Source organism: Anopheles marshallii, chromosome 2 (genome assembly GCF_943734725.1).
Source record: "Anopheles marshallii chromosome 2, idAnoMarsDA_429_01, whole genome shotgun sequence".
Taxonomy (NCBI): Eukaryota; Metazoa; Arthropoda; class Insecta; order Diptera; family Culicidae; genus Anopheles; species Anopheles marshallii.
This window is the reverse complement of record NC_071326.1, coordinates 80,208,027-80,496,384: the sequence shown is the minus strand read 5'-3', so window position 1 is coordinate 80,496,384 and position 288,358 is coordinate 80,208,027. Positions and strand designations below refer to the sequence as shown.

The following is a 288,358-nucleotide window of genomic DNA, read 5'->3' as shown; positions in this document are numbered from 1 at the left end:
TTAATGCAAAACTAAAACATGCAAAGGAAAACCTAGCTTAAAGTCTTAATTATCAATTTTAAATATGCTATAAAAATAATGTTGATATTGCACTAGCATATTGCTATAAAAAATATTCTGAACGATACCATAATATAAAAATTGGTGTCTTTAAGTATCAAAGCAATTTTAGACAATTCAATTCGAATACTAACCACTGAACTCACCAATGTCTACCGTAAATTAAAGGATAATATGGTATTTTCGGCGGAAAAAAAAAGCCAAACATAGAAAAACAAATAGCAGAAACCCTTAGTAAACAAAGAACTTCTTTACGCTTGCAGTCGGATCGGCATCTTCCTGCTGCAAGTGTGCGTCTTTTGCAAAGGTAGAAAACTGTTATCGTTAGTTTCATGACTGTTTCTCCAAACATTTCTCCACCGGTGAAACCTTATTGTGCGTCCCTGTGCAGCTAGAGGGAGGGAGGGAGGGTAGAGGGAATTGCTTTTTTGCCTAGAAATGTGCCACATCTCTTGCCCTATACCTTCAAGAGCGTATTCTTGGCAATCGTTGGGAGCCTATTTGTTAGTACCTAAGGCGCGCGTAACGTTTTAGGGCCGCAGCAGAGTGCCGCGTGTTGTACTGCTGCCGTGCCGAGCTTCGGGTGGTATCAGGTCGGCCGTACCATGGAGTACATGCACACACATATATACGGGCCCCACCTTGTACTGTACCGCAGTGCACGATCCTCGATCCGGTGCTTGTCCCCATGAGTCTCATCAGACGAAGCACCACCACCCACTCTCGCGCTATGTACTACAGATTCCATGCGCTTTTTTTTTCCTTCTCGTTGTCCCCCTCCCCCCTCCCCCCACCCTTCACATCTTTACCATTCACTTAGCAAGGTTTTTTTTTGTTTGCTTCCGTTTTGTTTTTCGAGACTTCTTCTACTTCCCCCAAACAACCCAACCCATCTTCCCCCCCTTACCCCGTATGTCGTCAATGTCGCACATTCGCTGTTCCGATTGCGAAGGTCTTCTTTTTTGGAGAGCGTCGGGCTGCTGTGGCCGCGCAGCCCGCCGTACACCGGTAGGAAGGCTAAATAATGACAAAAAAAATCGCCCCACACGCACACATTGATGCCGCGACGACGCAAATCGAGAGGAAATGGACCAGACGCGGCCACGGCCTCGCGCACAGCACCGGCCCGGTAAGGTCTTTCCCCGTTGGCCATGCGGAACGCGACGAAGTTTGCAAAACAAAAAAGAACGAAGCAAAAAAAAAAAAAGAATGACCCCCAAATGAAAAGAAACTTTACCGTCAGTTTCCTGCTCCTGGCGCTTCCTGCCACACGGGAGGACCCCGTCCGATCCGTTTGTTGGTGGTTGGTTCATGTGCGAGTGTGTTTTTTTTCTCCTACGTCAGCCCGTCCACATGAAAACATGTTCGTTATCAACGACGCGAAGAGGAAACGGAGTAATACATAATTTAACTATAATGTAAAATAGCAAAATATGTAATGATAGGTAGCAAATATTTAAAAAAACATAATATAAAATGTAAAGTATCATTTTTTATTAAAAAATAAATAACAAAGCCACGAGTTAGGTAAACTAATTGGTACAAAATGTCGAATTGGAACAATATTGATATAGTAAACACAAAGAAGAAACAAAAACATGATGCAAAACATGAGAAAAAAAGAAAAGAAAAAAGAATCGTAAAGTATGGCATAAATTATAAAAATGGATAATTGTGCTATAATTACACTTACTATAATAATTAGTTACTATAATGCAAAGCGACCGCACAAAACAAAGGGCACAAAATAGAGTACTACAAAAAGGAAACATTTTACGAAAAGAAAATATTTTTTTTTGAAAACGAAAAAAAAAACGATTATGTTCACAAAAGGAGTTCCAAATTTCCACCTCTAGGGGATTGACGGTGCTGGAAATAGCGAGCATACCATTTTTTATGCGTTTTTTAGCCCCCATTCTCGCTCCTGCTTTGCGTACAGCGGGGCACAAGCGCTCTCACTCACACCTCGTGCTTCTTCTTTCATCGCTTTCTTTCACTCGCCTCGTCCGAGCAGCAGCAGCAGCAGCATCCCGCTGTATATAGAGATGGCGTGTATGCCATATAAAACCACCCCTATATACGCGCACACTACGATCCCAATACGCGATATCATTACTCTTCATCTTTTTCCTTCTCTGCTGTATAATTGTATGTGTTTGTGTGTGCGCTTTTTTGTTGCTTTCGTTTCTTTTGTTTCGTGCCCAACTATCTCCAACCAAATGCGCTCTCCCTCGCACTGCTACTTCGCTGCTAGCTGCGGCTACTAAGGTTGCGATCGAACATTTTGCGATGGAAAATCGTTCGCTCTCGAGGCGCGTGTGTTAGTGGGCGCACATTTTTCCTTTGGCTTTGGTTTCGGGGTATTATTGATATAATAATTATGACGCTCGTTATCATACTGGTGTGGGAGTAGTGTTTTTTGAGATGATAACCACACAAAAGCGTATAAAACTGAACCGCCACTAAGCGCCAAACAAACCGAGGAAGAACAAAAATCTCGCATCTCTAGCGTGCTCTTCCGATTGAAATGTGTTCCCTCCGCGTTGCAGCCATCTGCCCCTCCCCGACCAGCTTGGTTGTGGGTGTTGTGGGCGCGAGCGAGATGAGCGACACCAGGCGTACCAATGTGTTGGTGGCACGTTGTTCACGCAGCTCACCATCAAATAAACGCAAGCAACAACAACGTGGAAAAATGCCTTGCCCAACACACGGGAAGCAGTGAAAATCTGTCCCACCGTTGGGGATGAACGGCGGGACCGGAACAAGAAGGGGGGAGGCTTATATATTTCCATACTGTGCACAAAACTGAACAAAAAACCTGCATGCACTGTTGGTATGGTTGGTGTTGTGTTTTATTTTTACCTTACTGTTTGACTGAACTCATTTTTGCAGGAAACAAACGAAACAAAGTAAAAGTACATACAGTCCCAGCATGAAGGAACTCGTGCCCATGAAAGCGTTTAATTGGGTGTGAAATGTTGGGCGCTTTTTACTGCATTTAAGACGAAATAATGCGTTGAAACAAGTGAAAAAACTGTTAAACAATAACGAGAGCAACAATAAACACACAGAAAGGAAGACTAACTTTAGTTAACGTATAAAGAACCGTAAAAGTTCGAAATATAATGGAAGTGAGGAAAATTATTGATTATAACAAAGAAGAAAAAAACCAGAAAAAATAAAATAAAGGAAGGAAGATAGAGAGGGAAAATTTTAACAATAGAAAACCACTTTTATTAAGCGTGTTTGGTAAAGCGGAATGAAAATGTTCGAAGCAGAATAGAAGAGAAGTGAATTGAAGAAGACACAACAAAAAAAAAGGAATACAGGAAACAAATTTCAATAAAAATACATCATATACACAACGAAACATTAACGTTTAATGTAGAATGGAAGAGAAATCAAATTTAAAGTAAAAGAAATATTTTAAAAATGATAAAAGTAATGAGAACAGAGCGAAAAAAAATTAAAAAGAAATAAATAAGATTAAAAGAAAGAGGTTATCAATAATTGAACAATAAAGAGAACCAAAACACGAAAAATGAAAACAAACTCAAGTAAGTAATATATAAGAAGAAACGTTAAAGAATTAGAATAGAAGAGAAGTGAAACAGTAAGTAAAACAAACAGTAAAACACAATTGATCAGTACAAAAAAAAATTGATCAGAGTTAGATAATTATCGTTAGTAAGTGTGCAAAGAAAAATAAACGTAGAAAATAAAAGCAACATTAAGGGTAAAAGAAATCAAATACACTACGCACAGTAGCTCACCACTCTGTACGATTGATGCAAAAGAGGCAACGTAAAGATGCACTGTTGTTTCACTGCGTCGTGTGATCCAGTGGGAATTGATTGTTCAGTCATATACAAACAGACGAAAGTTACACGCTGTAGCATAGAAAGTTCTAGCTCCCCTCCCTTCTTGCCTGGACCAGCTAGACAAACTCGTGTGCGGTTTTTACATGCAAACCTTTCCTTATCACAACCCGCTTTACAACGTGGGACGGACGGCCTCTTGCATGTTTACATGACCAAACATTTAGTTTCCCGAAAACTTCCGGAAAAGTTGACTAGCTGAAAACGTTATCGAACAGCTCATGCCACTGGAAATAGTGGGTTTGAAACGAAAAAAAAAACGTACTTCAAACCTTTACAAAGAACTGAAGGCACCCACCCACACCTTCCCTTTAATCCACCTTCCCTGTTTCCCACCGGCAACGACACTAATCCACCTGTTCCAGGCTGGAAGTGGTGAGTAGCATTGATATAGATAAGCAGATAGACGCAGCCAGTAGTGGGCTTACGCATACACGCACGCACGCAAACAGCCGTGAAAGCGAACGGGTGAACGGTGGCGCTCATTTGTTCTGTGGTGAATGCATCTTTATGTATCGATTCTATGTACGGAGCCTGGCGAGTGTCCTGGCGAGTTTCGTACTCGACACAGCAGAACGTGCGCTTACAGATGTTTTTTACTGTGAAACGGGTTTGCTTTTATCTTTCTTTACAAAGGGAATTCTTCGATCGTGGTTCGATGCCGTAGGAATGAGTTGTGTTTATATATGAAGCTGAGAACAAATAATTTTTAACTAAATATAAAATAATAAACATACAAAACAAGAGGAACAGAAAATAATAACGATATAACAAATATAACAAAGAATAAAGTGCAAAATAAAGTGGATAAGAACATAAATAAATTTAAGCAGTTTCGACCAGGTAAATTTATGCAGGAAAAGATTTGTTGAACAAATTGTTTGATTTTTTTTTGTGCTACCCGATTTCAAATCCTTCTATTGCTTCTAGCACAACGTCAAGCAAGCCGTGCTAATGCACGCACAGTTGCCGTTGGTGATATTTGCTTCCTTTCCTTTCCTTCTTTCTGTCTCTCTCTCTCTCTCGCTCCCCCTCTCGCACATTGCTTCGCGTTTCGATCTATGTAAGCCACGCGTTCGCGCTGCTCATCTCATCTCCTCGCTCGCTCACCCAGCGCAGGTAGCAGCGCATTCGTCTCGCAATCACCCCGCAGCCCCTCACACCCCGACGCAACGCACCGATTGTCATTAGCCGGGTGGCGAACGTGTGCTGGTGTTAGTGGGATAGTGATGCTCGCATTTGTAGCAATTTTTATATATTCATGTTGCCCCTAACGTCCGTACCCTCGCGTATTTACCCGCGCATCCGCAACCATCGTCATCTTCATCATCATCATCATCACCAAACCACCACGTTTAACGTCATTGCCTCGTGTACCTTTGGACCGGGGAAAAATACGGAAATACGTCCCTGTCCTGCCATCTGCCCCTAGCGAAAAGCAAACCACGTATTTTTGCTAGTGTGTGGGGTTTTGTCAGCGTTTTATAGCTCGCTGTATATGATAGAACGTTGTGTGTGTGTGTATGTGCAGGGTAAGGAAAAGTGTCGATTTTTTATCTTTTCCTTCATTTGCCATTGCCTGCCGTGTTTTCCTTCCCTGAGCAGGGTAAAATTCTTGTTGCCACCTTTTCTCTCTCTCGCTTTCACACACTGAACGCAGCTTTATGAGTAGCACGATTGCAAACAACACACACACACACACACAATCGGAACTTTTACCAACACCAATCCGCACTGCGACTCTCGACCAATTTTTCCCATCTTTTCTCTCTGGGGTCGTTTGCTTTCTTTTGGATTTTTCTTCGACAGATCCGGGATTTTGGGTTCCGCGCCGGCACCCTCTAGAATTCTTTCTGTTTTTTTTTTTACCTTACAACACATTTATATTTATACATACCGCGAGACTAGATATGTAAGCGCAATACATACAGTGGGGTCCACAAAAGTAGCATCATTCCTGTTCAGTGAGGGTTCAGTAGTGTTACTTGGTTGGATATTTAACTACAGCAGTGAAGTCGTCTTGTGTCAATAAGAGACTCATTTGTACAGTGTAATATATCTGCACCTTCTCTGAGAAAGGTTGTTCGGTGTCATTCTATTAATATGACTAGCCCACGGTACAGTATTTCCACATCTGTACAGACATTTTACGAGTGATGCGACACTCGAGTAACGCAAGGTCGAGATAGGCGAAGCTAAAAATTTTAAAAGTTCATGTAATTTTGTATGTGCAATTCAATTTTGTATTTGCCCTGTTATGAAATTTATATGTTTTTATATGTAGATAAAAAATGTTATTATTACCGAAAAACTAGTGCGCCGCTAGTTAAAAGTTATAACTTATTGAAAATAAATAATTCGCGCCTGTTCCATAGTTGTCGCTCAGGTATGAAGTTTTATTGTTATTTGAAATAGTTTTCATTAAGTGCATTTTCACGAAGACTTGTTTTCCAACACTTCGAAAAATTATTTGAGCAGCTCATTTCATTTTGATCACTGAAAAATGCCGCCGCTACTAAATTGTACACCACTGTGTACGTTCTCCCTCCTTCGTTTCTGATGTGTCTTCTTGTACGTACGTGCAGCTTGCCTGTACATAATGTAGCTGGCAATGTGTGAGTGTGCGAGATTAATCGTCACACGCAGTGGGAGCAGTAGCAGCAACATGTAATGAAGAAAAATGTCCATGAATTTTATCGGGAAAAAAATAATAGCTCCAAGCATGAAAGCCAGTTCTTAAAGCGGGCGGGAATGTGTTGGTGAGCTGGTACTGCCTCGACACTGGTATACAGCTCCGATTGTGTGCGTGCGTGTGAAACAATAAAAGCGCATGACTGGTGTAGGAGGATTATTCGTGATGCAATCGTACAACGACTACTACTACTACGCTGCTGCCACCACAGGTTGGTAACACAATAGGGAAAATCCGTTCTCGAAACAGTTGCGAGCAGCGCGCATTAAAGTTGCAAACACACAAACGGGCAAGAACGTTTGCTAGTGTTGGAAAAGCGGGTGAGTGTGAATAAAGGAGGTCCTAGGAGAAGGGAGTCGTGGAAGCGTGGTGTTAGCGGGAGCGGAAAGGAGGTAAATAACACACAGTGTAGAAACTACATCACTCGGGATTCGTTGTTGACGCCTGAAATTTGGTGAAATTCTATTAATTTACCAACACACCCACACTGGCGAACGTCGTAATGAGGCTAAGAGGTAAATATGTCACACACACTAGCAGACGGTTGCGGATCGAAGTTGGCGTGCGTGTGTGAGTTTGACTTGATCATAGCTTGATTTGCCATCAGCTTTCGGTTCGCTAGATTCATGCAATAGACCAACGAGAGTGTGTGATGCCATAATTGCTGTGTTATATACTTTATATTGCACTGTTCAGTAATACAAAGAAGCTGTTTGATTTTACATACTTTCCGTGACGAAATAGACCCTGTAAGGTGTGTTGCGAGAGCATATCTTTCAAAGAAAATGTTTTGATCTGTCACATCGAGGCCGGTCTTTCGAAGGTATTTGAATGTGTGCGTGCGGCATGCGTTTTTGAGTTCAGGTTTGTCAAACTTTCCGCTTGATGGTTAATTATTTGATTTCATCAATGTAGCAAATACGAACACAAGCAGTTTTTTTTAATGTGCTTTTTGTTAGTCAAAAGCCGACAAGTTAGTATTAAACTGTTGAAGAAATGAAGAAAGGCAAACAGTTCTTCTCTATCTGTATTAATGGAGGACTCATACAATTCTACAGATCGAACACGTTCGTACGAAGCGTTCAGTTTTCAATATTATTTGTTAATATGTGTCATTTTGAAGCAGATTTATGCAGACTTCTATTGACTTACTCTACGTATTATATGTACAATATACATACGCCGTTTTTTTTATTTGACAACTGAGTTCTTTTTTTTTCGACACAATAACCTCAAGATTTCTAAGAGTGCCATTTCTGGCGTCACTTGAAATTATATATCCGTAACCGGATAGTTAGTCCTGCATACGCAGGAATGGGTCGGTCCTGTCGTGCGAAAATCGGCGCTGTTAGCACTACACCACCGGGCTGCCGCGCTCTCAGCTGAATTAGTATTTAGCAAAAAATTCAAGCATGAAGGGGAAAAAAATGTTTAATAGTACCTACAAGTTCGATGCAACATCTTTGTTTGATTTCGAACACATTTGTTTTGAGTTTTGTTAGTGTTGTTCTGAATTCGCTTGAAATGCAGAATATTCCGCACTCCGAGTGCTGATTATCCGTGCTTCTGATGAGCACGGTGTTTGTCAAATAACCAAATTAAGCAGATAATCTGTACATCTCCTTTGTGTGACCAAAATTCGCGTATAATGTGTCATGGGTAAAGCTTTTAAGTGTATAATTTATTTTCCCTGTGTGTTTCAATATTGAAAGGAAACTGAAGTTTTTTTTGTCAAGTTGTCCAGAATGAACTATAAAAAAATGAATGAATGAGAAAATAATAATAGTTAACACTTTGTGTCAAACTGTCTATATAAACCCCCTTCTGTCATACAGACGTACCGAAAAGCATGGATTATCCGCAAGGGAGCAATACGTTAGTAACGTAACGCGTTTGACATCTCTGCCCTTTGCCCACCATGCCCGGATACAGGTAGAAGTACAGGCGTCAAGAGCGCGATGATAGTGTTCGTGCGCCGAATCCGAAGCTTCCTTACTCGCATCACAACGACGGAAGTGAGCAGAAGTATCTTGTCGGCCGTCCAGCAGAGCAGCAGCAGCACGGTTGTGAAAAGAGCGACGTCCAGCTGCGTTTTTATCGGCGGGCATATTCGGTGGTTATGCTCGGTGAGGTTTCTGCCGACATTTTTAACCCTGGCAAAACCGATTCCGTACCGGAGAGATGATGAGCTGACTGGTGTGAAACCAAAGTGAGTTGCATTGAACGGTTTTGGTGGGTGAGCTAGCCTGATGGGTGTGTGCCAATGGCAAAGTGTACCATGGTTGAACTAACGAAAAGCTGTGGAAAGTGTGTGTCCCCGCTGTACTAAAGTGTCGTACCTTGTGAACACGTTCGTAAGAGAGTGGCTCTGTGTTGTTGCCTGTGGCCGGGTCTTACTGCCCGCCTGTAATCCAAATCTTTACCGTGCATTTTTGTGTCCAGTGGTATTGAAAATCAAGTGTTTTACGAAGGAAGATTCCCGTCCAGAGAACATCACTTTATGAACCATACATTCATTTGCCATCTCAACGGCAACAACCGCCTTCAACATTTTTCTCCTACATGTGTGTTTGCACTGTGCGTCGGTCGAGGTCGAGAAAATGTTCCACGACTGCAGTACTGTTTCAGTACATTTTAGCTTTTTTACGTATTCACAAGAAAAAAAAAAAAGAATGGAGAGCACAGGCACACGACGGAAACACACCGTCATCTCGCGGGGTGTAAAGAAAAGGAAAAAAAGAGGTTGAAGACTCCTGCGTTTCGTTTTTCATTTCAGAGCGCTACTGCGATTTATTGCCCTCTCGCTCAAACGCTCGCACACCGTAGCGCACGTACGCACACACGCCCGTGTACGGTGGATGCACATACGTTTTCGAGGTTGGAAGTGTGTGTATGCGTGTGTGTGCATGCGCTATGTTGTACCGTGTAAAGCGGGGGTAATTATTATCAACAATTAGGTTGGATGCACCAACACAAACGTTCACCATGGTAACAACAAAACACCGCCAACACACACAATCACGCATACGGCGAAGTGTAGCAGCAGCAGCAGCAGCCATGATTATTTCTTTTCTCCTCGCACACGAATGCGTGCGTACGTGCATGGGTTGGTGAGAGCGTCGTTCAGTGCGAGATAATCGAGCCGTGTGCGTGCGTGTGTGTGTGTATTTTTTTTGTGAGTTGCCTAAGTGTCGTTTGTTATTGCCTTTTTTTGTGAAGTGCGTTCTGGGAAAAGGTATTGGAATTTTTCGGTGCAACCTGACGCGCGGATTCACACACACACAGCGCAATTGTTTCGTAAATATACTAAATGAAAGTAAATGAAATTTCAACTACATTGAATGTTATGTGATTTTTTTTTATATGGAAACAGTAACAGAAAAACGTGAAAGAAGTATAAAAGGTGTCACAACATTTTATTATTGTAAATTGATTTATTTTTATTTTGATGAATTGATGATAGGGACAACAAATGTAAATCGCAAAAAATGTTATATTTGCACGCCGTGCTTTATGAAATATAAAAAAACGAAGATGAAAGAGAAAATTAATAATTTTTAATAAATTGTTCTCATTCCAGAATTTTCCGCCGTTTGCTCATTGACCGGATTCTGCGTACGGTAACAGGGTGTATACGCGTTTAAATGCGTGTGTTTTTTGTGTGTAAAAATTCATAAACTGGCTGTAAAAAGCGAGGTTTATGGAATTCTCGTTATCCTATTGTGCGTTAAACAATTGGCAAAAAAACACGGCTACTTGTGCACATCCGTGTCTCAACACCACCGGCTCGTGTGAGTGTTTGTATGTGTTGCAAAGCAAAAAACGGCGAACCAGCCTACTAAGTGTACTAAAACAACGTTGATCTGCTTACTGGCGGTGTGTACAAGCGGTGGCATCAATTATCTTGGGGACGCATAGTGCGTGAGTGTGCTTGTTTGTTCGTTAGTTTGTCCAGCCGTGTGCGCGTGTGAAACCGTGTCATTTTACCGTGAAGCACTTGCCGAAGAATAACCTCTCCACTATCCTTTACTTTTGCACGTTCTGGACGAGTGCGCCGTAAGAAGGGTGGATTGTGTGTTTGCCGGGTGGTTGGAGTGGTTCGAGTCTCTCTAGAGTCAAGGGGCGCCAGCTGATCGTTTACAGTGGTGTGTTAAGCATCACTCGCTCACTGCGCTCGCTAACGACACGGCGAGGATCATATAGCGTTTATGCGTGCGACCGGTCACATGAACCGTGTTTACTGTGAAGGTGTTTGTGTGTGTTTTTATTGTGTGTGAGCTAAAGAGCTGCGAGGAATAAGTGAAAAGCAAGAGCGAAAGAAAACAGAACCGTCTGGGCCATCCGCCGAGTGCAGGTGGAATTGGTAAATTGTCGCAGCATTTTTCGTTAGTTTGACGGATCGGAATCATCGTAGGGAATACAATACATCCTTACCTTCCCACCACCACCCCCTGCACACTTTTTGCACGGACTTCGAACACGGACGACGGCGCCAGTAAGTGTGGGTGAAGATGTATGCAAAAGGCAAAGGGACAGCGGTGCCGTCAGATGCACAAGCTAGGGAAAAGTAAGTATTCCGTACCATGATTTGGTGCATTTATCTATAGGTTTTTAATCTCATTTCTCAATAAGTTTAATATTTATCCATTTGGGGCTACTGGGCGGTGTATTGGTAGCGGAGCCGGTCCTCACACGAACGGAGCGGACCAAAATTCTATCTGGACTTACCCCCCGTACGCAGGACTGACTATCAGGCCACGGGTGAATTAAGTAAAAAAAGTCACAAATGGCAGGCCCTTTGACCTCTTGAGGTTGTTGTGTCGATAAAAAAGGAATTTTTATAGCATCAAAAGCAAATTAGTCAATCTGGATGATATTTAGACGCTTTAGCTTTGTATGACAAATCGTTTATTTAACGATATACTGAACCATATATTGAATTTAACGATGTACTGAATGAACCAACTAAATTTTAAATAAATTTAATTTTAACTGAGTTACTTTTTTGTAAGTTAAACGTAACAAACAGTAAAATCATAGACTAGCATAAATAAGGATACATAAGTAGCTCAAGCACTAAGAAAAACTGTAATGATATATGCTAAAGCAGACGCAGAACAAAGATGGAAAAAGAAAGAGAATTGAGAGTTTAAGAGAGAATTTAAAAAAAATTGCCATCCTGATTAGTGTTGTAGTTGCTAAATGAATCTTCTGACCAAAGGCATTCGAATTAATCTTCTGCAAAGAGTAATTAGAATCAATCGCCAGCACAGAGTCAATCGAATGAATCATCAGTGAGGAATCGTTCATATCATGAGTCGACTCTGAAAAGATAAATAAATCCTCAAAGTTGCATGAACCATCATAAATTGAGCATGATTCTCTATAGATTTGTCAGCTATTCGCAATCGAATGTGAAACTGTGTAGAAATTCCGATAAAGTTTTTGTTTATCATAATCTAAAGCTTGCAAAAAAGAGAAAAATTATGACTCCTTGTACATAAAAAATCACTGATGATTAATGAATCCCCAGGATGCCTGATATTCATAATAGAAATTCAGAATCCTTGAGGAATTTCGATTTTCCCATCTGAAACATTGTATTGATAAGAGGTTGTGTACAAATCTGGATGAAGTTTCAGCACTGACCTGCAGTTGATAAAGTTATGCATTTGTTAAACAGTCAATAACGATCAGTTCCGTGTTAATGTTTTGTCATTTAATTATCATAATATAGGTCGCAACACACAACACCACCTTTCCACGAATATGTCGACCTGAATTAATGTTTTTTTTTGTTTTTTTTTAGTACTGAACACTTCTTGGTGTCTGTAGAACCTTTTGTTACATTCCCCTACCAAGGACATATTGCGAAAGCGAAAAGAGCTAAACAGAAGAAAAGCAAATCCGGGATATTTCAGACCGAGAAAGAAGAGGGATCCAGCCCATTGCACCAAAACCATCTTTACACGCACAAGCATATGCTCGGCCGAACCTTGAACGTCTGGTTGCCAATGCCATAAAGCAAGCAAGCACAACCTAAGGGCGAATATTGTACGTCCGATTTGTTTCGCGATCACACGGTGGTGATGGCACGATCGTCGACTCGCCACAAAGGATTACATTGTGTTGGAACGGAGTAGCTTTACATTGCTGAAGTGCTTGTTCATTCGTTCGATAGTTATTTCTGCTATAAAGACAAGACGTATAGCCACAAAGTTTATGCAGAAAATGCATTCAACAAAAGGGGAAAATCAAGCAAAAGAACAAAAACCTCGAAAAAGTCTCTATCGGACTTTGTCCACGATCGCTAAAGCAGGAGCTAAGAATTTTCATTAGCAATAATTATGATGCGATTGATATAAACGTCCTAAATGTGAATCGATGGCACACGTACGTTTGAGCTGAATTTACCAGTGTGTGCCACACTGCAGTCTCACGATCTCTTCTTCTATTTCTTTTAAATGATAACACATTTTAAAACGAATCATATGTATATATTTCTCGTCTATTTGTTAAAGACAGAATTGTATCGTATGCTGTTGGCGCCAATGTAAACACAGCTTCTCTTACGTTCACTGGGAATTGTGTATCCCCTGGACGTCCTATAAATATCCGTACATTTCTTTTTATTTCTTCCGCTGCTTTTTTCCGCACTGACCACCAATTCGCGGTTGCAAAAAGTAATGACGTAGTCAAGCGCTAGCAGTTTTAGCAGCAGCAGCAGCACGAAACCTGCCAGAAGGACTGACGATTTTCAGCTCAGCGCTTGTTACCGAAGGAATTTCCTCTGGTGCACTTTTTTTCCAAGGAAGGTTAGTCTGTGTTCGGGTGAAGGTGCCATGCTGTTGTGTAACGGTCATGAGCCTACCTGACTCTCAAAACCTCTCACAGTCCTTTGGCACCGCTCGAGTTCCTCCAACACGTTTCGCGAAACCGTTGGAGAGAAGGTTGTGTATATCATGCGTAGTGTTGTAACCAACGTTGGCATCCAAAAGTCATCATTCGGTCACACACCAACCCCTCCCCAGGTTGAGGCACGAGACAAAACGTTCCTTGACGACCGCAGCCAGTCTCCCACACGGCGCTTAGAAAGGCGTTTGTTTACATCGCGCCGCGTTCGGTTTGGGCCGAAGAAATCGCCCGTTTGTGGTGTGCGAAGGCACTTGTCTTGTCGGAAGACGATGACGCAGAGGACGCACGCGACGTTGATGATGACGGTGGTCTCCTGCTCTTGGAGTGTGCTCTGTATGTACCAACACACCACCATACCGTACCGTTGCAACACTCGCCCAGACGCAACACTCCGAACCGAACCAATCCATACATTGCGCTTTCGAATGTGCTCGATTATTCGGCCGCTTCGTGGACGTACCTCAAGCAGTGCACCAGTCACACGCTCGGGGAATCCATTGCCGATTCTCGATCGATAAACAAACGTCCCAAACGACGACGACGACGACGTGCTTCGAGGTCGTATCGGTGCTGGTCGTGGCTCTGGGGCATCTCTCTTGGTGTGAAGTCCGGTTCCCATCCAGTCCGCGCTTTCGTCGTAAATTGTTGGATTTTGGTGTCTGTGGTTGAAGTTGTTTTTTTTGCCACACAATTACCTTACAGATTTTTTTGAGATGTGAGACGCAAAAGTTTCTTGTAACTGTTTTTGTTTTCGTCACACAATATGATAACGTAGTTACAATTAGGAAATGTAGGGGAATCTTACATTTGCCCTTGATGGGTTTTATCTGCTCTGCATAAATTGTTGAAACATTCTGGACGACAAGGCAGGTAATCTACGGGATATAAACAGTAGCTAGTATTTGCGGATGAGTAGAATCGAATGTGAAACTTACGTGGAAATTTGAGGTACGCGAATCATCCCTGTGGGGACTATTTATTTGTTTAAATGTTTGGATTTATTATACAAAAATGATATCAAATTAAAATTTATATCAATTAAAGATAATCTCTTACGCGATTATCAGGCGTCCGAATAATAGATGATCGTATATAGACGAGACAGAATAATGTCCATATGAGTGTTGGGTGAACCTGATTAAGATTCATGAATATGAGATACAATGTGACTGGACGTACAGTTCAAAGCTTCAATAATCATCCAAGATCCATGAATCTTTCAAAATTAGATATCTCATCCTCTCCCGGGCATGAGTACAAAACCAAGTACCCAAAACCCAAACTCGACAAATGTCAAAACAAAGAATTTTGCTAGTTGGCCTGAGCCAGGTTAGGCCAAGTATCCCGTGTGCGAAAAAGGTAAACAATTTTTTTTAACGAAAAGAACTGAAAAAGGATTATTTTGATAATCGGACTTGTATATTATTTCAAATACATTGAAATTAAAATCAAATTACTAAACTTAAATCGATTTTTCTCAAATTATAGTTTCACAAAAATGATCCCTTGTGTCATTCTTTATGTCAAAATGCTATGTCCTTTACGAATCTGTATGATGATACAGCCCGGTACCTGGATTATTTGACAGATACAGGCTTAAAGCTTAAGCTTTCTAACTTTTGGGATGATCTACCCCTTTATTTGATAGCACTGAAAATTACTTCAGTTCCTCTTAGCTGTCGGAATGATAAGAGAATGATATAGCTCTCGTCGCGATCTTCCTTGTTCCCTGATCTTCTGATCGATATGTTTCAGCACTACTAGGGATATCCGATTTTCTTCCTGTACTTATCATTTGCTAACGAGACGCCCTCTAGCGGACGCTAGTATAACGTCGTGATTGCGAATACTGGACATACAGCGATGGTCACAAAATCGTAGCGCCTTACGATTTGTATTGCAAGTGGTATAATCATCTCAGATTCATTAAGCACAACATTAGTTCATACGACATTTTATGATAGATCAACACGGAAGGTTTCAGTTCGCTAGAACTTTTCTAGTACTCGCTAGAAGTTATCGGATGTTACTGAACAAATCATTTTTGAAGAATTTTCCTATAGAAAATGCATTATTTTGTTCGTACTATTAAGAACTCCACCGTTATGTAGTCCAAAAATTTGAAACTCCTTATAGTCCAGGAGGTGTAGGATTAATTTTTATTTCTGAAGTCAAAGAGATACAACTTATGCTCAAGCTGCTCAGAAATTCATATTTTTAGACAAAAGATGTTAAATATAGAAAAAATAATATAGAACTTCGAATTAGAATAGTTATATTAAGGCATTATAAGCCAAGTCCTGTATTCACGGGCTTTAAGGTTTTCCGCTACAGCGCGTTTCATTAGTAAACTTCAAAGGAACTCCCAAAAATGAAACAGTTTGCCGTTTTGCTCCTGCCGTAAGAGTGGCAGTATATGAGGGCCCCCCCTTGTTTTTTGTTGATCGAATCGATTGCAGATTGACCACACGAACGAGCACCGGACGCGGGAGTGCAGTGGCCCTTACCATGATCGAATCATCAACCCCCACCCCGGGGGGGTGCCTATTGCACACCAGCATATTTTTGTGTTCACAACCGAAAGAAATCCGATTGTGCGGCGAGTTATGTATGCTGATTTCCTGTGCGTTTGTTGAATAACCTTCCACCGTAGATAGGAGATTGACGATGACGATGATGACGTTAGCGATGGTATGGACCAAACAAGAGGTGCCGTGAGGGGGGGCGGTTTCGGAAGAATGCGAACAACCCGGGGTGGGTGGAATGAGTTCACTTCGACTGTACTTTCTCTCTGCAAAGCTCTGTGGTGAGAGCAGCATTAGTGTGCGTCAGGGTGTGGGAACTACGGATATCACCAACCTCCCACACAGAAAAAAACTATGTCGAGGAACTCACAGCTCCACCGATAGTTTAGCGGCGCTGGTATCTCGCACTATCTGGAAGGATGAAACTCGTCGTTGGGGGCACGGGGGGGGACACACACGACACGGTACCGGAATGAGTATCTCGGTGTGCTCTACTCATATTCTCCGCTCACTGCTGCTGCGCTGGTCCGCTGTTTTTTGTTGTTGTTGCTGTTGTTTGTGCCGCGCACTCGAGTCCGAATGAGTGACTGAGGGATACATAAATTATGCTGTAACTATCTTCGTCCTTTATGTGCTGCATTGAATGTATGGCGGGGCGGAGAATGGTAAGAGGACAAAGCTTGTGACATACTCTAACCTGGTTCCTCCCCCACAATCAACCCGTGTCAGCGTCGCCCATCATCACCTAAGCACCACGGGCAAACTATGTCTAGCAGCCGTTTGTAGTATACAAGTGGCGCTTCCATATGTATGTTACGGCCTCTGGTATATAAGACCGTTCACGGTCCCCTATCCTCTTTCGACTCTGCCCGTGCACCGCAGCTTCAAGGCACGTGAGCGAGAGAGCGCTAGTGCTACTGCTCCCCCTCCACCGGAGTGTGGCGTGTTGTGGTGGGGTCTGGAAAATCCTGGAAGGATACGGACTGAGGTCGGATTGAAGAATAAAGGATATACCAGTTCGGGAAAGCTCGTGTGCTCGCTTCAGTACATTTTGGAGGGGGGGAGGGGGGCCTTGTTGCAACAACGCCGGGGGGCTTGGGGGGTTGGGTGTGGGAAAAACGCAGAGAGCTGGACAAAGCTTGGAGTCTTTTTTTTTTTCGTCATGGGAAAGTTGGAGCGGGGAGTGAAAATCCACCTCGGTTTGTCGACTTGTGGTAGTAGACTACACCCCCCTGGTAAGCTCTGGGGGTGGTTTACGATGGGCGAGATGTTTCAGCTTTAATAAGAATGTCGGTACCGATTTTTCTTCCAAACAAATTAAAGTTCGTTTTGCAGTGGAGTTTTAAGATAACATTTGTCATGTTTGCAGATGTAATTTTTTAACTTTTATTTTTCTATTGCACAAAAATAATATCTTTAACATATTTTCTTTATATTCGTCCAGTTATATTTCTGCTTTTTATTTTTGATGAAGACAAGCGAAAAAGGAAAGGTTCAGTCCGTCGCAGCTGTAACCACGGTCGAGATTAAGCGAAAGCAAGAGGCGAAGGGGTAGGGGGGCTCCAACTGGTGCGGTTGAAACATCAAAACAACTGATAAGAGGCTCTCCTACAAAACTACTGCCAGCTGTTACAGTTTGGTCGATTCGTTCGGTGGTGTGATGTGATGGGTTTTTGGAGGGAAGGCATTTACGTTTGTTTAGTTTCGCAACGCCCAAATCGAATGTTCAATAGAGCCGATAGAGCCGGGGAAATTGGAAGATTTTCTTTCGCTTTAGTTGGCTCAATCGACGGAAAGACGAAAAGAAAAATCGACTGATCAATTGATAAACGAATGCGTGTTCTTTTTTTATTTTGCCAGAGAAAATATTTAATTCAAAATATTTCTCACTGTTGGAGGACATTATTATGGCTTATTTAAATTATTTTAGCTATTCCGCTCCTTGCTATCAGTATCAGTAAAAGAATATTTGCAATATAACCTTGTCCCCGCGGTCCGCTGATAAAGCGTTCCAGCGAACTTTGCGGAACTCGGATTACAGTTTAATACCTCATTTACGTTTCGTAATAATGAAATAATTCTGTTTTACGAACAAAAAAAAAAACCGATCGAAACGGTTGATTTAAATACGAAAGTATTTAAAATTCAAATTTCATCGTTTATTTCGACAGCTTGAAGTTAATAATGGTCGCCATTTTAATTTGTAATTTGTCATTTAAAAGTGTCATTTAATGAAATATAAAACTTATGTTTCAAGAAGGTTTAAAATTTAGCATAAAAAGAGCAACTTTTGGTTTGTTGTGTCCAGTTTTGGAGACATACATTCAAAACAGTAAATCCAGATTTAAAATGGTCCTGTCAATTGTGGTGGATTAATTCTTTTTAAGGAAAAGTTAAAAGTTCTTTTAAATAAGAGTTAAAGAGTTAGAATGAAGATTCAGCTCTTATACTCACTCTTCAAGATTTTAATAATTTACAAGCAAGGGGGGGGGGGGGGGGGAAGGATGGGAGGGAGTTTGCTGAGGGCCTTCATCTCACGAATTAAATTGTGAATTAACTCCAACAACAGTTGTCTCTCTCTCTTGTGGGAGTTAACTCGCGACTTAAATCTTAATTATTTTGAACGATTTTATTCTTTGCGAACGAGTTAAATACACTTCTTGGAGGTAAGGATTATTCACTCCCTAGAAAGATCTAAATCATTCATTCATTCTGAATCATTGTGTACATCACTACTTAGCACTTTAGTTTCATAACATATTAAACGTTTTTTAGTTTGTGAAAAGTCAATAATATCCAGTAATATGTGTTTAATTAAACTTTTTCGAAGAATCTTTCACAAGAATTTTCAGCGAGTGGATTAATGTAGGTGTAAAGTAGATTAATCGCTTAGAATTTCTGTGTCTCCAATGCCCTCCCATTTTATAGACTTTTATGCTTAACTTTTCTGCAACATTATTCCACTAAAATTAAGGAAATTGATCAGAAACATCCAACCCCTAATGTTGTACTAAGTCCCGCATATAGACATGTCCGCATGTACGCTTTAGTTGAGCTTCGAACCCAGAACCGAGCGCGCGACTGAGTCGTCCAGCTAACGCGGACATTGGGATTTATTGTTGGGAGTTCTTGGGAATCTGGACGGAAGAAGAATAAAACATGTAATACAGTCACTTTTCGTGAAGCCGTGAAGAAATGGTTTCATAAATCGAATTGCTGCTAATCGCAACTCCCAGCGGTTAGATGTGCTCTCGTTGCGAAATACATGTCCTGTTTCGCATCCCGCCCCCCCCCCCCTCCCTCCCCACCACCACTTCACACTGCACAAGGTCCATAGAAACGCAGTTTGTCTTATCTGTTTTTTTCCCCGTAGCGAGCACCAGCACCTAACACACATTCTGGAAGTTCTCGAGAGAGGGAGACGGTTTCGCACAATGGTTTGACGTGCACAAGGTTCGGACCGTAAAACGAGCGCGTGATTTCGTTGACACGCGCGTAGCCTTGTGTGAGGCGATGAAAGTAAGGGGTACTTAATATCTACTATGCCTATTCCCTGTTGCTGCTGTACACACACGTCGTCTTATCAGAAACAAACCGCGGGAGAGCAACACATGATAAGCAATAGCGCCTCCACTCCGCTCGGACACTCTGTGGTTCCCGGTACGGTGACGTTGGTTTTTTGGTGCGAATGGGGGCGAATAATAAAACATTGGGTCCTTCAATGCTGTGGGGTCCCAATATTGACGCACTCTCCCACCCCGGACACACATGCTTGCGCTTCGTGTTGTATTTAGTACAGTAAAGCAGCGCTTCTTCCCCGAGGAATTGCTCCACAAATGCGCTTAATCCATCCCCCTCACCATTGCTACTTTCTACCCCAATTTGTCCCGGAGTGGTTCGAGAACGCACCACGAAATTTTGTCAATTTCGTTAAAAATTGTTCCCATTTTTTTTTTTATCGGCTTGGCACAATCTGCCCAGATAGCTGTTTCCTAGAAACGCAAACAACGTTTTTGCTTTGCTTCTTGGGGCTGTAATGTTGTTGGTACGCAGTTTCGGGGGCTCCTCGATCGTACTTTTGAGGTTGAGGAGTTTTGGTGGATTTTTTCTTTTTGGCTGTTGGTTTCCCCATTTGCAGTCTTGTCAGTGTGCGTGTGTGTGCCTATATTAGACCGCCAACTGTACGACTGTTGTGTGTGCACAGGTGAGCACCCAGAACTTCGATGTGGCGCGAAAAAGTAAGACGCGAAAGCCGTAGTGTGCAAAAATAAACCATATTACATACACCATGATTTTTTTTTTTGGTGCTGGTTCAGGGTGTGGGGGAAATGGATGGGAGTGGACACAAGGGAACGGGGAGTACTGCCAGCGAGCGAAACAGCACAAAATAAAAGCAAAGCGCGCACACACACACACACACCTCCCGGTCGGTTGCGCGCGCGAGGTGTGTGTTGCGTATCGCCAAAAACCTGTTTTACTTTAGAGCCCTGCTTCATCATCGATCGCCGCTGTATTCTTCTCCGGGGGCAGTTGCTGTGGGATTGACTGGTTTCTTCCTTTCGGTGGAGTGTGTGCTTTCTTGATGACCGATCGTCATTTTCGTTACGATCAGCCACGTCTATCCCTCGGTGTGTGTGTATTTTTTTTTGCTGGTCGATCATCTTTGTGGCGGTTGGTTTCGGTGCGATCGGGAGGCGGGTGCCCGCTTGCTAAGCCACCGGGGGAGGGAGAGAAGCTCGACGCGTCGTCTGCAGCGGCACACAAGCACAAACAGCCCCATGGCGGACGACAACGCCACCAAAGACTTGGGATGGTCACCGTACGCTTGGTGTGGAAGTTACATACAAAATGTACCAAAAATTCTTGTTTTTGTGTTTGGAATATGTCTTAAAACACGATCTTAAACCCGTATTACACGAGGGCTTTTTGGCTGGTTTTTTTTTGTCAAAATCCGCACTTCGACGCAAAGATCCACCTCGGCCGTGTAATACATTGAAGCCAGACCGAAGATTTTTTCTGTGATTTATGTATTTCTAAAACAAAAAGGAAATATTGTCATGTTGATCTACCAAAAAACCGCACTTGTGATCGACTCTGAGGATCTTAATAGGAGGTTAAAAAATTGAAAAAGTAAAAAAAAGAATGATTCTAAGCTTACCTACTTACTGTCAGATGATATCAGTTTTGAGCGAGGGTTTTATACAGGGTTTCTCAATGGGGTCAAAAAAGGCAAACGTATCGACTCTGTCACGGCTAAAGATAGTCAGTGCTCTATGAACCATAGAACCTTAGTTAAAGCTCTATAATATTATATAAGGCAAGATCGATAATAAAGCTCATTGGGGAGACCTGTTTCCTGGTTATGTCGGTCCAGAATTTTATTATCAAGTAGATGAATTCAATGAATTTGGGGCCCACTGGTGGCTTGATGGTAGCGACGCCGGTCTTCACACGAACGGACCGGACCAAAATCCCATCCGGGCCAATCCTCCGAATGCAGGACTGACTATCCAGCCTCGGGTAAATAAAGTCCATAGAAAGCCATAAATGGCAGACCTTCAAGACCTCTTGAGGTTGTTGTTGCCTATAAAGAAGAAGAATAAGAAGATTAATTGAGGCTAATCATCAGAAAAAAGGAGTTTTCTTGACATCCCGGTTTTGTGAAAGGAAGAAAGTTTCAGAGACTTAAAACCAGATTGTAATAATGCGGGGAAGGTTTTATTTGGTTCCTCTTAAAACTTTAGATCTGCTGCTATGTCAAACGATCTTTTCGATCCTACGTAGTGCGCGCTGATCCACAGATAGTGAGCAACAATCGATAGTTGACAGGCTCACATGTTTCGAACGTCGTCTCTCGTCATCTCGTTGTAGGATCCATGTTGTTTTACTCGGAATTCGTACTTCATAACATTTTAATTTACCTCATGAGTCGGGCACAGCTGGATTCTATCTGTATAGTACCTCCGAATTCTACTCTCCATCCACTTCCTGAGGCTTCTCTGGATTCGACTCCGGACTCTAATCGGAATCGGAGTCAGTTGATGAATCCACATCACATGATTAAGCTTCAAATCCAGGACTTCCGTTTTATCCAATCCGACAGTTCCATACAATTACTGACAGTTGAGCGAACATCCTTGCGGAACAGTGTTGTATTTGTTTAAAAAGTTTCAATCTTCGATACACAATTATTTGTAGTTTCCACAACTGAAACTGTTGCAATTTTGAAAAACCCTGCAAATACTTTTTTTTATTCGTCTTAATCTTAAGCTCGTGCAGATTTCTCAAAGAACTGTCATGCTCCGTGATCCATCATCCGAGAGCCTCCCCTGAGTATGTGATTGGTTGTGTGTGTGTGTGTGACATTTTTTTTTTACTTTAAGTCCACTCTCTTCCCAGTGGACACAGATCATCGAATCATCTCGGTGTGCATTGATGGTAATGGGGCATCGTTCCGTTCCCGTCACCGTGGGCTTACCGTTTGGCTTGTGGCATCAGCGCGCGCTATCACTCGGCCCTGAGCGAGGGACTGCTACCGCTGCATCCGGGTCGTTCGGTTGATGTGTATTTCCTTTAATTGGGATTTTGAAATGGATCGTCATTTGTGCGCGCGTTGTACGCTGCTCGTGTTTGCTGCTGCTCGAGGACCGCGAGAACGATCCCATCACAAACACACACTGCCCAAGGAAGAATGGCGGAAACACACCATCGATAATGTCGATCGTTTCAACGATCCGGTGCCGGGTTCGACGCGAAATGCGTGAAACCGGCAGATAACGAAGGATAATTATGTATTGTCTTAATGCGCTGATTTTCAGATGTAGCTCGGGAAACCGATCCGGCTGATGGACGTCTTACTTTCGCGCAGCTCTCTGTATATACGAAAATGTGTTCGACAGTTTGTGTTGGGGATTTTTTTTCCTCTCGTGTGTGCGTCTTTGGTGTAGCGCATCAGTACGATTCCAGAGCGTTCGTTTGACTAATTCTTTTCCTTTCCTTCTCATTCTCATTTCACAGAATTGCACTTTATGTATATGAATATTTATTACACGTAGGAGCATCGAAAGCAGCACAAACATTCTTATCTGAGGTGAGTGATCACGTGAGCTGATCGTTTCCCTGCTTCGCAATGCTGATCCTTTGCTGTTCATTCTTGCAGATACGATGGGAGAAAAATATCACACTAGGCGAACCTCCGGGCTTCCTGCACTCGTGGTGGTGTGTCTTTTGGGATCTCTACTGTGCGGCACCGGAGCGACGAGACACCTGCGAACATTCATCCGAGGCCAAAGCATTTCATGACTATGTAAGTGTGTGTTTTTGTTGTTGTTGTTGTTAAATCTAAAATTCACATTGGAACTGAAGCAAACTGCTGTAGAATTGTAAGTCAATTTTAGAAGATCCAAACTCTTGCATTCGTTAACCATTTCCGTTCAAAAAAGAGGTATAAAGTAGAGACGATTTTGGACGCTCACTGGAAAAAAACGGCTTTACAATTGTTTGCAACTGCTCGAGTCTTTCTTTCGCTCAGTCCCGAAGTTGCTGCTTCCGTTAGTTTGTTCGTCAATAATAGGTAACTCTGTTCCAGCTGTTGGTGGCGGTCATTAATCTTACAGTGCAGCTGGTGTGTTACGGTAAGACATCTCGCACACGCCGTTGGTCAACCGTTAGAAAGCTAGGAAAAGCGAACGAAAAACTGTAAATTTCTCCAATGCAAAGATAGTGGTTGCCTAACGGAAGGGAAATGAAAAGATAGAAAATGGAGCGCGCGTAGGCTCGCGCAGATGAGACGTACGTGCGCGCGGTCGCATTGTTGTGATGGGCCAGGCGATTTTTTGAAGCGCGACCCCGTAGTTGTACGTAGGTTTCCGGCCACGGAGAAAATGGGGGTTGCGATGCTGTTGCCTAGATGTGCACGTCCACACACAACAGGATCAGTGGGGCACACGGTTTTGCTGTTGGTTCGTATGAAACCAAGAGGAAGTTAATTTTAACTAGACATGCTTCTACACAACTGGTGAAGGTAAAGCAAATAAAGTTTCTCTCGACAAAGCATGTTGCGTGGTGAGCTGTTAAAGAATTTGAGTTTTCCAATCGCCTTTTCACCTTTTCTCTTAAATAATTCAGCAAGAAATGGATTCGATTTGTCATAAACGTGTCGTCCGACACACTACCCTGAAGGAAATGAACTCCTCAAATAGACTCCTTAAACATAGTTCTAAACAATCAGTATGCAATACTTTTCAATTTACTAATCATCTTGTGACATTTGTAGGGTTTCGTGAGTTCAGGCTATGGAGTGAACGGAATAGCACACAATGCCGGGCCCGCTCCAAGTCCGCTGGGACAGTTACCACCAAACGAAGGCATGCCGGGCGGCCCGATGGCACCTTCAGGCTTCTTTCCGGTAAGTTACCACCACCAAGGCCTCCCGGTGGCACACACACCTTTCTCTCTCTCTCTCTGGTCGCTCACTCGCACCGTAACATCTCACACGGAAACACAACATTAAATAGACACCACCGATATCATTCTTTTAGTGGGGCGGGTACTTTATTTTCTTCATACCATTCCATTACTGTTCCCTTCGGCGAATTGTGGTGTGCTGTAGAGAGGTGCATTGCGCACAAATAACTGTTTTGAAAAAAAAAAATCCACATGTGGCACTTCACTAAAAAAAATATCCAAATTAAACGTATCGCGTATTACCGGCATATTAGTAGAGCAGGGATGATAACGGTGCAATTCATATATTCGCTAACTTTTGTGTGTTTTATGTGTCTCTCATGACTAGTACGGGTGTAGCTCATTGGATTGTTGTCAAAGGCTTTAACTTATTGTAAATCTGGGTAGCAATAGTGAAAGGAAATGTTCTATTTAGCATAAGTATTGCAGCAATGACACAAACTATCCATTCTATCATGCATGTACATTACCGAGAAATTATAACGTCAAATTGTGTTTTTCCCACATGTTGATGCTCTCTGCATAACCAAAAGTATTTATTTATTGTTTGCCTTTAGTCATTTGTTCCCAAAATGTCCGATTGGAAAGAATTATAATAGTGATATAGTTGTTAGTGTTGTGATTTATCACAACGAGTAATATTCCATCCTTTTCCTTAATTTATAATGACTTCGATTTACTAAAAATGTTTAAATGAAGGTGCTAACAATTGAAATCATGGAACATATAGAAACGGTCTCAATAGGAATTCTACAGTGGATTAAAGATGCATCTTTCGATCATTTGTCTAAGTCATGTTTACGATCGTATTAAAAGAATGTAAATAATTTTGTCACTTTTTAAATTTTTACGTAGTTGACATTGATTTGATTAGATTAAAATAGTAAAACACATAATAGGAAATGTAATGCTGTAAACAAAAATTCCAAAGAAAAAAATGAAGAAGAATATAACCTAACGAAAAAAGAGAAAGCAACAGAGAAATAAATTGAATAATCTAATCTAACAATGCTATTAAGATTATGATGTAATCTGATAGTACCATACAAGTGGAAAGCCAGTCCCCCAAACAATAGAGATTTGGAAATTCTTGCTTTAAAAGAATGCACGCAGAGCTGTGTTGTCGAAATTAATAAAGTCCTTTGATGTTGATGAAGTTTTTGCACTTGGTGGGAATAAATGTAAATTTATGTAGTAGGAAGTCATCAACAATTTAAACAAGATAAGCTATCGTTTTGTTCGGGGTGGCTGAAAGTTGTTTCGTGAAAAGTTTTCAACAAGCCGAAAACGAGTCCAAAATACAAACGAGTATCAAATGAGGTTAGCTTATGTCAAATGTTCCACGATTCTGATGTTATTAGAGCTCTATACTTAAACTAGTTATAATTGTAATTGTTTGCTGCATGTTTCGTTAGTGCTTTTTATACGCACAACGAACTCGAATCGTCAAAAGTAGATATGAATGTTGTATGCTATCTCTCCGTTGCATTTTCCCTATGATTTGATCCACGATCCTTTGTAGGGGAAATTCTATTTCCCAATCCCACACGCATGCCAAATAGTTGTACAGAAGCCAAGTTGTGTAGAAAGTTGGCTGCTCAATATTGAGCCTCTTTCTTACTATCTTTTCCGTGCCTGTGTATGTTTTGTATTCCTTTCCTGCTCTAACTGCAATTGAGTTGCGTGTTAAATTGTACACGCGAACGGTTAATAGCGCCTGAGATGTGCGTTTGTTTGTCGTTTGTGTGCGTGTTTTTGTTGTATGTTATTGTGTGTGTGTTTTCCGTTGTCTTTTTTCTTTCTCTTCGTGAATGTTGTGTCGTTATTACTGATTATTTTTGCAGAACTCCTCCATTAGGCCATCACAACCTTCACACCCTAGTAGTCAGCAGTCCCCACATCCACAGCCTCCAAACTCGCATGGACAATTGATGAGCGGTCAGGTTAGTATCTTCATTTTGGTCGAATTTCCCCAAAAAAACCCCTCGCAGCAAACCCACTACCACCGAACCCAAGCGCCAGGCATTTGGGGATTGATGCGGCGAGAGATCAATGTTTGAGTGCCGCGACGAATGTATTTTCCCGATCCGGATTGTAATGTCCACCAAGAATTATTTTTACGCTGTGCCTTTACGCAATATTGGCCTCAGAAATATGTTGGATTTAAGAATGTTCTTACATGGGATTTATGTTTGAACTCGTTTTAACGTGTCGGTTAACTGTATCCACTCTCAACCAGTATAGTTTTTTATGTTACGGAAAGTATTAATATCATGGCGCAACATAGAAAAGGGGAGGTTAGAGTAAGACCGCAACGAAAATAAAAGGTTGACTTTAGGTTCTTCGTCATTTTAAACCTTTGGCTACATTCCCAATTGACGGCTGCAGAGCATATCATTCCCACTGTACACTTCACATCATTGATCATTACTGGAAAAAAATCCCTTTTTTGTGTACACTATTTGTTTTAATGCTTGACTATTTAAATGCTTGATCTGATAATTGATAATCAATAATGTGATCGTTTGTTGTCGCTCGTTTTGTTATCCTTTTCTTTTAAATGTTACCTTCGTAAGAATGATGATGCACAACTCTCCTCTATTGTCCTTTGAGTGTTAAATGTTAAAATTTATTGCTCGCCTTTTTGTTGTTCGTTGCCTAGTACACTGCATACATTTCTTGAAAGTGACGGGGAGAAATGGTATCCTTTCTCCTTCAGCCATGTGGCCAACACATCACAAGCAAAGCGCATACAGTTTTGTAGTTATGTGTATATTTCAGTGTCAGCAAAGCGTAAGCGTCGCGTTGCCTGTTGTGTGTAAGTGTATCCATCCTTAATTTATGTCCAAAGATTAATTGTTCGCCACTGTGTACACACCACTGTGTTTCTATGCTCTGGCTCTCCTTTTCTATGCTAAATGTTGTGTAATTTATTTGTCTGTCCGTTCTTCTAACCTCTCATTCTCATTCGCGTTGCGTGTGTGTGTGTGTGTTTGTGTATGTTTGTTTTATTTTTGTGCTACTGTTCTACTGTCACACCCGAAAATCATATATCATTTACAGGAAGACAGATGATATAGTACGGGGTGTACAATTTATGTTATACACTTTACGCTAAAGCTTTCCAATTCCATTCAACCAGGGATAAATGGTGTTCATTCTATCAATGATATGTGTTACACGATATTCATGATGCCTAATAACACACTTTTATATTATACAAAGATTCCTTGATTGGTTTTCGAAAATTATGTAGATCAAATGTCATACATAGGGAATATTGTTCGTATCCATAAAATAACGAATCAGTTCAGTCCACGCACACACATTTTCATCCCCATTCAAACATCGAATATAGGAACTGCTCATTGTTCGCTTCGCACATATATTTTTGTGTTAATTCTTAAAACAATGCTACAATGTTGCCTTTTTGCTTTGCTTTCTCCAACACGGCTAACAGTAGTTTCATTCATTTTGCTTGTTTATTTTTCAGCCGTTCATGGGTGGCCCCCGATATCCACCTGGGCCCAGGCCAGGAGTGAGGATGCCGCAAGGAATTGGAAACGATTTCAATGGTGTAAGTATAAATACGCTTCGCGAGCCAGTAGCCGCAACTGCTGTAACTAATAATTGCATTTACCCTTTTCGTTTTAGCCCCCTGGACAACCAATGATGCCAAATAGTATGGATCCGACGCGGCAAGGTAAGATCGTTCGGGTCCCCGTTTTGTTAGCGCCTAGATACGATCATTAGTGTACACTCTATACTCCACCAATAACAATGCGAGATTTACATACTGAAGCGACTAGATAATTCCCCCTTTTTCCCTTCTCTTCAGACCGTACTATCGCTCTTTTTCTTCATAAACATTTCCATTTTACAAACGAAAATAATAATTAAAAAAAAAAAAACAATACAAGTTCAACAATTAGGTGTGTGTGTGCCGATACTATAATGCAAAATTTGCAAAGTTTTCACTTTGGAAAATCGGAAGTCATTTTTTCTACCTTTTTTAATCAGTAAACATTCCTTCATGAAGCAAAAAAAAAAAAGAAAAACAAACAATTTAGCCAGCGTAGTTTTGTTTTGTTTTGTCATGTAACAAGCAGTTCACCGGCCTATTTGCTTGCCAGACAAATATTTTTCGTTTGCTCTGTCGTTTCTCCACCAAGTACCGTCACCCCCCCGCTCTTCCGTTTACCTTTGGCTATATATGATAGTTATATCGTTCGTTCATGTTTTTTTGGTTATACTAGAATTGATTTCGGTTGTACATCACCGTATGGTTTTGTGTTAATTTGTGACACCTGATTTTTGGAGAAGTTTAGTTTTCGTTTTGTTTGGGTTGGTGTTTGTTTTATGGTGGTGCCATCTGCTGCTATCAATGAACTTATTTTTCCATTGATATTCCCAAAATTAGTTAACACAATTTATGCTATCGTTTGTTTTTGTTTCATAAACATAACATATCTACTTTGCTAGACAATTCGGACATACTTGTTGCTAAACCCCTTTGGGCGGTTATTTTTTATCGATTTTGAGTGTAGCGGAATAAGATTCAAATAATTAATCGCTACAACGGTAGTACTGTTGACAGAGAAAATGTAGGATGTTGTAAGGCAAAGCTAGAAATTTCTACGGGATAGATTTAGGTGTGAAGAATCAGGAAGAGAAATAGAAGAAATTGGATGACGATTGTGCAGTAATGAATTTCGTTGGTGGTAACGAATCGTGCATTGTTATTATGTGAATTTATTGAAATATTTGTAGGTTCGAGCAGTTAAAACAAATTCCCATCACAATTTTAATCGCATAGAATTGATTACAGCTACCGGAGCTGTACAATTTTAGTTTTCCAAGTTCTTGTGTGCGTGTCCTCTTCATCCTCTTGTTATCGGCCGTGTCCGTGACTGCAGCGTATATGAACAGTTTATCAGATTGATAATACACGCGCGGGCGCGACAGTAACGAGTGAATGCCAAAACTGTAATAAAATCGAATCACCGTTTTCTTTTGTTCTTTGTTCTCTGTTCAGGTGAAGCTGGAGACTTTGTAGCATGGCAAGGTAGGCAATCTATGTCGCGCTTGTCTGCTACTTAAAACCACTGTTTTTGTTTTAGTTCATTTTTCCTTCTTTATTTTTTCTTTTCCTATTGCTTCCCACACATATATTCTCTTCTTTCTCTACCCTTCTGCTCTGTTTGGTCTATTTTGCCGTTCTTTCTTCCTGTTCACTATCATTTACTATCAATCACACTGCATTAATTTTACGTGTCGTTGTGTTAAAACTACCATAAACCTGTTGGACGGGCAAAAACATGCTTTTGCCCGTGTATTCTTTGGGTTTAAATGTTGAGAGTTAGAGAAATCGATTCGCGAGTGAAGTTAAGATTCAAATCAATCAGTTTATGTAATTTTCTTAATTTCGTTTGATTTGTAATGTTTACACTTGTTTGTTGCGCTATTGTCATGTCTTGTTTATCTTTGCTGTTGTGTCTTTGGTCCAGTCTTGTTTCATTCACATTCATTTATGTAACATTTGCTTCCACTAATCCATTTTTATGCTATGCTTTATCTAAGTGACAACGCTTCGTTTTGTTTGTTATTTCCCCTCCTGTTACTTAGGATTATTTTGTGAATCTTTTATTCTTATACTGTATATTAATAATTTCATTCCTTTTTCCCCGGATATAATTTTTTAATGTCTCTGTTTCCGTGTTTTCTGTCCTTCTCTTGGCGGGTTTTGTTTACGTACACTAAATGAAGTACATTGAATAGGAGAACAAAATTCAAATTGAAAGTTGACGATTCGGTTTTAAAGAGTGAGGAAAAAACGAGAAATTTAAGAAAGCAAAATCGGTGTCCAAGCACTAGTGTACCTTTGGAGCAACTCCATTCAATGGGCTATATTTATATTTTCACTCTCTATGTCTTCATGGACAGCAGCTCGTGTCGTTGTTTACGCATTAAGCTTGTGATGGAATGTAATTCATGATAATTTTTAGAACGAAACAAATTTTATTCCTCTGGCAATCAAATTTTTACTCTTGTTGGTAGAGCAGAAAAAAGCAATTCCATCGCAATTGATGTGTTAAATGATGAACGAGAGCTCTCTAATTGTATGCTTTCTTATACTTCCTACTCGTAAATGCACACAGTTTCTAATTTCTTCAAAAAACAACAACAAATCCATGTAATATTATCGAATGTTTTCTGATCAACTGTTGGTTTATTGTACACACTTTGTTTTTGGGAATATCAAAGGTTATGATGGTGAAAGATTATGTTTAAGCGGAAGTGGTCGTGAACAAATTGTTAAGCGCAATCGTTTTGAAGCGAAATACGAGCAGATGCAAAAAAAAATCAATATCTTTTTCCATCATCATCCTCACAAGAATGGTTTTTTTCTAGTTATGTAAACCAAATTGTTGCACAAACAATTGCAAATAGTTTTCCTTCTATTCGGTTCCTTTTTTGTTTTGGTGTACACAGACGTAGTATTACCGTTGCGTTGTGATATTTTTTGGTTTTGCTTTTGTTTCGCTATGTTCGTTCTGATCATATTTGCATATTGTCCTATATTTTAGATATTTCCGCTTGAAGCACTACTATACTGATTGCTTGATAAATTGTGTGTTAATCATCGTGTATGTGTTTCTTTCTCTCTTCCCCCGCATTCTATCTTTTTTCGTTTCGATCATATCGCACAACACCTGCTGCCAAAAATCATCATCAAAATCGCCCTGCATTATTGAATGTGCTTTTTGGTGCATTTCCTTTACTTTCCTTGTGTTTGATCTCATTGTTATAATGTGTTTATGCGGGTCTTACGTTTGCACTTTAACATCTATCACCATTGTCGTTCATGAAACGATTTTTTTAAATCCTGCTGTGTAAACTTCCATTTCACATCACATCCACTTTTTTGTTGGTGGGCGTTTGTTTTTCAACCCATTTGCCATTGGATACCGTGTGTGCGTGTGTGCGTGTCTCTCTCTTTCTGTGTGGACGCCAACAATGCGATTGTTGTGTGATTTTGGCAACATTCCCTTCCCTGTATAACCCATCACCAAACTCCTTTCTTCCGTGTGCCTTTCATCCCGTAATATGATCGTACAAAACAATACAATGTATCCAAACAACCACACTACAACTATTCAGGCCCTCCAGGTATGGGTCCTATGAATCCTAGAATGAATCCACCTCGCGGCCCAGGCATGGGCCCAATGGGAGCGGGCACGTACGGTCCTGGAATGCGTGGTCCCCCGCCAAATAGCAGTTTAGGACCCGGCGGTATGCCACCGATGGGCATGGCCGGTGGTCGGCCACAGTGGCAACCGAACACATCGTCGGTAAGTGGAGATTGAGTACTATTCGAATATGTCCGCTAGTGGAGTGTGAAACAATCATTCACGTCCTCTGTGTCTCATTTAGCCGATGAACTATTCTTCGTCCTCGCCTGGTAACTACGGAGGACCACCGGGACCGAGTGGGCCACCTGGACCGGGAACGCCCATAATGCCATCACCTCAAGATTCATCGAACTCCGGTGGTGAGAACATGTACACACCAATGAAACCTGTAAGTATTGCGCTAGAATAACGACACATCGGTAGTGGTACCGATCCGACAATCTGAAATTTAATATTGTGCTGTACTTTTAGGAATTTCCCATGGTCGGTGGCACGGACGGCAGTGGCCCAATGGGTGGGCCCATGGGCCCGAACACGATGGGAGGCCCGGTACTTAATAACGATGGATTGGATGGCATGAAAAATAGCCCTGCGAATGGTCCTGGCACGCCAAGGGAAGATTCCGGCAGCGGTATGGGTGATTACAACCTTGGTGGCTTCGGTGGTCCAGGCGAGAACGTAAGTTTCGACAATTTCTAGTGACAATAACCAATTGTCCCACCAACCTTCCATTTTAACAACATTTGCTACAAAGAAAAACAAACAAAGCGAATCAGGAGAAAGCAAACAAGCAATACCCATACTTCCCGGGGGTGCTTCATATTTTACATATACTCTGCACCGAACATTTTATCTCACAAAAACATTTTAACTGTTCCTATTATACCTGTAATGGTGCCCGGTGCATGAGGGTTAATTCGATGTGTTGTGCCACCGTGGTACTGTGTCTCAACAAACAATGTAAACAACACTTTTTCCCCCTTTCGGAGTGCACACATTTGATTTTCTTGTTGGGGAGAGTTCACGTAAAGGAGCACTCACCATATATATGTATATTTTAATAACACTCACTTCTGTTCGTTTGTTCATCGAAAGGTTCCAAACATTTAATGAGAGATTCAAGCGAAACGGATGATTGTGTCGCTTTTATGATGTTTTTAATTGGACGAAAAGATTACTCAATAAATTGTAAAGAAAGAGGTTTAATTCTTGAGAGCAATTGCTTGGAAGCATAATTGCATTACAACAGCAAGACGTTATAAGGCTACAAATTCGCTCAGTTTAATATGAATTCGTTTGATTCTCTCATGAAGTGTTTCGTGACTTGTTTAGGCAATTGAATTCTTTTCCTACTTCATCCCACACTTTGCAAATGAATCATTATTTGACTAATCTCCATTTTAAGCTCCCCAAGCAAGACGATCTTGACTATTGGAAGTTTTCTTTTGTGTTTTTTTGTGTTGGTTTGTTTTCGATATCCAATTGTTTGCGCAATACCTACCATTGGGCAAACCGAGGAACTTAAAACAAAAGATTGGTACAGTTTTTTTATGTAAATATAATGAAAGGAAGGTGTGTATTATTGATTCTTATACAATGATCGTTGTGTATTATTTTACGCATATGCAAGTGTATGCAATTTGGTTTTGGTATTGTTAATCGCACAACAGGTGGAAAAGGAAAAGCATAATGCAAGGAGTGAAGGATAGTGTTAATCTGTCCAGATTGTACCGTTTTAAGGGTAATGAACTATAGTGTAGCGTTTATTTCGATACTTGTCATAACAAAAAACAAACCCATTTGTTAATATCCCCCAGTTTCACTTTCCTTCAGCTCATATTTAGAAGTGAATTGTGCTAAAAATTACACAACTCATACGTGAACGCCTGAAAGCGGAAATTTTTACTATTGTTCAAACGAATGCGAAAGAATAATACCATAACGTTAAATACCGGTCCGTTAACATCTCCAATAGTTAATTTCTTGTACATACCGCGCATCTGAATAATTATTATAAGTCCTTAGGTTTGAGGAAGATTTGGTTTTGAATTGTAAAATGAAAATCTCCTTCTCTTCTCTTTATTTTATTTAATTGTTTTTTTTCTTCCATTTGAGCGACATTTGCGTTGTTTTTTTTTGTTTTGTTTTTGGTTAGCTGTACCCATTTATAGAATTTTAATTTTCCGATCAGTTTTTGCTTTTGTTTTTGTACATGTTTATATGCACTTCTTTATTTTTAAAAGTTACTTTTTTTTACTTTTTCGGTAAAGGTCAAATAATGTACTAAGTGCGAATTTTTTTTTTGTTCTCTAAACCTAAAACCGTGCAGTCCGGCTCGATTCCTATTGGTTCTGGACTTTTTCTATCTTTTTGGTATAATCGCTTGTACGGTATCATGTTCTTTTTTTGTGTTACGGTCATGTATATATATATATAAATGGCCCAAAAGCTACCGACATCAAACTTTTAAAGTGTTCTGTTTGGAAAAGGATTTTTTTTTTTAAATCAGTATGCAAAGAAGAGAGGTTTCCCGAGGGAAGGGCTGTCTTTTGTGAAATTCAAAAACACAACACCAATGACCTGAATGTGTATAGGAATATGTAGATATCTCTTAATGTTAGCTAAAGGGGGCAAAAATTATGATATTATTTATGGTAAAATCCCTTGAACCAACTACACAACACCGACGAGAAAGAGAAAGAGAAAACAAAACTATAGAACAATATATTTATGTGGAAATGGTTTCTTGTTTGTCGTGTCGCATACACAGTCCCAGGCAAACGAAATGCATACAGCATATGGACAATGTTAATAAATAAAGAGAAAGAGAACGATGTTTTCATTCGCCATATTCTTCAAGCGTTTAGTAGGTAGAAGAGTAAAAGCTGTTCTTTTGTAAATCATCCCAATATTGGTTACGAAGCGTTAGGGTACTATTAGTAATAGCAGCAATGGGGGGGTCATCGAAGAGTAGAGAATAAATCAGAATCAATAAAGCAAAAGCAAAGCGCAACAAAACAAAACTAAAATCAAGCTTGAAGACGAAACAATGCTGATGTGTTTGTTGTTGGCTAGGTTTTAACTGCTTTTGCATAGAATTTAATTCTAGTAGATAAATGAAACACACTATACACGCGTAAGCATATAGGAATTAGAAGTCGGGGTAAACGAGCGGACGAATATAATGTTTTTTGGAAGCCCGTTTTCAAGTAATAAAGCGTACTCTTTACTGTGCAGTTGAAACAAAAAAAACCCAAAATCTCGTCGCTAAATGCGCGATCGTGCTTATTTGATTTCCACCCTGTGTCATGCGAACCTGTGTGGTACGGTAATATTGATATTGATGATAAAATTTTAAAAGATGCGCCCAGCAGCACAAAAGGCAAACACTTTTACTTTATTGGCACCAAAATCTTCCAACCGCATCAGAAGACCGCATCGTTCTCAGGGACGGCGTCAACGCTTCTATCGAGACAAATACAAATACCATTCCCAAGCTTTTCGCGTGTTTGTGCCCACAACAAGACCGATGCGATTTTACGCTGAGAGCCACCCCCGAACGTACGAGCATGATCCAGAGCCAAAGATGTTCCCACAAACAACAGGCCCTCGCCTCTCCAAACCCAGCTACAAGAAGAGTATTGTGCGCAAAGTAAAGTATACGTAGCAGGTAGTGCAATAATTGCTTATGTCGTCTTATGCCAGAAACATCAGCGTTTTTGGCCTTTGTTCTACATTTTTGTCGTTATCGTTGATGTGGTTGATGGTCAAAATTTTGTTGTGGCTTTTGTGGCGGGTATTATAATGGTGGTAATGTTAGTGTGTTGTGTAGGAAAGTTGTGTGTTTAGTATCAGCCGAATATGCGATTTCTCGCTGCACGCGTCCTGATTCGAAACGCGCGGTTCGATTGACGATTGTAAATTGTGTGCGAATTCATAAACGAAACAAACACGAACCACATAAAAGAATCTCTTTCTCTTACTCTTTCTCTTGTCTGATGATGTCGTGTAGTGTTCATATGAGAGCCATACAGTAGAGCATGATTTAAACACAAAAAAAATCATTCTACTGTAAAGTTATAAAAAAAGAACAAGAAAAAAAACACATCCAAAAAACCATTTTCGTTACAAAATGAAGAAAAAAAAAACAATGCAAAAAACAATTGTAAAAAATGTTTTCATTTATGATAATGCCCTGATAGTGTCTTTATTTAAAACGTTGCTTATTATTATAAAACTTTTGTATTTGTACAAAAATTCCAATTACTTTCTCTAAATTTTGTGTGTCAGCTTATTTTTTTTCCATTATTGGATACTATTGTGCACAAAATGATCAATGTTCATTTTGTTTTGTATTCTTTTTCGTGGATGTAATGGTGTACTGTACTTGTTATGTTTTAAACGACATTTTTATTTGAAAAACGAATTTGTTTTTGGGTTTTTCGTGGTGTAATACGCGAATCGTGCGGGCCTAAAAGCTGTATGTAACATTATTTTAAAATTTTGTTTGTGTTTTAAGTAAAAAAAAAACTTTATTGTTTTCTCCCGTTTATGTGTTTTTTTATAAGGATGCACCTCTCCTTTAACAGAATGTATAATTATTGTTTTTATTTTTCACTACAACGCTGAGACTCACTGAAAACACACCATTCCATACGCACACTACTACTAGCCCCCATATTTCCCTAACAAATGCCCTCCCCCCTTTTCCCTTTTGCCACAGCAGCCATCATTTCCATCAGTGGCAAATTGTGCGTGTGTGTTTATGTACCTTGTGCTGTGCAGTTATATTGAATGTTCCCTGAAAAAAAAAACAAAAAATTGACGCCAACCATCCACATTTTTTGGCCTATGTGTTATGTATTTTGCAGGACCAGACAGAATCAGCCGCCATACTGAAAATAAAGGAAAGCATGCAGGAAGAGGCGAAGCGTTTTGAGAAAGACTCAGATCAGCCTGATTACTATATGCAATAACATCCTCCTTCTCCTACCGCTACTACAGCCGCTACTAGAACTTCTATTACTTCTGTTATCGAATCTAGTACCGATATCGTAAAGGCAATCTATACTAGTACTTTTACCATTACCACTATCACTATCGACACTACTACCATCATCGCCACTACTAGTACTGCAATCAGAAGCAGCAGCAGCAGCACCATGATGGACAACAACGCTGCAACTATCACCACCAGCAATGTCAACGATGGCACCGTCACGATTGCGACGCATGGAAGCGCCACCTTCTTCTCGTGCAACACCGTAGCAAATTTTATTCACGAGCATGATAAAACGGCAACAACTTTATCATCACCAACAGCAACCAGCACCGTGCAATTAGTAGCCGTACCCGTTGCTGTAGAGAAACGTTTTAAAGTGCTGGCCGCGGGGCTACTGATGCTTCTAGCGATCATCTACCATAGGTAACTTCCGCTGGTACAAAAGGCGGACTTGAAAGGGCAGTAGAAGCTGTGTGTAATGCGTTTCCAGCACGAACGACCGCTGTGGGGATGATCGTCTACAAGTCGGAAGTATTTATTGGCCACCAAACAGTGCAGATATGATCAGCTGCGCAGTGATTGGTTGCTGCTACAACACACGTTTTTACCAAAAGAAATAGAAAAGCTATAAAAGTATAAGAAAACCTAAAACAAACCCGAGACAATTGTGGGAGGTTGACATCATCGTGTAAAGCTGTGGACGAAGAGGTGTAATAGCAAAAAGCACAGAGTTGGATATAAACACGATATGTTGTAATTATGTCTAAAAACAGAACAAAACAAAAACACTGAACAGCCCCGACATCCAATCATAAGTTTTATATTGTTACCCAGATGAGGAAACAGAGTTGGCCGGTGTGTGCGTGTGTGTTTTAGAGAGCTTGCGGGAACACTAAACGGTACCGCAACGGAAGATACTAATGCGCGTCTCGTTTTTAGTATTGCGTTTGATAGTCATCCAACGGGAAGGAGGGAGAGCCCTCCGTACATTTCGTTGTTATTATCTTTGCTGGATCCGTAATGAGCGTAAGATGATCACGTCGTTTTGCTACAAGCTTCTCCTCGAAGGGAGTAAAATTTTTCCTGGCAGAGCACTTATTACTATTTCTCGTGCAAGACCCACGTTGTGATTAAGCGAGTTTTTCTTTGTTCGCCGCTATTTAACACAAACTCTTCTTTCAAACACACACACGCACACTCTACCTTATCATGGGAAAATTCACTCAAACCACCAAAGCAAGCTGCTCGACTTTTGATCAATCGTGTGTGTGTGTGCGTGTGTGTAATCTCTTATCTTAGCGGTATTTTAGGAAGAAGGAAGAAAGGGCAAGATCATCCGTAATGCTGTGATCTTCATTCATCTGCGGTAGCCAGTCTGTAGACACTGAGTAGGAAGGTTTGGTCTAGCAAAAAGGTTACAATTTCAAGGATTAATCTTTAAAAGGAACCAGGCAAGGAATAGACAAACAAGAAAGAACTAGTGTTTTTTTTTATCGTTTGCACTAAAACACTGTAGTCGAGTGAAACGCGTTTCACCTCGCAACAAAGTATTGCGTCGAGTTATTTACGGGGGTTTACTTTATAAGACAATGGCGAGGGTTTTTATTTTCTTTTCCATTTGTTTTTTTTTGCGTTACAAAAGTGAAGGTACAGTATATTTAATTTCACTGCTGGGAAGCAAGAAAAGCGTGACTGTTTTGAAGAAATCCCAAATACCAAGTACAGATGGAATAAACACAGGGTACTACAAAGGGGAAGCTAGAAACGGAAGCTGTAAATGTTTTCAAGGAAAACTCCAACATTCATAAGAATATGGTTCCGGTTTCATCAATCCCCCCACAGTAACGGAATACGGTGTAATAACGAATGATGTCAACACACACACTCACATACACACGGTCAAACCAAGGCAGATAAAGGCAGGATGGTGTTGTAAATGGGACACACTAGTGGCGTAATGGAAAGCAAGCCTTTTGAACATCGTTTTTAAACCAGAGAAGAAAACAAAAGTACCGTGCAAAGAAAAAAAAAAAAGGAAAGAACCCCCCTAAAGTGGTGTTTTATTTCGTTCTTATTTAGCCGGGTATATTCAACTTACCGTAGACACACATGCCACACTGCAATGTAGAGCCGCTAGTGTGCGTTAAGTATAGATTGATCGCAGCGTTTCGATCATTCGAATTCGAACGAAACAAATCTATGGTAGCATGGAAGCGAACGTGTGGGTGTGAGTGTCGCTCTCCCTCCCAAGCATGGGGAAAACATTTCAAATTTCAAAGCATGAGAAAATGGGGAAAAAACGTGAAAAAGAATGTGTGTAAAAAAATCGTTAAATGAAAGTACACGTAGTGAAAGAGAGTACATAAGTAAAGCATTGAATCTAAAAGAGAGCAAAAGGAAAGAAGAAAACAAACAACTATACTACACAAACAAATCACAACACAAGTAACAACAAAACATACAAAAGAGAAGCAAAACCAATGGAAAAAAAAACACTTAGATTAATTTATTTCGCTCTGGCACAGGATGTGTGTGTGTGTATGGGAGTGTTTGTGTGCATACACACCTTGTAGCAGACACACACACACACATACGGGGGCACCACAGGATCCCCAGCACCGTAAAATGTTTCAAATGAACGGCAGCAACATTAAAATCATTAACTTATGTCCCCGTAGTAGAGCCGACAAGAAGGCCAACGTGGGGTAAAAATCGGGGAGAAAAGGACAAGGAAAAGCAGTAGTACGGCAAGCAAACGCTAAATGAAAGAGTGAAAGATATCAATGAGCAAACAGAGAACGGGGGAAACGGTATGCGTTTTTTGGTGGGTTGATAACAGTGAAACTGCTTCGTTTTTACCGTTCCAATACCACCAGCCATCATCACCCGGTGTCGGCTGCGCACGTAAAAAAGGGAAAGATTATGAATTATGTTGGGAAATAATGGCACGCGGTAACAAACAATGTGTTGGCGTACCGTGAGCAAATGGCAAAATAAATGGGGGGGATAAAGAATAAAAAAAAAAACACAAGGAAAACTGGTAAAGGAGAAAATTGAAAAGATAAAAAAGCAAACCAACAAATAAGAGAAAAACAAAAAAATGTAAGAAATAAACATTTTATTTTGAAATCCTAACGTTGCGAGTGTGTTATGTTTAGTGTTTGAAAGCTAACTTTTACTTGTGTAAAATAATTTTGAAAACGAGTTGATTTTGAGAACGTTGTGTACAGTAGTTGTTGGATATCTTTTAACTTACTTTACACCAGCTTTAAGATCATAGTCAAGAGATTATTACATTTGCCACTGTTTTTATCTCCGCTTGCCATTAACATCCGATGTGCTTCGTTATCCTTCACGGTTAAGTAAGAGGTAACGATGTTGGCTGGACATCAAACCACTCTACGTGTAATGTTTTTTTTTCTTTCTCACTTTCAGACCTACAACGGTTGGAATAATACGATGAAAAGCGATTTTAATTGATTTCGGAATTGGAGCCGAGCACCATTCAACTTCATTACTGCCGTCCTCAAGTCGATTAAGCGATATTAGACCACAAGAAGGATAGTTATGCTCGGTTTTCATTGAATGTTTTGCACGTCGTTTTCCCTCGTGGGTGTAATAAACGATCTTTAATTAATCTTTCTGTCTCTTCTTTCTAGAGTATCGAAAAATATGAAACGAACAAATACGCGCGTCGGTTGTAAAATATCGAATTGCAACCGAAACGCTTGCAAGCTTATTAAATAATGTGTTTATTGTGTAAACTCGTTTGTACGCATGCAATACAAGGTGCATTACACTCTGCCAGTGTGTGGAATGGGATGTGAAAACGTTGGAAAACATGTTGCAATGGTATTATGCCGCCGCCATGCGGCGTGTGTGCGTGTTCAGCTGCGATCCCGAATGTAACGAGGGAGAAAAAAGCATGACTAGCTTCGGGTATCACTCCAAACCCAGGCGGTGGCCCGTCCGTCACGGGTTGCCGGTTGGTAATGTAGCTGTTATTTGATGCGCCGCACCTCGATCCGATACAGGATCAGTCCGAACTGGTGCGCTACCGAGGAAAATTGCTTCAACAGCCGGCCGACACTGAACGGATTCTGCTCATCGTCCAGTGCGTAAATCGGGCAGGTATCGTCCAGTTCGTCCACGTCCGTATTGATGCCGCACGGATGCTGGCCGAACATTTTCGGCATTGCTTCGATTGAGAGGTGCGGATAGAACACGCGCACCTGGCTGTGTTTGATGAGTGCTGCCGTTCGGTTCTGGAAGATGTCGTTCAAACCCTCGGACAGGCTGGACGGAATGGCAAGATACAGTCGGTACCGTTGGTCGGCACTGATCGAACGCATCTCGCAGACATCGATCAGCAGCTTCAGCTTACGATACAGGTGCTCCAAATCGAGCGAACCATACTCGTACAGGAAAAATTGTTTCGTACGACGATACTTCTGGCCATTGTCGGGATTTATGAGCAACGTTTCGGTGCTCGGAAGTCCCACAAAGCACTGGGGCACACTGTAGATGTGGCTAGTGACGAGATGGATGTGCACGTTCGAGGAGCGTACATCGACTTGCCGGCTAAAATATTCCGCCAGCTGATACACACCGCCCTGATGCAGGAAGCCATAAAACAGCGTAAGAATCACGTTGGCGGTGTACCATATTTTTAGCAGATACTTCGGGCTCACGGCCGGACAGAGTAGATTGTGGTACAGGAAGTCCTTTACCCGAGTCGGCGTCTTGAACGGATAGTTCCTAGATAGTCCGACCTGAAGTTTGGGTGCGTGCAGCAGCACCAATGGCACGGTAATCGGAATCAAAAAGCGTGCCTCCTGATGGTTTATCAGCGAGAGGCTTATGATGGGGAAAAATATTGCCGATAACATTAACCCAACGAAGGATTGCGCACGTGGCAGGCTGGTGTAGTCGTTGGTGGAAAAGCTGAAATAAAAATGGAAGCTGAATCATTTTAACTGAAGCTGAAAATGGAAGCGATCTTCGAGCTCACCGATAAATCATGAAAAGGAGTGAAAATATGGCAAGCAACCCGAGGACGTTGTACAGCAGCGGAACGTTCACAAGGACGTGCGTGTAGAACGGATGTGCTCCATGTTGGGCGGTATTTTCCGAAATGATATTGTAACGGATAAAGTTCACCGGCGTGACGACAAAGTTGTTAATGCCAATGTCTTGCAGCTCAATTTCGGCCATCGTCAAATATCCGTAATAGATCGAATCGATGACGATGAACACTATCAGCGATGGGATGGCGGACAGCACGAAGATCATAATGCGCAGATTGAAATCCGTGAACGAGACCGTTTTCGTGCCCATTCCGCGCAGCATCCAGTGGAATACGAGTGGCATACCGAACAGTATGAAGGTAGGCCGGTTAAACACGCCCGTAACGCACAGGGTCGCCATCAGGACGCACTTGTTAAGCGAATGGGATGGGAGTGACATTTTTAGCTTGTAGAAGCGCACCTTTTCGACCGTTCGCTGTGCTTTGCGGTACTTTTCCTCGAGAAACTCTCGCTGGTAGATGACCGTGTTGGAGTGGATCATACAATCGCTCACGATGTACAGCAGCAGCGAACACAGTGCCATTTCGATCGAGTTCGAAAAGGTGTGTGTCGCGTACACGAGCATCACGTACGAGCTGGCTAGTGTAAGCAACCGGAACTGGTACTGTAAACCGTACGAACGACAAATCCGGTACAGGCTCCAGTCGTTCACGAACGATAGCGCCACCATGAGCAAGCGTGGAAATACCAGCGTCACGTAGCTACCGCGCAAATTAATGCCGAGGTAATAGGTTGTGTACATTGACGCAAAACGTAGCAATGAAAAGGGAATTTTCAGTCCGAAGTATGTAATGGCCATCGAGCGTATGGGGTAGGTGGTGTTAAATTCCCACGTGCGTGTCACCTCCAATCCATATTCATCTCCTAGGGAAGAGGAAACAAAAAACCATCGTTGAATGGTATGGCGAAACATTATTCATACGTTTAACTTTACCTGCGGCGACTTCCACCGATTGAAAAAATTCGTCCGGATGAATGTAACCAAGCTGCGGTACGAACACTAGCACAATTCTCAGAAACGATAGAATAAAATAAGACACTAACGATGGATCCTTTGGCTTGATCGTTTGAAATTGCATAATGAGATCGATATCACAACTTTTACTATTTTAAGTTATGCCGTAAAATTGCGGAATATCGCCGCCGCGGAAAAGCGACCACAACTTTTGTTTATGTCGCTGGTGGTGTGTTTGTTTACGTTTTTCGGTAAACTGTCAGCAGAACTGTCAAATCGATTTGACGTTTGTTGTTCTGGGAAATGTAGGTGAAGAAAAAAAAAAACGTTTCAAACCGCTTGTTTATCACCACGCGTGTGCAGGGAGAAGATACGTAAATTTTTACCAAAAAACAAGGTGGAATACCTCTAAAAATGAACCAAAAATAGGTCAGTGGCAGTATGAACAGCGTTGAATCGTTAAACATCTACATTCCAGTATTCTTTTACCAACAGCAATCGAAAACATATCGTCGCGTCGGTGGCTAATGGAAAGGATCGAACGAAAGGAAAACTGTGTAGTTGGAAGAACTGAGCAGTTGAATTGGTAAGTCAGAATCAGAATCAAAGTCAGATCTTCTGTGATTTGTATGAAATTTTAACTAGGTGAAAAACATACACAACGTAAGGGCCTCCATATTATAAGTTCTATTTTAAATGGACCGAGTTTATTACACAAATTGTCTCATTATATTGTAACTTAGTGCTAGAACAACAGTTACTGCCGAAAGCCGGAACAAACTACCCGTGGACCGCTGATGCCTAGCCTTGTCGGTAGAGGCGGAGAATTCATTGAAATAGTTTTGCAGTTCCGCACACTCTTCGTTGATTTTTAGATAGGGTCCGTGGAAATCTGAAATTGTGAATGATGAAGAAAATCAATTTGCTTTGTTTGATGGGAAATTCAGCTGAAACAACTTACGAGAAACAGAATTCCAGTTACGCTTTAATGCACCTGCCATCGGACGGCCGTATATTGCGAACGAAGTCCACAGATCGACCATCGTTTTAGCGATCTCCGTATCACGTTGATCGAGTCGCTGTCCCAGCGGGAAAAGGTAGAAAAGATCTTCCGCGTGGAAAGAATTGTTACGGTATGGATAGTTGAACCCATCTGCCGTAGAAAAGTTGTACATCGACGGTGTGCCACTGTAGTCGAAACTGTACAAGTAAACCTTTCCCGCATTGGCATGCGCAAAACGTGTTACATCTTGCAGAACTGGGGCTTTGATAGCGAGATTACCACAGATCTGCAATGGAAACGATCAAATTATATCGTTGTAACTCTCATCTAGTGGGAATTTTGTCTTGGTAATACATACGTCTACCAATCCAGGCAGAAGTTCTGTGAAGTTGGCACGGTCAATTTCAGAGCTGAGGAAGGTGCTAAATATTTGATGCCAGGTGTGAGATCCATCGTTAGAGTTGGCTCCAAACCGCTCGTTAATTGTATCGATAAGCTGCAGCAGCTCCCAGGACGATTGAATGTTTTCCGGTTTGAAGGAAAGTCCGTATCGGTATACTCCTTCCCAAAACATGAGTCCCTCCTGTGAGGTAGTTCCAGCCATCAGCTCAATATTCCGGAAAGCGGTGCGTGCCAGTGTTTTGGGATGTTTTGGCATAAACGGTGAAGCTTCCCCTATTACAATGCACGCACCGGAAACGTCCGGATAGCCGGTAATGTTGAACTGCGTATTCTATTTCAAGGATGTACAGAGAAGATGAGCAGTTTGGTCGATGCAATAAGCGACACATTGTACGGTTTAATCTTACTTTATGCTCTTCGTAGGCTTCCATCAGTTTAAGTGCCGGCACGGATCGCAAACAATCCTCCATAGTTTCGGTCGGCCGATCACAGTTTACGCGACGTGCAATATCAAGTGCTCCTTCTCTGGGCGATTTGCAGGTCGCCCAGGGAGAAAAAATCGATCCAGACTGTATGATGGCACGGTGGAAAAGATCTTCCCGAACCGATGGACTGTACAGCAGTGCAGAAACAGCTGCACCACCCGCGGACTCGCCGAAAATGGTGACTGATGTGCTGTCACCGCCGAAGAACCGTATATAGCTGGATACCCACTCGAGGGCCATGATCATGTCCAGCATGGCCATGTTGCCAGGAATGTTTGCTGTTCCGGTCGACAGGAAACCCAACGGTCCGAGGCGATACTGTATCGACACTAGCACGATGTCCCTCTCGAGCAGGTAGTCCGGTTCGTAGTGGGAAGCGGCCCCCACAACGAAAGCACCTCCGTGAATGTACACCATAACAGGACGATTGGCTGTTAGCTGGTGAGAAATAGTATTGTGTAAATTTTTGTAAGTAGTTTCTACTAATGGAGTACTCGAGTCGCTCAATTCTTGATCACTTAGCGCTCCTTATGATTGCAAAATTGTCCTTACGAAGCGTACAGGAAGGCATGATCCTCATGATCCTTGGAGCATTTATAGCTTACATTTTGGGTGTACACCGAGAGTGTGAGACAATCTTCCGCTGACGAATCACTGGTACTGTTCAACCCTAGCTGCGGACATGGTTTCCCGGGGTAAATGGCATTGTACACTCCACTCCACGGTCTCACAGGCAATGGGTTGCGAAACCGCTGCTGCGCAATGGGTGCTTCCGCATAGCGGATGTTGTAAAACTTGTAAATTTCACGATCGGTCCAAGCCGTACGGCCTCGCGTTCCTTGTACCGTGCCGAGCCCATCAATCACCACGATTGGTGAGTTCTGTTGACCGCTAACACGATCACCGTACAGTAGCACCAGACACACTGATAACAAACCGATAGAAATCCACTGAACGTGCATTGGAACTGCAAGCTGTGTTTCGCTCGATCCCGGGATTGCGTACCTCGCGTACCAGGTAATTGACAACTACTCAATGGGCCGGCTGTGGTCGATCCTTTTATAACCTCCCCGACGGTACCCTTGGTGTAGTGGCTGGCAATGAGGCACTTGACAAAATCTTCTACCACACTGGGTGACGTTAAGATGACGAATCATATCGAAAAAATGATAGATAGAGTACAACAATGATATCGCGGTGTGATGTTTTTGTTTCTCCTTTTCGGAGGAGTTTGCGACATTATATGTACCGTATCCCGCTCGTATCGGGGTGCTATCTCTGCGGGAGGAATTTTACTGAACCAACCAGTTGGAGAAAAAAGCGTGCCAAGAACGATAACGTATCCAGCCAAATGCCAATCAATCTAACAGAACATCAATTTTATGTATGTTTTGCTATGATTTCAATGATGGTTGGACACAGTGGAGCAGGAAAGTAACATGTCTGGTCAGAGTCATTATGAATGACGTAAATTACGTGAAACATACGTGTATTGGATTGCTCTGTATTAATTTATACTTGGGTTAAGTAGAATAAGTGTACAAAAACTCATTCCATTTTGTAACTTAAATTTAAAAAGCATATGTCGATATAAGAGATATTTTCACTAGAAGGCCTCTATTGCTTACTCTGGCCTTCTCAACTCTGTTAGTAAACTCATTTACTAAGTATTCTTTTTGTTCGGGAAGGTTGAATAATGTGAAATTAGGATTAAACGGTCCTGGAGAGAATGTAAGAAGATTGTGTGTGTATTAGAATGGTTAATGATCATCTCCGTATCAACAATACCAACAGTGGTGAGGACAGGTTAATGTTGTTAGCTTTAGGTGCGCTAGTAATCGTAGACCTTGTCCGAAGCTCCGTTGAACATTTGATGAAGAATAGAATTCCTTCTTGAAAGTCTGATGGGAGTATCGGAATCGGATTCTCGGTTGGTAAAGGTTGTTCAAAGATCCGTTGAATATTTGATACTATCGGAATCGAATTCTTCAACTCCAGAAAAGAACTCTTTTACCGCTGAAACTTGAAAGCCCTGTATCGTTATCTTTTGGTAGTGTGTGAATCACAAACGCTATATAGCAGCAAATAATGATACGGGGCTGTGAATACTTATAAGCAAATTTCTATTCTTCCAACATAATAATGGTTATATAGATTTTAGCATAGGAATTGTTCTCTAGATGAGTAAGTTACAAGAAAAAACCAAAAATAATCATCTATTAGCAGAATGGCATTCACTTTAATCATAGGCGATAATAGTTCAGTTTTGATGAATCAAAAGTTCAAAGCTCATTCTCGTATCTCGAATTGTGAAGGGATTTCGTAGTGACGTCACGTTGCGTTATCACAATCAATCATGGTTGATAATGTTTGATAATTAATTTACTTTTACTTGATTGTAGGTGATTTGGCCGGACCGCTTTAGGGTAGGTTCAGTAGAACCCAGTGTGTTTCGTGGGAATTTGAGCTCAGCTTTTGGAAATCCTATTAGAATCCTTTTAGAATGTCTACGAAGTAGTAGGCTGGGTCTTGCTGTTCCAGTTGGTTCAATAGTGGGAAGTAGTGGGTCCGACATCTTCTAGCTTTCTATGGGATGAATGGGAGAAGATATTTATATATCAATTTTTAGTATATTGGGCCAAGATACTCACGAAATGACTAGCGATAGAATACAGGTGGAGGATCGTGTAGCAATGTTTTCACATTATGTTGGTCTTATGCCTGTATCAGATCCCGCACTGAGGCTTGTTTGAGACACAGGTGTCGATCTCGCTTAAGTAGGTATAACTTAACCGTTTATTTACGACTCTTCTGGTATTGCTAATAGCAGTTGCTTTTCACATGTTGGGGTGTTGTGCTAGGGGCTCCAGCTTAGCTACGCCGTCGATGTCGACTGACTGGTTTGCAATTCGATTACTTCGAAGTTCGACGGATAGATGGCGCTAGTTGCCCTACGTTATCTGAGGCGAATGAAGTCGTTGAAGACTCGGTCTATCTCAGATACGTTGTTTCTATTTCTTGAAATACATTCCGTATCTTTATTTTAATAAGAAAAACACATATGAATCATGCTTACGCAGCAATAGATTTATATTTTCGTTTGTTTTGTACATTCTAAAACTACCAAAACAACGGATGAACTTTGAGATAATATTTTTATTAATCATTTTAGCTTTTATCTGATTATTGCTTTCATATACGTCGGTTGACTATACTGGCACTTTGTTTAAGTTTGCTTTTAAGTTTTTTTTATAGTAAATTTATTGTAACATCAATCGAAATGTTATTAGAATGATACAAGCACGCATACATTTCGCGTTGCATAATGTATTATAGTGTTGTAGCAATATTGTATCATCCGGTTTGAATTTTAGGATGATGCGTAGTTGATTGAAACAGCGGACAGCGCCATTACAAGGGCCACTACGAACGTAGCCGACAGTTGTTTAAAAGTGTATGCCGCCGAACTTTCATGTGCACTGACCGCATACTTCTCGTAGAAGTTGCTTCCGATGGAAAACGGTTCGTTGATGTGCAGGTATGGGCCAGTTGGACCTAATCGAAGCAAAAGCCATGATAAGCGATAACGATCAAAGGGTAATTTAAGGGTACAATCAGCAATCTAAATCTTCTTACCGTTCACTCTGGGCCACGTTGGTACCCCTTTGGACGATTTTGGCACACCATCAATTGCAAACGAGGTCCAAAGATCCACCATTATTTCGGACATCCGCGTATCGGCGGTGTTAAAATTGGTAACTTCCGGGGGATACGGGAACAGGTACATGTTATCGTCCGAATGGTGAGCTCCACCTCGGAACGGATAGTGCGAGGTACTGGCCCCGTAACCAAAGCGCGTATGCTGACCCTGATAGTCGAACGAATATAGGTACGTTTCCTTCTCGCTATATCTCGCGTTGGTTTGTACATCTCGCAACACAGGACCTTTGATCACGAGAGTGCCAGCGATCTGGGGGAAAAGGCGAAGAAAAGCACTTCGTGAGCATATAGCGAACAGGTTGCGAAGGGGATCGTATACTTGCATCTATCAGACCCGCCATAAGTTGGGAGAAGTTGCCACTCTTAAGCTGCTGCTCAGTGAACAGCGCTTCAATTTCGTAACCAGCCAACGATCCGCTGTGCTCGTCAATGCCGAACACACGGTTAGCTGTGTCGATTAGATCGTACTGGTTGAATTGGTTATTGTTGATCAGTTCCACCGCGGCCAACATATCGTACAGGCCGGTCATCATGAATGATCCGTCGTGCTTTGTGGCGCCGGCCATCATACGGACATCCTTGCGCACTTGTCCGAGACGTATCGCATGGATAGGATCTGCGGGCAAAAACCCGGACGGTCCACCAACAACCATGCCGCAGCCTCCAATATTGTTAACGCCTTGATTCGCCATTCTCTCTTGCTGCAGGATGGTTAGACATGTTAGTACAATATGTTCAACATTTGAACTATCTTCTTCTGTATCGGCACCGGGGGCCACCTCAATGTTCGAACTAAGCGATACTTACCGAATGCATGTCGAGCGCTCTGATCAAAGTGACTACCGGCAATTCTTGGAGGCACCTTTCCACATCCTCTATCGGTCGCACTATATCACACCCGGCGTATTTGGCAATTTCTTTCGCATTGTCGACCGGATTCGGATCGATCGCCCAGGACCCGGTAGATCCACCCGACTGTAGGATCACCTGGGAAAAGTAGGACGGTGGCACTAGCGGGCTGTACAGTAGGGCGCTAGTAGCTGCCGCACCGGCCGACTGTCCAAACACGGTAACACGCTGCGGATCACCGCCAAAGTCACCGATGTGGTCCTGCACGAACTTGAGTGCCATAACGATATCCAGCATGGCGGCATTGCCCGGTATGTTGGCACTCATCGTGGAGAGGAACCCGAGTGCACCGAGCCTGTACTGTATCGCCACCAGGATGACATCGCGCTCGAGCAGATAGTTTGGAGGATGGTCGGAGGCACGGCCAAGCGAAAACGATCCACCATGAATGTACACCATTACGGGGTATTTCGCCGTCACCTATTGTTTACCGTTGAAACAAAGACCAGATTGGAGCCATTTCTGTTATAAGGGGCTTATCAAGCGCTCATCGTGACTTACATTTTTCGTGTAGATCGATAGCGAGAGACAGTCTTCGACTGCTGGTGTAATTTCGCCAGGGTTGAGCTGATCGGTAATACCGAGCTGTGGACAGGGTCGGCCGGGGTTGGACACATCCTTTACCGCGCTCCACGAAGCGATCGGGACCGGTGCTCTGAAGCGTCTCGCACCGACCGGTGACTCTGCGTACGGGATGTTAAAAAACCGATACACCAGCTGCTCCGTACGGGCGGTAACCGTTTCCGATCCCATCACTTCACCGAGACCCTGAATGCGCACCGTAATTCCATTGGAAGCTGCAGCGAGATACAGCACGGCAAGCACGGCCGGTCGTAAAACCGACACGAACGACATCTCGCTAATGACTGGCGAACGCGGTTGCTCTCGCACACAGGAAACCCGAGGCCGATGTGCCGATGACCGTTGTACGGGTGCAATAAATGGGCCCCTTTTGGACGATAAAAAACATGATAAGAATTGGATAAGCGGGCCCTGTGTGTGTGCGTGTGAGGGGGGATAATGGCAAACATGGGGCGGAACATTGTACCGGGCCGCAATACCACCCGTTGTCAAATAAATTCACGCGTTACGATAGTTAAACGGTAGATAACAATCAATCAAATTGATGAACGATTGGCAAATTGGCTACGGTCGAATACAATTTGTCAATCCACGTGACTTCACCTTCGAATCTAGCGATAGTTGCACCTGATTACACTAGAACAATTATTGGTGCAGCTGCCCGAAAAGTTACCTATTTGAAGTGAATTATTTACTTTCGATTAAAACCACATCGCTCGCTCGCTGTCCGCGCCGAAGGTGCGACTGGGCGTAGTTGATCGTCGAATCGTTGTGTTATTTTGGAACAGATTTGAAAGTCTTGTTTTGTTTTTTTTTGGCAAAAAACCTGTTTGGCGCAAGAGTTATGGCAATATGGGCATCTTTGGTCATGTTGTATGTTTGTTTTTTGTGTGTTTTATTTATATTGAACGATCTCTCTCACTTCTCCAGGGATTTGCAGAGGTTGTGCGAATTGTATTGTGTTTGCATGAATGATGTTTTTGTGTTGTTCCCATCGGCTGAATCACTGTTATATAACTTTTGCAATCGCTTCTACCGGATGTATCCAACTGTTGGAATTGTTTCATAGATTAGTTAGCCACTGAGTGAGGCTTTACTTTATTGTCGAGGGTTCTCTTCGCCGGTAATAACTTACGGTTTGTCGATCGATGGAGCAAGCTGGAGTCGACTCCGGGACAGGCCCTAGTATTTAAAGCATCATAGCGTGTTGCGATGGTGAATCCGTAGGCGGCACCGGATTGATCCTCAGTAAAATCCGGAGTAGACACCGGATTCATCCACATTAACCAAGTTTCGGAAAGTTCCTCAGCTCCGCATTCAGTCATTCGGCATTCTTGAGAGATGAGAGTTCGGCATTCTCATCACGTGGCCCAGCCATCGAATTCTTCCGGCCTTGGCCACCTTGGTCAGGATGCCCCGCCAGCACAGCTCAGCGAGCTAGGTTCATCCCAGAGGGCAAAATTGTATGCACCCGTTTGTCCCGTTTGCCTACAATTTTACCCACTGGTATTCTCTTTCTCCACCCGAACTGCTCACAAATTCCGCCAAATATAGTCCGTAGCACCCGCCGTTCGAAAATGGCTAGTGCGTTTGCGTCCTCTGACCCGTATAGTCCGAGACTCATGACTCGTAGAGGACGACCGGTCGTATCACGATACATGTTGCATTTCGTGTCTATTCTTCTAGATCGCAGGAGTTTGTGGAGTCCATAGTCAATTCCCCATCATAATGCATCTCCGGATTTCGTTGCTTTGGTTGTTATCCGAAGTATCGATCTTCCTACTTCCTCTACAACCTCAAGATCACCACCGTCAACTGATGGGCTCTATCATGGTCAGAGCCACTGGCAAGCAGGCAACTTTGTTTTCGTCGCATTGATACTCGAACCAATCCTTAAGGCTCCACGTTCATGTCCGTCCGATCATGTCGATGTCATCCGCGAAACCAAGGAATTGATGTGATCGAGTGAACATTTCATAGTTGGATTTAACTTCAAGCAAATTGGGAGTGCCATTCCTGTGCCAAGGAATATTCTTGAGTTTTCTTCTGATTCATCTCCAGCTGACTCCGCTTTTAATTCCGGGACTTAGACTTCGGGATTTAATAATTAATTCGACTCCTTTATTAATAGATTTCCGAATTACTCTGGAGTCGACTCCCGATTTGACTAAGGCTTGCTCCGGAGTTGATTCCAGAATGCTTCGGGTTTGACTTCGGATAACTCCGGAGTTGTCACCGGGATTGACTTCTGACTACTCCGAAGTGGATTCCGATGTTGAATCCAGATTCGACTAGACGATCAATACTGGAGCATGATCCCGAATCGACACCGGATTTTTTAGTGGTATTACAAACAGTTTTTATAGAAGCGTTTCTCACTTTTCAGTCCAGTTTCCCTATGATTGTACAGCATATTTTCATAAAGTTTTTTCATTGGATTTCTAAGTGAGTTTCTTTGTATAGTTTTCAGGCATTTTCACAGTTTATATAGGAGATTTTCAAAATTTACCATTGGTGTTCAGCACTATTCCTCGGTGTTTTCCTCAGTTTGAAGATTCTTGAAGTTCATGAAGATTTTCGCAGTCGACTAACAATGTTTTTTATAAGCATGGCCTTGCGCTGTGTTTTATGGGGAATTTTTACAGCATTCCATGAGTTATAAAGAAAACAGTTTTTTCTATGAGTTTCTTGTACGAAGTTATTACTTTCAATATTTTTTCGAATAATTTTCTAGACTTCGTTGTTCAAAACTCCCGCCCAAAATTCAAAATTCAAATTAATTGTAAATAAAAACAATCTTAAGCCGTCAACCCGCTTGTCCAGTGTTGCTTCACTGTGTCAATAAAACTGTTGCGCACCCCATCGTATCCCCCGTATCCGAGAATTCAGATAAGCATCCACAATCTCTGTGATAAAACCGGTTCTCATCAGCTGTTGGTACCGTCGTCAGCGGTCAGCATAAACACAAGCGGAACAAAGTGCATACCGTGCATCTCAATATATTCAGTCTAATAGCTTCGAAAACCTGCTCTCCAAAATCGGTGATCTACTTTCCATACGGTTGATCTTCAGTTTCGTTCTGTTCCGGTGTCGGTACGGATCGCGTGAGCGTGCTGTATTTTCGAATTCCTTGCTTCAAGGAGGACGGAAAGAAATAATTTATGTAATGGCTTATCTTTGGTGTTTTACCGTTTCTGTAGTACTTAGCCATTTGCTGTTCGTCATGGCTGGTAGCCAAGCGAGTGAGGAGAACAGTTCGCCGATCGTAAATCTCACCGATTTAGGAGCGTTGCGAGGCATCACTGGCACTGGCGCTTGGACAGGGCGCAAGTTCTACCAGTTCTTGGGCGTACATTACGCACAATCCACGGGCGGTGCGAATCGGTTCAAGGTAAGTTTATGGTGAGACGTGTGCGATAGTTCGGTGGTGAATGAAATAATGTTTATTCCTTTTTGCTTTTTGGCAGCCTCCGAAAAGAGTGGCCCCATGGCAGGGAGTGAAAGATGCCACCCGCCACGGTATGCCTTGTCCGCAGATGAAGCTCATTTCGCAATTTACCGGGAAAGCGTTTGCGCCGGATGTGGAAGATTGTTTGACTTTGTCGATCTACAGCTCAGATGTATGTGCGCTACGGCAGGAACAATGTCGTATCGTTGCAGAAAGACAATTAATTTGTTTTATTTGTTACTTTACAGCTGGTAGATAGAAGACCCGTGATGGTTTTCATTCACGGCGGAGGATTCCATGAGGGCAGTGCCAAAAATCAAACGGCCGAGTATCTGATGGTGCGCGATGTTGTGCTTGTAACGGTTCAGTATCGGCTCGGGCCGCTCGGGTTTCTTGCGACCAACTCGCAGGACATTTCGGGAAATATGGGCCTCATGGATCTGACGCTTGCCCTGGAATGGGTACAGGAGCACATCGAGCGGTTCGGGGGCAATCCGAACAATGTTACGCTGTTCGGACAATCGGCTGGTGCGGCCGCCATTTCGGCGCTTATGTACAGTCCCAAAGTTGCGGATGGACTGTTCCACAAAGTGATACTGCAGTCGGCCGGATCCGCCTCGCCGTGGGTGTGGGACACAAACCCGGAGGACAGTGCGAGACATATCGCGTTCAATGCCGGTTACGGCGACGACGAGGAGATAGAACAGTTTCTTCAGAAGGTGGACGTTTGGGAGCTTCTGCGCGGTTTTATAGAGGCGAAGCAGCAGAGAAGCTTTTCGCAAGGGTTAGATCATGTCGGTGGCAATCGGCTTGTTACGGACGGGCGTAACGGATTTTTACCACAGACTCCTTGGGAGTGTATGAAGCAGGGCAAGATAAGGAAGAACATTCCAATGATGGCTGGCGTAACGAAGCACGAAGGCACGTTTCTGTTGACCTCCGTGTACGATCATTTCAAGCGCACCGGACAGCTGGATGATCCGAATTTCGTGAAATATTATCTGGTGGATGAGGTGAACAAATTTCTGGGGGCGCGCGATCCTACCGGCGCACTCGGTGGGTACGAGATGCGTTCGTTGTTCACCGGAAAGGAGCTAGAAAGTGGTGACTTTGGTGAGATGGCGGATGGATTGATTGATGTAAGTCGGTAACTGTAACAATTTACTGAACACAGGTTTAATTTTTTTTTTCAATTTGCAGTTGGCAGGAACCATATTGATTAAAGCGCCATTGTTACGTGAAGCGCAGGCAAACGCTAGAGTGAACCGGAACGGAACATTCCTGTATTCGTTCGATTATGTCGGCGAACATACACGGTTTGGGTACGGTAGTGACACTTCGCACTATCCGTTCGATGGTGGTGTTCATCATTCAAACGATAAGCTGTATCTGTTCCCATACCCACCGGGACATCCGGACAAGTTGAACGAGAAGGACACTGCCATGGCAAAGCTGATGGTGGATCTGTGGACTTCGTTTGCAGCGGACGGGATTCCAAGATCGGAACAGTTAACTGTTCAGTGGAATTCAATGCAACGTGAGTAGAAATGATGATCTTTTTACACTAGAACGGCCAGAATAGAGCAAATTCCAAATCGATCGGGCGTTGTGAAAATAGGAACGGATCAAAGTAGGATCAATGAGACGAAGATTAAGTACTTGATTGCCATCGCTTGAATGGCAATGTATCAGTTGACGGATCATGGACGACGCTATGCTGACTCGGAGGACGCCAACGCACTCCCTAGTGGTTTTCGGGCAGCAAGGCGTATGGACAAGGAGAATAAACCAAGAGCCTAGCTGAGATGTTTGGTGATCCTGACGGTTGCCAGGGTGGGTTTCATGATTTACCAGGAAGGTGTTCGTGAGCTACTCATTCGGTATGAGGCGTAGAGAAGCCCAGCGAGTTCGTCAAGTCCTTGAACTGTTGAATATTAAATCCAGCCGAGGATCGTAGAAAGTCTTGAGTCTTGAGTCTCAGTCTTGAGCCGAGTGTTCTTGAAACGCTTTTGTTATTTGGCCATTCCGATATGGTTATTGGTCCTGATTTCAATTACCAGTTTGGTCGTTGTAGTGTTTAGAAGCTGCAGTAACTAATTATAATCTACCTTTTGTTCACAGATTACGCCGGACCGTACTTACACATAAATGATCCGCAGAGCGTTGGAGACAATTTTTACGAAGAGTTTACAGCAGCAAGTGATGAGAAACGGCGACGCATCAAGGAGGCGGCGTAGTTTAACTGTAAGATTAAGGCAAAATAAGCAACGCACAGAGACAAACATTCATCACAACAAAAAGCCAGGGTTAAAAGGTAGGTTACTTGCCTTATTTCGGAGGTAAAAATGTGGAACAAAATGTTATGAATAAAAGCGTATAATTGATGGTAAAACACAAAAAGAAAATACCTGCCCGAAAACAACAATGCCGCTTCGTCGCCTCACGCCAAGAATAGACTCAAAAGGTGTGAAAGTGTAGAATGTAATCCTATTGTTCCGATGAAAGAGGAAGCAAGCATCGATTGTGTGTGGACGTGGGAAGTAGCGTATCGTCCATAGCCGATAGGCATTGGTGTAGGGAAAATTCTGTAGAATAGATAACACCAAGAAAACATTCATTGTGTAGCCTGAAAAATGGATAATGGTAACCGGGACTCGGGGAAAGGCAGGAAATAATAACTAGGAAGTAGTTTTGTGCGCACAAATTTGCCGGTTGCGGTACCCAGGGCGAAAGAACAGTACGGGTCAAACGGGTATTTACCCTACGTGTGTTAGTGACCGAGTAACGTTTTCCCACCACAAAGAACGGTTCGAATGGTGAACTAATGAGAGTATAGAGTTTAATTTTTGCTACACTAAATTAATGTGTAAGCCCAAATGGCGGAAGGTCCCTCGTTAAGCACAGTGACACATTTTGCATGCGTTCTGCTGCAACATTGCTGCATACACAACATCGAACGGATGCTGTACCGGAAATGGGCGGTGTAACTGTTTTTGTGGTTTTCCATCTAAGGGGAACTTGCATTTGACACCTTTTTAAAGCACGCGGGTGTATTTGTCACCAGCAGTTTCAGGTCACCTTCCCATATACGCCGGGGCTAAACGGTTTGCGTCGTAGGGGCGCTGGTCCGCAGCCGTGTGCGACAGAAAGACTGTTGGGGATTCGATTCCTCAATAATCGTCACCATTCTTCTCATTATTTTGTGATTCTCCGGTGACACATCGAGTGGGCGGTTTTTCTGTATTCTTTGCCGCGCTTTTACAATGGTTCAAAGATGTTGTATTATCAGAAATGAAGTTTATTTTTCATCTCTCCTTGTTTTGCGTTCACAGGGAATTATTACCGGGCCGGGTTTCCGTTTCGTCCGGTCCGAGTTACAATTCAGTTGTGCCTCGAAGGACGCTTTTTCTTTCACTCCTGCATTATCCCATTCAAATGAATGTTGAGCTGCTGTCAACTACCATTGTAAAGGGATCGCCAACAGTTCCGGATGTGAATAGGGAGCATTTGTGCGTGTGTGTGAAAAATGGGCAGGTAAATTTGGCGATTTTTTTTTTCATTCTGTTCTGTACCGTCGAGGAGGAAGAGCTTGATTGAGGCGAAAGTTCGGTGGACGCGACCCTCTTCTCGGCATGTATCTGATTTGAATGGATGCTTTGTGGTTTTGTGAGGAGAAAAATCAATCGACGCCGATTGTGTTCTTGACGGGTTGTAAAGAAGGAAGTCGAATGGTGCTTATTGTGCCGTTTTGGTTTGTTATTTTTTAATGAACCTTGCTCTCCATTACAGCATGTGCAGCAGTTTTTGGATGGTTGAATAAAATATTACTCATAAATACACTTCCATGTTGGAATCCTGAGTGTAGGGAATTAAAATTCGTGTCAATTCCATAATATTGATTTATTTAGTACGAAATTGTAACATCCTGATTTTCCCTTCTAATTTATACCTATTTTGGTGCATTTCGTGAAATTTGTTCCTTTAGCACGAGAATGCTAGCGCGTTGGTCTTGTGGCAGCAGAGCGATCTGTTCGTCGGAGAGTTGCAGTACTTGCATTATTAGTGCGGCCTTTTCTTGATCCGATGCATCGTTTGAACCTGCTTTCGATTTCGACCCTTGGTCGGGCACTGTCGGATGATCTAACGATGCTGGCGGTGGAATCGGTTTGTTACCCATCGAGCCCAATCCAACCGCTGCAGATGATGCGGCCTCCAAACGTGGATCTTTTAGCAACCGTGGATCGACCGGACGCTGCGGTCGTATATCGATCGGTACGAAGCTCGACTCGGGAATGTTCCCCTGTACCAACTCGGGTACCCGATGCCCTCCCATGAATGGATCCATCATACGTAAATCCATGTCCATCGCGTGCGGTGCACGATCGTTTAACAAATGGCGTTCGTCACTGTCGTGAAACGTCGCACCCTGCATTGGTCCACCGTGCCCATCGGGAACGAACGGTGCGCGTACCGGTTCGTGCCCGGGCAAAACACTCAACGGATCTTCGCTCAGCACTGGTGGCATTGTGTGGCGGGCGTGTAAAAATGAAAGTGCCGTGTGCGCATCGACAATCCGCATCACGACAGCCGACTGGAGCAGTGCGTACGTGAGTTGCGGATTTTCCAGCAGCATGTTCCGCGCCTCCTCCGGATCGTTCTGTACGCATGCCTTAGCCTGCCGCATCAGCTCGTACATCTGGTCCGGCTGCAGACCTGTGACGGCTTTCGCAATCAAATCGGGCGCATCGGACGGGTCACATTCATCGCCGTAAGGATTTTCCACCTGTGGTCCCTGCAGCAGGGCAGCCATTTCCATGCGCGATTTTTCCGTACAGGCATTGTCCACGCGCAGGGCACGGCCACCAAATTCGTAGCCGTTAAGATTGCGCATTGCGCTGAGCGCTGTTTCCTGGTCTTTGTACTCGCAGAATCCATATCCTTTCGGTTTGCCGCTCTCGCGGTCGAATACCAATCTAGTGGCAAAGATGCAGTGGTTGGTTACTGGAGGGTGGCGAAGAATACCCACATAAATGATAAATACTCACTTCAGCGAAAGGACTGGTCCGACTTCACAGAATATATCTTTAAGCTTTTCTTCTGTCGCTTCGTACGGAATGTTTCCAACTAGAAATGGGGAAAAACATTGTTGGGATTAGAAATTGCAATGCGTTACGCTCTAAACCACGTACCGAAAACCGATCGCATCGATTTGTCCATCAACGTTTGATCGTGCCGGTCCACCATTTTGATGTGTGTTGTTTGTTTTATTAAAAACTAGTTTATTCACTTTTTGTAAATGAAAATTAGCAATTTTTAAGAGGATTTTTGTACACAAACGGGGATGTAAACAAAACCTTCACAGCGCGACCGGGCTGTGTTCGTTGTGTTGTGACAGCTGCATCAATGTTTCGCCTTGCATACGATTTCGCCCCGAGTTTCGCCGCGCCAGAGCGCACGTTGACGGAAGCGTCCATAAACGACGAAACGGTGTTCGATGGTGTGGTATTTCAAACTGAGCGTTACTGATTGAAGTTTGTAGGTGAAAATGGCGATGAAGAATTTATTTTAGTGTGAGGATAATTTTGGTTGACAAAATTAATGATAATTGGCTCATTTATTTGTAAATTCATTGATTTATATATAGATCTATATAATTAGGTATTTTTTTAAAAGGTTTTTTTTGATTATATTAAAAATTTGTCAATACACTCTACACTGTACTCTGTTTACAGCTTCATCTCAATCCCATGCCTTTGCCACATTGCTTATTCTTTTTCAAGGTTGCTGCTCGTACGAGAATACCGTAGGTGCCGGACGTTCGTTTGCAGCAACCGGATGTCACAGCAGCATGCAGAACCCCATACTGATAAGGGTATTAGGGAGAAAAGTGGTCAATTAAACCTCACAAAACGTACACCCCAGGGATCAGCCACGCATTGCCCTCAATCCTTTTTTTTTCACACCAACCCCAAGTTAAGCCACCGGGGCCTGGATTGCCTGCAGTGCATCAGGGTCCTGCGAACCCGTACGAAATTTGATCTTCAACTTGTGGACCACGATCTCCTGTCCTACCATACACGCACCTTCCCATGTTGGTTTGAGCATGGAATGTCTTTTGGTCGGGTTACGTTGTATAAGCCCATCCGCCGGTTCAGGTTGTACGGCAATCATTTTCCCACATTTTTCCTTAAACGCTTAATTCCAGTAGCGATGGGCGGAATCAAAATTGAATATTGGCAATTAAATTATATTATGGTGCTTTTGAAATGGTATGATTCAAGTATTTTTACATTAATTGATACTACTACTGATAATTTAAGGGAAAAAATTATGTTTTTTTCATTACAATCTAATAGTATTTCACCATTTATTTTATTTCCGTACGTATTATGATTAATTTCCTACTGTTTTCAATAAATTGATTTTAAACAATTCGTTTATTTTTCTAACATAATAAAAAAGAATGCATACAACATATTTATTATAATGCAAAACAATCATAAAAGAACTAGTAGAAGACATAAAAATTAATAAAAGAGAAGAAACGAAAGTGAGAGAAGGTAAAATAAGATAACAAAAGAAACAAAGCACAAAACAAAAGAAACATAAAACAATACAAAAGAAAATAAGAGATTAGAAAAGATCAGTAAATGGCAACAAAAAAGAAGACAAGGAAATTAAAACAAGCGGATACTAAACAAAACTCGTTCTCTGAACCATTAACGAAAACTACTTTTCATTTACACTTAAAAACGCTGCTGGAGATATTGTGATCATTAAAGTTAAAAACTGTAGTTACACTTTTAGCTTCCCTTGAGTTACTCTCCAACATTTACAACCCTCGAGTGGTATAGTTAGTCCGAGTTGTCAATGTTCCGGCCGCCAGAAATGGTGCTCGGGAAACTTATCCATGGCTTGGTTGCACCGGTCTGGATAGCAACGGGCTCCTGGGATCGATTGCAAAGCGAGAAATGAGCGTGAACTCTACACCGAATGCAAAATAGTGCAATCGATTTTGCCTGAACAGCCACTTGATCCCGCGCGCTCGAGTGAAGCCGCGTCGTCGGAGGGCTAAGGGTCCCGGAATTTCCTGCGACACCGCCAGCCCGAGTGCTATCGATGCAGCGTGGACTCAAGCACGCACTTCTTCAACAAAAAAAAGGGACGCGGAACATTACAGCGGCGAACCCTTGTGCACTTTTTTTCCATCCACTCGGCGTACGATTAAAATCTTTGCGGAAGTGAACGGAAAAACCCGTCTCTCATTTCGCCCGCTAGCAATTGTGTGTGGTATTGTTTTTTTTTTGTTAATACTTTTGCCCTTTTCCCCCTTTTTCCAATATTGTTCGGTTGGTACGGTTCGTTACTCCACCGGCCGGAGTTCGCCGACTGTTTCTGTGGCCACACACAAGTCCGTGGGACTTCCTGCTTTCGCCTTGCAATTAAGACGCTGTGACGCTGTCGCCACTTGAGCCCGCGGAACTGGGAAGTTTGTCAAGTGATGGATTCTTTACCTCCAGCTTGTTGTCCTTGCCGACCGGGCCCATTGTGCGGAAGTTAATTTGTTGATTCTTTCCCTTCGAGGGATTTTTTTTCTGTTTGCGGTGGAACCCATCGGCTCCCATCGGATTGGAGTCCTTTTGTGGTGTGTGTGCATTTTTTTGTTAATTCGTTTTTTCGACGTTTGGTTTGTTGTATCCGATTTACAATGCGCTCATTTTCTCACCTTTTCCACCGGCTGATGGAATTTTCCTCTTAATCCTCCGTCTCAAGAGTCCGGTTTAGTTGTTGACCGGAGTCGGGCAGGGATTCCGATCCGCTTTAGCGGACTGGGAACCGTTTTTTCTTAAGGATCACTTCAAACTAATTGATCTTTGCTTAAGCTAGTGGGCAACAAGGAGAGGGCGCAATTTGCATATGATACTGCCGGTGTGCGATATTTTCTTAAAGTGTTCCTTTTTTTTACTGTAAAAAAAAAAACGTTTTAAGTACATCTAACAGACCGGAAAGATGTGGACTCAATTGCAAAACTTGTGGTACTTCAACCAAAACCAGGAAAAAAGGTTTCAAATCAATCAATACTGCCATTGAGTTCCAATCGGTTTCTCAACAATACGCGAATGCGGAAGGTAGTGTAGTTTACAATAATTCACAATCTACATGAAGTTGGTTTTAAAATAAACTTAATAAACAATGCAATACGGTTAGTAGTTTGAAGGGAGTTGGCTAGCTCCATTCGATACTAATCAGACCAGCAACTTCCAAATAGAAGTTGAGAACATTTAGAACATTTTAGAAAGAGAACATTTTACTAAGATATTATTCATCTTTTAGAGTCTAAAATTGAGACCTCTTGTGGTAGCTTAGAAAGAGTGTTCTAACGTGCGAGTTCCGTGCCACCTACAGATGATGCTTCAGATAAGGTTTATTAAAGATATCTCGTAGTTTGCATAAACTTCAATAAAAATAGTATATTAACAGACCTCGATGGTTCGTTTGATTTGAAGGTAACACTCTGAAGCGCTGAAGTTTTTCATCACGGGACACTTTGTATACATTCGAATAGGACCGAATTGAGACCAGGATTAGGAGAATCAGAGCGTTGAACATAAGTTCCGGTCATACGCAGACATTTATGATCATCAAATGTGACAGAGACTAAGCATGAGGATCGATGCAGAGTGGCTTCATTGTTCCCGGGAGTTCGGAGCAACTCGGAGCATCGTGTAACTGACAGGGTCGGGATCTTAGTGGATGACGAGACGTACTTGGGTCAGAATTTCTATCGAGAAGATAAGCGTTGGCGACTCTAAACACCGTGTTCCCAAGCACTGTGATTGAGTTATGATCACAAAGTGTGTCTTCCCGAAGCTGTTGTCATCAACAAGCACGACTCGAAAGAGTGCTGGACCTTTTGCTCATTGAATCAAGCATGAGTTGCGAGACAGTCACTGGTTGGCTGGCGGTCGTTAGATATTAAATTTTCAATCATCAAACCCATATCTTATCCAATTCGATTACCCAAGGCATCGAGGATAAGGTATCGTCAAGGAACATAGCAGTTTTGGAGATTAACGAAGCGTCACAAGCTGTCCTACTCACTTACGCAGGGGTGACATACAGCGGATTAGAGTCGCCAGGCTCCGGTGGTATGGTCACGTCATGAGAATGAAACCGGACTACCCAGCTCGTAAAGTCTTCCTAGGTCGTCCACATGGACAGAGGAGGCGTGAAGGGTCCAAATTGGGATGGAGTAATGGCGTTAATGGATTGACAGACGAAGGCGCTCGACCGTGAGCGTTTCAGAGCTCCAGCAGGTCAAGGCTAAGCGGTTGTAGCGTCTAATAAGCGTCTAACAAGTAAGTAAATAATCGAGGATCATTGATCAAGCCGCAAATCAAATCAAATCTAGTTTATGTAGCAATTGTTTGTTTTATTTTATTTAATATGCATCAAGGTGGCGGTGGATCTGTTATCATCAACTTGTAACGAATGTGAGCCACAAGACCGCATAGTCATTTCAATTATCCCGGGTATGTTGGGTCAAGTAAGGCTATCGTTACAAATAAAAAAATGTAACCATAAACCAGCAAATTAACACGTTTTGTTCGGGCATCATTGCGATTTGTTGGCTGTATTATGTGTTACGAAAACAATGTTGCACAAACGCGGATGTTCATGATGCACGAGACAAAAACCCCAGCCTGCGTCAGGACGGAAGTGGATAATTTCCCCGTCAACTTTCCCATTCCATCCGCGTCAGGAGTTAAACAAATCGCACACTTGTGATGAATATCTGCTGCGACCGGTAAATTCGGGCAGTCCATCATTATGTGTTATTAGGTGTCTCCTTTCACGAGTTCGTACGAATCACTCCGGTCGGTTTTTATGCACGAACATATGTGCTCCGTCATGGTTGGAAAAGATGGATCGTGTGAAGCATGTACCTACCCGAACGCACCTTGCACGCACGTGGGATTGTGCTGACGGCAAACTGGAAATGCCACCGTTGTTTTGGAAACGGATAAGATGTAGGTTTAGCAAACTAATAACCCTCATCAGCTTCCTCTGGAAGAAACGTTCAAGGGCGGAGTGTCAGTGCGAGATTATGTGTTGATTAATATTGCAGTCTAGTTGTTGTTGAATAGACGATCTAACGCGATCTTACTTTATCTTCTTCCTTCAATGAAATGTTCGAAGATTTTATCTACTCAAATAAGCTGACTTTAAGTAGTTTGTGGTTGGTCTTATTAGACCTCCGCGTTGAATAGTAATTAGGAACTAGGCGATCATTGGAAGCTTATTATACTCGTGCAACTTTTCATTTTAGCTGTGTTGGTAGTGTAAACTGCTTTCAATGACTTGGAAAAAAATACATCGAATGCAAAATACACTGTTGTTTCTTTGTTTCTCTTTCTTAGTTTGTTTACTTTCTAACTAAATTCTCTTTCGCTGTCTAATTATTTTCACATTACTACCTTACTTACTTACTTACTTACTTACTTACTTACTTACTTACTTACTTACTTACTTACTTACTTACTTACTTACTTACTTACTTACTTACTTACTTACTTACTTACTTACTTACTTACTTACTTACTTACTTACTTACTTACTTACTTACTTACTTACTTACTTACTTACTTACTTACTTACTTACTTACTTACTTACTTACTTACTTACTTACTTACTTACTTACTTACTTACTTACTTACTTACTTACTTACTTACTTACTTACTTACTTACTTAATTACTTACTTACTTACTTACTTATTTTTGCTTTTTCCTTATTTTATGCTTTGATCGTTTCTTGTTTTTTTTCTACCTTTTTTCTTTTTTTTCATTCTTTGAGGGTTTTCTTGTTGTTATACTTGTGATTGTGGTTTACTCTTCAACTTTTATAATTCTTTTAACACTTTTCCCATACAACGAAGATCAGTCCAATCAAACTGACAACATTATAATACTACATCGACTCCTTCCATTTGTCTCTGGTATATTCTGCTTTCCACTGTTAGTTCACTCTTACCAAGAATTTATTGGCATTGAACAGCTTGGGCAGAAATAACGAAAATCATGCAAATGAAAGCAAGCAAAAGCAAACATAAAAATAGGGAAAAGGTTGCCGCACTGTTTCACCACCGCGTGCGCACGACGTTGTTGTCGAATTCTCGTCCTGCCCGGATTTCGGAAAGAATGCCACGAAGAAAAGGTGTTTGAAACATATAATCATCCTCACCGTGGCGTCCGGCGTACCAGCGGAGGGAAATTTCGATGGGAGGAAATCGTCACACCTTGGGGTGTTTCTACTTACACACCCCGAACGGGTTAGTGCCGGGGGCCGGTTGAGGATAATCATGGCGGTGGCTTACATTGCCAGTTCGAAAATCAATGCCACTGCTACTGTTCGGGCTGTTTACTGGCTGCTCCCGGTGCAAGAGGCGGGCCCCGATCGGTGCGGGATTCTGACGGGAACGATTGCGCCAGTGCGCCAGCCAGTGGTACAGTGCCGCAAGACCACAAATCCAATCCATCCCATCATCGACCATTCATCTATCCATCGCTCATCGTTTCATCGCTTTTAAATGTTTGAGTTTAAAACGATTAATAAGCACCTTCCAGGATGTTCTTCGCTGTCGCTTCTGCTGGGTCCCCCTTGCGATGGTCGTACCGCCCCGCGCTGGCTTCCATAATGGGTCTGTTTGAGTGCGAGTATAATAGAAGCTACAATTATGCGCTACCGTATGATTTGGGCGATTGTGCTCGGCACTGGCAAACAGGGGAAAATAAATAAATTTTTCGAAACGGCAATTGTGAATGTAGTGCAAGAAAAGCGTTACTACAATGCGACGCCTTTGGGTCAGATTTTGGGACGTGTAATTGGTTGACCGGTCGGGGACGGGGGAGGGGGATGGCCGATTGTGCTATGAATGGAATATTATGAAAGGTTAATAATATGTTGATTTATCCCTGATTTTTTAGCTTCCTTTAACCCCTTTTTACCATCAATCGTTGTCTGAGCGTTCGGACTTCGGTTTTTATGTTGTTGTTATGTGGTTGGATCGTAATGTTTTTGACGACGTGATGCAAACTGTTCTTTCTTTAGTGAAGATGGCTCAAAAGTTGCTTTTGTTTGCTTTTTGTTCCTAAGCGAAAGAATGTTTTCAGCTTCTGGTCTTAAAGGAACGCGTTTGGGTTGTCGTTTCGCTTTATCGGCAGGGTAAGTTGAGATGAGTTGAGATGTTTTTTAGTCTTTTATGCATTGCGCTAACAGAATCAAGCGAAGTGAAAGAGAAGTACTACTGATCGATGAATGGCGAGCCTTAACGAGAGGACCCACGGTTCCACCATCCCCTCATTCACCCCACTCACATACAAGAACAAAGATTAAAAATGAGTAGAATATGCTATTTATTTTTATAATTTAAAGGTATGTTAAAGATTTTCTCTTAAAAAACACCTTTATGAATGAAGAATACCGACTTTGTAACACTGAATTATAAACGATATTGTAACGATAAAATTAAGGTTACGATTGAGAAATAATGAGTTGGTTATAGTTATGGAAGAATTAGTAGTAACAAAATTGATTTAAATTTACGGAAGTATAGAACAAATCTCGTTGTTGCACAAAACTCACGAATTTTTCATTTTTAAATCACAAACACTTTTACAAACAAATCTGTCATCCTTTTAGACAGAAAACTCCAGGAAGAACTGCAAAAGTTCATGTCATTTGGATTAAGATTTTGTACCCCAAAAAGGTAATGGGCTAATACACTTTATTTGGCCAAACATTCGGTTTTATATATCGTTGATTTTGTATGAAATTTCACCACTTATTCCAATAATGTGCTATGTGGCAATAAATCTAGTAGCCTATTTTATGGCAAACCTAATCTAGTAGCCCATTTTATGGCAAACGTAATCTAGCAGCTTCCTGAGCTCAAGGCTGCATCCTAGATGTAAAGAGTGCAGCTAGTTCTACTCTATACTAAAAATCATTACTTTTAGTACTTGTTTTTAGTACAAAGAATGAAAATAAGCAGCAACACTTCTGCGATTTGCTGATTAGCTAGAATCAATCAAAAACCAACACCTTCAGCAATAACATTTGACTTCGAGCTAATGGGAATGAGCATTCCAAACGAGACAGTGTTGCGATGATGGATCGGTAAGACAATCCTGACAACGATTCGCTGCGCCTCGAGTGTACTTTCGGCATCTCCCGGCGGCCCTAAAACTGTCGCCGAATAAATTGAGCCATCCGAGCCCTTACCTGGCCGGAATCGATTTACGAGCGCACTGTTGTTTGTTTGTTTGTCCTCTCACCAACCGGGCGCATTGTGTCATAACCTGGTAGCAAGGCACACACACACACACATCTCACAGCCATTGTGTCGTGGGGGTTTTATGCCATTGGGTTTCCTGTTTGTTGTGTGTGCAGCAAATCTAATTTGGCTGCCTACCATAAACAAACATTTTTATGCGCAGATTTTCCCTCAACCCAGATTGGCTGCCCGATGAAATAAAGCTACAAACGCATAAAACAAACCTTCCCTCCCCCCTCCCCCCCTATTCCCACCCGGTGCTTCACCCTCCTCTCTTTCCTTTCCACGGACTCCGGTCATTACAATTGCATTACACCGATGCGATTGCTTATTTGCATTTGCAGTTGCAGTGCGGTGGATGATACGGTTTTGCCATAGCAGTTATCGATCGTGTCTGTGCGTCGACACGGTGAGAGTTTCGGATTTATTACTCGCTCACGAACACCTTTCGGTGTTGGCCGGACGTTAAACAGTCGCGGTCGGGGTCCTAGTGCAGCACACGAGCGAACGGACACCTAGCGTTTTGTGGAAGGTGGCCGGATCGAGGCGATCCGTGGCGAGCACGAGCACGGGAGCCTGGCACTTCCTGAGGATCAATCTACCCCCCGAGGTGGAGGAAAGGACCGGGACCTCGGGAATGATAATTTGCCCTGTGTCCGTATGTTTGTTTTCATCCCGGAGATGCGTTCCTCGCCAACAACGGACTGTGCAGTGCGATTGTTAACTTTTATTGTTCTCCCGACCCCCTTTCCGAGGACCGAGTACTTACCGCCTGTCTATTGCCACCGTTTGAAGCATGTAAACCAAAGGCCAAAAAAAAAAAAAGGTCTTCGAGCCTTTGGTTTATGCGGGAAAGCAAATGCGCCCGGAACGGGACCGATGTTTTGCATGTAATAAAGTAATTTCACTCTCGTCCTTACCGGCATTGGGAGTAAGGTGAGGGACGTACATTCGGCCAGGGTAGTCTGCTGTACAGGGCAGCATCTCTGGGGTAGCATAATATGTCTTTCCGTCCCCGAAAGCCAAACATGCAGGAAATTATGACAAGAAGCAAACGGCGTACCTGTCACTACTCGCACTGTCCTTCCCAGTGCGATCGTCGTCTGACTTCTTCAGGCTCAGGGTTTCGTTACCCAGAACCACCGGGATCGAGCGGGATTGTTTGTTTAGGCTGTGCGGGAATGTGGGCGATACCGTGATCGGTACGAAACAATGCGGACAACCTTTGTGTGAAGTTAACTTTCTAATTTGCCCGCAACGCCCCGTTCATCGGTGGAGCTCTGGCGGCAGTTTGAAGGCAATGGCTGTGTTTTTCCGCCTTTTTTGTGGGCTGTAACCTTCGAGAAATAAACTGGGCCCTGTTGACCGGTGGTCAGCAAAACTTGATTGTAATCATCGTTCGAAAGTGACATAATGGAAAAGTCAAATAGAAAATGGAATGAGGTAACGTTTGAGGTTAAGTAACGTTAAATGGTTGGAATTTCCCGGATGATGTGGTTTTCGATGCCATTACGGTTGGTTTCGTGTGGCTTGATTCTACTACAACCGCTTATAAATCCTTGAAATTTGTAGACTATTTGATGATCATTGTTGATCACAAGGGAATCTTATGGACGGTCGCCATGAGGGTGAGAACCCTGCTTTCACATACTAATGTTTGGCCACTGATCTTAAGAAATGATCTACTGATCATCACCAACTCATGATGGACTCAGGAGATAAATATGAAGTCTGAAGATCCGTTGTGTGCTAAGCATGATTAAGTTTAAGAATTTGTTCTATTCTTTGAGAGATCCGTTGAGATTCAAATGGAACAAAGCGGGGAACAATTTAATTGAGTGCTAATGGGGATCTCCAATATTATTGAAGTGTTACTAAACGAGGATCTTAGGTTCTCAACCCTCAAGTCAGACGACAGACGGATGATGGGCACTATTTCTGATAGGAGAGATTTGCTCTCCGAAGACAGACATTTTTAGACATATTTCTAGTCAACCATCGCATGGGAAACAGTAGCTACCAGTACTAAATAGTACTAAAGAGTGCATTCTGACAAATTATGGTTCCCATTAATTCAAAAAATCATTACTTAGTACTTTTAGTACTTTTTTTAGTACATAAGAGAAAATAAGTGGTAAAACCTTTGAGGTGAATAGTTTAGCAACAAGTAAATTAAAATCCAACACCTTCAGCAATTACATTTGACTTCGAGTTAATGTAAATGACATTTCAAATGACAACACAAAAGTATTGGAGATTGCAATGCTACAAGGCCGGGGAAAATTTGTTTGAGAGTTGATAGGGCATCTCCAATACTTATGAAGTGATGGTCTAAACGATTCTCAAACATCAAGTCAGACGATAGACGGCTAATGGTAATGATGTCTAAGCTAATTCTAATAGAAGATGTCAGATATCAAAGATTAATATCCCTCCAACGGTGGATCCTTCCAACACATCGGAAATCTTTGTCTCATGAAGAATAAGCACGGTGCCTTATTCCTGAAGTTAGTCGTCTTGGTATTCTGGCAATATTTTCAAGAGATCAGGGCCAAAACTCTTTAAGAAAAAGTTCATTGTATAGGAGAACTTTTCTAGAGGCCCGCGAACCATAGAGTCTATGGTCAAATTTCGTAATCCACAAATCTCTTGGATATGTTTATTGATGTTTGTCGAAGATGCTGTCGCATGGCTTTCATGCAAACTCTGATAAGGTAAGACTGACTGACTGTTCTCAAGAGGTTGTTTTGCACCTTCGCTGGCAGTTTTCGGATAAAAAGTCTATGTCCTGCTACTTGTGAATTGAACTGGAAAAAAGTTCATATTTGGAAGTTTATTCAACTCGAATTCAATTTGTGGAATTCTCGGGCTCGGGCACCCACAGTCAATGTTCCAATATCACAATCAATCAGTTGAATGACTAATGGACGAGCGTCCGTTGTAATAAGGTTTCACACCCCCATCGCAGACCCATCTATGCCCACCGAACTATTACCAGTTGATCTCTTTAATCTGGTCGTATTGTTCACACCCGAAAAAAGAAAAAAAAGGATGCATTTTCCCAACCGTGCACGAGCCACTGACGGAAGATGTGTGTGCAGAGAAGTGTCATAATCCGCTTTTCCCGATTTGCATTCAATTCATTCAGCGCGACCACAGGACACAGAAAATCCTTCCGAAACCGCCAGGGTCTTATCGTAGCTTCAATGACTTTGGCCGGTGGTCAGTTTAAGCCGACCGCAGAGCGTAAATGATTTTCGGCACACCGAAATGTGTGCCCCGTCCCATCGCACAATAGCCCCGGTGAACGAGTTTTGGCACCTGATTTTTTTTTCCTTTTTTCGGTGCTGTTTGCGAATCGAAACCGGCCAAGGTGACGACGTTAAATCGGATTAGCTGGTTGCGGGCGGCCGGCCGGCCGATGCTAACCAGGTAGTTGTGTACGGTGGTAGTAGTGGGCTTACGAGCGACAGGATTATTGGCTTGCATTATGCGGCGGGCATGCTAATTGTGGACATCAATCAGAATCAGCCCCGTTTCGGGTTCGGTTTTGCGATGGTAGACAACCAATTTTGACTTCTACTTAGCGGTCACGGAGCAATAAATATGATTGGCTTTTTGACACAATCATTCTAAGGCATCAAGGAGGCGGTGCAGTGGATCGCGCTGCGAGCTTCTTCGCCGAACAAAGGAACCTTGTTAATCGGGCATGTATGTAAGGTGGTCGTATGATGGTGTGTGTCATATCTTGTGATTGTGATATCTTGTGCTTAATAGTTTGTGAGGTGGTGCTTTTGGGATGTGTGATTTCAATTCAGGCAAAGAAAATGGAATCAAGAGGTCAGAAAGACATTTCCTACTTCCTATTACCATTCATCTCAGTATTAAAATATCCCGATATATGTAACTAACACAATCCACGGTACTTGGACCAATGACGTTTATCGTCTTGGAGAATTGCGTATGCAACTCTTTGACATCCCATACAATTCCCAGAAGTCTTAAGAAATTCGTTCTAGTCTAAAATGTGGCAATTCGTTACGTAGTTAGTTAAAAAGAATGATGAATAATTACACATTTTGAAGAGTTAATCATCTACAATTCCCTACCACATCTCTGAGAGCTTCCGTTTTGAGCTGCCGATCGAGAGCTTCGCCCAGTTTGTGATCTCTCATTAAGGGCAGAATAGCCTTTACTAGTTCAATAATATTTTTCCTTAATAGTCCTATACTAGTTATGTACAATTAGTCCTATTATATTAGTTGCTATAATTAGTCCTTATAATAGAATAAAATACATGGCATGGTCGTAATTCTTAAGTGATCGTTTTATGAGGGAATTACAGGTAAGGCAATTGGTAAAAAATAATATCCAATTTAAGTGATAACAGATAGTGTTTCACGATCAGAAGAAATTGTGAATGAGCCTTGTTCATAATATTAACATTGAGTTGATCCCATCAGCCTCTAGTTGTTATTGGGTATTTGGAGAAATTAAGAATAGTTTTGTTTTTAACAGGATACAACACGATGAAAACCCTTCCATTTGAGTTGTTTGATCCGCAGATAGGAAGCATAAATTTATTCTCGAAATATACTATACTTTACTTCATGTCTTCTTAATGTTTCGGCTTGCAATTCAATCATAAATCTTCCCCAATTTGTACTTTAATCTTCCATCTTTCTCGGTTAATTAGAAATTTGTCAAGGATGTAAAGGTTTGGGACATTTGACAGATTGGAGCGGGCTGGATTCGCCATCGATTACTAATGAGCTATCTTAGCGCCATCTATGTTAAAACGACGTAAGCTAAATGGCGAATTCATATGGAAATATATGTTTAATAAAATGAATATCTACACTGTAACGATGTTAGTACAATATGAATCGAATGTTACAACTCTGTGCGCGCTCTCTCTCTCTCTCAACATACTCCCCTACATACCAACGAACCCCTTCAAAAGGAGTCTGATAAATCTTCCCAAATGTTACTAAGAAAGTGACAATATGCTTAAAAAAGTTGTAATTTAATTAAAAACAAGATCGAACTGAATTTTGACTGCACCATTTGAAACTTTTGAAAACATTTCTTTTGCATAACATTGGCCCGTAAAACACGCCGCTAGTGATAGTAAATGAGCGGGAGAGGGAATGAGACAGAAATATATATACACAACAATAATACAATAAATTACTGGATTACGCGTGATTTATCTCACCTGGACAGTCGAATCGATGGGTGGTTAATTTATTTGCCATAAATTATGGCTATGATTTGTGGTGGCGATCGAGGGGCGAATTTATGCGTGCACTCCGTTGGGCTTATTGATTCACGTTGGCGCTTGCGCTACTAACGCGGTTCGGTAAGTCAATATATTTTGTATCTTTGCTTTGATTTTGAAGTGCTCTGGATTTGGAAAGGGGAAAAAATCATTTCAATCTAGGAAAAACGTGATAGATCATCGATACAATAGTTCAATCTTATCTTTCGATTCCTTCTCCCAACACCGATCCCGTTCATCGATACTGGTTACTACTGGTTTACAAAATTAGCTGCGGAGCGGCGCATCATATGGCGGGCACGATTAAGCAAAACCCCTCCAAATCCGATAGCATACTTCCGCCCAATATTTTCAAGGCTCTTTACGCTTTAATAGAGCCAATTCCCCCTGCATCGGGGTATTAGGCAGGAGAGAATTACCCAAAGAAAAAAAAACACACACACACACACACACTTGGAAAGCTCAAAAAGCTGCGGGCGGATGGAATATGATTTTGACGATGGAAAGCATATGGAGCATGTGGTTCGTCCTCTATTGTCGATGTTTGCAAAACCCCGCTTTAATTGACTCCTGTTTGAAGAGGGCATTTTTTTTTTGAAGAGGGCAAGAGGGAGGGTTTTTTTTCATTGCCAAAATAAAAAAAAAACCGCCAAAGAATGGAAAATTGTTTGTTGTTTTTTTTTCTGGTGCGCTTTTCTCGCTCTCTCCTCTCTCTGTCTTCTTTGCAAACACTGTTCATCAGCCGGTGTGCAGATGGATTCGATTAAAATCTAATCTTTTGCGTTAGATCGCAGTTCCAACGCAAAGAAACGGAAGTACACTATGCACTAGAAGGAGGAAAACAAAATTAGCTTGGCTTTTGCAGGGTGGTTTGTTAGCGGGCTACCTCTTCAGCTAATGCCACTTCACACACATGCCCCAGTTGTAATGGCGAAAAAGAAATGCTGAAGAAGCAATGTGCGATATGAAACGAATTGAAGCCAAGCAGCAGATAATCATTTCGTTATTGATCAATTTGGATACGCACGGCTGACGGATCGATCTTTGGTGGTTTTCTTTCGTTTTTTTTCTGCCCTTTGCTTGGTTTTCGGAAATTTGGCATGGTCCACCGATTTGGGTCGTACATCCGGTCGGAAATGCGAGTGAACAATGTGTGAAGGGTGTGGTAATTGTAATGCTATTAATTGCTTGTTTGAAGAATTGTGCAGCGTATGGAAGCTTATGGAAGCTTGTTGGGAAGTCGAATGGATTCTTTTATACGTGAGGTATGTTTTGGATTTTATTATAAATGTTTGTTTTTCATTTTGGGATAATTTTAGCCATAAAAAAGTGACTTTTTTTTTACAGTGACGGAAGTGTAAATATGAGCCATCTGCTTTTTAGCACATTAAATTGTTTAGTTGTTATTGATGTAACCCGGAGAGGACAATGCAGATTAGAAAGATATAATATAAGGGGGCACACAACAACAATGCAATTCTTTTCGTGTAGAGTAGTTATAAATTAGTGAATAGATACAAACATTTATAAATAAGTGAATACAAATCTTACACTCAAAGGGCAAAATTTTAGGTTGAAATAAGAAATACAGTAGAGCGTCTATTATCTGGGCAACTGCGGGCCATGGATAACAGGACCTTCGGCTTTGGACGTGTAATAATTGAACATGAAGATGTCAGGACAACATTAAAAGAACTCCTATGTTTTTAATATGAGAAGTTATTGTTTATTAACTGAAAGGAACATTTTCCAGGGAGTTTAACTAGATAAGCTCGTAGATAGAAACGCTCTTAGATAGAAATTCAACACTATTCTACTAGCTGTCAGTTTTTAGTTCACGGATAATCCCCCCACCGGTTAATCAGGTCCCGGATAACCGAAACATACGGCACCCCTTTGGGATTTCATATTAGACAGCTAAGCCAGTTTATAGCACAATGAGGAGCGTGAACATTCGCTTATTTCAGTTACCGGTTCTGTATCGTTTGTTCAAATATTAATTTTAAAAAAATTGTTGATAGCGCCTTCTGATAATAGAACCGTTCGCTATAATCGTATATCATGTCGACTGCCTATTTATCGGTTTATGAATTTTGCATAATTTTATCAACATAATCACTTGTTTTTTCGCAGCAATTTTATTTCGAAAACTCTAGTAGTTTTGGTATAGTAATAAAATATAGTTCTCTAGAGCAGCCCTGCAGCGTGATGGTAAATTATTTTATCTGTGATGTATATCTAAAGCTGTATATATTTGAAGATAATAAAAAATATATCAAATTATTTCAAGGAGGGAATGAAAAAAGCCTTTTGCATACAAATTAATTAATTTATTGAAATATCTTGCTATCTTAATTAAACAATCTATTTAAAATTTTATATACATTACAAAAGGACATTTTCCATCTTTATAGTATACATTTCGTCAAAAGTTTTTTCTCGCCACTAGACACTAGTCATAAACTGGCTTATAAAATGATCCATCCTTTGTACAGAGAGAGGTATTGTTAAACATTTTAAATCACACAACCACCAGCCACAAAAATGTGCAATATATCTCCCAAGCTTATTGCATACCATGCTCGCTTTCACCACCTCCAATAACCATATGTACCGTTTCAGCAGTACTTTGTAAATAAGGGGAAACAATCTAAAGGTACTGCTCAAGAAGCTGGACCAATCTTTGTCTTACAAAACCGATTGCATTCCCTTACAGGCAGTTAATTGTTTGCAACCAACAACAAAAAAAAAACACACACACACACACACAGAAAGGAACCAGCTTTTGTGCTGCTGGGTTGTGAGCGGCAAGTAAAGAGTTGTTTTGTTAATTACGAGGTGTTAAAGTGAGGCTACAGAGGGGGAAAGGTTCTGCCCTCTAGTTGTGTGTAATGAAATGCGAAATGCGAGAAAGTATGTACAATAAAAGCAAGTAACATAACATAAGCCGGGATCGCTTTATGGGTTTACTACAGTGACAGTGTCACAATGGCTGCGAACCGACCGGTACCGATATGTTCCTTCCCGGGCCGTACCATACACACAACGCCAGTGTTGGTAGCCTTTGGCAAACAATCGTAAATTAGAGTTCAAACCCAGCCCAGCTCACCTTCCCGGCAGGGCTGCAGGGTGTGTGTGTGTGTGTGGGGGCAATTGTGGCGATCGTATAGTAGCAATTCCACCAGAACAATTCATTCCATGTTTGTTTTTCCACTGTCGTATATCGCATGCGCTTTGTATATTGTGCGTGACACTGTAGAAGATGAAAAGAAAAAAACACAGGCAAACAACCATTGTGGGCTGTGGAATACACGAAGCAAAAAGAAAAAAAAAAGCGAAAGCACACCAAAAAAACGCTATGCACATATAAAAAGATTCGCATGCATTACCCGGCCATAAAAACAGTACGGCACTGGCTAATCGTAGTAGGCAATCGTCATTTTCGGCTGGGGAGGGAATGAAGTAACAGTATCGATTTCAGTGCACACTCGTAGGGTATCACCATGGCGACAGGTAACGGGCGATTAGAAGGTAGTCGGAAAATTGAAATAAAAAAGTCTTTTTAAAAAAAGGACCCACGATTGTGTGATGGAACGCCATTGCTTCGCATTTTGCTGCCCGGCTGGTGGAATTTCCATGGCAAGAAATATCAAATGCTAAGAACAAAACACTATCAAACACCGATTGTTTGGCGTGTCGGTCGGTCTATGGTCGACATCCACCGGTTTGTGAGTAACAAACACCGGTCGGAATGAATGTTGTGAGATTTAATTAACTTTGAAAGCAGCAATATTGGTGCCGTTTTTTCGCCTCGGAAGTGGTACCGTGACACCATCCCATAGAGCCAAACATTATGGGCACGGAATGGGAAAGTTTTATCATTGAATGTGTCGCTTTAGTTTGGCCGCTTTGATTCCGAGGACAAGAGCAATTTGAAACCTCTTTGCACAAAAAAAAAAACGGGAAAATAAATGCGATTCGAATAAAACGTTGGGTTGAAAGAGCTTTGAGACTCTTCCTGAGCTGCGTGGGTTGAGTGATGGAGATGCTCCAGTTGGGCGCGGGCACACGCTAAATGTCAGTTTTGCAAAGTGACACAAACGTCCAACCAGACAATGGCGAAAATGACGTAAAAAAGCACTTGCAAAGCAGTTATGTTAAGAGTCGTCTGGTTGTGTTTATATGCTCGGTGCGTTAGAAGAATCGTCATTTGCCATTACCGGTGGTGGAGATGACATTTCCGTTGGCTCTTCCAGCGCGATAACTTTCGGAAATTTTGTGTACATAAACTTACCGCCACCGGTGTTGTATGTTTGTTTGTCAAAAAGTGTACTAAAAGAGTACGATATCAAAGAAAGCTCATTGCAATAAATGATAATTTGTTTGAAAACATAAAGAGTTTTCTAATATTAAAATCATTTGGTTAATTAACGAGTCAGTACATGTTGATTAGTTATTATTTTCAAACACTGGGTAGTAAGTATCACAAATTATCGTTTGTCAACAACAGGTGAAGAAGATGGAATATTTCGCTGATTAAAATACAAATTTAGTTATTTAATTTCCTATGAAAGCATGCTGATTCTGTCCTTGTTGTTCATTTGCTATAATTCGTCTAGAATTCCTCAAAAGTGTAGTTTATAACTTCGGGTATACGTGTTTTGTTTTCTTCTTTTATTGTCCAATTAATATACAGTTTCATGTAATATAATATAGCTAATATTTTAGATACACTATTATAGCAAACCCCTTTAATCAGCGTGAGCCGATAAAAACGCTGTAAGTTTCTATAATTAGATGGTGTTTTTTATCTAGTTTTTTTTTTTACTTTTATGCCTGATTTTCATTGCTTTAATCTAACTTAGCAGAACTATTCTATAATTCACGCATCAGTAATATGAACTGCTCACGGGTCGGGGACTGCTTGTAATTATTCATTGCAAATTTGCTTTAATATCGGTTATAATTCTTTATGGCAACGTCCTCTCCAATAGATAGCATGGTTGTGAACATTTGAAGCAAGAACTTCTATAAACTGCGCTGTAAAAAGAATCCCACAAGTCTATACCATCATTAGGATGCTGTAGAGGATGCAAAAATTTAACTTCGCAAGCAGATGACTGTTATTCTTTTCAGAGGCACTACTAATAAGATGATATAGGTGAGTAATATGATGCTATAAAGATGCTCTAGTTTAGCTCAGTTAACAACCCGTCCCGTTCCTCTTCGGTACGGTTTTGATTGGAGCTATTGTTTGAATGAAAAGAATCCACACGGGGAAGGTGAAGTGAGAAAGAGAAACGATCACTGTTTGGATTGCGGGTTGATTGGGAGTGAAGCAGTAAGCTCAACACTAACTCCCACCAATGCGGCAATGTGAAATAAGTGATACACAGTATAGTACCAACAAAGGCAAATCAATAGTAGAGGAGTGAAAAAAAAGTGAGCTAGTGCAACAACTATGAGAGAGGAAGCGTATTAGCAAGATGAAAACGATAAAGAAAAAAGGAAAACCTGGCAAAAAAAGAGAATAAAAAGCATGCACAAAATGACCGGATTGAACGGAGCAGACTCCGGAAAACAGGGAGAAAAGTTTAACAGGAGAAAGAAGAGCAACAACAACAACGAAAAAAGAAACAGCTACGAAGAAAATCATACATCAACAAAGGGAGAAAAGCTTTTCTTTTCATTTTCACCTCCCTCCACCCATTGGTGCAGTGAAAAATAACGCACAAGAAAAGCAGAGAAATGTATACGAAGAAAATGCTTTTGTGGGGCCATTGTTGCTTTCCATTTAGGGTAGGGGGGGCCCTTTTTTCGGGGTAAGGATCATATTAAAAGCTTCTCCTGTTCCTCGTACAGCCGAGCGCACCAGAACGAGAGCGCGAATGTGAGCGAAGCGTGAGGAAAACTTGTGGCAGTGGACCTCCCCCACCCCGTTTGGTGGGTGGCTAGGTGGGGGCAAACTATCCATTTGTGGTGGGAAGTGAATTTAACACGACCGTTGCAGCCCCAAACCAACCATAATAAAGTGGAGGGTGAACCTTTTCCTCTTTGTTGCGAGCTGTGCTCTCGCAAACTCACAAAACGGCTATCAGTTTCTACAAACCGAGCTACGCGAAAAATATGTTGCATTTTCCGCGTTTCGGAAGCAGGGGGGCAACAAAAGGTCGAAAAAACGGGAAAATAAATACAAAAATGGAAAAAAAAGAAAACAAATCCAACAAAACGAAACAATAACAGAAAGGTAGGGAGGGGTGGGGGTGAGGGTCTGGACAAGAAATGGGCAACAAAAGGGTGAAAGAAAAGGCAAAGCAGCTGTTTTCCGGTGCGAGAAAAAAGACAGAGGAAGAAAGCCCCAGAAATGCGGGTGGGGAAAGCTTTTGTGCAAGGGTGGTTTGGCGAGGGGGGGGGTGAAGGAAACAGCAATACAATAGGCGGATTTAAAGAATGAAGATAAAGGCGTAATAGTGAGAAGAAAAGCGTTGTTTTCATTGTTGTTTCATTCACCGCGAAGGAAAGAGATGGGGACAATACGCTTCTGATGGACACGCCTACTTTATCCCTTGCTCGTGAGATATTCCAAAAATCTCACACTCACTTGTGTGATCCTTTTCTCGCTAGTGGTGAGTGAGCGTGTTGTTCGCTCTTTCCGGCACGAAGTTGTTCGATTCTGCGCTGTGTGAAACGAACGATACGAAGCAAGCAGGGGTTTTTTTTGCGGCAAAAGAGAGAGATAGCAATGTATCTGTTTGAGAAAACAATGGCAGTGAGAAAGAGATGTAAAATCCAGAACAAAAGAAGAATGGGAAGAAAGCAGTGAAAATGGGGTGGTTTGAAGAAAGAAGCAAAACAATAAAACAAAACCCTGCCAGGACAGTGTGCGAGAAAGAGCAAACGGAGCGAACGGACGGCAAACAAAAGCCAACACACACACGGAAGCAGGAGCAGGGAGCACACCAACTATAGTTGGGCGAACAGATCGAACCCTGCCGGTGGTTGCTGGTGCGGTACGAACATTTCAATACGTTTCGAACTCTGGAACCGAGCGGACGCGTCGCGTGATCCGAGCTTTCAGACACTCAGCAGCAACAAAAAAGAAACAAACGATCTTTATCGATTTTTGTTGTCGTTGTGCAGGAAGAATTGGAACAATTTCCGGCGAGTAAAGCAACACAGCGTACGATTGTGTGTTTTGTTTTGTTCCATTTTTGGAGGGTGGCCAAAAAAAAAAGAAACGTTGTGCATTGTGCAGATAATAAGTGTGTGGCGCTGAGTGCTGATATTGTGCCGTTTTGTAACGACTTTGAACGAAACAAATACCGATAAGAGTAGCAGAAGAATCGGTGAATTGGGATAATATAACTCCAGTGCTTTTCTGGTGCGTTTTCGGTGCGCAAAAAAACAAAACAATTTGTGTTCGTGCTGGTAAACGTCAGTGTGTTGTCGTTCGAAAAAGCCTTATTGGTGTGTGTGTTTTATGTGCACAGTGCGTGATCCAGCTCGGTACGACGTGTAGGACAAGCAGGCACGCTGTATTACAGTATGATTAACCACCACACGATGGCCAGCCTGGGACATCCGCACTACGGGTTTGCCCTGGGCAATGGGATGGACCTACCGCCGGCGGCCGATTTTGCACCCCAGCCACACCACAGCCCCAGCTCCCCGACGGACCATCTCGGGTTGAAGCGGGGCCTTACGTTTCCACCGTCGTCCCTGGCCGGTTTGCAGGGCCACGGGGGTATGCACGGTGCGGCAGGAGCCCACCACCACCACCATGGGTCCCTCGGACAGGGCGGGGGTGGTGGTGGCGGCGGCGGTGGTGCTGGCGGCGGTATGGGCAATGGGCAGACGTCGCCCGGCCAGGAGGGTCACATCAAGCGCCCGATGAACGCGTTCATGGTCTGGTCCCGGTTGCAGCGCCGCCAAATCGCCAAAGACAACCCGAAGATGCACAACTCCGAGATCTCGAAACGGCTCGGCTCGGAGTGGAAGCTGCTAACCGAGGCCCAGAAGCGCCCGTTCATCGACGAGGCGAAACGGTTGCGGGCGACCCACATGAAGGAGCACCCGGACTACAAGTATCGGCCACGGCGCAAACCGAAAAACCCGCTCGCGAACGCCGCCAACGGGCTCGGGGCGCTCGGCGCGATGCAGCAGGGCGGCAAAGGATCCCTCGGCTCGTCCTATCCCTTCCCCCAGCTGCCACCGTACTTCGCACCCACCCATCCGCTGCAGCAGCTCGAGCAGCACTACCCGGTGCCGTACTTCGGCAGCTTCGATCCACTCACGCTGCAGAAGCTCCACCAGTCGCAGCAGAGCGTACAGGCGGCCCACTCGCCGGTCGGGGGACTCGGCGAGAGTGGTAAACAGTCGGCCGGCCAGCAGCTACCACCTACCTCGCTCAGCTCGTTCTACTCCAACATCTACAGCGGGATCTCGGCGGCGGCGGCAGCGGCCCCACTGTATGCCGCACACTCCAACAGCCTGTACAACACCTCGTCCACCTCGTCGGCATCGCCCGGTTCCAGCCCGAGCGCATCCCAATCGACGCTGCCCGATCTCGAGAACGCGATGCGGCGACCGGTGCAGGTCATCTACTGAGAAGCTCAAGCGCGTGTGTGGGGGGGAAAGGGGAAAGGGGGAGGGGGGTTAGTATATTATAGCATACAATTGTGTGCTATAATTGTATTTTATAGTATATGTAGCCCTTTTGTTGTTGCGAGTCTGTTCTGTGAACATTAACGTTTAGCTGCGCGATCATCCTTACCGCTTAGTGTGCGATCGTCTTGAGGACGTTCGTCTTGGGGTGGGGTGCTTTTCTGTTGTACATAGTAGATTAATGCTGGTACCCCTATCGCACGGGACGATGGTTCGGCGCATTGTTTTTAACTTATTGCATGGTGATTTTTTGGGTGGTTTGTGACCGCCCGGCTCCAGGCTCGATCGATTTAGGAACAAAAACAAAAAAAAAAACAAATGTATCTTTACGTAATAAACGAACAAGAAATGAAGTAAGGAAAGCACGGTTACGAAGGTGCCCGCGATACAGCAGCTACACCTTCCGGAGCCCGTATAACGATACCGTAGGAACATTATACCTCTCGATTTATTAGTTTTGCATTTCGTTTTGTTAGGATTCTTTTTATTTTTTTTAACGCAGCCCTTTCTTTTGTTTTTTTTTTTGCGGGTGTCTTTGTTTTTATTGTGCGACCGGTAATCACAAGGTAGCATGGGCAGGGAGGACATTTTTACCACTTACCTGTACATAGAATAATTAGTGTAAAAATAAGGCAGAGAACCTCAAAAAAGCGAAGAAAGGGGAAAAACCGAACGCGACAACAAAGTGAAGTGAAGTATGTTAGGAAATTAAAAACAAGAAATAAGAAATACATGCCCATTCCAAACACAATAACACACATGTGCATAGCTATAGTTCTTTAATCTCCTCGTAAAGCGAGTCCAAATGGCTATAAATTCAATATTTGTTTCATTCGAACAACATTACCACCACCAAAAAGGTTTCTTAATGTTGCCTTTTTTCGGACTTCTTGTTGTTTTTTTTTCTTCTGGAGTAAGATCTCTCGATCACCAATCGCCAAGCTTTACTGGTACTGTGCAGTCGTAATGTCGTGATCGTGTGTGTGTGTGTGTAAAGTGTAGGTTAAATAAGGGAAGGTAGATCTAAATTTCTCTGGAGGCGAACAAAACAAAAAAAAAAACGATACAAAACATCACAAAACCGTTTATTCTTATCGATGTAGTGACGTAAGGTGAGATAAGGCTATTATTTGTTATCTGTCAGTATTTGATCATATTGATGCGACCGGCGGCGCGATGGAGTCAGTGAAGTGTAAAAATAAATAAAACAAAACAACAACAAAAAAAAGAAACAAACTCAATGAAACGAAATAAAAATTATCTGAAATAAAAATACAATCATTGGTTATCATTGCTTGACAGTTTGGTTGAGAAATTGTTAAATTTTTATTTGATTTTGGGGTGTTAGACCTGAAAAGTTATAGATTTGGTTAAGTACTGTTCTAAATTTTTGCCTAATACTAATGTCAAAGTATAGTTCATTTAGTAAATTTAAATAATTTATAGCATACATCGTTTTCTGATCTTTTTATAGCATTAAATTCCTATAAGATTTTCTTTTTTTCTTTTTTGTTAAGAATTCTTTATCACTTTTTATATTCATAACACATTTCATCCATTTAAAATTTGCTGTTGATTGAATAAATGCCATAACGTTTGTAAATAGTTATTGAGGAATTTAATGTATTACGACCATGCGTGCTGTATTGTAATATTTTAACATTAATTTAAAATATTTAATTTATTTTAATATGTACATTTTTCAGTACTTAACTTTTATGTTAATATTAATTAAACAATTATTAATAATTAATATTAGGTAATGAGGTATAGCTATTCGTTTCCTCAACAACCCTGACTACGAATTAAACGATAATTTACACCTGTTTGCTTGTTTATTTCATGGTTACTATGGTTACTGCAAAAACAGTTACTTCTCTAAACTCTAATCCCGGGTGTATTGGGTCAGCTATTTTGCTTGAATGTATTTACTATAAAGAATTATTATTTTATTCGTCTTATTTCTTTTTCGAATGTTTGTTGTTAATGATGATGATTAAATCAATTGTTTGCTCATTAAAATATGTTAATTTATGACCAATAATCAATGCGTTCTTTGAGACACGAATGTGAGATTGAAATGGTCATTGTGCTTCCGCATCACATGCTCGCTCGCTCGCTAACGATGTTTAGTGCTGTTTAATGTATTAGCCCATTCTAGATTTATTACCCCCCTCGAATACGCACAAAACTATCGATTATTACCATCCACCTCATCACGCTACAATGTAACTGCTTTTTGGCGGCTGGAAAAAGGAAAAACTGGCTGGAGTCACTTGACGGTTTTGGTATCGCATTGTCCCACCGACAGTCTACCCTTTACTGCACCCGCGAAACATCAAACCGACCCAAGGCAAACAAAACCATCCACGGCAATAATGAACTTTCGGTGGAAAAGTTCGTAAACAGTCATAAATAAAGTACTTCCGACGCCGTGCAGTAGCCGAAAGTGCGCGTTACGCTCCTCGCTGTAACGTCCTTGCAAGTCCACTGTGTGGTCCACGGTGTATGACAATTTTTCGTTTCCCACCCGACGCGGGACAGAGCGAGAGGGCCAAAGCCAACTGGAAAACTCGTAGCTCGAAAAGAAAGAAAAAACCCTTTCAGCCGGAATATATGGTCACACGGCCGTGTTGGGAAAAGTGGACCCGCGCTCGAAAACACTGAGCAGAACCATAGAACCATAATGGAATTGATGGAACGGTCCACAATAGGATGCTTCAAGCGGTGGGAGAAGAGCAAAAAAAAAAAAAGGGCACCATTCGCACTCAGTTCCGGCCTGCTGAATGAGGCACCGTATTTCCGTAACGTCCGCATCCGGTTCCTACGTTCATTATGTGATTTGTTCGCGTAAGAATGAATGTTCCCGTTTCCCGGTTCCCTTCAGCCCAATCCGGAAAGTCCCTTCGCTTCTCGACGGGAACGATTGTGGAGTTTCGCCTGCAAAGTGTAATACTTTCTACTGTAAAGTATTTAGTTTAAGCTCTTTAAAAACCACCATTAAAGTCCTCGAATTCCGTGCATTTTCCACTTTCCACCGATTTGTCTACGCATAATCTTAGCAACGGTGACGGCGAAGATTCGCTCCATCGACTATCATTACCGGTGCTGCTTGGATGTGCTTGGCATCCATACTGTCCGTGTCATAATGCTGGCCAAAATTGAGGGTGGTAACGCACAATGGGTGTCTGCTTGAAAAATGAATAATTGCATGTGGAAGTGATTGTCACAATATGCTGCGCGGATCATTGCACACCCTCGTCGGGGGTTCTTCCTGTCCTACCCGATGGTCTGTCCATGTTTTATCCGTTATCCTTGCTTCGCTTTTGCCCAAAAGCGGGAGAACCGTACGTTGGGCCGTGTGCAGTTCCGGCCGTGGCAGCTAGTTCCGTGTACCATCGATTTCAATGCATTATCGTGCTGGTTGGGCAAACGTTCGTCGTTCTTACGCAGCAAAAATGATGCTGTGTGTGTGAGAAAGATAAACAGGGAGAGAGAGAGAGATAGTGCAAAAAAAACCACCCCATCACGCGGCGTACGCGAAATAAATTAGGAGCTCAAGTGGTTCGAATTAGGTTGTTATTGGGTTTTAAAATTGTTTGATAGGCAGTGGGTTTTTTCTGTGGTATGGATTTTATTTTATCGCGCACACACAGATCTAAGTAGCCTGTGATACGATTTCGACAGCGACAATCGTTTGCCTAGTGACACGGTTCCGTTGCAGCATTCGTCTGGACACGTTTCATGTGCGAAAGGGAAAAGGAAAGCAGCGATAAGTAATCTCTCGTTGAGGGAACTTACAGTGGCTGGGGGGTTGTTTTTTCTTTTTGCAAGGGAAAACAAGCGTGGTAAGTAAGATTGACTGATAAGGAATTCAATTATAACTGTTGTACTGGTAAGCGGGCTTTTTTTATATGTGTTTAATGAGCACCAGTATGATAATTCACTGATGAAGTTACATTTGTATGGTAAATTGAAAGAAATTTATTCTGCAGCATTAAATACGACTTTTGAGTCAAATGAGTAACTTTATGTTCAACAAAGGTACTAAAACAATAAGTACGACTATTCTAGCTCGATCGGTACTGTGAGTAGAAAAAGAATTACTATACGTTCGAAATAAGGTACTAAATCGATGAGTAAATCTGTTATAATACATTTATAGCATAGAAATCGGGAAAGAAACTATAGTAAATCGATTTTGTTATAACAATAAAGTAAATTTTAGGCAATCATAATTTAATTCTTTTCTTGAATTGTTTTCGAAGAGGACCGCACTGTTAATCAGTAATTTGGGTGTGTTTCGTTTCTTAATTAGATTTCATTTTATGTTTTAAAACTATAGGATGAAAGTTGAAAAGAATTTAAAAACAAGTTTATTGTTTAATGTTTAATTCGCCAATATTTGGTTTGCATTTATTTTTCTTCGATTTAGTGTAATTGCCATAAAATTAGGTTAATAATATAATTACCTGTATCGAAATGCTCTAAATTAGTACTGAAAAACATATTTCCATGTGAATGAAACAAAAAGAATCAATGAAAGTTTACACAAATGTGTATCGGATTTGTAGCCATTACCAACCTATCTTGTGTTTTAAAGATTGAATGTTGTGCTATAAAACAACTAAGGTGTCAAAAACATATATTAATAAATAAAATAATAAAAAAACTAACTTTGGGACCAGACATTTTCATATATTTTTACTTCCATTGAAATTAGGCCAAGGAAATTTCTGAAAATTTAACATTTAAGAGAATATTTAAATTGTAGTAAAAATTTAAAACACTTACTGTACACTACTGTAATTAAGCTACTCGTTTAAGTACAGATGTCGATTACAATGGTGCAATGTTTGACTCAACTCTAATTAGTTTAGACTAAAACGCTTTATTTGCAAATAGTATTTAATGTTAGGAAGCAATTAAAGCTACCAAAATTGTGTATAACATGTATTTAGTACTGTAATACTAACAAAACCCGTTGCGTACTACAGCGAATACTCGACGTAATAAAACCGTTTGTTACGAGTGAATAATTTGACGCTGTTTTTAGGAGAAAAAAAACTCAATTCCTTATCTTTTGTCGGTCTTTGGTGTCAAAACAAATGGATGATCATAATTCCACTTTTCCCATTTTGAATGCCGAAATGTGTGGTTACTTTTGTAGGGTGCTGAGAAACCGCACCCCCAAAGTGCGCTGCTAATTTATTAATAAAACTACTTCTGCTTACGTTGGGAGAGTAACGCTAGGGCCACGCACGACACCACGCATGCTATGATTAATGTAATTCGTGTAATTTCTATAACTGTAACAATCGGGCCCAAAGCAACCCTTGAATGCAATGAAAGTGCCGTCGAAGAGTGGTACACTTTGGTCGACAATAATGTTTCGTAATGTCCGACCATTATGTTATGCGCGTGTTACGATTGGGGCCACGGAAACCCCAAATCATCGCTTCCACTGTGGTGGGTGGGTGGAAAAATAGTCGGAAAAACAATCCCTTTTCTCGGTGCCCATTTTCCCGATGGTGTTGTTTCGCCGTGTCATCCCCGCAGTACCGCCGTCAGCGGGGGGGTGATGGGACGATGGAGGTGGTGTTCACTGTATCCTCCCTCAGTGTGTGTGTTTCACTCAGGACAACAAAATGACGGCTGACAAAAGGATGGCGCACGCGAACAGGACTGTCTCGAACGACGCACGAACCGGTTCGTTGTTCGTTGTGGGAGTTCCAAAACTACAGGCCTATTCCGTTTCCACTGTGGGTATGAAATGAAACGAAACGAAAAAACAACCACCAAGCAGTCCGATCGCGTCCTTTTTGGGCCCTACATCCTTACGTTTTGTCTGTCGTTTTTTTTATGACCACCACCGGTCGTCCTTTCGTGCAACGTTTGTCATTAGTAATCGTCGCGTCATTTCCTGTTGTCGTTATTCAGACACAGGCCCCACGAGGTACCACGCAAGGATATTCATTCGTACGCACTTTTCGGGACGTGTTCTCGTCCGCGCGATTCGTTTCGGGCCGCCCGTAAAAATGTTTTAGTGAGTGGCTTTGTTCGTGCCACAATGCACAAATACATTACATTATTTCCATTTTTCCCATTTGCCATGCGGGGTGCTTTCTTGTGGTGTGTGTGTGTGTTGAATGCCGATTGTTGCCATTATTGTTACCCATCGATTTTTTACCGTGCCTGGATGGCGGATAGGTGGAGCAAATATTTTGTTTTCTATCATGGATTTGGTTTTCAATTGCGTTGCTTACACTGTTTATTTTTTTCTCTCTCTTTTTCCGGTTGTAAGTGCTCCGAGGAAGTGAATTATATACGCAGGAAGAATGCAGGACGTTTACAGGTTGTTTAAAATTTCTCCCGTCTGTGCGCCGATTTTGTAGTTGATTTTGTTCAATTAAAACCATTCCCGGTTCAGCCGTTGATAAAACACACTTGTCTTGACTGTTTACTGTACATTTTCCATTTAGGACCCACCGTTTGTCTTCTTTTCTTCGCTTTGCGACCAAAGGAACAAACAACAGGACACTGCGAATTAAATGTTTCGTTGACGGAAAAGTAATTTTGTTTGGTCTTTTACTTCTTTCTTTGCGTAACTTTGCCTTGCTTTGTGGCAGTAACTTGATTGGAATAGGGAACTATTTTTCTTTTATACTATTTTTTTTAGGTTTTTAGATTTTTAAAGCATAAAAGATAAAGGAAAATGGCAACACTGCATGACTGAGATAAGTTGCTTTTTAAACCTTGACGGATTTTGTTGAAACGATCACAATTTGTAAACTTTGTTTGTTTTGCAGTAAATATGAATAGGAAATTTGAACATAAGTTTTCATAATTAAAAAAACTTTCTTATAAGATTTCAAAACTTAAAAAAATGTTACGTTTTAATAATTTAAATATTTTTTTTTATTTTTAAACATAAACCGGGTAAGCATTAAGCAGTAAATATTAATAAATGAAATACATAACATAAAATACAATAACCAACCAATACAGCAAAATGTGGATTTCGAGTGACAATATGAACTTCTGGCTTCTTGTTATGTGTTTTTTCTAACATTAATTCATAATCTTTACAATGTGTACGCTACAAAAGATTGCGAACTAATAAGCGGGCTTTTAATTCACAGCATTGAATAAATTGATCAACGACTGTACATTTATTTCCAACAGTGTATTTACACTTGCCGTGTTATTTTGTAAAGTTTGTGTCTTTTATTGGGAATAAAATATGAAATTTTGGTAAAAGTATAAAATTTACGCAAAACTAATTCTCATAATAATGTTATTGCAAAGCTTTTTTTCTGTTTTTCTTTTTTTACCGAAGGAAATGAGTTATCCTTAGTTCGTGTAAGTAGCTGGGCAACCGCTTCTTGCCCATTTTCCATAAAGGACGATAAAAATTATCAAAGTAATCATATCGAAGCAGAACGGAAGCAACATTAAACGACAAATTGCCCCCCCCTCCTCCTCACGTTATCGAACGATCGCTTGTTCTCGCTATTTCGTCATTCTCAAGTGACGTCGCAGTCGATATCGAGTCGAGTCGGGGGAAAATGAATCGTTTTTTTTCTCATTTTACCCAAAAAAAACACATATTAAAAGTCGAGAATGTGGTTCTCAATTACAACTACTGCAGCCCGGTATACCACTTGAGACCACTGTACCATGTACGTAAAGTGTATGAATAATTACGCACAAGCGGAACGGTTTTTTTTGGGGTTATGTTCGCGCTGTTGTTCCTTTTTGTAACACCGCAAAAGTACGGATGGTTGTATCGTTTTTCCTTCCCATGCTTCCCCCGTATGTGTGTTCGTGTGTGGAGTATGGTAAAATGGGATTGCAAAAAAAAGGTACATTATTGTCAACAAACCGAAGCACACAGCACACCTGCGCAGCTGTTGAATGGGGTACGGGGATCAAATGAAACGAAGGATCGATTATTTTGGCACGTGCAAATCAAAACATTATGGGTGGAACAAATGGTTGGGCTGTTTCGAGTACCTTAAAGTAAAAGCAGAAAGGGATTCAATCAGAACACCAACAAACTATAGACTTTTGTTAGCCCGATAATGTTTGAATAATGTCTAGTTGGAAATAATATTTAAACATAATATTGCACGTAAGAAGCTTAACATATTTGTGCTAAAAATAATGCCTGTTAAATGTAGCCCAGTTTTAGGGATATAACACTAAACAAACAATGTTCTTTATTCAGCACTAACCGTTTGCATCCTTTACATCACCCCACTTGAATGCGAAATGTTTGCTGTTTGCTCCACCGTTTGACCTTTCCTGGTGCACTCTACCACCGTTTCGCCCACTAAAACCAGTGGGAAATGTACTAATGGTTGAAATCATTTGAAGGATTTCAGGGGGTCAAAGAAAGGAAAAAAAAGAAAACATTGAGAAAATTCCTGCACAATTTTCATTCGTGTGTTTACCTTCGTTCACCACTTGAACTGGACACAGTTTTTTCCCATTCTTTGGACGACTGACGGACCAACGGTACGGTTGGAATTGTAAATGTTTGTACGGGAATTTTTTGCCAATTCGTGAATGTGCGCCTTTCACGGCTTGACCGTTCAGAAATCGTTTAGTTTTGTCGACCGAAACTTTGTCCTGTTAGCGCTGGTGAGTGCCCTCTTCAGGATGAGTGAGTGAACGGGTACAAAAAAAAAGACCAACTGGTGTAAGTACAGTTGGGTGCAAGTTTGTAGTGGAGTGGAGTAGAACATTATTTATTCACAATACAAGAACTTTACTGTGGTGCATAATGGAGAATTTGTTACGTTGGAATCATTCCGACGACGAGTAGGTTAGCACGGGTGGTGATCATTAACATTTCTAGTAGCGTTTTTCTGTCTGAGTTTATACGATTTTTACATTCGTTTGTTACGGTGGCGTTCGTAACGGTTATCAACGATGTTGATTGTTGATTGGTTTTGTTAATTTTCCCACGAAAGTGTTTAAAGTTTTGATAATCCGTTATACATCCTTGTTTCGATGCAAAATGAACTGGCGTACGCTATCACGATCGTTGGAATGATCTTTTACGTTTGAGTATAGGAAAGATTTATTATCATCAAGCTCTATTTTTTACGGTCAATTTGAAGTGAGCGACAAACGAACGTGAAACAAATGAATTTTAATACTAACTTGAGTCAATTTTCAATTTAAGCCGTAGGATCAGCGTGTATATCGATCAGCCGAATTACAAAACAAAGCTTACACGAACTGAACACAAAGTTACTACTAGTTGAAATTTTGCAAAAAAGTATGGAATTTGACAGAAGCGAACGTTAGATGCATACGTATGCGTCTGTCAAATCCCTTACATTTTGGCAAAATCGCAAAGCGTTCGGTTTTAACAAGTTATACAGTCTTAGTATGCCATATTCATTAAAGCATTCGTCGGTATTCCCAATTAATACCGGTGTTTATTTATAAATGTCATTATTTAAATTTTAAATGACTTAAACATATATATTATTTGGTTTGGAGAATAATTAAATTACATTCCTTAAATATTAAATAACATCAAAACCTAATATTGTTAAATGAAAGAAAACTAAAATAAAAAAACCTATCAGTATTTTCGATAAAAAAATCTCACGAATTACTAACCAAACAATTGGGAACGATCGTTCCAGCGTATGAGCATCAAAATGAACACCAATGAACACACGATCCCGGAACGAACGAATCGAAGCTTTGCTCTGATGGATCTCATCTAAGCAACAGGTCAAGTTACATACTTGTACTAAGTTTGAAGTGATGTAAAAATGAGGGACGAATTTTAATAATTGGTGCTGGTTCTCTAATCCACGTAATCTTTACTCCACCACTCGAAATCTCGTACGTTACACTCACCACTAATAGCCCTTCAAGGGTTTTCTTTGGGGTGTGTGTTTACACGTGGTTTTGATGAGTTTTGTCATAATCTGTACCCATGTTGCAAAACCGTTGCCACCCGGCCGTCGTTATCATCGACGAGAAGGAATTACTGGGAATGTTTTCTCCCTCTCGCTCTTTTTCTCTCTCCGTCTATTTCTCATACAGCATCCCCTAGCAACCGAGGATGTGTTCATCAAAACCAAGGGGGAAAATCAATCTACGAAACATTCGCATTAGATTAACAATGACCCAGCAGGAAGTCTCGTGTGCGCTCGTCTATTAATTCATAAGCGTGTAATTTATACTGTCAAATGAAATCAACAGCACATTCGGTGCACGATGGTGGGATCGGTTTTTTTTGTTTGCGGTACGGTAAGAGGAAAATCAAGCTCGCTCTGCATGCGCATCACTAGCACCATCATCATCATCATCATCATCGGCAAGTGGTGGAAAAATTAGACGGTTGAAAACAAACACCCTCCACGCATGAGGCGAAGGGTACTCCAGGTCGCACCGCCAGGGGGAAAGTGTTACATTGCCCGTTTGAATGGATTTGTTATTGACCGAGGAGGGTGTTCGCTGGGTGATGATGGTTTGACCGACCAATCGAGACACTAGACAAAACACGGGCACCGGAGGACGTGAATTAATTTTTGCGGGTAATTGTAATTTGATGCACGGTGCTGTGCTGCTTGTACCATAAATTATGACATTTTTAAACACGAATATTTGCTTTTGTTTGTCAAACAAATAGCTTCCCTTCTTTTGGTGAAGCTGAAACAATTGTGACACGGGTTTTTAGTGCGATTTGTCCAATCGTAAAACGTGTGTGGTTAGATATTAATAGCGAATGAATTTAAATAATGATGTCATTAAAACATCCCTTTCGCGCTGATGTGACTGTGCCATAAATTATGAATTTTCTCCCATCCATTACTCACGACAGTGATAACCGGCCACGGGGATGGTTTTTCGATTGGTTTGGGAAACAATTTTCCACCGGATTTTGATGGTTTCTCTTGAAGCAAGAGAGAGAAAAAAATGTTCCACCAAAACCCATTAATCTTTCCCGATTTGACGAAACGATTTCAAAACCTCAAGAACGTGCGTGCTGTACTTTCCGCAGCATACGGAGGATATTAGTGTGAAGGTCCTGCGGCCTAATTTGATTGTAACTATGGCCCCTCGTACACTGTTGTTGCTGTGTGGGATGAGCGTAAAGGATGAGCTTGTAAATCTGTGTAAAATCATATTTCCCCCTAAGGCGGGTTGTTGTTGTCACCCACCCCCCGAGAGCAAGTTTGAGTAACTCGTTTTGCCCTTTCCTTCGCTCACATTGCGTCTCACGTTTTTCGCCTGCAACACAATAGACACAAACAACGGATACGTACTGCCATTAAAAACACACGGGAACGCGCTACACATTCCACAGCCAAATTCCACGCCAAGGCGATGGGACGATGAAAGCAAGGTTACATAACTTGATCTTTCCGAACGGGATGTATGTGTCTCTATCCCACGGGTGTAACGTGTACGTACGGGGCAAAGTTTTTCCCTGCCCAACCCATCCCGCTCACCGGGTAGTGGGCGAATCGGAAGCAAATTCCCTTCTGAGTTTTGCGTGAATGGATTTTCACTTTCCAAAGTAGATGATCTTTTTAACTTTCCACCGCTTCCTTTCTTAGCATGTAGAAGATTCTATCCCCAACAACAACAATGCAAACGGTACACCGGGTTGTGGTGGGGGGCGAACGAGTTGTGAATTTTGGACAGAAGGTTCTACGCTGGAGCAAGTTGTCAAAAGGCCATAAGTCTTTTGCAGCGCACAATAGCTCCACGGTGAGAAAGGTCAAATGCTTTACAGTTGCTAAAAAGGGCAGAGTTTCCGATTTTTTTTACCTCACACACAGGGGAAAAGGCAAAGTTTTCCACTGGTTTGGTGAGAGGAAGAGACAGGAAAAGTGGGTGAAGCAACACGTTATTATTTTGTAATTTTCTTTGTTTTGAACTGTTAAATTAGCCAACAAGCAATAGTTGATTCATTGTAGTATATAGTTTTATCAGTTATTTAACTTTGTCAAATACTGTTTAGAATAACTTGCTGATCGCGAAGAATATCTTATTTCCACTGTCTATTAACTGTTTTTTTTTGTTTAGTTGTGAATGTTGGTTTTGAAAATAATTTGCTATAATTTCGGTAAATTTCGAGTATAAATTTGTTTGGTTTATAGTATCTGATAAAAGAGCTGTTGAGGAATCAAAGTAACTGTGCCATAAAATCTAATAGTACTTAATTTGATTTAATTTAGTAAACATTATTTTTATAATTATTCACTTTCAACACATTTCCGTGTTATCTTTGCTGCATTGAAAAAGATGCTATAAGTGGTGTTTACATTTGGGGGCTTAAAGTTTTTGAATTATTTTTATGTTACGTTATTATTAAAGTCATTTGTTTAATTTGATGATCGGCGATGATGACGGCTTTTGCTACATTATATACGCTACATACGCTACAATATGTGCAAATTATTTCTTCTCAGTAATTGGCCTTATCCCGGTCAAACTCGATCGTTTGCACATTTCATATATGTTTAAATATTGTAAATGATTTCGTTTCTAATTTTATACATTTCTTACTTTTTACACTTTTAAATATACATTTGTTCTGGTGTTAAAAAGTTGTCTTAGTAAAGTTTTTTTTATCTTATATTATTATCTTTTTGTGTCTTTGATTGACATTTTTAAGTTTCCCAGCTATTAAATTTTTATCGTATCTCTAGTTTATTCATTTTTGATATTTTCTTTTGGTTCTTACTAACTCTATCAAGTCTTTTAGCGTACGAATAAGATTATTTGTGTAGTTTATTTTTTTATTTATTCAATGTTCAGTTATTAATATGTATTGAATTCATACACTCATAAATTTGTTTATTTGTTATGAAAAAAGGGAACGGTCAAATACACCGAATGTCGTGAGCTGGTTCTAATCTGAACTGGTCCTCGTTTATGTTAAGCAAAATTAATTAAAATTTGCAATCATATTTGCTGTTATGTGAAAGTAAACATCTTTGTTGCATTTACAGAATGTCTTCGAAGATTTTTACGTAAATCGTAAATAAATACCGTCAACCGGCCAAGCAGTTTTTCGATAATAAATCCTTTAATAAATCCTTACAGCATCGCAATTCGTCCCACAATTTTGGGGCACTGCTCGGAAGCACTGTTACACACCCGCCGAGAAAACCATTGAAAAGCACGTGCAAAAGGAAATATCATCCTTTAAAATTAATAATTTACGCTATTGTTGCGCAACAAAGGAACGGGAATGTTTCAGCCAGCGTTTTCGTAATTAAATAAATTGATTTCAAGCGACGTATACGCGTACAAGCAGAGGTCCATCACGGAACGCATTCGAAACATTCGAAAAGTGCATCTCACGCACACCTTTTCCCGTGCCCGTTCCTCCTTCACACGTGCGAACATCAATGAGTGATAATCTATTCGCGCGATCTTACGCCGATCAACCACGGATGTTTTTTTTTGTATTCTTCTTCCACTGCGGCAAACGCGGCTGAGCACCAGATCGGGCGTTTCAGTGTTTCATGTTTGGGATGAATGATAATTAAAATCCACCGTGGTCGTGGCCTGGTAAAAGGGAAAAGATGATTGTACAAAATATGTTTTCGGTACGCAATTGTTTCCCGCTGAGTTCGCGCGGTACCGTGGTAAGGTGTGATCTACCGACAAACGGTGGGGAGGAAGGCCATGGTGTGGAGCGGTATGCAAAACAGTGGCTAACGAAGCGACGAGACTATGGTGCGGGAATTTCAATGCTGTTCAAACGAGTCGACACGTATTCTTTCGGCAGCATACACAGCAAGGATGCCGGGACGTCGCCGGGTGCGCATGAGATGGGAGTTTCCGATGCCGCATTCTCCCGACGTAACGTTTTGGGGCACGAAGTTTAGCATGAAACAACGGTAAGCGACAAAGAAATCGGTAGCTGTTGTACCAACAAAGATTATAATGCTGCATTGTTTGGTCCATGTGCCACCCCGGTGATTGGGTTTGGGGGAAGAGAGAAAGCCGAAAGAACCCAGCATTGATCAGCTTGAGTAGAATGATAAGAAACTAATGATGGGGAGAGGGAGAAGGGACAAGGGTGAAGAGCAGAAAGGAACGAAAGGGCTGTAACAAATTGGTTAAATTCGTCAAAATGGCCGCAACCATTTATTATTGGAAAACCTTTTCTTCCGGTGGAAGGGATTTTAAGTTCGCGGGTTGTCGCGCGGAATGCCCAGAGTATCATCAAACAATTGCTCTTTTACGCGTGAAAGATTGACAATCTGCACCGTTTGTTGTTGTCGTTGGGTGTTAAAAACGCAAAACCACATCACGATCATGCTGCGCCAATCTCGCCAAAAAATCATCATTGTGTACTGCGGCACCGGCTTTCATTCAAAGCGCCAATGACCAATTCTTTCGCAGTGTCACGTCACGCCGGGTTGTCCCTCGCTCATGCCGAGGATTTCGCCGACGAATGCTGCGGATGGCGGGCGTTAGGCCCAAAAATGGAGGTTTTGTTTCCAGCGGTGATCAGTCACCGGCATTGGCAAAAAGGGTGCCATTTTTGGGGATGGTTTGCATCAAACGAACGGATGCCGCCAGTGATGATCGCTACGGTAAGATAAGGTGTTTTTTTGTGTGTGTGTCACTTGCAAGGATACCGTACCAAGAATGACACATCGATGCCATTGTGATGGTTTGTTGTGGAGTTTGTCGGTGGCCATTTTGGATACGAGGGATGAGTAGTTTTGATTAAATTGGACTTCGTTTTATTGATTTATTTCTTGCAAAGGTTCTATACCACAAGGAACATCTATATCATATCAGAATATCAGATATCTATCTATATTCTAAAATGATAAGATATCTAAAATGATAAGATCTTTTTACCTTTTAGTAAATAGTAGTTTTTAGTAGTAAACGTTTGGGACTCACGAATTTAATCATAATAAATCATAATCATTCATTCATCATAATTCCCGTAACATATCCAAATCTTCAAATTTTTTGACGTTAGACATTGATTTCAAAATTAACATCGAATTTTCGTCACTCCTTTACTACTATTATTTGAATTAATCAATATTGACGTCTACTATAAACAAATCTTGCCATAATTTCCCATTTAGATGTAATAACCTTCTGGACTTCGTATCTTAGTATCTTGGGGATGTTGGGGCTATGAAGGCTTTTGAGTAATTCCACGTAAAGATTTATGCAATTTTTATTTATTCTACACGTAAGTAAAAATGATTTTTTTTTGGTTCTTTCGGAGAATATCAATATCGTCGTTGATATCTAATTAATTAATTGAGACAAAGCTTCAATTTACACAGATGGACTTTTCGAGTTAACAGAGGTTTGTAACTTTTGGCAATATTCAACGGAATGTTCTTTGGTGTAAAGTTGAGGATATTGCGTACTTCACATGTTAACCATTCTCCGAAACTCATGTTGTAATTGATGCTTGATGGTGTAGGTGATCCAACTCCAAGTTCTCGCTACATTCTAATCAAGCACAGCATTTTTGTTTGATTAAGCAGAATGATACGAGTTTTTTCTTAAGTCGAAATGTTAGAGATGCCTTGAAGATTATGGAAATCTTCTAACAATCTTCGAATTAATGGATCGTTTGCAAAAAAAAGGTCGTTTGCGAACTTTTAGTACAGCATCTTAGAACTTTCTGTTGAATTAATATTCACTTTATGCAATAAGCCCAGGCCATTTCTCTCGAATAAGAAAAATAAAAATATCCACTTAAATATTAATTGTTATTATTAGGTATTTTTTCGATAAATTTGTGCGGTTACAGACCGCTGTAGAAGTGAATCCTTACGAATTAATTATTATAGCACGCACCAAAGCACCTGGCGAAAACAACACATTGAACGACATGCCCCTACTCAGTTCAATTTCCACAGAAACTTGTTGCTACTCATATGCTGTAGCGTGTATTGTAATCTAGTAAGCATATTTTACACACTCGAGTACAAGTCTTAGAACGTGAACGTCATTGAACAGACGCCGAATTGTAGAGACATTTCAGCACATAATATAGCTAACAGGTAGGTTTGGTTATGTTGTTTTTTTTTTCGTACCTTAGAAACCTCCGTCGTGTGGTAAAAAGTAATTAAACGCTACAAAAGCCACACGCTGACGGTGTGCGCCTCTCGGTACGCGTACATTGATACGGATTCGTCGTGACACAAAAGGGCGGCAACCCCTTTTGGCTGGTAGGGCTGTCCCGCATGCATGGTGACATACTTGCGAAACGGCGAAAAACCAATGTGGTGGCCCTTATGCCGAGCAGCCGTACGCATACGGCTTGTGGATGCCAATCAGGAGAGCGATTTTTTGTTTGCTGTTCCGCAACGCAAGGGAAGATCAAAACGAAGAACAAAACATCCGAAACGCGCAGTAAACAAAGTGTCCTTTGTCCTTCGAGCGTGTACAGCACACGTCAAGGCATGGTGAAAAATTAAATAAACTGGTCCCCAGCCGTATAACATCCCGTTTAAGGATATAAAAGGGGATCGGTGGGCTACGCAGCACGAGGATCGTGTGGTTCATCGCGATGCATCTGTTGCATTGGTGGCGGTAGCACATTGAACCTCATAACGAACAATCGAAATTTTTGTAATCAACCCCCCGCTGGTTGTATTTTATAAATCGTTTTGACAGGCACCACGAGCACCGACTGTATCGGATTGGGGTCGAAATGGCTAAGGTGCTTTTCGGGTCGGTGTGATGTATTTTTTTTTCTTCTTTTGGGTCGCTTGAGTCGCAGAATCGATCGGATTGAATTGGTACAACCAAAAAAAAACCTCATTGGAGTTGGGTCGTATTTAAAGGTGGGGGTCAATATGTGCTGGTATGATTAATATTGGCAATCGCTTGAACGACTACCTACGACTACAAGTGACCGGTAATGATGTTCTTCGCGTGCACATGATAGGCTGGGGTTTTGTGTTGTTGAGTGTGTGGATTAACGTAAATCTTCTGTCTTTTGTTTGTTTGAGTTAAAAATTGAGTGTTGGGACACAAATGCAGCTGATGTAATGTGAAGTTTCGTTCCAGTGCCCTCAAACCCCTCCGATTGATCGCCCAACTCAACACATACGCAACCTTCCGGGGGAATGTTTCCCGCGGCTGGTGCTGCTGCCATTCAGGCAAGATAATTGTGAGCGCCATTCCTTTTCATGGTCCACTCAGGCGCATCTTTCCTACACACAACGATCCTAATGGGTGTTTCGAAGAAAGCAACTGATTCAGCTACTGTCCGGTACATCACACCCCAGGGATGCTCCGGCCAAAGCGGGTTTGCCGGCCAAATGCCAACCGTCCACTTGACGTAACTACTTTTCAAACCATCGAACGTCAAGTGAATCGGTGGTGAATGGTTTGCAGAACAAAGGCTAATTATGGTTTCACACACTTTACATGCCCGGCGGGACGACGTCGACCAGCACGGGAAATAGTTTCCCGTCATCGCGCGCTATCGATCATAGCGGGGTAGCGCACAGTGTTCGGCCACTAACGTGCCTCTGAAGTGGATGTACGGTGTCGACTCGACAGCGTGTATTGTTTCGTATCAAAATCCGTACCCTGTCTAAGATACGGAAGCATCCGAACCATGGGGCGGTTTGAGTGGATAACGATGGCACCGATAACGCGAAGCCTCGGTGAGTTCACTTTTGACCCAAAAATCTTCAAAACACGGCTGAGATAGGCATTTTGACGAAGACGAAGATGATAATTAGGTAGCGCAACCGGGGTTTTGGGAGCCCCCATATCTTGAGAAAGGTGCGTACACGGATGAACCGTGGTACGCGCGTACCTTGGGGTCAAACTGGTTTGGTGGGGCTATCATCGGGTTTTTGGCGAAATGATTAGTTGGATTTTATCACGGTAGTCATAAAACGGTGGCTGCTTCTGGAATGGGAAAAGTGGGCTGTTTGCTTCAAGGGATTCCACTGCTAGATGATTATTGTTTGATGAGGGTCGTTGGCTTGACGTTGGAAGAAGATTTGTGCAGATACGATTGAGTTGAGTGAGTGAATTTTATTGCCAGGTGGAGCTGGAATGAAACGTATCGCTTCCCGCCAGATGGCGCTAGCAGGTGGGGTAGAAGTAGGTTTGAGAAAGAGTAAATTCTGCCGTAACCTTTTGTGGTAGTGTTGGGTAATGCTGGTGGTAGCGATGGGTTAAATGCCTCACCAGCTGAAGTTGAAGCTATTTCACTCTAGCATTTTTTGCAGATGACCCTCGCGCAACTTCCGGATTAATCATCGGTTAAGCTGATAACTCTGGAGCAGCACCGGATCAATTCGGAACTGGGTATCTATCTCTTACCAATAAAGATGCTCGTCGGCATTCGGCAGCGTTGTCCCGTATTGATGTTGTTCCAAAGTAGGTTTGTGCATTGTGGAGGAGTTGCGAACAGTTTAGAGCCATTTGAGCTGGTCGGAAAATAAGAAGCTGTTAGGAATTGTTCGGAATTTACCGCGCACCAAGGACAGATTTTTTGTCTGAGTAGAATATGGTTGGAGAAGGGGATATAGGAGGAGGAAGCGGATCAGATGAGATCTCTGATTCGGTTATAGCTACATCAAAACTTAGTGGGAGTCCTAAAGACTAGAAGACTAAACTAGGGGTGGTTTATGCTACGGTATAATAAATGCAGTTCAGTTTGTCACTGTGACTCGGTTGTAAAATTCTTTCTCTTTTTTTGTCCGTAAAGATTTTACTAAAAAGATCGTCTGGTGTGTTTTTGTCTGGTGCTGTTTTGTTTACGTGACCCATCCATTGGAGCTTTGCGACTCAAATTTGCTTCACGACGGTGGATTTATGCCATGTCCTTGTGGACATATGATCGAAGTTGCCGGTCTCGTGCCCATTTGAGATCTTGGTGCGAAATCCCAATACAGTGGATTAGTAGGGGAAGGTTCAATGATGATGATGGAATACTCCATCGTTCTTCCCAGTGCCTCGCAGACAGAAGAAGATCATGTCTTTGGGCTCAACTTTATTCTTTATTGGTACAACTTTTTATTTGCAACTTGTTATTTGCTTTATTTCTTTCTTTATTCGTTCGTCAATTTATCTTTTGTAAGATCCAGTTTGTTTTGTTGCTGGTCAAGTTTCTAGTTTAGTTTTATTCTTTTACTATACTCTTTTTTATTTTAATCTTGTTTTCAACATATTTTTCATGTTAGTGCTGACAGGTAGCAGGTTGGCAAGTTGGCTATGATACTAATGCTCGCTAATTCTCAAAGCCTTCACCACATTCATATGTTATTATTATTACACTACAGTGTATTAACATCCCTATCTTCTAGAACTGTCATAGAATACACGCTATTCATCGTTAGCAAACAGTGATTCGCTTCGGTCTCTTCCAAAGCGGCACCTGGCAATACAGAGCTGCTGCTGCTGCTGCTGCTACTCAAATGTTTCTATTAGCTATTCTGATACTTTATAAGCTCACCGTTGAGGAGCACAGAGTTGGCATAATGGAAAAATAAATATCCACGCCAATTGTTGTCCAGTTGCGCTAGGGTTGGGGTAGGTAAATCGCACATCACACTGAATCATTGCAGGGGTGAGCGAGTGCTAAATGATTTGTTCATCCCTGGTGTCTCGCTGCCGGGTCGATTGCGTCAGTGTCCTCCCCTGTCCTCCCTGAGCCGGGTATCATTCGTAACGCCATCCATCAAAACCCGCTCGGGTCCGTTGAAGTTCGTGGAATGTGTTGATGCGGTGTGGACTGTTTGAAGTTGTGGCTAATGACATTGTTTGAAGAATAGAGAACTGCGTTGTGTGGGGAATTCCTGGCAATTGTGGCGATGGTAATGTATTTGGTGTGCAATTTTTGTACAACCCACCGAATGGGGTTTTTGTGGTTAGTGAGCACAATTACATCTCATTTGGATCATTGTAGTTCGTAAAGAACCATACATGTTGTGCTCTTAGCAGTTGGAAATAAAGAGAATATTTTGAAGATCATTGTACATATATTAGTCTAACGTAACCATTTTTTAAGACACTCGTCGGGATTCAGACAAAGCGCGCCATTGTTACATCCAACAAAAAAGTGCTTATCATGAGCAATGTAACAGAAAGTAAGTGAACCGCGAGTCTCGAGATTGATGGGACGGATAGTGCTATAAAATAAGTCAGGCAGCGAGGAACGGCGGCGAAATAATTGAAAAGAATGGATGAAAGATCATAATCTGTAGCATTGATAGGCCTGAGTAAAGATTAATCCATGCGTACGGATTTTTTTTTCTCCTCCCCGGATGCTTCGCTCTAGAGTGGGTCAGGGAAAAAGGGATTTCCTTTCTTTTTTTTTCTTTAGGCCCTTGTTTTGCACCAGGAAGTGGATGCGGATACAGATGCTAGGTGGTGCACAAACCAACCCAAGTGGGAAGCGGGAAAAACAAAAGTGATACAAAAACCGAAAAACTTTCAAGAGCTTGCGGAAAACGCTCGCAGGACACCGGATCGGGGTTTTATTGTGGCGGATAGGAAAGATCTGGATAGACCAGATATTGGGTCTTGGCCCTGCCAACCATATGGCTTGGGTGTGTGTGTGTGTGTGTTGTAACCCCTCGACGGTTACCCTTCGTTAAATGCGGCGTGAATGATGATGATTCCGATGCGATAGCGATTATCTCGGTGCGGGAATAATTGTTGCAAACAATGCAAACATGACGGGAAAGAAAGGGCATCAGCAAGGGCGATTCGTGGCCGGGCCGAGATTTCATCAGTTGGCAAGCGAATCCGATGGATCCGAAAAGAAAGGGCATCAGCAAGGGCGATTCGTGGCCGGGCCGAGATTTCATCAGTTGGCAAGCGAATCCGATGGATCCGATAGATACAGGATGCAGGAAAACTCTGGGAAACCTAATTACGTGAAGAGCACTCGATGTGAGGAGTCGTTTCGTGGCGTTTTTTTTTGTCGGGATCTCTCTCTCTCTCTCTCTTTAACGAACCTTTCGCATTCGGACACATTTTGTTTGCTAAATTCTGAACACGGTGGTACTTCTTCACACCCTGGACATAGACACAGCCGACAACGGTCGGTGGCGGAACATTGTGTATGGGGGAGAACCAAATCGAGACACATCCCTTCAATGTGTTTCGAGTACTTTAAAGGGAGTGATTGTTTCATGGACACTTTTCGGCTGGTACGGGAGGTTACCGCCAGTAATTGTGAGGACGAGTTGCGGAAGTAGTTGAAATGGAAGTATTTCAAGTGGTCTGGTGAAGAGAAGCCGAAAGTTTACATTCCCCACCACTAAAGGTGTTTTTTTTTTGCTGGGAGGTAGACAGGACAGAGGGAAAGGACAATTACGTTCCCTTGGTGGTACTGAACGTGTACAGACTATCTGAGTTCTCATGTTTTCGATTTACCTTCGGTGTTGAATTCACACAGTACAGTCACTTCTGCGTCAACGGTTTGCTGGTCAAAAGGACTTTGTGTGTGTGATGGATATTCGTGGTTCTGTCTTAAGATGTTGGTTGTTTTGAGGTGAAACACTCGAAATGTTTGCCATAAAAACCGGAACAGGTAAATTAAGGTATCAACAATTGAAAGTTAATGCAGGAAAAAACATTTGGTGCTGTTTACCTTTGTTGATCGGGTTTTTATCGTGTAGAAGAAGGTTGGCTAGTCTGACGTTCTGATGTTATTTCGTTTTGGTTTGTTTAACGTTTTTGTATTAGTTTAGTTTATCTATGTGTTTGTTTAAGCACACTTTTATTTTTACTTAGTTCTGTTTCTAATTTTCTTATAGTTGTAATTATTTAAAGGTTCTTTTAGTGCTCTAAAATTAATTTAGTGTGTTTTACATGTTTTTGTTTGATATTTGTTTACTTCTATTTTGCTTTTTCTTCAATTGTTGTTATTATTATTTATTATCGATCTAGTTTCCTCTTGCTCGTTAATTTTTAATTTTATCGTTTTATTTCTCCATGACGAATAGCAACTTTTTTAATACTACGAAAAATTTGCATTTTTCTGTTTATGTTTTTCATGTTTATTGTTCTAGGGTTGAATTTTCTTTGTTTATTCTTTATTTCAAATTTATTTACTTTACTTCTTTTTTATCTTATAATCATTACTGTATAAAGTACTGGTTACTGGTCTAAAGTACATATTATACCGATTGATTTATGAAATTTTGAAACGATTAGTTATATTTGTTATTATATTATATTTTTGCTGTAGTAATTAGTGAAACATAAGCATGGATTCAACATATTCTTGTCAGCTAAGCCTTTTTTTAACTTATTTCATCATCTGTTTGTCATTTATACTTTTAGCATCTGTTTGTCTTATATAATATCTTCGTCACGACCATTGCTCACAAAACTCCATGTTTTCCAAACAACAAGGTTCTTACCGAACGCTTCCACAGCACAGATGCGCTAACGTCACATCTAGCATTTTAATGTACAAAGAGCGTGTTTATTTGTATAATAATTTGCTACACTGCTGAAATAGGATCAATGGGCTATCAAACTATGGTAACAATTTTGTTAACGCTTCATTGTAGCTTTATGCGCGCACAATTCCTTCCAAACTGCAGTGTTAATCCATTGTGAAACCCTTGAATGGGTTTCGCCATTTATCAGAACGTATCTAAATGCGGCGCATAATGGTGCCCGATGCCTTTAGCACCGAAACTGTCCCAAAAGCTACCAAAAAACGGAACGGTGTGGTTTTGGTGCGGTGTTTGTCCGTGGTCTCACGAACGGACAAACACGGAAACAAGACGCATGGGACGGATAAAACACACTTTTGACGGTGGCGCCTGCTCTAGCCGCATCTTGGGCCCAAAGAGGGGGGGGGGGGGGGGGGGGGGAAGACAAGGGAGAGTGGGAAGGTTTGCCGGGACGAGCGGGGGGAATGTGTTTCTCCAGCCCCTCCGTAAATAAATTGTCGAAACAGACCGTGGCTCCCATGTTTATGGATGCGTTTATCGGCAGGTAACGAACGGTGTGTTGGTTTAGTTTTGGTTTTTGTTCGTTCCTCTACTTTAGGGTGTTGTCGGGACGGGTGAATTTGATTTTTTTATTACCTCGCCGTTACGCGCGGCTCTATGCAAATAGTAGGCTGGCTGTGGCCGTGGTCAGGTCAGAAACGGCCGAATGTCCGAGAGTGGTCTTCTTGCAAGTGCGCCCTGCACAAACAATGTCCGTACCGATCCGTGAAACAAGAGAAGCACTTCGTGACCCAGCGGTGCATAAGGAGAAAGGCACATAGCGCACAAGACGCACACCTACAGGCGCACGGTGTTCGGAGGTGCATTCCCGGTTGGAAACAGTGTTAGCGATTCCATTAGCACGTTGACGAGCACGGTCAGGTTGCGTTATTATTTCCAGAGCAGTAAATTGACACTAATTGATTGTTTTAACAGAAAGAAAAGCTGACCGTGTGTGCTACGGGAAGGTTTGGCGCGAAAGCAACTACAGCGCACGGTGTGCTGTGTGTCCACGGGCTGGCGCAACAGCCTCCCGGTAGCTACGCAAATACCGGCTGCACATGACGCCAGACGGTTGCAGGGTGCTGGCTCCGGCGGTGCATCGGTTAGCTTCCCGACTCATTTGATGCCAATCGGAAACAAGAAATAATTTAAACGGTCAACAACGAGTCACAACCGTTGGCGATGTTGGCGCACAAACGAAAGTTTTGTTCGGTCAGACAGATTTCAAACAAGCCGGGGCTGAAGATTATGCTTAAACCGTTGAACTGGACAATCGCCGTTTGGCGGAAATGAGGAATGGGTCAAGCAATAACTTGACTTATGCACGAGAAATAAATCTCTTGTAGTATGCAAATAGTGATGAGGATAGTCTGAGGAAACAAAAAATACAATTTTGTGCGAAAATACAGCTTTGCGACCCGTAATTGTATAGTTGTTCACATGTGTAGTTAAATTAAGTTAAATATCTTTAGTAAAAAACAAAAGATTTGAGATAAAACGTTACTGCTGAAGTGTTTTCTGGATTCTTTTCAAGTTGAAGTGAAACATTTAGTGGTAGATGTGGGGTGTTTCCTCCTTTCTTCAGATTTTGCAAAAAGAAATCGATTCCAGAAAGCAAAGAGTCGGAATGATTCCAAATTTGCCGATAAATATTCCATATTAACTGGAAAAGAATTCAGAAATGGTCTATACTTTCACATTTTCATTCTAAAATCCTATAATCCTCATACTTTGGAGATGTAGTGGAATAGATCCACTAGTGCAAACGAACGAAACGAGTACCAACAAACTGCCTAGAGAGGAATAACTATCATTAGATCCTTATAAGCGAATCAAATTTGACGTATTCCAGCTTCACATTGGATATTTCTTATTCGTTAAAGATCTCCAAAGATGCGAAGCGAAATACACTATCAAAATTATAAATTCTTGAGCTTTGGATACGTGTCTTCGTCTAAGAAAGCTGACTGAATCTCTTTTGCTTATTTGCTCTTTAGCTCTTTTGAGCCATAGACATTCATAAATTTCAATCGAAGGACTACGATACTTCTTGGTGTTTGAAAGTCTCTAAATAGCATTTGAGCAGTAATCCGGCGGCCGGTGGTGTATTGGTGGAAGCACAGGCCTGCATACACACGACAGGACCAGTCTAAAATCTCATCCGGACCAATCCCCCGTAGCAAGGAATGACTATCCAGCTATGTGGTAAAAATAAGTCTCGTTTACTAAAAGAAGGAATGACGCAAAGATAAGAGAAGTGTGTGAGAGAGAGAGAGCAGTAATCCGCTGTCGTTTTGGTTATATGGGTTATTTGGGATTAAACTAAAGTGACATGATCTATAATACTTCATTTATTTAAAAGTTTTGTCATTCCTTTAGTTTCCTTTCCTATTTTGTTTGGAATTTTGAACTATTATTGAAATAGAATATTCCACCTTTTTTCAGTACGATATACTCCCCGAAAAAACAACATAAACGCAGATAGGCCTTTATCGCAGCGTCTGGTACGCAAAACATCCTTCCCGAGTGCCCTTCCAAACAAAGCACACAGCACGCACTAAACCGTCGACCCCCGTCGGTTCGCTGGCCCTGGTTGACCTCAATTTGCAACATATCGAAACGATCGAGGGTTTTTTTTTTGCTTTTGCCTGCCGGAATCCTTCTCCGGGTGTCCGTAGCTACGCAAAACTTCCACGCTGCACAGCTCGCCAGTATGGTGGAAGTTACCGACACAAAGCGCATGTACGCAACAATGGCCATAACCTTTTAACAGTATCAGCACGTTCGCATTCTCTCTCCTCTCGGTTAGGCTTTTCTGTTTAGATTTAGCGTAAAATTTTGCAGCTTTTAGTCACAAAAGGGAAGGGACTGTACGAGTTGCACATGGTGTTTGGTGAACGATTTTACCCATGCGCTGCAACCCCACTATGCTACGGTTGTGCTGCGTATTGTTTAAATGGAATACATCGAGATGCACACCGTGCACGTCAGCAGTCGGGTTATGCTTTGTTTCCGTGCTCGATCGGTTACACATTCGACTGGTGCGCAGTGTTTTTGGGCTTAACTGCGCATCGTTGTGCAGTGCAGTGCAAATGAGTATGAATAGAATAGGGCTCATTATGGCTTACAATTGGTTTGGGGGAAAACATTAGGTGTGGTGCAATAGTGTTCGCAATGCTTCATGTTTATTGATCTGTTGGTGCATTGGTGATAGAACCGTTTTTGTTGTTGAGCTTTGGGCCTATTATTGGGAAGGCTTTTCTAGCTGGAATTTGTGTTGTTCATCGATTGTGTATCGATGTGGGTGTTCCCAGCTAGTTCTAGAATGATGATCGCCCGGAAATTTAGGACGTTGTAATACTGGATGTTGTTATGTTATGTATGGTACCTCGTATACGTGGATTTGAAGATACGTGATTTTTTCTGGACATTTGGACATTTTGGACATTTATAAAACAAAATTGAAGTATAAAAGTTTAAAAATGGCAAATTTGGCTATATATCTTGTTACAAAAAAATATTTATATCTACCCTTAATGATTTCATCCAAAAAGTTGCCTGGAGGAGCAAATTTCAAAGTCGACTCTGTAACATTGACGTATAAACATGCGAGGATCTACCGCGGATTATAGCGATCTGCTATAATAGTGTATCTCGGGAACTGACTGCCTTCCAACATAGCACGTTTAATAATTTGAGAATAACAACAGTCAGTTTTAGAATCACTTGCGGGTGTCCTTAGCCATTATATCACCTTAGTACGTGCATGATTGTACGGTGTTCTTTTCATGACGTTACACGCCCACCGCAGCTTGTAGAATCTATTGCGCTATAAAGATTAACTATGCGATATTGTTAGGTTTGGAATAGAAGTAGTGCTTTAGGAAGTGAGTTGGTGGTTATAAACTTGTGATTACTTTAACGAGTTTTTTATGTAATTAACTACAAATAGTATAAGTCTTTAAATGACACTGTTTTTGCATTTCTTGCGATTGAAACTGTTGGACTAGCATTCTTTTTGTATTGTAATGTATTTTTTTTAATATGTTTAGGTGTACTACTTGCATTGTTAGATAATAGCTTATTTGTGCCTTATTTTTTATGATATTGCTTGGTATTGGGCCGGTTTTTTTTAAAGTAAGGAACATGAATTGAATTGAATTGAATTAAATTATTTGCTTTACTTATTTGCTACTTCATATAAAAGCCTTGCCTATCGGACAATTATTTGTTGGTTTACCAATGAGTTAGCTTAAGGATTTGATTGTTTGAGCAAAACTAGAACTCTAAACAATGTAAAACAAAAGATAGTAAAGGATTTGTTGGTCAAGGATATTTCCAGCGTGTTTTGGAGTGCCATGAAACAATAATCCATTAGAATGCATTATGTTTCACATACAGCCAACAAACAGCGTAGAAATCATTTCATTAGTCTAGACACAATACAAATCAGTTCCGTGTCAGTGCCATTTCCGGCACGGCGTCGCCAGGAAACTGGTTGCAATTGTACGGTGACACACGGACACGCTCACTGTCCGGTAGCGATAAAAACATTACCGAGACTGACGTCTGCCGCAGATAACAGTACCCCGGAATGATCCTGGGAATTGCACGGTGGTGCAATAGTTTACCCACCGGGGAGTACATGACGCCTTTTGCGAGTGACAATCACACACATTCACGGACAAGGATAAGCGAAAAATGTTGGTCCTTTCTTTAATGGGGTAATTTTCTTCACCAGGACGGTATCATTACCCAAAGCGGACTTAAGGTCACCTAAAGGGATTGGTAAAAATTGCGGATAATTGCTTTCTCCATTGCCATCGACCGTCGGTGGCGTCTGCGTAAGTTCCGCCGGAAGAGAATGGATGAGGTTTGACGTAGGAATTGCAAACTGGTTGAACAGGAAGCACTGCTAGAGAGTGCTGTTGGAAAGGATATTTCCTTCCTTATTTTGTGTGTTTTTTGTTGTAGTTGAAATATTTGGCAATGGAATGCGGTACGATCCTTGTAGCCTTGTTATCGGACAGGAAGTATAACATTAGACAGCAGCACTTCACCTTTCATTTCTTGTTTGTTTAGCAAGAATTAGGTTGAAAGTGTTAGAAATTTTCAAAACTGCATAACTTAATTAATAATTTTTAGTTTTAAAGATAAAACTAATTCCGCCTCTCTTCACAGCCTTATTTTGCCCATCCAAAGACTAGATAAATTAGCTCGCATAATTCCAAACATTCGAAACTTCGCACCAAAGCAAGGAAAAACAATAAACAATGCATTATCCCCGATGCGTTCGTCACACAATAGCGATGATTGCAGTGTTGTTGTTGGGGTTGGCATTGTTCGGAAGGGACGCAACTGGCATTATGACGCGGGACCGGACTGGAATATTGACGGTTCGATTAAAACCCGCTGTACGAGCAAATATTTGCGACCATAAATCAGTGTTGCTGCAACGAAATGGCAGGGAGGGAGACAGAGAGCAGAGCAAGGGCTAATTGATCCCTTAACGAGACACAGGGAAAAGCGGTGGAAATTATGTGCAAATAGCCGATCAACTATCGTAAATTAGCAGTGCGGGACTTTGTTTCTTTGTGAACCGACCGTTTACGCGAGTCGCTCTCGAGTCCGGAGGGGTCAGAGCTATCTCAGCGTGGCACCCCTTCACGGGAGTTCGAAGGGGGAAAGGTCAGTGGAAGTCAATCGATGCGCTTGTAGTCTGCGGTTCGGTGAATGAATGTAACGAAATCGAACTAGCGGAATGGCAATGATCATATTTTGGGCTATTTTATCGGTTTTTCTTCCAATTTTGTGCTTTTGTTGGTGTCCAACGTTGTCCCGCTAGTGAACGATCGAACGCGCATCGTGTCGCACACCCGTCGCCCTCGCTGCCCCGGCTTTATTGCAGATCATCCGGCAAACCACGGTGGCCATCATTATGCGAGCGCGTTAGCTATGGTAATGGCCACAGGCAGCCGTGTTTCATCGGTATTTTTATGTTTTTATGAGCCGCGATTTGCTTGCAGTGTGTGCGAGTGGGGTGAAATTATACAGCCGAAGCGTTTTTTTTTTGGCGTGGCTCGTGGATTAGGTGGTGGACCTTCTTGCCATCGTCTGCGGTAAGAACGGAATTGACTGACCCCATGGGGTGCCTGTCGGGGAAAACAACGTTTGCAGCGTACGGTTTTGGCTGAAAGGTTTAGCTTGTTAGGATTGTCTGCTGAATGTAATGATTTTATTGTAATTTAAGGAAAACAATTTATTTTGGCAAACATTTTCATAACACTTTAGCTAAGCTTTGTTTATTTTTTAAGTTTTGTAATTAATTTTATATTGCGTTCTTAAAATTATGAACACAACTGTACGTACAGCGCACTCAGCTACTGATGGTTGGCGTTAAAAACTCGCCCGATCTCAACTCGGTGCAGTCCCAAAGAACATGAAGGACATTTATATCACAGCACCAGAATCGCACTACACCCAAACCCATTCGGCGCGCGGGGGTGGTAGGACTTTTGAAGCCTTTTCCTGTGTGGAGAGAAATTAAAAAATAAAATAATAAATCCCGATGGCTAAGGCTAAAATCGAACAACATTTCAGTAGCAATTTAAATCGCTACATGATGTCCATCGCGTTGTCCAAACGGGGTCGGGCGGTGGTTCATGCTGTATTCGGTGCGTACCCGTATGTTACCCGTCTGTTATGCTGCCAACCTGCTTCTGTGGTTCCCCGGGTCGGTTGGGCTCGTGTGGCCACGATGGGTTCGCCCCGGTTGGGGCGTATGGGTGCGTTTTTGATATGCAAAACGAATCGAAAACAATGCTGATTCCCCACGCACGGCCACATCGTGGCTTCTGGATGAGGGTTGGTCGAAAAGAAGCTTTCTCCGAATGGGAAAACTTTGAAGAATTTGGAGGAAAAGGTGTTGAGTTAAGTACTGATATTGGTTAAGATTTTTAGAATATTTTGAGTATATTCTCAGTAGTCATACTTTGAAGCCTTTTCATTCTTTTTATTATTGCACATAATATACTTCACCGATCTTGCATACCTCAAGACCTTATCGATCGCACGCACCGTCACGCTTCATAAATGCTGATTGGTCGGGAAAATAGTTTCGATGCCACCTTTTGCGCAAGGAATGAAAGAAAAAAAAGTTGTGCCACTCTGCGCTCTGCGGGTGCTCAGGTTGTTAAGAAGAGAACTTTAATTTCATCATTTTATTCAAATTTTCTCCCGAATCATTTCGCACCTCTTGCACATTACGGTGCCGTTTTGTCCTTCCTTCTCACCCGATGCTTGCACCGGTCCATGGTACCCCCGCGGATAAAAAAATGAAACGGATGCCATAATGGGGAGCATATATTTATATGCTTCTGGTTTTCTGCCTCTTCTTGCACGCCAGACCAACGGTTTCGAAACGGGTGACCCATTCTTTTGGGTATTATTTTTTGATTTAGTAGAATGCCAAAATAAACCACTGTTTTTCCCCCCGTGCTTTCGAGGGCTGCCGACTGGGGCTGGGTTTGTGTCCCCGCGTTCCCGCGCGTTGGTATCGCGAGCGCCTTAATTGCCGATGACTGGTCACGCGGTTGGTTACGGTTGGCTTTTTGACACGGTTTGCGTTGCGCGTCGTTTCGGTGGTATGGCCACCAGTTGGTAACCGGTTGGTTAAAAATTCTTCTGCCCCCGGGCGTCTGTTAGCGGGCATTTGTGGAAGGTGCGAAAAATGGTTCGAATCGGTCGCAGTTTGCTTTTCGATAAACATTTATCTTTGTCAATGGTGGCCGGCATGGAATATCGAAATTTATGATCGAACGTAACGAATGAGCCCGGTCAGCCGGTTCGTTGTTGCGAGCAGTATGTTTACAGCGTTTATTGTAGTGCTGTTATTGTTCTCGTGATGCCCATTGGCCATAGGTGTTAAGATTAAGGGCATATTTAAGCAGATAGTTCAGTTGTTTTATGCAATCAAGAGCAACAGCAATAATATCTGCAGTTAATCTTACCTTTGTATTACACTCTATAACGTTTTGTTGGTTTTGGACAGTACATTCTTGTACTTTTTGTGGTAAAAATATGGTGATAGCTAAATTAACCACAACTCTGACTATAGTTGAGATTTGAACCAAGATCGCATTTGGTCCACTATCCAAACAATTCCTTTACTACCTTTCGTTAAGCCGTTTAGCATTATTTATTTAAATATAATGATTTTCGTACTACTTTTATTTGATAGTTTAAAACTTCTGAACATTTATTAAGCTAAGCTTTTTTAAGGATATATGGCCACTAACTGCCGCTCCTATTGTAAGTAGATATAATTCAGCACCAAATGCTCAAACTGGCGGAGTAATTGGCGGGATTCGAGGAAACTGCTGAAGAATTACGACGCAAAGTAGAAAAAAAAGAAGTAGTAGAAGAAGATGAAGCGAAAATATTACAATTAATGCTGCGACGAAACGTTTGACATCGCTGGCGTTGCGACACCCCTGGCGCAATGTCAGTTTATAGGACGAAATGATCGAAATGCCAGGGAAACAAGAGCAAAATGAGTTGGGTACTAGGCCAAGAAGGATGAAGATCAATAAGAATATAACGTCTGCATTTTCGGAAATATTGGAAAGGACTTTAAGAAACATTTTTCGCAAAATCTGGCAAATTCCCAACTATACTTTGGTGCTTCAGACTGTCTGGACTAAAAAAAATGTGGAGTTAACCTTAAGATCTCCGAACTGATTCGGAGTTCCTTAACTAAACAGATCATCTACAGCCTAATATAAAAAAAATGCTTGTTTTGAAGTAATAGTTGGATGTTTTTTTTAGAGAATTCTCGAATTCTTGACCTGAAGTTTGTAGTACATGGTATGTCAGGTTCCTGTAAGTGAGCTTCCCGAGCAATCCACTCTACTGCTGGTGGTACGTGCGAGTTGTCTTAGTGTATTGCACACAGAAGAGATGAACGATAACAACGGAACAATACCTGATTCTTTAGCTCAAAAGGTTAACAATAGGAAAAAAAGACAACACTAGATAGCTTTGAGACTTGATAGTGGTAAGCATCATAGTATTAGGCGACTTAAAAACCTAGCTTGAGATGGCATCAATGAAATGAGATGCATCCTTTAGACATCGTTCCTTCGACCACCAGTTAACTTTTCATGACACATTATTACTATTTTTCTATAAAAATCAAGCTTTACAATCAAATTCACGCATGCTGCACTGAATGTGAAGTGATTCTAATGCGTTTATTCTTTTATAGCGTTAACAACGATCAACACCGTTGCTCCATTACTTCCGCAAGGTGTGCAACGTTCGGACCACAAGATCAAAGGTCTTTATCTTAGGGTTGTACGAACAAGTAAGTGTCAGCTCTTGAAGTAAGCGTTTACTACCCACCAGCGCAAGTGTTGGCCGTTTTATGGCACGGTGCAAAGTGACGTTTGTGTTGCTTTTGGCACCACCGGCAAGCTTTTAGTGTGGACAGTTTTGGGAACAATTTCCTTCCCGCTAATGAATGATGCTCTTCAAAAGTAGAAATGCAAGTTGGGGCACTGAATAAGATCAGATCGACTTGTTTCCCTTTTATCTCAGACAGTTTTTAGTAAACCTTTCCCGTTTAGCTCCCACATTAAGTAGAGAAGAAAAACATGCTGTACTAATTGACATTCAGCTTAGGTGACAAATGTTTTGCCTACAAACGCCATGAATGCTAGGCAAGTGTGAAGTAATACCGGGCTGCAAGGAACAGTCCGCCCGTGAATGCTCGGGAAGGGAAAAACAACAACCCACTCGAACGGTGCCTGCACTCGTGGCTTTTCGCACAGACAGGCAGGAAATTTCTGTTTTATCTTGCACCGTGCGCGCAGTATGTTTTAATCGCCCGGTTGCATTTGCACGGGCGGCACTTGAATGCAGCCAAAGCGAAAAAGGCTTCTTTTGGTGTGGCATTCACGGCAAACGGGACGGGTTATCACCTTCGCATTGAGATTGATAATATGCTAAATGTGGTGGTTCTCGCCCGTGCACGAGCTATTATTCCGGTCGAACGCTTCGTTTTATGTTTCATGCCCATCGAGGGATGTCGCCCAAGGCGCCACGGGTTTTGGAGTGTGCAATGATGCACAGGATGACTGGCACAAGCTGCCGTGGTACGTTGGCGGCGTTAACGCCCATGTGTGGTTATATTGCTTGGAAATTAATTTATTTTTGAGAAAAAAAATTGACCAAATCATAGCAATATTAGGAGTAGTTTGCTCTCTTCTAGATGTAGTTAAGAGGCAACGATCGTCTCTCATTAGCGGGAGCAGCTCATGCAAGGTAAATCGTGTTGGCACGTTAATGAATAGCTTACAACCTTACCACCCGCCCATTAGTAATTTATTCACCTTATTTACACGTTTGCGTAAAAGTTTTGCCGGGTTTTTCTGTATGTTGGGGGTGGCGTGAAATGAAGTCAATCACACTGAAATGCTAGCTGACGTGAAACCATGCTGGCGGAAAATTTCACTTAGCATAATTACGAAAAACATCAACTGGAAAACGAGCTATTTTTATGGTTGCTTTCATGGAGTGAACCAATAATAATGCTACCCATGTTTTGTCCGCACCGCAGCGCCAAACGCCTGTCCAAACAATGCCGCACGGTGCCGCATTGTTGTGTGCTTTCATGTGATCAAAGAAGCGATCCTGCCGGAATGTGAACACAGGTATCGTTTGATGTGGGAAACATTGCGTAGAATATGGAAGAAATTATGTTCGCGCATGTAGGTGGGAAAGTGGGTGCGTTGAATGAGTTTGAACAAAAAAAAGCGATGTGAAAGGTTATAGCACCTTATGGCGTTCGTAGTTCGCGTGAGTTCTATGGTGCAGTGTTAAGCATTCGGAGCTCGAAATTTTCCCAAGAACAAAATAATGTGTGGTATACTAAAAGTTAGCTTCACTATTAAGACATTAAAATTTCTTATTTGCTGAATGACACATTTGAAAAGTTCTGAGGCAGCGATATCAAAACATTTGGAATTCTAAAAATCAGGAGTAGTATCTCTTTAGGAAATATTTCTCCAAAATTGGACATATATCACAGAACTTTAAGGAGAGTTCATCTCAATACGAATCAAGAGTTCGGGTAGTTGTTGGAAAATCCTTGAGAATTCCATGGTCCAAACGCAACACAATAAAGCTTTGAACTTCTCCACCAAGGTTCCTTTTTTGAAGGTTTAGAAGTCATTAATGTAGACAATATTTCGTAAAATTTGAAGAAATCAACCATCAAATTAACGCGAAGAGATGAAACTCTTCTTTTCATCAACTGCTGTGCATTCTGTTATTGTTGACCAAGGTTTAGAATAAACAGATAGTGATTATCACAAAGAAGGCAGAAGGGTTGGACATAGCCATAAGGATTCAATTCAAGAGTGTTTGAGGACACTTTTGCCTTGACTTTTACGCCTTGACTCAAGTCTTATCTGTATCGTCAATAGCTTAGCTCATTATTCAGTAAGTCTACAATGAAGACTAAGAGACTTGATCATTACATGTGCCCGTTTTCCCAACTGTTATTGTTTTCCCAAATAAAACCTGTTTGATGATCACAGGGACTGCATCAGATGCCATCGCATGAGTTAAATACATCCACTATATGCCTCAGAGGTGTTAATAAATTATGTGTTGGCATACAAAAAGAATGGAATTAGGGATGATTATGCTGCAGTATGTTTTCCATTAAATAATATATGCCAAACAAAACGCATGCTCATGTTTTAATTGCCATGTTGTTGTTGCTGCCATTAGCATAAACAGACCATTGCAATTTATGTAAAAGAACGGGCAGTAAACATTTAACATCGATTAATCTTTCGTGGAATGTTTGTAGAATACGCAATTTCCACTTTCCGCTAAACAAAACACGACCTAAAGCGATTACACATTCAATCACATTAGATTATCGTACGTCCGTGAATGGTTTGGACTATTGCCCAGCCAAAGGCATCGATCGTTTATGCTACTGTGTGTGGCCGCGTCCGCATATTGTTCCGGTCCCGGATGACAACGTCGGAGGGAAATGAACGCATTCATTCGAAGGGTTGCCCCATTGTTTGGGCTCCATTGTTGTCCAGGCTGGATTGTTGTGGATTTTTGGTCCGAGATTGGAAACCCTACCGGACGGGTTTTGCATGAAATGAGATTTTCCCATTTCCCATACCCTATTTTCCGGTGCGATGCACAACACCCCACATTCCACATTCGAGCCGCACGAAACCGGCCCGACGCAACGAACGCAACACTTGCATCGCGATAACGCATAGCGCCGCGCTGAATGGAGGTGCCCAGGGGACAACGATCAATTTCCTCACTATTTGGGTCCGGTTCGGTTACCTTTCCTCCTCCCAGCCGGGGGGAAGAGTGACAAGTGTGATAAGTGTGTGTTTATTTGTGCTGCACCCATTCAAGTGCGCGTCTCATCAACGCGCGTGACGCAATGGTCGGAAGTTTGTTTCGAGTTGGGGTGGGTGTAGTTATTGAATCGTTGGCGTAATTTTTATGTTTGTTTAGAGGTATAATGTGTGAAAAGCCTTTCTAACATACTAATAACACGTGTGAGACTCTAAAATTATAGCAGATTTAGTGAAGCGGATTGCTGAGCTATAAACTTATTATGGCACTACTAGTATTTTATAGCATTTATAGCAAGATTAGTTTAAATACATAATTATCTATTATAATTCCCCCATTTTAAATCGCTTTTTGAAAAGGAATGCAACTAAAAAGCATACTGCTTACAAAGATACTTTACATGCATGAATGGTGGATGTTAAAAGTAAGAAAATAAGATAAATTACCTCATTTTTACATTCGTCATTCGCTATTCAATGTCACTATTCATAGCGTGTGTCCTTTGCTCTTTGTGTGTGTGTGTGACTTTGTGTTGCGCATGGTGCAAAAGGTAAGATATGGACATGGCAGTGGAAGGACATTTAATATCCTTCGTGTCTCGTGCCCGGGATGCTTAAAAGGTGTTGCATAAAGGCTTCACAAACCGATTCATGTATGCGCCTTTAGCAAAGGTTGAGTAATGCTTCACGAAAAAGAGAAGTTGAAATATATGGTGGCTTTTTATGATTAATTTAAAGAAATTCAAGAGCTTCCCTTTTATTTGTGCGGTCGGTGGATGATGGTTGGATGGATGGACGGGGAATGTGTCAAACGCAGGTAGAAAAGTTGTCAGTATCGCGGGTGACGGACTGTCTGGCAGGTACGGCAGCGTAGAAGAATGCGTACAAACTGTTTCATTTATCGTGCTTCATTCACACAATGTCGTTGTTGTTGTGCCGGTTCTGGTGTGTGTCCTCAAATATGGTATAGGAACGGAATTGTAAGATTGTTTTAGACAAACTACCAGTGTGCTACAATTGTACAGCACAAACACAAGGGTATGAATGGAACCGGCACCCAACAATGCGGAGACTAGATGCGAGCGCTTACACACACCGCTGTGTATGGCGATGGTTCGAATGGGAAAGAATGCCCCCTGCAAGGACATCACCCACTAGAAGGGCGCATTATGCAGCAAGGATTGTATTTATGTATGAGAGAAAATCTTACCATAGAATAGACACAAAAGCGTACAGTGTCTTTGCACCCATACAGGACCGTTGGAAAGAAATGTTTTTATTTCCAACAGAAAGTATACGTCCAGCGGTGGATCTCTCAATTTGGGACGAAACGATGGGGACCTTTTGTTGGGAAACAATCTGCATAGACTGGTGGCTGTGTGTGTGTGTGTGTGTGGTAAAATGGTGACGCTATACCAGGCCCGAATGCATGCTGCATTCACTCCCAGTTGCATACGAGTGTGCAGATAGAAAAGGATCTTTCTTCGAGCTAACTGTCGCAAAACAAACCCCATGAGCACCGAACAACGGACGCTGTTTGTTGCACTATAGCATGCGCACTGTGTGGCGCAATGTTTTCCCTTTTGAAAAAGCAGCATCTGGAGGAATGGAGGAGCTTTTTCACTATTGCTGGCGTGTTTGTTCATTATTCATTATTTTTGTTAATAAATTGCTAGCATCTTTCATCTGTTGGTGAATGTAATGAGTTTTTTCTTCAACAACAATATTATTGTTTTGCCTGTGTTAGTCTGGTGTATTGCTATGAGATGCAGTAGAGAATGCTTTTCTTCTGTTCTAAATGCTCTTGCAATTCTTTATAGGAAACGTTACGTTGAGTTTGCAATTATTTCCTTTTATTTATTTATTTTCAATTGCTCAACACTGTTTTTTCTTTACTTGTTACCTGTTATTATCTTCTTTTTTTTTTGTAGACGATTGCTACGTTGTTGCGTATTTTTTTCTATGTGTCACTTTGCTTGAAATAAAAATGATTTATTATGCACCTTTAGGGTTCTTTTCCTTTTCGTTTCGTGCAGTATGGCAAAAAGCAGGAAAAACGTGACCATTCATCTTTTAAAAGCAACAAAACAAAGCTTTCCCATTCATGAAGCGAGTAGGTGATTCTGTTCATTACAACCAATGCTTCCTGCCGAGCGAATCGAAGAACAAAAGCTCATCTTTATGGTATATTGTGTGCGTGTGGTCTCTTGTGGTTTGAAGAAAAACATAAGTCTTTTCATCAATATGTTTTCATCTTCACTTTGGTGTTGAAAAAACCCTGGAGGAAGGATGCAGTCCGCCATTTCTATTTTTTTTGGTTATAATATTTTCAACTGTAATAGGATTATCACCTCTACGTACATTACGGAAGACGGGTCTAGATGGGATTTGAATACCGATTCCTTCGTGTGGAGATCATGATCAATTACCACAGGGTCATCGAGTCATCCCAATCTACTGGTGCTAACGGGCCAATAAAAACTATGCTTCCCGGAGAGTATTTGACAAATTTGATTATGTTTTAACAATTTGTACCAAAATTCTATATTAAATTGAAACAATATGTTCACATTTTATCTATTTTATGAAGAAATTGTACTTATAATGGGGCTTTTGTATTTTTACTTCTGTTAGTCACTCTTAACGTGATAATGCTCACGTCCCTTGAAAACCCTTGATCATATTGTCACCTGGGATCGGTCAGCTCCCCATTGTTTGGGTGTAAATAGGTGTTTAGCATAATTCTTTTTTTTTTTTAAATCAGCCTGTTGTTCCTCTACCGTGTAGCTCTTGCTCACGTACTGTTAACCCCGGATTGAATTTTGCTTACGATTCAAACAATTCCGGTACATTTGTTAAGCATCAGTACATTTCACCCAACACACGCACATTTAACCGCATTTGGCCGGAACGAGAGCATGGGTTCGATTTAAGCTGACATAATAAAATCCTCCCCCGGGCAAAACACGTTGTCCATCCGGGTGTACTGTACTCCGGGAGTAATGTGTAATGTGCGTTGTTTTTTTTCTATTAAACATTTTTCTATTGTTACTACCCAGTTCCCTTTACATTCAGGGAACAACGGCAATTCTTACATTCGATTTACGCATTCATTCGACTTTTTTCATTGTATTATCAACCAATCAACCAACCCACCGCTGGCACCACTGGCCCACCTGTGTGCCGATTGAACAGAGACAGATCAACATGCTAGCGGGCGTATTGTTTGGTGGAGGGAGTATTTATGATTGTAGTGTTTTGCTTGTTTGTTTGTTTGCTTCCATTGTTGATCGGGTGTATTTTGGACGATGAGCCCATTGTTGGAGGGGTTTTGTTTTCCCGAAAACAGGTAGGGCGATTGTACTCGCAAAGGGGTCATTTCGCTGAGTTGGAATGGGGGCATCAGCGAATGACACGGAGATGAATGCATTTATCACGAGTTTAGTTGAACTGCATTATGTGGCGAGCAACATGGGAAATAGATGCATGAAAGTAATATTTGTTAATATGATGATTTCATCAATATTGGATGGGATGATTCATACAGCACCCACAAAACATTGTGTGTTTAGAATGGGTTCCACATTCGTCCACAGCTTCTTGGAAAGTTCAACAAATTTGCATTTCTATTTTAATCTTAAAATTAGATTTTTTGCTGTTGTGTAGAACGCCTTTATTATACCATCGCCAGTTAATTGAGTCTTAAAACACATGACCTGCATGTGAGTGTGTGTGCGTAACTGCTTCACACCGAACGGAGCTAAAAAGGTTCGTCTTATGATGAAATCCATCACAGACATAAGCATCCAATAAACCTCGGAGATGATCGATTGCGTCATAAAGCGGGCCCGCATAAAGATAGATTGGATTTCGAGGCATCGGCGAGCACCAAACGCACCATAAGCAGAGCTTTCCCGATCGTTCTTTTTTTTGTTCGATCAAACTCCTTTTCTTCGGTTCTCTGTATTTTTTTCTTTTGGGACCAAACGCGGTGCCTTTGTTTTGAAGCTTTTAAATGAGCATCACTATAAAGCGAAGGCATAAATAATAACTACAAAAAAGCAATAATACTAACACGGCTCACGGTCGATTGTAAAACCATCCCGGTCCTGATCGTAACGAAGGAAGACATTTGTTCGTTTCGTTGCAATATAGCTATGGAATTATATACAAAAAAAAAACACACACGTATGGGTTCGAATCGAAAGACACAGAAATATAAAAGAGTTAAACGAAATCGTGCATGCATAATTTAATATTTTACTACCACCTTCTGCGGTGCGTGTTATGCGGTACAAGCGCGATCGGCCATTGAAAAGCGAGCCGCCACACCGGTCGCCCGTTGGAATCGGTTCGGCACAAAGAACAGGCGGGTGGTTGACAAACGTTTCTTCATGCCTTCCACGACAAAAAAAGCAAAAAGGAACACTTTTATAATATTTCGCTTCTTTTATAACGAAATTAGCCGACTCATCGGCCCGCTAGGCGAAGGTGTGTCCATTTTGATCGTAGCGGGTTGTGTGATCTGTGACGTGCAGTAGGCGGTGTTCGGGGTGGCGATGTTTATCCCCAACCGTCCTGAGCAATTGGGACTGATTTTCTACTGCATTGAGAATGATTTGCTTAAGCTGTTTGCTTTTGGCAGAGACACGTCACAGTACCTCTAACTCACCACATGGTGGGTTAAGGTTAAAACAAAACGGACTTCTACCGGGAACACTGCAGGACCGATTCTACCTATCGACCAGATGTTCATTCGCCACGATGCTGGAACCCCGCTATAGGTGTGCAAAATCAGTTCGCCTTGGTACGGGTGAGCAGTACCTTCGCCTGAACCCTGCGGAGAGCCATTTTATGACCGCGGTCAAAAGTCAAAATATCATTTAAGGAAGAAAACGCTGTTTGCTTCACTCTTCGTTCTTAGAAGTACTTGAAAACCATTACAACATCACCAACAGCGGGACGGGATTGAGGAGGTTTTCCTGGCCTAGCGGAACAATGGCGTTGTAATAGTTTGGCTTCGTATTGTGCCATTGAAATGTATGTATACATCATTGAAGGTATCAATATTCTGCTCATTCTGGCTATTTGTTACGTGCCAATAAAGGACAAAACAAGGGAAACGTTGTGTGCTGTATTGACCTTTGAGTACGCTATTTAATCAACACGAGACATATTAGCATCTCAATGGTTCCAGCTGCGATGAGGGTTAGGGCTTGAAATACAGGAATACAGCGTATTGTAGTAAGGAGAATTGCATATTATTGTTGAAGTAAACAATTCAATCTTGCAAATGTCCAAACTGCTACAACAGGTAAAAATGTGTGGACATCACACGTAGAACATCTGGCTTTCGACAGTGTGCCAACAGGATGGACATACAGTGTCGTAGGGCGCTATGGTGGGACGAATATCTATCAGATCTTCTACAGTTGTCATCTAGATCTGTGGCTAATTAAGTTCCGTGGAGGTCTTAGGCAGTAGGAGTATTTTTAGAATTACGCAGTTGGGGCAAGTTCTTCGGGCGTTATCGGTGCTCGGGGCTCTTTGCTAACTCGAGACCTCCGCGACTACTTAGTTTGCGTAGTGGATGATTCGCTCCTGATACAATCTTATTCGTGTTAGATGCAGATGCAGATAAACTAAGATCTCACGACATTCAAGAACTCACAAGCTGATTTGAAACAATATATAACATCGTTGAAAGGTCGACTTTGAAGAACGACTTTTTCACTAGAAGGCGTGTCTTGAGTACATAGTTCAGGCTAAACATCGATAATCGTTCGGGATACACGAAGTTGATAATAATTAACATCTCGTTCCTCTGTTCTGCAAGGATTTCTGGACCACATTCTTTGATCATGAGTGAAAAGGTATTTGGAAAACCTGGACAATTGACAACCTTGGCGGGTGAAATACTGGATCGGAAGACCTACAGGTTCTGTTGGACTTCACTAACAAGATCGAATTCGAACTATGGTAGTTTTATCTTATCTACCTAATGGACTTAAAGTGCTCTGCTTTCCTTTGTCAATCAATCTTCTGTACTGGCATGATGACAAGAATGCCAGAATGAATGAAGCTCTATTCTTGTGAAATTTAGATCAGCTTGTTACGCTTCTGATCTCCATATTACTATAAACTTATGTTCGGAATGGACTCCGTTCGGGCCAAGGATTTAAAAAGGTTGGAATTCACACAGGATGTAGTACATGCATTGAACTAGACAGATATCAGATTAGAAATTTGCAAGTTTCAACAATCCAGAAAGTGATAAAAGAGACCGTTGTAAGTTATCTGTTCACTTTGTTTCAGAGTAAGCAAAAAGCTTGAGGTCCTCTCTTACTTGACCTCCCAAAACAATTAATCACCTAGCCTCAAACATGAGTCACACTGATGGGAAGTGATCGTTTGTTTCGCTTCGTAGCATGAATCAATTTTCTTCTGGGGTTTCTTAACTCCACGAAAACAGCGGCACAAGAAAGTCATTCCCTACCCACGTCCCTTGTCATTTTTACCATCGGATCAAAACATCTTGTTTTATCATCTCGCATCAAAGGCACAAACCAAAACCACACCACCAAAACCGCACCGTTCGGGGTGTGTTTTTTCTTTCCACCTCCGGTGGGGTCGCACAGGCAAAACCCCACTGTAAACCATTTTTATATCGATCATTTCAATCATTCAAAGTGTTACACGCTTCGTTTTCCATTTCAAAGAGACGGCGCGAAACAAGGGCCCCTAGCACGAGAATACATGGCCCGACAGCGAAAACTATTTATGACAGCTTTTGTTCCTGCTCGCGACCAGTGCTCGTAGACGGTGCAGGGCGTTGGAAGGTGCAAATTGTGTGCGAGAAGCTTCGAACCTCGGGAATGTGCCACAGGGCCCCGGTCTTTGGACTCCAGATCGAAACAGTACATACTGCCAAGAGCGAAGAGTTAACGATCCACTCGAAAGCCGGGTTTCGTGCTACAAACAAATGGCCTCGAGGGAATTTATCTTCAGTGGTCGATATAGGTGGTGGTAATAATGTACCTTGTACGCCACGGCACGGGTCCACCTTCACACCCGCCGCTGCCCTCAACTGTGTGTTTGACTCTGCCAGACACTCTGGCACCGTTTGGGCTTTCGTCTCGTCTTTGTCGTTCGAGCGAAAGAACGCGTTTGCTAGAGACCCTGGCAGACCTGCTGGAACCCAACGCGGTTAGGAATTTGCCCCGACGAGCTGAGGTAGAGGTGCGGCGGTAGGGTCTCTGGGATCTCTTAACTTTGCCAGCGAGCCAGAACAGTGAAGCTTGGCGAAGGAAAAACAAAACGCACCTTTTCAGCCCGGTGCATTGTTCGTGCGGCCATTGGACAGCCATAGACATAAAAGGAGAAAAAATAACAGCCGGAAAAAAGAATAGAATGGGGTCCATCATGGAAGGATCGTGCTCTGGCAGGATGGATGATAATAAAAGTGTTTTTCTGCTTCTGCTTCTTCTTTGCCGCTTGCACCTCGCGTTCCACCACGCGTTCCCTGCGGTAGGGAGTCCTAATAAGAGTAAACATTACCGGCCGAACGGCATTCCAACGGCATTCGGTGCTTTCGGTGGGTGTCGAAAAGAGAAGGAGTGCATCGAACGCTTTCCTCTGATCGCCAGCCAGGAGGTGGAAGATTTATGACCTTTCGCATGCCCTGACCCGACTGCCTGCCTTTGGGGGACGCGCTGTCAACTTCCTTTCGGTGGCTGTGGCTGAGCGTACGCGTATTGGCAAAACGTTCTTTTCCCTTGTTCCCTTCCCTGTTTGACAGTCGGAAGGTGTGAAAACGGTGTGAAAGAATGTGATCGCGCTTGAAAGGACGAAAATGAAGTCAAACATCCTTTATCCCCACTCGTGTGTGTGTGTGTGTGTTTTCGATCGATAAAATGGCATCAGGTTGACCCGGGCTTTGGGCCGGGATTAAATGCGGCATCTTAAGCGTCCCAACTACACTATTTGTTCTACCACAAAGCACAGAAGATCGTATCATTTATCATCATTGTGCGTCCGGGGGATAGCTGGTACTTGCTCATCTATTCACGTTGTGTGTTTTGTTTCGTTTGTTGCGCGTTTCGATCTATTGTGTGTGCGTGTGATGTTTCTGGGAGCGTTTTCAACTTTCCAACACCGAATGGTTTCACAAATCGTGATGAAATATTTAGCGCTAATCTCACGCAGGCAGCCTCATCTCACCTGCGGCAGTGTGTGTGTGTGTGTGTGTGTGCGGGAAGGGCTCAACGATAAATAAATCGAAACGGAGATGCATTGCAACAATTGTTTGGCCTAAGGGGACTGCTGTGAAACAAATTGACCCCGTGTGTTGAGTGCTATTTTCCGCTTGTTTACGTGTCAATGGGAGACTGCCATTTGGCTATGTGAACGAACAATTGGTAACCTTCGTCCTTTCGGGTTTGAAAGCTTTTTTCTAAAAGTGTATGCTTTGTGGTAATATTAAAGACATTTTTTTTAGGGCAGAAGGAATGACAATTTCTTGAAGAAAATTGTAGACAGTCATTGGAAAAACCAATTTGCATTATTTGCATGGAAGATTAAGTCTGTAAGTTTGACACTCAAATGGTCTCCCGAGATCATCTGGCATCTTTTAAAGATGGCGAACAACCGTAAGGCCATAATGTCTCCCTCCAGGGGTAACTTTGTATAGCACAATGAAGGTCAATTCCGTAAAGTACTTTGAAATCATTATGATAGTTCAGAAGTTGTCTATTGAACAATTGAATGTCACAAAAAAAGACTCTATAAAGATGATTTGACATTCAAAAGATGACTTATGTTTGAAGTATCGTTTGCTCGAGTAGATCAGACTATATCTAGTCTTGCTGCGCTATTCTAGTCTTGCTGCGCTATTGCTGCGTATTCAAGCTGCGACGGTTTACATATACTCATGACCCAACGATCGCCTAATTCATGGAAGGTCATGGAAGGAATCTCTTCAGATTTGGTCCACATTCAGATAGAACTTTTTTCTTTAGTAGTTAGCGTGGTACGCATGACTTAATAGGTCGTTAAGCATAGCATACGATAGCTTAATATGTACCAGCAGTTCAGAATAGCATATGAGACAACATATGAGCAACTAATAAAATTCAGTTTCAATAAACTAAGGATCATAACAGAGGACAACATTTATGCTTCTGATTGCTCGTTGTGATCTATTAGTAGCATGTTATACTTTTCCATAAAACTGCCATCCTGTGATCTATGTGTATCTATCTCCAATGTGGCCCAGTTGTTGAATAGTTTGAAGACCTTTGATATAGACAAGGCCCCTGATCTAGACTACAGGCAAGGTGATATAGCTCACAAACGTATGCGTATAAAATGAAGATCTGATTATCGTTCTAGGCAAGGATAAAATCTGTCAAGCTATTTGTCTTTTTGTATAATAAATTTGCAATGGTTATGATAATGTTACTGGGCAGGACGATCTAGCTGGTAAAGTTCTGGCCTTCTGGCTGACGACATCATAAGAAAAGGTGTTTTTTGTCCTATTGGGAATGGAAAAATTGAGGATTAGGATAGTAAACCAAGGTTGAACTTCATTTTTTATAAGCTTGACCTAGTTACGCAATGTACTCTCATTGCAAGTGACGCTACTGATATATAGATTACGATTAATGGACGAAAATACACGAGTTATCAATCACAAATTGTCAGGGCTATGGACATGATGTAGTCCGACACATCAATGCGGTGATTTTTAAGTCTCTGGGCATAAACTAGTCTTGCAGCATACATATTTAAAGTCGTTTAAAGAGCATCTACAGCGTAACTAACTCATTTATTGCCTTTACTTATACCGAAAATTGCAATGAGTAATCAAACGATCAGTTAGAGAACGATCAGAGCAATTCACCTCAGCGGTTGATTGCATATGCATTGTGTAACATTGGACTTATCACTTTTCATATGATTAACAATTTACAATAAAGTCATTGCCATACATCTTGTCGAAGAATAGAATAAGTGTATTTATACGAAATAGCGATTCCAACTACTTCAAAGTTTACACGATCAGACATTTGTACCTCACGAAAGGCGCAAAACAATAATGATGATAGATTTGTCCATTAGGCAAGCGCATAATCTCATCGCTTGTGTTTTGTGCAACTCACGAGCTATTATCCAATCCAATAGAACGTTTTGCACGCATGAGTGGAAACGCGGCAAAAAAACCTAAAACACAACAATAAAAAAAAATCCCCATCGAATGCCGAAATAAACAATGGGGTGTGTTATAATTCGTTGCACAAAAACACACGGCACCCAGCGCACGGAATGAACGGAACGATTCGCTACGGTGCAGTCGTAGTGTGCGCGTATTGGCATTGCCTGCTCTGATTTCGCTACATTTGATTTCATTTGAATGCGGATTCTGGCCGTGTGAATGGTGAGACGAATTCGGGTTGATGAGGATCTAACGCACTGTTTCGGAAACGGTCTGCCCTTACCGATTCGAGCATCATTTCGGCAACCCTCGACGGCGGTACCTTATGTGCGCCCTGCATCGCATAACATTGGGTTGATGTGTGTCTTTTTTTTCTGTTCCTATGGCCATCAGTTCGGGAAGTGTTTTACTGCATTGTTTGAGCCTAATTTAATTATATCATGACCTTAGGTTTTTCTCTATGCGGGATTGTACTGCAGTTGGCTGTTGTTCCCAAAACGTGTGTGTAATTTAAGGAAGCTCGTAAATAAGTCTCTTGCTGGGTGATTTTTGCAGAGGCGAATCGCAAGAAAAAGGTGCCCATGCACGAGGTTCTTGCGCTTCCTGGTGTAAGTCACGGGAAAATGTTTTTGTTTCTAATTTATTACGTTACGGTTCGTTGTACCGAGACGATAATCGACGGATTGAGATTTTTTTGTTTGGTGCGAAGAACGATAGAGCGAGAGCTAAAGATCACGTCTTACGTCTAAAGGGATGATCTTGGGAATGTTTATGATCCGCGCTTTAACGTGCAGATAGTGTGAAGACATGTTGTAACCGGAGGGGGGGTAGTGTTGCATGTAATATTTACGACACAGCTAATGGTGTATTTAGCAGTGCATTAGAGGTCCTAAAAATTTCACGCTAAACGTACTGGAATAGATTTATGGTACAGCGAGAGGTATAACAAACATCCTTTTAATATCCTGTTTTTTATGCTTTTCGCTGTTCACCGTTTGTCAGTTAGTTACTTCGTTTCCTGATCGTTAGTAGTTGGTCTTGGCTGCAGTGTCTGGTAAGGAGACCGATAAAGAAAACAAAACCAGTTCAAAGACCGGTAGTTAATTTTCAATGGTCATCGATTGACCCTTAACCCTTAGTGCGTACCGGGGTATGTTGAGAGTGAAAGTGAATCCTGGCCTGGCCACACAGCCGAAAAACAGGATGCTCGACTTTTGGTAATTTATACCAGCGGCACACAGTCCTTTTATACCTTTTTTTTCCACGAGGAATACGTTATGATGAGCTAACGACTTGATTAATTTCTTGTTCTCACCAATTGTCGTTCACCTTAACCTAATCCGATGGATTGTTTCCCATAAATCATGCTCTCCTCTATATATATGTGTGTACCATTACCCCCGAGGATGTTGCCGTAGGTTGCCAACTTTCTTCTGGCCAGAAGTTAAGTAAACAAATAAACATCACTTTCGGCGGGATGAGAGCGGTGCAGGATGTTTGGGAACTTGTGTGCACACTCATACGCACAGGACGACCTACTTTCGTCGAGGGTCGTAAGGAAAACGGATGCGTGCGATGCAAATTAGGTATTCGATTATGGTGTGGCTAGGTACACACGGGCCTGTATACTTTGGGCTGTAACTGCTTTCGGTGGTAATGTGGACGTGTGAAGCTGATCCACCATCCGAACCACCGACGGAGAAGATCACCCGTTGGCCGTAGGGCAAGTGAGGATATGCGGTGCGTTTCCGGACGGGTCTTACCGCACCAGACAAGACTATGTCAAAATTATTTCTGACAGCCAAAACGGTGACCCGGACGCTTCTGGTCAGCTCATGGGACGCTCCCAGTTTGAACCAGTTCCTGAGTGTGTGCTTGGGAAAAACGGACGCTGTTTGACGTTGCGTTTAATTAAATTTAATGGACGGTTGGGAGAAATTCATCGGGTTTTGATGCAGGGGGTATCGAATGGAACACTAATGAGCAATATTGCTGCAGAAGGTACCATGTTATGTCCATTGAAGTTCACATAGGCGATTGTATCAGAAGGTTATAGAAGGTTTTCTTGAAGATTAGATCATATTGCATAACACAGTATATCAAGTCTGTCTACCTATTTTAGACTTCAAAGAATTTCTTTCCAAAATTTTACAAGATATTCTTATATTAAATCTTACATCTTGAATGTAGAGGACCTTTTCTACTTTTGACGCACTTTAGACCTTAACTTTGAATATATCCGGTCCTTGTATTGTTATTTCTATTTATGAAGTTGTATTTTTGTGTGTTTTTTATTGTCGATACAGTTGACTTTTATTGTACAGTCTTATTATTTACACTCGATACAGCCGATACTATGCAAGTTCCTTACTGTCAATTGATTGAATAGAATACCAGTAGATGTCCAAATTTTAAGAAAATACCTGAGTAAAATAATTCTTAACAGGTATTTGAAGACTTAGACATAAAAGTTCTTCGTTGTAAGACGAGAAGGTAAACGTAGGATTGAATAGAAGTTTAATGATTTGCACTCCATTACTCATTCATTTATGGTTGTTTAACTTCTAATATAGCATTTAGACTCCTACCTATTTGTGTAATTAATATTTTGGATTGATGTTCTTGCTCTTGGCTCTATCTGTAGGCTATCCTAAGTAGATAGATACATATAATAATAAGTACAACACAGTATTACAACTTCGCACATTGTTTACCGTGCTTCTTCCTAAAGTGTTTCTAAGTAGCTCTATTCCCTTAAATCCTCCATTGTTCAAAGCTCGTACAGAAAATAATGAATAGAAAAAGATCATTTCATTTCCCTAGGCTACTCAAGTCCGGTGGTCTGATCGGGATGCAGGATGATCGCATTGCAATGAGACAGACATTGCTTGAGGCTATTCCATCCTAAAATAACACAATCGCTAAACTATTGCTGAATATCTTTCCCTTTTTTTAAGATTTGGGCAAACAACACACTCCTCCACAGTGGAGTGGTTGAAGAATAGACAAGGTTTCCGGAGTCAAATTTGTGCATTTGTGCAATAGTTTGGAATCAATGCATCAACAGGGATGATTTGTAGGATGAGTAAAAAAAAAACGCTAACAACAATAAGATGTGTCTGGGAAAGTAGTCATTTTTGAAAACGGCAAATGAAAACCGAACGGCCAGCATGGAAAAACCATCGTCGTTGTGCCTACTCTCGGGTTTAGCATAACAATGTTGAACAAAAAATAATCAACGAACAAAAGCGGTCCCAGGATCTTCCTCGTGGCTGTCGCTTGCTGATCCAATTCTCGAGCCGATGAGCAACAGCCCAAAAAGGGGTCGGGCGTTGTGCTACAGCTCCGAGCATTAGGATACCGGGTGTGCTGCTATTTCCACACTAGCTTTGGCATTTGGTACCCCTTTCGGTTTTTTTTTGTTGTTGTTTGTTTCACAGACAATGTTCGACAATCCCTCCGATTCCGGTGTTTCCATATCTGTTTAAAGGTCTGGTGGTGGTGAACGATGATCTAGTTTTGCGAAATCTTCTGCTCCTGTTTTAATTTCGGTACATGCTCTTTGTTATCCCGCATGTTGCATTTGGGGTGAAATACACACACAGAAACGCACAAAACGCTTATCCCTTGGAAAACAAGGGTCGTCGAAGGGTTAGGGCCCAGTTGCGCAGCAGCACCGGTGCTGGTGTTACCTTTTTAGTTGTTATTATTTTTTGCGGATGATCACATTTGATGAGTTTTTACACAGCCCCACCCTTGCCCTTGTCGCTCTCATTAGGTTGTTCGAATTCGTTTCCGGATCCGTTTAATGGATTATTACCTTTCTTACCCTGCCGGTAACACCGTGATTCCTTTGGGTTGCATCACTTTGCGCTTGCTTTCGGATAGATGAAGCTGATTGGAGCGTAGCAGAAGAAGGTATGGGACGTTTAAGGATATGCTCTTATATTGCTTTGTACAAGAGTTAAACTAAAGTGTTTACGATAAATCCAACACAAACAATAAATGTGTTGTTGTGAAACAGACTGGTTTTGTAAAGCTTTTGTACAAAAATCCCATTTAACAAAACTAATGTTTTGTGGAATTCCTCTCGGTGTCATATTGGTTATTCTATTACTAAGATAGTTAAAAGTTGTATTACTGTACTTTTTAAAATATTTTAAATTATACTACGTTTTCATTCTTTGTCGTGAAGAATTACAACCTAACGAATATCGGATTATGAACTTGAAATCATTCGTTCTGATCCGTGCAATACCTATAAGACCTCAGACTTATCAACAAAGACTTCAAACTTTAGCTGGTGGTTGAGAATGTACACACGAACTTGAAGTATATTTATTTGAAAATTCCATTTATTGTACGGCAATTCTATGCCTTAAGTTATTGCGATATTCTTCAGAAATAACAAATTCTTCACACTTATTTACACTAACGCATCTAGCAAAGCAACTCCACGATAGGCGATAGATCGGCTTATCGGTTACTGTTAAAAAAATCTCGCCATATAACCACATTGTCGTTCACAGCGCACAGGTTGTCTACGTCAACAAACCCCAAATCTTGTCTCTTTCATCTTACAAAGCGAACTATACATTTGCAGAGCAAAGATTTGCATATGTTTATCACTCACAACGCATCCACACAAAGCATCCCCTTGCGAGGCTTTGGAATGGTTTAGAAAAAATGTCTTCTCGGCCGCATTGTTGCCTGTGTTGTTTGCCCGCTTTGTCGGATGGCGGTGTGGATTAAGTCCTTTTGCGCTGTATTGCTGGTCGGTAACCACGGCAGTATCGATTTGCTAAATCTGGATGATCCACGATCAAACGATTGTACGTCTGCGTGTATGTGGAGTTGAAAGAAATTCAAACTTATTTGGCCACCGTACCGATTCGGAAGGGCTCTCTTCCTCATTATGCCGCATTGTGAGTTTAGGACAGTGTTACCCTCAAGAATTTGTTCCCATCATGGGCTGGGTCTGTTTGTTCGGGCGTTGGCTTTCGTAAAATCGTTTTATTGGAAGGTAGGTGTTCAACTCATTCACGCTCGATAGGGGTTTTTTTGGAAGCAACGCGCCCGGCTCACGACGACTCACAAAACCTCAAGGGCCACATCGTCGTCTCCCAGTCGTCTCAAGTATGGCACGCATTCTTTCGGAAACGCTTTTTCTCTCTGGAAACTTTCCTTTGTGCGCACACCATTGTGTGGATGATCTACGACCTAGACTTTACGCCCCAGCGGGACACCGGCGACAAGCTGTCTGGTGATCTGGTACGGGGATTTGGGACTGACTTCTGAACGTCGGTCGTCCATGGTCGCCAGCCTGTCTGGTACGGTATCCTGGGGCATCCTAATCCCAGGAAATGACACACCGAATGTCCCTGCCCGGCCGAAGGAATTCCACGAGTCCTCTAATGCTCGGGCTCATTTGCCCGTCCGAACCGCAGGGTACCGGGTGTGCGTGTGTGTGTGTCCACGTTTTCCGTGCTAAGGTTCACCAAATAAGGAAGACGCAAGCAGGTACATAACTTTATGAATGGTCAATACACCTTCACCTTCGCCCATTACGAGGCGGCAACTCATTATGCCCGCTCATGGGAAAACTCCAACGGTTCCATTGTGCCCGGGGACCGGTCATCTGTAATTCCCTATTATGTGCTGCTGCTGCACACACACAAAAACCTTTCTACAAAATCAACACACCGGGAACGACAAAAAAAAAATAGGGAATGAAATGGGCAGGAATCCTTCGTTTGCAAGGTCAGGCTGGATGCCTTTTTTCTTAATTTCCGATACTCGAACTTTGCTGCTCCTTGGCATCTTTCGCTACAGGCAGAAACAATAAGGAGAAAATGAGAGTTCTGGGTCGAAATAAATGGGATATTGGAATATTGAAAAAAGTCAGGGTTAAACTGTATAAAAAGAAATGTGAAAAAACAAGCATGAACTTTGAAAATTTTTATGTTTTTGCAACGTTTTTCTTGTGTGTGTGTTTCTTTTTGGCCTTAAAAAACCGATTTTCCCACGGCACGAAACGGTTATTTGGGCAAGTTTACAAATTGTGTGTGTTTGTAACCTTTTTTTTCTGTTGTTGGAAGTTGTTTTTTTTTTGCTGATAAAAGTCCCGGAAAATAAATTTGCTCAATTATTGACAGCTTGTGTGTTACGTTCGGTAAGGTAACAATACACCATCGATGATGATCTTTGTTCGTTCTTTAACCCCTTTTTGTCTTTAAGAAGAAAGCTTTAAAGTGTTGTCTTTCAGAGGTTTTAAAGTAAAGAATAGTATTGGAATACATTTTTGATTATTTTTTCCTATTTTAAAAAATGCATAAATAGATAAATCCTCAATTCCAAATAAATATCAGTAGCAGGATTGGTTCCACTCAATCGACATCGATCGGGAAGAAAGGGCCGTACGATCGGTATCTTTCGATTGACATCTGTCACTGCACCGCATCCGCTAATCTTTTTGCAAAAGATCAAACGAGATTGAGCATTTCTCGGTTCGTCCTCGGGTAGGCCGCATTGTACGGGCAACGTAAGCGACACTGTTCAAAGGCAAACTACCCGCCTCGGTGCTGCGACTGCTCAAGCAAGATTAATCTGGCGACAACACACAAACCCAGCAAAACGGTTGCATCGATCGGCATCAAAGTGATGCTAGGCAATCGAGGGTATTGCGAAAGACACGTCCTACATTGCCAATTCGGCAATTTGTGTACGGGAATTTGCTATTGCGGCCAATCCGGATCAGGTTCCCGAAAATCGCAAAACCCTGAATGTCGACCGTTTGGTACGATTGGTGTGTTTCACTCACGGTGGGGTTTCGTGGTGCAATTTTAATTGAGTTTCACGGTAGATTACATTTTAATGAAATTATCATCCGTCATCTCGATGGGCCATCCCCCGGGTTTGGTCGTCTAAGTTTGTTGCGCTTGGTCTTTTCTTTTTTTTTGTCGCAGAAGGCATGAGAAGTGTGTTGTTGCATGTTAAGATGGATTTTTACGATACTTCAATCGAAAAAAAGGGGTAATGCGTATTGCGCATGGTAAAACATGCCTGCGAAGCGTTGTAAGGAGATTGATGAACAGCACGAGCTGGGAAAATGAATATTGATGAGAAAATCATGTGATCTTTTTCCGTGATGCAATAGGGTGACATGAGTGTGCATATAGGAAAAGAGTTATAAGAATTCTTGAAAGTTTTATAGGAAAAAAAACATTTGGATTAAGGCTAATAAAAAGGAAATAAAAACAGATGAAGAAAAATATAACAATGTTACAAAAAAGTTCTAAATTCTTTCGTTAGCTTCATGTTTGCCTTTGTTTTTTTCAAACTGTCCACAACCATGTCGTTGCTTTGTAAATCACCCCAAACGCACAGTTACACAGCGAAATTAATCAATGTTGGAAGGGTAAGAGCTAAGATGATGGGATGAAGAAAGCATTAAGGATCGCACAGAAAAAAAATCAGAGCACAAAAGGAAGATAGTCCTGGCTGACCTTCGAAAGTACTCTAGTTTTTTAAAGATAAAAACTACGTTCCGATACCTTCAAACGGTCTTTCTGGAACACATGTGAATGTGAGCAAAAGGTAAAAAAAATGGAACAACCAAACACAAAAGGAAGATGAAGTAACCTTTGGGTTTGTTCTAGCAGTCACTCAAAAGGACCACATGTCAAGATGTCAGTCTTTTTTTCATTGTTTGCTATGATACATCTGTGTGCCATCGACCGGTACCGCGGTACGGGGTTATATAAATTGTGACATCCTTTTTCCCAAACACCGACACCAAGTTAGTACATAGAACCGCAGAATTTCATCACTAAAAACACAACGCCCGGCCCAAAGATTCTGTTTTTTTCCTACGAATTTTTGAACATCTTTTCTTTTATCGATATACACGCTAATTAAAGTGATCATCATCATCGTTCGTGGTTGATGTGACTCGAAAACAATATTTATCGTCCACCGCCCGTCACTGTTCGGCGTATTACGATGCGGTTTCCACTGCCAGTATCATCCGTCGGAAAAGGCGAAATAAAACCGAAGAAGACAAACACACACGGCGGAGTTAAAGAGCGGGCCGAAAGCTGTTTAGCTAATTCCAATTTATGGCTAATATTACAGTTTTATTTTATTGACTTGATGGTCCATAGAAATATTGTTATATATCTTATTCACTTGTCGGATTAAGAAAATTGTGTATGGTTTATACGATTTCCTACGCGTCGGGTAAACTTCCTGCACCGGGGCCAGTTTTATGGGGGACGGGACCGTTTGACAAGCGGTTTTGATTCCTTGCTGCTATTTTTATAGGTGAAGTGGTTTTTGCTAGCGGACGTGTTTGCTGGTGCGATGGATTCTTTGAGTTTAATGGGTTTTGGTTGGTTAGGGAGTTGATTGGCAAGATTGGCGGTGCAAACACAAGCATCAAATATGCCCTCGTTCTTATTCTCGCATGAACAACAACATGAATGAAGACTATGGCGAAGAACTACGTAAAACACTTTATTGATGGTGAGCAATATTTTGTTTGCGCGTTTTACTTCAAAAATACGATTGTTTTGAGCAAACTACACATACTTATAATAAGATCTTATGTTGTTAAATTGGCTTTGCTATCTACTCATTAATTTGGATATGTTTCAACAAGCACGATTAATTTTTGCTAAATATGACGTTTTTAAATGTTTGTTTAAAATGTTTTAAATGTTTAATTCAGTTGAAAAACTAAGGTGTACTATGTTTATGAAGAATTGAATAAAAACTTGGAACAATAGGACAGAAAATATTTCGTGAAGTTGTCCTAAAATCCCTAACGAAAAACCACTTTTATAGAGTGATGCAATAGATGTTTATTGATGAAAAATTAATTATTTTATATAGTTTATTCTTAAAATTAAACCTCAATAATGCTGATTGTCTCTTGAATCCCGTATCCTGCTATAAGTAATCATTTGCTATAATTTTCGTTTTTAGTTACCAAAAATCTGTGTAGAAAATATTTGATTCTGCAAACAACAATAATGCTTTGGAGAGTATTCTGTTCTGTTAATTCGTTATGAATTTCACAAAATTCTACCGCAAGTAGGCTTAACTAATTTAAATAGAAGTTCTTACAAATCGATTTGTAAAGTATTTTAAACTGAGTTTTATAGGATTTTTATCGAATTTCACGATTCACCCGGGATGGTCTGTCCGTTACCGTCCGATATGTTCAATAAATGGCAATGTACAAACTTTAAACCCACACACACACACACACATTGGCAAAGAAACATCATTTAGCAACTGTCAACTTCTCGCTGACTCTCGCATATAAAGAGTTCTCTAGTTAATAAGCAAGGAATTGTACATCGGTGTGTGCGATCCAATGCTGTGTTGCCCATTCAGCCGAACTGCCAAACATTTCTTTCGATTCCGTTTTTAATCCAGTCATCTTCACCATTCAATCATCGTTCCCATTCTTTTCGAACACACCATTCATTCGCATCCATTCGTCACCACGTCTTTCATGGATTGCCCCCCTCCCCGCCGGATGCGAGTGGAAATATTTCCCTAAATTGATATTTAATAAAACCATCGCACAAAGATAAAAGTGCCACATTCAAAACATCCTTAGGGCTTATTTTCGAATGCTCTTTAGCGTGGCGGGTCGCAGGTTAACCGACCGAATGTGTTGGTACGCGCTAATGGACGGCGGTACCGGAAAGCGGCCCGGTCCTACTCTGCCTGTGGACATTCCAGACAGTGCGGAGCCATTGAAAAGGTTGTTCTGGGCCGTGTGGTTGTGGGTCTGTCTGTTGATCACTTTTTCCATCACGGAAGAATAATGGTATGGTATGGCGAGGTATGAACACAATCTTCGAATTTGCCCATTCATCGTGTTGATGATCGGAATCGGTCCATAAATGTTCGGGAAACAACGCCCAGAAAGAATACGAACAAAACACTGCAAGACTCCGAACAAATTCCGAACCCGAGTCCGGTGTGTTCCGGTACATTAAATTAATGGTACCGAACGGTGTCGGAGTTGGTGGTTAAAGCCGGAGAGGTTAAGAAATGTGTTCCGGGTACACCGATGCCGATCCTCACCCGGATCAAGAAGGATGTGTTTGGTTTGTGTAACAGCTTTTTGGGTATGGTATAGTTATATAAAGTAAATCTTATCACACGACAAATATATTTCGATAAAATTAAAGGATTTTTTTCCAATACATAGTCTGTCGAAACTAAACCTTTGCCCTCATACAAAGGTGGTCCAGGTCCATTATGAAATAACTTTAAAATTGTTCTCTCGTGAAACATCTCCAAGATAAAATGCCAATGCTTCTGCCCGCTCTAAGCTTCAGCAGTTTGTTCGTTCACTCCTTCCCGATTGCCCTTTCCAACCATCAACGGGATGACTGTCGTACGAAATAATGAAATATTCTCGACCTGCACGTTACTTCATTATTGATTCCCGCCATTCACCAGTGAGCGACGTTATTGATTTCTGTCAAACGACAAGCCGAAAAGGGGATTTACTTCGCGCTTGTACACCCCACAATCGCGCGGCCATTGTGTGAAATCAAATCTTTGAAGCCATTGTTAGGCGGATTTCGGCTGCCACCCGACGCAGGTGGAGTGGAGATACCCGAGGGGGGTGGGGAAAACTCTCCATCGGCGCTTAATTCGGCAAGCTTGGGCTTTTGAAATTGTGCCGTACCTGAGACCAGGACAAAAAAGGTCCGATACGCAAAACAAGACGTTTCGTTTTAAAAAGTGCTTATATAAAACGATGAAAATTCGCATATGATAAAGGGAAGTGGAAGGTACAAAACAGGGGGGGCACACACCGTCCCTGTTGTAAAGTGTTCTCTCCCACCCATAGGCGTAATAATTCTTATCAATCTATTCCGCACGTCCACATGACGGCCGGCGTAAACTTGTCAGGATTCCCAAATGGAAGGCTCAAACTGTTTGTTCCACCGTCTAAAACATCTATCAACACAACAAAGGCGACATGCCAATGCCGTGTTCGCGCTCAAGCGAAAATGTCAAAGGTACGGAAAAAAAGGAAAACTTTCACCGTTCCGTGCGCTAACGGTCGGAAGTGAACAATCGGAACCCACGAAAAGGGCAGAAACATTTGTGAAGTTCTAGTACGCAGACGAACGTGCGTCAACGTTGCCGTTCGGGAGAACTGGGCTGGTTGTGAGGGACGGTGTCCTGGCTGAGCAGATTCCTTTTTGATGGATGAAAATGCATCAAATTGGCCATCTTAAACATCAAAGAACGAGAAAGAGAGAAGGAGAGTGAGAGCTACCTTTCTGGGGAACTGTTTGATGGTGTTTTCTTATTGTGCTGTACCTGTTTGGGTTTCCGAACGGAAATGAACAATAGAATTTTAAACTGCAAGTGAGCTGATTATTTAAGAATTGAGTTATAGTCGCGTAAGATTGAAGCTTCTATCGTGGAATGCTCAATTGATTGCAAAAGCAGCAGAAAAGACAACATCAAAATGAACATTACTCTATTATATTTATTTAGAAAATGTTTAAAGATCGTAAGCAATATTACACATGGTCATGGCAAATGGTTTAAAATTCTTCCCGAAGATAACCCTATGCAATAAAAGAGACCCAATAGAACGCTAAACTAGATGTCTTTTCTATAGCGAAAAGTTTAAAACTATCGATAGTAGTAGATTATCGGTTTAGCGTTTTGTTTGAGCAAACATATCAGACATTCATGATCATATCTTTCTCATCCTTTGCCATCCTCTAGTCTTTCGCCTTATTATCAATAAATCATACACTATTCTAAATAGTCCAGCTAAATAGTCCATATTCCGTATGTTTGTTATAAGTCTTGTGTTTTTGTGAAAAGAAGTGTTAATTTACTTAACTTAATATTTGTGTAGATGTTTCGAATGCCACTCAATAAAATTCTTTGGCACTGTGATATTCGCAATAAGGAAATGGGAGATTGGTTGACAAAATATGGACTTCAGGGCAGTTCTTTTCTTGGTCATTCTTCAGATGTTTCGGGGTGTTCATGATCACCAGATGTCACAGCGGGATTGATTAGTAAGGGTTTCCTGTTGATGCTGTTTGCACTGATGTGAGGTTTTCCATGGATGAGGACAATCTTGGTTGGTCTTTCTTTGAGTTCAGGAACTTCAAAGACATCAGTAAACAAACGATCGGAGATATGATAATTTCCATCAAGGACGTTAAGAATATTAAGTTTAGCTTAAGATATAACCCTGATAATACTTAGAGATCTATTTCCTATTTTTCTTGTTTGATGTTCTCCTCTTTCTTCCTCAGTGATCTGTTCAATTGTTCTTGTTTTCATGCTTCGTATGCACTCCTATACACATACTCTAGAGGTGTTTGTTTGAGATCAATTGCATCAGGACCCATCAGGACAGATTAAAGACAAAGCGCTGTCGGTCACAATCGTAAATATTACTACCATGAAAGATACTATGTCTACCCTGCATCACTATAGAAATAATTCACTCCTTGCAGTCAAACCATCCACAACACTTAAAATGGCTGACCCACTAATACCCCTGAGACGACTGATCGGTGAGTAATGCTATGTTTTAAAACCAGCTAACAAGCTATCTTCGCACGACCGGTACGAGAATATCAGAAAAGCCTGACAGTTGGACAGAAGAGTAACACAAAAAAACTAATCATCTCAAGCGGCACTGAATGGCACTAAAGTGGTGTAGAAGGAGAATCTTCCGAATTCCGTTCCGAAATGGAGCTTTTAGCCATCCACGCCACTAGCGAGATTAGGCGAGAGAAACAACAACAAAAAGCCTAAATGCTATCGATCAACTGTCTTTTCTTCCCCCACATGATCGGTCCAATTTCCATATCCAGTCAAGGGCGATGTTTTGTTCCTACTCGTTCCTGCTGGACGAAACGAAATGCGGCGGCACAAACGGCGATACGTGACTATCCCTCCACACCACGCACGGCCACATTTTTCGAGGGTCCCGAACAAAGGTCCCGCCCAAGTTGATCCATCGCCACACGAAACACGCACTCGTAAAAGAAGCGTGGCGTAGCACAGCAAAAAGCATCCGGAGCACCGGCAGGGTTCGGATGGGTCCGAAGGACCACTCCATTGGCGGTGGTGGCGATGAGGAAGCACGGGAGGTGATGCTGTGTAGAATTGGAAATATGATTTATCACTCCACTAATTCATATCCCGAACAATAGGTGTATAATGTACTTTGACATGTTGAAAAAATCATAAAACAAATAAATTGTTGATGATACGGACGAATCCACGCACTCGCGAGGCCCTCGCGAGCACAGAGACCATTTGACATGGCATGCCTTTTGGAGTTGACCGCGGTTCGTGGTTGGGCCGTTTTTTTTTTGCTACGCGTGATGAACAGTGAATGCGGAATGATCCAACACTTCCCAGCACGTTGGAGGGTGAGCGCGATCAAGAGACCCAGCCATAAAGCATAAGCCGAGCACAATTAAGACATTTTGTACGCGCATGCATTCGATCGAACGGCGTTCCAGTTCCATGGGACTTCTTTGCCTCGGCTGTGACCGCGCATGATGACGCAATTTCTCAACGCAAACGCTGGACGGAACTCTCTTGAACCATTTACGGTGGCTTCGAGAGCGATCGAGCTGATGACGGATGATCGATTAGTTAGCGGTGGCTAGTGGTGGTTAGCGGATTTCGGAGACTTCCCCCGTCAAGTTCGCCTTCCGAAGCATCCTTTAAAAGAATGATCGTGCCTCTTAGCAATCTTCCCGTACAAGAAATGGAAACCGCAAACGAGTCGGAAGATCATGCAAAGAATACCTTCCTTGACTGGGTCGGTTCGATGAATGAAGACGCGTAGACAAGGCCCCGATCCATAAGCCTTCACGCAAAGTGTTGCTGAAGGGATGAAGGGATCGGCTTTGATATTTAAATTAATTGATAAATTATTCACCCATACCGCAAGCGCTATTAAAAACTATGCACGCAAAGCAGGAATAATGGTTGCACGAACGCCGCTTTCTACCGGCCGAAGTAGAAAAACCCCGGGGCCACGCGTGCGCTCTGGAATGTTGCCGATCGAATTGCCACTTGTGGATGTGCACTGCAATAAATAAGCATTACTGCTGTGAGCCGTTGATTTGCGGGCAGGTAGGAAAGTGTAGTTGACTGGCACATTGGGGTACTTCCATCTAGCGCCTGTTGGGACGCCTGTTAATAATGCTGTTAGTAAACATTAGAGGATTAACCGTTGACAATTTATTGCAGCACCGGAACTAGGGAGTATACAACAATGCGTTACGATGTCTACAATACAGTAATTTATTTGTTGTAGGTTTTTTTGTACTTAACCGAAGAGCTTAAGAGATGCTCTAAAATATGACAAGACAATCGAGATGTTGCGTTATGTTGAAATATGGTTTAATATCTGGATCAAGGGCTTAAACTCTAATTCATTTCCTTATTGCTAAATAACTTCGGAGACTAACTTTACGTTCTGTACGATGAAGTCACTATCACACAAGCGAATTAGACGCACCATGAGAATGACACCGGACAAGTCAGCCTATAAAGCCCTTTTAGGTGCTCGATTGTGAGCGATTTAGAAGACTTTTGAAGCAGGCCAAGACCTCAAATCGGTTGTTGCACCTGATAAGGAAGTAAGTAGTATAAAAGTTTTGGAACAGTAGGAAAGTCTTTTGGTAGCCGCACATGTCTCCTAAAACCTTATCTATGAAGAACTACCATCGATCAACTGATAAGGCAAAGCTTTAGACTTAGATTGACCTTTGGTAACTACAGAGAAAGATCTTCGTGTATGAACACCAATAAAACAGGAAGAATGTCGATCTTTGCGTTGAATCGCTAAAGGTTTTCTAATTCTAAGTTTGAAACATTCAAAGGTCACCCAAGTTGTAAAGCCATTACTGCAAGGGTATCGAACTACAGTAGTTTCAAACCTACCATGTGTGATTCGCAATTCCTAATGACCTACAGAGGCTTGCGGAACCGCCTCCAAAAGTGATTTTTAAATGTCTAAAACTGCATTCTGCTATAATAAATCTGGTACACCCATAAAAGAGTTCAACCGGCGATTTAAAGTAATTGTAAAATAATGTAACCCTCGTATCACATTATATTGATCGTAACAGTGCACTGATTAATGATCCGTACAACACTTTTCCCGCGATTGGCCGGCCCACCGATTGATAACTCTATTACAGTGCTAATAGGAATCGCGCTTTGCCAAAAAAAATAAAACGAAACCGAAGTTCCAACGCTACTTTCTCAACCCCATAATCGGCGATAATTTATCGAACTTGTGTGTGACCATAAAATCGGTAAACGCCCAAAATTTTAAACTTTTCGCTCTGCGCTTCACATCGCAAGCAAAAGTTGTGAGAAACAGGAAAGAAAAATAAAAATACGGACCACATTCTATCCCAGCCAGCAGGGGTTCATACCAGATCGGGCCAGTTGACATCATTCGCACCAGACGCGTAAGATTGGCTCAATTTCTAATGGGGTGCTAATATTATATCGACCGTGCCAATGGGTGTGTGAGCGTGTGCAGAAAATGTGTGCAGAATTAGCATATGCCACAGGCGCACAGTTTACGGTTGAACCCCTTTTTACTTGCAGCTTTCGCCGAATGGAACCGTGTTTGTCTGATAAGGGTGTATTCTACCGTCTCCCTAGGCAACATTTTGCACAAGGGGCTACTAGCTACAACTAGGATAAAATGTAAGCAATTGGATAACGCTGGTAATGGGAAATTTTAGAATCATGTTATAATCACCATTTCGCAACATGCCTACCGAAAACAATGGATGACGGTTTAAGTGTGGTGAAATTGTGCAAATGGGTAGGAAATAAAATAAATTCAGATGTTTTGTAATGTATGGATAATTGCATGTCAAGTTTTCTTAAATGACAAGCGCGCTATCAATTTCGGTTGGTTGTTGTTGATGAATTCAATTTAATCGAGAATTCCTACAGTAGAGCAAACCATTCAGTGATAGTAGAAAGAATAATATTGATTCTTTCTTTTAAAAAATGCTGTAAACGCAAATGCTTAAACGTATAAATTATAGTATTTTCTCATCTTTTGAGATTATTTCCACGTTTTAGGGAATGTATAGTCGAACCTCACTGGTGGTTAGGTTATGAATGCGTGCCAAATAGTGAGATCGTACTCGATATTTGGGATGTTTGACAGATGTCAAATTTTGAAAATTGACCGAATAAGCACACGAAGTTCATATGAACCGGGCACGAAGCTTGTACGTACACAAAAATATCATGCTTAGTAGACCATATTCATTGAAAATGACAACCTCGATGGTTGGGAGTGCAAACCACCTATTGAGGTGCCAACTATCGAGTAATCCAACTAAAATAAACTCTACCAGGTCGACTGTACTCCTTCTCGGCATTGACATATTTCCCATACGATTTGACAGTTCTTGCTCAATATTCAATGATTGTAGATCGCAGGGTACGAATGCTTCATATTTAACCAAAATCATCCATAATTTAATTGATATATTTTCGTTGCTAAATCATGTTCATTTGAATGATTTATTCTCCTTTAAAATTGTACATTTTAAAAAGTTTTTATGTATGGATCACGAAAAATTCCACACAATTCCACACACAATTAGTATACACTGTTTCCTTCATTAATTCTCTTGTTCATTCATTCGTATATTGTAAACTGTACACAGCGGTTTGTGATACCCTTTTCTGATTGAGCAAATTTTTGTTTCAAGAAGTAAAGTTTGGGTACTTTTTGAAAGTTTCACTGATAATTCCCTGTACACTTTGTCTATTTTTTCAACAATCTAGTATTTGAGTATTTTCTTCTTGAGTATTTAACCGTCGTGTAGTTCAATAGTTCATCGAGCACTTCTGTAGAGTAGTTGAAAGAATAGTTCTAGTTCTTTAAACCACATATCAGCATAAAAATTCTCCTATATAAAAGGTAAAGAATGCATCCCTTTGACCATTACCCTCCGGATCGAGGTAAAAGCTCGTGCCTTTGGCGCAACAGCACAGTTTCCCGCCCGCTACACCCAACACGCCCCGCACAACCGTGCAACAATGCATGAAATATTTGCGCAAATAAATTTGCATTATCGATTCGCATGTGACAAAATATTATAAACTGCCTTTATGCACTCCGGAACCACCACAATCCGGGGAGGGCTCATTTTTCCGAACCTTACGGTGCGCTCCCGACCGTACCGGGGGCCTTGCATGCGTGCGAAGGTGCGAACCCGTACACAGTGAAAGCGCGCGAATTGCTGGCAAATTTATGGCCTTGCTGTGTGAGATGCAGCACGGTCAGCGATACTCCGTTGTGGCCAACAAACCTTCTTGCGTACCGTGACCACCTGGATCCAATTATTTATCCGTTTGCAATTTTTCCATGATTATCGAACCGCTTCGAGGGCGGCCAGCATATGTTTGCGGGGGTTGGGATGTTTTCTTGGTCCTTGTTGCAGCGTGTGTGGATCGTCTTTACCCTCGCAATCGGTGTGTCCATCCTCCGGTAAGTGAATCTCTGGTGGTCCCGCGCTCAACGACGCAAAATATTTGTTTTTCATACACTGCAAAGTGAGCATAATTCGTTTTATTTATGCTGTGCTGTTATGATTTGTGACGCTGAACTTGTTGACCGTTTCGCGCCTCGGTGTTATTATTTTATCTCCCTCGAGCAGCCAAGTCCGGGTCCTGCTGGTTGTGGGTCGGTGTACGAGGGAGAGTTGATGGTTGATTACGCCTAACAATGCTTATGAGCTGTGAAACCTAATTTACTCATCAAGCAAGCAGTTTGCAGGAAGAAGGAATGCGCTTCGCCGCGTACAATCATATTGATGATGTCAAATGTATAAAAGAAGTCGACTTAAGGATTGGTTGCAGATGAGCTTATTGCAATAAGCAGGTCTGGAACTATAGAAAAGGAATTAAAAATTATTTCTTAAAAATCTTATCATACAAGAGCTTACAACTCTATCAGTTTATCTTTAATTATCTTACTACCGTGTCAACCGAATAATAATTGCTGCCCGGCTTTTTTTCCTTTCTCTACGTTAGCCAACTGTAAAAGTATCAATTTCCTCAAACGTATGCAATCATTTATAATTAGAATAACAATCACTTGCAACCCATCGCATATGCCAATTGTTGCCTTCACCATTGCAACGTCGTACGAGTTTCGGTTCTTTGATTTCACATAAATCTTTCATTTGCATGACATTTTGACCGAATGAAATGTGCCCGGGACATCCAACAAGAATATCCGCGACAGGCGCAAACTGGGTTAGTTACGGCGCATACCCAACATCACTGATCGTTCCTCTTTGTTTGCCATTGTTTTGCCGAATTTTAGGATCAGCATTCGAAGATGCAACCCTTGGCCGCGTTTTTTCCCATTTGGCGCCTTTAATCGCAATAACACCGCGTAACGTTCGCGGTGTGAGGACAATTTCTCATCTCGCTGCAGCATGGGATCTTCGTAACCCTTCACAAGCTGGACGTTCGGGCCGTTTTAGCACCCGAGACAGCGAGTGAAGCGAGAAGCTGGAAGGGGTGCGCGTTTTGCGGTACCGGCCCGGTGGAAATTCGCTTCCCGACGGCAGGACCATTTGCCTTTTCATGCTGAATTACCGGAACGGTTTACGGGCGAGGTGCAACACACGGCGGTGACCTTATTTCGGATGATCCCATTCGTTGATCGGCGAGATCGGTGCGCCCGTGTTTTAGAAGATTCGCACCGGGCAAGAGGGGAAGACGATTTTCGCGCCACTTCCCGGCTCAAGCTGCTGCCGAAAGTGGAAAGAAGCGATTTTGATTAAAATTTATTAAGATGTAAACAGGGCCGAATCCATTTTGCGCCCTGCAACCCGGTGCCGGTGATGCATTAGCATACAAGCGTTTTATTGCTGGGGCTCTGCCTCTTTTTTTTTTGTTTGCTGCCCTACCTTAGGCTGCGTGTTGTGGTTTAACGGATTTTAGGAAGCATTTCTTCGTTTTGGTTAATTCCTCACACTCGGTGCATCTTGCAGAGCGCACACAACATTTCGCTGGTGCCAATGTCTTTGCATAACGCGCCCTTTTTTTTGGTGGATGGGCTTCGGAAATTAATTTACGCGTGATTGTTGTTGTCACACCTTGGTTCGTCTGACGTGGGTTAGAACGGTTGGCCTGTGGAAAATGCAGAAACCAATCTGGATGAAAGTAGTTACAATTGGCAGCGAACTGACATTCGTGCGATTGGCAAAGAAAGAAAAATTCGTTACGGATCACGTTGGGATAATAAAGTGTGTGAGGATTGTCACTAAATAAAAGTGCTCTAGAATGTATGCAGGCATTGGAGTGATCATGGTGAACATGGAGTTTGATAGCAACTGGAAAAATGCCTAATCTTGGTGAAGAGAACATGGATTAATAATTAAAGCGGTAAGTTGTAAGCCGTTATGATTGCTGCTAATGCAATCTTTTTGCATTCGAAATTTCTGACAAAATAGGAACTGGGAAGCGAAACATCTGGAAGAATGTTGCTTACAATAAAAAAAGGCGTATTGAAATGAAAACAGTTGCTTTAACGGTTGATTAGGCGGTTCAAATTAAGTTATGCTGGATTTTGTTTTGCCAAGGCGATTGCGATGCCGGAGTCCGTCTGCGTGAAAGTTCCTGTTTTTAGTGAGGAACAAACCTAGTTGTTTTTATCTTTAATTCTATCCAGATATACGTTTAACCTGCAATATGTGGTGAGGTAGTCCATGTATTTCCAATAATCGGGCTCTAGTACGGTCGCCAATCTGTTTTCAGGAAACTCGGTTGCCCTCTGCCACCCATGGCTGCATCCGGTCTCCGACAGGTCTTGCTTTACTTGATTCAGGCAACAAACTCGCTGTGCTCCTCTGCGCTTTGTGCCGAACGGTTCGCTGGCGACCACCTTCCTGGTGACCCAGCCATCGTATCGTTCCGGCCTCTTTGCTCTGTGGGTAGTGTGGTAGTGATACCCTGTTGATACGGGAACGGATCCGAACCATCTAGCAAGCTAATATAGGCTTTCCACTCACTACTCTTAGCCAATTCGTCCACGACGTGCAGAGCTGTAACATGTCTCTCCAAATATCTGAGCTTGTGTATGCGGGGAAACCCAACTCCTTGGGAGGATGAAGGGACCTGATCGTAATAGGGGGCAGGGATAGGTGTTAGCGTCTATTCTCCATGTCAGGGGCGGCAGGCTCTCTCTTCTGTTCTGGCTTTACACGGGACTTTAAACAACTGGGACGAGACTCCGACGAGACTCGGGAGATGGGGCAGAGACCTTGCAAGCCACCTCCAATACTACCGTAATGAAAAGACAGTACATAGTTGAAGATGGCATGCCATACTTATGACTGTTAGAAGCCCTATTAAACTATGATACTTGCTCATACAAGAATTGACCATCATTTAACCAAGCGATCTTCAGCATATATACCATATAAAACATCCAAAACGATGAGTTTATACTATAATCTAGTAGCCTGTGCTGGTAATGTAGGGTGAATTCTCACAAAGGTTTTAGTAAGTAGAAGCCTTACAGTACCCCAGGGGTGGTCCCTGTGGTCCCTGTTTGCAGATTTAGTCTATGTAAAATGAAGTGTATAGTGTTAGAATATAAATTATTACTTGAAGGCATTCTTCGTCGAAACTCCATGACAATTCAAAAAGTTGAAGATCAGAGAATCTTTTTATATCTTCTAAATTACATCCAAGAAATATACACTTTTGAGGATTTCGTGGAATTTATGACTATAGCAACACTTCCCTTTATTTGTATATGCTCTACATGGAAAACCCAATGCGAATTAATAAGATTGAATTACAGACATCTTTCAAACATAGTTACCATCTCCAAAAATGTCAGAACTCCAAGGCTCTAACTACACGTACATCCAACAACATTAAACATAATTCTCTTGGAAGAAATAGAGTTTGATAAGTAAACTTCTTACATGGTTCTAAACTATCTGACTATAACTAATGGGAGTCGCCTGCTGTTTGATTTGATTCAAGGTCTGTCTCAATAGTCAATAGAGTCAAGGTATGATCGAGAAAGGAACTAAAAATGAGTGTGTTGTAAATTCTCACAGTCGCAAGGCTGCTTTGGGTTCGAGTCTTGAATAGATCGGACATTACATACAGGGATTGCTCTCGCGGTGTGCCAACTGCTCCATTATTCCACTCAGTTACTCCATCTTCAACACTACTAACTTATCAAAGGTCTTGCAACAATACTTCTTTAACCGCGTAGCCATTTCTCCCCCATTATTATCACCTATTAAGGAAACCGCAAGCGAGTATGGCATAGGCGTAGGAAAAACTAACCCACCACACAAAGGACCCATTTAAGAACGGATTTGCAAAGAATAGCACATCGACAAACAGAAAGCCCGTTGACCATTTCATGCATCAGAAACGTTGAATCGGTGTGCGAGAAAACTGACCTGTCCGAGCACTGGCGGAGGGGCGGTAAATGTTGGCAAAAAATTGGCATTTCCATGGCAAAACGATGGCACTGACTTCTACGCGGGGTGATCAAATTATGTGAGCACCGTGTGTCGCCTGTCCGCCAGCGTGGTGTGGTGGTCTCTTCAAGTGGCCCATTCTGACGCTTCAGTTCCATCGTCCAAACGTTAATATGGTTTCTATTTGAAGCACTATTATCAGGACGGTTGCAGATAGATTTCTTTTCCATTTCCAGCTCACCCTAACTTTGTCCATCGAATGCCTTGAGCTGAAGTGGATTTGTTGATTATGTTTGGTCACCCAGATAGTAGCATTCTTTAGCCATGGTGCCTGCAAATAATACTGCATGAGCAGGGTGGAAAGATTTTTGCCTTGCTGCTTTTTTTTTTCTTCCATGCTGCTCTACATGCCATCTTCAGCAGCAGGTGTAAAGGACAGAAGGTGTAGGTGTAGAAGGACATCGTTGCCAGGTCCGGTATGCTTTATCGTATGGATTCGCCATGCAGTCCGCGTCCGGGTCTTGTTGTAAGAGGAATTATCGAATTTCTTTTCTATCTTGGTGACATGAATCGTGCTTTTTTGTTGTTGTTGGGAGACTGCTGCAGTACAATAGCTACGGAGAACAAGATAAGATTGAATGCTAATGTACTTCCCGTTGCGGATCGCTTTTGTGCGGAGTGTATTACGAAGCTTACCGGTAGTGATTACGAAGCACATTTCGATTTTGGATGTGGATCTAAAAAAAGAAACCAGTCGAGAAATGATTGAAGGAGGAAAGATGGAATCAGTAGCAAAGTTTGACAGAGAGCTCAACCATGCAAATTAAAAAGGGCATTCGATGGTGCCCTTTCCCTTGCCCCAAATTCTTCGTTCCTTTCTTTACACAAAAAAAAAAGTTCAATTCCCAAGGGATATCACGGTGCCAGGTACTGACCGGCCATCGTGCCATCCATTAGTGGGAAATTGACCAAAAGGTTTTCCCCTGTTTGTGACGCACTTTTTTTTTACCACAGCTCCGGCTGGACCACGTCACCACCATTCATCGATTTATCGATGGTGGGCAATGATGTACAATTTTCGTGTTGTTGTGAATGGGTCAGAAATCCATTTTAAAAAGGATGTAGTTTTCTTCTCGCATTTCGGCAGTGTCATTTCGGCGCAAGTGGAACATATTCCACTTGGTTTTCGAAGGCCCTGTGCCCGGACAAGGGATATGTTACTACCTTCTTATTGTTGTTTTAATTTCTTACCCACAAGTTTTCTCCTTCCGCGCGAACACACGGCATCATGCAGGTTTTTTTCCTTCCTTCAGTTCCAGTAAACAAACGAGAGAAAGGTAAAAAAAAAACTGACCAACAGAAGAATGCAATTCATTGATGAATAGACGCTGGCCATTCCCTTACCAAACGGCCAACGCGACAGGAAGCTACCTTCTGAAAAGGACCCCGGTTTTACACCTTCCATTCCTGCTTGTCATGCCACCTTTCATGTACGATCCACTCGCAATGATCGCCGACGAGATCCATATGTTTCCGAATATTCAGCTCAATGGAACACGAATATCATATATCATGTTTAGGATGATGGGTATTTTCCCTTTTTTCCCTGCGGCGGTACGGTGTCTCTTTTTGTGTTGGACACAATTTCATTGAATAAACAGGCGATACCCTTCATATAGGGGCATAAGCGTTGAGCGAGTGCAGGCGTAAATGACGCTAAAGGACGTTAGGTGTTGAAATAGTCCTTTTTTCGGGAAGAAAAATGTCCAATCCTTCCTGTGTCAGGGTGGAAAGCCATGTTTTCCCATCGAGCCACGAACGAACGTACGAGAACTAGTTGAAGAACCGATCTCATTCATGAAATCAAAACAAGTCGCTAGCTGGATCGGTTGAATCAAAGTTGTTTCTTTCGATCATCAAGTGGTCCAACAACAATTGTCCATGGTAAGAGATAAATTAGCCGTGGCAAGCGTTATGGATTAATGCATTATTGGGAATATTTTGTAGTGAACGAATAGATGAGGTATGCAATAACAACATTAAAAAAAGGTGTTCCTGCTAGGTGTGTTTTATTGTAAAGAGTTAAACCTATTTTGCTGCTACGTACACAACGTTTAGTTTTTATAGAGTGGCTTTTGTTTTGTCACAATTCAATGTTTAAAATTTGATTGTGGTATGTTTTGTGTACTATGAGCTATTTAATGTTATAATCGCAATATTTAATACATATCCTCATTCATTGAGCAGTCCATAAAAACTTACATTCAGTTTATATAGGACCACTCTTTGTCTAAGTCATCTTATCTCTTCTTTGATTCTACTAACCTCAAGGGGACTCTAGTGATTAGTGTTTTGTGTTCTTGTATCTGTTTACCTCTGTGTTGATTGGTAGTATTGAGTACTGCTGAACGACACTGCTAAACATTGATGTGCTCTGGTATACACTGATTAGATTGTTGCAGGTGTTTGGAGACTATTAAGAGATTTAAACACCTTCGTTTAATAATTTTCTAATGTTTTCCTCATCAGTTACTTGTTATGTTACCAGTTATGTCATCACTAAAGTGGGGCATACAGCCAACAGTGTTTTGTTTCGCATATTACGGAATATCTTATCCAAGCATCAGATATATAACTTCTGAGCTCAGTGTTGCCTTCCGGGTATATTAAGGGATCGATTGCTGAATTTGGGGGAAACCCTCTTAGCTGCTTGCTAGAGGAAGATGCTAAGAAAGATTTCTGAACCCGTATGTGTGGAAGGACGATGTCGCTACAATGACGAGCTCTAAGAGCTGTACGGTGAACTTACTATCATACAGCGAATTAGACATGCCAGGCTCCGATGGTAATGGATTGGCTGACGAAGTCGCTCGACCGTGATCGGTTTAGAAGACCCCTGCAGTAGGCCAAGACCGCGAAGCGGTTGTAGTGCCTAATAAGTAAGTAGTATTTAGATCCAGAGATCGAAAAGACTACTATCAAAGATGCAGTTTATACTTCCGTAGCCACTTCTCAGATTTTGATGTTAGTTCGATTCAACACCTTATCTTATTGAAAGTTGATTTTGTTACGTTGAAACATGCGTACTCGAGGAAAAAGATACACTTTTAGCACCCTGGTGTAGTATAGTTCACTTTCAGCACTAAAAAAGTTTATAAATGTAATCGACTCTAGAAGAAATTGATTTAGTTTATTCGAAGTACTTGGATTCCAAATATTTGCTAGATAAAATACAGAAAAATTGTTTCCCTTGCCCACCAAGAACTAGATCGTTTGGAAGTTATAATACTTTTATGGAAATTAATCAACATTTTACAATACTAGGATGAAGAAAGATGGACGGACCCTAACCATTCTGGAGCAGAAAAAGTCTGAAGTCCATCCATAACTTACGTGCAATTTTTTAGTTCCTATTTAGACATATACCTTTCCTCAAACCAAATCGGTAATCGATTGCAACGGGCAGACGCTTTGCTATCGAATGCAACTATCGTAAACATGTTTATCTCAAACCACCCATACAGCGCCGGGCTTAAGCAGCATCATAAAACCATTAAACCTTCCTGCTCAACTTGCCGTTTTTTCCAGACATGTTTGCAGTGGGCTTGCTATTTTATAGCTCACCTCAGTTACGATGGTCATGCAATGGAAGCAAATCATCCTTCATGCGTCGCGATCAGGTTCCGCGGTATATCTACGGAGCGAAATCGATCAATGATCTCGTGGTGCTGCTTGTGAATCGCTTCACTGTTTACATCGATGAGCGCGCTGTGAAAGGGCTAAACCTTGCAGGAACGCTCGCAACGATTGCACTCGGATGGGCAGCAAGCGTCAAGGTGTGTGCCGTAAAGCATACCGTTCAATTGGGTGCTATAAACCGGCTTTGCTTATTCCTCATTCGTTCTGGTTTTGGCGGTGGCTCCTTGGAGGGCTCTGTTTTACAACGAACAGACGCGGCTGTTACAGCTTCTAGGTTGCTCTGGAATTGTTCCACTGAAAAGGTGTAAAGAAATCGACAGAGGAAATTATTCTTTGCGTGCTAAAGTATGCGGAAAATATGCACACGTTTATGACACTATTGATCGTCTACCGGTTGGTAGAGTTGGTATTGATTCGCTTTCCAAACACCGGCACAGACTGAACGGACATCTGCCCGTTGTAATCCGGCGTGTAATTTGAATGCGCCCGTATCTAGCGTAACGTCTTTAGGTATATTTCTGTATGACCTGCGAACCTTATCCCTTTTTACGCGAATACAAAACACAGCAGAAAGGTGCTCGAATTAAACCGATCCCATAAAACATGCCATATGAGAAGCAAAAATAACAACACAAAAGGCACGGAATGGATTCGATTGACTTTCCCGTTGGTATTGGGTATTTCCCTTTTCCGAACTATTTTTCTTTTTTTCGATACAAGATCGAACCCGATTCGATGGGATCATTATGCGAAACGGTGCGAACAAAAGTTCACCGAGCGCAATTGATACGCAAATGAAATTAACTCGATTCGATTTGCATATGCCAAACGTGGTTCATCCGTCCAAAGTTCTTTTATCATCGTGTACGCAACAGCTGGGCAAGGGTTGTAGCGTTTTATAGACAGATTTGCTCGCAATAACACATGTACGTAGTGGCGAATTTATGATGCTGCCCTATTTATTAAACGAATCGCTGCAAGTAGCAACAGTTAATAACGGAATGCATTGTGCGTATTTAAACCCTATCGGTCTGCCAAAATAAAAAAAGAGGGATGAAACCCGTCTATCTGGGCCGGATCATGTTACAGCTCAATTTAAAAGTTATTTTCCAATGCAAATCGGAACACTTACACGTTGCGGATGATTGGTATTGGAGGTGAATCGATAGGCAAGAGTAGAATGGTTCGTCTAGATGGTAAGGAATGGGTCGTTGTATTGAATAATGATTCAATAATCCTTACATTAGATATTAACTACTAATGTGAACACTTACATGCTATTTGCTTGCATAAATCATTATCTATAGTTTACCAAATATTTCCTATAGAAGGCAAATTTGCTTCAATTACACATGTATCTAATTATTGTTTTTAGTACTTTATTATAAAATTTTGAGTTATTTTCAGGTTAAATAACGATTCCTCACAATATCCGATTTAGATTCCGGCATCGGTCGGACTGCACTGAAGTTTGTATTTCTACATAAGTTGTTGATCGTTCAATTGTTGATATTTCACGTTACCGATAACAAGCCATTTCTAGCTGTTTCTATAACAGTTACAGGTCAGTCGAAGGCGAGTTTTATTTGGTTTACTAATAATGTGATGATAGAACGGTTATAGGTTCTAGATCGCTTCTAGAGTTCAAGAGCCTTAATAGATTTAGACCATGCAAGATTTATTCGTTTTAAACGAGTTGCACTAGCTGTATCTACTGTACAGTTACAGGTCAGATTAAGCTCAATTTACAGCGTCAAGTGTTATATTCAAAGAACAGCTCACAGTGCTCTCTTTTCATGAGACATTAATGATAGATGTGTTAATTAATATTCACAGAAGGATGTCACGAATTGACAACGCTAAAAAAGGATAATTGAAAAACGCTAATAAAAGAACAGTGTGCGAATTATCGCGAAATGTTGCTGGGTGTGAAATATTCAGAGTTTCCGAAAGAAGAAAAATACCGTGTTGTGCGTTCGAAGTTCAATTTGCTACTGTATATTCATTGTCCTTTTAGTTCATTTCGTATAATCGTTCATTTTGCTAAGCCTAATGAATTCATAACTGCTCTAGCTGATGCGTCAAAATCTGATCTAGGGCAATCTCGCCATTGTCGTCCGTGAAACATTTCATGCAAATAATTAAACCGTTTCAACAATTTCAAACAAACAGTTTCTTACGCTACGCTGCGCTAAAAAGATTGTTGTTCTTCAAAAACTAAGAACTTAAAATTTATGATCAATCAAATTAACTGTGGAAATCAAATGAGGGAAGCATAAGGGTTCAAAGACATAAATAAATGTTGAAAATGTGATAAAATGTGATGAAAAATGTTCAACTTTTAAGAAAATTACCATCATTTTCGGGCAAATTCCCATTTGACACCGCAACAGCTTCTGCACAAAGGACAAAAGTTGATGAGGATCAAACATGAACCATTCTTTTCCAATGCCGGAGGTGTCAAATCGCAGCTCGTGTTACATCCGATACGGATGCAATTTCTCCCATTTGTACTTGCTTGAAACACTGTTTTTCGCTCGTAGGCATTAGGAAGATAGCCATCAGGACATCGATCCAGTGCACAAAAAAAGAAGAATCAACTTGCATAAGAAAACATTCTATCCCTCTTGGAATTGCACTCACGATGCTATGCTCACCTTTCAACTAATCTGTGCGGAATGAAATTCGAGAAACAAAAACACCTTCCCTTTGGTACTGTTTGTTCGCTCAGCTTTTTGTTTTCCTTACATACTTCCATTTTTGTGTTAATTTTGCGCCGCTTGTCACATCCGTGAAACCGTGATCGAGTTCGTAAAGTCTTGAGCGCTTTCCTGGAACAATCGGACAGCCTATTGTTGGAGTGCATTAAAATGACAGAGGGTGGATTAGGAGATTTCATTCGTTTTTATGATTTTTTTTTCTGTTTGTTCGTTTTGTTTCGAGATGCAAACCGCTTGAAATTCCCATAAAGGAGGACGCAAAAGTGTCCATCGCACGAGACAGGAACTGTTCGCTGTACGGAATGATAGAATATTGATGAAGTATGAAATTGTCTTTACCAACCATCCGGACAATTGTCAACACGGTGCGGTGTCCCTTTTTTTTTGATACAGTCCTTACAATCCCGGCCTGTGTCCCCTGCGTGCGTTTGACCCGGTACCGATGGCAATGTTTTGCCGAGGAGATTAGCCATCGGGTACACGGTGGGATTCCTTCGGCCTGGCCTTTCATTATGCGTCCGAGAACGAGGACCTTTCCGCCATAAGCAGAGTGTCGCACTTTGTGTTGTTCGATTGTTGGAGGATCGTCGCAGGAGAAATGTGACATCTCGAATGGAATCGATCCGGTCCTGTTTTCCATTTTGGGCCAGCATGTCAATCAGTCACGGACCGGACAATCGATTGCTTACTGCTTGTGTCTGGGATTGTCAGTGGGACAATTGACCGGGCGAAAGAATATCTAATCTTTAAATCTGAAGATTGGGTTCTTACAGGGCGTCCCCTTTTGCGCGTGGTGCAATTGCATGGAACGGAGCTCTATTTTGTGTATAATTGAATTCTTTGCATGCTGAAAGACGAGCTTTAATAGTTAAATTTCTCAAAAGACATAGTTTCTTCGGTTAATTCTCCTCTTGCTCTCTTCTCTAAGTCGGACACAATGGAGCTGAAGCGATCGTTAGACGAAGAATAGTGTACAAGTTTTGTTCTCCCAGCCTGTAGCATATTTATGACCATGAATTATTGATTACCTCTTACCCCAGATATCTTACGCTATCATCAACAATAGAAAGTTCGTTAACTTCCAGCAGAACCACTCACCTGGTCGCCTGCCAATAATTGGTGCAGATCGATTAATCAAACCTTTCTCACGCATCTCGGCGCGCGAGAGAGTTGTGTGTAGAATTTTCATGAAATTAAAATTCATATCTCCAAATGCTCATTCCTAGCGTTCGTTGTTCATTCAGATCACCCCTTTTCCCCGGGAGCCCTAACCTTCTTCCGAAAATTTCTTTAGGCTTTTTGCCCTAGGAACAGCGGATCGGCGAATTCAGAGCGGCATCACACGCCTTCCGGCCCTGTGTCACCAAATGTTTTGTAAGAAATCGCTTCACCAGCACTTTCTTGGCGCAAAAAGGGATGCCGGGACCCTTTCGGGTGAAACATGGTGGTAACAAAGGGAACCAAAATTGCAATCGACCATCATGTGTCGAAACTGATCGTGCCGGGAAACGGCAATACCTTTCCGACGGTCGGTGCGTGCGATTCGTTTGCCAGTCGGTGTGCCGGTTGATGTGAAATGGACTGAAAATGACAATCGTATCTAGATGAAGATTAAGTTTGTTACAATAAAAGAGACGGAAATGAAAGAAATGATGTTCCTTTTTATTCAATTGTTTATGTTTTATTTTTTTAATACGAGTTTTGCTATGTAAAACTTTAATTATAAAAATATTTTGTAATGAAAAAGTAGTATTACAAATTTTCTGAAATCTTCGATCGAAATTAGTTAAACATCATTTAGATCATTTGCAGTAATGGAAAGTAAAATAAGATCACTAATGTTGTTTGAAGTATTTGAATAGTTTTAATGTAAAAAGGTCAGTGGTTCTCAATGAACTATTTTGATAGCTTTACGAGGAGTTATTAAGTCCATTCTATAGATTTTCAACAGTTTTCGTTACGCAAAGTGATAAAAACAAATTCTTTTAAGCAGTTTAACATTTATTTGAGAAATATTCAAGAATTTAACCAGCTATTATATAGTTCTTCAAATACATATTATTATAAAATTGGTTTTATTTTTGGAAAAGCTTTCAGAGGTGTTAAAGTGTTTTATTAATTAATCGCTGCGAAGTAATTTTGCTCACCATATTTTTCATCCTACCCATCAACAGTTTACGTCAACTGCAAGGATCGTGCATATTCTTGCCATTAAGCTGAGCTCAGCAGAAAATATATTACTATACGTTTATACGAAAATGTGAAGTTGGTTACAAACTACACAAACAATTTTATAATGCGAAATTTATATATTTTATTTTTGCAACTCAACAACATTTATAGCATCTCAGCTTTAGTCATATTATTGATTATTATTTGGTCACCTTATCTCGGAGGGATTTACCCCATTGATGGTTATTTTGAATTACTTTCAGAAAATTGGCTAAGATCATTTCCCAAGAAGGAGGTAAGGAGATTTTTATAATTGCTTTAAATAATAACTTACTTTATTGACCACCACTGTGGTGTGTAGTGAAAAGCTCTTTGAAGCCTGTTGCCGCAATAAGCGTGTAGTAGCTATTGGTATCAATTAGGTAGATGTTAATTCCTGAATTTAAGACTGAAATTTATTGTTTAACCGTTCATTGCGTATTCTACACAAGAGGCGTTCCTTTAAGCTTGTTCTAGGAAACATCCGATCTGCTTCATGTCCATGCATCAACATTTCCCTTATATCCGACTGCTGGCCTGATAATCACGTTCGCTTCCAACGCTTGTAAACTTGTTCGGGTTCCGCTTTTCGATTCCATTTCCGTCTGAGACCATAAAAATCAGACCGAATGAAAAGCAGCACACAACCGAAGGATACGAAAACATACCGTTCGTGTTCATTTGATCATCGTCTATTCACGCGCCGGTTTTGTTACGTTTTGGAACGAATCGATGCGCGGGCGGTTGTTGTTCCTGGTCGCTGCGAAGTCTTTGGCACACTGGCAACCACAACCATGGCCATCATTCACCGATGTTCATTATTGGCATTAGATTCCGGGCCGCATTAGGCTTGTAGAAAGAAACCTTTTTTTTCACCGTCGCTTTGCCGCACGGACCATGCGATCCGACTATTTCCCAGTCAACCATTCAATACCCGTGCACAATGCGTAAGAATGTGTGATTTGAATAAAACAGTTTCGAAAGAAAGCCACAGCCGAAGAAATCGGACGCACACCAGTCAATGAAGCATGCATGTTTCTTTTCACCACATTAAAAATGGCCCTTTTTGAAGCTGGCACAATTGGCCAAACGGTGGGATGGGAAGGCACTCTTTGGCGGTTTGGTTTGCTTTGATGCATTTCAGTCTGTTTTATTGATACAGTTCTTCGGGTCGTCGCCATTGTCCCTGTGATTATCCGTTGCGGAGCCACAGCGGAGTGTAATCGGGCGATATTATGCGTGTTGTGTTGAAAGGAACACAACGACGAATGTACCAAACTATGGTCACAGATGGCCAATTGTGGGGTTTTTGTTTGACGTTTGAGGCAATGCATTAATTAAAAGCAATATCACGCATGATGGAGTGTAAATACGATTAATCGACGGTGCGATCAAGCTGCTCGGTGTGAAATGCGAGCAGTGGCAGTGCAATGGGTATTGTGAATGTGTGTCATGCACCTGTGCAGAACGGAGATGGAATGAAGTGAGTGGTGGACAACCGAGAGGCCATTTTGTAATCTTCTATTTGAGTTCCTTCTTAAATGTGTATTGGTTTCGGTTGAAATGGTATTTTAAATGGCCTTTCTGAAGCTCGCACCTTCAAATTAATAGTAGCACATTTTTGTGTTTTAAGAAATAATGTTAAAGATATCCTTTTCGTTTTGTTAAAAAAAATACACTATTCCATAAAAAATGTTAGATTTCAAGAACTACATTACAAATCATATATTAAGCAATATTCGAAGTTAATTGTAAATTGTTTAAAGAGTAATTATTTCAAAAATGCATCTGGAAAATATCAAATATCAAAGTAAAATTAAAATATCCAACAAAAACTGTTTCATAGTTGTTACTATTAAGGATTTATCTTTTTTTGTTCAGATGAAAGATCTCAATTGTAAATAGTAGTAGGAAATTGTCTTTAGAGCAACATTTATTTTGTTTGAAAAAAATGTAAAAAGGACTTAAAACAGAAATACATTCATAACTTAAAAGTAAGAAATAAGTAATCCTACAGAGGCCTGAGAGAATAACGATGGTGGATTGTGTATTGGTCGGAAAATTATTAACAGTTGATGATTATATACCTTTACTTACCCTTCAAAACAATTGAATTGGTTCTTTAAAGAAGTTTTTGTAGTGATTTTTAAGTCGGTTTTGCCTGTTTGGTTGGTTACGCTCCTACACTCATTTAAGCATATAATGGCGAAACATAATTGTTGAAAATAAATAATTTAATTGTAATTAAATAAACAATAAGTATCGATTTTTCATTAAAGTTAATTAGGAACAACCCGGAAAATCATCAGACATCAGAAATTACTAAACATAAATAAACGAAAATAAATCATATCAGAAACAGTATATAACATCGTAATATACGTTAGTAAGTTGTGTTAAGCAAACATTTTCAACAACAATCATACAATAAAGCTAGTTATATGAACAAGTTTTTTATAGTTTTTTTACGAATCGGAAACGAGTTGTTATTTACTTAAATATAGTTATGGTAATCACTGTAGAAAATATCATAGTTAACAATTCATAGTTCTGTATAAATCATTAATGTGTATTAAATTAAAACAAAATGAGTCATAGCAACAAAACAACAGCACAAAGCTAACCAAAATATGAAAATTCATTCGTTATAATTTAAGGAAATGAATTAAATGGTAAATATTACTTTAAAAACATAAAACTTGCATTATAACAAAACAAACTTTATTCTTCACGAAACATTTTGTAATAGAAACGATAATATTTCTTAAAAATGTTCTACAAAACATTAAACAAAACAGACAATAAAAATAGCAAAATAAAAAAAAAAACACTCTACATGATGTTTATATAACCATGAGCCTCATCAATGCGTTGTACAAATCGTGGTAAGCAGATGTGCAAAAGGATTAGACTTTCGCTTCAGTTTGGTACACCTGTTTGGTAACATAAGAATGCCATAAAAGTTTACACACACACAGAAAAAAGAGGAGAAACACATCGCAAAAAGCTCATTACGTTCAACCCATTTGCCAATGTCCCACCGACAACCAGTACGATCGCAACAAAAGTCATCAACACCGGACCGGTGGAGGGAAGCTTAGCAGCGATTACACCAAGCTAATCGTCCACCTTGAACATTCTCCCACTAACCGCGCAAACCGATCAAGTGCTGTCAACGGCGATGGGATGTTTTGTGGAGCCTAAGCCTAAGCCAGAGCAAAAACCTTTTTTTTTCTTTCATTGCGAACACAGCCAACTTCGACCTCTACCGGATTTATTTGTTTTTAATTAGGTGCCTTGTTGGAAGTTTCGATTCGACCCATTGTGGATGCGAAAGTTTACGACGATTGTTGTTCAATTCATCTTTGGATGGTTGGTGTTGCGCATTCGTTTCCCATTTGCTTTTTTTATGTTGGCTGGTTGGGTGGTTATTTATTTTGTGGATACTATTATATATAACCATTCAGTGTTTTTTGCCTTCGTCTGCTGTTTTTCCCATTCCGCTCTATCATCATGCTCCTTCGGCACTGATCCCATTGTGGTGCGGCATTGAAAGCTTTCTTCCTTTCACCATCAAAACGATTGTCCCGGGTATGTGTGCTGTGTGTCCGTACTCGAAACCCGTACTCATAATCCTTTCGCCATTGTTGTTAATGTCTCTTTTGCTTGAAAAACTTCACAACTCGCGACCATCCCTCGCTTCGCACGATTTGCACTGATTTACTTGCCTTCCTTCAGCTTTCTGTTGGTTTTTATTTTGCCTTCATTATTTATCACTTGTAATCCTTTAGTTTTGGGAAGCGGCTTAGTGCGGGCCTGTTGCTTTCTCCCGTGCCGGGGTTTTGGGAAAAATGTTTCGTTCCCTTTCCATTTGGCACGATCGCTGGCGACCATCCACAGCTGGACCATCTGGAACCGGCTGAAGCTGAAGAGGTCGAGGATTATTAGTTCGGTTTGTCCCCGAGGCAACGGCTTAAGGCGTTGTTAACTCATTACCTAACTATTTCCCATCCCGATTTTCCTTTGCTTGGCGACCCAAACGTTCTCCGTTCCGCGTGTTGTGCATTGTTGTCGATCACTTAATACACCTTTTGTTGGTCAAAATGCGGTGGTTCTTCGGTAGTTTTTTTTTTCTCAGCGTTCAATATTTTTCAAAATCATTGGTAAGATCTTTACCCAACAACTTATTCCGCTCGCACGCCATCGGCAAGATAGTTGTCCGATCCCGCCGACAAAGCCGATCATGCAAATGAGCAAACGGATCATTCATTCGCTGAAAAGGTATTCTTAAAGGTCTTTCGAGATCAGTCCTCAGCTGATGCTCCGGACGCACCAGACAGACTGTCGCCGTACGTCTATGACCGCTCGCACTCCTTAAGGGTCAGGTGTCTGGGCTATCCATATGGCGGAGATCCATCCTTCAGGTAGAAAACCAAACATAAATTCCCATTTACGCTTTGTTTTCACAGGTGTTGCTGCAGAGCTACCTTCCGGGAAATCGTTCCCTTTTAAACGACGTTGACAAAAGTAAATATTTTTCATAATTATAACCCGACTGTGGGACTGCGGTGCACATAGAGGGAATTTCCTTTCCAAACTCCACTCTGAAGTCCGAAAGACACACAATTTGATTCGATACCCCGTTTGTAGTGTAACTATTAACCTTCTTTTTTTTGATTCATTTTAAACTTCGAACTCCTCCAATATGTCGGCCCGCCCCGGATGTGTGCGCACAGTGGTAAGCCAAATTCCATTAATTTAGCGCTTTCATCTGGCGCACAACGAATGGGGATGACCTTGCGAAAAAATCCACTTGTGCCCATCAGGACCACCGAACCAAACCCTGGAACGGAACGGGGAAAAGAAAACCTCCGGGAAGAGCGACAAAAAAAAAGTGGGAAAGAATTCAGCTAAAGAATCCACAATGCCACGCAACAGTGCTACCGTGTGCACGGAAGGAGGAATTCTTTTCCAAACACAAAAACAGATCGGTGAAAAAAGGTAGCGTTTCTTTTCATTCTTGATTCGGTACCCAACCGAAAGAAAAGAGCAAAAAGCCCTTTGCGTGGGGCCATCGACAATGGCACAATCGATTTTCGGAGGCCCACATGCAGGGAAGGAAGGAATTGGTAATACAAGTAACTTAAAATGGTGGATCTTGGAGATCGTGTGGCTGCTTTGATGGTTGGAAAGTTTCATTTGTTAAGTTCCATGTACTTCTTGAAGATTTTTAAAAGAATAAGACTCTTGTAAAATATGTATTAAAGCATCTAATACTTTCACATATCTCTAATATAAAATAACTGCAGAGTGCGTAGCACAATTCGTCACACCACAGTGGCAAGTCAAGCTGCGTATGTGTGTTGCTGACACACATGAACTCAAAAAAAACCCTCTTACAAATACATTTCAACCCACCGCCTTTGACCTGCTTACCATGCCTTACCATCTGGAGCAGTTCCTGCGTACAATAAGAAGGTTTTACCGCCTATACGCCAGGCAGTTCCCTTCGCGGCTCATCTAGCCAAACGGAAGCCCGAATTACCCTGTCGGGAAGCTGCCAATCGCCAATGGCATTGTACCGCGTACCATGTGTATGTGGCCGTAGGTGGGAAATAGTTTTAATTGAGTTTCCATTGTTTCGCAATCCGGGCCCTTTATCGCACCCACCCCCCAACCCTGGCGATGATATAGCAGTTGTTTTGGGTTCGATTGTTGCGCAAAATAGAGGAAAGAAAATACAACTAGACACCGCACGGATGAGGCGAATGCTGTAGTGCGGCGCAAAACACTAGACACAAAACAAGACGCCGACGTCGAACAATGTGGGATAATAATGCAGCAAAAAATAAAGCGAACGGTCGAATGAAGAAAGCAGCACGGTAGCTTGGACAACTGCCGGTACCGATACTATCGATAAATTGGCTTTTATCGATTTGATTTTCCACCTTATGTTGGTTGGTGGCATCCAGCTGAGAGAGAGAGAGAGAGCGAGAATACTGCGAGGGGAAAGGAGATCTAAGGATAAAAACAGTAGTCAGCAGGCTTTGGTACTGTGGTGAGTCTATTAAGTTCAGCATCTGGGGTTTGTTTTGTGCGGAAAAGAAGAAAATTGAACATTATACAATGATAACAAGGATATAATATCATTCTAATTAAATATAATTTCTTGGGTTTATTAATATATTCGGCCATAACTTACTAGACCTTGTTATGGAGGAGTTGCACCCCTTGGAGCAGAGTGGGAAGTCTGCATCAATGTTTTATTTAAAGAAACAACCGAAGTTTTGTGACTTAAAACTAATACTCTTCACAAAGGTATTTCAGTATACTGGTAAGGTCTTCAATTACTGCCATGGTGTTAAAGGTACAAATGTCAATATTTCGAATTTCTTCAGCTATTTCGGGCGTAATTGACCATTCCCAGGTTGTCGTGCCATCTTTGACTTGTGTTCACATAGCTGAAAAGTTTGTTTTATCTGTAAGTAGAACGGCATAGTTGAGATTTGAACCAGTATCCATCATTTCGGTGTTGGGAATGTCTTATCAATTTGGCTATTTCATTTCCCAAATATTTTGGTTTAATACCTTGCTATAGGTAGAAGTATCTCAAATTTAACACAAACAGTTATTAATGGATTATTAAGTGTTGAATGAGTACTTGTAAAATGGCTTAAGCGATCTTCTTCAGATATATATTTTGATCCTTGAATAGCGAAGTAGTAATATCTCATCTACAAGTCGGTCATCAGAATCGGTCTGCTGGATCAGCTGAAAGGATGGTCCAAGGGTTGACTATCCGTGATTTATAATTATTTTTATCTGAATAGTTGGTCACAGCTAGATATAGGATTGTATATAACCCGACTTGCTACGGTGTCCTGCATTACCAGCTACATTCACAAATTTGTACGACGTCAAGAGGGTCTTTGTTTTCGAGTGGCATCTTAAGAAATCAGGAAGTGTTGGACACGTAAGTAAGCTGAATTAAAGGTGAATTCAATGGTTTCTAGATTCAAAATTATAGTCACTTGTAAATTTCTTATGCAATTGATATTTTTGCAGGCAATATTACTGGTAACAGCATGCTTATATCAGCTATAATAATGTATAATACGACATATCCTACATCGAGACTTTTCACATATGAATTAAATTCAAAGAAATGCCAATGTTGACATTAGAAAACCTTCAAGTTGATAGTGCTAGACAAGAAGAATACAAAAAATTCTCATAAATATCGCCCACTGCAGGCTTTACACAACTTTAACAACATTCTACATCAAACATTGAATGTATCAGGACATTCACAGGACATTGGGTAGAAAAAAAAGTCCAAATCAAAAACTTTTCCCAGCTCTAAATGGATTGTTGTTTGTAACAGTCGTTACCGGACATTCATTAATCTTGTCTGCACAAAATGTCAAGTATTAGCATGGAAGCGTTAGGCAGAAACACGATCCTTTAAAGCAAGCTCTAGGAATCATCATTTGTACGCGTACTGTTAACGCTTTATTCCAAAACAAAGATGACTGCAAACGGTTTAAAGCATTAATTGTGTTCCATACATCGGTACGGGCGAACGAGAACTGTCACCATCAGGAGTTGGGGCTGGGTGGTCGTTCCTAAGGAGTTTTCCCACCCCGTGGAAGCATGCTTGCTGGCTTCTGGTAGCTTTTAATTAATTACCAAGAAAGAAATTCATTTTCCCAGCCATCGGTAACCCCCCTTCCTGCCGTTGAATCGAGTGTCAGTGTGGTCACTTGTGTACGCCGGAGACGCAAAGGTTTCAGCGAGCATGATCGCAAATGTTCGCACCCCTTCGCACAGCGGTCGGAATACTGCCAAGGGATGGATGGTTGACATTTTGCCGCGATAAAACATTCCGAAAAAAGCCATCCAAATGCTTGTTTGAAGTGGTGTATGAATAATTAATTAATTAAAAACATCAGGCTTTTTTTCTCGGGCCAAAACGCACGCGTCTGTGCTGCGGAGCCCGTGTAATGGTTCGTTCCCGTACCTACCGAAAATGTTGCCGTACGGCGTAGTGCCGGTTTCCCGTGCTGTTTTTCCATCGGGTGGAAAACTCGACATCATTACAGCACAATAGCAGTTGGAACAAAGTTAGGTGTGTTTGTGGTTGTGAGCCATTCAGTTTTCATGTTTTATTGTCCTGAAGGTTTTTTTTTTATTATTATTTTTTGTATGTGTTATGAACACATTGAGCAGTTTTGCTATGTTGGTGAATAATGAAAGCAATGCTTTCTGAGCAGCACGAAAAGAATTCTGGCATGAAAGGTGTCAAGAAAGGATCAATTTAGATGTTAAACACTGTACATGTTTGCATCGCTTTAGCAGCGTTCTTGAAAGGGGTCTTTGGATTGTGTAACATTTTCTTATGTTTAATGATATTTTTATTTTTTATTCACTTTCATACGCTTCATTGTTTAACTTAATTTTTATTTTATTATCTTTAAAACTGAGTTTCTGTATTTATACATTTTTTATTTAATTTATAATATGTTTTTTTTTGTGACTTTTATGCTTTTTCGTATAAATTATGTATAAAATTAGTAAAAACGAAGGAATAATTAAATAAAATACAGAAAATCAGATAAGTAACAGAAACAAGCCAAAAACATAACAAAAAACAAAAAAAAGTCCATTTTCGTTGTCAAAACGAACAGTGAATGTTGTGCAAAAATCGAAAAAGTTTCATTCGCCATTGTGCAGTAGTTGAGTGCTTGGCTGATAATGGGCAGCACACATACACCACGCAGAAGTGGGTGAAAGGATAGAAAATGGTGGTGGAGCAGCAAAAAAAACTGGTAACAGAAGCTTAAAAGAGATTTTGCACTCAGCGCCAAACGAGCCGGAGGGGGTGTCTGGGGGTCTGCCTTTTTTTCTTCCCCTTGCGTGGGTTGACGAAAGCAACAGAAAACAAGCATACCAGGCGTGCACTTCCTCTGTAGCGGCAGATATACATACAGATAGTACATAAGGCCTGCGCCGTACAAAAGCCCATCATTTTATCGCATTCATTCGGTGTAGGTAGAATGAAAGTGCTCATATTGCTTCTCTGTTTGGATGGTGGTGATGCTTTCTTTGGCGTTTTTTTTGTCTCTTCAGCAAACAATACAAACATGGTGATGGACGGTATGGCGCAGAGGGAGCGATTTACTTTAATAGCAAAAGCAGTATGAGAATAATATAAAAATAATGATTATTTTATAAAGAGGTGAAAAAATGCATCTTTAAATTAGAGTTGGGTATATTCACCCAGCCCGGTTGATGTATTGGTAGCCATGTCGATCTCCACACGACAGGACCGGTCTGAAATCCCATCCGGACGCAGGTCTGACTTTCCGGCTTGCCGGGGTTTGTCGGGTAAATTAATTCAAAGACAGCCAGAACTGGCAGACCTAGACTTCTTGAAGTTGTTGTGCCGATAAAGAAGAAGAGAAGGGCAAATATAACTCAGATTCTAAAAACTGAATGACTACTCAGGCCGAACCAATGACTCTGAATCTCTATTATAAAGATTCATGAATCTCCAATGATAGGTCTTCAGTGAATCTCCAGGAATCTGTGTTTTCAATCGAAGCCAAGCAGTATATGAAAGATTTCATATGCTTTTATAGTTATTTTGTATGAAAAACTGAAGTTAAAATCTAAAAAAGTTCAAAATTTCGTATCTTTACAGATTGGGGAATCTCTATAGTTCCATGAGTCTTAAGATATTCATCTTCAGGGATTCGTTGAACTGCTTGGATTTATAAATCTTCCAAAGTTCATGATTGTTATTTTACAGCTACTGATTGTTAGTTAAGTTATTTAACTCATTAGTCGGATGCTTTTTTGCTGAAGATTCATATGTCTCATCGCAAAAGATTCATCAAGCAAAACACTGGTTTAACCCCTGACGACAAGTTTAGAGTAATTGATAGATGAACTTCAACAACCCCCTTAACTAGTCGTCCATTTCGCATTCTTTCTACCATTCTAAAGTGTCGCCATTATATTTCCCCCGTTCTTACGCGTGGATAAACGATTGTTATTTGCATATTTATATTTTTTATTATCAGCTCTTTGTTAAAATTATTACCTTTTTTGGTGCTTTCCTTCCCCCCTCGATTCGTTCTCTTTAACCCATCGAAGTGTCATTCACGTGACGCAACGACCACAATTAACAATTCCATTTGCATATGAACCACCGGGGTTTGTCGGGTTTGTTGTGTTGTTGCACAGCGGTTTTGGTCGAGAATTGAGCATTGTGTCATTCTTTGCTTTAGCGTTGCATGAAACGTGAAAAGTCGAACCCTTAAGTGCATCGCAACGGTAGAAACCCTTTCTATTGCTAAAGGCGCACGTGGTGGGTTCTTTTCTAATTCCTGTTGCATCTGGTTTGTCGGGGTTATGTATGGACAATTTGTCAACCTTTTTTGGTTTATTGATGAAAGGACCTTATGACAGGTACAGTAGGGTTTCTGTTCAGTCTTTTTCCCGAGCTACTTGAATTGATTCTTTCCAGTGTCCTTCCTCCAGGATAAAAAGCAAAATACAACGTCAAATTCGTACGATTAAAGCAACAATTTATTGATTTCAAACGGTATTCCATTATGTTTCTTTGGCAAATTAAGAGATCTTGATGTTATATTTGTAATAATGATTGGTATATTGGTTAAAGTTTAACTTCATATGAAAAACTCTCGTATTTCCGCACCTGCTGCACTTTATAATAGTCTGTATTTTAAAGTCTATCGACAAAAGTAACGATTTGCATCTTTAACTAGACTACACGCAGACCCACTTGTATCATGTCTGACTTAAATTTCCATCGCAATTGGGTTACATTGTGGCGCCAAATTGATCGAAACATGCAAACGTAATGAAACATTATTGATTGCCGCATCATCTGCTGCTCCAATAAAAAAAAGGACATCCAACAAACTGTATTGTGTCGACTACCCTTGAAGTTCTCGGCAAACGTGTAATCCTTTAATTCTAACCTCCCTTCCCGTAAAGCGTCACATACCTGCAACGCACTCTTTTCCTCGGCAACTGGTTCGATGAAAATGCACATTGTCGCTGGGCGAATCGATTGCGATGGCCCTTCAACCCCCACAAAAAATTGCACTGTTGCCACGTTCTCGCAACGGTTCGAGTACGACGTTTTCCCCTTTCTTGAAGATCCAAGCAACCGGATCGAAATGAACACGAGAGCCTGTTTGCTCTCTCGCACCGATGCGTTTTGTTTCTCCTTCCGTCGCTTCGGTCTCTTTCAAGCGTTGGTCTTTCTCCCTCTTGCTTCGCGACAAACAAAAGACGCGCAACGCCTTCCATGGCGATGGTTGGCGAGTTGCGTGTGGTTTTTTGTTTCGTGTGGGGGGGAATTCAAAACTCAACAACCCCAGCGCCCAAAGCCAATCGTAGCGTGTGAAACAATGCAGCACGCTTTACTCGGTCGAACGTTAATGCACATGCGCCACACCCGACCGCGGCTCGTGTCCTTGCTGGATCCTGGCGGTGTGTCTGTGAGCGCACGCGTTCACGAAATTCTTCCCAAAAACGGCCCCCAAGCAGCCCAAGTGCGGTTTCGCTCACCTGTCAGCCGCAAGGGCGGGGGGTTGATTTCGTACGCGTTCGTCGTTTGCCGCGCGAGTGTTGGTGAGCAAGCGTACGAAGCAAAACAGGTTTTCGCGGTCCGCTGTTGCTCACGTTCCATCTCCTTCCCACTGCTGGGGCCGGGTCCGGGTTGAGCTTCCCTGCCGGGCACAAATCCCTCCAAATGCTCCAAGCCGCGGCCCGCGACAAGACGGCGCAATGAGGCGCAAAGGGGGCGGAAAGAAATGCTCACCTCGGTACGATACGCTTCGGGAAATACGGCCCGTTTTGCAGGGTCGTTGGGCTCGGGCTTCTAGGGTTCGGCCGATTCGTCGGAGTCCCTGACCGTTGGCTCCACAGCTGCAGGCACAAAACCGGGTCGCCACAATCCTTATCGCATGTGGCTACCGTACACGGTTTTGCGGGTGACGAGTGACTCGCCAAGCACCAGCGCGAATCCATTGCGGGCAGTGTTCTTCTTCTACTGCGTCCTTTTTTTTTGTTCTTGCTTCGTGGGTTCCACACGCAACGATTCCCCGGTTGCAACAGTGCACAAACCAGGGGGTGACAAATCGATTGATTCCGCGATTGATGCTCACGGTCGGGCATCCACTATCGATAAACAATAGTGAGAAAGAGTGAGAGAGATAAGGTGAGAAAGAGAAGAAGGGGGAGAGAGGAAGGAAAAGTGTTTTGTGTGCAGTGGTAGTGGTGACCGTATATGCGTGCATTCCATTGTGATTCACAATTAGCAGGCCGTATGGCAGAACGAGTTGATATTTAGCATTAAATAGATCACGCGTTGTGTTGTGCTGTTATTGTGTGTCAAAAATTGCGAAACAATAAGTGGGAAAACTACAAATAAGAAAGTAAAATTCCCAGCAAGGTGGAGCCTGTTGTGAGGAAGAAAAGGAATTATACCACGTGAAAAAAGTATGTTAAAATATATTCACATTTAAAGTGTTTAAAGTGCGCAAGTGTGGCGAAACAATTGTCAGTGACGGTGGCAAAAAAGTGCATAATTCGTTGTTAAATAATGCAATGCCCAACTGACAGACCCGTTGCATTAGTGAAATAATTGTGTCCGCCAGGCTGCCAGTGTGAGTATGATGTATGGAAACAGCTTATCTACATATATACCACACATATTGGTTATGGGCGACTAGGCAATAACTCCTGCTAACAATGTGGTCCGTTGCGATTGGTTGCTAGGTGACATCAAATACGCGATCAAACAGCATGTGATGCGGTGGGCAAACACTGTTGAAGCTAAAAACCATCCAAGTAGGGGGGGGGGGGGGGTCGATCTCGAAAAAAGCTCTTCAAACTTGCACAAAAAAGGAGTCATCTTATGGGGTTTTGTTTGCTTTTTGAGTGATATTATTTTCAATCACCCAAGGGAAGTGTCTTTATTTCGGTGCGATAACAATTCCACTCAATGCCGCTCAAAACAGTTCCAATCGATAATACAGAGGGTAAACATTGTTCTGCCCATCACCAGACGCCACCATTCGTGATTTGTTTTGCGTTGTGGTTTGAATGTTTAATATTATGGCAAACACAACTGAGTAAATAAATGATTTATGGATGTTTTTATTGGACATTAAGGCGACAGTGCTAATTGTAATACTGTAATCCTTTCTTTCTGTGGAGTGTCCTTGCTGTATATAGAAGAGTTTTAGTGCAGTAAGGCTTGAGCGTTGTTACTTTTAGCTTGCCATAAAACAATAATTGTTGTGTCTTTTCAAGCATTTCAAGTGATTGTTATTTACTCAAGCCACTCAACGACTACTCCTTGAGGATGGTTTCCAAATCTGAGACACTCTGATCGTGCAAAGTTAAGTACAAAAACTTAATTGACATACAAAACAAGTGCTATCACACACGTTCATCTGCCACAGAATGAATATTTACCCAAGCTGAAACACTAATTCTCAACTGACGAGTGCGACACGGAAGACATTCGTTCGAATTTCGTTCACTAGTCGATGAAGTCGAAGGTGCTACACAAAGCCAAACCTCACGGCGCTGGTATGATAATGATTAAGATAGTGAGCTGGCTCATTTGAATTTGTAGCTCACTCTGGTTTAGGGCATCCTTGGTCGACTCACCCCCAAAAACTCGATTTCTTCACCCGAGTGTTTGTTCAACTTCAAGCAACAGTACACACACACACACAGCACACTGGCGCTTGTGTTTGACCGTGGCTTGATGATAGCTTTTGATTTCGATTTTGCCCAACACTGACACTGAAGTGTTGATGAAGTTTGATCCGTCGTTGAGCCGCGGGAGTGAGTGGTTGTTTCGAATGGGAAATGGTGCTCGGTGGTTGTTTGTTCGACGCGATTGATGCACGAATGTTACCAGCAACCATGGCGGCATCCGCACGCGCGCACGATGGAAAAGCGCCCGCTGATGGTTGTTTCAATAAGCGGCTGAAGATGATGGTCGTGAAAAAGGCAGCAATGTCTTGACGCCTTCCAAGACGAGTGCGCGACTCAAACCACACTGCTGATGAAGGAAAAATAAACAAATCTTCAAGTTTTTGATGCGGTGCGTGCGTGATTGCATTATCTGGTTCGTTCAACGGCAGGCGGGCCGGGGATTAATTTCGTAGATATCTTTACTTTGTAGCCATTCAGCTGTTTGCTGTGAATTGTTTGGACGAGAACGTTTTATGTTCCTCTTTCGGCCCCCACTGGAGAACAATAATAACACGACAAATGTCAATAGTTTGTAGGGAAAGTGAAGAATAAATCATGCACTTAGGGAAATTGATACACAGTTTGAGCAACTGTGTTATGTTTCAATTTCAGACGACTTATAGCAATAGAATTGTCGTTAGATTATGTCGCTGAACAGTCCGGATGTAAGTTAAGCTTAGAGATTCACTTCCTTTTAATCTTGATGATAATGTGCAAAAATTTCGAAGAAAACAATACGTAGGTCATTGAATGGGCCTGTAGGTCTGAATGGATTTAAAGTAAGAATTTCCAATAATTTATTTATTTCCTTAAGTATTTATTTAAGTAAGAGTCCTTGAGATTCTCATTGCTATGTATAAGAGTAATAAAAGTTGTTTAGCTGCATTATATACTTTTATTATATATATTATATATTATATACTTTATACAGCCGAGAAAAGTGTTGGAATTTGTAGAGTTTCAACGCGCAATTCCAATAGCAATTGAATTAGATCAACCTCATACAAGTGTTATTTTTCATTTACTTGCTCTAATCAATTCATAGTAATGATCTTAATTATTAGTTACTTACTTAGTTAATTACTAGCAATAAATTAAACTCGTTGTTAAGTAGATCTTCAAATGCTGTGGGACTCTTATTCAGGATGACACGAGATTGCAGTGAAGCAATGTGCATCGGAATATTTTAATCGAACTATTTGATTCTTGAATCTGAGATTTCAAGACTATGAGCAACTTGGAAAATTGATTGAATTAAAATATAATTGATTTAATTGTTTGATTTTTCACTTTGTACGTTAATGTTACTTGTCGTTTAAATTGGTTTGAATTATTGCATATAGATTGGTGTCTGTTTAGATACCTTACTTGGGCGCTTGGAAAGCTTTTCTTCTCAGTTGATGGAGTGAGCTCTACTCAATATGAAAATTGTACATTAATTACTATTTCTCGATATATATAAAGATCTAACCTTAATAAATAATAATAGAAGGATAATATTCCTTTTCTTTTCAATTAATCAATAGCGAAGATCTTTCTCCAACATTAATAAAAACAAAAAAGTATAATAATATTTGAATTCTTCCTAATTTATTTTAATCGAGAGATATAGATTGGATAGATAATTGTTAGTAATTGTTTTAATAATAATAATACTCTTAATATGCTTTACTTACTTTAATACTTTACTTTAACTTTATTAATTTATTAAAATGAATAATGATAATAATGATTTATAATTTATTTATTTTATTAGTTTAATAATTGATACTTTAATAATTGCTATTGGAACAACATTTGTTTCTTGATTGTTAACCTATTTTTAAATAATGTCAAAGTCTGGTATTAATAGACAATTTTGGGGCAGTCCCGTCGTGCCAGCAGACAATGTTCACACGAACGGATAGATTTGAATCCATATTTCTGCATCGTGTTGGCCCTCGTAAACAGATTTTCAACTTTCCAGTTACAGGTTTAAATCCAGTAAACAAACGTTTGATATTCGCAGGTTATTTAATGACTTTAAAAGGGAAAGAAGAAAAGAAGCTCAAATTTAAATCAAATCCTAATCCACATCAAGAATTCCTGTCGATTCGGTAAGAGATCCAAAGAGAAAGAAATTTCTGACTGGAAAACCACCGCCAGACGACCCAATGCAAATAGCCGTCGGCAAATTCGGCTTCGTTAGTTGCCTGTACATCGCACGCACATCGGAACCGGATGCAGCGCACAGTATTAAGAGAGTAACCGAAAAAAACACACACACACACACACCCTCCAGAATTCCAGAGTGCAGTGTTCCGTTCGCCAAGGGGCTTTTGGAAGCAAATTATTTAATCGGATCCATATGTTTTTGATGCGAGCAGGAGTGCCTTACCAGAACAAAACCAGCCAAGGAAGGGTCCCATCGAAAAATAAAAGAAGGAACCAAACAACACACCGGGAAGAATTAGGGAAGTGAGCGTAATAAATATGTTAAACATTTGAGTCGTATTAGCAAATGCGTGCCCGCTTGTGTGTGTGTGTTGTTGTATGGGGAGAGACATACCTCTATAAATTGTTCACACTAGCACAGTATCGCCCTCAAGAGACCTCACCCATTTACCGTCGGTTCGGTTTCAAAGGCCGTTTTACAACCGAACGGAACTTGCGTGCAAAGTGAAGCTCCGAAGGGATTAACCATCGTGGGAGAGGGTGGTGGCCATCCTGACCAGCACGGTAACGAATAGGTATGGTATTTTTTGTTTGTCGATGGGCAAGTGGGCCAACGGTCGAGCACGTGTCGGAGCACTATTATAACCGTCGGAGCACCATCATCTTCTCCAAAAGTTGGTCAAAAACGTGCCCAAGAATTGGGGTCGCAAGATGGCGAAACGGGGATTGTGCAAGGCGACAAACAGTATTATTCAATTAGAACATTCGTCTAATTCAGGCTTTTTATCGTTCGCCAACGAAATGACCCAAACAAAAACCCTTTTTTCGAGGGGTTTTTGTGTGTTTTTTTGCGCAATGAAAGTGAAACTTATTCAATCTGCGGTCACCGCGTCCTTGCCTAATGGTGTAACCTCGCCAAAGCGCACTTCTGGAACAAAGCATCGCAATATGCTTCCGGTTGGAAGTGAGGAAGAACCCTTATTCCGTTTACGGGTTGATTGTTACATTAATAAATGTAATGAAATGGCGGGCCACAATGGACGAATTCATTCAAACGACGATTGCCATGGTAACGTAGCAGTCGGTGAAGGAAAGTTTTGGCACAATTATGTCAAACGCTTCAGTTCACCACTCGGTTTTGTAAGGGTTGATACATTTTTGAATATTCTATAGTTTAAATCAGGTACAGACAGTCCCCGAGAAACACTATTATTTTTTTGCACACTTGTATTTTTGCGCTTATTGTATCCAGGAGTAAAATCGTTTATACTTCAATGTTGTAGAGTCGACATGCTTCTCTGTTCTTTATTCTGCTTCTGCTGGGCAGAATTTGAGGCTAATTTTTGTAAGAAATCACTAACAAAATTTGGAAAAATGAGGTAAAACGCATTAGCATTTTCAAACAAAAAAATATTCCTTAACTTTGTGCTATAAACTCACTCGGCTGTCAATTAAAGAAAACGAATTCCTTCGATTCCTCGTACAAGAGGAATTGTGTAACCAACACTTTTAAATTTAAAAATTGTTCAAAAGATGATTATAGTTTTTTTGTTAGATCTAAATTAACTCAATTAGATCTAAATTACGAGTGTTTTGTTAGCTTTCTTGTACACATCTTTTGTACTAAAACGACAGGCTTTCCCCGAGATTTGAGAGTTTCAAGTTTTTGGCATCAAATTTGTTTTTTATATCATTAAAATTTATTTCAACAGTAATGTTGCATTCCCTTTTATTTCTAATCGTCCTTTATTTCTTTCTATTTTCGTTTGTTGTCAATAGTTTAGTTTAGTTAGTTAAAATAGTCAGGTTTAGTTAGCTAAATAGTTTTATTTAGCTGCAATTGAAATAAATTATTTCCATAAATAGAAGAAGAGATTCTATATTACAAGTTTGTTACCTTTAACTCATTCGAACATGAACACATATATGAATTGCCAGGTTATGAAATTTTATACGCAAAAATAGCGGTTAACTTTTAGGTATTTAATTAAAAATGCATTTATCCAACTAGAGTGTGCCGCTAGTCGCAATCGAGCCGCAAAAATGAGCAACAAAAACGTCAAAAGTATGCAAATTAAAGTACATGAAAGTGTTTTAAATTGCGATAAAGTGATACCGCTCGGGATAATATATTATACCCTTGGGAAGAAATGGGTAAGTGTTAAATGGAGCTTAAAAAAACATTGTTTGATTGTTTCAATCCTTCTTTACTGGATTAAGCAACTGGACCGCACTCACGAATAGACTTTACATTAAAGTCACATAAATGCTGAAAAACCTCTCGCCTTTCCTTACATTGCTGTAAAGTCACACATTTAACGCGCAATAGTGTAACATTCTTCATATTTAGAAAAACCGATTTGTAACTCAAAGCAAACACTGCACACCAAATAACACTTCAAAACGTGGCCCTTTCAGTGGTGATTCTATATCGTCATTAAATAACGTTAAAAATTACAAAACCGCCCAAAATAGCGACAAAAAACAGCAAAGATCCAGCTAACAAAAGATGTCAACGCTGGATCTGGTTAGGGGAGTGTGGCGGAAAGTGCATAGAAACGTGGTGCACAGCTATCGCCCTCGGGTTGCTTTCATAACGCTTCAATGAAACGATAAACTCGCAAATGAATGTGCACTCGAAAACATCATTAAATAAAACTCCCAGCGCTCCGTCACTCCGGCGTTCGTTCGTTCGTTGGGCGCCACCAGCAGCAGTGGCTCTTTTCTTGGGTGACATTGAGGCATTTTTCGTAACATTTCGTCCTGCTTGCCAATTGAAATGGAAGGTTTACTTGTACATCCCGATCTGAGACCATCCTTCCAAGTGGCCACCTCGGAGCGGCTCGGTGCTCGGTGGGAAAATGGGTGGAAAAACCGACGGAAAACGACGCTTATGATACCATAATTCTCCAATTATCGTTCCACCCACCCCGGTTGTGCGTTTGCTGCTAGTGATGAATGTAATAATATTTCGTCTTTTCTTCTATTTTCCCTCGCTCTGTGTGCGTTTTTTCCCCCCAAGATCCCCCATCATCGCATTTTCCCCCAAAACACCAGTGGCACAAATACTGGCAAAAGAGGGAGCTGGTGTCTAAGGGCAGATTGGCATGCCAGGCGGTGGGGCAGGTCTGCTATGAGGGAGGACACAGCCACGGAAACATTCTATTTAATGCTACTCGTCGGGATATTTCTTTTTTTTCGTTTGCGGCACGGATGTCACCAGGGCAGGGGCGAACGAGGCGAAGCACCGATTGTGGTGAAGGTTTGTTTGTGTTTGCTGAAAAGATTATGTCGCATTGAGTGGAGCATTATGACGCATTATTATTTGAGGGTGGCAACCGGGCAACCTGGCCCGACGATCGACCCGATACCCGGGACGTCGACGTCGAGAAGTTACTAATTAAAGCTATAAATTGTACGTGAAAAGATGCTTTTCCATTTTCTTTTTCTGCGGCCAGCAAATGGTGGCCACTGCATTTTCTCTGCTGTTACTTCTTTTAGTGCTCTCTTTTGTCGTGTTCTAACGGTGTGTGGTTGTGTGTGGCATAAGTTTTTCTATCGGGTGGATAAAAGAGTGACTTATTCCAATCACACATGAAAAGGTGATAAATCATGAACTTAGATAATGGCCGGATACTCAATGGCGAACCATTACGAGCTTGGCAAGTAATTTTTGTAAGTAATTGACAAAGGTTAAGTGTTTGTTTGTTAAGTATCGTTTGAGGTTTGTACCCAACCGGGCATGGAGAATGGTAGGTACATGTACGAAATATGAATTAGTTGAGCATAACTGGCCCTCTTCACGTATGGTTGGGGTAGTTTTATTCAATAATCGAGTTGTTGTTAACAACGCTTTATAATTCATACCGTTTTTACTTAATATACTTATTTCGTGTACGGAGATACACAGCACCTCTTATATGCGAATTCGGCGCTGTGCGGTTTATTAAATTTGACAGTTAAGTTATTGTATAGTATAAATTTAAGCATAATTTTGGTGTAACAATAAAGTTGTTTGTATTTTATTTGAAAAAGTCTCAATCCAGGCAAGGAGGTCCACTTTATAAATTTCGAGTATAAACGATACCGTACCCGTATACGACATGACGCAGGAATTCGAGGTACACTGATCACTTGTGGATTATAGTGGACTGCTTTGATAGTGTATCTTGAGGACTGCCTTAAATTGATGCTATAAATAGTACTATAAAAATCAGTTTATTGAAGTGATATAATTTGTAGCAATTTAACAACGTGTTGATAAGAATGCGAAATTTTCATTACAAAATGTTAATATAAATTTTAAAGTATGTGAAAAAATACAACAAATCTTGCTAATTTATAGCCCAGCTTTATTTAATTTTACCCTTAAAAATATGGAACGGGTAACTTAAAGATACATGAGTTAACTTAAATTTAGTTAACTCAAAATGTTGTACTATCTACTCAGTTTGCGACGCCATGGAAATGTGATTCACATCCTCATAAATACTTGCTGTACCTTCACTGACCGTTTGGGTTTAAGTTATCTTCAATCAACAACAAAATCAAGTATAAAAAGTGTATAAACATAAAATCCAGTACTATAAACCAATGTTTTAGTAACACTTTTAGTGCGGTTCATCTCATAATAGTGCGTTCTCAACACCTCTAGATGAAATGAGAGTTAAATAAATCGCAATTTAACGAGGAAAGGAAGAAGAAAAACCACCCAAAACAACAAATATTGTCGAGAGCTGCTACACAATTCACCCAACAGTATCGCATGTTTGCGTGTCTCGAATAGGTAGAAATAAAAGCCAAAAAAGTGATGAACAAAACGAATCATTCAATTCAGCCACCAATGCCGCCCTGTCTGGGATTCGAACACACACAGACACACACACAGACACGGTGCGACATAATAATAGTCAACAACCCATTCAGCATTCCCGGGACAGCGCATGTAACTAGCAGGCAGCCTTGGTAGCTCGCATTGCACAACTCCGGTCCTGGCGATGTCAGGGAAACGGAACCGAACAGGCATCACAACCTCGATGGTAAGGTGGATTTTTCCTCCCCTCCGCCCAACTGTCCCACAGCCCAGGCATTGGCTTTTCATTAGGATTCAGTTCATTATTTCATTTCAATTTTCCAATGGAACACAAAACAACAGCCATCCCGTCGAAAGCCCGGCGCACACGGGCGACAACAATGGCGACAAAGGGGCACAAAAAAAAAACCGATCCACCGCACACGGGGCACAAACCTCGGCACAACCTGTCAACCTGTGTGACAAGGAACGGGCGTAAGGGGGAAAAGGCGAGCGGGTGGCGGGTTTCGAAACAATCCCATCCTCATTATTCCCTGTTCCGATGTATTGACGCAGGATTTAATGAAAATGGATGAATTGTCGAAGCAATACGGTGCCGGTGTCCCGATGGGATTGGGGTTATGTTTTGTAGGATTGCTGGCTTCGGGTTGGAGAATTCCACATTGTTCTTGGTATAGTAAGTGCTGGAATATTCTAGGCCACCACTTGTTGTATTAGACTTAGAGGAGAGCAGCAGAGTGATGGAACTATTGAAGCTTAAGGTCACATTACATTAAGACAATATAGGACAATTTAAATGCATTATGCCTTCAACTAGATCTCGGTTTGGTGATGATGGAATATAGTAGATGCTACTTTCATTTTGACATATATGAAACGTCAAAACTATTGCTTTATGCGTGGTGAGATTAGCAAATTTTTCGATGGTTTTGATGATTTGATTATAACATCACACATTTATACCCCTATCAATTGGTTAACAACTATTTTAGTGTCAAATAATAATTGTAATTTAATTGTAATTTAAAGGAGCTGTTTGTAAGCGTTAAAACCAACAAAATGGCAGCTAGTAGCCTATGCCGGCTAGAAGACGATAGATAGTCCAGTGGCATATCTGCAAGGAGTTGAACATTCATCGCCTTTGCTGAAATTATTAAGATTATGAGATGTTGTTTGATCATTCAATCATTTACTTTACTATTTGCTACTAGATATCATCTATGACTTAAAAATTATATTTTCTGAATGATTTAATTATCTCATTATTTGTTCTTTGATGTTACACATGTATAACAGTAAGGATTCTAGAGTCATAAGACTTAAGAGATTTTTAAAATTGGTCAAGTAAAGTGGAACAGAGACCCTTTATGTCATAATTCCATCGCTACTTCCTCAACTAGGCCAAATATGCCGTATGGATGCATTGTAATTCGGGTGGGATCAGTTCGGCATCGCCTACTATGAGCTCTTGTAGCAGAGTAACCCTGCCGCTCGAGAACGATGATAGTAATATAAAACATTGAGGAAATGCCACACCAAACTCTGCAGTCTTCAGTAATTTTGGTAATATGGTTAGAATAATCAGCAGAGCTAATCAAAAAGGATAACATGCTTCTAATAAGTCCTCGAATAAAGTGCTTCCAAGAAGGTAGACTTGTCCAAAGACCATTACTTAGTTCTGTCCCTACAAGTTTTCTTTACTTTTAAGCTATATCAGGGGTGACGTACTTCAATGGTATCGAATAGTTAAGTAAGATCACAATCCGTCTAAATATCTCGATCTAATCGATACATGATCATGTCTCTTATGATGCTTGTTACCCTGTTTAAACAGGATAGTTTGCGGGGACCTCGCAATAAAAATTCGGAGTTCTATTCAACGATAGTCGAACGGTGGAAGAATGCGCTCTATGACCCATTGCTGATCGGAGATCCTATTTTTTTGCTAATGCGACTATTCAACAAATCATACGTACAGGCAATGGTGTGACGCGGCGTTGCGATACCAACGATCAATCGGGCAGCGGATCGGTCGAATTCTCGCATCCCGTGCCGCACTGCAATCAAACAAATAACAAGATAGACCAGCAAAGGGATCAAACCCGAGCAAGTACAATGGACACACCGAAAGAAAGCCACACGTAACATTGCCACACGGTCCCCTCGTGCAGTTAGGGCGACAACAAACAGATTCGCGTGATCGTACGCTGCGGTCACATTTCCATCCCTCGCCCGGTTTTCGCTCGCCTAAATATAACCTTAATTGACACATTACTCACCAGCCGACAAAGACGGGCAGGGGGCACCGTCTAACACAGCAACAGGAGAAAAAAAGGAAAATAAGCAACAAAAAGAGCTCCAACTCCGACGCGGCTGTCGGTCAACTTTGATGATTTTATCATCAATAAGCCTGCCACGTACAATGACAAGCTCGATCAGTGTCAGCGTGCAGCGTGCGCTAGTCCACTGTGGGTGTAATGGCCACCTTTCGCGTCGCTGGGGTGATCGGACGCGGTGGAACCGAACCAACGGGTGGCATGGTTATATGGTGCCAAGGTGTGTAAAGGGAGCGATGGGAAGACGGGAAGGCATGGAAAGCGTTGTACAAATGTCTAATCTCCACTAACAACGTGCCCGGACTTGTTTGAATCCTTCTCGCCGTGTGCTTGCTGCAGCCGCTGGCCGCATGCGAAGGCAGCAAAAGGTGTTATGATTGATGCAATAAAGGTTTCACCCTTTGCCCGCCTCCGTACCCGGGGCCACCTTTAACAACCTTGTCCAATTCGGCTCGATTCGATCTGTCAGTTTTTCTCCATTCATCGTGCCTATCGGCATCAGTCCGTGTCCTTCGGTTGCGCGGGGTTTGATAAGTGCTTGGAATAATGGGGATGATCAAGATCACCAACCATAACGATATGGATCTTTAAGGAGCTTTTGATAAATTTCGAAAAGCAAGTTACACAATCGAGTTAGAAGACGCTTGTAAAGTTTTGTTTATACGTTACAGCATTATTACTCCAACAACATTTCATCCCGTTACCGCTTTTCCATCTTTTGCTACATTCATTGCATTCTTTCCATCGCGCTATGCTTATTTAGAGGCTGTGTTTCTTTTTTTATTATTCTCATGCTTTCCTCCCACCCCTTCTCCTCTTTACCACCCCCGGGGAGGGACCTTACCCTTTACCCCTGCAGCCGCCCACCGGGCCCGCTCATTTGTGTGGATGAGTTTTGTTTTTGTTATTGCTGTATGAATATCAGCATTCTTTTGAATCTTGCGACCATTTCTCGCTCTTTTATAAATGATTAGGAGCGCTGAATGGGGCCATACAAAGCAAAGCCAGCGACTCCTTGATTTCTGTTTTCACGCTCTGTTGTTTGTCAGAAAAGCAGGGGATGGGGGATGGGACTGATGGTGGTGAAATAGCAACGGCATGGCTTACTGTTGCTGGTTTTGTAAGGGAAAGGAAAAGACTTACGATCGTGCCGTTACGGGCGATTTCAACGCAATTGCATGCAAAACAAAAGCAGATTGTTGGCAGGTTCTTAATATATGAATAATTACATTGAAAAGAATTAAATTAATGGTACGCCATTTTCATTCATCTTTTTGTTAAATCAGTTTCAAAAATATTTCAGATAGATTTGTATTTTTACGTGAAAATAATTAAAGTATTTTTACTTACTTATACTGCAAACATGATTTATTGTACTTCTCTTCATGGTTGGAGCAAAACAAAATCCAAACAATAAATGAGATGGATAATGCGATGAAACAAACTGCTTTTTTTTTTTGCTCGACATGGTTCCATGAGATCCGTTTCAAACTAACTTCGGGGTTGGTCCAGTTGAACAAAACGGAAAACAAACACTTTCGTTAGCGGTTCCGACCCCCGACCCCCCGATACCAACCCTTTTTAATCATTTACACGCTGATCCTGACATTTCAACAGCAACAGCAAAGAAACAAGAAAAAATAACAGTGAAGGTAAACTAAAACCGAGACATGAAAAACAAAACCTTACAGCACGGATATGTTTAGTTACCTCATCGCCGCGCGAACGTTGTCCGTAAGTACGCCCTGGTACAAAACGGTTATAACGCTCTTTTTTTTCAACTTCTTTCTTTCTTACGGTGAACAAAAGAAAATGGGGACGAGATGTGTATTGAGGATGGATGTACATTAATCATTTTTACACTCGGCATTTCAACGATCATTTAAAGCACACGTACGCGGGTTTTGCTTTTTGTTTTTTTTTGTTTGGGATGGAATTTCGTGATCACGGTGTTAAGGTGGGTGAGTTGGATCGGTCTGATCTAGACATGTTGGCAACACCAGTTTTAAAGTTTTCTTTATGGAACACATTTCAATATTATTATCTGCAACACAAAAACAGCAACAAAAATATTTTTTTTTACGTTTATTGTGCAAGAGTGCAGCAAGGGTGAATTAAAAACAAAATTAATAAACATTGTAATTAAACGCTCAATAATGAGCAAATTTCTATATAAAGTACAGTTGCATATTTTTCTAAAAAACCAAACAATTGTTATGATTTGAAATTTAATTTCATCAAAATAATTTCATTACATTGTTTTAAAGTTTCTTTAAGGAATTTATAAATTTATTTTTTATTAAGGTTTCTTACTTGTTGCTCATTGAACTCTTTTAAAGTTATCCCATTCATCAACTAAAATTTTCAAAACCTTAACACACTGTGCAACAACTTTTTGTGCTTGAAATATAAAAAAAGGAAAATCATACTTCTTTACATACTGCTAGCAATATGGCCATACCATCCCATCCTATAACTTCAATCACAAACCAGCCGCCACATTCCATCATTTGCGCGTTCGGGAATGGCGCGAGATGGTGTGAAAATTAATTATGATAAAATTAATTAATTTTTTAAACGTCTTTCTCACCTCCCCCTCCCCTTCATCCGCTTAAATGGGCACTCGTGTAACCGTGTCCACCGGCACAATCACCACCACCACCGCTCGCTGTATCGGCTCGTTGCAAATTTATTTGCCATTTGCATCATTAGCGCGCCCCGCAGGTTGAAGTGCGAATAATGGGGCAAATAATTAACGATCATTTGCGGGATCGGCCCTCAACAAGTTGTGAGTGAGCGCGTCAAGTTGTTTTCTCTGTACTTCGGAGTGAGTTTTTTATGCCTCTTGTTGCTTTGTTTTGCAAAACCCCACCACACGAAACACGGGTGGAGAGTTCTCCATCTCGGGTTGCATTGCGTTTCGGCTGGTGGCGACGTCGTACACCGATGGTGGAAAGTAAAGGGCTGATTTTAATTAATCAGAACTTCAACTTTCTTCACTGTCACCGAAGGATACCGTAGGAGGTGTGTTAAAATGCAGGGGAGCTCAAGAACGGGGGTTACCTTTTTTTGATGAGGGTATCAAAATAAAGAACCTCCTTACTCGAAGCATATCTATTTGGATGTGCAAAGCTTCTTAAATGAAAGTATTCAAAAAGCAATTCTTTCACACAATTTCAAAAAGAGGATACAGTTGGGAGTTGACCTCTGTTAATGGTTAGACTTGTGTTATTAATTGTTTACTTTATGGAGTTGTTTCTTTCCATTGAACTTTGGTTGATTATACCCCAGAAGTAAGTGATGTTGCGATCCGTTTACGCATTTTTTTTCATAATAGATGAGGCTCGAATGTCGAACTATTTCACAGTTCTTCTTTGACATTTTATACATTTTTGTGATTACCTCTTGATATAGTCAGACAGCATAGTTTGTACGGAACTTCGTGAAAGTGATGTTTAGACGATTTCCATTCCAAGAACACAGAACAGAAATTTAGAATTTCTGAGCATCTATCATCACCAGGGCATAGCAAATATGTTCTCTAACTTCGACCTTCGTAGCTGGTACTTTGAATGAAGAGGTTTCTGCAACTTTAAATGTACTCTGTCAGAATCAACACTAACTTTTCAACATCAATTCAACATCCTTCGAGATCAATTCTCTTTTAGCAATTGCAAATCAATAATGCCTTAGAGATCACTACAGATCATCACTGAGCTCCCTGAAGGCAGACTCCTTAAAGTGTTTTGGACATCACAAATTACTCGATTCAAGCTTAGGAGTTATGTCTACTAACGATTAAATAGTACAGTGCGAGTACAACTTTGTAACGCAGATTCTTGAGGCAGCTTGGAGATTGCATCTAGACAATTGATGAGAATCATTGCCATGGACTGGAGATGTTACCTTACCATTTTCTTCCAGGATCTTCCTTAACTTCGATGTCCATTGGATAGCATTTGTAATTTTCTTTTCCACGAATCGGAACTCTTGGGACAACATCTTGTAGATGATATTCAATTCTAGTTGCTCTACTGTGGTTTATGGTCGCGTTTTGTACAGAGGATAGAAGATAAACAAGGTACCAAAAGTACGCTCAATTTATTCGGTATCCTCTAGCTAGTTCAGTAATAATTAGGCGAAAGTCATTTCCAAATGACTGCCAAAGTGCCATTCAAGAATTCGTCACACTACAGTCACTGGTTGCTGACCACATTGGCATTCCAAGTCTGGCGTTTAATTTGCGGGTTATTTAAATGTTTAACATAATCATATAAAGTTCTCTGCTATTCCAGAAGCAGATTCCATCCGCCATAAGTAGAAAGTTATACGCACCTTGAATGAAATAAGCACGTGCTGCTTATATTGCTCGTCGAAAGATGATCACCAAAAAGGAAGGCCTCTTCTTTCAACAACAAAAAAAAGCTATCTCCATCCACAACCGGCAGCTGTAGCCGGCACCGCTTACCATCTAATCATCGCCGGGCGTGAACCATCAGCCCCGTAAGACAATAAGCGCAATGTGTTAGAAAAGCCATTCGCTTTTCTTCTCGCACTGGGGGAGGCAAAAATTAGCATACAGCCAGGGGTTGAAGATGGCTGCTGCTGACGATGCCAGTGTTCTTTCGGTACGTTTCGGGCCGGCAATCACGAGCATCACCATGCTGATGATGATGATGGTTCCAGCTCGTTCGAAACAAATCTTATGAATTTATAATCAGCCAATGATAAATTTTAGTATTTAATTTTATTGCACCCATCGTGGTGAGGAATGTTTTATTTTTAGTGACAGACACGCCAGGCACGCCGCCGCTTCCGTTGATCGGGGCACACACACACACGAGAATGCCCCTCGCCGGGTTGATGAAGAATAGCGCGATCACCGCATGATCATCAGGGTGTTGCTGCTGTTGCCGTTGGTTTCACGCGTGAACGTGGCAAAGTTCACGCGGGAGCCTGATTAAACCCGGCACGGTACGATGCCGGTTCGGCTTTGAGTTTTTGGGCGTTACGTGCTGTTTACGTGCCGGGTTCGGATGCTGGGCTTTCATTAATATTCAAATTTAAATTGCTACTTTCCGGCATCATTGTTTCGAGTGTGCTACTCCCGCAGGTTTGGTGGGACAGGAGGATTAAGAACATTCTTCAGCACAGTGGAAGACCATGCTGGAGGAATCGAAAGTTAATACAAAACTTTAGTAACGAAGATGGGAAGGTTTCGATTGTAAATGCAGTATTGAAACTACTTAAACCCTTGTTTCGATAGCGTCCAATAGGCTAAACAATAGCAGTTGACGAAATGTTCCAAATATTTGACTCGTTCCGTTTGTGCTTCAATCGGATTTTGTAATTGAAGGTGTGAAAGGAAACCACTTCCCATTAAGGAAACAATCGTCCGAATGCTGTTCGGTTGCGTTGTTTGAAAGCTGAACAATGTACCAAAAAAGAAAAAAAAAACCGAACAACCTCTCGGCATGCCGTAGATGGGAAAGCACCATAATAAACCGAATCAAAATCTTCCATAAATAATAATTAAGTTTTTATTAATGATGGCGATTGGAACTTGTTTCGACCAACGTCGCCGGGTGGGATTGGTGTCGGAGATGTCGGGTACCGATTCTAACCGAACCGGTGAGCTTATATGAAGAGGATACGTAGCGTTAAGCACGACCCATCAACAGCGTCTTGTTTTCGCGCTTAATATTGTGCATAATTTCGAAGAATGTTTAATCCTCCGGCTTATGCGGTGTGGTTAGTGTCTGTGTGCTTTGTCTCTTGTACGTCTTCTTTTCTCTCGTACCCGCAAGCCATTATTACACAATAAATTACGAGCTTTTTAACACAACGTATATTACAATCAAGCCTTTCTAAGGCTTTAATAATCATTTTCCCATTACTTGTGGGAAGTGTCTCATTCTGCTGCCTATAGAATTGTTTTTCAAAAAGTAATCTTCCCAAACAACGATCCCAATTGGAATACACTCGTCACAAGGGCTCTTTAAACTCGTTTCTGTACCGTGTCGGAATCGGGGGAAGAATGTCGGTTAAAAACCCGAGATGCTCCCAACAATGAGGAACCGGACGTGAATGCCTTCCAAAGTCTGCCTCCCTCTCGCCCCCCCATTGAGAAGTGGTGCTTAAATCTGTCACTCAGGAATTCGTTTGATCGGACTATCGGAATTGCTTGCTGGCCTCCGATGATGTTTCTTCTTTTGCCGGGCGGCGAACATGTGGGAGACTTGTGGAATGTGCGTTTGTCTGCATTCCAGCACCCTTGCTGGGCGGGCAGATTGTTTTTCGGCGTTCCCGAGTATCGCGACAAGCGCTTCGCTTGGCGGTCGGTTGGGCGTTACGGTCAGACATTGTGGCGTCAATCGTTGTTTGGAGGTTTGTGTTGTGAGCAATGTAGGAAGTTTTATTACTTCAAGACACTTAAATTTAGACAAAAAAGTGCCCCTACTTTAGCTTCAAAACTTACATATTTAATGAAAAGTAATAAAAAATACACTAAAAATAGAGCTTAATTTTCCATTCTCTTTCGACTTTCTAGCAAAAATAACACGTTATATGATGCTAGATAGCTACTGCTTCGTCACTAAGCAGAATTCGCACCTCACCGGTATCACCGGTAGCAAAACCGAAACAGGGCAAATGACCGCGACCGTCCATCTTGGCCTCAGGCACAACCACACACACACACACACACACACACACATACATCCATTGGCCAACTACTCGGCGGGGTGTCCCACCGTTTTATAGCTACTTGAATTTTATTTTCATCTACATATACCACAAGGCGGTTGTTGGCGGTTTGATTGGATGTTAAAGTTAATCATGATTCCAATTCCATCTTCGTCCCGAAGCGGGGTGGGGGCGGGGGATTTACCGCCCTGTGCGTGCAAGATGACGCTGATAAACAAGCATATCACTTTACAAAGCGCGAGGTCCGGCGGAAGATCAAGAAAGCATCAAGATATTCACCATAAATTGGATATTTTTACACGGCTTGGCAGGACAGCGCTGCGTACCGTGGCGGTCCACTGCCGTTTGTCGTTTCATTTCCAGCTGGATATAAAAGAGAGAAAAAAAACAGAATAGGACAAGTAATCGGGAGTGTTTGAGTTTTTAATCGTTTAGCAAAGATCATCATGTCACGTGAGGTGTACCGCTTGTACGAATGAATGGTGTCTTTTCAGAATTCTTGAGGATTTTTTTTCCTTTATTCCTAAATTTATTTATTGTTTTGCCTGAGCGATTTAAATATTATAATCGGTTAAATGTTTTCGTGTTTACTTTACTACGATTTTTTTATGAACGATAATAACTCTCAACTCTAACAACATTGGAGTACTCTTGAAGAGTAGCTCTTTTCCTGCATTCCAATTGACAGAAAACTTGACAAAACGATCCTCTGTTCATACACCTCTTAATACTTTATGTTCAACCTCTCTACATAAGACCAGAATGTACTGTTGTTGTGACCAGAATCACTTCATTAAGTCTATCCAATCCAGTCTTCATTAAGTCATTCCAACGAAATAACAAAATTACTCTTCATAAGAACAACCGCATTCATGAAGATTCAATCAGTCCTAAGTAGAATATATTATTAGTTGCCAGAGATCTGCTTCTATTATAAGAGAGCTTCTACATATAAGAGAGAGAGAGAGAGAATGTTGGGAAATTGGTGTTCAGCACATGATGACGTGAGGGAAATCTACCATCAAAACCCATTTGAGATTTGTGGTTCAGACACATTCAAGAAAACTATTCAACAGGTCTTTGAAAAATCCATGGTAAGATCCATCGAACAGGTCCATGGCAACGATTGTATAACGCACTTACGGAAATATACTTCATTACTATCTGGAGTTTTTGTGGAATTTAGACAAAGTGCATTCTTGTTAGACTTCACCTAGAGCAAATTGACGAAAACCATGTCAACCGCCACCGTCCGTTCACTAAAAACCTCAGTAATGTACAATACGCCAAAAAAAAAGTATGTGAATCTCGTAGTACATCCAAAGAGCCTCAAAAGCTTCGCGCTGAAGCTCTTGGCTAGGAAGTATATGGGATGCCTCTACTCCAACCGCTGGTCGGGTATTTGCGATCCTCCCAGATGTCGGTGCGGGTTCTATCGACCTCAACGACGATTCATTTACTGAGGTCTCTGCCTAGGTATAAGCAGCCGTGAAGGTGCAGGGTTTTGAAGGATCTACCTTGAAGGTCGCACCTATACAGCTTTATCTTTCCAAGGTTCCTGGGGTTGTATTTTAATTATCAGACATCATTAAACACAAGTACTCCTGGTGTCTAAATGGTATTACTGTTTGGACAACTGTATTGGATTATCGTTATTATTACTGTACGACAAACATGTGACATCCTTCTTTAATTCTTTTCAACAAATCTTTGTACCAAACTGTACAAAGCGCTTTTTAAAAATATATTATACTGCAGAATTAATACAATCCATTTGCAGCAAATACATCTTATCAATCAGCGGCGAATGTCATCTAGCAAATGAACCATTGCAACGCACTACTACACTGTTTAACGCGTGATAACATTTATGCTAAATTTAACCTCAACCATTATTGCTACTGACAGGCGTTCGGCTAACAAATCGACAACACTGTACCGTACCATTGCAGAGCACAAACGGCACCGTACCGTGAAGACGCGCTGATTGCTTCGGTTCCCAAGGACACACAGCCGGACCGCAGCGGTACCTATCGCATCAATCCTTCCCCATCATCGCTCGACCGGATCCAGCGGATCTACGGCAAAATGATGGATCGAATACCGTCGCTATCGATACCGGGATTATCGCTTTCGCATTCGCTATCCATACCGACATCGCAGGCCCTCTCGAATCAATCATCGCACGCACTGAACTCGCTCGGACTACATACGCAAAATTTGCATGCCTCATCCGTGAACGCGCTGCACAACTCACAAACGACCAACCTGCACCAGAACGTTGGCGGTCTGCTGAACGGTGCGGCCGGCAATGGGTAAGTATTGGAGGTACCGGGGGGGAAAGGGGTATGGCAGGCTGGTCCTACCGTCCTACCACCGCGGCATTTATCGCTTTATAACGGACCAATCCCTTCCTTCGCTTCTACTGATTGCCGACCGCAATGTCCCTCCACAGCCTGCTCGGTCAGGCGATGTTGAAGAAACCGGCCGAGGAGCACATAAAGCGACCGATGAACGCGTTCATGGTGTGGTCACGGTTACAGCGAAGGAAAATTGCTCAGGACAACCCGAAAATGCACAACTCGGAAATCTCCAAACGGCTCGGTAAGGAACAAATTTGTTAATATTAGTCTTTGTATTTAAAAATGGAAATTAAGTGATCAAATAATATTGTTTTGAATTAAATAGTAAAGTATTTTATTTGTGAAAAAGATTTTAAAAATTACCGGGGATAGTTGTAAAAGATCTCAAAACTGGGCGAGATTAGTAGTATGAATGGTATTAAAATTAAAATGTGGAGAATCGTAGCAATCCACCACTTTTTTTTGGTGGTTGCTTAAATTATGAAAAGTCCTTTTCAACATGAACTTCAACCGATCAAAGCAACCATAACCTTTATAGTGCAAAACAAACTGTAGCACGCGTTGGTGCCTTACAATGTTACCGTTTTGCCCCATCTGTAAGCATCTGTTGGTTGAGGGTGTTATCGCGGCAAGCTGTGGTCATATGTACCATGAAACCTGCATTAACAGTTTTAAGAACAATCCCATCCCGCCATGCACGAACTTGGGTAGCAGAGAGTTACCGAAGTGCAGCGAACGATGGAACCCGTCCAACGTAAGCGTGGAAGGTGGATTACGGCGCATCTACCTAAACTACGATGCAATGCAATGCCAGAAGAGAAAGGAACTGTGTCAATTAACGGATGAAATCGCACAGGTGCAAAAGGAGCTACGTATGATGCAGCATCTGATAGTGGATGGAAAATGCACCAAGTGTGGTCATGCGAACAAGCATCGCCGGTCAAAAAAGAGAGGTACGAAGCGAAATGTTGATGGTACGGAGAAATAATCCTTGAATATCGTTTGAGCTAGTTACAAAAAAAAAAATGGATAAAATTGCAAATAACACTTAAAAATTGGTGGTGTTGCGTCCAGAAACGATGTCCTTTACGTGTTTGATGAAATAAAGAAAAACTGAAATTTTTTTCAATAACATGAATGTATTATCTCGATATTATCCGTTCGTAAAAAAGGTCCGGCGCCCGCACTTTTATAACTTTCATCTCAATATCAACTTTCAAACAATACAATCAGGCATTATTTACGCTTGAAAAATATAGCGTCGCTTTAGTTTTTGCTTGCATGATATCATATTTTTAATTGAATTTTACAAAGAAAATACTACCAAAAAAGCTTTTTGTGCTTTTGGGTACTGCCGGTACAGTTTCCATCTACCAATACATAGCCAAGGATATCTAGCTGTCAAAATTTAAATCCAAATGTCAACGTAAACATTGCCTATTACGAGACCTCATTACTCAATAGACCTTGAGCTGGAGTTAAATTTTTCAAGCACAACATTGATCAGCGGCACCGATCGCAGCAGCCACTGCTCATCAGACACACAAGGAGAAGAAAAGTGCTAGGAACATGTTCCCTTGTTGCAAATTGTGTGAAGGACTCTTGGCACACACGGCCTGGTTAAGCCCTTGTGGGTATCTGTTTCACCTAGAATGTCTGCAGTGTTTTCACGAAAACTTCAATAGTTCCTGTGCGTGTAGCGTCGGCTTCCAGAGCGAACATGGTTGTGAGACGGACGGGCAAGAGGAAAACTACAAACGGGTATATCTTCCACTTGTAACAATGGAAGAGGAAGGAGAAAACTATCAGCTCCTGCAGGAGATGTTTGAAGAGGTATTGGAGCTGGAGAGAGTATGGCGAAAGAACATTTTCCTGCCCAAATTCATCGAATATCTGCACGGATTAGCCGACGGCAGCATGGACGAAGAGGGAACATTTTAGTGTACCGAGACGAATGTTGTGTGGAGCGAAAGGGTGTTCTATTTCGTATAATAATGGAAGCAAAAACTGTAAGGCTGCATCGCCCTATCACTGGAGCGGGGTTAGCGCAAGTTTCAAATAAAGCTTGGATGGTTTAGTGAGTAGATAATTTTGTGTAATGTTGTCTCCATTCTAGTACACTAATTTGATGTTAATTCGCCTGGAAAACGTTGTCTCCTTTGTGAGAAGCAAGGATTTTCACTCTCCTTTGGATATCACGGCATCTTAAAGAATCCAGAATACGATTGTTACATTGTTGATCTCTGTCAACAGAGAGCTCTGGCAAGTTTTAAATGATTTTCATATAAGTCCGATCATCTCCATAAACTACCCGGTAGTACCCGGGAGTTATACACAGAGGAATAAGTTATAGATAAAAGAAATGTTTTGCGTTTGACCCACGGCTAACGAATAGTTGATTAATTTCTAGATTTTTTTGATTGAGTCTTCCGTCTGAAGAGGTAATATCTCTTCAAGGTCACTAGTCAGTCCTTAATGAAACAATTTCTCTTCGTTTATTTTCAATTTTTCTATAATACTTGCGATCTAACGCAGGTGCTATAAATTATCGTGAGTTGGCACTGAAGCGGAATCATTCAAAATACAGGTAGCTTGGATGCTAGAAAAGAGGAGCAATTGACAGATGTTGTTGGGAGTTTTTATTGATTTTTGTATTTGTTTCGCAAGGTTATACACGGTTCTAGGTCGTCCAACCTAGAACTAGTGCTTGGACTGTAGAGAGACTTTCAAATCGTGATCGTTTCATAGTTGTGTAGTATAGTTTAGGGTATTTCTTATAATTCATCTATCTAGTGTGAGAACAAATTGGCTCAAACGGGTATACTCTTGAGTAAGAATAGGCTCCTCATATAAAGGAATTCTCATCTTCCATTTTTGCACTGTCCGTGAGGATGTTCTGCTGGTGATGCTAGAGCTTTTATAGACAAGAAAGGTAAGAACTTCTAAAACTTGTTGGAATAAAATATTCCTCACATAAAACACACCACTCCGTGTCTATTACTGCAATAGCATTAAAGTCTTTATGAATTCTTAATCAACGTCGAAGTTCTGGATGTTTGGAATGCGTTTGATGTCCCTGGTAGCTAAAGAGTTATAATACGAAGCTCTTTATCCACTAGAATTGCACTATTGCTAACTTCCATCAGGATGTGATTGCCGGTGTCAGTCCACAAATGACAGCTTCTTTGCCCGTTCCCATCTTCTGGCACAAGGGAGTCCTGCGGACTTACAGCACACAGTGAAGGGAACTTTCTCGGCGGCAATGATGCGGCTCAATGGTGTGTCACAAAAACGCACACTGGTGCCTTGTTGCCGCTAATGCCGTTGTATGCGGCCAATCGTGGAAGGTGCTTCAGCAAAGCGAAGTGCGAGAAGTGGTGCGGTTCACAAACAATCATCGTTGCTTTGCCGGAGTTTACTATTACTTCCGAGTGCACAGTACAGCGGCAGTGTTTGCGATACCATCTTCGACTGTCCCGAGAATGGCCACTCAATTATCGATTATGGCTTCATTTAACCAATTTTGTACAGCTTCACGTACCAGACGGGTGTGTATGTGTGTGTGCGAGGAAACATTTCTTTATTTTTCGCACAAAGAACCACGTTTTCCTATCACAAAAGCAGGATGACCAGTGGGTAATGGCGCTGCGATGGTGTAGTTTATGAACTGGTGAACAATGAAATGTCCCATACCCCGAAAAAAAAAATACCCCACCGGGTGAGGCTGCTGCTACTGACGCCCGCGTTACGATGAAAAGGGTATCCGTAGTACCAAACAATCCCATTTTTAGCGAAGGCAACCAGCAAAAGGGCGCGGCGATGGTCGCTGTTTCCGCTTTACAAAACCGCTCTTATCCGATCTAATGTCACATGTCGCATGTGTTGTGCGTCAGTAATTCCTTTCTGGTGTTCACCTCCTGTTCGATACGTTCGGTGGTAGGAAAAGGTGACCGAGGGAGCCCCCTGGTGCCGGGCCTTGCCAAGGTGACTGAGACACTGGATTGATTGAAATCTTATCGAAATATCCAAACAAGTGCAGACTCGTGCGTAGGGTTGGGGTAGTACTGCGTTAACGCAAATGTAAGTAGCGTGTTCCTGGGGGCGCGTAGTGGTAGAGTTTTCCGGAATTTCGGTCGATACGGTTGATTCTCCTTTCACTTTTATACCGCCACAAAAACTCGATGGCGTACGGCAGAAGCACATTTGAATGGGCAAACAAAAAAAAAATGGAGCGAAAAGTTACAGCAAGCAATTCCCTGTTGCGAGGATGTTGATGTGTAGCTGTTTTTTTTTCATTTCCTTCTTGCCCGTCTAACATACAAAGTCCCAAATGGTAGCCCCAAACTCGAGTAACAATTTATTTCCATTCACATTGAATATTTGTTCTGATGTTCAATTTATGCTCTCCGTGTGTGTTTATGTTGCTTCGTGAAAGAACCGTATAGGTATGCAAATAAACTGCCGAAAGATTTATGTTTGCTAAACACAGTGGACTAAAAATGGAAAGGAATGTCAGTGAAAAAGTGTCAATAGAAGGTATTCTCGTTTTTATAAACTTTCTTTTTACTCTGATGGGGTTTTTTTTTGTTGTCGCGAGCATTGTATTAAGAAGAATGGTGAATATTATTTTACTGCTGAGCCCTCTTAATCGTAACAAGTCTGATTTGAAACTGTACACAAAACACACTTTTTGATTAGGAAATATGTAATATGTAATACGATTGTTGTTTTTATAAGTTTGAACATATCGTTAACTTGCTGAACCAATCAAGTCTAAATCACAACGATAACGATGATGAAAATTTAAAATGTATTCTTACGCATGTTTCTTTAAACTCTGCAAATTTGAAATTTTTAAATGACTTTTTCTTTAGTTGGAGGACAGGCGATGAGCAACTCGAAGCTGATGGTTATAATAAACATGAAATAGGAAATGTAATACAACCGTTGAAATTCCATTATTAAACTCTATTGAAAATCAATAAAATATTGCAACTAATAAAATGTTCTGTTTATAATTATAAATACCACAACATCACGAGCTTTTCAAGATCGAAATTTTGGATCAGTCTTTACTTGTAAGAATTTTAAATAATAAATAACAAACTTTTTTATCGTAAATGCATATGCAACAACATGTATGTTCAGATTTTGGACTAATTTTGTCAATTAGTACTTCAGAAAGATTTAATTTTTAGAATATTATTAAAACATAAAAATTAGTAAAATATTCAACATTAAGAAGATAAGTACATTTCAAGTATATTTAACGTTTTAAAATTTTGTTTTCAAACAGTTTAGGAGGTTACAAGAAGCTTAATCTTGAATCACAAACTAGTTCGCATAATTAAATCATCATTTTAGTTTCGAGTCAATAGTTTGAGTTATAAAATAAAATAAAAATCTACCAGTTACACATAAATAAAAGAATGACTTTATAATTAGAATGAACAAAGAACAACTTGTGAAGAAACATTATATTAAATTCAAATTTTAACCTTCAGGAAGATGTTGAAGACCCTGTTGGCACTCCTGTTGGAACAATACTAAAAGATTTATGTATAAAAAAGTTAAAGACAGTCGGTTAAGGACTGCTTAAGCTGCGCATGTGGTAGCTTCGGTTGAGTAATTATTATTTTTTCGCACTCATCATTAACACATTAATCGTCTGGTTGTGTTGGTGGTAACGAAGCGGATATCCTGTTGCATTTAGCACAAGCAGACTTAAAAACATTTACATCCTGCTAGAAAAAATAAAACCCCACTCAAGCCGAAAACCGAACATTTTACATAAATTGCTCGCATTCATTGCTCGAAAGCACTTAGCATTTTATGAGTGATTTGAAATGTTTCCACCAACCAACGAACCACTGTTTTAACGGCTAAATCCCTTTTTCCCGTGTCCATTCCATTAGTTGACATGAGTTTGACTTCAATTTAGAAAATTGCACACACTTCGCTCGAACGGCTTCGAAATATCCGCTACAGCTCCGGGAGGAGGACGAACCCGAACGGCACAGAGATCCGCTACCCAAGCTACGTCACAACCGGAAGGAGTGACAGCGGCACGTGACATTACGCCGCAAATGTCATGTTCGCGATGTTCGCATCTCGCGCTTGACACGTAAAAGCGGCCTCCGCCGGTGATTCCCTTCGGTTGCGCTGCAGTTGACGCTTGCTGCGAAGGTCAATTTACAAATTTAAAATCCTTAACCCTTACCCGGCGCGCGACGTGTCCTTGCACTCTCGGGCTCTCGCGCGTTTCTTTTATCCAGCGCTTAGTTTAGCGCTTGTTGCTTCGCACAGATTTGACAACCGAAGGCAGCGATTGCATGCGGTGGCGTTTTGTTTTGCAGCCCTACACTGAGACGGGTGAGCATCCCTTTTGTGTGTGTGTGTGTGCGTCTACGTTTGGTGAATTCAATTTATATTATCATTCAATTAAAACCGATTTCGATTAAATGATGTGTTGAGAAGAGGGTTAATCTGAGTCACGTGCCGGTAGCCGTCGGTAGCGCGCGGACGTTGTCGCTCACAGATAGGGCTTTACGCTGGGGCCCTGTCTCGTGGTACGCTGCTGGAGAAAGCAAAACAAAAAAAAAACATCCTCCCGAAGGAGGAACACACCGCAGCCGTAGTGGAAATATGATAATTTGGATTAGTTGGGTTTGAATTTATTATCTCGTCTCGAGGGTTCGCTGCCTGACGGATGTTTCGATGCGCTTCGACGGGTCTCGTTGACGGGGCAACACTGTTTGGCAACATGTCACGGGCAGCATCGGAAATCGGTGTTTGATGACGTGGCAAAACGTAACAGAGCGCACAATATGACGCCGTTCGTTCATGGGAACGTGGCGCCTGTTGGCGGTGTTTGCCGAGTACGGTTCCGATGGCTATCGATTGTTTCGGTGCGGTGCGCGTTCGATTTTGCAGTGGGCTCGGGTAAACAATGTATGCACACAAGTTTAGCGTTCCATAGTTTTGTGTGTGTGTGTGTGTTAAATATCTTAGCCACAGCAGATCTTCCAACAGAAAAATGGGGTTTTTGTGTGGTTAAATAAAAGTAATTCCTGAACATCTTTGAGGGAGATTCAAACGGATGTACAAGCGAAGTCTTTCATTTCTAAAGTTTATATTTTTAATAGTTATCCTATTTTTTAAAAATGTAAATCAAGTGTTTTTGGCCTCGAAATTCTGCAAAAAAAAAATCCTAATATTGTTTTAATCCTTGAAAGAAGAAGAGAAGATACCAAGAAGGTTAATTTAAATTGAAAATTCTGTTCGTTAACCATCTGCACCTTGACGGCAACAACTTGAACCTCTGCAGTTGGAGGCTTGGTCATTTAAATTACAACGTAAACTACAATATCAAGTTGAGAAAATTTTAGGTGCGCTCGGTAGCTGTAATGGTTCCACACGACTGGATCGGTACAAAATCCCCTTCGGACCAAAACCTCGTACGCTGGAACGACTAACCAGCCACGGGTGAATAAGGTAGAAGCAGGTCTTTAATGGCAGAATAGCTAGACCTCTGAAGTTGTAGAGCCACTAAAGAACAAGAACAACAACAACAACAAGAAAAAGAACAAGAAGAATAACAAGAAGAAGAAAAGAAATTTGAGTTATGATCTGAATATATCTAAACCATGTAATTATATGAACTACATCAAATTGTAGAGAATTAGGAATCCTATCATTTCTGAGTATTTCGAAACATTAATTAGCTTCCGAAGAATCCCCACCATTTCTGAGGACAAAAGCCAAAGAATTAAGAAACCCTCCATTTCTGAGGTCCTTTAATGTGTGTTAGATTCATTCCTCAGCATTAAAGGAAGATCTTTGAGATTTTTGTCAAGAACGTCAAATAATACGGAAATGAATATAAAAGAAATGAATTTTAATGTCATACAGTAGACTCCCATCAGGGGCGATTCTTCCAGAGTTTTCAAATTCATGGGGTAAACATTTTTAAATATTTATATAGAAAATGTTTAAGTTAATGAAGCATCTTGCCCACGTTCTTGTGGGGTCTTGATCAAAGTGAATTTGATTTTTATCAAGCTTTCTCGATTAGATTAGTTAAATAGAATCAGGAATAGAATTGATTTTTAAACTCGAAAAGCTAGCTAACTCTGTCAAAATTCTCCACCTTGCTCCACATTCACTAATGCGTAGACCGTATTCACATATTTGGGAAGCTTTCTACATGTCAGTCGGAAAAGCTTTAAACATAAACGATTTCTGTTGCCAAAAGCTTCATAAAGTGCGTATGGTTCTAGATCCAAACTGGTTGATTCTAGTTTAACTTGCACAACGTCCAGAAATGCTAAAAAAACCCTTAAAAATGAAGGATTGAGTCTTTTGGTTGATAATCTTTATCTCTTAAAGTGCTGAGACCTAGTTAAAACAGCTGAGATAATTAAATTTTACCAATCGTATTCCTGATATTGCATTATTTAGAATTGCCAGATGAATAATGTTATTCTAAAATAGTTATCTGCAGTAGAAGAAATTTTCAGTAGAACAATATCTTTTCAACTCTTAATGCAAAAACCCCGCTGGAAAGCATTGCTCGCGAGAAAACGACATCCTTTCGGTTATGGGCGCAGTGGTTTTACAAATGGCAACAAACAGAATGCAGAATGATGCATTCCATTGTTCCGAATTTTAAAACATTATTCAAGGCACCATTGTGCACGGAGCGCACCACGTTGTGTTGATTGTGACGTCGCCATTGTACGTTGCTCTGCACGGGCGGGGCCGTATTACGCAATGCCCTTCGGTTTGCATCGGGTTTCCTGGCTGCGGAATGGCAGAAGCCGGAAATGAAGAGCAACGGAGCGGAATTGGGCGTCCTGCCAGGCTGCCCCACATTCAGCAGCATGCTACTACGCGCTGTGATGGCTCCATGCCGACAAGGCAGCTGGACAACTGGGGGAGGGGGGGGGGGGGGGGGGGGCGGGGTGCGATGTGAGTACTCACAAATAGTGGCTGCAGTGCGCGCTACTGCACTGGAGCCGAATGAGGCTAGAGCACGGATGGGGTCCATTGCAAAATGGCATTGTTTCCAACCGAGCGGAAGTGAATTTTCAGCTCGGGAAAACTTCCACTACGATGCGCACCGATGGGTATGGTGTGTTGGGAAGTAGTGAAAAGATCCACTTCACACACCCAGAGCCGAGTGTACGCGCAGAGACAGCAGCAAAATAGTGGCACGCAAACGGTTCTAGCTCGAACATTGTGTTGATTTCGGAGTTTTCGGTGGCGGATGTGGGATGGCATAGAAACATGTGTTGCCATCATTGTGTGCCGCATTGTGGCCGGAATGTGGGGAGAGTAAGTTTCGTCCCGTTTTTCCTTCAAGATCGAAGGACCATTGTGCTCGCAAAGTAATGTAAGCGACGTTTCTTCACCTGTTTGTTGCTGGAAAATGTTGCGTTGCTCGGTGAATGTTGTAGTGCGCCAAGCATAGCGTACGCTTTTCCGGTGGATTTTCCCTTCAAGAACGGGGAAGGAGAGAGAGACAATGGAAGAGATATGAAAGGAAGGGAGAACTACCGAAGACAATACCCTGACGGAGGAAATTAGAGGAAGTGTACAAGGATATCCGAGATTATTTCTTCATCCGGTTGTGACGGGACTGGCAAGAAGATTTCACTTTGTTTCCACCGGTGCAACAGGGAAACCGTACACCGTCTGTATTGAAACTCCCATTTCATGCCCGAACCAGGTGGAAGGAATGCGCCGGTTCGAGGGTTTTCAGCCCCCAGTGGATGGTGAAGAAACGGGACGCCATATCCATGAATGTGATTGAAAAGTGCTCCTTTCAGGTGGAAATTCGCCATTGTTGGGCACTCGTGCAAATCTCGCTTACGGTATTCTAGTGTACACGCTACCGTTTGCCAAACGCGAGAGAGAGAGAGAGAGGACGAGTGCTCTTGGCGAGATGGATACATCGCTCAAGGACTCTCGTTCCATCACCCCGAAAAAGGATGATGCCACCCGTCAACGCGGCGCACGAACTGTAACACAAAGCCGTCGTACTCTGCTTGTGCATTAATAAATCGAAAGCAAATCACATGCAGCAACGCTGGGAGCAACCCAACCAACGACAAAACACCGACGGATAACACCGACACGTCGACGGGGTTGATTGTATTAATTAATTGAGATCATGCCTAGCTCGCATACGGACCTGATTACGGACCGACCGCACATCACGTAACAATGGCAAAATGCCGCACGCAACTGACAGCAGCATCGGAATCGGGGGAATAGTAATGTCACTCACTACAAATCTAACCCCCCCTACCCCTCAGCGATCGATGAGCACGTTTCGATGGACACATTGTTGTGTGTGGCAGGTGCTAAATTCTGGTAACATTACACAAATTGGAAAGTGCACTCCAAACTAACAAACCACCAGCGCAAACAAACAGTGCTGGCCATATTTCCTGCGCGTGCTCGGTGGTTTGTTTTTGATTGGAATTATTAAGCAGCGAACCAAATGATGGGAAAGTTAGGGCTGGCGAGAGACGTGCAGGCATGTCAGGTTGTGCGTATTGTTTTAGAGTTGATGAAACAAAATATGAGTAGGGTCTCCATCTACTTATATTGCATATACACGATTAGTACACTCGTTTACGGGTGTTTTTAACATAATTATAATTGACTCTGCTATAAAAAGAGGGAATTAATCATATCACCTACGATAAAATGTTATAAAACGAGTGTCATAACTTCATACTAATTATGAGCATTTCATCCTCACTTCGCATAACATTTGGGCACAAAGAGAATGAATTTGCAACGAATCTCAAGTACACTGGAAATTGGCTAAGTTTTATATAATATTAAAACCTTGTCGCTTCTAGTGCTTATAATCGTTAAAGTAGATGGACCAGATGGAAAGCACTACCTTCATACCGGCTAGAAGTCCATCCACACGTATACCTTTGTCATTCCTTAAGATTCACCTGATACAATTTTAGCAACAGAGCCTTAACTCGTGCAACAACTGAAATTCTGGAGTTTAGTACAGATTTTGGAGTCGCCAATGAGTGGTGGAGTTACATCTCAATTGGGTGATCTGGTCGACTTTAAACTTCACAAGGTTAAGCCAGTTCTACACAGAAAAATCTGAATCGGGGTTCTTCTAATATTTGATGATTTGTTGCCACATCTGCTTGGTATTATTAGAATCTTTTTTTTAAACAATCAATGGACGGAATCATACTCTAAGCCAGTTTTTTTTGTATGCGTTTTGACGTTTCCAGGCTTGGAAATGGCAAGCCAAGGTAAGTTAATAATCAGACTTATATATTATTTCAAATGAATTGAAATTAAAATTATATTTCTAAATTTCTAATCGATTTTTCTCAAATTATAATCCCACAAAATTGAGCCCATGTGTCATTCTTTATGTCAAAATGCCATGTCCTTCACGAATACAGCCCGGTACCTGCATTATTTGCCAGGTACAGGCTAAAAACTTAAGCTTTCTAACTTTTGGTATGATCTGCCCCTAATATCGGTTCGAGACTCGAACTTCGAGTCGATATCGTGGTGGCTCGGTAACTCGATGTGTATCACGTATATTTAAGGTCTAAACTTTTGTCTCACATTAATTCGGCAAGATGCACTAAAGATATGGATACCATTTTACCTAGTGAAGGAATAAAAACAAGTAAATCATACTCTACTGATTGTTCTGATTCGATCATGCTCAGACATTGTAGTTGTAAAAGTATTTTTGTATTAAAATTCTAAATTCTAAAACCGATGTGTTTGCCTTACTACTTAGTACAAGTGCATCTCTACATTTTAGTACATTGCTACCAAATTTAGTACTTCATCAGAAAATACATCCATGTAGGCATTGAACATCAGAAAGGAATAGGAAATTCACAGGAATAGGAATTCTATTTCCGATTTTAATTCTTGTTTCATTGTTCTACACCACTGACCGTTGAAGGTTTTTAGTACGTTTAGCGCACCACTTGGACGCACTTGAGCACTCCAGCAAGCATTAGTGCATCGTGAAGAGTAGCTTGAACGAACTACATCAGCTCTACCAATTCACCCGATCGAACTCCACAGCCGAACGCAAATTTAGTCAATCGTGATCACTCTACCCGATGATCGTTGAAGCGTATACTCTGTTGTGATGCAAACGGGGAGTTTTTTTTAAATGGAACTCAAAACTTTCCTAGACGACGATAGTTATGTTGCTGGAATTACATGCCACCAAAAAATTCCCCTCCCTGATGTGGACTCTACATACTGTTCCGAAACAAACCATTTCATACATCAATGTTAAACAACGCTTTATAATGATTGGAACAGAGCAGAGAAGTTTGGTGAATAAAAACATATTGCTAGCAGTCAAAACACACACACACCGTCGTCCATTTGTTTGCAGAACTGCAATTGCCCAGTGCAGCGTGTAAGCATGTCTAGTGCATTTTTCCCGAAAACGAACACTTCACAACTTGCCAACCTTCGTTATGCGCAAATCGGTTGGCCGTAGTTCCGAAACCGCTCCTTGGGCTTTGGCGGCGGAAGGGAAACCACTTCACTTTACGGGTTCACGGGTATGATTTAAACCCTCTGGCCACCGGCAAGGCATAGGGGAAAAAAACACACACACAGGACCAAGAGGGTGATGCGATGGACGGGACAAAATGGTGCAGCGTCATTGTTGTTAAGGATGTGAGCAAATATTTGTAGTTTTGCTGGCATGACGTGTAATCGGGTCCCTGTACACCCACCACCGGGCGGGCGGGAGGACACTCTCATCCTGCGGAGTTCAATTTCCGGAATGATTCTCATCTTTGCGTCCAACGTTCGGAAACAATGGTGTGATTTGTTTACAATGCGCGATAGCTGGCCGAACATGAGGCGCCCTGCGTACATTGCCGACTGATTGTAAGGGATTGTGTGGATGTGCACTATTTGCACCGGAATCATATGCTTGTCGATCGGGGGGTGTTTTTTTTCTTGCTGTAACAATGCGCCTTATACGCGGTGGGTTCAATCCGGTAGGTTAAATTGTTTAGGGCAGTTGGAGTATGCAGGAGTTTTGTGTGTTGCCGCTGCACTGTTTACAAATTATTGTAGAGTTTGCGTTTCTGGTTTTTGCAAAATTAATGGGAAACCAATCAAGGGCTAAGCAGCGGAATTGGATTGAATAGAGCCTCAACTATTTCTGCTTCAGCTGGATTGATATCCAATCCATCAGCAATACCGTCAGGGGATGGTTGAAGCTAACATTAAGCATTGTAGTCAATAGGCTTGTGAGTAAAATAATGAAATCGACTCCTGATCGAACATTTTTCCTCCAATCTGCTGTTATTGTGTGTTTTTTTATAATAAGGAGTATAAATAAAGGTATTTTTCATTGCTTCATAAAGCCTTTTTTTGACACAGCGAACTGACGAAATCACTTGATTAACATGTCCCGTACAAGATTTATCAAAAGTCGTCTAATTGAGTCATTTTCCATCCTCCACAAAGGTGCTGAATGGAAGCTATTAACCGAAGACGAGAAGCGACCCTTCATCGACGAAGCGAAGCGTCTGCGGGCGATGCACATGAAGGAGCACCCGGACTACAAGTATCGGCCGCGCCGGAAGCCGAAACCGATCCGGCGCGACGGATACCCGTACCCGATGACGTACCCATCGGTGCCCGTCGATGCGCTGCGTGCCGGTAAGTATACGGCCGGGCCCAACCTGTCGGCCAAACACCTCCGCTTCCTGGCTCTCACATCGGATTTCTCGCCCGTAGGTATTACGCCGAGCTACTTCGCGCCGGGCGCTCCCTACCATTTAGGAAGCCATTTGTCACAAGCCAGTCCACCCACGACACAGGTGAGTTTCAATTATGGGGATAAATGGCCGGTACCGTGGCGGTACGGTACGCCGCGATCAGATTCGTACGCGATCGGTTTGAAGAAGATGGGGTTTTTCTTTGTGTTTCGGAAGCATAATAGACACAATGCACCATCAGGCGTAGATCGTAAGCTTTATTTTGTTTCGGGTTTTGGATATAATACACTCCTATTCAAGTTAATAGTTTTGTTTTGTTAACAGTCTAATGTGCGATCATTTTAAGTAATATGCACAAACTTTTAATTTAAACATTATTTATGATTGCCACAATTGTGTTGCTATATCAAAATAGATACTTGAACTCAAATCAGCAAACAAGTTGCAGAAATAAATCTTTTAAATTCAATTTGAATATCAAGGAAGAATGTTATACGAAACACTGTTGTTAATTCTTAACGGATGAAAAGTATCAACATACGAGGATATGTTTAATTTATGCTTTTACATCTATTAACAATAAGAAATTCTAGATAAAATGTGGTATATAATCATCCAATTCGTTACCGATCACAACATTCCAAATCAAACCTTATGTAAACAGCTTTATAGATGAGTTGGAGTTTTATTCAATCATCCTCGATCAAGATCTTCTGGAATCGGCACTATCAGGAGCGGTGCTGGACACATTTTTGCTCTATTCAAATAATGACAATTACCTTCAATATTTTTGAAATATTGAATGGATACTTCAGGAATATTTTTACAACTGTACACTACAGCCCGTAAATACTCAGTACAATATGGATGTAGAGTATTTGAATTGTATTTTTGAGTTACATTTTACACATGTTTGATTTACTAACTCTAGTGAATTATTTAGAACAGTCTTTGGTACTTCCAGTAATGATCTTTACCTTTGAGAAACCCCGAAATGGCAGACCTCTTGAGAGGCGGCCCGATAGTGTATTGATTGTGGCATCGATCTTCACACGATAGGACCGGTCCAAAACCCCATCCGGAGCATTCCCCCGTAGCAAGGACTGATTATCCGTCTATCATCTGGACTATCCGGAAGTCAGAACTGGCAGGCATGATGTCGTTACGCGAAGAAGAAGAATAAGAAGAAGGCCTCTTGAGGTTGTTGTGTCTGATTGATTGCAGATTGATAAGAAAATTTGCTTAAACTCTGGACATTGTTCAACATTTCCTTGGATAAAATGAGAATTTGGGATATTTCTATACCCGTTGCAATCGGGTACTATCGGTTTATAGTTCATTTGGTTGATTCTATTACTCAACTCGGGTTGATTTGGTGTATATCTTCTCATACACTCTGAAGTTTCGTCACACAGTGTTGAAATTGAAGTACCAAATTTAATGTATTTGCTCATTAAAACTCATACCATGTGGCCCTTGGCTCCGAAAAGTTTTCTCACCACTGGTTTATATGTTACAAGAAATTGGAACCGAGAAATGGATTAATTCCGCCATTTGCGTTGGGTCGTTCCATGGCCATAGCTCTGTATGGATGTGGGACATTACAGCTTTACGCATTTTGTTCTCATTAAATTGCTTATATTTATTATTTGGATTATGATTAAGATTAAGAAAGATTATTTCTTTAAAATTATAACAAAAAACCAGAGAAAACCTTCCCAGAACTGCTTGAAAACATAATCGTTTGGCATAATTTTGTTTGTTTCCAGCGTGTTCGGATGATTGAACAACGCTTAATTGACACAGTCTCACAACTCTTCCTGTCGAGCCAAAACACAGCCTCAACACTCAATAGCCCCGGAAGATAAAACCTTTACTCGATACTCGACTGTCTAGTGTTCCAAGTACCACTCCTGGCCGGATTGAATGGTTATTACCTTGCCGTTGCGGGAATCGCTGCTTCACATCGACCATCTCGACAGACAAGCGCTGTGAATGCGCGTTAGGTGGGATCTTGCAACCAGCACACACTCCGGATGTTACCCCCTTCGAGGTCCCGGGGTTCAATGTCTAGAGGAGCCTGGGCGCACCGGTAGCACCTTGATTGAGAAATTTGTCACTCACTTGATTAGTTGTTTGTCATGCTGATGGCTACAGCGAGATGCGAGATGCGAAGTGGCACAGGAAATGGAATCCATTTGTTCGTGGGGTCTGATTTCGTGGGAGGCTGACTGTGCGTTGTGAGTGATGGTAGTGTCGTCAGCTGCCACCACAGTAGCATCGTTCGGTGTACGAAGTTAATTAACTTAATTGCATACGCCCTTCCAGGAGAACCGGCCCGGTACAAGCCCACTGCAGTGACATTGTAAAAGTGTTTAAATTCCTCGGGCAGAGAAAAAGAAGTACATGTTTCTTAAAAAACGCAGATGGTTAGCACAGAAAGCCACAACACAGCCAAAAAGGAAGTGGGAAAAATGGAACGAAGACCACTGCTGATAGAAACATTTTGACTGTGAAATCATCTATAATTGGAGCCGATTATGATTAAGATTTCTTCTTCTGCGTCTTTGCTACCATTTGCTGCTTGCTTTGGGCCGTTCTACCTCTTCTCTTTTCGGGGGTTGCTTTTGCACCAGTTTTATGGCTTGAAGTGGTTCCGACGATCAGTCACCGCTAGCTCTGGAAGCGTTTAACAAACCGTAAACAGGTTTCCTTCCATGGCGATCTTCTCCTGCACCGATGAACCGATGATACCCACCACCACCTACCCTCGAGAGACCCTCTCCCTTGGTTCTTCCCGCTGATGAAGTTGTCTAGGAAGAAGCGATCCCACTTCGGAAGGAACGCAAACGCGAAAGATCGACAGAATGACGGAGAGCGACAGTAAGGAAGCATAACGCTGTGTTTAAAATGATTACAAGATTAATTTGATGATTTAACACTTTAGGGTTGTTTCGGTTTTTGCTTTTACACCGTAAAAGCTACCTTCCTTTCGACTTTCGCGCTTTCACGCGCGCTTTGTTTCTTCGTCATGTTCGGGTCGTGATCGGAGTTGTACCAGCCGCCCGGTTGGCTCATCCGGCACTTGCGGCCGTCGAGATAATCGGGAGGATCTTTTTTTTCCCCTCCCCCCGTTTCGTTCGCTGTTGTGGTGCCGATGAGGCCTGAGGTTTAAGTGATAATTCGACGGTTTCCACTATGACCGATCAAATTATAGGAATTATCGGGCTGTCGGTCGGTAGTTATTTTCATTTATTTCGATCGATTTGACTCGTTGCTCGCACGGTACACGGTGGGATGATTTCGAGGAGTTTTTCTTTTTGTTCCGTTTCTCTCCAGCCTTAAAGTGTTCTGCTTTCGTTTCGCGGCTCCTGGTGTGGTGTATGTTTTATCCGCTCGGTTTAACACGGTAGCGATGCGATGCGGTAAACGGTGCTAAACGGATGGGGATGATTGTTTTAAGCGGCAAAGTGTTTAATGATTAAGTGGTGGGATTTGATGGATTGGTATTGATCGTTTAGAAATCGAGTTAGTTTGACGGTGAGATGGTGTCGATAATCACACTGTAATTTAATAATTGGTAGTAATATTCACTATTACACTAAATTGTGATTAAAATTCGTAATAAATCGATAGTATTTTAATACAAAATATTGTATTTTATAAATTCCTGGAATCAAATATAACCAATTAATAAAATTCCTCAATCATCTTCAATTTATTTGTTTTTTTAGTTAGAATGATTTTATATAGCAAATCTAACAACAAAGATACACAGCTTAACTGTTTAGTCACTCGAATACTCTAAGCGACTGAAATCAAATTAGAGCAATCTAATTCATTTCTAGGATTAAAATCTGAGTGATTAAATATTCTTGCAGATCAGAATTGATGGAATTCTTAGACGAACAAACCTTCAGAATTCTAAATATCTATTCGCGGATGGACATGTATTGGATGTGACCTATGAGTGGCAGAATGCGTTTTATTTTTTAATAATCAATTCGCAACGAAACTCTTGTCAAAATGTTGGTTGATGTCAATAAAATAGTTATGTCAATATAGACCTCCTGGACATGTTTCTCAATAAATTATATAGTTAGAAAACTTCATTCTCATGGTACAATATACTCTGTTGTTCGAATTGCAATATTTAATATCAGAATTTTCCTTCCATACAAAGAGATATTTAATTTCAATGGATATCGAAACGTAAACAATATTAAAGAACCCTGCTTCAACGGTAGTAGACAAGTGAATATTACCAGAGCTTTAACTCACTTGCCTATGAATAAATTCCTTGACTATCGTTAAGGCAAGACTATAAAATATTTAAGGGAGATAGAGGATAAGAAAAAAAAGATACATCACTAAACAGTGTTGCAGAAAGAAGTATGTACAAATTGCTTTGAATTCACGATGTAACTGTAGGCAATATTGAAGCAGGATTCATCATACAAAGGTGGACATTACAACCAAACTAAGCATCATTACAGAAAGCTCGTAAAACCCAAGTTTGGTTGGACAGTAATGCCTCGGCAATACATTTTACCATGACCTCCACTATCTCAATCCCTAGATATAAATCTGAATTGGGCTATTTTGTAGATCAGGTGTCTCCAAATTAGGTGTCTTTTCAGCTTGCGGACCGCATTGCTTGAAACTACCGCTGCCGAGAAACAATAACTTGCAGGCCATTTACACAGACATTGCGATCCAGATAATTATTTATTTTTACATAATTTAGGCCCTTGAATTTAATCAACAGAACTAGTAATTGTTATTTGAACGCGAGCGGTAATTTGGAGACCTCTGTTTTAGATGATGATATCAACATAGTAAAGACAGAGACAAACCAATTCTTCATCGTGAATAGCATGACTGTTACCATGGTGAGCAGTTTGACAATTGTCTAATTTGTCAAAAACCTAATTAATGAACAGTTTTAAATATGTCCACTGCACTTAATTAGACTAAATTTCGACCAAATAGCATCAAATTATATTACTTTTTGCAAGAATAAGACTGTTTACAGCAACCCTGCAGTTTAGTGATGAAAACTGTCAAGATTAAACGAGTTAACTGAGTGAAAATATTTAAAACAACAAAAAAGCTTTATAACAAAATTGCTATAAGACAGCATATATTCCCATGACAATCCTCCAACCCATCCCCGTCAACACCTGATTCGTTTCATCTCACTCACAACCGTTCGGCCCTGATTTAACCATTTTCCGAACGAACCAACGCAAATCATCTGCATCATCGTCGGCACACATCTCGCCCTGGGAATCATGATCAAACTTCTCATTAGCGGGAAAAAGCTGACGAACCGAACCGAACGGTTCATCGATCGGAGTTTTTTTTTTCCTCGGAACCAAACCAAGGCACGCTCATTCATTGGAAGGTCGAATCGATTCCGAGGATCGAATTTTCCACCCCATTTGCTATGGGCCGTCCGATTTCTCATCTCCGCAACATCTTCATCTGGACGAAGCGAGTGGAAATCGATTTCGGGTACGAGTAAACGGTACCGGATCATTGAAACTGATCCAATTTCTCAATCATGACGATCAGTCAGAGGCAGATCGATGGGAAAAGTGGAATGATTAGGATGATTTTACTGCGCTGCCTGGTCGAAACGTTCTAAACGGCACTAGGCAAGCACTGGTTGAGAAACATGCTGTAATCATTAGAGAGCAAACCTTTTTTTCCCATGCTCCAGAAGAATCATCTCGATGGGTGCGATGATGCGTATTTGTTTAGACAATGGGGAAAATAGCGGAAAATTGCTAGAATAACAATGCCGGGTTCCGCTCATACATATCTCTTTTTTTTGGCCGATATCCCACTGGAATCCATCGTTTCTCACGATTCCCATACTGATATCGTGGATGTGTTGCAGTATGGAAAACCGTGAACCGTTGCTGAAGGAGAAAGTAAACACTTGAAAACAATGACAGACTGGAATTGAGTGGAAAATGAAAAAAAACTGTCGGCAATGATTCGAAATATCAACAACGGGACAGTTTGAAGGTGAAACCGACCAAAAATGACCGGCTCGCAGGGTGTCGCTGTCTAAAAATCTAAACATTCCATTGTCGGGCAAAAGCAAACACTACAAGGCCACGCACCATTTGCGAACCCCAGTTCGTCGGGGTTGTCCCCGGATCGTCGGTGTGTAATTATGTGCACCTCAAACGTATCAACCCCCTCTGCCCCTTTGAGTTGAGTACCCTTCCTTTTTTCCGGAATAAAAAGTGGGAAATTTGGCTCTGTTTGCTATTATGGGCTGTGGAAATAAAACAAGTGTGTTTGCTTAGATGACTGGTAAGGATGATGCGATACTGTAGTGTGATTTAAACTTGCACACACACAGCGTAGAGCCGCGGCCTTTGTTGGGGGTTTGTTTGCTCATATGCGAGGGTGAAATGTTTTTTCTTCCGTGGTGAGGTGATTATTGTGAGTTTTTAAAAAAGCGTTCCAAACTGTTTGGTTTAGAATATTTTAAAGTGCACTTTTTTTGTAAACAACGACAAATATATGAATTACTTCCAAAATGTATCAAAATATCCTTAACGAAGGAATAAATGTATTGAATAAAAATGACTGAGACGAATGAACAATATACAACTACATAGAAGCTAGCAAAAATACTTATTGCTCCTTACATACACTTTTGTACATAAATGTAAAGGCAGTTTTAAACTATTCATTCGTTTATTTGTTATAAATTACATCAAATTAACTCTGTGAAAGCGCAGTATTATGAGATATTTTACACATCAACTTGTATTAACTTTGTATGATTATTTTTTTAAAGAGATTGAATATAGGCTTAACAAATAATGAAATTTTTAAAATATTTGATGATTTTTTTTACGACAAAATGTTTTAATCCTTAAGCAAGCATGACTAACTGCTAAATAATAAGACAGTACAGGCAGTCCCCAAGATATGCTATTTTTGCGGACTTCTATCTTGAATTTCCGCGTAAGTCGAATCCAGGAGTTTATACTTCAAAGTTAGATAGTTGACTTCCTTCTCTGCACTTCATTTATTCAGCAAATTAGGTGAAATTATTAAATGCATGTAAAGAATCTTGAAAATTATCTAATTAATTAAAAACTGTTATGGAAGGGGAGTAAAATTTTGAAGACTCTATGTGAATGTTCGTGCTAGTGCATAAATTATTCAACAATGCAATGGCTTTAGCACTCCAGGAAGTTGTAATAAGTAACGATATTTATATCCGCATACAACAAATATAAAATAATTATTTCTATCTTACTATTAAATTGAGATGTTTCTCACCGTAGAATAGTCTTTTTTGCCTTGCTGCAGTTGCATCAAGACAAGTGCAAAACAAACAAATAAAAAAAAAACGCAAGAGCATTGCATTGTCCAAGCCACACAGAAACACCAACGATGCGGAAATTACACGGCTGTCAGACAATGTTAGCAGCATCGATTGATTGACGCTCGTGTTGAAGTGCAAAAAAATAAAAGGAAGCTGCCAAGAATCTTCCGCACCACACAAAAGCCGTCTGTTCTTGAAAACCCATTGAACTTTCAACGATGAGCTCCAGATTCCAGCATCAATCGATATGATTACCGATAACAGATAACACGAATCGTAGAGTGAAATCGCGTTCAGAATCTGAAGGTACAAAACGGGGAAAAATCAAACATCCCACCAAAGCTGACCAAACAATGGTCAGGAATTCTCTAAACAAACTCAAGCAACTCCCTTTCTTGGGCACCTGATAAACTTGCAGCTAGCACGATAGCAAGACACAATTATCGGAGGGGAGGACCAAGCACAACCGCGTAAAGTGAAGAGAAAGAAAATGAAAATATTATATTTATCGCATCATTTCTTTTAATAATATACCATTAAGAAAATTCATCATCACCTCGTTTCGTCCAGTCCACTAAGGTTTGGTCAGCATACCGAGGGCGTGTTTGTGTGTTTAATGTACGCTGCCGTTTGAAATTTCTCAGGTTGTTAGGATGTACAACGTCTCAATGTGCTGCTGCTGCTGCTGCTGCTTGTCCAATAATTACCAGCCTACCGAATAATTTCTCAGCAGGCAATGTTTCAATCCGCTTGCCCATTTGCTCGGGCTGTCATGGTTGTGGCTGCACAACGGTACACTGGAGGTGTACGGTGTAGCCTTCGTTACCATGTTGCCATGGTGTTGCCCTATGGGTGCTAGGATGTAATTATGTTTTTAACACTTTGTTCTTTCCACTGTATCATTATCCGTTCAATTCAACACTCGCCTTGGCGTTTGCTGTTTGGGTCTTTTTTTGTTGTGTTTGTTTTGCTGTGTTGTTGGACCTATGTACTTTACGCTTTTTTTTTAAATAGCTATTATTTGCTGAGCTTGCTTTTTTATGTAATTGGAGTTGAAGGTCTATCATTTTGTGTAAATATGGTTGCACAATCGTTTGCCAAAAAGAAACGTCCCATTATTATTTCTTTTTTTTTAGATTATTGCACCGTGCGAACAAATACTTCATAGCTTTGAAATAAAATCAAACAAAAATGTGTAAAAAGAAATCGCCACCACAGAACTAATAGCTCCCGGCGCTACCATTTTGTCACCCTTGGCTCAATAATGGAGTTTGTTTTGATTTGATTATGGGTCTTTTGCTCCCGAGGTCTCTACCACACAAGATAAAACGAGGTGTCCGACGTAAACAAAGCAAAACAAAACCAAAAGTCTCACACATTCTTGAGTCTGTGGAATAGAAGGGAAGGAAAATTATAGTCTCGCAGTGTGCCCCAAGGACATTGGCACGGAAATCTCCACACAAGGCCTCACGACAAACATCTGCCATTGGCTGGGCGTGTACGGGAATGCTGTGGGAATGCAACCGTTGCAAGCACTCCCGTGTGCTTAGGGTGCTGGCGCGGAGATACAGCCCGAGTACAAGCGCACCGACACAAAGGCGAGTGACGCTCGGGAAAGAAAAGTCAAAGCGTCCAGCAACGAACGCTGATGTGATGTTCGTATTTCAATCAGCAGCAGCAGAACACAAAAGAATCCACCGGAAGCTGACCAAAAGACTAAAACGCCCCGTAAGCCGTCTAATTATTGTCCATTAGCCGGAGGGATGGAATGATGGTGTTAAGCAGGGAATTTGCAATGATTTTTTATTCGCAATGATGGAATTCCGTGGGTCAAGTCAAATTAAGACATTCTTTTGACTCTTTGCTTTTCCTCTCTTTGCAGCATTGTTGAAGAAATAGGGAGAGAAAAATGGGATGGATGGTGAATTAGTTTGTTGTTAGCGAACATAAATGAAGTGGAGAAAAAGGGCGAGTTGAATTCAGCTGGTGCCAATATGTTGAGGCACTTCTTAAAAAATATTAAGCGTATTAAGTGTCAAACAATTCTCAAATTTAAACATTTAAAGATTTAAAGTTTCGATAAGGAGTTCTTATTGAGTTGGATTAAATCATTATAACTGAATTAATTATAAAATATAAAAAAAAAAACGAAGAGACTATTAAATAATTCGAACACTACAAAGGCAAAGAACAGACGAAATGAAATGACAACATCGCAGCATTTTGTTGCCCAAAAGCCTCCACAAATGAAGTCAAAACGAAAGAATGCACTGACAAAAGATGACACTCAAACAATGGCCGCTTAACGAGCGTCTCGTTCACGCTCGATCACGTTCGCGAATGTGGCAAGGTGTTGAAAAAAAAAACACACAACAACAGCATGTATACGCAAAAGAAACGCGACAGATGGAAGGAAGTTCAGTCCGTCCCAATGCCCGTACGGTGCCAATGCCTGACGTACGGTTGGGAAAGGAAGCGGCCCGGCGTGCGGTAGGAGGTGCGCACAATAGCGGCGCATTCATTACTGGTTATTTATTTGAAGTTATTTATTATTTTCTTGTTATTTAAATTCATAAACCCGCCAACAACCCTTGCGCGTGTTCTCTCCGCTTCGCTTCCAGTTCCATCTTTCCACTTTGGCGCACACATGGTTGCATCTAATGCATTTCGGTTGCAGTTTCAAACGACCTTCGAGCGGGCAGACGTTTTCTGATCGCTATTCACGTGACAAATTAGACGTCTAATCGTCTTGGTAGAGACAAAAAGAGAATTACCTCACGTTCTATTCGCTTGTGCAATTCTATTGCTTGACACGACGATTTACAAAGCGATTTGATCTTAATGTTCTACGTATAAGTCTACTTCCTAATGCTGGCCATTACTAATGAATGAAAAATGTCTACTTACTAACAAATCTTTAGAGGAAAATGTGATTACAGGACCAAGAGTTGATCCATAGCTTTATTCATTCGTATTCTTCAATTGCGTGACTCTATTTTTGCATCTGATCTTCAGGACATATTTCAAAACAAAAGAATGAATTAAGTAGCTAGACATTGAGATAATTAGCGTACGACACTGGTAGGTCACTTGAATAGTGGAATATTTATACCGCATAACTTAACAACACTTTTGGATCACATTCCCCAGCTTCTCCGCAATTTGAAATGCTAACCCTGTAGAGATATTTCAAGGAACATATAGCTTGCCATAGGTCACGGCGAGTCTGACGACTTGATTCGTCTATCTACACATGATAGGTCAAGATAGATAGAAGTTGAAGAACTAAATAAAACTGAGCTACAGGTAAAGGATGTGATCTCGATAGAGGATACTCTGATTTAATGCAATGTTGAAATGGAACTCCTTTTTCCATATCTTTTTGTAACTTTTTTTTGCAACTATTGAGCTCAGTGATGTGCAAGTCTTACAGATAACCAATAGGTGAACTCTAAGTATTGTACTGCTTGACTTGTCTGAATAATTTTCTGCTTTTATTTCCTCATTCTATTAAGTATAAAGAGTTTCACTAATTGAAAATGCAAATCTGACAAAATATTTAACTTATTAGAAGTTTGATTCTTTACTAATGTTGTTGCGCTGTAACTAGGCTTGAAGTAGTGAAATTGAGCTCAATTTTATCAAATTCATCAATTATTTTGCTTGATTGTTATTTTTTCGAATCGAAGAAATATATTTTTAAACAAATTTGAATCAAGATGCATTCATCGATATATTATTACCCAATTCTTATTTGTTTTCAAAGTGTGTTCACAGTTTTCCAAAATTTTGAGCACTTTGCAATGCAACTCATTGACTATTCGAATGTTTAAAGCTAAAATTTAGCTACAAACACGCTATCACTTTTCTTCTTAGAGTTCAATGACTAACCAGCGTTAGCCTAACTAAACCTATATATGTATGAGACCGAACGTTGAGTTTCGAGACCAAGAGTTTTTCAATTAATAACCTCGATTTATGATTGTTAAAGGAAATAATAAGCAACTAAAGACACAGAAAAAAACATATTTGCTATAATTCTAAAAAACAATTATGAACTCTAATTTCATATAATTAAAGTCGCATAGTACAGATGCAATAATTTCTGGTGAATTTTAAACAATCAAAACTATTGCATTAAGAATAACTCATTAGACAAACAATATACTGATCATGTGTTGGGCTGTGAAGCGTCTTTCCTTCACATTCAGCACGGTGCGAAGCGGATCAGACGGATTAGTATCGTCGCACAAGCCATCATCCAAAAGCCGCCAAGATATCGCCAAGATAAGCTAAAAAAAAAACCCCAAGCGGTGGCACATTCACCGTACATTGCTCGTCACCATTTTCCAACCACCCCTGGCGGAAGCCAACCGCGGGGAAGAGCCAATTTGAATATTAAACAAAAACAAAAAACAGCTGCACGCGGGAGTCGTGGGGCGGTTTTTATTATTATTTTATTTTCTGCAATAGCTGGCTTCCAGTTCGTGTTTTGTGTGCTGGAATGTGTGCGTGTGTGCGTGTCCACTGAAACTACAAGCGCATCAAAACCGATCGACACCGACAGTGGTGGCATGTGGTGTGATCGACGCCACCGACTGTATGCGAGGAAGCTGAAGGGGATATCATATTTTAGCTTCTTGTTTTGTGGAAGATTAACGAATTTTTCATTTCGCCAATTTCCATCGTCATCTCCTGTTGCTTTGCCCCCTTCTTTCGCCTGCCCACGGTTACAACGTGATGCGTCAGCTCGGTTCGCATTTTGCTCATTTTAAGAGGAAACGAAGTTGTCCAAGGGTCTCCACTAAGATCTTGCTTATTCTGAAGCAGATTTGTAGCATTATTTCTATCCTTAAACAAGCAAAAAGTGCCGGATGATCTTATTGATGAAATGATCCTCTGGTGGTGTCTATCCGCACAAGATCGTTGAAGATCTCCCAGCCCCTTGCTTGATGTAATTTATGAGCTTTATTCATTTACAAGTTTATTGACGTATGGACAGTGGAGCTCGAAGCTGGATAAGCTCCATGTTTGCCACACAGCATAATCTGTCCTCATCATATAATTGAAGCGGACGCAGTAAAAAACCACCGTAAACGATTCGCTTCCCTACTAGAGCAATCTGTAGTTTCTGCATAAACTGATGCTTTGGCAGAAGACGAGGCATCCGTTTTTATAGCACCTTTATAGCACCGTCTCGTCGCTCAATTAAATCTGATCGATCAGGGCGTGAGTTGCTCGTGCAAATGTCAGGACACAAGCGCAGTTAGGCTCTGCTTTATGGACGCTGATCAGTGATCCGTGTGGTGTTACGATCGTGTACGCAAAGATATGACACAATAAGACAGTAAAATGAGACAAAAAAGTTGATTAACTTTTGCGATGTTAAGTGAAGTGAGATAAAAGTAATATAATTATTTAAAAAAATAAACAGAAGAAAAGACAAACTTTCGCATGATATTGGTAACCATAACAGTTGGCTGATTTGTTCAACTGTTTTGGTATTGTTTTCATCTTATTTGATCAGAAAGAGAAATCTTTATTTAAATAAAAATTAACTGTTGTTAACTAATCTTTTAATTTATTTTATTTTGATTATTATTAATACATTTTATAGATAAGTTAAGAGTTAAAATTCATTAATTCAATTAAAAAAGTAGTAAAATGATACATATTTGTATCACAGTGTGCTCTTCTTGTGCCTTTGAAACGACTTTTTTGATGAAATATTAATGTATTTGCCTCCTTCTACTTCTGATCATTCCAGTCATCGATCGCATCCCAGATGGACGTGTCGAAGTTTGCCCTCGACCGTAGCGCATACCTCAACACTGCCGCTGCCGGGGCCCTTTACGACACGACCAAATCGCAAACCAACCCGTACAGCGCCTATCTCGATCCAACCTCCGTCCTGACGAAGGCCTACTTCGACTCGAAGATGTACCAGGATCGGGCACAGGCCGCCGCCAACTATGCATTTGACATTTCCAAGATCTACGGTTCCACCGCCCAGCAGCAGATCGGCAGCAGTGGCGGCAACGGTGCCCAGCAGCAGCATCAACAGCACCAACAGCAACAGCAACACCAGCAGCAACAGCAGCCACAGCAACATCAGCCACATCAACAGTCATCCCATCTGCACCATCCGCTGCACCATCAGCATCAGCTGCAGAACGGTGGCAGCGGCAGTGGACTCGACGAGCGAGAATCGACACCCCAGCTGAGTGACGTCGCGCCCGACATCAAGCCACAGATCGGGGAACCGCTCGAGGGCTCTCCGCTGCACAGCCACAGCTACGGCGCTGGTTTGCTGGGCGGTGGTGGTGCTGCAGCCTCCGGCCTATATCAGTATTCTGCCGCGGCAATGGCTGCCAGTCAGGCGGCCGCTAATGGGAACGGCAGCTCTAGTGCGAATGGTGGTGGCGGAGGAGGTGGTGGTGGTGGCAGCGGTGGTGGTGTTGGTGGCACTGCCGGTGAATACCGACGGCCGCTCACCGTCATCTTTTGACCCAACTCCGAGCTGATGGTGGATCGCGACTACTAAGTAGTTTGGCGTCGGGCGCACTCATCGAAGTATACGAAGTTTCGTGTTTAAGCCGACCCGCGCGATGGCAAACGGGCGACGGCACAGTCGAATAAAGGCCACGCGTGTATGAAGGCGATGCTCAAGCGAATTTTATTTATTTGCTAGATAAATTCCCCTACTGATGTGGTAGGTGCAGGTGCAATAGGGTTGGGGCGTTTGGGAAGAACATTCGGTGTGTATTCAAACAAGTAAATGCGGCTCTGATGGATGGTGTAGAAATGATGAGCAAGCACGCGCTGCTGGTATTCAAACCATTTTAAACAAAATCAATCTTAAACCATGCATGACGGAGATTTCTTATCGAACGAATTAAACACTCAAAACGTCAGCAGACAAATCGCGAAGAGTTAGAACGATTTTCAAACACTCATTTATCACCCTAGCTTATGTAGTGTAAAGTCAAGAAGATGCTAAGAAGGAGATGGGCCGGAAACGTCATAAAGTTGCATCCACTTCACTCACGCTCCTCCAGGCGCTCGGTGAAGCGATTTGCGGTGCGTGCCGACAGTCCGGATCAAATTGAACAGAACTTACAAAGCAAGAACGACAGCATAACATAACATAGATTATCGAAATTGAACACACATAATGATAATTTTAGGAGTAACTCCATTTGAAAATAATTAAGTTACAGTTGAATAAAACAAACGAAAACATTTCGGAACGTATTTGACGTGTGTAAGTGTTTTAATATTATTTTTAATTCCTTAGTTAAGGAACATGTTTTCAACAAACAGTGGACAATTTCAATGCAAGATTGCTCTTGATTTTCTCTAAATTCTTCAGATATGATTTGTTATAATATCAATAATCAATCAAAATAATATAATCCGAATAGACGTATTTATATAATTTAATTTGAAAATTAATCAAAATTCCAACACAATCCCGTATTTGCGCGGTTTGTTGCTTATGGAGCAATTTCGAATCGTTCGAAGATGTACGACGTTAGCGCCACCTAGATGTGAAATTACGCAAGCAAGCAAAGCCATCACCATCAGATGCACCCTTGTTTACATCCTAAATTGTATGCAATCTGCAGCACACAAGCTTTGACCACAGCATGAACAACATTTGCCCCAAAATGTATGCAATGTAGAGCTTCAATTTCGAAATGACAGTTTATTTAGGGATTCTTTTTGCTGCTTTAGTAAAAAATTGCACATTTTGATACTAGCTTGAAGGTTCTTGAAAAATAGCAAATGATTTTTAATACTTTTTATTATTTACCGAAGATCAACCTGTCAGCTGCTCTAGTCAAAATGCGTTCGAGAACAAGGATTTGAAATCTAATTTCATTTATTAAATTCATATACCACTAAAAATCATTACTTTGGTGAAGTAAGTGGTAAAATAAATATGGCTATAAATAATAAATATGGGTGTTTGGCTACTTAATGAAAATGAATCTATTCAATTATGACAAATTATAAATATGTTTTCTTCATACATCTTTTAATTGTTTTCGCTGGAATCGCAATCGGAATATTTTCGCGATCAGAATACGTCACACCATGCAGAACTAGAGGAAAAAGGATTTTTTTTTTACTTTAGGACGACAGAGAAGAATATTTATACTGAATAAAATAACACACTGCAAGTGAAAATATTCTGTCGCACTCAAGCTTATCGGTTTCGGTTCATTATTTGCAATTGTTTGCTTCTTTAAAATGGTGAAAATAAAACTCTTTAACAATTCCACGTGGCTTCACGCCACGATGCAAACGGGAATAAAATTAGCCACCACACAAAAGCGACAACAACCGGCACCTTTTTCCAACGTGACGTCGGATTGTGCCTAATGGCCGTGCTCAATTCCTTTCCAATCGAATCGAAACACTCGAAGAAATGTTTTCTTCACGACACAGGACAAAGCCACGCATGATTATGTTTCCACGCGCGGGACGGAAAGCAACGTTTATTCATTATGCACCAAAGTTTCGCCACCGTCTGTTACGGTACGGTTTGCTTTGTGGCAGTGGCAATGTATTTTGTATACGCAAATTGAAATTGCTTCACGCCGAGTTTTACCAGGTACCGATCTGCATTCTCCAACGGGAAGACGCCTATTTTGGCCACGCATGAAGTGGTGGAATGGAACAAGAACGCCGACATAAGCCCGTTTCGGAGAAGCAGGAATCTATTAAAAACTCTTCTCAATTGGCAATTGTCGATAGGCGGCCAATTGCGTGACAGCACGCGAAAAACGGTCCCGTGGAAACGATCATACGGCGAACCGATGTTTCGTCCTTGCACGAGGTTGGGAAAAGAAGGCTTAAACCACCAAAAGCCTTGCCGTTGACATCTTTCATAAAGCAATTTGTACCTTTCCAAAGTGGACGTTCGATGCGTCATCCTTCTAGACCAGTGGTCGGCAAAGCCAAGCTAAGGGCTTCAATTGCCATCACTTTTTCAAATTCCTTACTAGTTGTTACTCTTTGTTGTTTGTTGTTACTCTTTCTGGCGTCTGAAATTCCACTTTTACTTTTCTTTAATTTTCTTATGTCTTATTTGTTTTCTGTTTGCATATTGTAAAGTAGATAACTTATCCTCATCATTATTTTTATGCTTTTTGAAGATTTTGTAACTTTATGTGATTTTTTCCTCATGTTTTTAACAAATAGAATTTTGATATATTATACTTTTCTTGTTTTGTTATAGTTTCTGGTTATCTGGTTGTTTTATTACAGTAGTTTTTCATTTTTATCTTTTTATTTTTCAATTTTTTTACTGTACACATTAAGTAAAACAACTTAAACAGTATTAAATATTGACTTGTTTATTGTTTTCTTCATTTTGAATTTTTACTTCAATTTCACTGTGCATTTATATAAACTTTATGATTTATCCTTTCCTAAGCTAATCGTGATTTTGTTACATTTTCTTTTTGATTTTCGATTCTCTCTGTTTTTATTATATTTTGTTTAATTTTTGTTCGTTTGTTGTTTTCTTCTTAAACAGTTCTTTTAACTCTGTTACTTTTATATTCTTCTTTTCCTCTAGTTATCTCTTTTGCACATATTACAATTTCATCCTTTGAAGTTTTAGCTTTGTTATTGTACTTTTCATGTTTATTTATACATCTCATAATCTTTACTGACATTTTCGATGTTTCGTAATTCGCTTTGTAATTCATTTGCCCACCACAACCTTGCCGACCACTGTTTTCTGGGCGTTCCGAAATCGAAAACCGCGTTTGGAACGTACTACGTCCGCGACATCTTTTTTCCCGGTCAATCGAACCACACGTGCTCGAGGCCGCTTCCAAATAATTCGCACCAGAAACCCAACAGAAAAGACGGCGACGTGCGTTTTCTGATTGAATAACAATGATGTCTTCCTGTTTTTCCTCTCCGAGCACGCCAAATGTGGCTAAACGAGATCCGTCCAAAAGGCTTTTCTCGATGAATACGTTAGAATTCAGGACGAATGACTCCACACACACACACAGACAGACACAAGGTGCGAAAAGAGTGAAAGAGAATGTGTCATCAAATTAGCGCATTTCTCTTCCAGCTCGCTATGGCCGCAAAGGTGGCACCGCAATAACCCAGCAATGGCAATAAAATCTGAATAAATGTTAGCTTGCAGAAAAGGTTTTTGCCCCTTCTCCGCTTCCCGGGTGCCTTCTAAGCCGATCGTCCTGTGGCCTGTCTCGGTTTGAATTTCGTATGCCGGAGCACAGCACACAGCGGGTCTCGACACCTTCCATGACGCCAACGACGACGACAACCATCCCGACACCGGTGAACGTCTCCGGCGATGCGGACAATGTTTTTGTTATCAGAATAACACAGTGAAGCCATTTGTTTTCGAATAATGGACATTATTCTCTATTATTCCCTTTTTATAGCGTACCTTTCCCGCCACTCGTCCCGGATGCAAATCGAGATGGCAAAATAGAATATCCAACACTCCGCTCCGGTGCCGACACGGTGATAGGTTGTGAATTTTCCTCGTGGTCCTTTGGTGGTTTGGACTGGTTGGGTGTGACGCTGTAAGCCGGTAACAGGCGCATCCGAAACGAGCATAAAGGACACACCGGGTTTTTGCGAGTGTTTGTGTCCGTGCGCTATAGACAGCCAACGTGTCGGAACCGCTCCACAAGTGCCGGGGAAAAACCGGTTGGCCCCGTGTTGGGAAAAATAGGAAACCTCAAGCATGAACATGAGCATCGGATTAAATCTACATACTCACACGCATCGTCGGACCGTCGATCGACGGTTTTGTCCCGCACTGCATAAAGCGTGTCTCCTTTTCTTCCACTTTCCACCAACCAACCAAGTGTGTGTGTGTTTTTTCTCCCCCGGGAGGGTGCAAATTTGGAACCATGATTTATTTTAATCCTCCTTGACTTAATAGAATTCGATTTTGTAAGACATTGCGAGCGACACCCGCACCCAGCATACATCCTTCGACTGGGCGCTTTTCGGCAAGAAGAGTTCGATTTCCGCCGATCGGTTTTGGGAGTGATACCCTTTTTTTTTTCTTTGCTACGCGGAAAATGGACGAAAAGGACATGAAGGGTGGTGGAATGGTTGCGAAAGAGCGAACAAAGCATAGAGAACAATAAGTACACACTTAATCTTGCTTAGCTTTGTAAGGGTTGCCGAAATGCTTCACGAACAACAATGGTATTTAAAATGTATTAAAGTAAAGATTTGTACGTGCAAAAAAAAGGATGTTTAAGAACAAGTTTCCACTTTGTGTTTATCATACCTTCTAAAGAATAAAAATATATTTAAAGAATTTTATATCAAACACTAAAATAAACTTAGAAAGGTTTACTGCCATAAAAGTGTTTTGAAGGCAAATATAAATATTGGTTGGTCCGACTATACATTGCACGATCCCCTGAATCTGCCATATTTTCTGGTGGATGTATCAATTCAATTCATTTAAATTCAATTCCTGTTTATTTTTGTCCAACAATGGTTTAACAAAAAAGTTCTTAAACTAAACTAAAAGAGCGAGATGAGTGGAGGTGACAGGAAACAATGAACAGCGGAGAGTGAGGAATAAGGAAGGTTTAGGTGGAAGGAGTGCGGGTCCGAACACGATATCGGAACACAGTACAAGAAGAGCTTTAGTCGAACAGATCGGCCAAACGATTAAAGACACGAACACAGGTTAATAACGACCACACCATGCTTGCAAACTCTAATATCGGTCTAATTAGACTGCAGCTCTGCGACATACAGGGTCTGAAAACTCGGGCCCAATGCGGCGAAGGAGACCTCGAGTCCCTTAGGCTTTACTTATTACTTTGTATTGTATATTGCAGTATTTTACGGATGATACTCTAAGAAGAGTGACGACATTACATGTGTAGGAGAAACGAATGGGATGAAGAGAGCAGGAAAATGAAATAACATTACATTTAGTCTCGGATAACGACACACTGTTTAGTGAACACCCAATGGATAAATTTACAAGATGACCTTGATGGAGTAGATCAGATCAGATCAGTAGCAGTGACTCCATTACATCTCTGTTTGGACCAATCACGCCACCTCTGAACGGTTCTAAAATACTTTCCGAGGGTGAGTTGTACGGTGTCATTCTAACGACATGACCTATCCTTCGGGTACTTGCGAGTGTAACTCGGTAGCTCGGTATTGAGATGATTGTACAGTTGATTCTTAGTCATCTTCAATATTTACGTTCCAGAGGCCATCCGTGACTCGGAGGAGCCAACATCTCGGACCATCTTCTATAGAACAATTCTGATTCTAGCGTTCTGGCAAAGCGTTTCCGTCAGAATTATTGCAATATTTCAGTAGTTGCAGACTGCTAAACCAGTGAAGTCATACGATTGCAAACAAACGATCTTCAGTCTAACGTAAATAAGGCTTGCAGCATGAACTCCAATATTCTAGGAAAACCCTCATTGTATTCCAATCTGATATGTTTAGATACCTTTTAACAAATTTCGGTTAGCATCTGCTACGTACATAAGTGAACTTTATACCAATCGTCATGTCCATATCTACAGAGAATCGATCTCGATCTGAAGCGTCTTACAGAAGATCTTCCCTGAAGTCTCCTCAGTCTCCAATGTCGGACAACCTTATTATTAAGTAGGATATTTACCAGAAAAAAAGAACCAGTTAACACCACTGTCTAAGTCTATCACAGCCTTTTTTCCAAATTCATCAGACTTCTCGACTTCTAGGCTTAAACTTAAAGCAACAATTCATGAAACTAGCAACTAGGATAGTGAATAGTAAGTGAATATAAGCGAGTATGTAAGTGCAATAGAAAATAGAGCGTGATGTCATACAGGCAACAAAATTTAAAATTTTTTAATTCAAAACACATCATTTTAAGACATTCTTTCACATCGGAAAGGAATACATTTTGGATTTCAATTCGCTTCAAATGTTTTCAGCCGAGTTGAAATCGGTAAAATTATTATCATCTGCTCCTTTACATCTGAACGACGGCAGCTAGAAGTAAGCGAAATGTAACACGATTTCTTGCAGTTTGTTTCTGTCCACCATCGACACCATCATCATCATCACAAAGCCCTGCACAAAGTGGCCAACTTTCCAACTTCCGATTATCGTCCGATGAGGTTGCGGTTGGTGTGAAATGCCTAAAGGGCAATTTCTATCCGTTGCTAGGGCAAGCTGTAAGTAGCCTGCTGCGTCTGCTTCAAAATTCAATATATCTGTCGCCATGGGCAACGATGGAAACGAAGTGTGCGAGAGAAGCAGTATGGGGGGAAAAAAACTATGAAATGGAAAATCAATTCGATCTTTCGTTCGTCCAAAACCAAACACCAACCAACCAACAATCACAAACGAATTTCAAAACGCAACATTTAGCACAATATCTTCATTTGTTTTGGGTGGGAACGCGGTACGGCAACACACAAATACTCGAAAACGCACAGACAAGAGAGAGAGAGAAAAAAAGGATCCGTTTCGCACAAAGGTCGAAACATCCTTCAATAAGTGAAGCGGAAGGATACTACACACTGCTGCGGTTCGTATGAAATCCGATGCCTGTTTGGCAGTTTGTTTGTCCTCGGTGTGCAGGTTGTTATCTTCTTATCATTTTTTTACGCCCGCTTTGCACTGACCCCCACAGCACCCACCACACGCACACGGGCGCACGTGCGGTGCGCATAAAACCGGAGGACCAAACAAGCACAATAAATTTCTAACCACGCGTTCCTTTTCTGAGCATAGAATACGTTATGACCAACGGTCTGCCCTGTGCCATTTTTTTTTCTCGTCTACCATCCCAAGATTGACTTATTTTTTGGAGAACGTTTAATAGTGGATTTTTTTTATCCATATTTATTGCGATGGCCATGCGTCTTTGTCTGCTTACTGTGTTGCTGTTCTTTTTAAGCATTTCCTTGTTTTTATGTAAGCAGACGGATGAGACTTACTTTTTGTTTGTGTATAATTCGATTTTATAGCTAATTTTTCTGTTTGTTTATAATAAATGGTACGATGCATTTAATAACTTTTAAGTTAATAAAACCGATTGTACTACGCATAGTTGAAAAAAAAACAATCAGAATTAACCTAAAAAAATGAGTAAGTAATAATAGTAAGTAAGAAAGTAGTGAATTGAAAATTATAAAAAAAATGAAACGTAATAAAATCAAGTTGAATAGAATGAAAAAGAATGCTAAAACAATATGCGTACAATTGTGTAAGAATTGATAAAATCTAGTAAATTAACCTTTTTGTTAAATTATTCTGAATATAAGCAATTTTTTTTGTAAAAATACATTTATAAATTGTAAAATTTATATTAATACTACATCAGATATAGGGCCCGGCCGTTCTTCAGATAAATAAAAAAAAAATACTACATTAGAAAGCAAATTTGTAGAAAAAAGATCAAAAATAATACAAAAACCGTTGAGACTATGAAAATTTTATGTAAACTGTTCGGACAATCAGAATAAAGAAGAAAATAAACAAAATATTAAAATAAAATTCTTGAAGATCGTCCATTTAGCTTAAACGATATGTTTCTTACGGCACAACATGTATTTTTTGTACGTTTTGTAAATTTCATAAAATAAAAATTGATGATTTTACTTGAAACTTGAAACAAAACACGTTTACAACACAAGATGAATAAAATGATAAACTTATTATTTGAAATAAGAAAATCATAATACATGAAAGAAACTAAAAAACTAACGCTAATTTATCATACACACAAATCAACAAGCAGACAAAAAGAAGTTTTTTTTCTACAAAGGAAACAAAGCATCAATTGTATTGTTACATGCCGCTAATCGCTCCGTTCTTGTAGAACTCACCGTGCACTTGGTTACAGGTTACATAATTTATCATTAAACTTTGCCTCCTCAGCTAGTAATCCAATCAATTTAAGTTTTACACCGACGTTTGCAATAATTTGCGCTACTTTATCGGTCCCAGGATAGTCCCGATACGATTGTTACCGACCGGCCTCGGTTCCTTTATGCTTCGGTGCCATTCTTCTTCTGCTGCACCGTTTCGAAACGCAACCAACCAACCCAAGGTCCGGTGGATAGAATTTCAATTTTCAAATTGCTTCAACAAACGGACTGGCCGGGGAATCCGGTCCGTTTACATCGAGAGCGTGTGCAATTTACGATCATCGATGGTGAGTGATTTTAACCCTTTTGCTGTTCGATGTTTGCACAAGCGGCATCGAACAGATGATAGTGATCCCATCGTGGAGGAGAGTATTTTTCTGCTCTACCTTGAATCCCTTTTTACACCAGAGCGCTATACAGACACACGTAAATACGAGGAGAAAAAAAACTCCACTCCCCCCTGGAATGCATCCCCGTGGCTAAGCGCCTAACTTATTGTTATGGCATTTATAATCTGTCCTTCAGTGTGCGGATTATAATTCTTTATTGCCGAAGAGCTGCAGCAGCATCAGCAGCAGGCGTGTGGCTCGTTTCGGGCGCCCGAACCCGGAAGCGTCCACGTGCGCGTTCTGCACTCTTGCGCAAAGCGAAGGTCACGAAGCGTGTTGCAAGCGGCCCTGCGGAGCCGGTGAGTCCCGGTTCCAATGAACAGAGCAAGGGATGTGCTCGGTATTCGGGTCGGTAGGGCGATGATTAGTCCTCCGATAATGACGGGATTGTGTTTATTGTTTACAGTGTGTCTATGATTATTCATAACTATATCTTCATTTCGGGAACCGTACACCGGCACTCTGGTCTGGTGTGTTTTGTGTGTCGCTGTGTGTGATATGTTATTTATTATTGGTTGGGGGAATTAGTTTCGTTTGCGTACAGGCTTGCAGTAAAAGGATTGCAGACCTGGGATGTTCAACCTTCAATTGACGGAGCGTGCGTCGAATTAGTTTCGTCTGGTGCAGCATACCCCGTGAGGACGTGCGTTACGCACGGCAATGTGAAAGCATGGGTTGATTGAAGTTTTCCATGTGCTTCCGGTGGCAAAGGAAGAGCGTTAATGCAGCGAACTTCTTCCCTGACCTTAGACGTCAGTAAACTTCTTCAAGTGATTAGGTCTTTATTACGCTGCGTAAACAAAACATTCAACGATAAGCTATTGGCGTTCAGCCCTTTAGCGCGTTGGTTCTTCTTGGAAAATTGGAACCATGAGATGGTATTCGACTTCAGGAGTTGAATGCAACATTCGAAAACACCAAGATCTTGATCGTCATTACCGAGACTTGGGTGTCATTGGATCCTCGGATTCGCTGCTGTCTATAATATGACAATAATATTATACCATCAATGTGATTAGTTTTAAGATACAAACTAAAACTAATCAACAAATCAAAGTTATTTGTGAACCTCAACCTCAATAATTATAAATATTTTGATTATGCCAATCGTGTTCCAATTACTGAAAGCTGCTGCTAAAAATACCTCAAAAGCTGTTAAATTTAAGTTGATTATATATTTTTTATTTACCAACTAACAACCTCATGTATTTACAACCCAAGCCTACGCAGGATAAAAAAAAGTAAATCGATATGGCTTGTGTACTTCGTACATACTTCAGACAACATGGGGCAGACAACACGGTTTAAAGATAACACACTAGAATAAATATATAATTGAACAAAATTCGAGTTGTGAGAGAGAATGTCTCGTTTTCCGACCAAAAAAGACAAATAGTACCTTTTAGTGATAAATTGCCAAATTGATTGCATACATTTAGGCGCTATAAATATATGATGCAACAGACCAGCCAATTAGCATAATAGAAATTAATGAAAAATGTGAGGAATTACTAGGATTTTTACAAATTTTAAACGTTTACGTTTTCATCATGCTAGTAAAAATATACAATTTGTACCTAGTATTTTGTACATACTTAGGAGAAAATAGGGCAGACAATACGGGGATAAGATGACACACAGGAAAAATTAAATCCTTTTTAAAAAAATCAATTTCAGCCAGAGAATAGATCGTGGGCCGACCGTAACGGACATCTACATTTTTTTACAATTTTTTAAACAATCCCAATGCTCATTATTATTCAAATAGACGTTCACTTTAATTTTAATTAGATTTTCAATAACAAAAACAGTTCATCACGAAATTAGCCTCATAAACTTAATGGCAACTCACACACGTGTAAAAGTCATGCATCAGATGGTGGCCGTAATCGTGAAATATGTACCATTGTACCGATTCGCATACGCGTACCACATGTCGTACAACTTACAGCTCCATTTCCATCATACCAACGGCACACCACAATGGCTCATTTGTGTGTTTTCGCTCATTTCAAAAGCCAATTCTGTTATCAAACGTGTTGTCAATAAACATCGCCATCGCCGTTTTGCCACAGCACACTTTGCTCTTGTTGCGTTCACCCCGAAACGTGGGAGAGTAAACTCATCAACCACAGCCGAATGACAGGGAAAAAAAACCCTCCAAACTCCAACACTCTCCCAGAACCGGAACCACGTGTTGCGCTCGTTACAACAATGCGCACCGAAGCACGGCCAGCACTCACACGGTGTCGCCGCTCGTCGGTGGCAAATGGAGGACGCAATTGTGCCTTTGTGGCGCTACGTAAATGTGTGTGGGTGTGCGCGTTGGGAAGGACATGCTCACGACCATCTCTTTCAGCGCCAAAAAGGAACGCAACGCTGTGTGCGTGTGTCGACCGGTCGACCGAAGGGGAGGGAGGGAAGTTTTTTCCCGCCAACCATTCCGTGTGGCATTGTGCTCCGGAGCTCCTCGGTACCCCACGCACGCACAGCGAGAGCGAACTTTGGCGCCCCAGCAGCATAAAAGGCGGAAAACCACACCCGCTAATTTTTCTTATTGGCTGCTCTTTGGGGGACAATGCGGCGCATGGAAAAATGATGTCGCACGCTCAAATGGTTTGTGTTTCCCGCTCGCACACACTGTACGCTTTCGCTTACGCTTAGGGTGACGGCCCAATCTTTGAGCGCCTGGCACAATGATGGCCGTTTGTTCATGGTATTGTTCGTGTGTGTGTGTGTGTGGTGCTATGTGGGGCGCTTTGTTCGGTGTGCAATTTTCCATCCACATCCAACCGAGAAAAAAGGGGGAACAATGGATGCTTTCTTTGCAGGGAGGACATTCGTCCATTCGAGCAAACTCTTGGAGGAGTTTCAACTCGGGAACTCAGTAAACATACAGCGTGTATCGCGATAGTTACTTTATTTTATTTCCAAACCAGGGCATTATTCTTTTACGATCAGCGCTACCATAAGGCTAACTTATCGATTGTTTGTATAACAACAACAAAACATGCCGCACTGCCACGGCAGAGAAGTGCTTGCGTGGCTGCGTGTGAGAGTAGTATGGGAAAGGAAAACATTACTCACTATTGAAGTTGAGCAAAAGAAAAGAAGGCTAAAATAAAGCAAAAGAAACAGAAAAAAACATGGAGAAGTTGTACAAAAGAGAGGAAAAGAAAAGAATAACACAAAACCATGGAAAACAGAAACGCTCGGCCGATCGACGCAAAGTTTACTTTTTGATAAACAGTACACATGCACACAATAATAATTGTACGGGTTTCGGTTCCGTGGCCGAGTGGAACGGATAAAGAGCAGATAAAAAACCGGGCGGAACTCGATCTCGACAGCGCGGTACGGCTGTCGAACCATCTTTATCAATGCCCTTACCCGGTAATGTGCCCAGGATAACGTACACGGCGGAAAAAGGATCACGGTGAAAGTGAGGCCATAAAGATATAAACAAATCCTAAACAAATCCTTGCACCCTCGGCATTGTAAGCCACGGTTTGTCAATTGGTGGAAGAAAAAACCAGACCCGGTTTCCATCCGTGCAGCGCTGTGGTCGAATAAAATTATGTCTAATTATCTTCGATTTCCGTTGCTGTTCCGTGATACTCCCCCCCCGAAACTGATGAGCCAATCCGCCATGATTCTTTACCTGTAACGAGGGGAAGAGGGGAGTTTTCTTCCGCCCATCGCTTTCCATCAGAACCGAACGTGAGAGCCATGCTTTATTGTCCGTTTTCCACGTGTTTGTCCCTTTGTGCGCAAGACTGTGCTCCGAATGTGCTGCCCTTTCACGTGAACAGAGGAACCAAACACAACAAAAATACAGTGGAAAACAACTACTACTTCTGCTTGTTTTCTTTGGTGGTTGGTGAAGTGAAAAGAAGAAGCAGAAAATGAACCAAGCGAGTACAACAATTTACCCCCCGGCACAGAGAGCGGGCACCGGGTGGGAAATGGATTTTTCCACTTCACGTGCTTGAAGGTCTCTGGTACGTCTCGGGCGGGTTTTTTTTTGGGAGTAAAATGTGCGCTGAGTGTCTGCTTAACGTACTTTCACACATTTGGCGTACGGGATGCAGGGTAATATTTATGTTTGCGATGAGTTCTACCAACACCAGCACGATTGTTTAGCTGCCTGTACGGAGTTATTGCGTGTTATTGTGAGGAGCATGTTGCATAAACGTTTTGAGAAAAATGGATAGAGCATGATGTAAATTGTATAAAAAAATTAAAAATTAAAATTAAGTTTTATATTAATATTCAATCTTCTCGGCGAGGTCGAATAGGTCTTCAACTACTAAGTCTATGCAATTTGTGTCAGATAAGCTGGATATACTTAATGTGTTGACTACAGTAGGCCGATGATCCACGATTTTCTTGGTGTAACGGACCGATCGCCGCGGCACAGGACCATTTGAACGATCGCCCATTTGTTTTAATTTATATATCTTATGCTTTATATAACTTACGGTTATTAGCCAAAATATGTGAATGAAGCGTTGCAAAGGAATGTCGAATTTCAGCATTACACGAATTTACTGGAATACATTGGTTATATGTCGCAATGAGGGATTAAAAAGTTATTTCCACATTCAAAGCAAATTAAATATATCTTCATTTTTTGTGGAATTACAGTAAAATTCAGTCATAAGTACATTTTATAATAACAAAATGTAATGAGCTTTTAGGAATATTTGAAATTTTCCATCTAGTGCTTGAATTACACTTAACACTCTGCGAACTTTTACATTTATAAACTCCGCGTATCTCCAAATTCGCGTTAGTCGAAAACTGTGTAACTTGACTTACGATTGTATGTTAAAATTACGGTTTTATTGAAGTCAGTTCATATTTTACCTTATTTAAGTAAGTTAGTTACACTTTTATCAATTTAAACTTATATTTTACAAGTTTTTTTTATACTATTAGTCCAATAAGATTTACGGTAAAGTTGTTTCGAAAGACTTTTTGGTTTGCAAGCCGATAGCAATGAGTTTGGATATTCAAGATAGAGAGTATACATTTTAAAACATGTGTAATTGCACCTAGACTAGATTACGTTAGAATTAATGAAAATTCCAATACAAATGCCACCAAAATTATCAGTTGGTTTGTTTATGCATATTATTAAATGATTGATTAGACTACTTTCAATTGTTAGGATGTTTAAAAATTAAATCACAAAGGGAAATAAATGCTTAGCTTGTAAATTATTTAACTAAACGTAATTGTAAGTGAACTATCTTATGGACCTGGATAAAACTATAATTAAACTTTATAAATATTTATATAAATGGATCTAAACGAACCCTTCATTGATAAAAGTCGGTATATTTTCTTTAAGTACACGGATACAAATCACTTTGTGAATTATTATTGTATAAAAAATTAAAATTTCTCCGTAAAGATTTTACTGATTGCTTTCATGGGATTTGTAACTGTCATTTGTTAGTAGCACGGATAAACCGAAACACCTGTATTAAAGCCACATCAGCGGAATTACTAAACTACTACTGGTTGAACATAGTTGATGGTTATAAATTATAAAAATTAATTTCTTGTATTCTTTAACTTAAGGGCGGAACAAAAGTTAAATTACGTTAATTTAAAGTTATTACTTCATGATGTTATCTTTACAATAACAAATTTATATTATCTCTTTCATTTAAGTAGTAGTCCTACAATGTTTCCTTTCCAAGCTTTACGTTACAATTTTTTATCTTTTATTAAAAATATATAATTTATTAATAATAAAAAAATATTAAAAACGTGGACATTGCACGAACGAAACGAAACAAAAGCAATGAACAACACATTACGACTGTCGTAATTGATACTACTTGCTTCGGAGTTTTCATTCATGAACCAGTATTTACTACACTACGCACACACACATACAACAAAAAAGGAATTTTATCCTAAAAATCAACCCTGTCACAGGAGAGAAAGCAGTTACACACGCTAAACTGTCCGCCTACTACACACATTCATTCTCGCTCTCGCTCTCTCTCTCTCTCTCCCTCAAACCTGTTTCATACATGCGTTGGTCCTTCATTTTCCAACATCCATCCCGCTCGCACCCGGCATCATTTATGTATGAGCATCCTGTCGTTCCTTCGTCCTTCCATTCTCCCCCTCGGGGAAAACCCTCCCCCCCTCTTGGTCCATTGTGTCGCTTTCCCAGCCGCTCCTATTGCAGCATCTCTCCATGCTTGTCGTACCGTTTCGAACACATGTGCGTAAAAGTTTGCTCCCGGGGGATAAAAAAACTCGCAGACGCGCTGCATCTGCGTCGAAAGAGCGCAGACAAGAGTGGTGTTTAGGCCGTCCATCGTTTGTGCATGCTTTCCCTGTTTTTCACACACCCAACAGTGGGCGCTTTTCATCCTTTTTGTTCGGCATTTCTCTGCGCTTTTCTTCTAGCTTCACAGTGTAGTCAACACATTCACGGGAGAATTTTATACGAGCGCGCGTTTTACTTTTCGTTTTGTTTCCACTGCCCGTTGCTGGGTTGTTGCCAGTGCCTTTTGCTGCGTTTCGAGGCGAGACACCCACAACCAGCACACGCACACCGCCGTACACGAGCCGACGCAAATGTGCGCGCGAGAGTGAAACCGAACGGCAACACAGCCACCAACACCAACACGCAGCGAACACGCAAAACGGCCAGCGTTCGTGTACGTGTGTCTTGCTCGTGTGTTTTTTTTTCTTTTATCAAAATATCAACAGTGGTACAGATTATGATAGGGACCATTATGCGCTTAGAACCCAGCGTGAAAACATCGGAATCTCGCCCTCAAATCAGTACGCCGCTGGTTGTTGCTGGTCGCACGAGATGTTTCACCGTCGCGTAGTGTCGCGTAGTGTCGCGTGCTGGTAGTATCTCGACTGACAGTTCGGGCTCAATGCGGGTTTCCGCTTCCGAATACCGTGCCGTGTGAAGTGAAACTGACACTACCCGTTGTGATTAAGCAGATGAAAGATTAAAGTGTGCTTTTTTTCAATATTTCTTAAAAAAAATGACACTCATCGTGATGGTGATGGTGAAGGGTTTTTGCGTTAGGCAGTGAGCACTTCCGCAAACTCGCGCCATCTTAAGGCGAGTTTATTGCTGTGTATCGATCGTTACCGGGGCTAGAAACAATTGCAACACGCCGCTAACACGCGTGATAAGACCCACTTTCTAACGTTTTGCACCCGTGATAACACAAAATACACACCCTCTCACACGAGATCTGAGTGCTCCGGAGGTCGCGCTCGGTACAAATTAAACAAGCGTACAAGATAAAGTTTGCGATTTGATTGGTGCCGAGCAGCGTCAAAGCATCCAGCAACGGTGTGTGTGTGTTGAAGCGGCGTAAAATATTGTACCTTGTGACGCTGCACAAAACGGCAGCCCGAACCGGCCCCAACCATGGACATGACCATGACGTCGAAAAATCACAGCTCGGCCAGCGAACACATAAAGCGGCCGATGAACGCATTCATGGTGTGGTCCCGCGGTCAACGGCGCAAAATGGCCCAGGACAATCCGAAGATGCACAATTCGGAGATATCGAAAAACCTTGGCGCCCAGTGGAAGCTGCTAACCGAGGGCGAAAAGCGGCCCTTCATCGACGAAGCGAAACGGTTAAGGTAAGTCACATCACACACGCGCGCAGGCCGGTTCCCCGTCGGTTGCGGTGTCCTTCGCGCGAAGGAACTTCACCCATCACCATGATGAAGCGAATTGGCCCACTACGGGGTGTTGTTTTGCGTGTTTTTGCCTGTCAGGGTGGGGTCGTAAATAATTAGGTGGCCCACCAAATTGCGCAAGACACCTCCTGACTCATGCTATTTGTTTGCCCACACACACCGCATGCTTTGCATCGCCGTGTAAGCGCGGCCACTACGGAGGGGTTGGAGACAGTCGACGCGGTGATAAGGCCCCATAAGCCACCGCTGGATGATGGTGCTCCGCTTCCCACTGTGCCCGCGTTATCGATCATCATAAACGTGTTGGTACACATTTTTGCAAATGATTCTAATGCCGGCCGCAATCGATTGTACCTGAAGAACGTGAGTTTTTAAGCCCTTTGTGAGCCCACTAATTAGCTGATATTCGGGCTATTTGTTCGAACAGTCCGTACAGCGATTGTATTCCTGTTATAGTGGGTCGGAAGATTATCTGGCTGAATTGGGAAAGGAAAGATTACGTGCCGGTTTGATTTGTGATGATTTGTAATTAATCGTGGAGTTGGATGGAGTGGAGTTCTATTTGGATTGACTTTAAAATTTATTTTTCTTCAAACTGCTCTTTTACAAACTATTTATAATAATTACCAAATTTCAAAGATTTTCAAAAAAAAACTATGAGAAATTTGAAAAAATTTTTTGAAAGCATTCAAAAGATCAGTAATTCAAGATCTCTTCGAAATCAACAGTCAACTGTAAAATTCAGAGTCATGGCACGATGATAGTAACTCTGTAATTATCATAACACAAGTCACAATGTTCTTCCGCATCATCACTCTGCTATGACTGGAGAATCCAGCTTCCTGGGCCTTTCTTAGTTAATCCACAGTTTTGAGCAAGCTCAAATCTTATATACAATTGGGCCGGCAGCTGATGGCCATGTCATAATTTACAAAACAGATACTTAATATTGCAATCGTTTGAAGTACATTGTATTTGCTCATTAAAAAAATATAAAAAGGAGATAAATAACATGATTGTTCAACAAGTTCTTGAATTGCTGTGGATTCTTCTTTATTTCACAAGCACTTGATCACTTAACACTGGAAGAGTCGTTTATTTGTGGGAAGTTATTCAAAAATGATTCGGAAAATGTATTCTGAAGTTATCCATTTTGTCCAGCAAGTTGCTATATTAGCATATCAAGGCTCTAAGAACTCTTCTCTCAAGGTATTCTTCAAGAATTATGTTAAATAATTTGACAAATCTCTGTGTAATAGACAGTAACTGAAGTATAACAAACATTGCCAACTAGCAATTCAACATAAATCGAATTTCGCTGTTCCCCAATTATTGCTGTCTGTCAAAATTAGGTCCCAAAAGGAACTAAAAAAGGCCTTGTGGCATCTGTAATTCACTTTTTACAATTTTAATTCTTAAAGTCCTTATTAGTGTGTGTATAGAATTGCAACTCAAGATGAATTATTTAGTAAAAAATGACAGCTTTTACTTCATATGATCTGCACCGTTTGGGTACCAGTGGCCAATAGCCCAAAGGATTTGTATCATTCCTAACTTTTTTCTTCTTCGTTCCTTGTGTGTCAATTGTTTGATTTTATAAATATTTACACCGAAACCCCTGCATTTATTTGACATATTTCCTGTTTGATTCTAAATTGAATTGAATAATTGTATATAACAATGCGAAAAACACAACACGTCAAGGCCGTTATCGCATTATCGCATCTAAATGACGTAAGGACGGTATGGTTCGATTGCAAAATTACAAAACCAAACACAAACACTCACACACACAGCAGCAACAGCACATTTGTCACGCAAAAAAAAATGGAACACACTGGAATGGTTCCAGACAATTACAATTGAACAGCTGGTATTTGGTGCGCGTTCCCAATCTAGAAAGCTCCACAACATCTGAAAAACAACCAAATTGTATGTAAAACAAGCAAAACACAAAAAGAACCGATCTGGAAAACAAAAACGTATGCACGGATTTGCCCAATCAAAACCAGATGTTTTTTAATCACGACCAGTGTTGTATTGGGAATTCAACGCCAGCCACGGGACGGATGAAAGCGAAATGCCAGAAACGGACGTTTTAACGTACTTTAGCGCTTGCCGGTCGTAAAAACCCATTTTACCGGATGGGAAAGTGTATTGATTTAGTGAAGCAAAATTATTACATCAAACACTGCCCTTTTTCTCGGGTGCGCGACATAACCATCATCTCATTATGTTCCCTGTACGCGGATCTCGCTGAGATGAAAGTGCACCATTGTGACAGAATAAAACACATCCTTCGGGGTTCGAGGTTTTTTTTTTTGGATGCCAAAGTGCAAGGGCACGATCACAATGCACCCCATGTGTGTTTGTGTACGTTCCCTTAGGTGGCGATCCTTTGGTAATAGCCGACACATCTTGTTACGCGGGCGAGTCTCTGTCGGTACGAAGCACAGTAAGCAAGCGGAATGATTGGAATAAAACACTAAAATCTGGAACGATTCACCGCACCCGGGGGGGGCGGGGACGGGAGCGGGAACGAAAATCTTGACTCGCGTGACATACGCTGGTTGATGGTTGTTGGTGTGTTTCGAAAAAAGAAGACATATTTACGACTACGAACCGTCGCATGACAGTTTCGATTGTTAAGAAAACTAAACATCCTGGCCGGTCGGGCTGAAGGACTCGACCCCCGTTCCAAACAACCGTAATTTGCATGCGCTGTTGTGCTGTGTGAAGTGATAAAAAGTCGACCATAAGGGAGGACACGGTGGATGAAGCCCATCGATGGTCAAGTAGGGTTTTGAAGTTGCCTTTTTTCGTGCTTACTGTTGACTGAAGCGGGAACAAGGACGGTGACAAATGACACTTTTGCATCTGGTGAAATCTATTTTACCCCTTTGCAGGCATGGGCATGATTTAAATTTCGTGCTGAGTGGTCTTATGTTATTATTAATGGGAAAACATTTTAAAAAATGATGAAAACAACATATGACATTTTTATCTTCACCTACCGTCCGTAACATAACTATAATAATTCGTGTAATTTGTGTTGTCTTATGTGTAAGAATATGATCAAACAAAGTTCAAAGTGATCTTTTCATTACTTTATGGGACCGATAGTTTTTAATGTACGTTATTATTTGCCTCCATTTTGTATTAATTGTGTACTTCCAAGTGTTTTCTATAGGCATTTTCAAGTATCTTAAATCTATAAACTATGAAATATTCTTAATTATTTTTTATACACATGTGAAATGAAATCACATAAGAATTATGCCTGCCTTGAAATTATAAAAGTTTCAGTTTATTATTAGTGTATTAAGGTTTCATTTAACATATACGAATATTTTATTTTATATAGTTGTTGAATGATTGCTAATGATTTAAAATTTTACATGTTTTTTCTCTAATCGTAACGCTTATATAGTTTTATTACACACTGTATAATGAAAGATACTAGAACCAATAAAACTCAACAATGAAATAAAGCTCAGAAATTAATAACAAATTAGAAATTATATTTTAAAAATATTTTCTATGTTAAATTTAATTTCTTCCGCTTTTCCTTCGACCGCATCATTTGCATTCTGTCATAGAAATAGTATTTGTTTGATCTTGTACTGGGGTCGTAAATTAAAAACCTTTCCTTACTGGTTGGTAAAATCCCCAACCAACTAAGTCTAGATAAGATTTGAACCACAATCTTCAAGCGTATTAGACATATCGCCATGTCACAGCACCACCAAACCGACCTCAAAGTGATATGTTTACGTGCAATTTAAGCTTCCGAGGGTGCCTCACAGCTCAGCTGCTTGTAGCTTGCACCGAGCGGAAAACCGGATGTCCAGGAAAATGTATCCTTTCCGGAGGGGAAACGAACCTTAATTAAGAGAATGAAACGACTTAATTACTTTCCGCAATCATTCCAACTCGCTAAATGACCACTGGAAGACACTTATGAGGGAGTATTCTCACAGGTTGGAATATGAATTGTGCAATCTCGACAGTTCTTTGGGAGCTCTCGTGTGCATTCCTAATAAGTGGTGTTTGTTTTTTCTATAGTTCCATTTATTAATCGACAAGGATGAACCTTTTCCTATCATCATCGGTCTGACTGTTAAATGGTGCGTGAATTTGAAATTTGTCATACGAGTTCCGGTGCATTGTTTGCCATTTAGAAAGGATTCATTATTTTGCTGTGAACAACTGTTAACACGCCCATTGTTGCAGTTAACCCGTTCTCCAAGCGCACCACCGTTGATGCAATTCCGATGCATTTCATCGAATTGTTGACGTCAGTCAAATGACCAACGAACAACTACGAAGCGCTTTCGGCGTGCGTGCTGCTGCTGCAACAGCCCTCAAAACAAATGAAATACCGTCGATAAAGGGTTGAAAATTACTGCCTTTTTGCCTGTGTGTGTAGCAAGTGTGCTCTAGACATGAATGAATGAACGACCGTCACATACGGCAACGAACTCCTCATTCAGGGCTTCCGATCCGGTTTTGTTTTGGTCTATTGTATGTCCGCATACGGGCGGGTGGCTTAAATGTTCTCATCGGGGCTGTGTTGTGTTTCAATTTTAAGCCCATTGTGCTGTACTGTGACACCCTCCGAGTGCCACCTCAAAAAGACAAACAATCGAGCTGGCAACGAGCTGGGGGCCGTGACACTCCCGGCACGAACAGGCGTACTGCAATTTTGTCCCAATGTATTGGCAACTGTTGGATACATCGGGGAAGGGTGCGTCGATGAACGAACCGCCCGGGTGTTTGCTGATTTCTTTCCAAACGACGCTGTAGTCTTGATTACATTAACCTTCGGCTTCGTCAAGCCGTCGAATTCAAACATCCTGTGGACGCCATACCGAATGAATGGAAGCAGAGTGAAGGAAAGAAAGCGTGTGGTGCCGTGCGTGAAAAGGACATTTTATTTAATTTTCCTCCGCTTTGGTGTGCGATCATCGGGCAAAGACAAACAGAACCAGATAAAAGACACTCCGGGCCACTAGAGACAAATCAACAATTCGTTGCGCACACATATGTGGCTTACAGGAGTATAAGCTGCAACGCAAACACATCTGGAGTGTCCCTTCGAGTTGGTGTCTCCCAGCGAAGAAAAAAAAATAGTTCTTCCGAAGACTACACGAGCTGAGAACGGTAAAATAATACAGCAAAAATTTATTACTTTCTGTTTCGGTTTGCCTTCCTTTTGTCGCTTGGTCGCAGCCCTGCATAGTTGTAACCGTTCGGTTACATATATGAAAGGAAGTCCTTGACTCCTTGGCTGCTGTATCAAGTGGCAAGTAAATTACAATGCGACCGAAAGCACTGAAACACTGGAACGAGCACAACGGAAAGAAAACAATCTAGCACCGGGCAGAAGAATAGAGCGACCACATACTTGAGGATGTTGCTGCTGCTATCTGTCTGAGCAGCAGGATTCATGTTACACAAAACTAATTTAGCGCTCATGTTTTGTGCGCACACACACTCGACTCGACTCGGTATAGAGGTTTAATGCGTTTTTTGGTTGAGTTTTTTTGTTTGCTTTCGGTTTTGTTGTTCTCACTTTATGACGGGATCGCTTCGTCCTGGTTGTGTTTTCCTTTTTTTAATGAGTTTTGGAACAAGACATAACCGTAACGGGAGATAAACCGTAGCTACTTGAAGCAGCACCGACAGGGACATAAAACTAACGCGGTGAAGATAACGCAAAGGAAGCTTTATGGGACGAAATGGCACTGTGCAAACGGGTCCGTAAGTAAACTGTGTTTATAGTTACACAACAAATCTTATTTCTTAGAAGAAACCTCCAAATGGATAGCGAAATTATGATCACATTTATTGGGATGATATTCGGAATTCCTAACACACACTTTAAATTGTTGTAAATATTCACTCTGCTAACATGCGGTTGTTCGCTCGCAACAATAATCAGAAGATATTTTGCAAACAATAAAGATGACACTGACGCGATAGTGGCCCGTTTCGGTGTCATATCAGATAAGTAGTCCGCTCCCGACACAATCCGAAACATTACGGCCCACAACAAGAAAGAAGCTCAAAAACCTTCCTTTGCCCTCCTTTGTCCCTCTTTAAAAAAAAAAATACCCACGCATCCAACCACGTGGGGAAGGTGCGAACGGAACTGCCAAACACGAAATGTTCAATGCGTCCGCCACAAACTCACAAAATCCGCTTATCAGTCACACGTTGTTGGCATACCGGCAACAACATTGTTGATGGCTCTCCTACCGAGGGGGGGTTTTTGGTTGGTCCTATCAGCCTTTAACTCCAGCACTGTGCAGTTACTGAGGTTTGTTACACTGTGGGGCTTGGTTTAAGATTGATTTTCACATTCCTAAACTGTTTTGTGAGTGTTAGGCTTCTGTCCGCGTATTTTTAGAAGGTGAAGGTTTAAGAATCATTCTTAGGAAGTTTACTGAAAGAAGAAAGGGGAAGTATTCAACTTCAAGTAGAGAGATGGAAATTTAATTCTCTTCAAGGACTTAAATCAGAGGTAAAGAGTTAGAATGAAGATTTAACTCTTAAACTCACTCGTTTGGGAGTTAAATCGCGATTTAATCGTGAGTTAAAGGTTGCCGTAGAGAGTTAAATCACGAGTGAAGGTAAGGTAAGTGAAAGATGGCTTAAATCCAGGGCACGATTAAAATGTCACTTAATAACGGACCGGATCAGTACACTACGGTAGACGTAGTCAAAAAAAAGATCGTCGAGCTCTCTGGTCAGAAACTTTTCACAATGAGTTGAATTCATTCAATGCAATGAGTTGAAAATGACTCCGGTTTTCATCAAAGTTGGTTTGAAGTTGAATACCGATGTCTTTTTGGACAATTTTGATGGAGGAGGTCTTTCTTAGGATTAAAGAGCACTTCGACGAGCACCAGCAGATCGTTTGCAACTAGATGGAGCGCCGTATTATACCTCGAAAAGGAGTCAAGAGTGGCTGAAGGATATCATCATGGTTTTTTTATCTTACGATGTTTGGCCTCCTAGCAGCCCAGAGGGGGGCCCTTCGATTATTCCGAATGGGCAAATGTTCATGTAAAAGCCTGTGAGGAATTTCCCCTCAATTTCGATGCTTTGAAAGCCTCCATTACAAAAGTATGGAACTCGATGTAAGGTTTATACATTTACAAGCTATGCACCCAATTCCCTGGAGACGACTGGAGAAAGTAATGGAAAACAACGGAGGCCATATCAAATGATAAAGTAGAATGGTATTATAAGAGTGGTATAAGAGTAGAATGGTTGAATAAACGTCTCCATTAAGTAATTTTATGTTTTTTTTTTTCATTTAACCATGTGAAATGTGGTGGTGTATAAAATGGTATACCGAATTCCGCATATTGTTATGGACCACACTGTAATACACTTTATCTCAGGCCTTTCTATGGGGTGTATTCTTCAGCACATCCGATACCTTGTACTTTACTAAAATATAATGTTTACGTAGCGCTTATTGAAATTTACTATATATGACAAAATGGCGGTCTTTTGAAGTATTAGTGTTTTCGAAATATGTCCATTTTGGCGTTTGAATAAAAAATCAGTTTACAAATAAAAAATCACCGACATGTACTTCTACTAAAATGTATGAATAATGGCTATTAAAAATAACAAATCAATCGGTTTTTTGAGTCTCCGAGAATTTTGAGTGCAATGGATTCTAGGGCTTCAAGGGTTTCAAGGTATTTTGGTTTAAAATTTTCATCATTTCATCATTTTCATCATTCATTCCTGATTCCTGATTTCATTCCTAGACTGTTCGTATCCAAAACTTATTATAAAAATTAATGTTGCAAATAGAAAAAAAACAGGATTATTATTATTACATGAGTAACTTGCTACAGAAAATGTTGAATATGTATTAAATCCAACATAAAAGATGAAAATCTCTAAAATATTTGTTCCACTCACCGAGCTGGCCACAATCAAACTAATTTGATATCACTGATTGAACCAAGTGTTCAATTATAAATGTATCTGCTCATTAGCTCAATTCATATACATTTGTTCTCTAAAATGCATCCTTTGATTAGTAATTTGTTTGTTTTTTTTTGATACTCCAATAAAAGAATAAAGTTAGACTTATTTTATTTAACGTATAAAAAAATAATTTAAACTTATCTTTAAAATATGCCAACAATTTGGCTTCTGATTACTCACTGAGATAAGTTAAGGTATTCGAAACAGCAGAGCGTTTGCTTAATTTAATTTAATTCCAAATCAATTTTACGGATTATTCCGAACGTTTTTATTCACCGTGCACATTCAACTGTATTTCTGTACGCCTTACGATATACGTGTTACAACGCATTCAGCTTCAACCATCGAAAAGATTACCGTACTGTCGCACAGTAATACTTCAAATTGTCTGCACTGGCTGTAAGCCCGTAGCCCAGTTCGTTCCTTATGCTGATTCCGGTTAAGCTCGCTACGTACGGCAATCAGAACATCGTTTCCTGTGCACAGCGACGAGACCAGCAACACAACAAACACACAATATACAAAAAAAACACACACAAAACAATTGTTGGTGAAGCGTACAACAAAAGTAGCATAATGAGCGAACAAATGGTACGCTCGATGAAATAATGAAAAACAGGATCAAATTAATTTCCCCCATTGACGCCGTGAATGGGGGCGCATGGTGGATGAAGTCGGGTATGGGCACTGCGTATCCCAAAACCCGTGTCATAATCCCTCTCACTTTGTAGCATTCGTCCATTACTCCACTCCACGCACCCCGGATATTATGGAGTTGGGTGGAAAGATTTTTCATTTTTTTAAATGCAAATATTCCTTCCCTGTTCGCCTTCCCATAAGGCGACGTCCCCGTTTTCCCGGCCAACATATTTATATGCTCATGCCCACACATTCGATCGACCGGCGGTGTGGGCGGGTATTATTTTATTTCATTTTATAGCATTTTATTCCGCACGCAATTAATAGCGCAATTGTCACGCATTGTTATCCGCGGAGTTGTTCGATGTAGTACGCTGTTCGATGGCCGGATGGAGCGAGCGAGTTTCGGAGCGAACTCCATTTCTGCTCACAAAACTCAAGCGTCTCGGTGGCGGTTCAGCCATAAAAAACGCTACAATTGAATCTTTTCGACCGATTGTGTATGTTTGGCGATTTGTATGCGCGAGGGAAGCAATCATTTATTTGATTATTTTGTCGGATTATCCTGAACTTATTGTATTGATAGTGAGTTGACCTACCGGATTGGGGGGGATAGTAAATCGTTTGGCCGCTTATATTTAGAAGGTTAAGCGAAAAGTTAATCCTTCTGGTTGGGGTGTAAATGTGTACGCAGCTGGGTATTTAGTTTGAAAAAATTTGTCTAATGTTTCTACAACCAACTTGCAAATTATTTGCTGGTCAGATAAATACAGTGGTCGTCAGTAACATAAGATTACTAAACTTGTCACATTTTTAGATATTCTCGGCCAATAGGGTCTACAATACCATTAACCATTTAGTTTTGACATTTGAAGGGTTAATTGCTTTGAAAGTTTCGCAACAAAACTTAAAAGGTTTCGAAACAAATCAATTTTAAAAGTTGTTTAATAGAACCAACAGAATTAACTTTTATTTTAAAAACGTAAACCAACTTACTCATCTGGCACTACAACTTCTTCCGGGATTTGCCCTACTGCGGGAGTTCTCTTAACGGTTTGAGGATCAACTTTGATATATTTAATATCCCGGTCATTCTGGTGGATCGCTACTACGCCATCTCAGTTTGGGGTTACCACTACTCAATTGATCATTTGGACGGCCAAAAATGACTTTAAGGTCGTCCGATGCTAATGATATCTAATGACTCACAACTGTAGTTTGCCGATTACAATTTTTACAAGTTCCTTCATACATATTTGACCTACGCATCTAACATTAAAAATTCTTTGAAAATCTTCCACTTTTAAACATTTTCCTAGAGAACTTCTTCCGTCTTTGATCAATGTCTATGCCTCAGTGATATATGTGAGTGCTGAAACTATGGAGTCTCTATATAAACTTGGGTTCGAACGTCGCCACAAATAGTTTGAGTAGAAAGGATACCTCAGACTATAGAATGAAAGGTTGGTGGCCAGCACCCTACCGCGTATCTCAACATCAAGGAGCTTCTATAGTTAAAATTCTTCAAGAAATAGTCTTATTTTGAGAAGACAACTTCATGAAAATTCTTCAAGTTAATAACACAGCCAGAGTCGATGGAAATAGTATATGTTAGTAGTAGATCAAACGTTTCGAGTAGGGCAAAAAAAATGAATTTTAATTTCTTGCCTGATATCTCATCAACTGTTTGACAGATGTCATGTCTTTTGTAAAGATATCCTCAACTTAAGCTATCATAGACCACACGATTTGGAACCTTTTATAATTAAAGCTATATCTGATATATACAAAATAGTAATAAACTTCAAAGGTGGTTTCTGAATAACTCGTTAGAGACCACTTCCCAAGATATCCCTATTTTGAGGACATCCAATGGTCGGATTTCTTATCTCTTAATAATCAAATTGTTGTTGATTATATTATGCATACTGATGCCAGGCCACTATTTATGGCGTTGGCATAATTGGATAAAATTGCATCGACGTTTATGAAAGGACTTACTTGAATGCGCACAACTGTACATTCTGTCAACATTCAATAAAACTTCTTCGATCAAATAAAATGTTAAAATATCAATTCTCTATGGAAAAAAACAGGGAAATTTATTCCCTTTTCTCGGAACCACGTCAACGGCATGCATGCATTTCCCTTATCAGCGAACATGGCACGGCACAAAGCACACACGCAAACAATGGTTTCACTCCCTTCCCACCATGCTGGATCATCAAATTCTCCGAAAAACCGCGTTCGATTCGTGATACGGCAAGTAAACATAAAATTATCGATTACGAAATTACCCTCTACCGGCATGTGGTGCGTGACCCGGGACGGTGCGATGCGTTCCTCAACGTGTTGATTCAATGTCAACAATACGTTGGAGCCGAATTCTGGACGATAACTTCCAGGTTGGTTTTAAAGCGCGTCGGCAAACTGAGGCTCACTGAGGATCGCGGTGTGTTTTGTAACAAAAATGACCCATTAAACTTATTCTCTATTATTAAATTGGTATTTTAAACATTTTTCTTAACTCTTTTTTTCGTTCTCAATCAACCACTTTCTTTGCAGAGCCCTGCACATGAAAGAACATCCCGATTATAAGTACCGGCCGCGAAGGAAACCGAAACCACTGGTCAAATCTCCCACACCGAACGGTGCGAACCATTCGAACGGGAACGGTTCGTCGTCGGCGAAGGAAGCAGCGCCCCAGTCCCAGTCACCGGTCGGTCGGACCACCTTCAGCCCGACGCAACTGACCACACCGGTCGGTTTGCCGCCTGGCATCTTCCCGTCCTACCACTTCGCCTACGATCTGCACCAGAAAGCGTTCTGGAACCTGTACGGTCCCCATCTGCTGTCCTCCGTCGTACCGTCCGCGTATGCCGTGCCTCCCCATGCCGCCCTGCCACTGTCCTACATTAAGCCACCCAAGACGTCACCGCCATCGCCGATGGCACCACCCTCGCCGATCCAGTCGACCAACATCATCTGACCTACGCCACTGCGCTACAGCGCCGAGCCTAACGTTTAGTTAATTGACCGCAGCAGCAGCAGTAGTGCACCTTCTCACCTAGAATACAGATCGTTCCAACCTGGGGAACGCATTATACGCATATCAAAGCCTGGTGTAATATAGTGTTTTTTGCCCCCAAAAATAAGGAAAAGAAAATCAACAACCTTCCCTCTCAAAAGTCCTTCATGACAAGGTAACGGTGTGCGAGGTGTGTCTCTGTGTGTCTGCACGCCAATGGGCAAATGGACGCACGAACCGTATGAAGCTCAAGAAAAGAAAGGTTATTTATTACTATAGATATAAATCGGCACATACATCCTTACCCATTTGTTCGTTTTTCACCTTTCCAAGCGCACAATCAATCGTTGTCTATCTTTAGCAAGACGTTCTTGATGGTAGTGTTTATTTTTAAACTGCAAAAGTAGACTAATTAGTCGCCATATTGCCGCCCATCTCAAAAAGGGTGGCACAGCAAGTGTAAAAAAGCACATGAAAATATCAGTTTACTACAGCAAACGCCAACCAGGTAACGAGTGTTATGCTCCTGGAATGTGTTAATGTAAGAGCAAGCAAACAAACAAACAAAAACACATGTAAAATGTTGTTTCTCTGTATATGGTTAGCGTAAATAAGCAACAACAACAGTAAGCTGTCCAAAAGTCTCAAAATGATGCAAATCTTACTTAAGATGTATGAAAACGATCGATTGCAAACCAAGAAAAAACGCATCCAAAACGAAACAATGAAAGTGAAAAATGAAACATGGTGAGCAAACGGCTAACGTGAGCAAATCAGGCAGCCAACGGGTAACGGCTAAAACCCCTTTCTTTGCGAGCGTTAGCGTAATTTATACCATTTTTAAACGGTACGATAACGGCCATTGTGTACATTGTGATAAGGATAGATGTAAAAGCCCTGTAGACGAACAAAACCATATCAACGAGTGAAAGTAAATATACGCCACATAGTTGACCGCATTTTACCGTCACAGTGCAGGCCAGGGGGTGAGACGAACAAAAAAAAAACAAGCAACATGCCCGCACACAAACACCACACAGACGTATCTCGTTTACGTACCGGGTTCGAAGGTTTTGTTTGCCATAATAAATGCAGGAAGGTAGGGATTGTTCCGTTTTTCTTCGCAAGATTATTACGTTGCTCAATTTATTTATAGTACCACCACAACTGGAACCCAGTGAATGTACGATTATGTTCCCAACCCACATTGGACCGCGTGTCAGCGGCGAGCGGAAAAGAACCGATTCGACGGAAGGATGGTTAATCAAAATTGTTACTTATTATTATTATGCTTAGTTAACTCATGATTGTATGTTTTAAGTGAACGAAAAAAAAAAATCTAAAACCAACAACGATGGGTGAAAAGACACAGCGCGGCGCGGCTGGAGGATTGTGCAACAGCCGCGAAGAGAATGCGCCACCCACATCGGTCATTTCGGTCGGTTTTATCCATTGCAGAGGCTCTCTTGTCCGCGTTTAGTGTTATACACTACAATAAAGACAGTTTTAAGTAAAGTGAAACCTTAACGAATATGGTTTTCAATGACTACTTAAGTTATTTTCTTTTCAGATTTTGTTTCGTATAATTATGATGCGATTTACTTTCTTTAATTTAACATCAAGTAGATAAAAAGGACTACTTTTCTAAAAAAAGACGGTAAAAAAGACTGGATTGTCTAGATTTAATATGTCCTAATCCCGAGGTACACTGTTCATTTTGAGAAATTCGGTCGTTTTTAGAGGTCATTTATTTTGCTGAACTCACTCACATCATAAACATCCTAAACTAAATCCTTCCCACCTCGATTACTTGTGAAATATAATGCTGAGATATTACTGATTAAATCATTAAACATTTAAAGTAATACTCTACTATTCTACTAAATACTCCACTCCTTAACTTAACTTATCAACTTAACTCGGATTTGGTTTCAATTCTCAGCAATTTAATCCAGTAACTAATTGAATTAATTTTAATTTGATATTGAAATTTGATTTGAAGCTGAAATGATAAAAGTGGTAACTTATTTGGGTTTTGAAAACTGTTCTGCTTATTCTTATTCTTCATGTTGCTATCGGCTTGATTATGCCTTCCATTTATTTTACACTTGACTTGTCATTTTGCCACATAGTGCTCAACTCTTAGTACTCCAACTAAAAGCAAAATTGTTTTCTATAATTTAATCATAGTTCATAATTGGCATTATACTACTTTAGTTGCAATCTAAATTTTTCCAGTAAACAAACACAATTTTTTATTTATTTTCGTTGGCAAAAATCCGTATGAAGGGGAAAAATATGAAGTACAGAGCGTTATAAGATTAATTCAATTGAATATTTAATTTAATTTGTAGAGAAATCAACAATTCCACACGAAGTATTCCACTTCTACAAAACATTCCAGTTTAATTGGGAAAAAATCCAGAAATGATTACAATCATTTATCAGATGAAATAGAAAACCCTGTAAATGTTCAAATTTGGTCATGCACAAAAGTTTGATAATTTTGCGGAAAATTTTACGAAGGTTTCCACGATTTGATAATTTTTTGTACTATTTTTTTATGCAACAATAATATGACAAAATGACACAACACCTCATTTGGTTAAACAAATTGAAGAATTTGTGAACACGATACCTGTACAAAGGTAATGATGGTAAAATTCAATCAACATTTCGCTATTCGAAAAATGATTCCTCACACACACACACACCCAACGCTGAGGGATCCGAATGGCGAATCAAAAGCCCCTTCTATTCATCAATTGTTGCTCTCGCCGTGCATTGTAGTGCGTACAATAGACGGTGGTACAGTTTTTCTATTCACACACCCACACACAAAAGGCGACCGACAACTTTTCACCGGATGACCATCATTTGCTTTGTTACAGTCGTGTACGTGACCGGTGTCGTCAAAAAGGACAACGGAGTCATAACCCTTCCCAAAAATATCACCACCCCGGTACACTCGCTTAAGGGTGATAAGGGGTGATAGCAACATACAAAAATTCGGCCACATTCCACCAGAACACAACCCCACGTATCGTGCACAACATTTCGTCACAAACAACCCCATCATCATCATCAGCAGCAGCAGCCCCAGCAGCATCCTTGTCCACGCGCTGTGCTCCTCCCACGATGCCGGCCTCGCAATTTACGACACCGGGGCATGTAAATAACAATGCAAATTTAAATATATACAAAAAAAAAGTCAATCAAAACCTAACCTACGATCCCCGATCGCGTGGGAACAGTGGGTGCCCGCCCCCCGTCGAAAGAGAGTTTTCTTTTATTAACACTCATTGTTATCCGTTTGTGTACGTGCGAGTTATGTGTGGCCCCACAGTGCGCGAACAGGTGTAGTGGTTCTTCGCTGCTTTCCATGCGTGAATTGACTCTTAATGTGCGTTGTGCACCGGCGAGAGGGACGAAAGAAAAGAGACTATTTTGGGCCCACTTCCGGTCGCCAAATGATAACGGAAGCGTAACCCAGCTAACGACTGTCACCGGGATGGAGTGCAAGGATTGTGTTTGGTAAAGGTCGTCCCTTTTATCGGGGCACCCGGCCTTGAGTGGCATTCAAATCACGTTGCAGTAGTGCGTTCTTCTATGTGTTTGAACTGAAGCACAATCACAACCATCAACACCTTGAGTAAGTCCGACTAAAAGGACACGCGACGCTTGTTCTCATTACGATCTTGAACCACTAAGCGCCATTCGTGAACCATTTTATTTACTCGTTGATGTTTTTTTGTTTGTATGTTTCAATTTAAAACAACAGGCATTTAAAACAAAAGTCAATCTCAGCAAGCCGTTTGGGTTTAAAATTAATCTCCCCATATTTACGCTGAATGGTAGCATACTTTTCCTTTCGCGGCTTATTACACGCAACGCCGAAGGGAACGAAAGAAACAATTTCGAAACGTTTTGCATAGGGTGAACGGCACAGTGGGAGGAGACGATTGTTTGATGCGGTCAAAACAATTTACAGTGTTGGGTGAAGCTGATGCGGATTTATAAATCTGAATAATTCTTTGAAATGAAAGGATGAATCACTGATGATTCGTGAATCTTTTGAGAGTTGACTACTGATTTGAATGGCTCCCCACTTACCATTCCGATGAATAACTCTTCTTAAAGCAATAAAATTTTAATACAAGAGAATCCCTAGTTGGGTAACGTATAACGTTAAATATTTGTTTCTTTTATTTATTTTGCAAATTTAAACACATTTAATTAATAAGACAATAAATTATAACAAACAATCCTTTTGAATAGCTCTTTACATTAAATCAAACTATTCAATATACTATTATAAATTATTCAATGAAAAATATTACTTTCTAATTCATGTTTAGCTAAAAAAAATTGTTTTATGCATGAAGAACGGCCTGAAGATATTGTCTAACAAAAGTTGATCAGTTATATAATTTTATTACTATTTTTTGCAAATTTATTTGTTAAACTGCTTAAAAACGAAACAAAACAAAATGTGCAAATTTTCTTACTTTAATTAACATTTTGACCATTTCGATCAACTGTTTCATCCAGTAAGGAAAAATTGCACACACTAAAATAATGGAACTGGTGCACGAAAGACAACCCCACCGGAGGGGTGTGATGCTGAAGTGAAAAATAAATAAGAAATTATGACTCCGGTTGTGGTGTGGCGTTTATCTATCCCCTGATTTTCCACAGCGATAGCTCACTCCTCCTCTAGTCTCGATTCCCGAGACTTTTCGAGGGGTTTCCCAACAAGCTTACCAACACCCTATATGACATCAACACCGCAACCGTTTACCGATGGAAATCAACCGAGCAAATTGTTGTTGTTGTTGTTCACACCACGCACACAACACACCCGCAGGCATGCGTTGGGAGGAAAACAACAACCCCTTACAGCGCAGGCCACCCTAGTTTAGGGGTAGAAAATTGCAACGGGCGGGATTGGGTTTTTATTTCCCAAATCTGAAGGAACCACTGGTGTGAAGAATCAACTAGCCGCGATGGTTGATCGGCTGCGAGCCGTGCTGGAACAATCAAGCGGTAATCACCACTGCTGTGGTGGTGGAAAAACTCCTGCTCTATAGAGGGGTGGTGATGATGATGAAGTTGTCTCAGTAAATGACACGAGGGTAAAAAAAACTAAAACGTTGGGACGCTTCTCGTAAAGTGAAACAAATAAAGTGCATCGAAAGTGAAGTGCCTGCCGCTTATCGGTCGTTTAATGTTTGCACAAAACATCAAGGCAAACGATAGGCGATTAGGGGGCCATCATGGGTTCGAAACCCGAAACATGGGCGAGAGCTTGAATGTTTTTGTAAGGTGCTGTAGGTGCTGAAGATGGAAAATGAATTTGTAAAGCTTAAAAGTTCAGCGATCGTACCTTGAAGCGTTGGGTTGCTTTTTTTTCATCCTTTTTTAAGCAAAAATGACTCCCACAGCATGGTGCCCCGAAATGGCCTCAATAAAATTGTTCACTTCACAACACAATCACAATAATTGTATTCAACTTGTTCGCTCTATTATGCTTGGGCCAACAGCCTTGCCTCTATCACCACCCCCATCCGCAGGCCGTCCTCGACTCGCCACCATTCAGCCAAAAGAATACCAAACGAACAAACAAGCATTAAATCATAATAAGCTTCTTTTGTGCCTAATTAAGTTTTCCAAACCACCGACGGTGCCCGACGGACGGTTTTAGGATTTTCGGTAAAAATTTCATTCTATCACTGGGAACGGCGCAAGTTCGGCGACGGTGACGAGTCACACCAAAACAGCCTACAAAAGTGAGAGAGCACCGGCTGCAAGGACAAGACAAACGTAAGACACGAACGGCGGAAGATTGTGCCATAAAAATGGTATCAGCGATAATGAAGCAATTTTCCGGGATCGTCTTTTCTTTGCAGTGTTTCGTGGGCCAAAAGCAAAAGAAAAAAGGAACGACGCATGGAAAAGTTCGACAAAAGTGAAGCCCTTTTTATCGGGGGAAAGAAAGACGACACTGTGCAACGGTGTGGGTCAAAGGGTCTTAAAAAGGAAAGTAAAGGAAAAATGTGAAATCGGTTTAGATTTTGGATCAAAGATGTGCTTTTGTGAGAATAAGAAGGATGTTAGATTATTTTACCGATTAAGCTTTTTCTTTACAAACTTTTTTCAAAAACCCTAATAAAAGGGCTCCCAGCTAGGAATAAACCCACTCAGACGAAACAGGTTTTCGATCGCGCCTCTGTTTTGGGTGCGATTTTTGTTGGGGAAAATTCAACACGCTCAATGAATGATGGCTCATTTGCAGCTGAATTCAAACTAATTCTCACCCAAAAGACTCCCGGGCCCACCCGCAGCGTGAAGCAATTATACGGAAGGAACCATTTTGCCAATCTGTTCGAAGCACCATCCCCAGCCAGTCGGCCAAGTTCATTAACTTCATTTGGCGCAACAGTAATGCACGCGAAAAGTGCGAAATTAGGTTAGAATAATTTGATAACCGCAAAAGTTGAAATTTTCACAAATTTACAATAGACGGGAGCCAGTTCCTTGACATTGCAATATATTGCCAGGCTTGAATGTAGCTCCATTACTCCCGAACGGTATTATGCTCCATCGAACCGTCCGCAACTAATATAAATAATTCATTTTTACCACAAAAAAAAAGGTTTATTTCATTTCAAGAAAGCAAGATGAAGCTATCACAACCGCAGATTGATGACAGAAAAAAGAAAGGAAAGCGACATTTTAACCCCACCGTACTACCATTTTAACCGCCACCGGCACGTAAGTACGCGACCACGATAAGAATCGTCTTATTTCCGGTCAACCATCTTTATTGTGTCAAGCGTACGCAGGCCTGCAAAACCCCGGAAATGGTTCCTGGCGAAATGAAATTTGATATTCGTCGGGCACTGTTCGGTTGGGGGCTAGAACAAACCAGCCCACAAAAGGAAACGATGGTTTGTGAAAGGTCACCATTTGTAAAGAATGATTGTGAGATTTGTGCAGAAAAGAAAATAAATGACAATGAAACAAAACGTTCCAGCTTTGTAGGAATAATACCAGAATAAGTAAAAACATGAAAAGAATTTTGGTAAACTAGAGAAATTGTTAGCATTATTCATTATCATATAAAATTAAGCAAAAGTGTTGGATAGCAGCGATAGGGCGAAAGAACATTGGATATAGCCAAGACCTCTTCGAAACGAAACATTGACAAATATTCGACCAACATGTTGGTATTATGCTGTTCGATGGAGCAGCGTCGCTTAAAACTCCATTCTAAGCAACACAACAACACCATTATTGCAACTTCAATAGACCCTATCAAGTCCCTTCTGTTTAATCAGAAACTATTCAGTTCACACGATCAGCCCACCGAACACTGGCAAATTTAACTCACTGACCAGAAGTCATCCTCTACAGTTAGATTACGTTATTTGATGAATATCTCATGGTTATATCAGCACCTTCATTGTTTTTGAACACATATCTCAGGTACTATATGCTATACTCCCGATAAACTCATTCCTCACCAAGGGAGATAATAGATTTGACAAAGTACATACCTCAGAGTCGCACGTATTCGGGACATTCAAAGTTTTTGAGAGTGTCCATATCACTACATCAATGTCGTTACCGACGCTACTTTTCTAGCAGGCGATATAATTGAACGCTTGGACAACTCGCTATCTGCACTTCACCGCTACCGAAATAAGTGTTTATCAGCAGGGTCGCTATCTATCTTCATTTTTTATCTTTTTAACAAGTTTTTTTTTGTTGAAGGTTTATACTCTTCAATACAACCGGCTTACTGTAGATACATGGCATCAAAGAGTCATCTAAGACTCTATCTCCAACATCTTGTACAATTTTAATGCGTATATTTGTGAATAGTTCAAACATGACTTTTGCATAGCATTGATTGCATTCTAAGAAGGTTCTTAACATTTTTATACATAGTATTGGATATGTTTTCTGACTATGTTACAACGTACTCTGTAATCCAAAATCTTTCTCATGGTTGATTTCTGTTTTCATGGACAAGCCCTAAACTTCTGCTACGTTCTTATAGATTTTACATGATAGACTTTAGATGTAAGATGTGTGAGTCATCAGCGTTTTCTATGATTTGATTTGATTTCTATCAAAAGGTTCGTAATAGTAGCAAGGACTGACTATCCGGCTAGGTGGTAACATGAAACCTAGTAAGCCAGAAATGGCAGGCATCAAGCATCAAGCATCAAGGCATCATTATATCAAGAAGAGAGAGAGAGAGAGAGAGTTCCTAATAATGTAACCTACGTGTCAGGGATCTAAAGATAACCTCGAGTCATTAATCTAGCATCAAGGTAAATTAGAAGTAGGTAAATTCATCTTCTTGGTGTAGATCTTTGATGATATCCAAGCATTTGGATTCCAACATCACCAACCTTGAATAATTGGTCATTGCCATTCTAAACTGTACGGGAATGATTGAGTAGTAAATCAACCACTTTTAACCGTTTCAGATTAAACGCAGCTGTTTTTTAGTGTTTTTATTTTGGGTTGATAACTTCAAATAGTCATAACTGCTATACAGTGTCTGGCTTTGTTACTAAGGATCTCGTCCAGCTGAGATTTGAACCATGACACAATGACTGCAATTTATTAAACCAAACACCAAAGCCCTTTTAAATGTCGAACAAATCAATCTGGATTGGTAAATCTGCGAAGTCTTGCGAACGCCATTTCATTATTAAGATATTGTGGAACCCATATGTCGTATGATTTGATAAATAACACTTTCTAAAGATGATTTCCCTATTTCAGGCTTATCAAATTGTGATTCCGTCTTTTTGTTCCTTAGGTTATTGTAATTTTCTCTTTGGAATCGTCATTTTTAACTATCATTTATCCGGCGCTTCACCCGGAAACGCACCAAGATTTCATAATATTTTCAAACCAATTCGTCTTATAGCATCTTACAGACAAACATTCTTCAAGCCCAGTTTTTAGTGGGTAATAGGAATAAAGGCAACACCTCAATAACCCATATCGCGTTAACAATAAACTATAACCCTACCGAAAACACTCCCTTTGGTGTCAATGTTCAAACATATGACAGGTGACGCAACCCCAACCGATCGTATATTAACTGCAGCGTAATGGATTATTATTGTCATTTAGATTTTTATCAATTCAACGCCATGTTTCCGGATGCAACGCAATGATACGCGATCCAACCCAGGGCTAGCCGACAGCAAAAAAAAAAAACACGAGCCTTTCGTAAAAGAAAAGAAACGAAAGGTACAACACACACACACACAAAAAGGGAACTACCACAAAGACAAGTTTTCTCATTGATAAGCACAGCAAACACGGAACAGCAAACTCCCCTCCCGAGTTCGCAGGGCTCGCAACAAACGCACAAAAGGCAATGTTTCCCCGTTTATGCTCCTATTTGTATTGTTCGGGCGTGATAACAGTTTTATGGTTCCCGATCAGTTTATCAATAGAACCCATTGATTCACGCTGGGTTTGGTATTTTGTGTGTGTGTGTGTGTAAAATGATTGTGTTGCTTTCTTTATTCTTCTTTTTTTTTCGCACGACCGTTGTTCGATTGCCTTTCCCATTCTGAGACGCAAACTAGAACCAATAAAATCACCGCACTCGTACTGTGGTTAGCGAATTTATGGTAAAGAATTTCGAAACTACTCATACTGCACACGGGATTAAGGAATGGGACTGGAGTTTCGTTATTTTGAATTAATTGCTCCGGTAATGTACAAAGTCGGCGCCAAGCCAAGCAGACTCGGAAACACATCCGATTGTTGAAGTTTCTCTTTCGCCGTGTAGTAAACGGGATCTGCTCGCTGGAAATAATTCAACACAACTTGAACGCACTTAAGGGTTTCGTGAAACAAACGCAAAGTATTCTTGCGACGGTTGTCGTGGGATGAAATATTATTTGCGATATCAGTACTTGTCGCCTCGCGTGTACGTTCGCCACCGCAAAGAACCGATTTTTCTTCCGTCAAAACGCGCGGAAAAACCCCCCACCGGGAGTGAAGTGCCGCTGTTTCCGGAAAAACAGAGGGCGCTGTACACAAGTGCCTCTGTCTAACCATGAATTCTACCGGAATGCACCCGTTTCCGAAGTATTGCGCCAAAAGTTTCGCAAAAGCAGAAGAAAAGGTGGAGTTTTCGGTGGCGGAAACACCACGACGTTGCGCGGTTTACTCGTGTTTGCGCTGGAATGTCTAAACTTTTGCTCGCGTAATTTATCTCTTGCCAGCCGGCAAACATCCGGGAAAAGGCGCGCACTTACGGGACGGTTCGTTTGTTTAGCAAATTTATTCCCCGATTGCTTGGCAAACTTTGAGCTAAAATTCTTCACCGCCGATGCGTGCAGCCTCTCGGTAGGATCGCGCCCTCCTTACGGCAGTGCCACTTGAGTGCGGTATTTAACCACATGCGGCTCATTAATGCTTGTGCAGGATAATGAGATGAATATTTTCCGTTAACTATTACGCAACACAAAAAAGACTATAATTAAATCGTAAATAATGCAGAGACCCGAAAATTCCTTCCAAATCTTTTCATCGTAAGTGCTTTATGCTTTTAATCATCGCTTCAATCTCGTAAATACTTCAAGAGACACGTCAACATTCTCGGAAGCATCTCTACAAACTCGTCACTTCTCAACACAGCACTTATTGGGAATCGTTCTAATCCTAAGAATCAAGTAAAACCTCCACCACACATCGCTAGAGTACACACCGTTTAGTATTTAGTAATACGTTTATCCCTCCAAACGCATCAGTGGTGATAAGTTAAATGTGTTTCTAAGTACCCTCGCACCAAACACTAAAACCTGAAAACTATACCGACGATTTGACAAGACCACAAAAAATTCAGTACGGTGAGCGAGAGATGGTTCTTACTTTTTTTTGTACGGTTCTTGTTGAGATATCAACCGTGAATTGATAAACTCTTGGAAGTAATCAGCATCAGCATCAAGAGTTTTGGGTTAAAAATACTGTTTAATGTCTGATGTGATGTCGGAGGTTGGTCATGTTTGCATGTTTCATGTTTTATACCTTTTTTACAAATGGTTTTACCTATATATTTACTTATCTTTTACCTTAACTAATTACAACTTTATTTATTTAATTGCTTTATAGTGATCTTTAAGTTACTTCAAATTTTCCGCTAGGAGGCGCTGGTGTAAATAATAAATAGCTAGTGGAATTGTTAAGCACCGGTTCCTTGCATGAACTTGTGTGTATTTCATGCATATGAGTACTTACTCTACATTTTGATATGTTAAACCGGGAACAGCACTGCGCCATTTCTATTTATCAAATGTTCGCCATAAATGTGATTCCATTTTATCATCTATTGGTGTATAATTAAAGTATATTGTACTATTAATTATAACAACAAGTAGCTTTGACGTAAAATTAGTGTAAGACGTTAGTGTAAGTTATTAGGTAGTGTAAGACGAGTAATATGGTTAGATAGTTAAAGATTTCTAAGATGCCCTATTAGAAATACCTGAACGAGTACAACAGAAAGGAGAGACTAATAATTTAATGCTACCCGTAGTTGATCGCCTGGATGCCAATGAAAGGTTCCTTCTTTAGTTAATATAAAACATACCAGATTACTCCTACTACTTTGTTACATAAGTGTGGGAAAAGTGCGACGAATCAAGGGTCAGTAGAGACAGAGGAAATAGAACGAGACAAGAAAGCACGTAAATGTAATCATAACTTTAAATTTAACTAATTTGCCTTTATTTTTCATAAGTCTTCAAAAGATAAGAATATTCTTTATAGCTATTAACCAATTAAAGTTCTGTCACAACGTTGGATTCTACAGTACAACTTCATTTATTTATTTGCCTTATAGTAGATATGTACAGTACTAACAACATAAAAGGAGCGCACATCCTGCGCGAGAAGTAAACACACTCGAAACATAATTTAGATAATATATCTAAAGCAATTTCATATTCTTAAATAAGCATTTAAATAATGCTTTTTACACCAAACTGTGTAGAAACCAAATATAAAATGAAGCAAAATTTAAAGAATAAAAATGATTTTTTAAAAATCGTATCATTCCACAAACCTTTCAGTCCTTGATGAACACCACACGGCTTCACAAGTTCTAGGCGACTTTGTGGCTTGCTGTACGATGATAACAGCATCCCAGTATGTACAACCTCACCAACCAACCCGAACACACATCGGTGTATTGGGCAGGCTGAGCAAAAAAAAAAAGAAAGCCATCCTCTGTCTGAAAGATATTCCAACCTCACCACACCGGAATACTAACAACCTCTGAACGGCAAACAAAAAAAAAAGGCAGGACATCCATTCGCCTTCGTCTGCAGCTTCCAGCAGCTGAAGGAAAAAGAAGGTTGAGACATTAGCTAAAAATGAACACCACATCCACGCCGAGGTGGCGGATGGGGTCTGTTATCCACACCGCTGTCAATTTGCTTGTGGCCTTTTCTTTTCAGCCAACCTCGACACAAAGAATCCGGCCACCGGGCCAGCACGCCAAGGAGCCAATGAAAGGAGCCATTATGTTGGCCGGAGTTTCCTTTCTTCCTGTCTTTGTGTTTGCCACATAATGGCGCACTGAAAGCGCACAAAACGTTAACGATGTTATCACGGATATATATCTTTCCTATTTCACGGCTCTTTCCGCTCTTCGGGGTTTTCCGATTTGTTTTACTCCCTTTTGGACGGCGCCCCCGTGGTTGACGGTTGGTCCACCGTCTGGATATATTGCAGAGTTCTAACACAGTCAGCTCCACGGCTGCACGATCCGACGTTCTTTCGGCGCGCCTCATTTATTGCACACCAATCTTTCTCTCGTTGGGCGTTTGTTTTTTCGCCCGCTTTGCAAAGGACCTCGCACTAAAAGTGGCCCATAAAAAGGCTCCTGACAGATCTTTAATATTACAACACCCAAGGGTAATGGGCGTGCTTGGGAGTACGAGTTGATTTTCTCATTTTATCGGTACGTGTTTCATTTCCGGGTTGCGCTGGAGTGGTTGACGGGTGGAAAAATGCATGTGAACCAGCGCGATGAAAGAACAGGTTGTCGTTCAGTTGTTCTTTTCTCATTGACTACTTGAAAAATGGCGCAGTTTTGAGATAAATGTTACCATCATTTAATAATAACAGCAGCGGTTCAACTTGTAAGTGAAGATTGAAATTTCTTAAAGTGTTATGTTTTAACAATATTAAGACCATTTTAAAAACAGCTGGATGATGATTGCATTATGGTTTTATAAAAATAAATTATGATCTCCACAACTTCATGTAGAAAAGTGCATCTGGAATCAACCCTTGAAGCCAAGGTTAGGCAACCCGCTGGAAGTATCTAAATGGAAGAGTTTAAATCTTCCATGACCAAAAACACTGTTAAGAAACATTTCTTAAAAACCGATAGTTTGTGATCAAGAGCTGTGACTTCTTGAACTACTTGGGATAAGAATCAATCGTTACCTGTTCCAACCGTTCAAACCACTGTCCGAACATTGTTGATGCATAACTAAAGACACCAACAAAATTAAATCGATGTTGATGATGTACGTTGTAGGGTATCTTATATGATAAAGGAGCTATATTGAGAGATATTTAGTACACCTTCTGGACCAGGGACTATCTTCTGGAGCTACTCTCAACGTGTACTCTTTTGTGATGACTACAATTTGAGAAACTTACGGTAGGTGATCTTCTTGCTCTGTCTTACACCCTTGAAGAGTTTATATATATGATCTACAGCACGTGCAATTTGTCAATAGTTGGTATCAGAAATACGAAATGAAGGAAATTTTATTTTTTAGCTGAATTAATATTAATTTTAATAATTTAGCATTTATACAGCCACTACATTTCTACAACATAAGGTAACTAATAAGAAAACAACAATTAAAAACAATTTATTGCACCAGACAAAAAGGAAATATTTTGAACCATTGTTGGCCACAGCTTCACCTAAATAGACGAATTACAATTTCCAAACATGTTTAATCCAGCAATGTGAAAAGCCAAAATCGAATCCCAACGGCAAAGCAAAAAAACAAGCTTTCACTGCCCAAGCTTTTCCAATCAATTTTTTCCTCAATTGAATCTAGCGTCCGATGCTGGTAATGATAATGGGATATGAAAACACATTTACGACCGATATATCGGTGCTTAATCGGGTAAAAAATTGTCCAATAATTTTCCTGTACAGGTGCAAAATAAAAAAAAACCCTCATCCCCATCGCTTTCGTGTAGATCCTGCTGGTGGAGAAGCTGGAGCTTTTTACTCACAAAAATGCCGATGAGAAAACTAATTTCGAACGATACGGTACGAGAAACGAAATTATTTCCTTAGCAATGTAGATGATGAACGGGAATGGATATTCGAAGATGGTTCGATTAATTCATCCTACCGTGTCAAGCTTTCGTACCAGCGACGATTATGATTGGTTTTCAAACGATGCTCATGATGAGGTTTGATCTACCTTGGACGTAAAAGCATGATTTGATTGATTGTGTGGATCGGATAACAGTTTAGTCTAATGGTTACACGAAATGGAAACACTCATTTGTGATAAATTGCATACATCGCGTTACGTCAATGGATAGCTTTCTGTTTAGCACATCAACAATAATTTATTTGAGTGTTCCTCTCTAAAGCTCAACGCCAAGAAAAAGGATTTAAAATTATAACCGAGTCGTTTGTATTCCTTGCTTATTTTCAAACTCTCTACATGCCTTGTATGTTATTCTTTCAACCGAAACGCGCTATTGACAGTCTTTCTGGCGCGTATGAAAAAAGAAAACCATCCAAATGTAAGAATGTACTTTGTGTTTCACAACAAAAATCCGCAAAAGGTTTTAGTAACGGTGCAGGCTTTTGCCTTACACGATTCTCACTGTTTGTTGTGTGCGGGGAAATCTTTTCCCACACATTTTCTCAACACAATCCTTCTTTTCATCCTGCTGTTGTATCGAACCAATTCACAGTGGACGCAGCCTGTAGAAATGCTGGCATGAAATAGGATGTCATGAAATTTTCATAGTTTCTTCAGCAAACTGGTTTTTTATTTACATTATTCTTTACCGTATTGGAATTTATATGCTTTTTCTACTATAATTTATTGTATTGGTGTATTTACTTATTTAACATATTTAAACTGATTATTTTCACATTATTGTAGTGCATAATAGTGATGTGCACAATTTAAATCTCTCTAGATGAATGAAATGATGAAATGAATTGATTCAAATCTCCAAGAAGAGTATTTATAACTCTTTGCGGTTTCGCTCATTCACAGAAAATCATTCAAAATATCTAATATTTCTCTCTTCACCACAACCTTCTACTCATCATGTAAATCGTCATCATTTTAATCGCTCTTCGCGTAATTTTCAAAGTAGCGAATTTGATGTTTGACTTTATAACATATTATTTTGTAACTTATTTTTCTTGAAATCACACAAATGTGATAAAATCTATTATTTTCCGCACGTCAAAGAGAGGGAACTGTCGAACTTTTTATACAACGTTTATAACTTTTGTGATATCTCTCTCAAAAATTTTATTTACCTCTGGCCTCAGTTTTTGGCATTGTTAATGTATAAGTATCTACTTAAATGCAACATTAAGAAATCAACACACATTTTTATCCTGGCCTGCGTCCACTGTGCAATTGTGCCAAGAGTGGTATCATACAGGCTTGGTTGCTGGTGAAGGAATGGTCGCATAAGGCATTCTTTCTGCAACAAAGCGCACAAGATGGTTGTAGAGTTTGGAGAATGGCTTTTGTAACGTTTCCAGCACGAAAGGATATTTTCGGTAAGCTCGTACACTATTCTAGGACGGGCAGAAACGAAAAGAGATTAAGCTTTTTGTACAATTGTGCTGCAATAATGCCTTTCTGTAAGCGCACAATCGATTCTACTGTGACTATTTGGGTTATATTTATGAAAAAAGTAAATAATAACATTATTTAATAAACTTTTGTAGGTAGTTTTACATCTCATAATGTTAATGCATTTCTTAAATATAAAAAAAATATAAATAATTCACAGAACACCCATAAATAGCAAAACAACTGGCGTTTTAGACAAAGAACACAACCGTTATTCAACACCGAGTTTCGCAAACAGTTTTACAAACCCAAGGCAAATTAAATTACCGGCACCATTTTTGAGCTGATGAGCAGTAGTAAATATGGTTACGTTTCAAACGCATCCACCATCCAAAGCCCAATGCGACGCACCGCTCCGAACCGTCATCATAACCGTCCCAACGGAAGGTCGCTCGCTTCCGGCACCGGCCGATGCTGGTGTTCTGCTACGGAATATTTCCATTTGTGCCGATTCTACGCTCAATTACCTTTATCACACCTTTTTAAACAGTAGAATGACTATTATAGTAATTTTCAATATAGAAAATATGATTATCATTGTTAGCGAAGCGTGATGCTCGGTCTCGGGCTCATCGTTCTCGGTGCTGTTTGCTGCTGCTGTGCGCAAACACACAATGGTGATAGGCGCGTTTTGGCACCTATGTACTGCCAGGGTTATGTATTTACATGACCTAAGGCATGTCGTTGTTTTTCCTTTAACCTGGGCCGACTACTACATCGTTTCCGCCCATGGTATGGAAGCAGTACAGGCCAACAGACCTGACATGACAGCGGTAAAGTCCTGTACCACTAAAATTTCCAATCAATAAACACCATCCAGTGTCTAGCATGGCATCGAAATTTTCGGTAAGGAATTAATTGTTTTTTTTTAGATTAAAAACATTAACATTAATTGAAATATTTAACAATTCCCGCACATTTACACAACCTACAGTACATTTCAGGGCAACAAACAACAATATAGCGGAGATGGCACAACACAAATAATATGAAAGTCAAACGAACCGAACACAAACTGAAAATGAGTTTTCACCGACACCGTTTTGCCATAAACAAGATTTGTCTGAATTCAATCAGGACAGTACACTGCCACTACTTCGCTGGTCCCGTCATAAAACAACTAGCAACATCGGTAATCGCATTCGAATGCCTAACAACATCGCGTCACACTTCCGTACCCATTATTGCCCAAGGAATGTTACATAAAAGTGTGTAAAATTGAAATTGTTCCAAACAAATTTTCTTCTCGCTCTCTCTCTTTCTCTCCCTCTATTCTACTAAATCAAATCGACGGTGTGTTTGATCCATGATAACTGATGTCGCATGGTCGCGGTAAAAAAAACCATCACCACGATGGTTGCAAAATAAAACGCCACCGTGGTGGAAGATACATATAAAAACAGGAAAGGAAAAACTGACATCGCTTCGGGGATTAGAAAGAGCGGACGCGAATCGTCATACACAGTGGCACAAGCAGCGAGCGAACCACTCCAGCGTATCCGCGGAATGGCGTTCATTTTCAACATGAGCGCTTTTGTCTATTCCGCAGGGTATTTTACAGCGTCCCTTACCGTTTTGAGCCGGCACACCACGGTTCGGTGTGATTTTTTCCAATTTTCCACCATTTTACTACGCCGGGTTTTGTAACATTGGCAGAAAATACAAAAAAAAAAAGAAAGATCAACTCCAATCTCAAATAGAGTCCTCGCGACCAGTCACAACCGCTTACAAATGCCCCTGGACCTGGTGGGTGCCTAAGGGACCGAAACTGAAAGCATTCGTGTAGTGAAAAGCAATTTGTCCATCATTTAGCTATCATCATATGCCATCTGATGGACCTTGCATGATACGGTGCATGGGATGTACGAATTGAACGAGACTAATATGATTAATGTCCAGCACGGAAGCATCCTGCTGGGGGGTTTTCCGCCCTTATGCTACGTAAATGGTTGGGATCAATGTTTGTTTTGCGAGCAACCGGTACCGGTCAAATTGTTATGAACGGCAACTTTGTCTTGCTTGTTTTAATGCCAATTGTAATGGATGTGACTTTAAGCTTTGGTGCTATAATGTATACATTCATTAGCACAACCAAATTCATCGATAAATGAGGATAATGCGTTCCAGAGAAATCCACAAATCTCGCGTTTGCTTTAAAACACCATTTATATACCGTATTGAGGGATTAAGTACTTATTTCCACGTTACAAAATTGATATTCCTAAATTTATTCAGGAAATTTCAGTAAAAACCAATGAACAGTAATTTTTATAAGTATGAAATGCTGGGGGTTTTTGAGATTATTTGAAATTAGCAAATTAGAAATTGAATTCTATATACGAAACTACGAGAAAAGTCAAATTTATAAAATCCACAAATCTCCGAATTCGCGTAAGTCGAGAAACGCGGAACTCCTTGTATTGATTTTAATATTACGGTATTACGAATATTTACTTACTTACTTATCAGGTGCTGCCATTCCAATATTTCCGGCCATTATTTGTGTCTTTCTGGCTAACGCATCAACGCCTTCACTTCATCTCAATTTGAGCCTACCACGCCTCCTCTATCCATGTGTACGACCTAGGAAGACTTTACGGACTGTGTCGTCTGGTGTCATTCTCATGACGTGATCAACCCGACGGAGCCTGACGAGACTTATCCGCTGTACAGCAGTGAGTACGCCGTACAACTCAAAGAGCTCATCATTGTATATGACGAAGATCAACTTGACATCTACTTAATAACTATGTTTTAATAACTATGTCATAGTTTTTTTTTTTTAGCCATAAGAAATAGATTCTAAATCAACTCTGCATGAATCAAATGAGTCAACTCTTAAAAAGATTCATGGATCTCGGAAGGTTCTTGGTTTTCTCAAGATTAATTCAAATCCAAAAGTTATTCTTCGTTGTAGCAACTGTTCTTGTTTAATATACTATAATTAAATAATTTAATTTACTAAAATCTGTAATATTCAACTGGTTTCGCCAAGGCAACGGAACAAAGTTTTATTTTAAAACTAAAAAAAATGTGCGAAATTATTAATATTTTTTTGGAAATTCTGCAGTTTTTATCATAATCATCTGTTGTCACAAGTAATCAGAGATAATCATACATTCAAATATACATTAATTTCCATGAACTAGAGTTAGAGCTATCCTTGAAGGTTCATAAAACATAGAGACACATGACTTTTTGAACAAACGTGAATATCTAGAGCAGAGATTTAGAATCATTCATTTGATGTAAATATTAATTCTGATTCACGATTTGGAAACAGATTGACCCAAACACAAATATTCATAATGCTTGTAATAGAAATATGAAACAAATAATAACGACATAATGCTAACATTTGCAAATTTCTCAAAACTCGTCTAAACCCCTACCGTAATGTTAAGCTTCGTTGCGCGTATTTTTTTTTTTTAACAAAATGCCAACAGATTTATTACCGCATAAAAAAGGGGAAAATCCCATCAAACACCAACCAAAAAAATGCTACCGTTGTTCAAATTAAACGTTAAAAAAGCACATTTGCCCTCTAAAAAATATAAATATAGATAAAACGCCACCGTTCGAATCAAAACCGCACTGTTGCAAAGTAAAGAGTTAATGCGTTTATGCTAATGTGGCACGTTTAGCGACAAAGTCCCGCGAGGGTGGTTCTTTGTTGGTGAACCGTGCGTAACTGTGAACGATAGAGGAGTGAACGACACAAACACGGTTTTTATTAGCGAATGGTGCCTTTGACGTGCTAATGAAGCTGATCCTTCCATGCAGCTTCACTAGCGATAGTAGTAGTAGTAGTAGTTATAGTAGTACTTACGTTTCCCTGTATTTTGCCACATCCCTTGCGGTAAGCGATGGTCTCGTGCTGCTAAACGCTTCCACTAGATGCCGCTGGCTAACCGTTATCTGCTCCGGTACTTTCTAAAAGGTACACGAACAAAAACGGACAGAAATGAGAATCATTAGGTGTGACGAGACGGTGTGAAGACTATTCGCATGATCAACCAGAGGTTGTGAAATATATGAAACTTTCATCAACAAACACTTGCAACCACACGCGAGCACCATTTTCGTAAGATCTCACTACGACGACGACGCTCATCATAATAATCGTTGGGAATATTAGACTGTAAAAAAAACCCTCACTCCAGGCTAAGCACTGTCTTTATTTCTATCGCTTTCCACGCCAGCACCATGTCGGCACACCATTGGTGGCACCACTATCATCACATATGCATTTACATAATCGGCAGCTCATCATCGGCTTTACACCGAGGAAGAAAAAGTGCAGCTCAGTGCTCAGGATATCGCTGTCGGAGCAGCCCGCCGGTGTGTGAATGGGTTTCCATAATCGGATAGCTCCGGCCACAAGAAACCGACCACAAGAATGTGCTCGCAAAAGAACAATCTTGCTAGCGCCAGCACGCCCCAACGCAAACAAACTTCACCTGCGACAGCGCCCATTACCATCCATCCCGCACGCGAACGAATCCGACAGAATGGGGCACAGGATATTAGAAGAACTCACGGTAAGGCATCAACGAGCGAGACGCTCCATATCACTGCGCTGGCAACGCGGGTAACGCGAACCTTATCTACCGTTTCGCGGTTGAAAGTTTTGCCAGAACCCCGGCCGACAAAGCCAGCGGGACAAGCGAACGGGTCCGTTCACATCGCACAGGATGGATGGAAAGTAATTAAGCCTCTCCCCCCCCCCCCCCCCCCCCCCGTTGCACGTTGCACGGCTTGTGATGATCTAGCGGACGTATCATCGCACAACAGTCAGCAATGGGCCAAGGATCCGGCAAAGTCGTTCCAAAGACGTTAGCGAATAATTAAAATCCTGTAATTAAATGCTACTCAGCTCCATGTACCATTCTCGCGGTAAAACTTCTTGCTGTTTGTTTGGCGAGGGAGGTTGTGCTAGATATGTATATAAGTCATACCCGTTAAAAGATGGGTGCACTATGTCATTAAAATGAAACGAAGCCGAAGACAAGGTCTTTCGGCAGTCAGCGCTTATCGTGCCGGATAATGAACCGAACAAAACCGGAGACAATTGATGCGTTCGAAGAAACTTCCATTGACTCTAACATTGTTAATAGCAGTTTATCCAAGGTTTGTCATTCCATTTGTTTGAACTTACCTCTGGATTGATGCTAAGACATTCCTGTACCGCCAACATGTTAGCCGTTGTTAAAATGCTTCTTATGTCCGCGCCAGTGTAGTATTCCGACTTCACTGCAAACTCGCGTAGATCGACGTCCTTGTCAAGGGAAAGAGATTTACCGTGATTGGTAAAAATCTCTAATCGAGCAGTCTGGAAGAAAATAAGTAAGACCAACAATTACCAACCTTAATTTAGAGATTTGTTTAGTTTTGATGAGAAAGTTGGAACCAATTTACAGATAAAGGTGGAATGGTTACTCCTTCCTTGAGCTACAAACTGAAAAACGGCTCTATGCCAAGCTATCTCGGTAGACTAGTGCTTGATAAAACTTCTGAGAAGACTCATTCAAATAAATCTAGAGCGAGGAGCCATTCAAATAAGAATTTATTTCTCAAAAGATTCATGAATTCTTTAAGGAGGGGAAGGGGGGGATGGGTCCAGAGTGGACAAGTTCCTTGAAGTCATAAATCTTGGATGATTCATGAGTCTTTGAGGTTTCATGATTCAGACATGAATTTATGAGATTAAGACTTATTCATTCCATGTGAAGATTCATTTTTAATCGTTAATCTGAATCAGATTAACCCAACACTACGGCAGACCAATTTGTCATAACAAAAGTTTTAAAAATGTGTGAGCTGAGAATCAGTTTTGAATCGATCTTAAAACCCTTAAACCCTTGACCCTTTGTTTACTCAACATCAATATGAAAATAATCCCAAACTGGTCCCAACTGTTTCTATTCAACGCTTGAATATTCTACGACACAGAATCCCCAGAACTTGGTCAATAATTCTACTACAATTGATTGATGTCTACTACTTAGTATGAACTCTAAAACACTTCAGACCAGCTCCGACCAATTGCCATTCCAACACCTTCAACTGGACCATTCACTTACCACACCCGGAAGAGTGCATTCCACCAAGCGGTCGATACGACCAGAGCGTAGCAGCGCCGGATCGAGTAGCTCAGGACGGGATGTCGCACCTATCACAGTCACACCCTGCAGTCCTTCCACGCCGTCCAACTCCGTCAGCAGCTGATTAACAACACGATCAGTAACACCGGTCGAATCGTGTCCACGGCGTGGTGCCAAACTATCAAACTCATCAAAGAACAGCACACAAGGCTTCGCGCTTCTTGCCCGATCGAACAAATTGCGCACATTTTCCTCGCTTTGGCCAATGTACTTTGCTAGCAGTTCCGGTCCTTTCACCGAGATCATTCGTAGGTTCCACGTTTTCGCCAATTTTGATACTGCAATGAAACTTTGTTTCTTCTTTCATTGCGTCCAATTATGACTCACCGCCAGCAACTTACCAAGATACGTTTTACCCGTACCCGGTGGTCCGAAAAGTAGTATACCCGCCTGATTGCGAAGCGGCGAAGCTTCGAAGATTTTCGGAAATCTTGTCGGCCACATTAGCACCTCCTGGAACACTTCGATCGCACCTTCCAGACCCGGTATTTTATCGCCAGCGATATCATCATCCGCATCATCCTCATCAATCTGGTTGGACTGTTTGTGATTTTCTATCCCCACCAAACAGTACTGATTCGTTACGTCCAGCGCATTGGCAACCATTTCCTCCGTGACGAATGGGAATTTACTGTCCTGTTTGTATGCGTAGAAAACCGCACGATCAACCAGCTGCACGAGACTACCGATCGCGTAACCCTCGGTTTGGTTAGCGAGCCGCTTCCAATCGATACGACGATCGAGCTTGCACTGCCGGTGCACGAACAAACCTTTCAGTGCACCCTCCCGGTCCGCCTTATCGAGGTTCGGTATCTTTACGAGCAGCTGAAACAGATGATAGCCACGGGACGAATGAAGCCGACGGTTTAGATTCGACGAGCTGCTGATCGATGCGATCACAGTGATCGGATTATTGCTGGTAAACTCTTCGATTTGTTTACGTATCACATCCGAAACTCTGCGCGTGAGAAGAGAATAACTAAACGTTACTAAGGATTTTTACATTAAATATTTGATTTCCATACTTATTGTGATATTCAGCATCGGGCGTGTTCTGGTCGCCTGGTTGATGCGTTAGCACGTCCAATCCATCCATAAAAAGCACAGCCGGACTGTGGAACATACATAAGTAGAGAGCGTGACGCAGATCCTTCTGAATTGAGTCGGGCTTTCGTCCCTTGTGTTTGGCACAATCGAAAGTGGTCGAGAAACAGTAGAAAGGTGCTTCTGCCAGTCGTTTTAATATATCTTCACACACAGTTTTCCTTCCACTCTGCGAGGAACCTGGAAAAGATAATATCAAAATTAGTTAAGGTTAGGTTAGTTAGGTTAAAGGGTGAATACGGTGTGTAGAAAGGAGGAATTGACTTCAAAAAAGGTTCTGAAAATCGTTGAGGTTATAAAGATTACTCTCATTACTTGATTCGCAAAATATTGAATACTCTAAGCACTCTGCCTAACATTCCCCGGTAGCAAGGACTATTTGACTGCGTGGTAAAATTAAGTCTAGAGGGGCGTTACGCCAACAAGAAAGAGAGAGAGGGATATGAATGATTTGGGGCTGTCTTTAAATAGTATGTCTAAGCATGTGAAGGTTTCTAATCATGCATTAAATACACCAAAACCCATGCCTGCCTCCGAAGAGGAATCCATCGGTAAAATACTGTAACTTTTTATGAATTCAAAGAAATTATTAATCTCACCTGCAATAAACATATTACACTGCTGCCGTACATTACTCCGTGCATCTAAACAAAGTGCATACTTTAACCGATCGGTGCACTCTTCAATGATCCGTTCGATTTTCTCTATCTTCACCAGCTTGGCCTGTTCGGCCGGATCCGATTCCTTGATGGCAGGAGGTTTCTTTTTGTTCGTATCCAAATCCGATAAACCAGCCACCGGTTTCACCTCACCGACACAGCTTATTTTGCTGTGTCGCAGTATGGTACTGTTAATTAGACAGTACTTGAGCGATTGTGGCTGCAACCGAATGGTTAGATAATATTCCGGTAGTTTGAACAGTTGATCTTGGTTCAGCAGCAGCGCATGTATTTTGGAGTTGTGCAGCACAAACTGTTTGAACTTTTCTGCTATATCTTCTTCAATTAAGGGTGCCACTTTTGTCACCGAAAGCAGCTCGATTCGATCCACTATGTTTAGCGCGTTGTGTATGGGTTTGAGTGTGATTTTCTCCCCTTGATTGATTTCCAGCTGTTCCATCAGCCGATCGTTTATCTCCACCGTGGGATAGACATTCGTTGGGAATCGTTCCGTGTCCGGTGCCAACCGTACATTCACGTAGTACTCGAGATTGTCGTTCGTCGTCAGCAGGAACGGTTTGTTGATGTCCATCGTGTTGGGGACATTTTCTTTGGTGGTCAGTATGTCACACAACTGTGTGGTACTACGACGACAATTCCATACCCCACGAATGACACGGAATTCGTACACCTTTGCCACATTCTGACCGAGCGTTTCGATCAATCCATCCAGGTGAACTGTTTTGGTCGGTTCCCGTTTCGGACTGGCGATAGGGCTTTCCGATTTGGGCGTTGATGATTCATAGCCCATAACGTTTGCCATCGATTTGCTCGTCTGCAAACGGTTCAGATGACGTTCGAGATCCTTTTCGAAGGAAGAATTCCGCACTGCGGTATGGGCACTCATTGCCGCTATCGAGCCGGATGATGAGTTACTGCCACTCGTGGACGAACGTTGCAGAGCGTTCTTTAGATTGTTGCCTGCTCCCAGGATGCCGTTTTCCTTGTTTCCTTCCGATGATTTCTGCCACGACATGGGTCGCTTTTTGTGGCTGTCTGCCGTAGAAACTATTCCGGCGTCTAGCAAAGGTGTGCTTGCAATTGTGGCCGAAGACAATCCATTTTCTAGTGCGCTTATATATTCGCTAGACTTTTTTCGCTCCATGTTCCGCTGGCGGACAAGTTCTGCGATGTTCAGATTGGTACTACTGCGCGTTAGTTTCGGAATTGCAGGCACGGTGTTGTTCAGTACGGGTAGCTTTTTGAACGGTTCTACCACAAGCTCGGTATCATTCTCCAATCTACCAAATGGTAGGGCGGGGATCGTAAATTCTGAAATTGATATTCGAATTAACTACCATTTATCATTGATCTGAGAACGTTTAGAGAGTGTTTCCTACTTATTCGTATTTTAATGCTTATGGAATCATTTATCCATACGATTAAATTCTGTCCCTTTGTAACGATCCTCGTTTGATCGAGCAATATTGATTGAATTCGACTGCTACTGATTTGCTGAAAAAGGAAGAAGTAACAACTTTGATAAGACATCATTCATAATGGCAAACAAACCGAAGTACTTACCAACATTTCCCAGTCTTTTTCGCTCACTGCGCTCACCTCTACCCGTTTTAGCGATCGTACGTCTATGATCATCGCGACCATCACGGCATCGCCTTCCTTAAGACCCATCGATTTGGCTACTTGCGCGTTGATGCCGATGTGGTTCTCTGGCAACCCTCCACCCCCATACGGTGCCCACGAAACGTAGAACGTATCGATACGATGCGTCAAGCAGAGACACCCGTTTTTCTAAAAATAAACACACATCCCGCCGGTACCCGACGCACGGTGATTATGAAAGATGTAATTAATTATTTGCAAACGGAATGTGTTGCACTGAAGTTTCTAAACTGACACGCGAGACAATTCCAGAATATCTTGGTCATTTCAGGCGACTTACATAGCTTGAAAGCATCCGGTAGTAACTATCCGGTAGCGTGACATAATTGTTTCGGAACGGTGAGTAGGAAACGGTCAATGATCGACGGAACATTTTCGGAACGCACCCAACGGTCTAATTTACACTGAAAAGCACACAAATACCATACGTGATCTTTGAACCTTTGCCGATTGAACCACTAGGAAGCTGTACAGACCTATCAAAGTAAAATCATAAATCGGAACCGATAACTTATCGCTACTGATTTGTTTTGAACCTTATTTTTCCGGACAGCTGATTCTGAACTGTCAATCGGTGAACATTACCCAAATAACAATTTCAATTCGAAGCACGAATGCCACGGTGACAGAACTGTCAAACTTTCCAGAGTGATATTTGTAGCGGTGTGGATTTGGTTTGTTGAACCAGGTTAGGCAAAACATTAAAATCAGTTTTTGTGTCTTATTTGAAAAATTGTTTATCCCTCTTCAACGTTCTGAAGTAATAATTATTGAAAATAGGGCATTAATGTGAGGACTTTCACTCCAAGTATGAAAATTATATCCCGAAGAACCCTGTCTCGCGTTTGACATGCTTTTGTTTTGGTTCTAATTTTCTGCAGTGTGGAGTCCGTTCTTCCGGGTTCTTGTTTGCAATAAATCGTGTATATCTGCAGAAACTATTTATCTTTAAAACACGGGCGCTACGAACATGGTTATCCTGACCATGGATTCAGAGGACGATGATGATTTGGACATCGATTGGAACAACATTGAAACTATCAAGAAATTTGATTCAGGTGACCTGCAAGCAAAAGACTGCAAAGTTTCGTCAGAATGTTCTCGAAAGCACCGGAACTTATGTGAGTTTTGTTTTTTTATCTTTAGCCGATTCAACCAACCTCCTATCGATAGTCACACGAACTACTGCTGAGCTGCACAGTGAGGAGCGGTCGCTTCAAACTCGTTTAGCAACGAAAGCATCGGCTCCTGTGAGTCTGTTGGTGGAAAGCTTGTTACAACAGCTATGTGCACTGCTGGAACCGGATGCCGATCGTTCGCGTGTCTTGTACAAGACCATTTGCGAACGATTGCACGCAGTCAACCTGATAGACGAAACGTACACGATGGGCGAGTTCGAGATGATGCGCAGCCAGTACCAAAAAGCCCTCTACCATCTGGTCAGCATTGCACGTGGACGAGATTTGCCGGTTGTGTTGCCCGATCTGCAAGAATACTGGCCACTTCCGGCGGGGCTCGAATGGTCACGCTACTACCGGGAGTTTGAAGAGATTTCCTTCATCGCGGGAGGTGGATTCGGTAAGGTATATCGGTCCCGCAACAAGCTGGACGATAACGTGTACGCCGTGAAGAAGGTGACAATCCGATCGACGACCATTAAGAATGTACTGGTACATCTTGCTGAGGTAAAAACACTCGCCAGTTTGAATCATATCAACATCGTACCTTACAAAGCGGCATGGCTTGAGCCGCTAATGTCCCCGGGAAAGAACAGCGTCAACAGCACGTCGACAATCGACGACGATGAAAGCTCTTCATCGGAAGACGATGAGGACGAAACGCATCGTACGAAAGATTCATTGCGAAGGCCAGAACACGATTCTGAGGAGTTCAGCATCCTCTTCGAAAAGAGTAACGGCGAGCAGGAGCAGGAGAATAGTGATGAAGCGAGAAACCAAATAGCGGAAATGGAAGATGCTTCGAGAAGCGTAGTTAGCATCGAAGAGACCCAGCCGCATATTAATCTGAGGTGGGCTACACTGTACATCCAGATGACTCTCTGTCATTTGACGTTACGTGAATGGCTCGATCAGCGTAACACTGCGGAGAGTTTTTCCCAATTCTATGCCAACTTTTTGCACAATGAGCATGGCTTTGTTACGTCTATACCACGGAACTCGTTCTGCCGCCAAAGCTCGCAGCTTTCCAACGCAAGCGAACCTGAAACGATCGATCAAGAATTACCGTCCAGACGTAGCTCGGAATCCTCCAAAGATGACTGCCAGACGGAAGACAATGTACAACATCTTGACATCGTTATCGACATTTTTCAGCAATTGCTGAACGGCTTGAACTACATTCACTCGCGTGGCATCGTTCATCATGACATTAAACCAAGCAATATTTTTGTTAGTCTGTCGCACCACGATTCAAAAATAAACATTCAGCTGGGAGATTTTGGTTTGGCCTGTCCGCTGCAAAGTTCCCATGTAGGCGTTGGCTTCGGCACACCGCTCTATGCAGCTCCGGAACAGTTGGCGGGAGAGTGTGATCCAAAGTCGGACATCTACTCGCTCGGTATAATACTGCTCGAGCTGCTTGTACCGTGTTCAACCGATATGGAACGTGCGGAAACTATCAAGCAAGTGCGGCACGGTCAATTTCCACCCGATCTCGATCGTGATTTTACGGGACTGTTGAAGAACTTGCTTCACATTCAGCCTGCGAGACGGCCCGGGATGCACGATCTGGTGGAAGCCGTTAATCGCATACGCATAAACCGTGACCGAGTGATATCGGAGCTGCGTAGGAGCTTATCACTGCGAGAGGAAGAAATTACCAGTCTGCGGACGCAGATCGACGAACAGCAACGGGCACAACATGAGACGGCGGAAGAGCGTGTGCTGATGGAACAGCGAACCACACGTACGCTGATCGTCAAAGAGCAGGAGCTGATCTACATGAACATGGAGATGCAAAACAAGGAGATACAGTTGCGCAGCAAAGATATGGAGCTGCGCAGTAAGGATGAGGAAATACAAAAACTCAAAGAGATGCTTCGATCATACCAGGAAAAGGAAGCGAACGCTCAGCAACGGAAAGAAGATGAATGACTGCGAAGGGATTAATCATTCACGGTAGTTTTATCGCTGGATGAATAGCGTTATGCTTCAAAGTATATGCCTGAGACCAGTTAACTTAAAATTAAAAGTGTTTGCGTACCGAATAGTTCACGATTTACCAGCCAAAAAGACTTACCATCTAGGTTAAGAAAGCGAGTATTGTGATGGCGTTAATAAATTACGCATTGAATGGTTATTTCAATCGGAATGAAGTTGATTTACTCACACACATTTCCATGGAAAGAACGAAGGTTAAAAAGATTCTAAATTAAGCGAAAAAATTGGCGAAGTTTGGCGAAATTATTCGTACGATCTTTCACCGAAGTATCAACGTTGATGCTACGTTACATGATCTGATCGCTTGGAATTACCTGAAGAATATGTAGATGTTCACCTTTTCGCCGATCATACGATATACTACCCCTATACCCTATATACCCTAAGATTTAACGATTCCAGGAAGATGTATTCCGTTTCCAGATTTCTGATGCAAAGAACTTATCATTATTCCCTAGCGGTAGATAAATCAGCTTCATGATCTGAATGAATTTGACTATCTATTCCAAAGATTCACGAATCATCTAAGTTTTATGATCTCCAAGGAGCTCCGCTTTGGACCCTATCCCCAGTCATCGGTTATCTAACTACCATTTTTTCTTAGGGTCTGCAAGGAGCTTGAGTTGTCATTGCTCTGAGGGTAAAGAGATCATTCATTAAGATTCCTGATTGTAATGATTCCTCGCAAAAGATTCAGATGCATCACTTTTCTCAAAAGATTCACTAAGTACATCGCCATTTGCTTACACCCAGTACCCTAGTACCCATTACCCAGTGGAGCTGTGGTAGATGGCTAAATTTCTTATAAGTCAGGACCAATCCACGTATCAAATCTTGTCAGAAGTCATCAGTCCCGTCGCAATGCCAAGGAACGACTATCTAGCTAAGGTTGAATCTAATAAAGGAAAGTCAGAAGATAGCAGACCCAACTCTTCTGAAGTTATGATACCACCTTTGCTTTTAAAGGGAAGTTCTTAAGAATGAAAGGAGAAATTTTTCAAGCTAATTTATTCCTACAAAAATGAGATCATTATCCTGTCTACTCGTCACTTGTGTCATCATAACTTTAAAGACGTGACAATATAATGCGGGGCATTAGAAGTTAATGTACGAAGTAAATGACCGATATTGAAAAACCGTCGATCAAGGAACATTTTCTAAAGTATTGCATTGTTAAAAGAACGCTAGTTTTGAAACTTACAAATAATGAGCAGCAGTCTTACTTACAACAGCTAAATTAAATAATCAATTCAGTCAACCTCATCCCATATTGAGATAGTTTAAACGATGGAAGTTTCAAACAATAACATCGAAATACATATGATGGATCACATGTAAGAATCATTCCTTGAAGAACTCATGAGACTTACTTACTTACTTATCAGGCGCTACAACCGCTTCGACATTTTGGACTGCAGCAGGAGTCCTTTAAACCGCTCATGGTAGAACGCCTTCGTCAGCCAATTACTCCATCTCAATTTGAGTTTCTGGCAATGTGGACGACCTAAAAGACCTTTACTGGCTGGGTCGTCTGATGTCATTCTCATGTCGTAACCAGCCCACCGGAGCCTGGCGTGTCTAATTCGTTGTACGACAGTAAGTTCGCCGAACAGCTCATAAGGGGCCAAAAAACCTTCTGAACATCTTCCACTCGAACGCGGATAAGAGGGTTTCGTCAGTTTTGGGCAAAGTCCATGTCTCAGAGGCGTATATAAGTACTGGAACTACACAAGTTCTATATAGTCCCAGCTTCGTTAGACCCAAGGTAGGTGAAATTTAAAACGACTTCGAAAGTGCGCTCACCTATTTGTAGATCACCCCCGTGTAAGCTAGGATTTGTTAGCAGATTGCCCCATCTGTGGTCAGATTATCAGATTCATTAGCAGGGCGCTGATGGCAAACGCACTTAATAAAACTACTGCCAAGGAAGAGGATTCACAAATCTTAGAGCATTTGAAGACATTCCGAAGGTGTCGATGATATGGGACGTTGTTTTCCTATATGTTAACAAGCTACACCCTGACGATGCAGTGATTCTACAAGAAGAACAAGTGTGTGAGACAAACGTGGAAAGGATCAATTCTAATGTTGTTTATAATGAATCTTTCGACAAGAGTTTTTCACATGAAACTTTAAATCAAGAGTCAACTCTAAAAAGATGCTGATTGTTCATATAAAACTCACTATCACAGGGTAGACTTTCAAAAAACTGGGCAGTTAAAAGCTTGCGACCATAAAATACGGCCCTTCAACTCTCATTACCATAAAGCAAAATCAGCAACACCGATTTATGGTGCCACTGCCACGATCACACGAGTCATTGGCCGCATTCGAACGATAAATCAAATATTACGACTAACGTGCGCAATTATTTACCATCAGTTTTTACGAGTACAAATTGTTCCGGAACGATTCAGAATCAAAGCGGCACCCGAAATTTCGGGGATGATCATGTATTTCTACCACTTGTGTCCCTCTCCCCCCCACCTCCTCCCAGTCACCTGTCCTAAGTCTGATAATGTATGGGGCAGAAAATCTTCCGGAATGGCGTTGCCTCGGTTGAGTGTAAAGCCATCGGACGGCGCTGCTACTAACAGCTGCCCCCCGGTATTAGAATCATCTGGCGCCGTTAGTAATTGATTTTATCACCTCATATATTTTCGCTGTTCACGAGTTCGCTCGATCGCCGGTTGATGCGGTCGGAAGAGGGCAGGACCACGGTATGGCAGGAAAATCGAAAGGCGTTTAAATTGGCCAGTCCCCGACACCGTACGCGCGTACCACGATCGTACCGGTAATCGATCACGGCCACTAATCGAACGTGTCCCCGGCGGCCATTAACGTAAAATATCACTTGGCTTAATATCGCCCAATGTCTATCATTTGGCGCAATCATTTCGATGAACACTTTTGGCTGGTGATAGTGGCGATCGGGAATTTTGGGGGCCCTCTCTCTCTCCCCCAATTTAACCGGCCAGAATTTACATAACGACGCACGGTAGAAAATTAGGAAGCTGCAGCCTGACGATCGGTCTGCGGTCACCGATGATCGCCGTCACGGCTCGTCAACCAGCGCTCGGCCGGGATGGGTTTCCTTCGCTCCGAAAACAGATTCCGAGCAGCAGGCGAAAGGTAGGCTCGCTTCCTATTAAGAGCAATTATATTACGCACGGCGGCTCGGCCATCCGCTCGTTGCGCTGCTGTTACGATGGCGAAAGCTACCGGGGAAGCGCTGTGTTGAGAAATTGCACCCAAACCGACAGCGCACTTTGGATGTAGATGTCAGAAAATTGGACCATGACTTTCGGGGCGCACCGTAAACCTGCCTTAAGCAGATCACATTAGATTCAATTATCCTATTGAAAGGGTAACAGTTGAAGCGACGAACCCTTGCCGACCCAGCAGTTCATTCAAGGATTGATGTACATTGCAGCCTACCTGTGACATTCACACTCGCCCGTCCTTGCTGCCGGTGCTGATAAGCGTCTGGGTGTTGGCAGTGGCGGGGTTTGAAAAATCGAGGCCAATTACCAGGTGGTCGCTAAGGATGCAATCATGCGGCCACAAGGTGGCCGCGCATTTGTGGAAACAAAGGATCAACGGTACACCGGACCTGCAGGAGCCCAGGTCCGACACGCTAGTCCGTTTTTGTTGTTCTGGTCGGAGCTGTCTGCTGTTTCGCACTTATAGTAATTAATAAATTATTTTCGGTTCGGCTTTGCGCCCTTTTTTTTGCTGCGCCAGTGCCAAAACACTTCCATGGAGAGGAAGGTTTCGTGAAAGCAACACACAGAAACAGCAGGATGGAGCGGAAAATTATTTCATCACCAGCGAATGCACCTGACGCCTCGTTATCCTTCGGTTGACAAAAGTCGTGTTTAACTGATCCCTGTGTTTTGGACGGCAGCAATGGCATGATTTGTGGTAATTTTGCAAGAGCGAGAGGTTTAGATCCATTCAGGTTAAAAGGCTACAAAAACCTTCTTCTGTGGGTAAAGTAAATAATTATAATAATAAAGTAAGGAATAATGGTTGCGAGAGGTGTCGAAGAATAGGATTTCACTTAAATATCTATTGATAAACCCATTCTTTCGTTCCGGGAGCGATTTTAGGCGGAATTTATTTATGACCAAGAAAGCTCAATTTTGAAATTCAATGTATTAGAGACTGTTATCTGCAAAATGAACTGGTATATGCCGAACCGACCATCGATCTAGGAACATTCTCTAGGAACATTCTTTTAGGTACCTGCATTTAATCTTTATTCCTTTTTCTCTTTGGATCTTGCCTCAAGAGGTTCTAATCACTTCTGGTTAAAAGACTAGAAAAAGCTTCTTTCAAGGTTATAGTAAAGAGTAAGGCATCGCATGAACATGTCCAAGAATAAGTGTTAAATCTTAAATATATATTGATAATCAGTTTCATTCGTTCCGAGAGCGAATGATTAGGATCCACTGACATTTACTAATATTCAATACTACAGGAAATCGCAAGGATTGGAAGGAAGAAGTCAGAGTGATGGTCTATTGGAATTTCTTTCAGAAAATAGCCCTCTGTCGATGATGATCTCTGTAGATCTCTGTGTAGATGAAAGCTCATTGAGAATTGATGGTAGTCCAAACCAGTCGCCCGTTAGCTGTTGGGAATTCCTGATCCACTTTTGTTATACTAGGTTATACCACCTCTTTAAACTGTTATATGCTAAATGAAACTGGAATACGGCGTAAGGATCAGTTCCTGTATGAATTGAGGTCAATTTTCAAGGAAACGATCTAATGCGGATACGATCACCAATGTCTGTGTCTTTACGGTGTGTGGTTAAGCTATATTTTATTGCATTTAGTCATTATGGCGATGTAATGTTTAAATATTTTATTATAATGTAGATTTATATTTGGTTTTTAGAACCTTTGTTACAAATCACTGTACTGATAATTTCACTGAGAACCATTCTTCTTGGGAACTTGTATTCAGTTCTTTTTCCCTGTTGACTTTGCCTCACATTTCCTACATAGCGTTTTATGTTTTATTCGTATTATTAACCTTAATCATCCTTATTAATGATAAATTGAAAAAAAAAAACAATTCAATTATTTTCTTAGTAATCTTTTTTGTAATTTTTCAATAAATTTATCTAATGATTCTTGATTTCAGTTAAAAATATTTATCAAAAATTTAATTTTTGAATTTTTGGAAAATTTTACCCAATACTTGTACAAATAGTCAGTTTCTTGCACTACTTAATAATTATAACGTTACAAAATTTAAGAAAATTAAAAACGACAAAGGATTAACTCAATCTAGACATACCGGGAACGATCGTTCCAGTGTATGTTTAACTCATTTAACAAATAAATGTTTTAAACTTGAGTAAGATTTGACTCAAAAAACGATAAAAAATTAACACAAAATGAATATCGTGTGCTACGTGCTTTTTAGAAACAAACGAATGCAAACATATCTCCTCTCCATATAAGCTATATAATTATTTAAATTGATAAAAGAGATGTATTACGCAAAAGAAATTCATCTACTGACACCTTTTCTTTGCTATCCATCGTATGAGCGAAACGATGACAGGTGAAAGTAAGCAATCTTTCCTTTCGAACGACTTGATAACAATCGTCCCAAAATGAGGCAAAGCCTATGAAATATCATCCAACTACAAATAACTACGAACTTAAGTATAAATAACAATGAGTAAGCAGTCGATCTTTGATCTCCAAAATCCTGTTGATTGTCCAGTCCAGCTAATCTGCTAAAGCCTATAAATACATGCCAAGCATATGACCTAGCGCGCTGCTCGCATATAAAAGGAATAATAAAAAAATACGTTAAATTCCTCACGTCCGAAAAGAAAAGGCAACGTTCAATAACCACCGCGGGAAGGTCCACATACACACATACACGCACACACACACACACACACACACACACTCACAACAAATATAACAAAAAAACGAAAGAAACATTAAGGGATGGTTGCAAGGAGCGCACCAAAAAGCGAAATAAAAGTCGGCCCCGGAAGAAAACCGACGGAACACACAACAGACGAGGGATTCGATTTCTTGTCGGTTAACAGGTACAGATCCACCTGTCCTCCAACTGTTTGACGCGTGCCTGTCCACGTGCCTTTCCCTGGTGCACCTTGCCTGTGCACTCCCTGCTCCAATCGCCAGGATCCTGCCTGTGCCCGGGCACAAGCAGTTTCATATTTATGTTCGCCCTTTTGGCCCGTTGTTGGTCAACGTTTTGCTCTGGCATCACACTACAAGTACACACACACACACACACACACATTCGTAAGTGAACAGAGCGTGTGGATCATTTTCCGCGTCCCACCGTTTGCTTCCTTCCCCGTACCCCCGTACGCTCTCCCGAAGATCGTGATCCTTTTTCCGGCGGGGGGGACACATCCTTTTCGATCAAGTAATTCCAACTGCCACCGGGGGAAAAGGCGCCGGAAACCGGACAGGGGGTGGATGGAGAAAAGAAAATGAAAAGAGAATTAATAAAGCTCACCAATTCACCTCTTCCACCGGTACATTTTCGTCCAACATAACCGCACTCCGGGTTGCAACTCGTTTGGAACCAACTTTATTGCTCGGTCATTATTATTAAAACGAAAGCCAAAACGATACTATAGCGACTCCAGCCTCCCTTTCAGGGAGCTCTATCCATTCGGGTTGGTTTGCATTGAACAGTTCAGGGGTAGTGTTATGCAAGGGCGGAAGCAAAGCAGGACAGTTGACTTCCAGACGAGATCAAAGGATTGGATGCAGTAGCACAATATCGAGCACGCGCCATATTTTTCAAGCTTAAAGGAAGGCAATCGAAAAGTTTGTTGAGCTGAGTAAATTAAAAGTATAACAAGAGTCAGTTTTTAAAATAAAATTTTGCTTCGTTAATAAATTAATTCGAATTAAACATGCCATTCAACAGTACGATCGTTGTACGAAATTTCGACCTGGACTAACAAAGGATAATTAATCCTTCCAACCCCAATCACTTACCGTCCAACCCCCCCTCCATTTTAAGCAGACAAAAAGTGCGGAATTATAATAAAAAGCGGAATGAACTCAATTCTTCTCTTTTAGCTCAGCTGTTTCGCTGATGCAGAACGCAGATTCTCGCTGCATGCCGTACGACGATGCTGTAGTGAATTAAAATGTAAAAAAAAAACGCACACACAAAAGCTTCGGCCCATACGGTTGTTTATGTTTATTGTGGCGATGCCGTTCGATGTGTGCGGAAATTATTCTTCCCCAACCGTTACACTTATCTCAATTGGCAGCTGGATAAATGTTTCGCCTCGTTTCGCACGCTCATCCTTTATCCGTTTCGCGCGTATGTTCGAGGAAATCAAGGACTTCCTACACCGATGCCATGCTGCCGTGCCCCTTCGGTTCGGGTGCGGTTTTATTTTGGCTGGTGGTGAAATTGGTTCATTAGGAGGTTGGTTTTGCATGTGTCCCGGGATGCGAGCGTATCGTAAAAGCGCTCGTGACGTGTACAGATGTCGTGTAAATTTAGAATATCGACAAATTAAGCAATCATACTACAGTGCTTCTTCTTTACTCTGCTTTCGGATTATTGTCTGATGGTTCTTAACTCATCGATGTTTTTTTTTCGCGATGGTTGTTTGATGCGTTTTACCGATCGTGATCAGATCAGTGTCTTTTGATAAAGACTTCAATCTTTGTTGTTTGTTTATTGTATGTAGAACTAGTTCAGTGTAGGCTAAAGCTTTTTCCAAACATCAATTTATTTCATAGTAAATTCAACCAAACATTTTAAAATTCATTAACGTAAGCTTCAAGACTAATCAAATTTTTTAATTAGTGTATCACAAGGGTGATAAAGTATTGAGCATTTTCGTAAGATTTCCACTAAAATTGAATCACATTTGGTTCTGCAGCAGTTAACTAAAGAGGAAGGTGTCATATAAGGAGGCTGCATAATTTCAATATTTGATAAACACATTTTCTACTCCGTATTGTTTGTTATGTTCTGTTTAGAAATTTTCTCGATACAATGGAATTGAAAGCTTTAGTTGATTAAATTACTTCCATTTGTCCAGTGAGAAAAAGAAACAAGAAACATTCAAGAATTAAAGTTTTATGTACTGCATTTGTGATGGGTAGCTTTCCAAATGGGGCACGATTGATCCAACTTCCAGAATTTTTGGAATCGAAATAACTTTGGCTGAACTTAAAACACTCCACCTGATCACTGTTCCGAATTCATTAAGCTTTACATGCAAATTTTCTGATGTCAGATAATTTCAAAATTTGACTAAATAGCTTGGATGAATCTTAAATAGGATTTTAGTAAGGTGTATCGCGGCATTTTTAAAGCATGAATTTTTAGATAATATTAACGATCAGTCACAAATCAGATTTGCAAAAGGTTACATCCTCTGTTTTCGTTTACAATTTTCATCTTTCTCGAATAATCGACGCGTAAATGGAAAGATCCGCATCATTGTGAAGCATGCTTATTACTCCGGTGAAGCTCAATGTTGTTTGGAGCGGTCCAGAGCAGTTTGGAGCGGTCCGGAGCAGTTTTGAACAGTCAGAAATACTTCGTAATTAAAAAAATCTACGAAGATACGGAGGAATTTCCATAAAATTGAATTCGGTATATTAGTAAGATTCATACGATTCGTGAATCCATTTGCAACTTCCCATGACCAATATTTCGGTGGGACCAATTTCATGTTGTGTATTATGAGCTGGTAAGCTCACTAAAATGGATTTTTAAGTGAATACAATCTTCTTCCCTTCTTCTTCTTCAAAACAGACGGAAATCTTGCTCCGTCCAAAACTGCATTTAGCTTCTCTTCAAATATCCACATAAAGCACGACCTCTCCGATGACTAACTTCTTTGCTTATGATAAAGATACAATTGTTTTGTAGTTTGCCTCTCAAGACCGACCATTATTCTGACATGGAATTCTTTAGCTACCGAAGAGACAGGAATACGGAGCAGAAACAATAAATCCAACAGTAAAAAAACGAACAACGTAGGTTAGGACACTTCGAATTCCATTCCAATTTTGTTTAACACAAGTCTCTGAAAAAAAAACTTTTTTATAACTATAAAGCTTTTTCCTGTTCCATTTCACCATGTTTTGTAACAAACAAGCTCATGACCACCATTTCAAGACCCTATGCTATCCCCAACACCATGATCAACAAGGTGTCCGACACCAACGAAAAAAAAAGGTAACGAAAAATTGGGATTTCATCGACAATCGGTTGAAACTTAACGCTTGGATACCTTGCTGCCGTTGATTTTAATTATTAGTACCACAAACATAGGGGGCTACGGCGTAGGTGATCGTGCGTTTGTGAATGATATACACAAGCACGGCAACAGCACCAAAAAAAGTCAAGGGGTCCTTGAATTTGGCTCGTCTGTATGGACCGATTGCTCCCTTGTGTTTGATAGATCATTCGTTGATTGAAACGACCCAAAGCAGGAACCCAATGTCCACGCATACACACACACGCACTGGTGGTGGGTTCACCTCGTAAGGAAACGCGGCAGGAAATGCGCATTCTCATCACAGCTCATCCTACTTCCCGTTTTCGGGGCTGATTATTTTGGTTTCCTCATTTTCTTCTTGGCGCGGGGTTTGATCCCGGGGTGTGTGTGTGTCTTTTTTTTATATTCTCTCCTTGTAAATTTCATTCGTCCACCGACTCCGGCCGACTGACTGCAAACTGCAGACAATGCATTGCGGTGTAACAGTCGTTGAACCACGCGTGTAACGATCGAGCGGGGAGCATGCGGCCGAGACATCGGAACACGGCGGAGGGAAATATTCGAAAAAATAGGTAACGCGTGCCGGCTGTCACTTGGTTTGAGTTTCGAGAGAATGCACCCTCCGCTTAACGATCACGTATGAATGTGCGCGCGCCCGCCCCATGTGAGTGTGCGTAGCTGTATGAAGGGGAAATCCTCGCATCCTCGGTGCAACGGTGGAAGCAGCATATGTTTGATTTTCGGGATGAGCACCGGCGGATTGCATGTGCATTCGGGGGTCGAACACACAACTATGGTTGGGTTGATGGAGAATGCAGGCGCGCGGAGCATTGCGGAGGGATCGTTCAGACGATTAAGCATGGCGCATGGAAGTGAACCTGAAATTGAATGCACCATGAGGATGTCGTTTTTTTTTTCTTCTTTTTTTGTTGTAACGAATCACTATAAATGAATGATTTAAGATTACTAGAGCAATCGAAAGAACCAGTTTTAACGTTCCATGTGTAATATTTATTGGCATCCATCTAGGTCTAGTCAAAACTTTGAGTGTGATATGTAAGATCAGAACGAGAAATTTGGACAAAGTTAGCACCCGATGGTTTCAACTTTCACGATAAAGTTACTTAATTCAGCAAAAAAAACGGCAAAGAAGTTACGTCAAGGACCTCAGTAAAATTGATGTATATATTTTCATTTTTAGCCGATTCTTTACTAATAATGATCCAGAATTAACAAATAGTCTGTTTGTGTCAGCTATAGTCCGAATGATCCTTCAGTAATCGTTAGTTGCTCACGAATTATATGTGACCTTTAGTGAATTTCTATTTGAAATGACTCAGGATTGGATCACGGTTCAAAGATCACTGAGCAGTTTAATTCCTCGGTATTTACGCTGAACTGATTTCGAACTTTCGATTTAGTTACATAAAGAGTAAGGATTAACTCAAGTTTGTATCTTATCGTGCAAGATCCTTCTAGTAGATACAATATGTTGGCAACAGAATGTATCGTTTCTCACCTTCCATTTCCGAAATCTTTCTTAAGTTATTCTTCAAAAGCTCTTTTTCTTCTTCTTCTTCTTCTGTCGCAAAACAAACACAAGGCCTGCCATTATACCTGATATTATTTAATTTAATAAACTTTTAGATTAATAGTCAGTACTACGTATGGGGAATAGAATCGGATGAGATTTTCCAAATATGTTATCCTGATGCGTGGAAGGTGGTGCTACTACCGAAAATAGCACTGGGTTACCCGTATAAAGCTCTTAGTAGTTTAGTAACCAGAATTGACTCGGCCATCAATGGCTGTAGGAACCTAATAATAATAACAAGACCCGAAATCATAACAGGATATGGAACTTATGCAGTTTTACAGTAGATTTAGTGGTTTGAAAAATTGAGAGACGTCAACTGTTTTTGATTCTTTTCGTGACCGTGTGTCAGTACTTGAGGGTGGAATACTAGCTTAATCTTGCTAGTAACTTTGCAAGAACTCGTGGCAGCCTTTTGTCCCTTTCTGTTTTGACTTTTGGATCTCTCCGGTGATGTTTTTTCGATCTGATGATTTGAGGGTGGATTAAAACAATCCTGCTTTACCCTCTGTGACATTTCAAACTCCCATGGCTTCGCTTAGTTATTGTAGCGTCTGAGAAGCAGATAAGTTCACTTTTATTGTTTTATTGAAGTTGTGTAGAATTCAGTGATGAACAAAACTTTGCTATGCGTTTTTCTGCATTTTGCTTTTGTCAAAAAACGATTTTTGTATAAGAATGGAAAGAATGTCACAGAATTTGGTAGAATTGAATTAATAACTCTTGATAACTATCCTTGTTCTCAGTTGTCTAAAATCGACCCAATTACCCAATTCCGCTTCAAGTCCCTAAAGGGCTCTAAAGGGAATGCTCCGAAACTGCTCTTAAGATGCATGAATCTTTTAAGAGTCGATTCCTGATTTGAAAGACTCTCCTCTCCATATCCATGTGAATGACTCTTCCGAAAAGATTCATTAGTACAATACCATATTTGTGTTTTCGAATGGTTCACCTCTTGTGCATCATGTCCGCCAACAACAGTTGCCAGATTACGTATTAGCTCTTTTTTTTAAGAAACTTTCTGCAATTATTCCATCACAAATCAATCTTATTGTACGCAAGGGCACTTTCTGCCCAAAACCTCTCCTCTTAACGATGGTAGCCCATCATCGCGGTACGATTTATTATTCGCTTTGGTAAGCTGCACGATTTACCACGGCTTTCAGGTGCTGTTTCACTTAACGCACATTCCAAGAAAACATTAAAACACACAGACCCAACAAACGATACGCGTGCCTTTCTTTCGCGAAGGTATTGAATCCTTCTATTAGCGAAACATGTTGCAGATATAAAACTGGTTTAAAAAATGGTTCTTCTTCACGATCTCGTTTGCGGTCCGTTCCTACCGATTGATAATATGTTGCTGTTCTAATTAAAGTGTGCCGGTTAGGTGGTTGTGGAATGTTTGCGGACGTAAATGGAGGGGGCAAAGCACCGAATAAGAGCAACGTTGGGCACCAGTTGGTTCGGCCCTCGGTGTGCATCACTGGAACGGATTCTGCGGTATCTGTCTTCGCTTATGACTCGTGCACATTAAAGCATAGTGTTGGTGAAGGATTTCGGGTAAATTGTTTAACGCCTTACAACAAACGCACTTCAACACTCCATCCACCAGCATCGAAGGCACCGGTGTTCCGGGTCGTTCAACTGTCGTTCGGCAACAACTGTTGCCTGGGACAGAACGAATATAGAGAAAACAAAAAAAAAAGGATTTCCTAATTGTGCCTCACAATGGCCACTCCAGTCCGATGCAACGCACCATCGGGTGTCGATCTTTTGCAAAACGGTTGATCCTTCGATTCCTTCGTCGTTCCCTCCCTGCATCCGTCCCATCGGAATGGTGTCACATGGAACCGCTGCTACCGTAAGCCAACTGGCGGCTTCCAACCGAATCGGACAAACTAATCAAAACCTTCGCTTGCCGGCAAGCAGAATCTCTAACGCGGGGCAGAAACCGTGGGCACGAGACATCCAGTTGGTCGCCCAGATAAGAGAAAGGAGTCCGAAACAATATTTCAAAACCGATCAACCGATGGAACGGTTTCGCGAGACGCGCGCCCGCTAAAGGTCGGGACGAAAAGGAAACAATACAACAGCCCAAAAAACAAAAACGATCATAAATTTTCCAACTGCTGGCAGTTGATTCTTCTGCGTGCAGATACATATCAGTGGAAGGGAAAATATCCCAAAACAAAACAAAAAAAAAGTCGATCAAAGTAACCTTCGACAGGCGGCACGGAAAAGCGAATCGAAGCAGTGAACGAAGCGGTAGCTTCCAGGCAACGAACGCGCTGAGCCCTGCGGAAGTATTTTGGGCAAGTTTTGTTGATCGCACTCCAATGAAACGGGCAAGCACTTCGGACGGACGGCAGCGCCCTAGTGCTAGCGCGATCATCTGATCCGGCGAAGAAAGATTGTGTGCAATTTGAAAAATGTGTTTACCAAAGTGCAGCGATCCTGTCTCTCGGAATTACCTCACCCGTGCGCCGTAACGCCGATGGAATGAGGTTAAAATGATTATGCGATGGCGGCAAAACAGGTAAGCGCGGTTATTCACATTTTAACTTTATTTTACTGCGCACACTTCCTTTTATTATTATTTTGTACGCGGCGAATGCGTAAGGCACGCAAACGGTGCTAATGGCACGCGCTCGAATTCTAGAGCTCGAGACTTCCTGCGTTCTGGAAGCAATTCGAAGACTCCTGTGTTTTATGGCGTAGAACTTTTTTTAAAAGAATTTTACTATTCGCGAAAGTATAATTTAAAAAAAAGGAAGATTAATTGTGGGAAAAACTAAGACTAACTATTAAACATCTTCATTCTAACCCACATGCTTTACTTCGTTAATTGTTCCGAGATGGGAAACGAAAAATTGTGTTCTTTTAAATTAATTTTGATTGATTATGAAGATTGTTTTAGATGAAAGTTGTTGCAAATATAAATATATTCATTTTTCGTTTTATTTTTGGTTTTTTTCAATTATTGTTTGTTTGTTCCTTTATTTGTTTTGTATTTATGCGTTCCTGCTTGCCTTCACCTATTTACTTATCGATTTTTTTTATAAATTTATTAAAATCAACATTTACATAATGTTTAGTTTCGTTTTCTTCTACTGTTTTACTTCCATAACTTTCTTTTGCTGCCATCTACAACACTTCAGGTTCATTTTGAGCCTTTTGCTTCCAATTTGCTTCCATAGTTCAAGCGTTCCCCATTCGAAGTGTTTACAATAAATGGGAGGAGCTTGCGGTTTGCTTTCGAAACAAACGATAAGGGTAGCAACCCTTAGCTTATAGTAGCTTCTGTAGAAAGGGTGAGAAACAAAAACGCTTGAACCGCGTGGAAAAGCTCTCGTTTAGTATGCTTTCTTTTTGTTTATCTTGAGTTATTTAACATGAATTTGTAGAAATGTAGAAAAACGAAACAAACAAAAAACTGCTTTTGTGATGCTAAAAACAATCTCAATATTTCGTTGCTTTTCAAAATACCAGCCATTTTCAATGGTGGCCTTCAACGGCACAGTTTGTTTTGCTTGTTTGTTGTTGTTTGAATAGCTAATTAGATAAGCCCCGACAATACGTTGCACTGCAAAGCACGGCTGGGATAAGATTTCCATACGAACTATGCTGGCTTCGGTGCCGTTGTACTTTGCACCGACTAGCTGTACGAGTTGCATGATGGCGGTAAGGTCAACAATCTAATATCGGGTTGCTAACATATGCGGCAAAGATGCATGAACAGATTATACAACGCACAAAGATTTTATGAGCATTACTTTGCATTGTTAAGTGGTAAAATGGTTAAAACGATGAAAATTTTACGATGAATGTACTCGCAAAAAGCTTTATTGGATATTGGATTAATTTTTCATATTTAACAGCTTTTTTTATTTTATTATCAAATTAATGGAACAAGAAAATTGAATCTCATTTAAATATTTTTTTATGAATCTATAACATAATTCTATATTTTCACATAATATTTTGATATTATTCTACAAAACTTTAAAATTAACTCTTCTATTACACTAAAATATTATTTTTTTTCCAAAATAATCTATAACATAATAATAATAATAAATTATCGGGTATATCTTTCTGTTTACTGCTTTTTAATTCATTTCATTTCATTTTTTGCAATTCATTCCTCAATTTTTTGTATTTGCGGTCAGATTATAAGCTATGCTTAACAAGTTTGACCATTATTTATTATTTTAAGTTAATAATAGTAATAATTAACAATTTACTTATCCATAAATGTACGCTTGCTCTACTTTTAATACAATTCCAAGCGTTTAAACCACATCAAAGCTGATTTCAAAAAGCAAACTTAATTGGACAATGACTTTTGGATTTTTGTCGGATTTAAGGGTAAGAACACAAAAACACACATTTCATCCCTCTAAATCTTCCCTCACGCACGATGAATCCAATGAAAATCGGCTCGTTCGGTTTTGTGTCCCTACAGCAGTGAATGTCCTGCCAGTCCTGACGAGATCGAACAGCTCGAATTAGGGGTTGTTGCATCCCCTTTTCCCAACACAGCCACCACTCACCGAAGTGCTTCCTTCCCTTGTGAGTGCGAGGGTAGGTGTGCGCCCCACCGAATCCGCTTCTCGCGTGTTGCGCACCCCAAAAGCGCGCCAACCAATTGGGCGCACGCGTCCTGAAAACTTAACGTGCGCCGCATTATGCAGCACGAGTGCGCACGAATAAAAAAGGGACATGTAATAACAGTTTTCCACCTCGGGTACCTTCAGCCAGCTGGTGTCTCGTAAAGCTCGTATTTTACGTTCGCTGCACAGCAAAAGGGGCGTACATGTGTGTGTGTGTGTATTTATGCGTGAGGAACAAACAGGATGAAAAGACGCCTCTGCCAAAGCAGATCCTTTCCGACAGCTACAGGGAAGGGAATGGGGG

The 288,358-nt window shown here is 41.1% G+C and overlaps 10 protein-coding genes across 10 annotated transcripts; 6 read left to right on the top strand and 4 right to left on the bottom strand.

Moving 5' to 3' along the window:
* Window positions 1-11,141: 11,141 nt before the first annotated feature.
* On the top strand, window positions 11,142-36,734 carry LOC128709905 (single-stranded DNA-binding protein 3). The gene is made up of 11 exons (XM_053804943.1): window positions 11,142-11,197; window positions 23,088-23,160; window positions 23,230-23,376; window positions 24,346-24,477; window positions 26,381-26,479; window positions 28,030-28,113; window positions 28,191-28,239; window positions 31,698-31,888; window positions 31,971-32,117; window positions 32,201-32,407; window positions 36,601-36,734. Exons 1-11 carry the CDS (start codon window positions 11,142-11,144, stop codon window positions 36,703-36,705), a joined length of 1,290 nt encoding a protein of 429 aa, XP_053660918.1. The 3' UTR covers window positions 36,706-36,734.
* A 3,998-nt stretch (window positions 36,735-40,732) lies between these two features.
* LOC128708637 (GPI mannosyltransferase 4) lies at window positions 40,733-42,897 on the bottom strand. Its single transcript, XM_053803617.1, has 3 exons — window positions 42,753-42,897; window positions 41,743-42,682; window positions 40,733-41,675 (listed from the first exon to the last, which is right to left on the bottom strand). Exons 1-3 carry the CDS (start codon window positions 42,895-42,897, stop codon window positions 40,733-40,735), a joined length of 2,028 nt encoding a protein of 675 aa, XP_053659592.1.
* Window positions 42,898-43,483: 586 nt separating this feature from the next.
* LOC128718663 (uncharacterized) lies at window positions 43,484-50,147 on the bottom strand. The gene is given in 12 exon segments (XM_053812284.1): window positions 43,484-43,665; window positions 43,735-44,062; window positions 44,135-44,509; window positions 44,586-45,101; window positions 45,269-45,672; window positions 45,675-45,793; window positions 46,328-46,335; window positions 48,046-48,218; window positions 48,300-48,633; window positions 48,707-49,084; window positions 49,191-49,712; window positions 49,794-50,147. Coding segments are annotated over 12 exon segments (3,693 nt in total).
* A 2,893-nt stretch (window positions 50,148-53,040) lies between these two features.
* LOC128718662 (glutactin-like) lies at window positions 53,041-55,559 on the top strand. The gene is made up of 5 exons (XM_053812282.1): window positions 53,041-53,265; window positions 53,342-53,494; window positions 53,571-54,461; window positions 54,523-54,859; window positions 55,444-55,559. Exons 1-5 carry the CDS (start codon window positions 53,041-53,043, stop codon window positions 55,557-55,559), a joined length of 1,722 nt encoding a protein of 573 aa, XP_053668257.1.
* A 1,712-nt stretch (window positions 55,560-57,271) lies between these two features.
* On the bottom strand, window positions 57,272-58,566 carry LOC128719923 (cleavage stimulation factor subunit 2 tau variant-like). Its single transcript, XM_053813566.1, has 3 exons — window positions 58,512-58,566; window positions 58,368-58,446; window positions 57,272-58,295 (listed from the first exon to the last, which is right to left on the bottom strand). The coding sequence occupies exons 1-3, from the start codon at window positions 58,564-58,566 to the stop codon at window positions 57,272-57,274; spliced, it is 1,158 nt and encodes a 385-aa protein (XP_053669541.1).
* Window positions 58,567-79,484: 20,918 nt separating this feature from the next.
* LOC128719273 (SOX domain-containing protein dichaete-like) lies at window positions 79,485-80,546 on the top strand. Its single transcript, XM_053812898.1, has one exon. The coding sequence runs from the start codon at window positions 79,485-79,487 to the stop codon at window positions 80,544-80,546; it is 1,062 nt and encodes a 353-aa protein (XP_053668873.1).
* A 13,851-nt stretch (window positions 80,547-94,397) lies between these two features.
* LOC128718661 (transcription factor SOX-1) lies at window positions 94,398-215,672 on the top strand. The gene is made up of 6 exons (XM_053812281.1): window positions 94,398-94,495; window positions 187,625-187,987; window positions 188,128-188,276; window positions 201,551-201,745; window positions 201,824-201,906; window positions 214,932-215,672. The coding sequence occupies exons 1-6, from the start codon at window positions 94,398-94,400 to the stop codon at window positions 215,670-215,672; spliced, it is 1,629 nt and encodes a 542-aa protein (XP_053668256.1).
* Window positions 215,673-231,900: 16,228 nt separating this feature from the next.
* Window positions 231,901-243,825, top strand: LOC128719397 (transcription factor Sox-14). Its single transcript, XM_053813021.1, has 2 exons — window positions 231,901-232,121; window positions 243,402-243,825. The coding sequence occupies exons 1-2, from the start codon at window positions 231,901-231,903 to the stop codon at window positions 243,823-243,825; spliced, it is 645 nt and encodes a 214-aa protein (XP_053668996.1).
* Window positions 243,826-263,405: 19,580 nt separating this feature from the next.
* LOC128708156 (peroxisomal ATPase PEX1) lies at window positions 263,406-269,767 on the bottom strand. The gene is made up of 10 exons (XM_053803117.1): window positions 269,675-269,767; window positions 269,296-269,523; window positions 269,112-269,226; window positions 267,652-269,043; window positions 266,974-267,232; window positions 266,290-266,906; window positions 265,868-266,226; window positions 264,943-265,116; window positions 263,614-263,717; window positions 263,406-263,475 (listed from the first exon to the last, which is right to left on the bottom strand). Exons 1-10 carry the CDS (start codon window positions 269,765-269,767, stop codon window positions 263,406-263,408), a joined length of 3,411 nt encoding a protein of 1,136 aa, XP_053659092.1.
* Window positions 269,768-270,364: 597 nt separating this feature from the next.
* Window positions 270,365-272,507, top strand: LOC128707229 (eukaryotic translation initiation factor 2-alpha kinase 1-like). The gene is made up of 2 exons (XM_053802179.1): window positions 270,365-270,452; window positions 270,541-272,507. Exons 1-2 carry the CDS (start codon window positions 270,365-270,367, stop codon window positions 272,505-272,507), a joined length of 2,055 nt encoding a protein of 684 aa, XP_053658154.1.
* The last annotated feature ends 15,851 nt before the right edge of the window (window positions 272,508-288,358 follow it).

Coding starts and splice junctions, on each gene's coding strand:
- LOC128709905 (XM_053804943.1), top strand. CDS start 11,142: ATGTATGCAAAAGGCAAAGGGACAGCGGTGCCGTCAGATGCACAAGCT. Junction 11,198..23,087: donor GATGCACAAGCTAGGGAAAA/GTAAGTATTCCG, acceptor CTCATTTCACAG/AATTGCACTTTATGTATATG. Junction 32,118..32,200: donor TGTACACACCAATGAAACCT/GTAAGTATTGCG, acceptor CTGTACTTTTAG/GAATTTCCCATGGTCGGTGG.
- LOC128708637 (XM_053803617.1), bottom strand. CDS start 42,897: ATGCAATTTCAAACGATCAAGCCAAAGGATCCATCGTTAGTGTCTTAT. Junction 42,683..42,752: donor ATCGGTGGAAGTCGCCGCAG/GTAAAGTTAAAC, acceptor CCTCTTCCCTAG/GAGATGAATATGGATTGGAG. Junction 41,676..41,742: donor CTCCTTTTCATGATTTATCG/GTGAGCTCGAAG, acceptor TTTTTATTTCAG/CTTTTCCACCAACGACTACA.
- LOC128718662 (XM_053812282.1), top strand. CDS start 53,041: ATGGCTTATCTTTGGTGTTTTACCGTTTCTGTAGTACTTAGCCATTTG. Junction 53,266..53,341: donor GCGGTGCGAATCGGTTCAAG/GTAAGTTTATGG, acceptor GCTTTTTGGCAG/CCTCCGAAAAGAGTGGCCCC. Junction 54,860..55,443: donor TCAGTGGAATTCAATGCAAC/GTGAGTAGAAAT, acceptor TTTTGTTCACAG/ATTACGCCGGACCGTACTTA.
- LOC128719923 (XM_053813566.1), bottom strand. CDS start 58,566: ATGGTGGACCGGCACGATCAAACGTTGATGGACAAATCGATGCGATCG. Junction 58,447..58,511: donor ATCGATGCGATCGGTTTTCG/GTACGTGGTTTA, acceptor CCCCATTTCTAG/TTGGAAACATTCCGTACGAA. Junction 58,296..58,367: donor GGACCAGTCCTTTCGCTGAA/GTGAGTATTTAT, acceptor CTTTGCCACTAG/ATTGGTATTCGACCGCGAGA.
- LOC128719273 (XM_053812898.1), top strand. CDS start 79,485: ATGATTAACCACCACACGATGGCCAGCCTGGGACATCCGCACTACGGG.
- LOC128718661 (XM_053812281.1), top strand. CDS start 94,398: ATGCCGGGACGTCGCCGGGTGCGCATGAGATGGGAGTTTCCGATGCCG. Junction 94,496..187,624: donor AAGTTTAGCATGAAACAACG/GTAAGCGACAAA, acceptor GTACCATTGCAG/AGCACAAACGGCACCGTACC. Junction 201,907..214,931: donor CCAGTCCACCCACGACACAG/GTGAGTTTCAAT, acceptor TGATCATTCCAG/TCATCGATCGCATCCCAGAT.
- LOC128719397 (XM_053813021.1), top strand. CDS start 231,901: ATGGACATGACCATGACGTCGAAAAATCACAGCTCGGCCAGCGAACAC. Junction 232,122..243,401: donor GACGAAGCGAAACGGTTAAG/GTAAGTCACATC, acceptor CTTTCTTTGCAG/AGCCCTGCACATGAAAGAAC.
- LOC128708156 (XM_053803117.1), bottom strand. CDS start 269,767: ATGTTCCGTCGATCATTGACCGTTTCCTACTCACCGTTCCGAAACAAT. Junction 269,227..269,295: donor AAAAAGACTGGGAAATGTTG/GTAAGTACTTCG, acceptor TTCCTTTTTCAG/CAAATCAGTAGCAGTCGAAT. Junction 265,117..265,867: donor AATGCACTCTTCCGGGTGTG/GTAAGTGAATGG, acceptor ATTTTCTTCCAG/ACTGCTCGATTAGAGATTTT.
- LOC128707229 (XM_053802179.1), top strand. CDS start 270,365: ATGGTTATCCTGACCATGGATTCAGAGGACGATGATGATTTGGACATC. Junction 270,453..270,540: donor TATCAAGAAATTTGATTCAG/GTGACCTGCAAG, acceptor TTTTATCTTTAG/CCGATTCAACCAACCTCCTA.